The sequence below is a fragment of the Asterias rubens genome, chromosome 9 (assembly GCF_902459465.1).
Source record: "Asterias rubens chromosome 9, eAstRub1.3, whole genome shotgun sequence".
Lineage (NCBI taxonomy): Eukaryota > Metazoa > Echinodermata > Asteroidea > Forcipulatida > Asteriidae > Asterias > Asterias rubens.
Window position 1 is genome coordinate 10,077,405 of NC_047070.1, and position 288,358 is coordinate 10,365,762.

At 38.1% G+C, this 288,358-nt stretch overlaps 11 protein-coding genes and 2 non-coding genes across 19 annotated transcripts; 7 read left to right on the top strand and 6 right to left on the bottom strand.

Moving 5' to 3' along the window:
* Positions 1-4,193: 4,193 nt before the first annotated feature.
* LOC117294461 lies at positions 4,194-54,167 on the bottom strand. 3 transcript variants are annotated; one of them, XM_033776873.1, is made up of 19 exons: positions 53,952-54,167; positions 34,460-34,652; positions 32,530-32,618; positions 30,868-30,977; positions 29,808-30,025; positions 28,522-28,753; positions 27,179-27,304; positions 24,742-24,874; positions 19,885-20,030; positions 19,238-19,366; positions 18,224-18,329; positions 17,220-17,380; positions 14,850-14,951; positions 14,287-14,400; positions 13,387-13,481; positions 12,051-12,210; positions 10,482-10,623; positions 9,187-9,308; positions 4,194-7,989 (listed from the first exon to the last, which is right to left on the bottom strand). In XM_033776873.1, exons 1-19 carry the CDS (start codon positions 53,962-53,964, stop codon positions 7,813-7,815), a joined length of 2,568 nt encoding a protein of 855 aa, XP_033632764.1. In that variant the 5' UTR covers positions 53,965-54,167; the 3' UTR covers positions 4,194-7,812. The 3 variants fall into 3 exon arrangements, with proteins under 3 accessions (XP_033632764.1, XP_033632762.1, XP_033632763.1); XM_033776871.1 differs by lacking the exon at positions 53,952-54,167 and adding an exon at positions 37,392-37,791; XM_033776872.1 differs by lacking the exon at positions 53,952-54,167 and adding an exon at positions 37,392-37,790 and having other exon boundaries at positions 19,885-20,006.
* A 221-nt stretch (positions 54,168-54,388) lies between these two features.
* Positions 54,389-67,816, top strand: LOC117294732 (R3H and coiled-coil domain-containing protein 1-like; the record flags this gene model as incomplete). Its single annotated transcript, XM_033777245.1, has 9 exons — positions 54,389-54,546; positions 56,462-56,599; positions 57,540-57,800; positions 58,428-59,718; positions 61,024-61,117; positions 62,506-62,587; positions 63,381-63,451; positions 65,450-65,686; positions 67,353-67,816. Coding segments are annotated over 9 exons (2,388 nt in total), but the record flags the coding sequence as incomplete, so codon positions are not given.
* Positions 67,817-70,594: 2,778 nt separating this feature from the next.
* Positions 70,595-128,859, top strand: LOC117294588. The gene is made up of 10 exons (XM_033777073.1): positions 70,595-70,737; positions 89,971-91,573; positions 99,272-99,358; positions 115,664-115,846; positions 116,660-116,838; positions 120,968-121,129; positions 121,886-122,000; positions 122,792-122,969; positions 124,103-124,302; positions 124,912-128,859. Exons 2-10 carry the CDS (start codon positions 89,986-89,988, stop codon positions 125,184-125,186), a joined length of 2,967 nt encoding a protein of 988 aa, XP_033632964.1. The 5' UTR covers positions 70,595-70,737; positions 89,971-89,985; the 3' UTR covers positions 125,187-128,859.
* A 4,332-nt stretch (positions 128,860-133,191) lies between these two features.
* On the top strand, positions 133,192-137,513 carry LOC117294717 (transmembrane emp24 domain-containing protein 4-like). The gene is made up of 4 exons (XM_033777229.1): positions 133,192-133,379; positions 134,533-134,762; positions 135,554-135,700; positions 136,621-137,513. Exons 1-4 carry the CDS (start codon positions 133,247-133,249, stop codon positions 136,768-136,770), a joined length of 660 nt encoding a protein of 219 aa, XP_033633120.1. The 5' UTR covers positions 133,192-133,246; the 3' UTR covers positions 136,771-137,513.
* Positions 137,514-144,571: 7,058 nt separating this feature from the next.
* LOC117295060 (limbin-like) lies at positions 144,572-177,730 on the bottom strand. Of its 2 annotated transcripts, none has more exons than XM_033777631.1 (26): positions 177,563-177,730; positions 175,952-176,702; positions 174,466-174,752; positions 168,605-168,760; positions 167,372-167,597; positions 166,544-166,677; positions 165,123-165,427; positions 164,122-164,199; positions 163,239-163,482; positions 162,886-162,966; positions 161,877-161,987; positions 160,782-161,006; positions 159,740-159,979; positions 158,959-159,031; positions 157,460-157,651; positions 156,860-156,969; positions 156,115-156,212; positions 155,165-155,366; positions 153,591-153,737; positions 152,812-152,913; positions 152,223-152,348; positions 150,890-151,113; positions 150,321-150,408; positions 149,061-149,257; positions 146,367-146,501; positions 144,572-145,866 (listed from the first exon to the last, which is right to left on the bottom strand). In XM_033777631.1, exons 2-26 carry the CDS (start codon positions 176,619-176,621, stop codon positions 145,581-145,583), a joined length of 4,737 nt encoding a protein of 1,578 aa, XP_033633522.1. In that variant the 5' UTR covers positions 176,622-176,702; positions 177,563-177,730; the 3' UTR covers positions 144,572-145,580. The 2 variants fall into 2 exon arrangements, with proteins under 2 accessions (XP_033633522.1, XP_033633524.1); XM_033777633.1 differs by having other exon boundaries at positions 145,781-145,866; positions 146,367-146,526.
* Positions 177,731-178,466: 736 nt separating this feature from the next.
* LOC117294940 (trichohyalin-like) lies at positions 178,467-199,102 on the top strand. 2 transcript variants are annotated; one of them, XM_033777494.1, is made up of 24 exons: positions 178,467-178,510; positions 180,201-180,412; positions 181,070-181,147; positions 181,605-181,792; positions 182,524-182,608; positions 183,139-183,237; positions 183,722-183,865; positions 185,563-185,637; positions 186,379-186,462; positions 187,775-187,935; positions 188,341-188,396; positions 189,649-189,797; positions 190,638-190,736; positions 191,120-191,261; positions 191,427-191,604; positions 192,134-192,223; positions 192,495-192,612; positions 193,204-193,401; positions 193,937-194,115; positions 194,848-194,904; positions 195,652-195,660; positions 196,179-196,329; positions 197,675-197,765; positions 198,921-199,102. In XM_033777494.1, the coding sequence occupies exons 2-24, from the start codon at positions 180,257-180,259 to the stop codon at positions 199,073-199,075; spliced, it is 2,742 nt and encodes a 913-aa protein (XP_033633385.1). In that variant the 5' UTR covers positions 178,467-178,510; positions 180,201-180,256; the 3' UTR covers positions 199,076-199,102. The 2 variants fall into 2 exon arrangements, with proteins under 2 accessions (XP_033633385.1, XP_033633386.1); XM_033777495.1 differs by lacking the exon at positions 195,652-195,660.
* On the bottom strand, positions 187,431-187,503 carry Trnas-aga. The gene has a single exon. It is a non-coding gene; the product is annotated as a tRNA-Ser (tRNA).
* Positions 187,582-187,654, top strand: Trnas-aga. The gene has a single exon. It is a non-coding gene; the product is annotated as a tRNA-Ser (tRNA).
* A 7,035-nt stretch (positions 199,103-206,137) lies between the features above and the next one.
* LOC117294586 lies at positions 206,138-234,938 on the bottom strand. Of its 3 annotated transcripts, none has more exons than XM_033777065.1 (15): positions 234,848-234,938; positions 228,499-228,719; positions 224,305-224,485; positions 222,315-222,739; positions 217,879-221,374; positions 216,653-217,488; positions 215,610-215,784; positions 214,883-215,024; positions 212,998-213,892; positions 211,731-211,897; positions 210,490-210,649; positions 209,884-210,058; positions 208,656-208,719; positions 207,349-207,448; positions 206,138-206,418 (listed from the first exon to the last, which is right to left on the bottom strand). In XM_033777065.1, exons 2-15 carry the CDS (start codon positions 228,559-228,561, stop codon positions 206,377-206,379), a joined length of 6,921 nt encoding a protein of 2,306 aa, XP_033632956.1. In that variant the 5' UTR covers positions 228,562-228,719; positions 234,848-234,938; the 3' UTR covers positions 206,138-206,376. The 3 variants fall into 3 exon arrangements, with proteins under 3 accessions (XP_033632956.1, XP_033632954.1, XP_033632955.1); XM_033777063.1 differs by having other exon boundaries at positions 206,138-206,421; XM_033777064.1 differs by lacking the exon at positions 234,848-234,938 and having other exon boundaries at positions 206,138-206,421; positions 228,499-228,810.
* Positions 234,939-236,068: 1,130 nt separating this feature from the next.
* Positions 236,069-242,741, top strand: LOC117295156 (ADP-ribosylation factor-like protein 3). The gene is made up of 4 exons (XM_033777723.1): positions 236,069-236,278; positions 238,662-238,827; positions 240,215-240,396; positions 241,517-242,741. Exons 1-4 carry the CDS (start codon positions 236,108-236,110, stop codon positions 241,682-241,684), a joined length of 687 nt encoding a protein of 228 aa, XP_033633614.1. The 5' UTR covers positions 236,069-236,107; the 3' UTR covers positions 241,685-242,741.
* A 7,011-nt stretch (positions 242,742-249,752) lies between these two features.
* Positions 249,753-251,510, bottom strand: LOC117294927 (HIG1 domain family member 2A, mitochondrial-like). The gene is made up of 2 exons (XM_033777476.1): positions 251,280-251,510; positions 249,753-250,703 (listed from the first exon to the last, which is right to left on the bottom strand). Exons 1-2 carry the CDS (start codon positions 251,479-251,481, stop codon positions 250,528-250,530), a joined length of 378 nt encoding a protein of 125 aa, XP_033633367.1. The 5' UTR covers positions 251,482-251,510; the 3' UTR covers positions 249,753-250,527.
* A 72-nt stretch (positions 251,511-251,582) lies between these two features.
* On the top strand, positions 251,583-259,612 carry LOC117294926 (nucleolar protein 16-like). Its single transcript, XM_033777475.1, has 5 exons — positions 251,583-251,756; positions 253,114-253,222; positions 254,134-254,221; positions 256,433-256,539; positions 258,935-259,612. Exons 1-5 carry the CDS (start codon positions 251,674-251,676, stop codon positions 259,085-259,087), a joined length of 540 nt encoding a protein of 179 aa, XP_033633366.1. The 5' UTR covers positions 251,583-251,673; the 3' UTR covers positions 259,088-259,612.
* A 2,841-nt stretch (positions 259,613-262,453) lies between these two features.
* Positions 262,454-282,269, bottom strand: LOC117294778 (testicular haploid expressed gene protein-like). Its single transcript, XM_033777297.1, has 8 exons — positions 281,868-282,269; positions 270,306-270,342; positions 270,027-270,089; positions 268,997-269,131; positions 267,878-268,015; positions 266,772-266,913; positions 265,808-265,921; positions 262,454-263,989 (listed from the first exon to the last, which is right to left on the bottom strand). The coding sequence occupies exons 1-8, from the start codon at positions 281,899-281,901 to the stop codon at positions 263,696-263,698; spliced, it is 957 nt and encodes a 318-aa protein (XP_033633188.1). The 5' UTR covers positions 281,902-282,269; the 3' UTR covers positions 262,454-263,695.
* Between the last annotated feature and the right edge of the window lie 6,089 nt (positions 282,270-288,358).

Here is a 288,358-nt window from a genome sequence, read left to right on the forward strand (position 1 = left end):
TTTTTATTAAACATAGCATACAACATAAACTGAAATAATAAGATACTAATGTTGGCCCTGATCACAGCCGAAAGGAAAATTTTCTGAGACCCCTGATGGCAAGTTGACATTTTGGGGTCCAAAAATAGGGTAAAAATGTCGATTTTGCAAGTTCTAAAAACATACTGTAGTGCATGATGCAAAAATAGCACAAGGGTGATATTTAAAGCAATACATTTTTTTCTCAAGGAAGGCCAAGGATGATACTTGTAGTGATATAAAAGGTTTTTTGAAATAATGTTGCATTTTGGTGGGGTGGAGTTGTAAATATGAGCTAAAAACCAGTTTTTCAGACCCCAAAATCGGCCTAAAATGGCAAAAAAAAACACAATGAGCCGTAACCATGGCAACGGGCTTTATATAGAATTGAAAATGCAATTTTGTTTACTTGCACCCCAAGGCCCTTCCACCCACAAAGTATACAAAAAATTCATTTTTTTACTGTGAGCAACTATGTCAATTATTTACCTGAACTGACTCTTAAATTCTAAATCTGAGATCTTGAAATGAAATTCGTGAAAAATTACTTCTTTCTCGGAAACTACGTCACTTCAGAGGGAGCCGTTTCTCACAATGTTTGATACTATCAACCTCTCCCCATTGCACGTTACCAAGTGAGGTTTTATGCTGATAATTATTTTAAGTCACTACCAATAGTGTCCACTGCCTTTAAGCAGGCCTGGATCCTATGCTGTTTGGCTTCTCACACTAATGCTCAAACGTTGACAAAATTGCACCTCCCCCTTGAAACAGTGGAAGGGACTATCCCCCACCCCACCCCCCATTTTGGAAGGGTGGAGGGCACAAACTCAAATGTTTCCCGTGTCTAGGACCATCTTTATCTTGAAACTCAAGTATTGCACTGTATAAGACCAAACCCTGTGTCCCGTCAATGGCATCAATCATAATGTTTGAGCATTCGTGTGAGAAGCCAACTAGCATAGGGTCCAGGCCCGCTTATTAGCACGGGAAAATTCTGCATTTTAGATGCTCTGTGGTGCAATCTTTGGTCAATTTTGAGGGGGGACATTTGATATAGTGTCCCCCACCCTTCTAAAAAGTTGTGTCATCCTTAGCTCCCAGGATTAATGCCCATGGCGAGACACAGGGTTGGTCTTACACAGTGCAATACTTGGGCTTCATGATTAAGGTGGTCAAAAAGATGGGGGGGGGGGACATTTGATATTGTGCCCCCCTCCCCTTGTCACACCCCCACCCCCACCTATTTGATGCCCACCACCATTAGCAGGATTTGAAACTTTGTATGGTGGAATTATAACTATAAGAACATTTTGCGATAACACCATGTGAGTCTCTTTTTGAGTAGTGTTGGTTCGGAAAAGAACTATTGGTTAAAGACTTATGTTTCTATTAATATACGCTGATCATCTACAGGAGAAAAATCATAAGAAAGACTGTACTTACTGTTTGTCTCGACGCTACTGCTCGTCGAAAGTACTTCTGTAGGGTTCTCTACGCAACCTAAAATAAACGACAAATATCGGACACGTTTACATCAGCTGCTGTTAAACGAAGAAATTCAGTCTGAATGGTCTACATGTGTAGTTGTACGTTTTGTGTGCATTTGATCACTAGGCATAGTTAATTTTTTACAGTATTACATTTGCGAACCACCAGTTCCTTAAAAGCTCAGAAATGCCTAGTTCATTTTGATGGGTCATAATAAATAATTTGCAGAAAATACCTTACTATTTGTCTTTTTGAAGACAAATAAAGCACTTGTGTTTTAACCCATCAAAGTCTTTTGGGAAAAAAAATTACACACAAATTTCACAAGTACCTACATGTGAGGTGAAACTAAACATGGATTGGAAATCACTAACAAGGCAATTATTTTTTTAGAAACCTCTTTCATCAGTGAAAAGGGTACAAAAGAATTTAGGCATTGCATGGTGAGGTATCAATATATATTTGGTTTGCGGTAACACCATGTGTGTTTCTACTTGCCAGGTAGAGTTTGTTCTAAGAGAACTGTCTTTCTTTATTCTACTACCGCAAAGAGTAGATTATCAGATTTTTGGGAGACTTGTTCTTAAAAGAACTGTCCTGCTTTGTCCGGGCGGAAGGTATAGAAAATTGGCTGGGACAACTACTTTAGCTTTATAGGATCATAATTAACTGCACTACCGCGGAGTCAGTCTCTTGACGATGACTAGAGCAAGCTAGTCAAAACGTTGAGACCAATTCAAGAACTGGATAGTGATTTGGTTCCCTATTGGGCAAATTGGGTTTATTTTTTATGGGTCGCCTTTTTTAATTACCCCCTCTTTTTCTTTTTCATTACTTTATTGTAAATGAAGGCCACTAGCAGCTGTAATAAGGATATAACTTTGAAATATTCTTTTGTTGCAATCCCTTTTTTACCTAAAAGTGGTCTAATTTTAATCTGTTCAATTGTTCTGGCCCTTTTTGGGCAGCTAATGCAAGTGAGTGAGAGGTGGCAGATTGGCTGGGTACAATAACGTCTGAATATAGAAGTAGATTTATTTCTCTTGTAATAAAACGGGTTTACATGGATTTGGGAAGGTTTGAATGGTCTGCTCATTCTGTTGAAGGTTCCTCAAAATTTAGCTAAAAGTTACAATGGTTACGTAAGCCTTGCTGCACATTCCTGTTGATGGTACAACAGACAGGCAAAGCCAACAGGTCACTAAAATTGCATAAGAAAAGTATGTGGCTTATTTAACTAAAAAGCTACATGATATAGATCAGCCCAAACTCGAATACCCAATGGTTCTAGAACAAACCAGTATTTTGTGGAATATTTAAATCTACACACGCGTGAAGGGCGGCTTTGGTTGAAAGAAGATTGAGCAAAATCAAACTTGTCCTTCCTTCAGCTGACATTAGGATGCGATTAAGCAAAATATCCACTCAGATACCATAAACATTATCTTAATAATATAATAATGGACACTTAATAAAGCGCAGGTATCCGCCGCAAGCGGCGCTCATGGCACTACTCTACAAAAGAACAACAAGCAATGAAAGTAGCAAACAACAAAATAAGAGAAATAAACTTAACAAAAAGCTTCTCTATGAAAATGCGTTTTTAAACTGTTCTTGAATGTGTTGAGTGATTTGGAGAGTTTCAGTGTCCGGGAGGGAGTTTCAAAGCTTTGGTGCTGCGCTCTGAAAACTTCTCTCCTCCCATACACATACATGTTTAGTTGTTTTTTCCTGGAGGGGTTCGTGTTTTGTAGACCGTAAGCCACGATGTCCTGGGGTGTATATCTGCACAAGATCACTTAAATATGCTAGGGCATCACCTTGTAAGATCTTGAAAATAATGAGGCACAGTTTATATTTAACCTTTGTTGGATGGGGGGAGCCAGTGCAAGCCGGCTAGCACTGGTGTGATGTGTTCCGTTTTCTTGGTGTAAGTGATCATCCTTGCTGCAATATTCTGTAATCGTTGAAGGCGAATCTTGTGTGCTTCAATGCTGTTAAGACCCAATGTTGATACCACTTTAAAAGTTGTGACAGAAGAAACACCAATAGATGTGAGATAATGAAACTGATATGAGAGAAGTTTAAAGTTGAGTTGTTTATTTGCTCATGCATCCACACATTTTCTTTCAATGCCAATTTAAAACCCTGTTTTACGCTATTTATGAGGAAGGAAGTTGTCAATATAAAATAACGTATTTCAACTTTGAAATTTAACAAAAATAAAAACCACATTAAATTTTGCTGAAAATGTCATTGTTGGCCTACTTTTGCCTTGTTTATCCACAATAGACCTTTTCACAATACCCATTGTGCAAGCGCTAACTGTTGAATGAGGTGCATATTGGTCTAGCTTGATCGCTAGCTAGACCAGCAAGCACCATGCTCTGCCTCATGCGCACGTACCGAGTATTTGCGATGAGGTCTATGGTATTTACGACAAACAACTCAATTAGCTCGATTGCGTCACACATTTTGTCAAAACTGAACCAATGTATTTTCAAAGATTGGTGAAATTCCTCTGGCGTGGATCCAAAAGATTGGATAGAGGGTGCTTATCCGTGCCCTAGTTAGCCATGGTTAGCCCACCTCTGCCTCAGAAAATCAAAATCAAATAGGTTGTTGGTTCGAATCCGGCTATAGTAAATGTTTCTTTGTTCCACCCAAAATTGTTCAAGCCCCCCCCCCCCCCATTACACAGTAAGTCACCATCACTCACTCCAAACGACTTCTATATATAGGTCACAGAGTACACTTAATATTGCATTTCAATAACACACAAAGCATTATGGATTTTACTTTACAACATAACTTCTACATTTCTTCTTATATACACAATAATTGTAAACACTCTTAACAGGAATCTGAAAATCTTGTCAAACAAATTATGTGAATTTTGGGCACATGATTCAACAATAATAATGTTTAAAAATTTCAATATTTGATTAACTCGATCACATAATTATGTGCAAATCAAAAGAAAATTAAATATACAGGAACTTGGCAGCTGATAATAATTACAATTGAACAAAATAAAATATATAAAAAACTGTAGGAACTTGTCAATATTTTCATTTCAGAAATTAAAAAGTATGTACACAAAAAATACTTAATTTCAACCAACACTTTAAAAGCTACAATCATATTTTCTTTAAAATTCTAGTTAAAAAATAAGAGACAAGTGTTACATGAGTTTTGGCTTTTTTTCTTTGTATTAGATCCACTCAGGCGCCTTGTTTGCTCTCTCCAAAAACCAATACAATAAGCAGAAATGTTACATATGCATTATGTTAAAGTACCATGCAGGGCATGCAGTCAGGTTTGCTCAGTGGTGTCTGTCCCTGCCTTTCACCTCTGTTGACCTCGGTTCGATGATAGCCGAACTGGGGCCTTGCATGTGGATTGGGTTGTTTAGTTCCTAACTGACTGCGTGGGTTTTCCATGTAGGGGTCTTCCTCCCTTGTCTAAAAATGGCATTTCTTCAATGTCTTCTCAACAAAAAACTGGTGTATAATTCCCACCATCTGTCAAGGATATGACAGAATGCTTGTTCATTTATGGAGAGTATCGCCACTAATATTGTAGCATGCAGATTAATTCTATTCTACGATTTTTTGTTGACAATTTCACATTTGACATATCACATGTTTACAAATGATCATCAACCCTTGGCTTCCTGCAGGCACAAAGTGTACAGAGTTCATGTGAAGAAAACTAGTCACTGAGATTTGTTTAACCTTTTTTTTTTTTTAGCTAAGAGTAGGGAAGCATCTTAAAATTGATTTCAGAAATTCTTAATTTCGATACAGAGCCACAATATTGTATACAATACAGAGTAAAAGATTTCCAATGACCAATACTGCATCTTTCCTGGAGAGATTTCCACAAACTGTTCAGTTCACATTACAGGAAATCTCCATTAAAGAAAGAGACAGGAATAATACATCCTTTTTGTCTTTACCAACTCACACCTGTCATCTCAATGTAATTCTGTTTTCAAACTGGACCCTAATCATTTAATTGGATCATGCACAAGCCAGTAGTACTGCTGACCAGCTGACCAAGAGAGATTTTCTGCTCAACCAGTAAGTTTAATGACCCAAGTAAAGACAATTTACCCACACATACATTCACTGAAAAGGATGTATAGTTTCAAATTGTTTGTTGCCAAACTCTGAATTTCTAAAGCTGTCTTGTACTGACCCTCGTCATTGTCTTTAATACAGACTGTCTTTTGCATGTCAATAAAGACTAACATTACAAACATAGCTATACCGCGAAACTGAACATCATGGTATTTAAATGAAAAACATTAACAACGCTGCAGATTCTATATAAAAATAGTGCCAAAAGTCCATCACAAATATTCAACATTCCTTCTCCAATATACAAATTAACACACACATGATAAATGTTCTGTCCCTTATTAATAACACTATCTTTAAAAATCTAACAATACCCATATGAATTCTTACAACTAAGATGTTTAGGCTGGATTGCTGTTGGATATAATCAGTTACTGTGTGGAGAGAAAATATGACTTCTTCCCTATAAATGATTTTGTCCAATCCTCCCTCATTATCCCTAACCCCTTCAGATATTTCCCAGCCACCCTTGTGATTGTTAAGCAATCCAAAACCTGATTTGGGCAACAACTCCTTGAATGGATGATTAAATTTAACCCTCTCGTTTTGAAACTGTTTTGACCTAAGCCATCACTGGTGACCTTGACTTATTTGACCCCTCAAGCATGAATCATGCATTATCAAGCAACATCAAGCTTTTTTGTTTTGAATCAAACTCTATTATCATCATGATTATTTCATTTCAGAGCAAATACATGTGAACAAAATTCTTGCTTATCTAATCACTTTTCATCCAGTTTAATAATCACTAATAATGGTAAATACATATTCAAAGTCTTGATCGTTTTTCCCTTGAAGTGTGATCTATAAACTCAGCCACTTTTTTGTACACAAACACAGAGGTGTTTTGACAGTTCCCATAAAACTTTTCACAACTATTTGGTATGCGCGCGTTTGGCTTGAAATGTGGTGCGTGCTGGTCTAGCTAGCGAAGTTTGATCGCTAGGTAAGCTAGACCAGCAAGCACCTCATTCAACAATAGCGCTTGCGCAATGGGTCTATCTTTCCACTTCCATTTTCAGGATTGCACAGTATCAACCTTATGTTACCATTTCTAAGATGTCAAAGTTTCTCTTTCCTATTATTGTAAGCTGTGGACAGCGAACATAGACAAAAATATACTTTGATAATAAAATGCCCTTGTGTTTGGGCTTGAGTGCTATTTTAAAATGGCCTAACACCCAGAAAGTGCGTCTTATTAAAAAACTAGGTGCAGAATTTAAGATGTACTATTATAAATGTGTGTATGAGTTGTAGTTGTAGGCACAATAGACCTATTCATTAGGCTCCGCCCACGGCGCACGTGTGAGCAAGAATGTGTGAGCCTCTCCAACGCCATTCTGCACAATTCTGCCGAGCACGCAAGCATATGTGCAAGCATGTCAGACTTTATTTGTCGGATGTTTGGTTGCGCAATGGGTTGTGATTGGTCAAAACGCAATGGGGCGTGATTAGTCAAAACGCAATGGGGCAAAGCTTAATGGATCGGTCTATTCCCTGCTAAAAAATAATTTCTTTAGGGCAAGTAATTGTATACATGAAGTCACACAAGTTTGCAGTGGATATATAAATAAGTAACAAAGTTAAAGGTACCATACAGGATTGGTAGAGCTGTAGCCAGGGACAGTGTTCATGCTTTTTGTGACCAACCATATGGCCTTAATCCTTCATGTGAGTCAGGAGAAAATAGGGGGAAAAAATGAAAAGTTTTCAGCATGTTAAACATTGTCTTAATTTCGGTTGTACCAACCGAATTCAGTTCTTGGCTTTTTTTTTTAGGTATACAGATAGCGTTTTCTCAAATATGACTCCATTAATTTCAGAGGGAAATATTTCATACAAACAAATGGTTCCAGTATGAACTTTACATTGAGTAAACATGTACTCATTATCAGACTAAAAGTCAACAAGGTCTTTTTTTTAATCCTTCTTCGCAATCCTGTATAATACCTTTTAAGTATTCGTGAGGTCAGGTCGCTTGACCTTTGCAGCAAAATTTACACCTCTTGATATCTCTCTTCAGTTTGTGACAGCTATAAAGCAATATCCCAGATTCAATCAGCATGAACAGTCAATCATCAGCAGCAGTCACATTTATACAGACATCTCAATCACATGCTTGCATAAATCACTTATTGGCCGACAACTATTACAGAGATTATGTCTTAACATCGCTGGCACGTCTATCAACAAACGTCTTCAGTCGTGTCATCTGGGCGGCCACAGCTTGCTGGAGCGCTGTAATGATGCGTGCCACTGCAGCGCCAATTGCCGCGGGAGAACCATTCTTATCGGCCAGCTGGTTCCAATCTTCTCGTAATACGCCCGGGGGACACTGAGAGAAAAGAAATGAAGGGGAAAATAATATCAACCAGAGAAATCTGAAATAATACAAAATAATTTTAACACCTCCAATTCAAAACAAACTTGTCTTTTCATCAGTGTGAGAAAATAATTTTTTTCATATGAAATTATAGTTCTGGGAGATATGAACAATGTAAGGGGATGGCAGTTCCAGTCCTTTTTTGAGTTACCTGAAGATTTCCTTTCTCAAGGTTTAAGACCAATTTGAATTGTGTCCTTCAATAACAGAGCTTAGCACACAAAACTATGTTACACTGCAATTATCTCTTTAGAAAGGTTAGACAAGCACTGAGTAAAACAGTGTTAATCACACATCGGTGCAAGGGGGAAAAACAAAAATGCTTTATTCCTAATTTTACTAATCAGTTCATATGTTTACGCTGTATTAAAAAAACAAAATTTATAAATGAAGTGATCAATACTAATTCGACTGTGGAAACATAGACAGGATATTCTCCAGGACTTTAGCCGCATCTTTTAAAGACACTGAACACTACTGGTAATTTTCAAAGACCAGTCTTCTGACTTGGTGTATCTCAACATATGCACAAATTATCAAACCTATGAAAATTTGAGCTCAATTGGTGGTTGAACTTGCGAGGTAATAATGATAAAACAAAATACCCTTGTCCCACAGAGTTGTGCGCTTTCAGATGCTTGATATCAAGACCTCTAAACTTGAGGTCTCGAAATCAAATTTGTGGATAATTACTTCTTTCTCAAAAACTACATCACTTCAGAGGGAACCGTTTCTCACAATGTTTTATACTATCAATCTCTCCCCATTACTCGTTACCAAGTCAGGTTTTATGCTGATATTATTTTGAGTAATTACCAATAGTGTCCACTGCCTTTAAGGAAGAATCAGGGAATGTTGTAGGTTGTCATGACCGAGTGGTTTAGAGCATTCTAAACCACAGCAATTTAAGTTCTGATGGCCGAGTCATCACGGTGTGGGGATCGAATCCCGGTCATGGCACCTGTGTCCTTCAGCAAGACACTTAACTATAATTGCTTCTCTCCACCCAGGGGTAAATAGGTACCTCTGAGGGCAGAGATGGTTCTTGTGATTGATTTAACTTTATGCACTACCTATCACGGACCTGAGCGTTATATAGGAAGCACTATTCTTCTTCTTCTTATTATTATTAACTTTGTATAGTCTTACCTCAAAGATCTTCTGTGGGACATTGAACTTTCCTCCTGCTGCGCCTTCAGTGCATTTGATTGGAATGACTGTATGATCGCTCCATGTGAACTGCTCAGCTTCATGTGCAGCACCAGGACCACCTATATGGGTACCATTTAAATGCAAAGCATGAGCATGGTACCAAAACAAGGGGGGAGGGCGTCTTTTTTTTATTTTTTAAAGGGGGGGGGGATGATTTGGTTCATTTCAAGTTTTTACGAGGTAACAAACCTAGTGATTTATTTGCTTGTCCACAGCATTCTGCAGGCAGAGTGTATTTTGTTTTAGGAAGTGACATAGTTGCAATGTTGAAAACATACAGTGGTGCATAATGAAAAATTCATCTTATTTTTTTTCAAACTAGAAACGTGACTTTCTCAAAACATTTATTTTAGGGCTGCAGGTTAATTGGTCACTTTATGACTGGTTTTTGTGCTTTTGCTTAGCAGCAAACTGTTTAAGTACTTTTGTGTGCTCAGGCCACTATAAGATACTTGTAGAATCAGTTTTGCAAAATTGAGCAATGGTCTTACTTATAGCCCAAATTCATAAAACTGTGAAGTACACACAATTGATTGGCATGGATAACTCTTGCTAAGCAAAAATAGGATACCATCCAACATGTCATGTATTGTACATTATTTGTGAATGGTACCCCGCTCAGCAAGTTTTTTTTTGCACAAATGAAATAGGGCCCTGGTTGTGTTCCGCATGTAACTACCCCCCCCCCCCCCCCGCTCCAACCGTTGTCTGCTGCCCTCTTTGGTCATGTACTCCCTCATCATATTTCTATCCCCTCCCAACTCACACAGCATACAGTCCAAAACGCCAAATGTTCAAAAACACACACAAAAGTACTTAGAAGTCTCCCAGCTTTTTACAGTAGAAAGAAAATCATTCATGACTGACTCTTGAACTTATTGGGAGTCCCTGTTCTATAATTTCCAATTGTAATGTAATTTCCAACTGTCCGAGCATCAATCTTGACAGTTGTCCCTACACCTCTCAGCAAATAGGGCCAAATTTTTACGTCCAATGTCATCCAAAATACCTCAAGTTGGAAGCCAACAACCCCCAGGTCATAATTGGCCACATTTTTTCACTGAAACCCTTTTTAGGGGCTCTCAAATCTGTTTAATTTAGACTACTTTGAGGGCCTACAAAAAATGAATGAGCTTGACGCTCTATTTATATAGGGTCTCAATACGCTCTAAATATTTATAGGGTCGCACCCATTTGTCACTCCTTATTACCCTAGTTATGCATCATCTTACCTTCAATCAAGATGCAGATATCAAAGACTCTGGATACAATTGTCTCTCTTTGTCGCACACTGTCACCTATGAAGACAGTCTCACCAAACGATACTGGCTTAAATGATTTGTCTTTGTTTTGCCTGGCCTGGCGACTTCGATCCTAGCAGGATACATATAGTCAAAATACAATTGTTTAATACAACTCACTACAACTCACATTATAATATAAATGTCCGTTGCTCACAAAACCACTCCCAGCAGAGTAAAAGATTTTACATCATGTATTACATCTAATTAGCTTTAGACCAAACTGTTGTGACAATCGTTAACGATGTAGAAACTTTCTTGACATATCTCTGTTCATATTTTCATGAACCCCAACTTTTGAAAAAAAAAATTGTGGTCTCAAATGATTCTTTAAAGACAGTGGACACTATTGGTAAATGTCAAAGACCAGTCTTCTCACTTGGTTCATCTCAACATATGTATGAAATAACAAACCTGTGAAAATTTGAGCTCAATTGGTCGTCAAAGTTGCGAGATAATAATGAAAGAAAAAAACACCCTGTGTCACACAAAGTTGTGTGCTTTCAGATGCTTGATTTCGAGACCTCAAATTCTAAACTTGAGGTCTCGAAATCAAATTCCTGGAAAGTTACTTCTTTCTCGAAAACTATGGCACTTCAGAGGGAGCCGTTTCACTCAATGTTTTATACTATCAACCTCTCCTCATTACTCGTTACCAAATGAGGTTTTATGCCGATAATTATTTTGAGTAATAACCAATAGTGTCCACTGCCTTTAAGCTAAAAGAAATCCTTGAACATACTTTGTCACTTTTACAAACACTGTATCGATTCCATCTCTTGAAAAAATATAATTAGTTGTTGCAAATTGCATACCAACCAAAAGGACTTATGGTACAGGTGCAATAAATACTTCAAAGGCTGATGTTTGGACCTTAAGAAAGTTCTTTTCAAAAGTGAAATGACAAGACATCACTCAACAAGTTTACTGGTATAAGAGATGTTAAATTTTCCTTCGGGGATAAAAAATATTAATTTTGGTTTTTACCCATGCACCAATGTGTGTTAGCACTGTATATTCAGTACTTTCACGAGTCCTGTGAAAAAATATCACAGGCATGTTACTCGGGTGGGATTCGAACCCACGACCCTTTCAATTCTAGAGCAGTGACTTACCAACTAGACTACCGAGGTTGCCCGGTAGCTAGAGGCAGTTTGAATCCTATGTTTTGGCAGCGGGTACCGCAACGATATAAGAGTGTTAAGTTTTGCATCGGGGATAACGAATATTAATTTTGGTTTTAGAAATTGGGATGCTATGTTAACAAAGGAAACACTGGAAAATTTCAATCTGGACACAAACTTTACTTTGACCTCTTTCTGTAAATGGAAGTAGTCCAAATATTGTAGCTGTGGGCGGCCACTATATGGGCATTTTGCTACAAGCTGATTGTGGCCACTATTAGGACTAGCCGCTATGGTCTCTGAAGGGTTAATCTCCAAACCAATCATTGTCTATCACCAAGTGGCTGAAATTGTCCTCAAGCCATACATATCTCACCTGCTCATCACGGACGGGGAGTATATGCCAAACATCCTCTCTCCTATTTAGTCTTTGCCTCTCATCAAAGAAACTCTTAGCGACCGTCTCACCAACTCCAACAAAGCCTCCAGTAACGAGAGTCACATTGTCTAATCTACCTAAAGATATGCCAATCTCTCTGTAAGTAGAAACAAGTGATTAATTGTATTGTATTGTATTATTTTTTATTCCAAACTGGAACACACCCCATAACCCTGGGGAGGGTAACAATATTATAAAAACAAAATACATTGAATGAATAAGTCATACGGAAAGGAATTTAACCTTACAACAAAAACAAATAATCACACAGTTTAATTTTCTTTTAAAGCAGTAAATAAAAAGACGTAGTTGGCAATGCAAATAATAATAGCTTCATCGGGAGTGTCCATCAAAAACTTAAACCCGTCTTCCTTGCCAAGAGTCAAAGCCTTTGTAATGATCAATAATATAAGCCAACATAATATTCCTAAGGTCGTTGTATAAGGGGCAATCAAGAAGAAAATGGATTTCTGTTTCAACATCAAGGTGACAATGCGGGCAAATGCTTTGGCTTGACTCTAACCCAATATACCTTCCTATTTCAATAAGTAGCTTGTGTGAAGAGCATCTGAAACGGGCCAAAGAATGGCGATAAGAAGGCTTGTTAACACATTGTAAATATAACTCAAACTCAAACTGGGTTTTGAGCCATGGCTAATACATGACCACGGTACGACCTTATTACCACCTTCATTCCTAGGGGTGATCGATTGCGCCAGGCCATTTCTTGCTCATACCCTTGGTAATGGTTAAGTAAAATGTGCTAGTGCACAGCATAATTTAGTTAGTCATGTGGCCAATCAACTCTCTGCAAGCTCTCAATCAAGTATGGTAGCCACCATGGTGGCACGGTTGGCTTGTGCGTAAAGCGCTCGCCTCTCACCAAGGTGACCTAGGGTCGATTCCCGGCCAGGGCCATATGTGAGTTGAGTTGTGCGTTGGTTCTCTGCTGTGCCACGAGGGTTTTCCAGACTATCCGGTTTTCCTCCCTCGGGAAAAATCAAACACTTTCGATCTTGGCTGTGCCAAAGGCGCCCTTGCATGCCTGCTTCTCGAACACGTTCTAGCCGCGTCCTTCGCGATTCAGCTCTTAGCTGCGAGTAAGGATGATTAGCCCCCCAAATAAATATTATTATTATAAAAAAGCACAAGTCAAAGAGCAACTGGTACCCTCAAAGAGTTCATACTTCAATGACTTACACAATTTTCTGTAGTAGAGCAAAATGTGGGAATTTAGGAATTCAAATGTAACTCACATGAGTTCAAAACTTACTTGCATATTTCTCTACTCTTTTCATAGAAGAAGCTGGTGCCCCCCGAGATGTAGACACACTCGCTGCCCGGTAGCTTGGTACAAAGAGTACTTATCTAAATGGAACAACAAGCAACATTTTCAACTCACAGTTACTACATAATTGTTGTGAGGCTGGAAGGCGCAGAGTAGGGTAGTCAGGCCTCCCCCACCCCTATCAGATTTTGTATTCAGTACAGGGGACATCAAGATGGTGGTAACCATTTAGGGGCCTTTCAGAATAGCTAATATTTATTAAAGGCAGTGGACTCTATTGGTAATCACTCAAAATAATTATCAGCATAAAATCTTACTTGGAACTGAGTAATGGGGAGCTGTTGATAGTATAAAACATTGTGAGAAGCGGCTCTCTTTGATTTCTAGACCTCAAATTTAGAATTTGAGGTTTCGAAATCAAGCATCTGAAAGCACATCACTTTGTGTGACAGGGGTGTTTTTTCTTTCATAATTATCTCGCAACTTTGACGACCGATTGAGCACAAATTTTCACAGGTTTGTTATTTTATGCATTGTTGAGATACACCAAGTGAGAAGACTTTGGGGTGAAAAAAACCAACTGAAATTCAGTTTTATAAAAAGGGGGGATCAAAGGTAGAGGAAGACAAAATTCCAAGCTGGCCGAGATCTTTGATTTCATTCCTGATTAAACTTCCAAGTAAAGTTGTTAATTTTAGCCCGGAAAAGCCATTGAAAACTACTGATGTTAGAGACTAGTGGTTTATTTGATGCAATATTTGGGGTTTTTAAGTGTTAAGATTATATCATGAAGCGTTTCAATATATGGGTTTGGTGGGTACATTTACATTTTTTTGCTCAAGCTTTTCATAGAAACAATGATACAAACAGAGAGCGACTACTCACACATGATTGCAGCTGTGTTTCTTTGTCAGCGTCTGCGGTATAGTCATCCTGTGGACTGAGGGCAGTCTTCACCCTCGTCAGAAGAGACGCTTCATAGTCAGCTCTCTGCACATCCTAAAAAGTGAATGACAAAACAGAAACATTCTAACATATGCCTCCAGTGTTAAAAGCAACTAGTGTACAGAAAAACCAATGCAGTATCTGTTCATTGTCTAGAAATGTACAAACAAAATAGGAAAACAATTATATTGTTAACATGTGTTGTGTAGTTGGTAAGACACTGTTCTAAAATGGCAAAGGTCATGGGTTCGAATCCAACCCGAGTCATATGCCGGTGTAAGGGTAAAACCCAGATGAAAATTATGGAATTGTAATCAACATTTTATCAATACCACCTCTTGTAAAAAGAATGCTAAGCAACTGTCATAATTTGGTTTATGCTAGATTTGATTTTAACGACGACTAGCAGCAAACATTGAAGACTCCAGAATTAGCGCTGAACAATGAAGACTCGACGATTTCATTAAAAAGGGAGAGTTTTAAAAGTAGTCTTTAAATCTTACCTCTAACTGACTCGTGCCAATCAGCATACTCATCCATCCTGGCATCTCAAACTCCTCAAACTTCAATGGTATGACCCGTTTACGTTGCTCACAGTAATATACCTATATGTGCAGAGAGAGAGGAAAGGTTACACACATGTATATCAAGTAATGCTTTTTTCTCTTTTCTTTTTCTGCTTCTTCCTTTAAAGTGCTGCTTCAGAAAATTTGAAGATTACCGCACTGTGGCTGGGAGCACGTGTGAAACCATGGGACCGCAAGCCAATCAGGTGCAAAATATACATGGTGCAAGTAAAAACTGGCCAGCAAGATTAAACTTCGTTAAACCCTCAGTGCATCATTGAATGCATCCAGAGAGGGTGAGAGGGCAGGGTCCATCTTCAAGCAGTTCCAGTCCCCAATTGTGCGAGGAAAGAACGATGATACATAGACCTGATTGCTGCAGTGCGGGATGTAGAAGCGAGATCCATGTCCTCTAGTCTGGTATTATGCTTCAGCGATGGTGTGCTTGCCAGTTGATGTCAACTTTACCTCAGAGCATGTTTGAATGCGCTCTCAATAGAATTCTTATCACCTCCGTCCAGGGTAAGCAATTCGTCCTGCACAGTTTTAATCAGCGTTCTTTCCCTTTTGTTGCCCTGTAGTTTTAAGTTGCTTAGAGATGAGTTATAAAGGGCTCCTTTAAAAGTCTTGTTGTCCGTGATGGATTAAATGTCTGTGGTGGTAATGTGTCCAGTCTTTAATAAGTATTTGGGTATGAACGAATATGAAGTAAGGTGATGAAGGAAGTGATACAAATCGGTTTGAGATTGCCTCACGCAGTAAAAATGTGACGCAATGACAGATTGGGCAATGGCTATAGCTATCGCTGAAAACCGTTATTCTTCACCACTGCCGAGTCAGCCAATGGCCAAAGTCATAGGTGAAGTCACTACATTTGTCAGCAGCATCAGTCTTCTTGACAAAGTATTCTTTGTTTCCACTAATAATAATAATAATAATAATAAATAATAGTACAAAGCATTTATAAGGCACTATACAAAGAACAGAGCACCTAACAAAGGGAGGGCATGAACACAAGAACAAAAACAAAACAAAAACAGACCAACGACAGGCCGATAGATAAACAAAAGAGGAGCAAATTAGGATGGTTCTGGGAATAGAAATGTCATGAGGAGGCGTTTAAACACAGCCAGCGACGCAGCTTCTCTCAGACTTGTTGGTAGTGTTTTCCACAAGCCCGGTGTAGCAGCTGCGAAGGCTGTGTCCCCGGCTCTCCTTTTAGATCTAGGAATGGAGAGCTGGGGCAAGTCTGACAGTGAGCGGAGTCGCTGGCTGTGCATCAGAAATACGAGTTTGTAAGTGAATCAAATAAACAAGATACGAGGGAGCTTGAGCACTGAGAATTTTGCAAATTTTGAAAAATATTGAAAAATATTCTTTCTTTAACAGGTCAGAACTCCATCGTTAACTCTCTAAGCATAGAATAGTGACCACAAAAACACAATTTCGTGGTAAGCAGAGGCATGAGCCATGCAATTGGTTCTTGGTCCCTCATATATACAAACTTGTGCATTTAATTATCCTGTTGATAGAGAATCGTCAGTGGTGTGTCGTGGCCTAGCATTCAAGCACATTCTATTATTAACTTTGGTGTTTCTGATCAGCAGAGTGTGGGTGCGAGTCCTGGTTGTGACACTTGTGTTCTAACGCAAGATACTTTGGCCTTATTGCTTAGTCCATCAGATGGGACATAAAGCCGTGGTCCCCATAAGCCTTTTTGAGGTACGGCAGTCGCAATAGGAGTGCACAGTGTTAAGTGGTGGTTTGAGTAAGTTTGGGTGTGTACACCCAAACTTACTCAAACCAAATAGTGTTGTAGCATTGCGTCCGCCATATCTCAAAAAGGCTAAAGGGCTGTGCAATGCGTGAAAAAAGATCCCAGTTATGTTTATTGTTAAGAGAAAGGGTTCGCCCCGGTGTGTCTAGCAGTGGCTGCTGAATGCGCCTTATTACTAATCGTTTTAAGAGGATCTTACAATAAACAGTGTTTTCAAAATCTGTCTTACAATATTACCTTGAGTGCCTTGAGTACCTATTTGGTAGATACACCGTACATGTATGTGAGCTATAGAGGACTACATCTTATTGGATAACTGTCTTCAACTGTGATCCTAATGAATTTAGATTATGGCCCTTTTCCAAACTTTGGCTTTGGTTTCGGCTTCAGGCTAGCCTTGGCCCTGCCGTTGTTTTGACACTGTGCGTATAGGCACGCAGGGCTTCAGACGAGAGGACGGAGCCTGAAGCCGAATCCAAAGCCAAAGCCGTGGTTTTGAAAAAAGAGCCTATGAAACCAAGCTTATTTACCTGTTCCTTACAAGTGTCGGAGTCGGCAAATGCTTTAGATAGAATGAAGACAATAACACCAGCCTCTGCTGCCTTCTTCTGCAATACGGCAATGGGGTTGGTTGGATTGGGACCGTTTCCACTATCAAGGAAGTCCAGTTCCTCAACTGGCAGTGTGGAATCTATTCAGGGAGATAAAAAGGAATTGCATAAGACATGAGGCGTTGCTCGGTCAAGAATACAATTTGTAATATTGGAATTTAATTGGTTAAATTGTCTTAATTATCAGTGACCATTGACCCATTGACCATGATGCCCTGCCTATAGGTGGCTTAAAGGCCTCTTTAATAAAATGCAAAGATCTTAGTAAACATTGCCATCATGCCCTTTTGAGAGAATGAAATATAACTTATGTAATTTATTTCAAACAAATGGACCGCCTAAAAAGCTGTGTTTGACCTTTCTTTAATTGAGTACATTTCATATGCAAATTTAAATCACATCACCCTAAGATTACACACGCACAAAATTATTTGTAAAGAAAGTTGGCCTAAAAGTGTTTTGTAAGAAAGTTTGCCCAAATGTCACAAGCTTCAAAATTTGAATACTATTTGTGTGTTATGCAAATGTATTTGTTCAGAATAGGTCATCGAGGGTAATTTGTAATACAAATATTTATATTAGTATTATCATTATGTTAAAAGTGAAGATGAATGTGCCGTATTATCGACCCTATGAGGGCGCTCTCATTAGTGTTTTTATCACTTCCCGGTGTACATACGCGATTCATCCAGCACAGTTTTAATCAGCGTTCTTTCATTTTTGTTGCGCCGTAGTTTTAAGTTGCTGTGAGGTGGATTATAACGTATCCTTAATTCAAGGTCTTACTGTCCGTGATAAATACGATGTCTGTGGCTGTACAGTGTCCAGTCTGTTTTGATTATGAATGAATACACCCCCAAAACTGATACAAGTATGTCTGAGAGTGCCCTCACGCATTAAAAATATGGTGCATTTCAACTTACCGTCTTCAGTCATGTTGGTTTGACTGCAGTTTGACATGTCATCAAGCTCTGTGGTACACCAGACTTCATAACCTTGTGCTTCGAATAACTTCTTCAAAATGTTGCCCTGTATAATAATAACAACAATAAAAATGGATTTATATTGTGCAAGTAATATAAAAAACTAGTAGGGGAGATGGCCGTGGCTTTTGATCCAAACAGAACCTTCATCAGAGCCATAAAAAAGCACAAACACATACATATCTATTTATAGCACAGAAAAAGAGGAGCAAAGAACTATGGGAGGCATCCAGAGAGAAGAGGGAAAATTATCAAAGATATAATTTACAAACAGTGCGGTGGCTACAAATCAGTCAGAGTAAATGTGTGAAACATGTAACTGGTCATTAGAGAGGTTTAGCAAGCGTACGGATACAGATACAGATACGGATATGATGACCGTATCCATTTACGCCAGTCGCGTGTTGGATTTTGTTTCGCAAACTATAGGTATATGTTTCACTTGAGTGCGCTCGCATTCATCATGAGTGTTTTTCTGACAAACATGACCGATAGAGACCCCATGTTTTATCATGGTTTTATGCACTGCATTTTTTCATCGTTTTGCTTGAACAATTTTCTGTCTATAGCAAGCACGATACCAGTGAAAATAATTCCGTCGGAAATATTTTTTTGATCTGGGACAAAAACACAGCTAAATGTCTGCAAAACAGTATCCGTTTTTCTACGACGTGTATGAGCTCCCGTATCAGTTGTTAATGTGTATGCAAAATATGGTAGTCGCGGATACGTGTTACCTGAACACACAAAGTGTCGACGTATCTGTATCTGTATGTGTACCTGTACGTTGCGAAACCTCTCTAATATGCTGATGTTGCATACAAGTATGTTTTGGTACTTTCTATTGTATACGCTTTTGTATTTGTTTGTACGACACCATGAGCGTCAAGCCAGACGGACCCAGGCACTCTATCATTAACTCTACATTATTAACTAGTTGTTGATATAACTTACAAATTGCTGTTGCTTTGGATGTACGCTTATGACCACCATTGGGGCGCCCTCTCTGCTCTCAGTCACAACAGTCATGTTGGTTGGTAGACCTGGCGGCAATGCCGACGGGTAACTGCGAAGAATTGGAGACTGCAGCAGGTAAAGGACAATAACAAGAGATGTTAGCTCAAGGGACGACTGTAAGACAGACATCTTGGAACAGGGTTTGATATGGGCCATGTTATATCTACAGAATGGAATGGTGTATAAACCTATGGCTAATATCACTACCTGCGTATTGTGTGTTCACGCGCCAAGTTTGTTTGAAGATAAATACGGTACGCTACCACACGCGCGCTTGTGGAAAAGTGAAATATAGCACTTCTGCGTCCCATATCCAACTTGACCCTTCGGCCTAATTGGATATGTGACGCAGAAGCGATATATTTTTCAGTATTCTATTCCACTTGCGCCTGTGTGACATAATATCAACTCTTAATGCTATGGATTGACCAATCAGAATAAAGGATTCAAAGTTTGCTTGAAGATAAAACAGGTCATGTGTTTCTACTAGTGGTAATCAGTTTCCAGCTTTCAAGAAAGCAATCAAATACTGATACTAGGGGAAACAAAACTATTCCAAATTAGTTTATAATTTGGACACTTACTTTATCTGCTTCCTTCAGTTCTTGAAACTTCCTCCCAGCATGTGTGAGGCATCTTTTTCCAATATCTTTACTGACTGCGCTGACATCGGACTCGGACCACGAATAGGAAACCTCACATTTGTCTGCCATAAGACGGAAAATTTTCTCTGGAAATAAAATTTGTGCATATTGCAGAAGCACATCAGGTGGTAGAGAACGTGGGTTAGTAATCTGACGAACCCATGGAATGTTAGTTTAGGTGATGTTGCAATGGCGAGCATTCACTTAAATGCAGTTATCCCTCAACAATTCTAGGATGACAGATGCTGTAAAGTCACATTGGGGTTGCAACAAGGTCCTTTATAAGCAATTACAAGAGATCAAGTGGATTGACCAGGAGTTCAAGGAAATTGAAAAAGGTTGAGATTGAGAGAAAAAAATATATATTTGGGAGTTATAATCTATGGAGGATAATTAAAAATTAAAGACCCAGACTCTGTAGTTTGTGCTTATGTACATTCACTGTAAAATAATATTTCACTTTTTCATGATAAACTTGTTGGCCAGGTCCATAAAGAAAAACAAGCTGATGTTTGACTTTATACCAAGCACGTCTTTACAAAAAAACACCTTACTGCTTTTGAGTTGTATTTTGTGACAAAATCCATAGGAGGACTCAATCCAAATACAAGTGTTCCGTGCTACCCCCCCCCCCCCTCCACCTCTCCAGGAGTATTGGTTGAAAGGCCTACATGTAATTGTCACCTCTATAAAACGTTGTACCCTCGCATAATAAGCAAACAAAAACCTCAACCTAATGCCCACAATTCAAATGAAATGTTATTACTAATTAATACCAAATGAAGACTTGCAGCTTATGATGTTAATCTATGTATGATACATGTATTATGATAAAGCGTCCAAGCACAGAGAAGTGATAGGCATGCCCAAGATTCAAGAATGGAATTCTGGAGATCGAGTTAAGTAAGGCGCCTTGTCAAAACGTCCAAGCCGTTCCATTCCGCGTGCATTCTGCGTGAGTCCGCGGATTTTTGTAACAAAAGAACCCGTAGCAACCGGGCATGTCCACGGCCACGACGGCTCATTTACATGTCAATAAACATGAATATTCCGGGGGGTCCGCGGAGCTACCGGTCGGCCATTGTAAGGTCCAGCTTATGAGCTGACCGGCGGAACCGCGGAGGAACGTAGGTGGTCAACAATGGTTTTACCTTTGCAGATTAAAAAGCAAAGTAAGGGTGGATGTGTAACTAAAATCCATTTCCTCCAATGTGTGACTTTTAAGACTTGGCTGGGCCTACATAACCAAAACATAAATTTTAAAAAAGGTTGTCTTTATTCCCGGCTTCGACTGACAAAAGTTCCAGGCTACGTGCAAACTCCGTTCCAAGTGGGTCAGAGTATCCAGGGGACAATTTTAACTGTTCGTTCTTACTTTCCAAGCGGAAAACATTAGTTTCTTATTTATAAAATCCCAAGTCACCGTCACCAATGAACAAATTACACACCTGTGCGAGTGTGTCTCCATGTCAAAACAACCAGATAGTCTGGTTTGTCCAATGTCTGAGGGGGGGGGGGGAGGAAGCCACAGTTTCAGAGACCGGTGTTTCTATTGGCTGTTGAATTTCCATAAAGCGCGTAACGAATGTTTTCATTGGTCGATTTTGCCCTACTGCCAGAGCAGCATATTGTATTCAACATCATGGAAGAAAACGTTTAGTAGTCGCGGCGGGGGTGATTTCTTATTAATTTAGCATCGTTTTTCTTGCGGGAAAATATTGATTCAAGTTAAAAATCGATATTTTTGTATCAAGCATAAATGTTGCAAATTATGCTTCGCAAATTGGATCGCAACATTTGCGATGCACTTTTTACAATTGCATAGCAAATCATCAAAATTGCATCACAAATTGCGATGTGATACAGGCGAAATCGTTCCCTGATTATCACATGCACTGGATGGTGTAATTGTCTTGTCGGTGCGGCCTGTCCGCTTCCAGGAGGATGGTATTCGCGAGTAGAAAATGTATTGTTCTGGAAGAGCACGGCCGGTCCGCGTCCAAGCCGCTGATATTCGTGACCTGAAAATACAACTTGTTTATTCATGAACTTATTGTTATACTAACAATAGCGCCCGGCAAGGATAGCTCATTAACTTCGCCGCGCTTCAACGCACATGGCCGTTCTTCTGCGGACTGTCCGAGGTCCTTAGCAACGGCGGTATTTGCTGTCCAGTCCGCAGACTGTCAGCGGAGGAACGCCTGGGACGTTTTGACAAGGCGCCTAAGTCACAGCAAAGAGACGTAAGTCGTGCAGAAATGTCCCGTGCAAGTAGCCTGCTAGTGCCTTCTTCTAGGGCCGACTGACAGACCTCAGGTATTAAGTCTGCAGTATGGAGAAGAGATGAGTTAGTGTCGTGGTAAAAAGTTAAAGACCTGGGCCCATTTTAATGGCTCTGCTTACTCTGCTCTGCATTCTGCAAGCACACTGAATTTCTGTGCTAGCTGTGTTAGCCAAAAATTTCTATGTGGAGTACTCATGCACAAGCAACAAATTCCTGCTTACCCTTGAAACACACTTGACGTACATGTAAGTGCCTCAATCCCTGCTTCTGTGAGCGGCAATTCTTTGCTTGTGGTAAGCCGAGCCATTAAATTGGGCTATGTACTACATGCATGCAGGGTCCTCGCCAGAAGGGGTGTCCAAATTTACTGTCAGAATAAAAGCTTGGTTGCGAAAGGAGAAAAAAATGAAGGGTATCGTCTTGTGTATTCAAAAGAGGGTGTCTAGAACAGAACCTGACCCCCTCTGGCTAACACCATGCTACATAAACATATTGTATAAGACAATAAAACACTGGAGACAAGTAATTTTAATATGTTCAAGGAATACAATTCAAAGGAAACTATTGTTTGTAATAATGCACATCAGATCACCCCATCAGTCAATGGAAACTCAGCTAACCCTTTTCGAAACCAGTGTCATGGCCGAGCGGTTAAGAGCACCGGATTCAAGCACTGGTGTTTGATCAGCAGGGTGTGGGTTCGGATCCCGGTCGTGACACTTGCTAAATTGGAGAGGTAGTGCTTTCTGCTCTACCGGCCAGGCTTTGAACTGATGATACCCAAGCCTATATTCGTATGGACTGTGAAAAGGGTAACCCTAGGAGTAGGTGGCAACGGCCTCTGGAAAAAATAATTGTAGCCCACACCTTGAAGTGGCCTTCAGGACTTGTGTGTCAGGCGACTTGCATAAAATAAAATAAAATATAAAATAAAAAATAAAATAAAAAAACAGCTTTGGCTTTGGATACGGCTTCAAGCTCTGTCCTCTCGTCTGAAGCCCTGATTGTCAGATTGCACACAGCACGCGCAACTGTAAAAAAAAAACACAGGGCAGAGCTAGCTTGAAGCCGAAACCAAACCCGAATGCGTCGTTTCAAAAAGAGCCTGAGTTATCCCTTTAAGAGACCATAACAGCCACAATCAACTTAGCCCCATAATAGTGACTGCAAACAGCTGCAAGATTTGACCAACTTTCCATTCACACAAAGAGGTCCTAGTGAAAGTCATGTTCAGAGTTGACATTTTCTGATGTTTTCCTTTATGTATTTTTAATGAAACCAAATTTCTGTTTCATATTGGGCTTTTTTAAAGTCTTTTTTAACTAAAAGAAACAAATTAGAACAAAATAAAGTAGTAGCCAGGTGTACTACATGTACATGTAGGTGTATTTTGAGGATTATACAGAAATGCATGGTCTCCATGGAAGTGTCGTGGCCGAGCGGTTAAGAGCACCGAATTCAAACTCTGGTGTTTCTGATCAGCAGAGTGTGGGTTCGAATCCCCAGCCATGACACTGTGTCCTTGAGCAAGACACTTAACCATTGCTTCGTCCTTCGGATGGGACGTAAAGCCGTTGGTCCCGTGTGTTGCGTAATGCATGTAAAAGAACCCAGTGCACTTATCGAAAAGAGAAGGGGTTCGCCCCGGTGTTCATGGTTGTGGCTGCTTAATGCGCCGTAGCACCTTGTAAACCCTTATAAGGTGCTAAATAATTGGGTCTCAGAATTCATCACTGCAATAACCTATCTTTCTGAAACTTTGTATATACTCAGCGCCTTGAGTACCTTGTTTGGTAGATACATGCGCTATATAAGACTTCAATATTATTATTATATAATAATTATTATTATTATTAAAGGGTTAATCAGTGTTAGTATACAGCTCCTAAGTAGATCCTAGTCATTTGATTGGAGGGTTCTTTAATGAAACCATAACACCGACTACAATCCTTGCCATAGTATCTTGCAGAGCTCAGTTTCGAGGCGTGTTTGTGTGGATCATTGTATTCCACTTTTAAAACATATTTCCAACCATATGCATTTTATAACAAACGGTTACAAACGCTTTTCAAAGACCAACTCGACCGATCCAAGGCAACGTGTTCCTTTAATTTGAGTGTGCACCAGTATGTGTCACTGAAACTATGGGTGATTGTCCTTTCAAAAAGTCAGTGAAAGTTCACAGAACAAAAAAGTGTTCACCTTAAAAAAAACCTTGAATATAGGCTTTCTCACAAAAGAAATCATAATGCTAAATGAACGTGAAGTCCACATGAATTTTATGATAACAAAGTGTATGAATTGACAGGAAATTTGTGAGTGGTTTTAAACTAGGCTTAATATTGTCATAACATAATTTGCATTTTTTTTATAAACTTAGTTATATCTCATGAGTGGCCAATACTGCATCTACTGCAAAAACACAAAACAGTATTATTAGAAAATAACCAAAAGTTATGCATTACTAACGTGCATTAATACAAACAAAAAAATGACTGGAATTGAACTCTGACCTCTGTCAAGCTTCCCTTGTCTCCAGTTTATAAACTGTGTCGTTGCAAACTGGATCGCCAGGCAGCATGGCGGCCATGTTTCTACAAATGACACTGGCACGATGTACTTGTTCAAAATATCTGCAAGCTTCAACTGGAAATAAAAAAAGAGAACATTTCTTGCATAAATGCTAGTTCCTTATCTTGCATTCTTCATTCATTCTTTTTTTGTAGTTTTTCCCTTTACTTGTAAGTTTCAACTGGAAACGAAAATGAGACAATTTCTTGCGTAAATGTTAGTTCCTTATCTTGCATTCTTCATTCACTCATTGTCAGCTTTTGTAACCAAAGTGCTTGGACTGTAAATAAAAATGAATGAACAATTGAGTGGTGTTGTAGTCGAGACCACAAGACCAAATCCAACTGACACATTCCTCTGTCAACGAGGCCAAGACCTCAATGTCTGAGAGACCGAGATAAAAACCAAGACCTTCCAGCATGTCCAATTGAGACCAAGACCTCAATGTCTGAGACCGAGATAAAGACCAAGACCTTCCAGCATGTCCAATTGAGACCAAGACCTCAATGTCTGAGACCGAGATAAAAACCAAGACCTTCCAGCATGTCCAATTGAGACCAAGACCTCAATGTCTGAGACCGAGATAAAGACCAAGACCTTCCAGCATGTCCAATTGAGACCAAGACCTCAATGTCTGAGACCGAGATAAAGACCAAGACCTTCCAGCATGTCCAATTGAGACCAAGACCTCAATGTCTGAGACCGAGATAAAGACCAAGACCTTCCAGCATGTCCAATTGAGACCAAGACCTCAATGTCTGAGACCGAGATAAAGACCAAGACCTTCCAGCATGTCCAATTGAGACAAGACCTCAATGTCTGAGACCGAGATAAAGACCAAGACCTTCCAGCATGTCCAATTGAGACCAAGACCTCAATGTCTGAGAGACCGAGATAAAAACCAAGACCTTCCAGCATGTCCAATTGAGGCCAAGACCTCAATGTCTGAGAGACCAAAATAAAGACCAAGACCTTCCAGCATGTCCAATTGAGACCAAGACCTCAATGTCTGAGACCGAGATAAAGACCAAGACCTTCCAGCATGTCCAATTGAGGCCAAGACCTCAATGTCTGAGACCCGAGATAAAGACCAAGACCTTCCAGCATGTCCAATTGAGGCCAAGACCTCAATGTCTGAGACCGAGATAAAGACCAAGACCTTCCAGCATGTCCAATTGAGGCCAAGACCTCAATGTCTGAGACCGAGATAAAGACCAAGACCTTCCAGCATGTCCAATTGAGACCAAGACCTCAATGTCTGAGACCGAGATAAAGACCAAGACCTTCCAGCATGTCCAATTGAGACCAAGACCTCAATGTCTGAGACCGAGATAAAGACCAAGACCTTCCAGCATGTCCAATTGAGACCAAGACCTCAATGTCTGAGACCGAGATAAAGACCAAGACCTTCCAGCATGTCCAATTGAGACCAAGACCTGGACCAACATGTACTGTAAACAAAACAAAACAATTTTCCAAGCCAAATTTCTTCATTTTAAATGTTGCACCAAAACTTTTCCCTTGTACATGTATGATGGATGGCCAAACTCAGCCTTCACTATGAATGCTACAAAGCTGTTATATTGTGCAGAATACGATTTTCGGTAGCTGCATCTAGTTCCAAGATTCAAACTGGCCTCTTGTAGCAGGGCACACTCAAGTATTTTAGTGGTTAATATCTGAGTTGGGGGTTGAACAAAGGAAATTTAATAGAGTGAGATTTGAACAAATGACCTGCAGCCGATTTCACGAAACTTTAGAATTAATCCTAACTCGAGTTAGGACGAGTAACCCGTCCTAATTTAGGATGGGATCAATGCTTCCTACGAACTCAACTCGTCCTAAGTCCTAAGATTAATCCTAAGTTAGGAAGAGTTTGGTGAAATCGATGGCTGTAGATCTGGTATTCAAACAACTAGCCCTATTTTGGCCGTCTCCCTATTTTGTAAATATCTTTGCTCAGGGGTGCAAGGCAGAAGACAGTAAAAACATCTGCTCTTAAAAACAGGGGCTGTGGGTTCGAATCCCAACCAGGTAGAATGTTGTTTGATTTGTTTTCCTGTTACTAGAAAAGCACTGAATATACAGTGCTTCCCTCATATTGGTGTAAGGGTAAACTCCATTAACATTCAGACCATTGTGTTGCGTAACGCCTGCGAAAGAACCCAGAGCACTCGTAGCGAAAAGAGAAGGGATTCGCCCCGGTGTTCTTGGCTGTGGCTGCTTAATGCGCCGAAGCACCTTGCAAACCCTTATAAGATGCTAAATAATTGAAAGTTTGTATACACTCAGCACCTTGAGTACCTTGTTTGGTAGACACATGCGCTATATAAGACTAGTATATCATTGTTATTATTAACTAGTCAGCCACAAACTTACCTCCCTGTTTGTCCATTGCGTTTGTCCATATCTTGGTGTTACTAAAGGCACGAATACTTCACAATCTGTAACAGCATAATTCAGGCTATCCTGCCAATCAGTCCCTGAAAATATTTCGTGTACATCCTGGAGAAGCAAAGACAAAAGAATGTTTATTAATCATAGGCTTTCTGCCGAGAAACGTCCAACCACTAGTCATTTATATCTTTATGAAGTTAAATTTGCATCAGGGATAGGGATAGAGAACATTTATTTGATTAAACCAAATAATATTCTTCATCCCCAATGCAAATTTAACATATGAAACTGTTGTGAGGTACCCGCTGCTAAAAAAAAGGATACAAACTGCCTCTAGCTACCGGGCAATGTCAGTGGTCTAGTTGGTAAGACATCTGCTCTAGATTGGCAAACGTCGTGGGTTTGAATCCTACCCGAGTAATATGCCTGTGATTTGTTTTCACAGAACTCAGGTATACAGTGGTAACACATATTGGTGTAAGGGTCAAACCAAACAATATAGTATCTTTATGTTTTTTGTGCACTTGATGTAAGTCCCCCCCCCCTACCCCGAATGTGTACATATGTACAAGTTTTGCAAAGATCAATTGGTAATAATAACAATTATATGCAGTTTTTACATAGTGCCTTTCACACTTGAAGGGTGTCTCAAAGTGCTTCCAACATTAAATACCCCTGGTCACTGGACCTTAATTCAATCCTTAAAGGCAGTGGACACTATTGGTAATTACTCAAAATGGTTATTATCATCAAACCTTACTTGGTAACGAGTAATGGGGAGAGGTTGACAGTATAAAACATTGTGAGAAACGGCTCCCTCTGAAGTGACGTAGTTTTTGAGAAAGAAGTAATTTTCCACGAATTTGATTTTGAGACCTCAGATTTAGAATTTGAGGTCTCGAAATCAAGCATCTGAAAGCACACAAACTCGTGTGACCATGGTGCGACAACAGTGTTTTCCCCCATTAATATCTCGCAACTTTGACGACCGATTCAGCTCAAATTTTCACAGGTATGTTATTTTATGCATATGTTGTGAGATACACCAACTGTGAAGACTAGTCTCTGACAATAACCAATAGTGTCCAATGTCTTTAAACAATCTCAGCTCCCTTGGGAGTATACAGCCTGTGCAACATTAATATGCGCTACTCGGCTAAATCAATCACAAGAACCATCTCTACCCTCACAGGTACCCATTTACCCCGGGGTGGAGAGAAGCAATTACTTTTAAGTGTCTTGCTCAGGGACACAAGCGTCGTGACCGGGATTCGAACCCACACTCTGCTGAACAAAGAAAGTTGAAGAACATTTCTTGCACTTACCAGATAGACACTGAATTTCAATTCCTCCAATGCCTTCTTGAGATCAAGCGCATACTGAGACGCCTCCGCTCGTACATAACTAATCAGAATCTGCTTGGCTTGGTGGCTTATTGATTTATTAGTCAGGAAGGAATCACCGTGAGGTATTGGGCTAACAGGACGATGGTAGGTACCATGAGATAAGGCAAGCATCACAGCACCGTTGTTGATATTGCGGGGTGAGGAGGGCAAGCTGTGACAAAAAAAAAGAGACCACCAAAAATTAGGAGTTATCTTTAATAATAATAGTAATACGCACTTCTTATATGGTGCTTTATCACACTTTATGGACAAATCAAAGCAGTTTCATTTTATGACATTATAAGTTATCACACAAGCGCGAGTGTAATTTTGAAAAATAGTGTGCTTCCGCATCCCATATCCATCGATGCAAAAAGGTCGAGTTGAATATGGGACACAGAAGTGCTATATTTTTCCGAATTCCACATGTAAGTGTAAGATACAAATTTATCTTCAAGCAAACTTTAACGCATGTGACGACCAGCATTTTACGCAATCGCGCCATTTTTTAATTAACATTAACTTCTTATAAGTTGTACGTTTTGAGTAAAGCTTATAAAAGCACAATACGCAGACTTAGAACACACAAGACGCAAGGTGTGATACGGGCCGTGCAAAACTATACACACATTGAATGAGGTAAACAGTATACACATATTGACTGGCAACGAGGTAACTAGTATACGTCTATTCTCAGGAGGGACTTTGAGTGACCAGGCCCAAGGGGGAATAGACGTACACTAGTTACCGAATCATGCCAGTCAATATGTGTTTTATAACACAGCTCGGTCTTAAATGTCAAATAAGAACAGAAAAAGGAGTTTTGTAGTTGTTGTTTACGGTTCAAGTCAAGAGAGGGCGCTGGTACCGCGGGCACTATTTGCAAAGACTAGTGCCCGCTCTGGTACTATTCCCGCAAAACACACGCGAGCGATCACTAGCCTGTAATAGTTCATCCCACGTGACCGTGTTTCAGCCAACCAGAATACAGAACAAGCAAGAGGTGTGTTATAATGCCGACTATTCCCCTGAGTGAACACAAGAGGGAAATACATGTACAATGTAGGTCCCTCTTCTGGTCACTCACAGGCAGTGAGTAACTCGCCCTTACTTATGGGGTTCCATGCGACCCAGCGTCTTTGGATACGGAACTAAACTCGTTGTAAGGTTAATCCGTAGTTAGAAAGAGATTGGTAAAACCGACGGCTGGCCAATTAAGAACTAACCATCTGTTCAACGGAGTATTGACTGTGAGAGATCGGTCCCCTCCTTTGCCATCCACCTCTGTCTCACTCTCATAGGAGTCTAGAAAGTGCAGTCTCACACAGGCACCAGATAGTATGTCAATTACTTTCATTGCTTCCTCCTGCTGGGAACAGATCGGCCAAAAATTGCGATCTACAAAGACCCATTCACCTGATGGAAGTTGATGGCTGCCGCCGAGCTATTTCCAGAGGGTAAAACATAGCACATTGCATACATTAATTAAATTCACGTACGGGTGTTGCAACTAACAGATCACCAAAGGAATTTCAATTCATGTATGGACAAGTAGGATGGACAATCAAGGGGGTAAGTTTAAGGCAAAGAAAATGGCAACAAAAGTAAAAGTCTGTGTACCCTCTCCCTATGCAATTCCAACTCAAGTATGAAGCTTAACTGTTTTGTTTGAGAATGCATAATAGAATTACATGTATTCTCAATGTGTTTTCCCTGATACTGGAGTTGTGCAAAATTGAACAAAAATGACAAAAAGTCCACCCAAACTTTTGTGTACACAAACAAAAAAATAGAAAAAATTGACCAAATGGCTTGAATTTGGCCTTAATTGTACAAAAAAAACTCCAGTACAAAAAAACAAACAAAAAAAAAACAGCATATTTCCCCCATCCCAAAATTTATATCTGTCCCACCTTGCACCCCCAACCCTAAAAATAAATTCTGGTTATTGGTCTGATTCATAGCTATAATCTATGCACAAGAATCTTTCCCATTACCACACAACATCTTCAAGAAATACACAGCATTACAGCCACTTTCAAGTCTGAGACGGCATATAAACCATATGGTGTTCGTCCACACATTGCTGCAGTCACACCCCATTGAGGCACTATCTATCAGTGATAGTTAACCTTCTCCGTCAACACCCCCTCCAAGCTATCACCCTCTAGAGTATTTCCCTTACCGCTGCGATAGATACAGCTCCCTATATCAACTCATTAATTTTGTATGGATCAGAAAAAAGAAAACGGGAGATAATGAGAAGGAAGAGTTTTCTGAACGTACTTGTGCCAGTATTGCTTCTCTGAGTTGACTAATTGGTAGACTTAAAGTGGATACAAACACAAAACCAAGTGGCTTCCCTTTCTCTGTTGAGACTCCAACACGTGGCTCCGCTGGAAGGCAAAAGAAATGAGAGGAGAATTAAAATAAATATCAAACAGAAATAAAGTGGAATTTTGAAAACTTAAACTGACAATGTACCTTCGTTAAAAAATAAAAATAAAAAACGAATTACCTAATACAGATTTCCCTTTTGAGCTGATGTACGTGTATGATTTTTTTAAATTGCAGTAATTTGGGTTGTTATTTCATCCGTTGGTTTACAAACTCTTTAATGCACCCGCCGGTCACTATGGACCTTCAGAAAAAAACAGTTGTCAAATAAGAAATGAAGATCCCACAGCCACACAGTTTTTAGAATGGGATAGAGTTAGAAACCACAAGGGAAACTGGCTGAGTTAATGTTAGGTAATTTGGGTTGAACCAACCCCCAAAATATATAATATTTACACAAATCACACCAAAAAACCAATGTGGAATTTGGAAAATGGCACTAACACTGTGCTGTCGTTTCAAAAATGAAATGAAAGATATAATATAATAAAGATTTCCATAAATAAATAACCTGATGCACTTGAATGATTCTTTTCCGGGGAGATCATTGTTTTACAGGCCTTTAGTTTTGATCGTTTATAGTCTTGAGAGCTTTGTCACACTAGACAATTTTTACAGGTAACTTTGAAGCAACCAACTGCAATGCATGCTACGTGACCCCTTTGATGCAGCCCAGCACACAAATAATTTGTCAAACAATGTTTAACGATTACCAAGAACGATTTGTGAACATTCAATTATGAATGCCTCCCCTTTATGGAGATTGCCTGGAACTGGTTGCCTGTAAGTACCCTCTTGTGACATGACCCCTAGCCCTATATAAGTAGGACTCTTCCTCTGTACACAGATACAGAGTCCTAACTATTAAGGCCCGTTTCTGGGGGGCGGAAAAATTTCAAAGCTTCATAACTCAAATCTTACCTGCAACAAGCCACTAACTTCAACAGATTCACATTCCATGGGGGCATACATTTTTCTGCGGTGGGTTTTGGTCCTCATATATTCCTCACAAATCCGTCATTTTCGTGAAATAATGCAGCTCCCAACGTTAAAAAATTCCGTTTTGATCGTTTTCTCACAGTGTTGTCTGTTGCCGTGCGTACGCGTATACATTCGCGTGCAAGACGCATGATGCAAGCTTAGACGCATGAATTCCTTGGTCACCGTATCTTGACTGCACAGCGTTAACACGCTAAGGCTACCAACAATTTGTGCATCGTGCGTCTTGCGTACACACGGCAGACTGAGAGAGTGCGAACAAAAAAGGGAATTCCTTAACGTTGGGAGCTGCATTATTTCACGAAAATGACGGATTTGTGAAGAATAACTGACGATCAAAACCCACCGCAGAAAAATATATGCTGCCCTGGAATGTGAATCGTTTAAAACTAGTGCTTTCTTGCAGGTAAGATTTGAGATATGAAGCTTTTAAAACTTTCCGCCCCAGAAATGGACCCTGATATCCAGGACGTCACTGTAGTATAACACGAAAGTGTAAGGCCGCCGACCCTATGTCATGTATGTGTACATACTAATCCAAGAGAGTCTTACCATAGTCTGGTTGTATTCGGACCACTCCATCATCATTAATGAGATGTTTGACTTTAATCATAGATTCCTGGGTAGATGTGACAGGCCACCTGGCAACAAACAATTCAAATTATAATTCTGTTCACTTGGTACTCTTGAACACTAATAAGTAACATATTTTGAGCAAATGCATAGGCCAAGAGTTCTTTATGGTTAGTAGGAAAATGAAAAACCTTAATCCTGCCTGGGGTTGATTAAACAAACAGTTAGGACTCAGTCTTACATGTATCTCGAATTGGGACGAACTTAGGACTAGCCTTAATTTCTTAATATCTTTTACTTTAGGACTGGTCCTAAGTTAGGACCAGTCCTAACTTTGGACCAGTCCTAAGTCCTCTGTGAAGTTGACCCCTGCTCTGATAAAAATACAAACTTAAAGTAAGGGAAAGTGTAGTTTTTGTAACCGTTTGATTGCTCTAATCCTAAATAAATATATACAATAAAACTAAGTCAAAATTAAAAGACTGTGCACCGATCACAGACAAAATTGTAATTGTTTATATATCCTAATCAAGATATGTGCTCCTTTCTTCATATCAAAAGTTCACAAAAAATGTACACTGCAGTCTGTTTAAAACATAAGATCTTGTAAATGTTTTCTTCTTCCAGCTGTGTACACATGTTCTCCCATGGAAGTCCAGCCCAGGTCAAAACTCTAGTTGAACCTAGTTAACTGGGGTCAACTGGTTCAACTGGATAGTGATCAGACTGGTCCATTTTCCATATTAACCAACTGGTTTGGACTAGGTTTAACTGTGTTCAACTAGGTTAAAATTATAAACCAGTTGGTCTCTGTCCATTTTCCATATTAAACCAACTGGTTTTAACTGTGTTTAACTAGTTTATCAACTGGTTTCAACTAGTTCCAGTTAAACCAAGTTTAACTAGGTTCAACTGGAATTTCGACCTGGGAGGCTATATGGCTCTTTTGTAAACACATCACACGTTACACATGTCTATGCCTTGAATGTTGCTCTTGAAGGGGTTCAGCAATTTCTCTCTGGTATAAGGGGCACTTCCACGAGGGAAATCAAAACTTGTATTGGAACTTTTGCAAAGGGCACCACGGCAAAAGCACCGGGCACCACAGCAATTGATTTGAGTGCCATCGTTTATTGCGAGGACTGCATGTCTCATTGTCTATACTTTGAAGGGGGGAAATGCTTAGGCTTAAGCCATGTTCCCATTGGACTTTTTCTTCCGCTGCCATGGGAAAAGTTATCATGACTGGCTATTGTGTAATTCTACTTGAATTCTGCGACATTTTGTATAATGTTTTACAGCGTGGTCGCAGTAGGTTTACATCAAGGAACTGATCCCATTGTACTTTAAAGGCAGTGGACACTATTGGTAATTACTCAAAATAACTATCATCATAAAATCTTTCTTGATTACCAGTAATGAGGAGAGGTTGATAGTATAAAACATTGTGAGATACAGCTCCCTCTGAAGTGACATAGTTTTCGAGAAAGAAGTAATTTTCCACAAATTTGATTTCGAGACCTCAAGTTTAGAATTTGAGGTCTCAAAATCAAGCATCAGAAAAGCACACAACTTCGTATGACGAGGGTGCTTTTTCTTTCATTATTATCTCGCAACTTCGACGACCGATTGAGCTAAAATTTTCACAGGTTTTTTATTTTATGCATATATGTTGAGGTACACCAACTGTGAAGACTAGTCTTTGACAATTACCAATAGTGTCCACTGTCTTTAAGCGGCCCTGTTAAGTTACCGTGGCTGCGCGAAGTCTTCAAAAACCTTTTTCAGCCTAATGGTTTTACATCACGGTGGCAGTAATTTGAAAGGGAGGGCAGTTTACCTTACGTCTCCATTGGATTTATTTTTTGTCATTTTACAGAAGTTCATCTGGAACACAGCTCTTACTTACCCCTGTTTGGTGAGGAATCTGAATGAAGCTGGCATTGCTTCGACTTGTTTCTGCATTGCTTCTCTCATCTCCAGCACGGCCATCTTACCAACATCCAATAAGATGAATCCCAGGGCGGAGTCATGCTCCTTGTTGCCATGACAACCCATCTCACTGGTTAGACTTACACCGACTAATGTACTACCCTCCTCATCTGTAAATCATAGCAAAAAGTATGAATTATTTTAGTAAATTGTTTTCAAAGAAGGATCTTCAAATATGCACATGCTCACCATAATACACAGTTCTTATACATGTATCAGCGCTTTATCGCACCAAGGGTATCTCAAAGTAAGTCATGCAATCAGTGTTTGTAGAGCTACATCACATGTCTGAGACCTGTTGACACACATGTAGCACCAAGAGCGCAACCTTCAGCTAACCATACGAGGAACACCAGGGCAAACCCCTTCTCTTAACAAGTGTACTGGGTTCCTAAAGCGATGGACACTATTGGTAATTACTCAAAATAATTTTTAGCAATAAAACCTTACTTGGTAATAAATGGGTAATGGGGGGAGAGGTTGGTAGTATATAACATTCTGAGAAACGGCTCCCTCTGAAGTGAAGTACTTTTCGAGAAAAAAGTTGTTTTCCACGAATGATTTGGATCATTAAATTCTACTTTTAAAAATCTTTCTAACCAATGCATTTAATAAACAACGGTTTCAAATGCTTTTCATAGACCAACTCGCCCGATCCAAGGCAACCCTTGAACAAATTACAAACCTACACATTGTACGGCTTTAGGCTATGTCCCATCCATAATATGAAGCAATAAATGGTATTAGTATCTTGCTATGTCAAACTTGACCAGGCCATAGAACCCACTCTGATGCTCAGAAACATCAGACATCAGAGCTTAAAGTTCAGACATCAAGTTCAGTGCACTTGACCGCTCCCAGCATGCCTTTTGTTTAAGTGTACATGTACATGTATGTCAATGCAAGCATGCAGGAAACAGTAGTGAAGTTGTCAGCACAAGTTGATTTCCAGTTTTTTTCAGAATCGGGTTGACAAAATTGTTGAGTGCTCAAAAACATTTCAGGTGATTATAGCACATCATTTACAGCTAGAAATGTACACTGGGCTGCAGGTCTGACTCAGGTCAGTAAACTCATAACCAGAAAAACAGTTTTTAGTTGTTTTTTTAGTAAAAAAAAAAAACACCTCACATTGGCTTTGACTTTGATAAAATATCCTTCAAATTAGCAAAGCACTAATGAGACAAACTTATTATACTTGTTAAACTGTACGGGATAGCCACACCAGGGTCCAATTTCATAGAGCTGCTAAGCACAAAAATTTGCTTATCATGAAACAGGATTTCCCAACCAAATTTCTACGTGATTTTCAAGATATCCATACAACAGCTAGGAAATGCAACAAAATGGAAATTTGGTTAGTAATCCTGTTTTTATCAAGGAAGAAATTTCATGAAGCAAATTTTCGTGCTTAGCAGCTCTATGAAATTGGGCCCAGGCGTTTTTACAGTTAGCTAACAGATGCAGATGAAACTGTGTATAAAGGTAACATTTTGAACTACTGTACAAGTTCTGCAGTATTTGCAGATTTTCGGCTCCAATAAAATCTCTGTATTGGCGTGCACATCAGAAACAATTGCAATGAAATCCATCAAGGCATATTATTCCGAGAAAAAAAAATGAAATAATTTTGGGATGAGAATCAATTAATTTTACACCATTTAGAAAAAATCTGTATTGTATGACAAATGTCCCTAGCTTGATGCCTCCCTTAATGTATAGTTGGTCCAACAATTTTGTGTTGGACTGATGGAATGAACCGACTGTTTCTATGCTAATTTATGCATGGGGTCGATTTCAGTTTCACAAAGAGTTAGGACTAGTCCTAACTTAGGACTAGTCCTAACTTAGGACTACTCCTAGGAGATATACAAACTGCATGGATAGTCCTAAGTTAGGACGAGTAACTGGTCCTACATGTAACTCGAGATAAGACTAGTCCTAACTCTTTGTGAAATCCACCCCTGCTTTGCATTGAGCAGAACTATGTAGTAGGCCCTACCTCAGTAATGAGACTAAGCACCCAGTTGAGATGCTGAGTTACTATCAAATGGTAGGCCTAATAGATCCTGTTGTTTGATTAAGATGGATTGAGGAGAAGGACAAATAAAAACCCAGCAGGATGTCAGGGAAGTCGTGCCACTCAAATACAGGATGTGTCGGCATTATCAATGCTACCTTCATGGCTTTATCATGCTTTTCAAAATTGTTTCAGGTATGACTCATAATGATAAATGAAAGGATTGAAAACAATGATGCAAAATTATTTCACATTATGTAATTAGACAAATAAATTGATTGAGCCCTGCACTGTTTAATATTTTTCAAGAAAGCACAAACAAAATCTGCAAAAGATTTTTTTATAGGCCTATATGATGGGCGAATGGTGTTTTGAGACAAATGTACAGACTGATCAGATTGCCAGCGCCACTACTTGTACATATTGTGCGGCATTTGCCCTTTAAGTTTCCTGTTGTCATGGTCATACCTGTACCTATTATCTCAACATGGCCCTGACCTACGATGTGAGTACAACAATTTGTTTTGATTCAATTTATTACAGTAGGCCTACCTTGTAGGCCTAATATACTTCTAGTGTTGCAAGCCATGTAAGCTACATGTTAACACATTGTACATGTACATGTATGTACTTGTACAGAATCTGTAGTCTGTACACTGTATGAAATCCTACAGGCGCTACTGTTGTTTACATTGATTGCCATACCATGCATCATGCATGATAGGAGCCAGATGCACATATCCAATGGATCATGCACATACCACCCACATACCCCCATCCTCCATGCCTTCGTACTTCACATTTTACAAGCGCCAATCATGCAACTTACTCTTATCAGATTCACCATTTGCCATTCGCCTCATCTTCCTAGGAGACCCTGAAACATTTTCATCACCATCAACATCATCATTGGAATCCTGCTTAGTTAACTTAGAGTTCACTCTTCTAGGCATGGTTCACAACAGTAAATCCCACTGAAAAGTATCTTCCCTAAATCAAACTTCCAGAAACTCAGAGTTCCAGATGTTAGAGTCCACAAAAAGTTGATAAATATCCACAGACCAAACGAAGTCCCAGGCTAATAGATTTCACAAAAATCAAAACAACTTGGTGTTTTTATCCCCTTGTGAGAGGTTTGCCGGAGTTCCCTTGATGGGAAGATCATCTAAACAAACAAACAAACTTCATGGGGGAAGTCTTCATTACACTTGTAGCAGGCATGTTGTGACTTGGCATGTTCCGACCTACATACATGTGTACATATAATAGACATGCAGGCCTACACTGGTTCACCTCTCAAGTACAATGCAAGTCACCGGTCACTGGGTGTGCAGTGTGTGCAGTGACCTCAGACAATGGTTCCCAGGTCAGACTTCTCTGGAACAGAATTGCAGAAAAATGATGACAAGGATCCAAGCAGAGGCTTTTTAAAAAACAGACATCCAGTTCATTGGTGTAGTTTTTACACTACTCACAACAGTATCCAGTCAACTTTGATATCACTTGCTACACTATCACATTCACACACTCAATGCATACTATTTTCTTGTCACCATGGTCACTGGTAGAAATTCAGTGGATGTTTAGTTAGTGGAGACTAGTTAGTAGTGAGAGAGCCAGTTTTCACGAAGTAGTTTCCTCATCAACAGCTTGAAAGTGAATTTCCTCCTTCATACAGTCCAGAAACTTCAAACCTCCATGCTTTGATGTTACACAGTGAATACAAAATACGTCTGCAACCTTTCCCACAATCAACCACAGGTACAACTGGCATGAAATGTACATTGTGCACTTGTGCTTCCAGGTTCAAGTGGCTGAACAGATTGTACTGAACAATACCAAGATAAAAATGCATCCAGGTAAATATTGGCTTAGATTTGTGTCAATACTATTCAGTGAGCCTAAAAATAAAACACAATCCAATCATTTCAGGAAAAGATAATCTACTACAGACTGACATTGATAATTCTCGAGAAAAGTTATTTAGATTTCCTGGCCTTTCTCTATGTTTCTTGATTGTAGTAAACTTATTTGTTTCTTCAATAAACCATTACTTTTCCTGTTATTCATTTTCAATTTGTAATGTTTTTAAAGGCAGTGGACACTATTGGTAATTACTCAAAATAATTGTAAGCACAAAACCTTACTTGGTAACAAGTAATGGGGAGAGGTTGATAGTATAAAACATTGTGAGAAACTGCTCCCTCTGAAGTGAGGTAGTTTTCGAGAAAGAAGTAATTTGCCACAAATTTGATTTTGAGACCTCAGATTTAGAATGTGAGGTCCCGAAATCAAGCATCTGAAAGCACACAACTATGTGTGACAAGGGTGTTTTTTCTTTCATTATTGAGCTAAAATTTTCACAGGTTTGTTATTTTATGCATATGTTGAGATACACCAAGTGAGAAGACTATCATTTTATCTTTGTATGCTAACTGTGCAAACTCCATCCGGTGGATAGTGTATCCAGCACATTTATCTATCTCTCTATCATGACAAGTAAAGGAATGGAGCAATTGCACACAAACAAATTTGATTTACAGGTCGTTTTCCTTCCATTCAAGGTAATACATTGAGAGAATATAAATTGGTCAACTCCCTGCCTTCTCATATTACTGAAATGTTCGAATCACCAGCACAAACGCAGAGCAATTTATCAGGAAATGAGAGTAGTCTTATCTGATGTGATGATCTGAATTCATATCTCACTGCAATTGTGAGCGCTGTATTGGGTTTCTCATATCTGATTGATCTGTGTCTTACATGATAAAGCAGACCTTACTTATCATGTTTATATGCAAGAAGAAAACTGTTGCACTGTTTTCATTCCTCCATGCAGAGATCATGTAAAGACGTTTGTTTTGGTGAATAGAAAAATTTGACAGTAATCGGAGACCACAAAACACCGAGTTCATTATCATTTTACGTGTAGGCTTACTCACAAATCAAAAACTGTTCTATCAATTAAAAATGTCCTTGAAAATGCATTGCATCATGGAAATTGTGTGTAAGTCTAGTATGTCCAAAGCCAATGAGGCTCATCAGGCCAGTGTTGATATCGAAATTCCTTGTCGGAATTCCAATTGGTCGTCCGTTGTGAGATAATAAAGAAAGAAGAAAAAAAACCTTGTCACACGAATTTGTGTGCTTTTAGATGCAAGTTGATTTTGAGACCTCATCTAACTTTGAGGTCTCGAAATCCAAATTCATGGAAAATTACTTCTTTCTCGAAAACTACATTACTTAAGAGGGAGCTGTTTCTCACAATGTTTTATACTATTAACCTCTCCCCATTACTTGCTACCAAGTAAGGTTTTAAGCTAATAAGTTTTAATAATATTTTGAGTAATTATTACCAATAGTGTCCACTGTCTTTAAACAAAATGAGAACACTTATATTCCCCCTGGACAGGATGCCAGTCCATCCCAGGTAACTCCCCAGCTCTCGCCGGTGTGGCGGTTTCAGTCTTCCGCCGTGTTCAGTTTTCCGGGTGACGTAGCCGGACATTTCAACACGTTGTTCGAACGGTTTTAGCTTTCCGGCGTGTTCAGTTTTCCGGGTGACGTAGCCAGACAAAAATACCGCCGTGAGTACCCTGGCAAGTACTGTAGTTCAGTGAAATAAAAAAAATAACTAAACAAATAAAATAAAATAAAAAACGGTAATAAATAAATCTAATAAACTAAACCAGAATAATAAAAAATTCTTCTGATTCTCTGACGCTCTTTCGGTATAAATACAGGATAATTTGCTTGGTCTTCACACCCAATTCTCTCATACGATCCACGCGTTCGCCGCTCGTTGTACTCGTGGACGCCGCCATGACAGCTACCGGAGAGTAACACTGATGACTCAATACGGCACTAAAAATGGACTACTTTCGCTTGCTGTGCGCAGGCAATTCATGACGTAATGTTACCGTATTTGGTCATTCGGAAAACTGAACACGGCGGAAAGTTGAAACCGCCACACCGATACCCATTTGTACTCCTGGGTGCAGATATGATAAAGTACCTTGCTCAAGGACACTTAAAAGTGTTGTGACTGATCAGGTCTATTTTACCAATGATAGAAATGCAAACTGCTGCATCAAAGTGTACATGTAAGATTAAATAAAAATAAGAAACATCTTTTCATTTCAAAAATAGGCCTTACATGTACACATCATTTGAACGCCATATTTCAAAAATTTGAAAAAGAAAAATAGAATGATTTTTAAATGACCTAATTTCTGTCATCTGAATTTCTACAGACACACCATACATGACAGTACAAATAACATGTAAACAATTGATTAAAATCATTAGAGAAAGAACAATGAAAACAGTTAATGATTCATCAGGGATTCTGTGCACATTTGGTATTCACTCCTAAAATTAACGGCAATACAAAACTAATTGGTTACAACTACAGGGTGCAGCTTTTGCTAGTCAAAGCATTTTAAGAGTCATTTTACTTTGAAGTAAAGTTGTTATGTAAAAAGGTCAGTTTTTATCCAAAAAAATATAATTTTGAGAAACATTTTTAATGTCAGAAAAGATTCTCAGATTGTGGTTTCCAATTACAAATTATTCTTCCTACAAAGAAATAATCGCTCTGGTACAAATTCTATATAACTGCTCCAGATTTTCAGTGATTATCATGAAAATGATACCGCTTTTGAAATAAAATTTTCACAGGTTAGTTTTATTGTACAATTATACAATTACATGGGATTAAAACAATTGAATAGTTCAACAAAAGGCAAAGGTATTATATGTACGTTCCCTTTAAATCTGACTGCAGCAATTAAACTAAGGTACATATATATATGGTGATTGATTTGGGGGACTTTAATTCCATACAGAGCTATTTTCTCCATGTTGTGAGCATTTCAGACCACACTTTCTTGATAGATTAGCACTTGTGTGAATTTGACATCCATGAGTTTTTGGCGTGAAACATCAATCAAAAATAAATTAATTATACCAATTCTGTACTTCAAACAATAATGTTAATTGAAATTTGTCTTTCCAAATCCACTCTCTTTTTTAAAAAGGTATTTTTTTTAAATGCAGTTGATGTTTCGTAGAAGCTTTGTGCTCTCGAAGGTCTCTCATTTGAGAAATTGGGTCCAGATTGTGAATCTGCTATTTTATTGTCTCATTGCCTATTCACACAGACATACAATCTCTCACAGTGAGATCGAATAGTCGTGTCAGAGCACACAAGTCCACCATGCATTTCTTCTTTTTGTTCTACGTCCGACTGTACGGTAATTTACATTAAATTGCCGAAGGGATCTAGTACCAGGCTCCAGCATACATTACCCTTAGTCTAGCTCTCGACTCTAGGATGAAGTGGAATTTATTAAGACGATCAAAACAACTTACAAATAGCTATGAGCCCTGGCTAGACTATGCAAGATATTCCCAATAATTGAGAATGCTTTTATTTCTAAGGTCTGAATGTATTCTTAAATATAACGCAAACTATTGGCAAACTGACAGAGACCTTGTGGGGTTTAAGTTTAATCTTCTAACAACTTCCCAGTAACCAAGTGTGATTTGGAATGTATTTATTGGCAGGTAATTTAACATGTATGCTAGGGAATGTTTGTCCTAAGTATAACTTGCATTTTGTTTGTGACTTTATTATATATATTTACCTATATTCTGGTTTCTGGTTTCCTAAAAACATGTTATTACAGTTTTCAAAGAAACTTCTTCAAAAAAATTTCAACAGGTCAAAAATATTACAGAAAAAAAAATTCATGTCTAAAATGTTAACCCTTTACACTGATGTGTTTCGCTGTATACTCGTCGTGGTCTGCATGCTGCTAAACACTTCTGAATCGGGTTAACACGCTGGTCTAGTGATAAGACATCATAGAGTTATTTATAAAAACTAGAGGGCGCACTGGCATAATACGCGACCAGTTATGCGCGCATGCGGCCATTTTCTAAGTTGACAAAACAGCATCGCTCAGCGTGTGTTGTGCGGCCATTTTGTAAGTTGACAAAACAGCATCGCGTCAGCGTTCAATAAACACAAACTTCAACATGTACATTCAACGCGCGTGCAGAATGGCACGCATGTCTCCTTGCGGTCCCGTCGTGTTTGTGCAAGCAGCATCACCAGTGCGCCCTCTAGTTCTTATATAAAAAATGTAAGACATACTGTGTTTTTAAATTGTTAGGATAAAAACAAATTGTATTCTTTATCCCAATGCAACCATTCAAATCTGTGATCCACGTTGCTTAGGTAACCGTTGGAACTGCACTGTAAGACTTCATTCCAAAGGTTGTATTTAACCAGTTGAGACATTTACTCATCACTCTTTAACGACACTGGACACTATTGGTAATTGTCAAAGACCAGTCTTCTCACTTGCTGTATCTCAACATATGCATAAAATAACAAACCTGTGAAAATTTGAGCTCGATTGGTCATCAGAGTTGCGAGATAACTATGAAAGAAAAAACACCCTTGTCACACGAAGTTGTGTGCTTTCAGATACTTGATTTCGAAACCTCAAATTCTAAACTTGAGGTCTCAAAATCAAATTCGTTGATAATTACTTCTTTCTCGAAAACTATGGCACCCTTCAGAGGGAGCCGTTTCTCACAATGTTTTATAGCATCAACCTCTCCCCATTACTCGTCACCAAGAAAGGTTTTATGCTAATAATTATTTTGAGTAATTACCAATAGTGTCCACTGCCTTTAAGAAAATAATGAGCTTCAGATATTGATTCTCTTGTATGTAAGTAGGTCTCAAGCTGCAGTTGGAGTACACAACATGAATGTAACTAATTAACCTTGGGATTATTGTCAATCATTAGTATCATTCAGGGTTTCAAGAACAAGCCATGGTATCGAATCGTGCTGCAGTTTTTGAGAAATGAGTAAACCAAAGTCCCCCAAAAAAATTTCACCTCAGTTTTAGCATGTAAAACATATTTATACCAGTTTTATACCAGTAATGGTTAAAATACCATAAGTGGTTATTTCATCTCACAGAAATTAATTTTGTGACTTGTTTTACTCATTTCTCAAAAACTACAGCACCTCAGTAAGTAATGTTTTAAGGGAAGCTTACAACTATAATTATCTTCAAACTGTGTAAGTCTAATGTAAATCTGTGGATAATGCAAATTGTTTCCTTCAAACTGTGGTCAGATTTTTACAAATCCTCTCAACCGTTTTTAAGTTGCCATTTATGTGTTAAATGGTTTCATTTCTTCAAATCAATCTACCCTATTGATTCTACTACTTTCTAGCTTTCTGTTTTGTCTGTTTTTTTAGTCTAATCACACTAAAGATCAGTTTTGTTCTCTTCAATCCGTGTGTTTAGTATTTTTTAACATATTATTTTTAAAGGCAAGCTGCTACATGTACAAGCATTGGCTTATCCTGAACCTATAGCTAAGCCTCCATACAGCGCTATTGTTTACTTTTAATTAGTGAGCACCTGTTTTTATGAATTGTGCATCATGGAGATAAATGTGCAATCGCATCAAATTGAATAGCACAATGAAGAAATGTACGTGTTCACTTCAATTGGTAGTCTTAATATATAATAAATGCAAATGACCTGAAAGCCAATCCACTATGTACATCGCCCATCAACATATTCTGAATTGATCATAGATTAACAATAATGCACTACGAATCCAGTGACTCAATCTGATCCAATCTGTGGGAGTGTACAGGAATCGTTTTTAAAAGACCTCGATACAATGCTAGCGCATTCCGTGAGAGTGGAGTAATAACGGTTACTCATCGTTTGTCATCCTACCCTGCGCCTCCCTTGAACTCGCATACATTGTTGTCTCTGAATTCCATCCGCCACTGTCACTGTCAGTAACTGGACGTTTTCATTGTGAATAAGAGGGGTGGGCAAAAGATAATTGTTGCTGCCTTGTCTTTATAAAAGCAGTGCAAGACCTAGGCCCACATTGTACACGTAGTGTTATTACATGTATCTGGTACAAAACCATTCATCAATTATATCTATAGGTTGTGCACAAATGTTTAAAGGGAGGGTACACGTTTGGTAATTTGTCAAAGACCAGTCTTCTCACTTTGTGTATCCCATCATATAACCATAAAATAACAAGCCTGTGAAAATTTGGGCTCAATTGGTCATCGAAGTTGCAAGAAAATGATGAAAGAAAAACCACCGTTGCTGGACGAATTTGTGTGCTTTCAGATAAGAATAAGTCTTTTATTATTTAAGTGAGAAATTACCTCTTTCTCATAAACTACGTTACTTCAGAGGGAGTCGTTTCACACAATGTTTTTTATTATCAACAGCTCTCCAATGCTTGTTTACCAAGTCAATTTTTAAGTTAATATTTGTTTTGAGTAATTACCAATCGTGTACCTTGCCTTTAAATGTCAAAACTAAACAATCCCTTTTCACAGAACTCTGGTTAGTACTGAGTATACAGTGCTAAGAGACACAACGGTGTAAGGGTTAAACCAGACCGAATATTCTTTATCCCCCGGTGCAAATTTAACATCTTTTAAACAAATCCTTGTTTCATTTTATTTCTTTTAATTCACAATGTATGTCACTCGTTTTTTAATGTCACTCTTTGTAAACTGAATATTTTTAGTCTTCAGACTTTTTGTTTGGTATTTTTAATAAAAATGAAATGAAATGAAAGGGAAAAATGGCTTAGGGTCCGAGAGGTAAGTTAGGGTTCTTGGAGGGCTCAATTTGCAAATTAGGCGTTCAGAATGACGCCCAGTTTTAAACAAAGAGGATTAAACCTGCTAGAGAGGTTAGCATCTTTACACGTGCGCTTATTAATTAAAACACTTCTGAATCAACCCTGACTACGATAATGAATATTGGCTACAAAATCAACACTGTCAGCAGCATTGGGTGTCAATTTAATTAACTACGAGTTAATACACACACATTCGCACTGAATTACAGTCTACAATGTCTTGTATGTATTATAGTTACAGTAAGGCTTTAAACCTTTGTTTCCACTACATTCTATGCAGTACAAACTGGATGCTTCCATTATTTAATATGCACTAAATTTTTGGCCTATAAATTTGAAAGTACGTAATATGTTTAGATACATGTAAATAGATACTATAGATAGATAAAACTTTATGATCCCTCACTGGGGAAATTAAAATGGCCTTGACAAAGAACTGTATGCAAATACAATACAAACGATCAGTTAACTATTTATAACTTTGAAAATTAAAATATAGGCCTAATAGTTTACGATCTATACTTGAAGTGTATGTTTTTAACTCATTGATCCAGATGGCATTAGACTAGCTTTGATATTGACCTGGTGTCCTTTTGTAAATGTCACATTGAAATAATTTACATTTTTTCCTCCTAGTTATACTCAACTGAATTTTGTTCAAGTTCAAGTACCATATTTATTGACAGACTGTACCTTGTACATCAGCTTTCCAGAAATAAATATCACAAGTCACTGATATACCTTGTGCGTCCTAGTAAATTTCACTTTTAAAAAAGGAGGGACGGACATTGCATTACATTACCCACAAAACTGATCAGGGGTGGATTTCACAAAGGTAGTCCTAACTTAGGACTAGTCCTAAGCAATGCTAAGAGATAGGACTTGTCCTAAAGTTAGGACCAGTAACTCATCCTAACTTAGGACTGGTCCTTTCTCTTAGCATTGCCTAGGACTAGTCCTAAGTTAGGACTACCTTTGTGAAATCCACCCCTGGTCTTATAGTTCAACTCCAACCTAGTTCCCAGGGGTGATCGATCTCGCCGCGCCATTTTTTTCCAAGCATGCCTTGCTCGATCATAACCCCTGGAAGTGTGACTTCAAAATATCAAAATATATTGGATATTACAATTAGTCCTATGGTTGATCTGTTCTGTGTTGGGCGTTAGTCGCGCACGGGCTGGATGCGCTGTGTGTAATAAAAGTCATAAACTTGTCTTGGCGTTCAGTGTTGCAGGATGATTACGTACATCTTTATACGCACGCATTTCGGCGTTAAGAGCTTTTTGAAGACGCACAGCGTTTCATATTTTGCGCAAATATGATAGACAATCAAAAACACGGATCGGAGTTTCCCTCCCAGGTGTTAGAGACGTACGCAGAGCTAGCGTGATACGGCGTGCTGCCTGGGAAGGTAGCGAGGTTGTTTCAACTCCTCTCAGAAGTACATTGGCCAGGAGAGAACTGCTGCCTTCTTTTAAAAACAAAGTTCAAGGCCCCAAATTATTTTATGTCTAGGCCCTAATTCTGAAATCAATAACTTGTCCAGTGAGGCTGTTTTATGAATGAAAATGTGAACAATGCATGCTGTGATTTTATTGGTTGTTGTTACAGAGCAGATGATGGAAGAACAATGGTGAACAGGGGCTATTTAAAACCCCATAGGGCTTGTGTTGGCAACCAGTATGCCAATGGTACATTGTAGGTTGGATCACTTGTCAAATAGGACTGTAAAAACACATTGAACTGCTGGGCAAGACTAAAAACAGGGGCATTTCTGACCCCATCATTGGTTTAATCATATCAGGTTTCAGCATAAATGTTTGCTGGCATAATAAACAAAAGTGGAATTTTTTAAACATAATCTGTATAATTCAAGAAGTAACTATTACTTGAAAACTTGTTGGTATTACAACCAAGGTAAAATCTTTTTTTGGGAGGCTTGTTTGTTTTGAAAAGAGCTGAATGTGGGCTTGGCAATTCAATTTCAAACAGGAACCTCAAACAGGTCACTATTTTGCTCGTCTTCAGGAGAATGCTCCACTGCTGAATGACGATGAGGCTCAAGCATAGAGCTATATATATTGACTAGAGCGCTAACTTGCTCTGCGTTTTGAAGCCACCCTGTGCGCAGACATGTTTGATGTGTTGCGTGAATTTTGAATTTTACGAGAACACACATTGCCGCGATTATTTTACATTCAGCATGTGCGCTTACGTACGCAACTGTCCACTCGCGTACGTCCGCGCTACAAACACTGTAACTTCGACTTGATTGCCGTACTAAAAAAAAGTAAACGCGCCATTTAATCATGACGCACATGACGCTCGCAGTTTGTGCACTGATCAGCAGATTGTGCGTTCACATTTACTGCATTTTTGCTTCGATGGCACATAAAAAAGAACAAACGCACTATCATGCATAGCCGTACAATTGCCGTACAAAATTTCAAGCTTTTGTATTGGTTTGTACATAAACATGGATGCGCCCACAAGGCTTCAAAACCTTAGCGCGTGTATAACGGGGTGTAAGCGCTCTAGTCAATATATATAGCTCTATGGGCTCAAGTAGCTGAAGAGACCGTACACATTATGGATACTTCCCGCCCAAATGGGCATCCCTCAAGCTCTACTATGCAAGCCTAATCATCATCAGCTGTCCAACATTCTCGTGACTGAAGATGAGCAAGTAGGCCTATGTTTGAAATGTCAAGACCACGTCTTTCAGAGCCAACACCAGCAACTTTACAAGTGATTGGTAGTTATACTTCTCCACACCATGCAAAGCTTCAAACATCTTAACATTTAAATTCAACTTGTTCGACCAAAACTCCCAGTGCCTGTTAATATCGCGCTTGATCATTCATCCCTTTACTTGCTCCACAGAGCAATGAGAGTGCAATTATCAATTTGAAATGGATTATATACACTATAATATGGATACATGGAAGATGTAATCCTATAATCCGTATGTGACATTTTCAATTATTACGCACTATGCACAACTCATTAGGCTTATAGCACAACAGTTAACAAACAATGTATACACTAGTTATAATACACAGATTGAAACCGAAATAATACGGCCTATTTAGATTGTTCAAATAAACATTGTTATATTTTATAATCAGCTATCAAAAACTTCTCCCATCAACATGCACAAATATTGAATGAAACACAAACAGTGGACCTCAATTTAGCCCAGAAACCTAACTCCTTCAATATCCTCTTTGCCAAAGTGAAGGAAATACTATACACTGTAGGACGACTTTGGAGGATTTAGAAGGGATTGGGCTAACTTTTGACACCAGAGGAAATTGGATTTGGGCCATATCCAGCTTTGCCAAACCATGGAGGTAGAAGCCAAACTAGTGGGGGGGGGGGGATGTGACCATGATAGCCTGTGTCACTGTGAGAAGGATTTAGAAGATTTCGGCCATTAGTCATATCATTAAGGACAACCAGGAAGGATGAGAGGATTTTGGGCTTTCTGAAGTAAACATGCATATTACAGGCCTGGGGTGGATTTCACAAAGGTAAGGTCCTAACTTAGGACTAGTCCTAGGCAATGCTAAGAGATAGGACCAGTCCTAAGTTAGGACCAGTAACTCATATTAACTTAGGACTGGTCCTATCTCTTAGCATTGCCTAGGACTACCAATCCACCCCTGGTCCATTATGGTTACATTGTACAATGCATTTGAAAGGGCATGTGATATTGTGGACATGTTGCCAGGGATCCTCCGATTGTTTTTCTAGTTCAAGATACATGTACAAGGATTTTGCCAGGGTCCATTAAGGGTGTCCTCAATATCAGAGATGCCAAGTTCCGAGACCGGCTGGGCATGGTTTTTGCAGACCCCCCTTAAACAAAAGTATTCATTTGAATTTATACGATATCGCCGCCCAAAAAATCTCTCCGCCCCCCAAAATAGTGGGTTTCAAAAAAAATGATTTTCTCTCCTGTCGTACTTGGCAATTGATACGTCCGTATTATTTTTTTGCCGGTCTGGCCCCGAGGCGTGAGAAAATGGTTGCGGAGCCCGTGTGAGCATGAGACAAATCCCCAAATGTGTGACTCTCACGCCTGATGCGCTTGAGACTTTGTAGGTCTGCAATATTCACCTGTAATACTTTTTGTGTACATGTGAAGTATGGCTGTTCCAAACCATGGTCCAATACTGACTGACACCCCTCTTACACATCAGACCTGATTGCCTAGGAAGAAACCAGATGCTCAACTATTGAATCCTGAGGGTGAATGTTACTTCTCGTTCCTTAAATCATTTAGAAAATCTGTAATTGAGAAGAATCCCCCGTGGTGCGTAAAAAATACTGTGATGTGATCCAAGACGAGATGTGTTGACAAGAATTGTTGCAAGAATTGCTTTCACGTGATGACATTCACTGCATACATGTTCTATAGTCAGTGTCTCTAGTGTCTAGTGCCATCCTGCTACCAGTGCTGTACACAGTCCATGAATTGTTGGAGCAAGCAAGCATGACATTTGATTTCATTGGGGGGGGGGGTACTGAGGGAGTGGTTGTAACAGTTCCCACTAAAGATCTGTCCGTAGCTCAATATCACAAAGAGCTAAGAACTATCTTAAACAGCAAATCAATCGTAATTGCTTAGTAAAGTGTAATGTCACAATACAAATCACTAATGGTGATACTGACAACACGTATTCTTAAATAATTAATCTCAGTGCTTCTGAAATCGAGCCCAGAGGTCACAGTGGCAATGGCCTCTGCTGCCCATGGTCTTCGCCTTGATGCCTCTTAAATAATATTTCCACACTTAAAGATTTACCAACAGAAGATCTCATTATAAAATGATTTATGGCTTTGCCTCTTGTTCAAAAAGAAGAAAAAACATGAAATTCTAGGCTTTGAATAGGCCTAATGATGTCGTAACAACAAAAACAAGAAAGTGAAACATGTGCTTTAAAGATTTGTTTTAAAAAACCAGAAAGTTTGTTTAGTAGGCCTCCACTCGGTACCAGTTTGTGTGCAGTGATGCACTGTATGCAAACATGGTTTACAAACATAAAGTCTACACTTCACTGTTTGTATACTAAGTGGGCCATGGATGACGGTTACCACTTGTCATAATGCAATTAAGTGCCTTTGATGCAATTAATTACAGCAATGATGCATATGGTTGCATGTGTTCTGGACACAAACTGTCCCAAATCCATCCACATGTATACTCTTTCTCTATCGTATGCGTAAAAGTAGCCCTAACATCTGGGCCTTTGTAAGTTACAGTATGTCAGCAACACAGTAGAACAAGTTTGGTAATTGTAAAAGACCAGTATTCTCACTTGGTGTATCACAAAACGCATAAAATAACAATCTGTGAAAACTTTGACTCAATTGGTCTTCTAAGTTGCTAGAAAATATTGAAAGAAAAACACCCTTGCTGTACAAAAAAGTGTGCTTTCATAGGAATAAAAGGCTTCTGGCCAGAAGTCTTTTATTATTTTAGTGAACAATTACCTCTTTCTTAAAATGGTAATTTAGAGGGAGTCGTTTCTCACAATGTTTTATATTATCAACTGCTCTCCGTTGCTCATTACCAAGTAAGGTTTTAATATATATTTTGAGTAATTATACCGAACATGTACAGTGCCTTGAATTGATTATAAAATAATCAAAGTTCATTTGAGATCCAGATCCTTCTCTCATCCATTATCCCATGCAGTGAGTGGGCCGTTCATACAAGTCAAAACATTTTTATAAAGGCAGTGGACACTTTGGTATTACTCACAATAATTATTGTCATAAAACCTTTCTTGATTGCGAGTAATGGGGAGAGGTTGATAGTATTATAAAACATTGTGAGAAACAGCTCCCTCCTGAAGTGACATAGTTTTCGAGAAAGAAGTAATTTTCCACAAATTTGATTTTGAGTCCTCAGAATTACAATGTGAGGTCTCGAAATCAAGCATACTGAAAGCACACTAATTTCGTGTGACAAGGGTGTTTTTTCTTTCATTATTATCTCGCAACTTCGACGACCAATTGATCTCAAATTTACACAGGTTTGTTATTTTATGCATTGTTGAGATACACCGAGTGAGAAGACTGGTCTTTGACAATAACCAATAGTGTCCAGTGTCTTTAAAAATGTTTTGATATAAAATTGGCTATGACATGAATTTCTACTCACTGTGAATGAAGATATATGTTAAAATGTAATATAATTAACCTGTAGAGAAGTTTCAGCTTCATAGTCGTTTTAAGAAAGAAAACAAATAAAAATCACAAATGTTTTTGATTTGAGTCACATTTAATCCAGGTGTAACTGCTTTAATAATGGTTGTTCAATTATTTAACTAATTTCTCACAAACCACAGTACCTCAGCAAATAATAACGGAAGCTTTTTTATCATCATTATTTTTTTAAACCGTGTAAGTAGGCCTTTATGTAATGTTAATCTGTAGATGTTTGTGTTTGTGTCGTACATTTATTAATACAAACAGTACCCAAACCCTTAAAGAACAAGTTGTAAAAAAAAATAATAATTTGATTGATAATTTCAAAAATTTGAGATCAAGATCCATCCCTCTTCTATCATCCCATTCAGTGAGTACATTTTCAATGTTTGCACAAATCTACTGAGCAGTGTTTTCTAACTGCACTGATGACGTTACAGGGCCAATCCCCACCAATCTAACCATGTTGCCCACTTTATTTGTTTATTGATCACTGCAGGCTACAGGTGTGCCATACACGCGAGTGTTCAATTAATTACAATCATACAAGGCTACATTAAACACGGTCTGTGACAAGAATGGCCTCCTTCCAACACTCCAACTGTAGAACTGTTGGACCAAGCTTCGGGACATCCAACTTGAGCTTGGTTAGTCTTGGTTCCAAGACCATTGGTGTTGCGCGGTCACACACAACAAACGCTCCGATCTACGCACGGCAAAAACTGTACACGCTTGTAATGAACGAACGTTAGCGGGCGCTCTAATGAACGAACGTTAGCGGGCGCTCTTTTTCTCTGATATCTGTATCTCACCATGATCTTGGTGAGATCATGTGAGATACATATATATATCAGAGAAAAAGAGCGCCCACTAACGTTTGTTCATTACAAGCGTGTACAGTTTTTGCCGTGCTTAGATCCGAACGTTGGTTGCGTGTGACCGCGCAACACCAATGGTCTTGGAAGCAAGACTAGAGCTGGGTGTGCATTTTATGTAATTTTTGGTCTTGTGTTTGATTCAGCAATGAATACTGATTCACAAATTACCAAAAACAAAAGGGTCAGAATCTTTTGCCCTTCTTTTTCCAGTTTGTGGTATTTAACAACCTTTTCAAAACAGTTGTTTAATATCAGTTACACACACATACACACCATATTGTACAGAAGGTTTTGTATACTCGCCGAAATCAAAGAAATTTTATTTTATTGTTGATGTCATGTACCTGTGTACAACAACTTAAAATAAGTGAATCGTATTTCAAAACAAACACTTGTACATACAAATAAGCTTTCATACAATGTGTTATTATGACTGCATTGTTAGACTGTGTAAACACTCCAGGGACTGCTTGTTATCTCAGTGTTCTTGAACTTTTAAATTAAAGAGTGCTGGCCTGGTACTGGCCCTGGTCGTTGGGGGTGGGGGAGGGGGGCTATGCTGGCCGAAACTGTACGAAGCCATTAAGGCGTGGGCCTAAGGGCCATGAAGGTTTTGTTTTTAGTATACAGTGGCAATACTCTGTGGTCATGAATGCCATAAAAGATGGTGGCCCCCTGCAGCGTACACCTTCCAAAATAAAAGCATGACCCCCCTCCGACACCCTCCAAATAAATTTAACAGTTTTGGGTGATCAAATTAAATTGATTAATTGCTGTATTTTTAAATAATTTTACCTAATTTAATGTCCATGATTGTACTCTTTTTTTTCTACCCAAGAAAATTAAATAAATATTTATAAACATCAAAACCATGTCGTCTGCAACCAACTGTGTACATATCTCGCATTGTGAAATGTGGAGTCTGCTTGTTGAAGTCCTCGATCATACCCCCCCCCCCACACCGCCCATCCCCACACACACACCACTTGCCTGTCGCTCCTCCTCCCTTAGCAACACATACAACAAGTTACAGTCAATTCAATACAATTGTGTGCATATGACTTGATCATTTTTTTATTATTATTATTATTATTATTATTATTATTATTGGTTTATTAAAAATCAAACGTAGCAGCCAAAAGGCTGAATTGTATTTAGGTTTACAATATAAAAATACATTAAAACATTAAAAACCAGCAAATATACAATACGAGATTATAAAAATAGAGTAGATGTGAATATAAAATTTAAAAACTGACATGACATGCCTCACATTTCAATCGAACAATTCACTGCGCTTTAACATTTTATTTGTCACCAAATAGCTAGCATTTAGGTTAATCATTACTGCAAAAAAAAATATATAATTTTTAAATTTATAGTCAAAAAGGTCAAAAGGAAAGAAACCCTTCCCTTTAACAAATATTATTGGGCTACCAACCAAGGGACTCATCTGAGACATGATTTAACATTCCTTCACACTCACCCCAGCATGTTAACCGTAGTGGCCTGCATGTTTTGATTAGAATTCATGGAATTACAGCCTGACAAAAATGATTTTACGTTACTCACCCTCGTCAGTCATTGTGAACGCTAATTCCCCAAGGTTTGTTTGAAGAATTTCCTTATTTTCATCACGATTTTTCGTAGCTCTTCTAACAAATTATGTGCTTGAGTTGCTGGTTAGTTTAGTAGCAGCTTCGTGCACTACATACTTTCTCCGTTGATATTCGTTACGTTGTGTGTGACACCTAAGAAGAAGCAGCAGCAGCATGCAGACGAAAGGTAAATGACATGACAGCAGAGAAAATAAATGTGATGATATTTTTTTGTCCACCCAACGTAAATATTAAATAGCGCCACCAATGTCAGTATTGAGCCCATGTCGCGATGAAGCATAGACTGGTGTGCAAACTTGTTTAGTTTTGTATAGCGCCTATTTATTGTTTTAGTGAGTCTGGGTACCGTGCAAATCGACCAGAGTGAGAAAGTTCGTGCAGAAATAACATAAAAGTAAACTTAATTTTTCACTTTTTCAACAAAACTGTTCAGCTAAACTGGCGTACCTTGTGGATAATCGTTATCTTAATAGTGTAGATAGTCACTTTCTTGACCTTGTGAACGCAGATTTAGATGAATTTTTGGCCTCGGAAGACATCAAAAAGTGGTGAGTACTGACTCCACTGTCGTCGTGATTCAGACAAAAACAGAGTTTTTGTTAATAATTATTCAGAATCATAACAAACTGACATTGACAAATGTGTAATTAGTTTGATTGCCCTTTGATTGTACAATAATTTAAAAGGATAACTTTTCGTATGGCGCCACCGCTTTTTTACTAATTTTTTTACAGAAAGGGATATCTCATTGAGGTAAATTAGATACTACGAAGTGGTGGCGCCATACCCATGATCATGCCCATACGGAAACTTTTCCCAAATAACATTACAATAAAATTTGAGCTCAATCGGTCATCGAAGTTGCGAGATAATAATGAAAGAAAAAACACCCTTGTCACACAAAGTTGTGTGTGTTTAGATGGTTGATTTTGAGACCTCAAGTTCTAAATCTGAGGTCTCGAAATCAAATTTGTGGAAAACTACATGCATGTAGGCCAGCTTCTTTCTCGAAAACTATGGCACTAGAGGGAGCAATTTCTCATAATGTTTTATACCATCAACCTCTCCCCATTACTCGTCACCAAGAAAGGTTTTATGCCAATAATTATTTTGAGTAATAACCAATAGTGTCCACTGCCTTTATAAATTTAAATTTAAAAATTAGTGAGAGTCTGACATTTATTTACATGTATGTAGGCCTAGCTAGTTTCAATCAAATGATGAATTATCATTTATTCTGACGAGTTACATCTTCTTCTTCTTCTTCCTTGTAATGTAAGTCATGTAAGTTGTAAAGTGCAGCCTTCAAATGGTTGAAGAAGTACACACTGCGTGTGATGTGAGCGCATGGGTTGACTTAGGCAACAGGAATTTGTGTCAGGTGCACATAGAATGATGTACAGGTGCGAGTAAAAAGCTGGAGGTGAGGTTTACTTCAGCCGGGGGTCCCTTCAGGGTACGCCGCAGGATCAACTGGGAGGTTGTTCCAGTCCCGGATGGTGCGTGGGAAGTAAGAGCTGGCGTACACTGAAGAGTTCATATGTGGGATTGTGAATCGGGAGCCATGACCTCTTGTTGATGTGGTTGAGTGTGTCAGATGGGTGCTCTAGGGGATGACGACCAGGTTAAATCTTATTTTGTACATCAGTTGAAGGCGACTTTGATAACGACGTTCCTGTAGAGAAGGCCATTCGAGGTGATCTAGCATGGCGGTAACACTGCTCATTCTTCTATAATCTCCAATGACGAATCGAGCTGAGCTTCGTTGGACTTGCTCTAGCTTCTTGATGTTACATTGCGTGTGGGGATCCCATGAAGTTGCTGCGTATTCGACTGCTGGTCGAATAAAGGTGGTGAAGACAGCTTCTTTGATTTTCTGGCTGCTGTGGCTCAGATTACGGTTTGAGGGTGACTAGTCGATAATTAGCTCCCCAAGGTATTGGAAGTTGACAAACTAGTTCCTGTGATATTGCCCAAGCTTATGATTATCTATGAATATGATGCCATAGAATTTATGTTTATGAACCTGCGCAGAATTTAAGTTTAACAGGCTCAAACGTGACACTCGATCAAAGGCTTTGGAGAAGTCGAGTAAGATAACATCAACTTGTTACACTCTTGGCCAGGCCTTGATTGGTTAAGATAAGTTGAGTGGTCAGGTGGTACAGGATCGTTTATTTTGTGAATTGAAAGCCATGCTGAGTTACAAAAAACTTCAGACTAGTCCTTGGTTAGGACGAGTAATTCATCCAAACTTGAGATAAGACTAGTCTTACTCTTTGTGAAATCCACCCCAGGGGTTAAGAATGTTTAAAGTGCACTGACTATTCTTTGGATTTGCGCAATACTATTATATAGTCAACAGTTCAATACTATCTAATTATTATCCGCTTATTACCCCCATGCCGCACTACTTCCATCTTCCTTATCAATAATAGTGTTATTGTTCCCTTTGTCCTACAGTGCCTTCTTGTTTCCTGCTGTAACCAGTTATCACCGGTTCCTCATCCATCAAGCTGTAGAGGACTATCCAGAGCTTACCACTTTCTCTATCGGACTAGGGGAGGAAAGACGGACGGTTGTCTGCTCTATCCAACTGAGGTCAGAATACATGTCACTGGAGATAACTTTTTCAGAAACTGAAAGTTATTTGATTTAATCGGTTTTCAACTAGTGGTTTAAACCCGCCAAGGCCTGGTTCTTGATAATTTACCTCGACTTCGTCTCAGTAAAATTATCAAGAACCAGGCCTCGTTGGGATTAAACCACTAGTTGAAAACCTCTTCACCACTCTTTGATTCCCTTATTAAAAAAGTCTTGAGAATGTAGATGTAAAGAACTTGATTTAACGTCTGTTGATGTCAGTTTTTTTAACAACCGATATATCGAAAAATTTAATATCGAGTATACTCCATTTATCAAGTTTTTCCTGTGTGCAAGATGAGGCCTACATGTAAAAACAGTTCTTAATATATCGAAGTCCGACAATTTAATAGGGTTGCATATTTAGTCAGACCTTTAGGATCCTGTTCAATCACATTGTTTCATTTCTGGAATTGCTGCCTCAGCGCATTGTTGTAACCATTAGAAAATTATCTTTTAAAAGACACTGGACACCTTTGGTAATTGTCAAAGACCAGTCTTCTCACTTTGTGTATCTCCACATAAATGCACAAAATAAAAATAACAAACCTGTGAAAATTTGGACTTTTAAAAATTGGTCATGGAATTTACGAGATAATAATGGAAGAAAGAACACCCTTGTCACACAAAGTTATGTGCTTTCAGAAGCTTGATTTTGGGACCTCAACATTTAATTCTGAGGTCTCAAAATCAAATTCAAACATTTTAGTGAAAAAATTACTTCTTCCTCGAAAACTACGTTACTTTAGAGGGAGCCGTTTCTCACAATGTTTTATAATATCAGCAGTTCTCCATTGCTTGTTAATACAAAGTAGGTTTTTATGCTAACAAATATTCCAGTGCCTTTAAAATTGCTTGTGTTATTATTTATTATCAGTACTTGTCTAATTTTTTTCAGGAGTGGAGACATTCCCAAAGCCCCAAATCCAAGGAAAAGAAGTCCAGAGTTGGAACTCCAGAGAGAAGACTTGAAGGAGGCCAAGAGGGATTGCAGAGGAGACCGATCTATCGAGGGCAGATCCTCTTGGGGTCTATTTGGACAAGAGAAGTTAGAAGCCAAGAAGGAAGAAGAAAACAGGCAAAGGAAGGAGAAGATGGAAACACCTCAAGATGGGGGAAGCTCTGATGTAGCAGCTCAACTAGCCAAAGAGAAAAACAGGTGATAATAATGATAATAGTACAAGGGATTTCATTTTGTTCTTCTTTAGTTGTTCATTGTATTTTAATGCACTAAAAAAAGTTTGAAGGCAGTGGACACTATTAGTAATTACTCAAAATAATTATTAGCAAAAAACTTACTTTGTAACAAGTAATTGAGAGCTTTTGATAGTATGAAACATTGTGAGAAACAGCCCCCTCTGAAGTTATTCAGTATTCAAGAAAGAAGCAATTTCTTACCAAAACATTTGAAATTGATTTGAGACCTCAAAGTTAGATTTTGAGGTCCCAAAATCAATCTGAAAGCACACAACTTTGTGTGACAAGGGTGTTTTTCTTCCATTGTTCTCTCGAACTTTGACGTCCAATTGAGCTCAAATTTTCACAGGTTTGTTATTTATGCATATACTGTATTTCAGTTGTATGTTGAGATACACCAAGTGAGAAGACTGGTCTTTGACAATTATCAATAGTGTCCACTGTCTTTATAAACCAAAAGATGTGTATCTACAGGCATTTGAAGGACAATTCTCTACTGTTGTTTATATTTTTAATGTTTACAAATATTACTGTCCTGTTCCGGAACTTGATGAATTGACTATTTTTTAATTTGATTTTGATCACGCAGAAAATCAAAGAGAGCTCCTCAACAACTCTATGTACCAAAAGCAAGGAGACAAGAACCTTCTAAGGAGTCGGCGCAAAACAGCCAGCAACCAACAGAGGCTGTTGAGAAGCAAGAAGAGATATCTACACCTGGTGTCAAACAACATCCTAAGAAAAATGAGAAGAAGAAAGGACGAGATGGGAACAAGGGAAAGCAGAGGAGAACATCGGAAGATGGGACAGAGAGTGGGAATAAAGACCCGAAAGAGAAACGAAACAAAGGAAAGCACAACCGGAAAGCAGACTTGCAGAGATACGCCACGAGACAATCAAAGAAGAGTACAAGTGAAGAGGAAGATGGTCAGCCGAAGGAACAAAATGAAGATGCAGGTTTAAGACCTATGGAGAGGAAGAAAGAGAAGCAGGAGATAGTGTCTGAGAAGCCGGCAGAGAATGCATCCCCGATCCCTGAAGATTGGAATGAGATTGATTGCGATGAGAAAGATGTGACTTGTCATCCAACAGGGACGAGACTCACTGCTCATGGCAAACTTATCCTAGTCGACCCTGATGATGAGACAACCCCAGAACCATCATCCCTCGTCAACCAAGATCAGATACAAGAAACCAAGGCTACGAACCCTGAGTCGCTAACAACACCAGGAGATTCTGCAAACAAACATTTTGCAGAGGACAATAATCCTGTAGATACCGAGGGAATATCAGCAAGCAATAAAAAAAAAGCAGATATTAGTGATCTACCTGTTACAATAACTGATAAAAGTTCAAGTGCCTTTGAAACGAGCAATAGTGAGCAAGATGGAGTTAAAATGGAAATGATCACAAACAATGGTGCGGTTAAAAGTAGAACAATTGAGGACGACACTGAAGTTAAGCCTGTTACAGTTGATACTACAGCACCAGACACCATGACAAGTGAAGCAACACCAGACGCCATGCCAGAGCAGAACAACCAAGACAGAGTAAACACTGAAGGTGTTACTCGTCTCAGCTTAAACGAACATGAACCTCTGAGTAAAGATCTTGAACCTTCAATTGTCCCACCCTCAGGCCAAACAGATGGGTCTGACAAAGAAACTGTACATCCAAATGCCTCGGATGAGCATAAGCAGGAACTGCAGTCGGAAACACCCACCACTGATCCGTCAAGGAATGAGGAAGAGAAAAGCAAAGAACTTTCGGAAACAGATGTTGATAAAGAGAGCAATAATGTAGATGAAGAGGATGTGGACGATTGGGATACCATGTTTGATGAGAGCGGTGATTGTCTCAAGCAAGAAGAGATAAAAGAGGTAAGTATTGGACCCTTATAACCCTGCTGCCATCTTCAGTCACATTCCAAAACAAACTCCTACACATAGATTAAAAGAACTAGAGGGCGCACTGGCCTATATACGCGACACGGCATGCACGCAGGCGGCCATGGTTAAGTTGAACAAACGGGCATTGCTTAGTGTTTGTTTGTGCGGCCATTTTGTAAGTTGAAAAAACAGCATCGCGTAGCGTTCAGTAAACACAAACTCCAACGTCTGTTTCTTATTCAACGCGCGTACAGAATGGCGCGCGCGTGTCTCCTTGCGGTCCCGTCGCGTTTGTGCAAGCAGCATCACCAATGCGCCCTCAAGTTCTTATATAGACCTATAACTCTTGCTCCTACATGTACATTGAATCAACAAGGTGCCAGACCATTTCCCCTTGTCATCTTGCAGGTTCATACTTTCTGCGAATGCAAATGCGATATGAATTTTGACGTCAAAAATCCGCGACGCATAATTTGGAAGAGTAGACATGTGCTCAACTTTTGCGAATTGTTTGCAGCAATAACAGCCCTTTGACGTCACAATTTTGCTTTGCATTTGCAGGAAGTTTGAGCCAGGCATTACCCTGCTGCTATCTTCAGTCACATTCCAAAACAAACACTTAATTTTTAATCTAAAAGGCGCTAGGCCATTTCTTCTTCTCTGCTTTCATTTAACTCTTTTTTTCAACTTTTCTAAACACAACATTCACCTTAATCCTTACATTAAAGGCAGTGGACACTATTGGTAATTGTCAAAGACTAGCCTTCATAGTTGGTGTATCTCAACATAAGCATAAAATAATAAACCTGTGAAAATTTGAGCTCAATCGGTCATCGAACTTGCGAGATAATAATGAAAGAAAAAAACACCCTTGTCACACGAAGTTGTGTGCGTTTGGATGGTTGATTTCGTGACCTCAAGTTCTAAATCTGAGGTCTCGAAAACAAATTCGTGGAAAATTACTTCTTTCTCGAAAACTATGGCACTTCAGAGGGAGCCGTTTCTCACGATGTTTTATCCTGTCAACCTCTCCCCATTACTCGTCACCAAGAAAGGTTTTATGCTAATAATTATTTTGCCTTTAATCATGTTAATACGTTACAGAGGTCATATCTAAAAACTGATTCAGCTATTTACAATACTTGGTTTCTATAAGGAGATGTTTTGCAACATTTATACTTTCTAAATAACTGCATATAGAAACTTCCTAAATCCATGATATGCCCTGGAATGGATCAAGGTCTCCAATATTTTCCACAGGGTACCCAGTAAAGGGATTTGTTGTTTATTCTTTAGATAACTGAGGGCGTTGGAAATGTTCAACTAACCGTCAAACAATCCAAACGAGATTACTACAACTACCAACCCAAGGACCACACGGACTATTCAGGTAACCAATCATCTGCATCCAATGGCACAAAGCTGCTAAGCACCAAAAATCATGCTAAGCAGAAGTAGGATACAAGTAAAAAATGGTTGTGTAGTACATTGTATATGCTGTGCATTGATGGCTGGTACCCCACAAATTTAATTCGCAGGAGACAGATTTTAAAAGCAGTATTTTTCTGCTGAGAGCTTTGTGTGTATTTCAGAGAGTGGTGTAAATAAGGGAACCAATGTGTGGTGAAGAGGTTTTCATATAGTGGCTTAATCCCAACGAGGCCTGGTTCTTGAAAATTTTACTGAGACAAAGTCGAGGTAAAATATCAAGAACCAGGCCTCGGCGGGTTTAAGCCACTATATGAAAACCGATTCAACACACGTTGATTCCCATTCATAAATACCTTTTCGGTCAAAAAACATCAACACTTTTGGTAAAAAAGTAAAATAAATGCAAAAATTATAATTGTTCAATGACACAACACAACACCCCTCCAGCTATGAAATGGTAAGGCCCTCAACTGCCCTCAGGTAAACAACTCCTAGTAAGGGAATGCTGTGGGTGTCGCACATATCGCGTGATGTGGCACAACTGTTTCAGCCGTTGCTCTCGACCAATAGGAATGAAGAAACTGTCTTAAAAACACATGTGCAAGCAGGCGTGTCTCGCCCATGTTTCAACACTTTTTACCGGTCATAAACAAAGGTTTATACACACCCACGTGAGGCGCTCTCCACCAATAGGAATAGCGAAACTGTCCGAGGTATTTATGAATAGTCTTTATTTGAAGAGGGAAAACGAGCACAGTAGACTTAATAAAAACATTGTAGCAAGGCTGGCTACGACCCATAGAAGAATGTGCTTTACACAGCGCTGTAAGTGCAGAATTCTAAGGTAAGCAGGTCAATGAAATTCGACCCAAGATTCGATTGAGGCTGCCAGTGGTTTGTGCGTAAAGCGCTCGCCTCTCACCAAGGTGACCCCGGTTCGATTCCCAGCCAGGACCATGTGTGAGTTGAGTTGTGCTTTGGTTCTCTGCTGTGCCACGAAGGTTTACCAGACTCTCCGGTTTTCCTCCCTCTGGAAAAATCAAACACTTTCTATCTTGACTGTGCTCTGTGGTCATAATGGGTTGATGTGGCTGGCAGCCAAAGGCGCCCTTGCATGCCTGCTTCTCGAACACCTTGTAGCCGCGTCCTTCGCAGCTGTTAGCTGCGAGTAAGGATGATTAGCCCCCAAATTATTATATTATTATTATATTATAATAACATAAAGTATAATAGATGTTAAATTTGCATCGGGATAAAGAATACACATACACCGTACCAGGTTAATGTTGGCAGCGATCTAAGTATTCAAACCTGTAAACCTTTCTCTTGAATATGTTTGTTTTGCAGAATTTGAGCACATTATTGAGGTTTATGACTTTCCAGTAGACTTCAAAACCCAAGATTTAATCATGGGGTTCTGTACAATGAAGTAAGTATTAAATCAAACACTCTTCTTTTTAATTTTGGGGTGAACAAAAATAAACTGACTGGAGCGAAATTTTATTCACCCAGTTTAACGTGTTGCGCCTGTGCTCTACCAACTGAGCTATTAAAGCCCTGGGGACATGTGTCGGTGGTCTCCTAATGTTGTCAATATCTTAGTTCCGGGTGAGGGGGGGGGGTGGGGGGAGTTCTGATATGAAAAAGATTCACATATTAGTTAATAGAGATGCCTTTATCTGTTAAAGGCAGTGGACATTATTGGTAATTAATCAAAATAATTATTAGCATAAAAACTTGCTTGGTGACAAGTAATGGGGAGAGGTTGATAGTATAAAACATTGTGAGAAACGGCTCCCTCTGAAGTGACATAGTTTTCGAGAAAGAAGTAATTTTCCACGAATTTGATTTCGAGACCTCAGGTTTAGAATTTGAGGTCTCGAAATCAACCATCTAAAAGCACACAACTTCGTGTGACAAGGGAGTTTTTTTCTTTCATTATTATCTCGCAACTTCGATGATCAATTGAGCTTAAATTTTCACAGGTTTGTTATTTTATGCATATGTTGAGATACACCAAGTGAGAAGACTGGTCTTTGACAATTACCAATAGTGTCAAGTGTCTTTAAGCAATGCGTAGCAGTCACACATAACAATTCAAATTGTATTTTGATAGCTTTTTGAGGTAATTGTCTGACTTTCCTGGAACTTGGTCATTTGTTATACTTTTTATTTTTAGTGTGATAATTAGAGCTTGTGTTGTCTCAATCATTTTTTACTAGAACCAAAGAGATGGACATCAAATGGGTAGATGACACACATGCATTAGCCATCTTCCCGTCAGTCATTATAGGTAAGTATGTCTTTATATATAGGATTTGAGGCATCGCATGGTTAGGTATCAATGTAGATTTGGTTTGTGGTAAAACCATATGTGTTCTTGCCAGGTCGAGTTTGTTCTTAGAGATAGCCCGCCAACCACACAACCAATCAGAGCATTGATTGACCTGCACTGAATCCTCTGAACCCCTTTAAATAAGCCCACTCTTCTCTTACCTCTTCAATATCCTGACGATGACTAGAGAAAGCTAGTCAAAATGTTGCGGTAGTACAGTTAATCACAATCCTATAAGCTAAAGTAGTAGTCCCAGCCTTTTTTCTAGACCAATTTATAAACTGACTCCACGGTAGTACAGTTAATCCTATAAGCTAAAGTAGTAGTCCCAGCCTATTTTCTAGACCAATTTATAAACTGACTCCACGGTAGTACAGTTAATCACGATCCTATAAGCTAAAGTAGTAGTCCCAGCCTATTTTCTATACCATCTGCCCGGGTAATATTTAAAAAGCAGGACAGTTCTTTTCAGAACTGAGAAGTCTCCCGAACCTCTGAACATCTACTCCGCGGTAGTAGAATAAAGCAAGACAGTTCTCTAAGAACAAACTCTACCTGGCAAGTAGATACACAAATGGTTTTATCGCAAACCAAATATACATGTGTCTTTATAATGATAATGATAACAGGTATTAATATATCGCTCTTACCACAGCTCTTTACAAGAAACAGTACAGTAAGCGAATAAATAAAGACACTAATAATGAGAAGAGAAGTAGTCCATGGCAATCAATTGTTGAACAGGAAACGAATTTGATGAGGAACAAATTTGATGAGGGAGACAGTTTCAAAGACGCAAGGCATGTTCGTAAAATGCCTGATCTTTGGCAGAAGAACACACCTTCGGTACCGCCAGAAATTTACTGTATGAACTGGAAGTGAAGGGGGTGGTTAACTTTGATGAGACTTTCTAGATAAGCAGGGGCGGTATTGTGAAGACATTTGTATACAATGGTGAGAATCTTGAATAACAGGGCGGTGATGGACTGGGAGCCATTGGATTTGATGAAGGAGTCGGGTGGCGTGGTGGTATTTGCCACACTTGAAAATCAGTTTGGCAGCCTGGTTTTTGAACCTGTTAAGATGATTGATGTCAGATTATGATGTTCCTTGGCAGTCAAGTAAAACATGATTGACTTAAAGTTAGATGTGTGTTAGCAAATGACATGTACGGCCGATGTTTGAAGATAGCAATAAGGGTTGTTAATGGTGCATTTTTAGATGGGCACTCGTGTTTCTGTCTACTGTATCAATGACTCATTTAAAGGCAGTGGACACTATTGGTAATTACTCAAAATAATTATCAGCATAAAACCTCACTTGGTAACGAGTAATGGGGAGAGGTTGATAGTTTAAAACATTGTGAGAAACGGCTCCCTCTGAAGTGAAGTAGTTTTTGAGAAAGAAGTCATTTTCCACGAATTTGATTTCGAGACCTCAAGTTTAGAATTTGAGGTCTCAAAATCAAGCATCTGAAAGCACACAACTTCGTGTGACAAGGGAGTTTTTTTTTTTTATAGTTATCTCGCAACTCGGACGACCAATCGAGCTCAAATTTTCACAGGTTTGTTATTTTATGCACATGTTGAGATACACCAAGTGAGAAGACTGGTCTTTGACATTTACCAATAGTTTCCAGTGTCTTTAAATAACTTTCAAAATTGTATTACCCAAAGTCAGGTTGGTGTAGTGGTATCTTGCCTCGCTTTCCACTTCTGGGACCCCGGTCTGAATCGGGGGCACTACATGTATGTGGATTGGGTTTTCAGTCCCTACTTGACCGTGTTGGTTTTTCTCTGGAATAGTTCTCTGGGGTTCTCCTCCCACATCTAAACTGACATTTCTTCATCATCCCTCTTCTTATTTGGCTCTAATTAAAGTGTTGAGAATATATATCCAATGTCCAGATCCAGAAGACAAAATATAAGACTTGTGTACTGCATTATTATCCAACAGCACAAGATGCCCTCTCTAACTCCAACCCAATGTTCCGTACCCGTCCTCTGATGCTTGCCTCCCGGGAATCTAAAGAGAAAGCCAGACATTGCCAAGAGTTCCTTCGTCCTGCCAAACCTCGACCAGAGACCTCCACCATGGCTGCAAGGAGGATGGTGTCTGGTGCACTAGGAATCAAAACCAATGTCTCCAAGGAGCAGAGAGCTGCCGAAAGGCAAAAGATCAAAGATGCAAAAGGTATTAATGGTAAAATGAAGCTTTCTTGGCAGCACTAGTTGCACCATAAACGTTGCGCATAAAAAGTGTGTTTTGTGAAATTGGTGCGAGGCATAATCTCATGGCACTGTGATCATTAACAACATAATTTTTTTAATATTTTCCCTCTCTGGTTCCTTTTCTTCTACTAGTCTGACTTCCCCATTCTATTATTAAGTTCCGATAAGTAGTTTTCCCCTATAGACGATGTGACCTCTGATGTCACTCGAAAACCATAACATGATTCGCGCGCATACCGCTGGGCAAAACCTTTGTGTTTTGGCAGCCAGCTAGAAAGTGTATGCAATCTTACCATGACTCGCTCTTTTTGCTCGGCGAAACATGACATATACAGTGTTTTGTCAACAGAGGGCGGTTTGAATATAAACATAGGTCACATCGTCTATATTGTACTGCCTAATGGTATGGAAATAAACCTGAACCTGAACTTGAACAAAACCCAGAGGTTCCCCTTTAAGTTTCATAGGCTCGTGAAATGTATGCTTAGGTTGTCATTTTTAAAGACCATAAAGAATTAAAGCAAGGTTTTTACCTTGACTAAAGCATCTACCTCCATGGCTAAAGTACCTGTGGTTGTCATCCCTATTTTGAGCCAGGACATTTACTCTCAGGACTCTAACAGTGTTTCCTCCTTGACAATTCCTAAGACTGACTGTATGTAAAGCTTGTATGGCATTTGAGACATTGCTTAGTGAGGTATCAATATGTACTTGGTTTACGGTAACACCATTTGTGAATCAACTTGCCAGGTAGTTTTCTTCTTTGAGAACTGTCTTGCTTTATATTCTACTACCGCGGAGTAGATTTGGGGAATTCAAGAGACTTCTCAGTTCTAAATAAAACTGTCCTGCTTTTTAACTCCTACCTGGGCGGAAGGTAGAAAATCACCCGGGAAAACTACTCCTCTAGCTTTTAGTGGATCATTATTAACTTTATCGGAGCAGAGTGGATTCTTAAAGACAGTGGACACTATTGGCAATTGTCAAAGACTAGTCTTCTGACTTGGTGTATCTCAACATATGCATAAAATAACAAACCTGTGGAAATTTTAGCTCAATCGGTCGTCGAAGTTGCGAGATAATAATGAAAGAAGAAAAAAAACACCCTTGTCACACGAAGTTGTGTGGTTTCAGATGCTTGATTTCGAGACCTCCAATTTTAAATCTTAGGACTCGAAATCAAGGTCGTGGAAAATAACTTCTTTCTCGAAAACTAAATTATTTCAGAGGGAGCCGATTCTCACAACGTTTTATACTATCAACCTCTCCCCATTACCAGTTATCAAGAATGTTTTAATGCTATTAATTATTTTGAGTAGTTACCAATAGTGTCCACTGCCTTTAATTGTTCTCAACATTTGGACTAGCTTACTCTAGTCACCATCAGGAGACTCTATAAGCTTGGAGTGTCATCCCAATAGAAAACCTAGCCACTCGCTCCAAGGACTACAACAAGAACTTCCCTCCACAGTTCCTAGGGTTTTAATTTCGAGTTATCTTCCTTGTATGGAAAATAGACGCTTGTTACAAGGAACTAGAGGTTACTTCTTCTGTGGTCATTAGAAGCACCAGACATTTCCTTCTTTATGATTTTAAATGAGTTTTTTCTTTTGTTTATTTGTCAACAGATCGTAGACGGAGTGACAAGAAACAGCAGGAGGATATCTGGGATGGTAACATCTAAAATATATAAAAAGATTCAGAGTTTAAAGCCTAGTTCATTCTTCCTCCGAATGCGAATGCAAAGCCTTTTTTTTTTTTTTGAGACACAATAAATGGTACGTGCTGTTTTTCCATTTGTGACGCAAGAATATTTGCTTTGGGAGAACATTTCGCAGGAAGTATGAACCGGGCTTGATGCACATTGAAGGCACATTTATGGATGCTGTAAGCATCATCAAAGAACAGAGTAGTTCTATGTCTGCATGAATGTCTATTTTTATGATAAATTTTCATTGCATTAATTTATTAGCATTTTTAAATGAGGATAATACCAGTTGTTTATCAGGGTGTATCAGCAATCACAAGTTAAAGGCAGTGGACACTATTGGTAATTACTCAAAATAATTATTAGCATAAAACCTTAATTGGTAACTAGTAATAATGAGAGGTTGATAGTATAAAACCTTGTGAGAAATGGCTCCCTCTGAAGTGATGTAGTTTTCGAGAAAGAAGTAATTTTCCACGGATTTGATTTCGAGACCTCAAGCTTCAAGGGTGTTTTTTTCTTTCATAGTTATCTCGAAGCTCCGGCGACCAATCGAGCTAAAATTTTCACAGGTTTGTTATTTTATGTGTATGTTGAGATACACCAAGTGAGAAGACTGGATTTTGACAATTACCAATAGTGTCCACTGCCTTTAACAGTTTTTAAGAATAATTTGTTGTGTTCCTTGAGTACAAATGCGTTGGTTGTGATTGCCTAATTTTTACTCGTTTTTTTTTGTTCATTTAAATTGTTTTTAAATTTGTATCCATTTTATCTGTACAGAGAGAGTTATCTTGTGTTTTGGTTCAAATAATTTGTTGGCTTGCTTATTCAAAGCTTTATAATTGAATTTAATTGAACTATTTTTATGTTTTCTTATTCAATGGGGGGGGGTGGTTTGGAGAGACAGTGAGTGTGAACTTTAGAAAGTGAATACATGTATATTTATTCATTCCAGTTATCTAGTTTTAAAAATATAACTCCAAATTTATTTGTGAATATTTCCTTTCAGTTATTAGAAGTGATCTTTAACAGCTGCTTGCTTTGTCCTATGTTACTCTTGCAAAAGTTTGTTTTGCGTCATTGTTTGGGATTTTTGGCATGACCCTTTTGTATAACTGGAATTTTTTTAGAGAAGAAAAGTTGTAAAATCTCAGGATTGCTGTCGGATATAGTTTGTGTGCTTAAGGATTGTAGAATTTCTGAAAAACTTCAGTGTACTGTAATCTTCAAGGTCTTAGTCTTATTTCTTGTATGCAATAGTAATAAGGATTAATGATTTCCGTTTCTTTAATAAGGACTCTGACTATTTTATCCTCCTAGCCTCGTTTTGGTAACACTTATTCACTAAATTGTAGACAAGTTTTTACTTTTTTCAAATTTGATTTCAAGTTTTTAAAGAGTTGGATTCTTGATAGAAAGGGAACACATATCTGAAATAGTTTGTCCGGAAGGAAAATGCCAAAATGACAGAAATATTTCAAGGGATGTTTTCTACTACTATCATCATCATCATCATCATCATCATAACAGTGTGCAAGTTTTATGTAAATCTGTGATCTTAGACGATTTTTGTCTTCTTTCCAATTCTGTTATTTTCCTTTAACATTGTGATCCGGCCGGAGCCATGAGAAATTACCTTATTGTGGATTCCTTTGCTACAATTTTTGTTAAACCGTCATATAAAAAATTATCGTCAGAAGTTTTGTCAATGTGTCCCTTCTGGGATCTCAAGGATACAATCACATAAGACACTGCTCTAGAATTACAAGGGTTGTGGGTTTTAATTTTACCCGAGTAATATGCCTGTGATATTTGTTCACAGACCTCAGAAAAGTACTGAGTATACAGTGCTTAACACATATCGATGTATGTTAATATTCTTTATCCCCAATTAAAAATATATTACATACAATCACATTAAACCCCTATTTTTGTACACATTATAACAGGTTGTATATTTCTCTAGAAAGTTCTCAAGGCTAAATTTAGTTTACCATTTTGCTAATCCCAGAAAAAAAAGGGGGAAAAGCAGTAGCAATTTTCTTCTCATGAATATTGTCAAGCCAGGTCTCCCTTGGGGCAACATATTATTGTGCGTATGTCTTTGTGGAGATGCAGCACAAGGAGCAAGTAACATTGCTTGCGTTATTGTTTACATATCGATTAATGTATGGAGAAAATGGGATTTTATTTAATCTGAATAATTATATGAATTGCAATATTGCATTATTTGACGATTATTCAAGTTGTAGTGTAAGTTTTTTGCTTTATGCAAAATTTCAATCAACTTCTTTACTTTCAAATTTGCCTAACATGCAAAAGTAATGCAGATATGATTTTAAATATATTTTACGATTTTACTTGGTAAATATGTAATTTTAAACCCCCAAAATCCCCTATGTTTTAAAGTTGTTTTAGTTGCTATGCAATTACTGTTGTTTCATTCTGAATAAAAATTATTAAGTGATTTCAGAAGTATGTAACATTTGGTTTATTTCATTGTAACCCCTTTTCCCATGTAGTGCTTTTCCCGTGTAGAGTTTTGACTGTCACCATGCAACTCTGATCAATACTTCTTCTAAGGCCAAAGTTTTTGCTCTTGACATTTGACGTCACAGCTTCAACAAAGTAATAAATGTATGATTTAGAAAACAGGATTAGGATATGGAAAAGAAGAACAGTTAATAAGGTCTCATATAACGAACTTTTTCACAAAGTTGCTGGTAAAATTAAGTATATATATGGGTACATTGTTGTGTAGAGGGGGCGGGGTGCACAATAATAAATGCTAAATTACTTTCTGCACTCACTCACAAATACACGTAGAGGGCGCTACACCAATTCACAAATAAACAAATAATAATGTTGGAAAACCAAGAGCCGTGCAGTACATATTCTCAAAATAATCCCCCTTTATTAGATGACCAAACATTCGTCATTTACCGGGACCTTTATTGTTTGTATTAGCATTTAAGTTATGAAAAAGGTGTATTTATTGTGGAAACTACAACCAACTACTGTTAGTCCAAAAAAGCTCTTCTTATTCCATCGGGGGTACAAAATACCTAACGCTTCTTCGCCGACTGCGGGCGCAGCAGGCAAATATTTTAACTTCGGTTTTAGATTGAGAAATTTACTGAGTATATTGCTTGCCAAAAATCTAGAGCACTGGGATGGCTGTTGTAGCAACGTTGACGTTCATGGCCGTGGTTCGGAGTGGCCGATCATGAAATACTGTTCCAGGTTGAAGAAACGACATGCTGATGTAAAATAGCTATGCCGTAATATTACCAGAAGTACAGGTAAGATATTATATTATTATCCATTATAAATCTGCGTGGATGTGTTGCTTCACTACGCCGTAAACACAAAAACAGGTCCCACGTTTTCAGTGTTATCAATCCACCAGTGGTGTGGTAGTGCATGGCTTGCTTTAGCCTTTACGAAGGCAACACTCGAGAATATTCATCTGTTTATAATAATGTATTAATTGGCTCAGACAAATTTATATTCATATGATTTGTCCTTCCTTCCCGTATGAATAATATTTATGACTCTTATCCTTCCTTTTCGTATGAATAATGAATCGGTATGACTATGATTATGAAGTATGATTATGAATAAAATATGATTAAATTTTAATTTCAATTATATTAAACAATAAAAACCCATATAAATTTCTAACTAAAATTCAAGTCATCCAGCCAGAAGTGCATAACTCCAAATTCCCTTAACGGTGCCACTGCCAGCACTGAGGAAGCAAGCCATCTAGGATAACACAATAATAAACCCAGCAACTGGGTCACTGTCACTTGTTAACACGAAAGTACATGTACCTAGCTAGTAATTTTGACAAAAATGAGGAAGGCGCCCCAGTTACTTGGTCTAGCTTACTTCTAGAAACTGCATGTATAAAAGGCTCCCGCGTGAGCGAGGGGGAACCCTTTAGTTTAGTTTCTAGAAGTAGGTCTGGCAATGATAGAAAGAGGGCAGAGCGTAATAACCTAAGTTCTACTATCGCGGTAGAGGAACGATAGTTCAAATTCTAGGCTATTTAAATCTATTAGATTAGGAGTAAGTAGAGCACTAAACTGGCTACACACATTTTTGAAAGCCTCTGCCATGTACGTCTGATGCTGCTATGTTTTCATGCATTTTATTAGTTGCGATTACGTTACCCTTCTCCAGGCCTGTATGCTTCGTTTTTGAAAGGGCAAGGGCACCAAGGCATTTACTCTTTGGCAAAGGGCACCCTATGAGGAAATTGTAAATTTGTACTGGAGCATTTCAAGGGCACCAAGGCAATTGCAAGGGGCAACGGAGGCAATCGCCTTCGTTGCCTCTGTGAAGTATCAGGCCTGCCTTCTCCCGTTGGGAGAAGGAGTAGCCTACGTTATCGCAACTAGCATTTTATGTGATCCTTATTAACCATTGGCAAGGGCAGAGCAATTTTACAATCTAAGAAAACATTTGCCAGCAAGAATTATCGCAGTCTGAGTTACTGGACCCAACAATGTTTTTTAGTGTCCAGTTTAAAAAAAAGCATTGCTTGGATGCAGTACATGTAATGTAACCCAGACTTCCAAAAACCAGTACAATTGCCCTCGGTCATGTCAGTGGTGTTGTTGGTGTAGCTCGGATGGTTGTTAATTCAATTAAAAAAAAGAACCAGATTGCCTAGACCAATAAAGCGTGCATGTTTTTTGAAAGGGAAAAGTTTCCGTATGGCGCCACCACTTTTTCATTCGAAATTAAATAATATAGTATCTAATTTACCTGATTGATATATCCCTTTTTGTAAAAATGAGTGAAAAAGTGGTGGCGCCATACGGAAAGTTATCCTTTGAAAGCTTTAAAATATTTACTGAAGTCAATCTTCTGACCAAGTTTCTTCAGGATTTGATTTCACAAGTGTCACAAGGTGGAATAGAGTAAACCACATGAATGCATTTAAATGAGACAACCTGGACGGATATCGCTCTCAGGAAAAAAAAATGCCTAGTAGTTGTAGCTAGGGGCATACTCTAAAGCAATTTTTTATTTGATATTTATAGAAAGATTGTACCTTGTACCTTACACCTATTGTACTAAAGCCTGGTTCATACTTCATGCAAATGCAAATGCGAAGCGAATTTGACGTAAATGTGACGTCACAACCCTCCTTTCGCAGCGATATTCGTGCAAGTGAGTTGAGCAAAGTTGAACTGCTGCGAATTATTCGTTGCGAATTTGTGACGTCAACATTCGTATCGCATTCGCATTCGCAGGAAGTATGAACCGGGCTTTACTCTAGGCATCATCCACCCACGCAGGCTGTAGCCCTTGATGTGTGATTCCTCCATGAAGCCCTTTCCTAGCCGCTGATCTTCACCATGGCATCCCTCAATAGAAATCATTGAAATGCTATTCATAAATACCTCAGACAGTTTCGCTATTTCTATTGGTGGAGAGCACGTCACGTGGGTGTGTATAAACCTTTTGTTTATGACCGGTAAAAAGTGTTAATTCATGGGTGTGACACGCAAACTTGTACCTGTGCTTAAGACAGTTTCTTCATTCCTATTGGTCGAGAGCAACGGCCGGGACAGTTGTGCCACATCACACGATACGCGCGACGCGCACAGCATTCCCTTATAAGGAGTTGTTTACGCGAGGGCGGCGGAGGGCTAAATACCATTCCATAGCTGGAGGGGTGTTGTGTTGAAAGAAATCATGTAACAATTATAAATTTTGCATTTATTTTACTTTTTGACCGAAAAGTGATGATTTTTTTGACCGAAAAGTTATTGAATGGGAATCAAAGTGTGTTGAATCGGTTTTCAACTAGTGGGTTAAAGCCGCCGAGGCCTGGTTCTTTATAATTTACCTCAACTTCGTCTAGGTAAAATTATCAAGAACCAGGCCTCGTTGGGATTAAACCACTAGTTGAAAACCTCTTCACCACAACATTGATTCCCTTATTTATAGCAGGCATTTCTGTTTTGTACTTATAGGTGTGCGAACAGTTAGAGTTGGGACGTTTAAATTGTCTTAAAGTGTTTCACCATTTTTTTTTCAAAAAACATTGAAATCTGTTTCCAAATGTCATTAATAAAAAGAGACCTTAATTTTTCTTTTAAATGTCAGTCCTATACATTTTGCACTATACAGGAAGAATGATTGACATCCCTTTTGTATACGTTTCATGTAATTACATTACTAGCAATCCCCTAAGATTCATGTTATTTGTTTTGCTTTGTACGGCCCACTGTGGTTTGGTGGTTTGCAAAGAGCAAGGGTTACACAGCGCTCTATTTTTAATCCTTAAAAGTGTGTTGACATTTGCTCCTTTTTACAGAAGGGTAGTTCCATTAAAATTGTTAGAAACAGCTTACTGTGTAACGGTTTAAAGACAGTGGACACTATTGGTAATTTAATACTCAAAATAATTATTAGCATAAAGCCTCACTTGGTAACGAGTAGGCCTAATGGGGAGAGGTTGATTGTATAAAACATTCTGAGAAACGGCTCCCTCTGAAGTGACGTAGTTTTTCAGAAAGAAGTAATTTTCCACGAATTTGATTTTGAGACCTCAGATTTAGAATTTGAGTTCACGAAAATCAAGCATCTGAAAGCACTCAACTTCGTGTGACTAGGGTGTTTTTTCTTTCATTATTAGGTCTATCTCGCTACTGCGACAACCAATTGGCTTCAAATTTTCACAGGTTTTATATTTTGTGCAATATGTTGAGATACACCAAGTGAGAAGACTGGTCTTTGACAATTACAAATAGTGTCCACTGTCTTTAGGCCAGTTATGAAAGTCACACGTTCCATTAAACTGTGTAGATAAAAATTATCTAGCCCTCAATGGCTTTGATGAACACAGAGCATGGATCGGACATGTTGGTCTATAAAAAGCGTCTGTAACTGTTTTTTATAAAATGCATATAAATGGTTGGAAAGATGTTTTAAAAGTAGAATACAATGATCCACACAAGTTTGCCTCGAAATTGCGTGGTTTTCCTTTTACTGTGCGAACTAACACAGTCGGCCATTTATGGGAGTCAAAAATTTGACTCCCATAAATGGCCGACCGTGTTAGTCGACGAGGTAAAAGGAAAACCGTGCAATTTCGAGGCATGTTTGTGTAGATCATTGTATTCTACTTTTACAACATCTTTCTACCCACATGAATTTTATAGCAAACAGTTACAAACGCTTTTTATAGAGGCATTGTGTTCATTTAAAGTGAACCTGAAGGTTTCTTTTAAAATAGAAGACGTGTTTGGGATTGGTTTATTCATCAATCTCAATCGAATCTCATTGGTATTTCAATATGAAGTCTCCCTGAAAATAAAGTGTCCGAACGTGATCAGTAGCAATCCTCCAGAGAAGCGTTAACCGTCCAACAACAAACTGTTCATGAATAATAAAAGTCTAGAGCTTGTAAAGATGCTGTAAATCTCCGGCTTATTTTGATTGCTACATAAGTGCTTTTTCATTGAATCCAGCGCTTAAGGTTTTTATCTGAAATGACCTGTGCCCAATTTCATAGAGAGCTGCTTGGAAGCACACAAATTTGCTTAGCATAAAATTTCTTCCTTGATAAAAACAGGATTACCAACCAAATTTCTATTTGTTGCATATTGCTTGTTACTGATTTTCAGCTGTTGTTTGGTTATTCTGAAAATCACGTGGACATTTTGTTGTTTTTATCAGGGAAGAAATTTCATGCTAAGCAAATTTGTGTGCTTAGCAGCTCTATGAAATTGGGCCCTGTTGGTACGCAAAGTCATTCCTTTAGCCATAAGTTTATATTGTTTTTGTTGTTAACCAAAAGCTCAAGGGAAGGACAGCATTTAAAATCTTTCAGAAGTTTCACTTTTGAATCACTGTCTGTCAACTCTAAAATTAGTCTCTTCTCACGTTTCCCACTCATAAATTGAATTTGTTCGAGTAAAAAAATAAAATAAAAATGTACCATCATAAATTTCTCACAGATTACCCAAATAAAAAAATGTGTCAATTAGCAGAGTTTCAATTTCACATGGAAAATGATATTTCGCCAACTGTATACATTACGTACTGCTGCCCAATGCCCATTCATATTGAATAGGCCTAGATGTTAATACAACCTAGATGATCCATTACATTACATTACATTACATTACATTACATTACAATAATGGCCATTGTGCAAATAATGGTACCCCGGGAAGAGGTTTTTTGTATACATTTTATTAACATAATTTCAGACCGATGGAATTTCAAGGAGTCTTCTCTCAATTCCTTTTCATACTGGCCTTATAACATCCTTGTTCTCAGGAGAAAAAAAAACCCCAATGGCTTCTCAAAGCCGCCATATAAACATAATTTGTTTCTCTAGACACGCAGTGTAGAGGGGGTCAAAGTGTTTCCATTTTGTGGAAGAAGAAGTAGTATACTGTGTGTTTTCAACTTCAAATAGTTGCCTCTTCTTGAGTAGATGCAACTATTTAAAGCCAGTATGGACACTTTCAGTAAACAGTATTGTCCAAGGCCCACACTTCGTGTATCACAACTTATAGATAAAATAACAACTGTGAAAATTTAGGCTCAATCAGTCATTGGAGTCGGGAGAAAATAACGGGAAAACCCACCCTTGTTTCCGGACGTTTCGCCGTGTCATGACATGTGTTTAAAATAGTTCCAGAATTCTCGAGATCGAGAATTTACATTGTTTTAATGTTTTCTCAAAAAGTAAAGCATTTCATGGAATAATATTTCAAGAGAAGTCTTTTACCATTACCTTCTGTAAATCCTGTAAGTAATTTGTAAATCTGTAAACTTTTTTTAAAGATGAAAACATACAGTACAAGCATTTCAAAACCTGGGGGTCCGGGTCAGGAGGAGGGGGGGGGGGGGGATGGGCATTTAGTTACTGTGGGGATGGGTGCCTACTTTTACCAGAAATTATTGGCGCTATTATATTGTACACTTATACAAATGTATTGAACAGGTGCTTTGCTCTTTTATTTTGCAGTTCCATCATTTTGGATACACGTACATTGGATGTTTTTCTGCGGAATGATACAAGAATCCATTGGCAGGGAATTAACAAAATTGAAAGTTTATATCAATAGCAGGTTCCTGGAGGAGGTTTAGATTACCCGCAACACACACAACACCTCTTGACCTTTGAGGGAAACTAAAGGATGCATGTATTGTGTAATCCTCACATGTTCTGTTGCATTCTGGTAAAGTCTGTGATTTTGATTTCTTCACTCGCTAGGGAATATTCAGAAAAGAAAAAAAAATCTAAATTGTAAGAAGGTGATTCAAAAGAAATTAGTGAAAATAAAATCAGTTTAAAGTAATTAAAATATATACCCAAGGATGGATATAAAAATAAAAAACAAACAAGATGAAAAAAAAACCATACCCACTTGGCCAAGATCATTTCATTCCTGATTTTAGACTACAAATTTATTTGTTTTTAATAGCACTGGACACTATTGGAAATCCCTGTTAGCATAAGAACTTACTTGTTAACGATCAATGGAGAGCTGTTGATAGTACAAAACATTGTGAAAAAACTTAGAAAAGACTCCCTCTGAAGTAATGTAGTTATCGAGAAAGAAGTAACTTTCCACCCAAATATTGGAATTTGATTTCGAGACCTACAAATTTGATTTTGAGGTCTCGAAATCAAGCATCTCAAAGCACACAACTTCGTTTGACAATGGTGCTTTTGTTTCATTATCATCTCGCAACTTTGATGACCAATTGAGTTCAAATTTTCACAGGTTTCGCGTCGTCCGTGGATTGTAGCATTCAGGTCTGTAACTTAATAATAATAGTACAGTATTTAGAAATGTTTGGGGTGTTATAAAACAAATATTGACTGCTTTTACTCGTGCAATGGTTAAAAACTATGACTCCCTCGGTGATCCCCGTAGCGTTCTATTTTCCCTCGGCTTCGCCTCGGGAAAATAGAACGCTCCGGGGATCACCTCGGGAGTCATAGTTTTAACCATAGCACTCGAAGCAGTCAATATTTGTATACTAACACACATCAGTGTACATGTATCTTAGGTAAAAACCAAAATTAATAAAAACATACCTAAAAACTACAATGAGTTCTTACACGGCCGATAGAATAAAGCTATTCCAAAGATAAATGGTGTTTGAAGCTTTGCATGGTGTGGAGAATAAGAGTAACTATAAACATAAATATTAATAGTAAACTTGCGGGTACAACCATGAGTAAAATCTCTTTTGAAGGAGGGGTGGCTCTGAAGACGAGCAGAGTACACTGTTCAAAACATCGAGACCAAACCGGCTCTTTTCAGAGCCACCACTCCTTCAAAAGAGATTTTACCCATGGTTGTACCCGTAAGTGTACTATAAATATTTATATTTATTCTTATTCCGAAGATGGTCACTTTTTGCACAAATTGATGTCATCCTTCTTCCTGAAGGCATCAACTGTATTCCCTGAGTGATGGATATCCTGGACTGTATCATTGACACGCTTTGTCACTCTCTTTTCATAGATTGTCTTTATTTCACGAATCCATGTCTTTATTTTATGATTCCATTTTAACTCTGATATATGTAAGATGTGTTTTTAGCCTCATAATGATTCGGTTTATTGATTTCAGAGCCATTGTTCGTTTGGCCAATGCAAGCGGGCTATTATTGTACTACATGTGTCCCTCCTCTCTTTTAATTTTATTTAAAGCAATCGCACAACATCGGTAAGCAGTATTGTCCAAAGGCCCACGCTTCATGTATCACAACTTATATAAAATAACAAATCTGTGAAAATTTAGGCTGAGTCGGTCATCAGAGTCGAGAGAAAATTACGGGAAAACCCACCCTTGTTTCCGCACGTTTCGCCATGTCATGACATACATAAAATAAATCCGTCATTCTCGATATCGAGAATTGGTAATTGTTTTAATGTTTTCTCAAAAAGTAAAGCTTTTCATGGAATAATATTTTCAGGGAAGACTTTCACCATTACCTTCTGTAAACCCTGTATTTGTAAATCTGTGAACTTTTAATTTTCGTTGTGTTCAGAAAGTGTCCAATGGCTTTAACCGTGTAGACCTACATTATGTGAAGCTGTCAAAATGCACCCCTAGATTTCCACTCCAGGGTCAAACAGAGTATGGCAGTGCCACTTCAGAACCCAACATTTGACATTTTATTTTTGTCATACCTGACGTCGATAAACATAAATGTCAACCGTTGTGTTGTAAGGAATTATTTTCACAGCTGACAACTTATTAAATGAATGACTGAAAATGTGAGCATCCTGCCCAGTGCAACAACCCAATCTCCACAATTACGGGAAAACACCTGCCACGTTTGTGCTGTTTATCCCAAAATGAAAAGGTCTTAGGAAATGCAAAGTGGCCAACATTTGCTCATGGACTCCAAGGGGTTCTTAAAGATGTTGTATTTCTTGGATGTTCGAACTGAAATTTTCATTTCAAAATGACTAAATACAGACCTATTTTAGGCTTACATACATTTTAAGTAAGCACCAAAATTCTTAGTCGAGGATTAACAATACATCATTACATAGACTGTTTATAATAACAAATTTTAAACAATGAAGATACTACCAAAGCTAATGAACCAATTTGTTGGTGTACACACTACGTGCATAATTTAATGGTTGATGCAATGCCCAAATTCAGAAGACATTCTCCAATGGTGTAACTAGACAGCGTAGAATTTAAAAAAAAATGTTTTGAATTTGTCTATTTTTTTTTCGGGGGGGGGGGGGTAATGGGGAGCAAGGGTTCTTAGTGGGTCTCTCTGGTTCTGCCAGTGGCATTCTTGAATCTTTTGTTTGACTTTATTTACAAAGCAGTGTTTCTTGAGTGCGTAACTGTGCATCACAGGCATTGTTGACCTTTCTATTTGCATATTGTTCATTCTTAAGAAATCAAGCTAAGAGGCACTGGGCACCCTACTGTTCTTGATGACTCTTGAAGTATGTTTACTGTGCAGTGTGCATACATCATGTACTGTACACTCAGCATCTGACCATATATTGTGCTATTGTATTGGCCAGCAGGTGCAGCAGAATCAGGAGGCAAGTTATAAAGGCAGTGGGTGATGACATTTTGATAAAATACCTGTCAAGGTCTCCAATGTATTAGAATTATTTAAGGCAAAGAAGTTGACAAAATTGTAGGTAACAATTTTGAGCATGTTGTGGTAAATATTCTATAAAATTATAAATAGATCAATTTGAACCAAACAATTCTTACTAGTTAATAAGAAATATTGTGGCTGAGGTGATGCATATAATGTACAAGTACCGGACTTGAATTTTGTAACTATTTTTGGGGAGAGGGTGGGGGAATCGTCAAGATCACAGCCTGGTCTGTGGCTCAAAATGTTTACTGGACACAAGACCAGACTCAAAATAAATAATAAACTATGGAGGTATAGAAATACAGTAGAACATCGATGTATATTAACTGACTCAGTTTCACATGCATTTTTAAAAGTAAACTTTTTTATTTGGACTTGTGCTAAAAAAGACACATAAGAGAAGGTTGATTTCATTCGTCTGTATGGGTATTAAAAACTGTACTTCATTATGTCATTCCTCAAAAGAATTGAAGGGTGGCAGGGGAATTTTTTATCATCATGTATATATATATTCAAAATTAAAATGTTGACATATTTTTGTTGTCATTTTAAAACACCTTGCCCGACACCAAAACAAATGCCCTCGTGCCTGTGGTCCAGAGACAAATTTCAACCCTGATTGTACATTGCTTTAAGATTGATTGAGTACAGGGTTTTTAAAATCAAATTATATTCAAAGGGACGCAAATTGTATTGTTGGTGATGTGATAATTTACTTACCTTTAAGACTGATTTTGGTTGATGGGAAAATCAAATTAAGTGGCTAGAATAGAGCCTGAGAGAGGAACTGGTGTTCCCGAACGGCCTTAAACCGGCTGTAGTTGGGTCTGCGATGGCCAGCTAGGTCTTCAAGATCAATATGGCCTGACATTGACATGAGAAACGTCAAAGCTAGTTATTGGTTGTGTCCACGCAAGACATAATGTAACCTTGGTAACAACATTATTAAATCTTGTATCGTGACTTGTAAGGTGTTGTGTATTTCTTTGCAAGTATTTTCATTATACACATACGTGAAGATTCACACAAGTAGAAAACTCAATTGTTTGCATTGAAGGTATGTACTGCTTACTATAGGTACATGTAGTTCAGTTATTTCACTAGTTTTCCTCTTTTCAAGATTTTGTTATGCCACCAACCTCTTTTATTAGTTATTTTTAATTGTTTATTTATTTCCAAATGAGCTTTCCTGTTTTGTTTTGTTTTGCTCAACCGCATACCTTTAGATGTAATTTTACTTTTTGAAAATTACATTGCGGACAAATTCTTGAAAGATATCTTGAAACAGACCATTTGCAATATGGTATCACTCTTGAGTCCTGCGGATGGGCTGTAAAAGCAATGGTCCTGTATTTTTTGTATTAATGCACGTAAAAGAACTGGCCTGCATAATGAAAAATCACTTAACCTTTGCTGACATCAGGTTTAGGTCACAGGCGTGTCGTGGTCAAGCGGACACGAGCACCGGACACAAGCTCTGGTGTTTCTGGTCAGCAACGTGTTGGTTCAAGTCCTGGTCGTGTCACTCTGCGTCCTTTGGATGGGACGTAAAACCAATGGGAAACTTTGGAACGCTAGGTGGCAGCAGACTTACCAGGTAAATTTCCATGGTTTATGTAGTTCTGAGCATGCGCACATTACTGAGAACAATGGATTTTACCTGGTAAGTCTGCTGCCACCAAGCAACCCAAAAGTCTCCCATAGGGTGTGTGTGTGTGTTCTGTAATGCACGGTAAAAGATTCCAGTGCACTTATGAAAAAGAGAAGGGGTTTGCCCCGGTGTTCCTGGCTTGATTGGCTGTCTATAATTGCGCCTCATCACCTTCTAAACATTGCATTTTTGCTATGTAAAGAAATTAATCTCATACTCCAAAAAATGACACTTCACAATGCCTTGCAGGACAATAGTGAATAGTAAAGGGCCTTGAGCATCACTGAGTGATGGATACGAGCGCTATATATAAGAGGCCACTGTTATTACTATTATTATTATTATTAAATAGGGAAACTGCCAACAAATGGCTAGATAGCTGAGTTGGTAGAGTTTTGGCACACAAATCCGGTGATCGTTGGTTTGAGTCCCACTCTAGTATAACAAATTGTTGTTCAACCACAAATAGACCATATTGAATATAACGTCACCATTCATATACCTGCCCTATAACATGGCGTCTGTGAGCGTGTGCGTGTGGGTATGTGTGCCATAGAAATCCAACCGGGACTCCTGCGTGCTTGATGTACGCGTTTAGCACGCATACAGTTTGCCCTACAAGATGGCGACTTTCATAGCAACTAAGGGGTTATTTGATACGGTCTATTATTATTATTATCATGTGTCAGGTTATTATTCCTGGTTTTCATGTTGTGGTTGTGCGTGCTACAATGTACTCCGTGGACAGTGTGGTCAGCTCACAGCTCTTTGAAAACTGGTACCAAGTTTACTAATCACAACGTGTAGGTACATGTAGATTACTTTTACTATTAATGATGATGTGTACATAGGATACCTTGGATGAACAGAGAGATTATTTTGAAGCTGGGAGGAAATCTCGTCCAGAAGGAATTAAATTAGAGACATGCATAAAACATACAACACCTTTGTACAATTTTGGGTAGTCAGCAACATGTGAGAGAAATTTGAAGGACTTTGTGGAAAGGCCAAAGGCAAGGCTCTTTTAAACAATTCTTTTATTTATTTCAGTGATCAATTAAAATTTAAAAAAATATAATGTCGTGCGAAGGGTTGAACACTGACATGACTGAGGTTTAGCACGTTGTAGCTTAGATATCAGGTGCTATTATTCAGCATTTTACAGTACATGTATGTAATATTGTAAAGTTGCTCTCTAAACACAACAGATGAAAAATTGTGGCTTTATGGAACAATTAACTGCATGGTTTTTAACTATTAATGCTTATTGCATGATGTAAGTATTGAGCTCTGCAAAATAATCACTTAATTGGTGATTTATCAATATTCATATACATATTGGTGAAAAACCAAGAATAATAAACAAATTAATTGCAATTATTTAAATCAAAGGCAGTCAAGAAAAATACAAGAAAAATAAATAATGAAAATGAAATGAAAATAATATAATGTAATGGATACATACATTGTAGCAAACGAAAATTGGGGCATTTACCGCTAAGCCATAAAGGCTTGTTTTGATAAGCCTGACAAAAACAATTTCGTAAGAAAGAAATTACAGCAAAAACAAAAGCAACAAACAAACACCAAACTTTTGCAAATAACTCAAAGAGGAGTCTGTGTGACAAAAATAAAATTGATAAGAACAGTACGCACACCCTTTGCCTGCTTTTCCTACAATATTTTGGAACAGCAAGTATTGTGAATTTGTCTAAGGAAACAACAAGTTGCATCTATAAAGGCAGTGGACACTATTGGTAATTACTCAAAATATTTATTAGCATTAAACCTTTCTTGGTGACGAGTAATGGAGAGAGGTTGACGGGATAAAACATCGTGAGAAACGTCTCCCTCTGAAGTGACATAGTTTTCGAGAAAGAAGTTATTTTCCATGAATTTGATTCTGAGACCTCACATTTAGAATTTGAGGTCACGAAATCAAGCATCTGAAAGCACACAACTTTCTGTGACAAGGCGTTTTTTCCTTACATTATTATCTCGCAACGATGACCCGAATTGAGCTCAAATTTTCACCGGTTTGTTATTTTATGCATTTGTTGAGATACACCAAGTGAGGAGACTGGTCTTTGACAATTACCAATGGTGTCCAGTGTCTTTAAACGAAACTTTGGCCAAACCTCATCCCCCACATTGATGCCTTAATACCAATTACTGTTGTCGCAGGAAACAAATTGTCCTTTGAGCTCTGTGTGACAAATTATTCCTCTTTTAAATCATCAACATTTTAATTCCCTCCTCTCTTCTATTAGAATTGTTAACGGACGATATTTGATCAACATTGCGAGAAGTGCCACAATTGAAATTGTTACATGTATCTTTGGACATTTCTGTAGGAAGATGCAACACAAAACAATATTGCTTCTTAAGTCACCAACATATAACATGTTTTTCTGGAAGATAATCCTTCTCTCACTGATTCTGTCAGCATTTACCCCCCCCCTAAAAAAAGGAAGCCAAACTGAGGATGTAAACTTATAATACATGTAAGATTTACATTGATTTAATTATTATGAATTTGTATGTTTGGCAAGGTATAATATTCTTTTCTTATTAAGTTTGATCAGCGTTGGATGTGTACACTGTACAGTACATGTACGTACATTTCTTGTGGTGGATTTAGTGAACAGATGGCACTTGAAAAACATTTGCTATGAATCCTAGAAGTTGCTTGAGAGTCTGCCCTAATACGATCACCAGATCGCAGAAGTCTGTCCCTGATTTGTTTGCATCTTTCCATCTCCCACGCAATGAAACACGTCCAAGTCAGATGAGGAAATTAAGTGTACTTTGCTATTTTTAGCTCGAGCACAATTACAAGCCGTAGTAAATGATAATTGGAACTCCGATAATGAGCTTGTGTGTATGCATGTGTGCATGGTATGTAGTTAATGGTTAGTGAGTCCCATGTAGGGATTTCTGAGTTGAGTCTTGAATAGTAATTCCTAAGTTGAGTCCTGAGTAGTGATTCCTGAGTTGAGTCCCGTGTTGTGATACCTGAGTTGAGTTCTGAGTAGTGATCTGATTTGAGCCATGAGTAGTGATTCATGGGTCGAGTCCTGAGTGGTAAGTCCTGAGTAGAGATTCATGAGTTGAGTCCTGAGTTATTAGTGACTCCTGACTTGAGTTCTGAGTTGTGATTCTTTTTTTGAGTCCTGAGTAGTGATACCTGAGTCGAATCCCAAGTATCGATTTCTGAGTGGAGTCCATGGTAGTGATACCTGAGGTGGTTCCTGAGTAGTGATACCTGAGTTGAGTCTTGAGTAGTGATTCATTCAGGAGTTGAGTCCTGAGTAGTGATTCCTGAGCTGAGTGCTGAGTAGTGAACCTGAGTTTAAGTCATGAGTTGAGTCCTGAGTTGTGATCCTGAGTTTAATCCTGAGTAGTGATTCCTGAGTTGAATCCTGAGTAGTGATTCCTGAGTTGAGTCCTGCGTAGTGATTCTTGAGTTGATTCCCGAGTTGTGATACCTGAATTGAGTCCTGAGAAGGGATTCATGTGTTGAGTTTTTAGTGACTCTTGACTAGAGTTCTGAATAGTGATTCCTGAGTTGAGTCCTGAGTAGTGATACCTGAGTCCAATCCCAAGTATCGATTTCTGAGTTGAGTCCATGGTAGTGATACCTGAGGTGGGTCCTGAGTAGTGATACCTGAGTTGAGTCTTGAGTAATGATTCCTGAGTTGTGATCCTGAGTTGAATCCTGAGTAGTGATTCCTGAGTTGATCCTGGGTAGTGATTTATGTCTTGAGTCCTGAGTAGTGACTCCCGAGTCAGCCAGACAAACATTTTGTTCTGTTCCGGGGTTTAGACTGATATACTATGAAACCTACATGGGATACACACTTGTGTGATCAAATTGTAAGAATGTGTTTAAAACAAAGTTGTGATGTTAAGGGTTAAGGGAAAAAGTTTGGTTCATGCTTATCGAGAAGGGGCCCGCCAGGGTGTGTCTGGCAGTGAATTTATCTTTAATCACAAAGGCTGCACTAGAAGGGAAGAAACAAAAGAAGAAGAAAATACGAACAGAACATGTACAGTCATGACAGTAATACATGTACAACGTTTGCTCAAGACCAATCAACACAGGCTGTTTCACTGTTATTTGTACAGTTTTGATACTTATTATTATTATTATTATTATTATTTTATTCGCCATAACAGTACAAAACAAAATACAATGACAACATTATACCCCAAGATGGGCAAGGGACAACAAAAGCAAATACATACTATGATCCGTAGATCTGTTGCCCCACATCTGGGGTACACAATAAAATTAATATAGATTTAACATAATATAGTTCACAAAGCAATAATAAAAGCAGAACATTAAAAACCAATAGAAAATGATAAATATATTTTAAGAATAAAAAATAAATTAAATTAAATTAAATTAAAAATAAATAAATAAGTAAAAATAACAGATGGGGTAAGGATAAACAATAAAGGGAAATAAATAAATAAATAAAACCTAAACTTGTAGATAAATTAAAACGACTTAAAATATTGCACAAGTGATTTGGCTAAAGCTACTATTCAGTAGATTCATGAGATTGACAGACAGAAAATCTAAGTGATTTGAGAAAGCTGTGGAAGGGCAAGAGCAGTAGTGAATTACGAATGTTTTCTGGCAAACGAGACCAAAGTCTGGGAAAAAGATGAGGAGCAGATAAGTGCAGAGCATCGGTTCTAGCATACAGGTGTTTGAAGGTGAGAACATTAGGATATCTATGATTGACAGAAATGATGTCTGCCACATCACAGTGAATAAGGTTAAACTTACACTTAATGATAAAATACAAAACAGACAAATTGACAGAGATGACCAGTTGAGGGACTTAAGTCTATCGGGGTAGGACATCTCACCCATCCTCTGCCCAAGAATAAACCGAGTACTTCTTGCCCTGTGCAGGTTTTTGACAAATACACAGGGCATCAGGCTAAATGTACATTACATTGTAAGGCTACATGTAGTTCATTTAGCTGTGTTTGTACTTTTGTGCCTGTAATTGATTGCGAGTGAAAATCACAGGATGTAATAGAAAAGGCTGTTCCGTGCTTTCTATTTTTAGTGTGTGCATAAATCGTCATGAAGTCATTTGTGTTTGGTTTGTACAATCTGGATGTTCATTCTTGTCATTGATTGGGCACGTAATTGCGATCTTTCTTGTGTACAATAACATGCTGTACAACATAAACAACTTTAGTGAAATGACACTGTTTGCTGTTGACAAATTCATTACCAAGTTTGTTTTGTGGTTTTTCAAAGGTTAAGTGTTCACTTCTGTCCATATTACATTGAATGTGAACAAAATTGGAAATACTGGGTAATATACTGATGATGTATACGTGCCTAAGTTTGAATTTTTATTTTGTTAATTTTTAAGTAATTACTTAAAAATGAACAAAATAACAACTAGCTAGAGTTTTCACATGAATGCTAGAGTTTTTAGGTAAAACAGTTCAATGATAGAGTTTTTACATGACAAAATAAAGGAATAACACCATGTTATTTGGGGCAACTCCGCGTATGTATCATCGCATCTGCATACAATTTTCTAGCCCATTTTATAATGTAATCTTGTTAGCATCACATCTCATGTGGACCCCTTCTATAAAAAATGTACACAAGTGTTGGTCGCTGAAGTGTGTAATTTGGAGCAAGATTTGGCTTATAAAATATGAATTGTAAACCACTTTCATTAGCAAAATCTCATACCGGACTAAAGTGCAGTACAAACTTTACACTGTCAAGAATTGAGCAAATCCAATTAGTTGTGGGCAAGAAAGGATTACTTTACTATAATCAGGTGAGGAGGTACACACAAACGTAAATCTCACTCCCTGCTTCAAAGGGTATCCCTGAGACACTCTGAGACAAATTGATCCAGTCCCGGGCATGGACATGTACAGTAATTGTACGTACACGTATGTAGTGCCACACTCACAAACGTAACACACAATGTATACATGTCTAGGAGATACCTGATCGCGCTTGCTAAATATCAGAGGTTGTCGTCTAGTCCCACATTTATGCGTAGATCTTGCCTTAGCCGTGGGCACAGATTTCACCCTTTTGTGTGTGTAGTATTTAGGTATGTTTTTATCAGAACACCACATGCATCAATTCCTATGTGGGGGTTCAGAAACGACAGACTTGTCTCAAACTTGACTCTATTCAAATACTAGGAAATTGTTTTTGATTTGGTCTTGCCTGGAGGGTATAATGAACTTCTGAACTGAAACTGCGCGTATGTAGCCGTATTGGTTATATGCTAGGGACGTGTGTGGTTCGGTTTGAACATCAGCCCTACTGTCCGATGTTGATTGCCCGTGGCAGCAAGCCAGCCCGCTTGCCATAATTCCATCACTTCAGACAGTACTTTAGAGGGCATGTTGGGCGTACATCAGGTAACGGATGTATCAACATTTTAAAGGGATAGGATTTTTTTGTGGAGGGTAAAAATGTCACAATTACATAGAAAATACAGGCCTGTTTGCTTCGTTTTTGAAAGAGTAAGGGCACAAAGGCATTTTCTCCTTGTTATAAAGGGCACCTTATGAGGAAAATGTAAATTCTACTGTTTCAAGGACACCAAGGGGGCACGGAGGAAAACACCTTCGTTGCCTCATTGAAGTATCTGGCCTGAAACTACATGAGTGTTGGGTTTCATTATGCATTGTAGACACCTTGCATATTAACTCTTAAAGAGCCAATAAAGGATGATCTCGATACAACTATTACCTTTTTATGGCCAAATAGACATCGTAGATACCGGTTAATAACCATTTTACTCTCAAAATTTGCATTTAGTAACAAATAACTCGGGTAAAAAATGCACCCAGCCGCGCGGCTTTTCCAGCCGAGAGTCAAAAACGGCTTATCTATTATAATGACCTCTTGACGCCAGTGACGAAATTCCCCTAATTGGGTGTGAACACAGTTTTCCAGCTTTGGCAAACTGAGGGCACTATTTTCCACACCAAATAGAGCCACTGACGTCAAGCTTCCTTTGTCGCGCAGGTTTTTTTGACCCCGCGTTTTTCAGAAAAAACATTTTTACCATGTTTTAACGTGAGGTAAAAGACTCGTTATATTGTTTTAATGTTTCCTATGGACTCCAGCTATTAGAAAACTGTAATATCTATATATTTGAGATCATCCTTTATTGGCTGTTTAATTAGAGACGATTCACCTTGGTGTCTTTGCCCTTTCAAAATGAAAGGGTACAGCTTTCCCGAGTCATTTGTTTTGCAAATAAGCACCATTTGAAATATTGCAGTTTTCTTTTTTGAGCGGAATTGAAAGCTCCTATAAATTTTACTGAATGTGCAAGTACATTTAAGTAATTGTTCTTTTGTGTCATGCCATTCAAAAAGATCATTAATTTTAGCAATCCACGCAGTCAACATTCATATTCCCAGTGCTTTTCACATGAATATCTAGTTGCTATCTACTCTGCTAAATTGGATACCGATTTGCATGGCTAAAAGGAAAGCCTAAACCCCTTAGCACTCACGCAATATTAAACATAGCGCCATTCACTCCCGACCGCGCCATTGAAATTCACATGATTTCCGGGCTTACCTAAAGAATCGTCGGACAACTTTCGTTGTTGTATTTTCTTGTCTTACAAGTTGATTTTTTTTTTTTTAGGTTGAAATGATCTTTTGAATGATTTTCACATTTGTTTTGTTTGCGTTACCAAATTGAAGCTGGGAGGTTGGAATCATAAGAGAAAAACAACAAAGTTATAAAATATCGTTCTTGTATGAATTGAATTGGAAAGTTGGGCGCACAAGTTTTCTCTTGTCTCAAAGGAAAACGAAGCTACAAAAGTGATTGAAAATAATCACAACATACATTTGAAATGAAAATGAATGCCTTTGTTACCAACAGATTTACAAATCAACCACAGGTTTCTCGTTTAAAAGTAGGATACATCAGTTTGTCTGCTGATGTTTTACGCTTTTAACTTTGAAATGTCAAACTCTGAGGATGAGGAGGTTTGTATTTTAAAGGAACACGTTGCCTTGGATCGGTCGAGTTGGTCTTTAAAAAGCGTTCGTAACAGTTTGTTAAAGAATGCATATGGGTTGGAAGATGTTGTAAAAGTAGAATACAATGATCCACACAAACATGCCTCGAAATTGCCTTGTTTTCCTTTTACCTCGTCGACTAACACGGTCGGCCATTTATGACTCCCTTAAATTGTCGACAACTGTTAGTTCGCAAAGTAAAAGGACAATCGAGCAATTTCGAGGCAAATTTGTGTGGATTATTGTATTCTACTTTTACAATATCTTTCCAACCATGCATTTTATAAAAAACGGTTACAAACGCTTTTTATAGACCAACTCGTCCAATCCAAGGCAACGTGTTCCTTTAATGTATGTAATTTTAAATTCAATGCATTGATTATGTTTCTTTGTGATGTATTCATCATTGCACTTGGAAGTTTGTCACATTTTTATTGCAGGCACTGACTACAAGTTTGTATTCTGAAATAAATTTGGGAAATAACTCTGGCACAATAAACGTGTATACTCACAGCAGGCCATATCATATTTTTATTTTCTAATTTTATTATGGACTAACTAAAAGTACTGCCTACCTGTTAGAAATAATTGCCAATTATGTTCCCCCTCCCCTTGAAACCTCTTCTTGCAATGTGTCTGTCTGGCATGTCTGGGATCAAATTTGACACTTACACTTGTTTTTCCACAGAATATCTGGGCGAAAATGATGATGGAATCACCCGTTGGCCGTCTGCCCCCTCTAAGGGTCCTTCATGAGCAACCAGCTCTGGATCTGGACACCCCTCCGCCATCACCAGCAACAACAAGCGAGGCCCTAACGATCCCGATCATCTCAAGGAGCCCTTCTCCAACCTCCCAGTCCTCCTACTCACAGTACTCAGGTGAGGAGATTGAACACAGCATCAGGAACCTATCTCAGTGTTACCAGATTCTCAAACCAGAGCATCATCCCTGCCTCTGTACTCATGGAAGGGTGTCTTCAGCATTCACTCACAACAAGTACAGTGTTACTATAGCAGAGTATTACTCTACTCTACAACGGCTGATGATAAGTCGCTCTCGGCTGTACTTTGCACGGGAGTGTGCCACAAGGGTTTCACAGCTTGCAGAGTTTGTTCAGAGCTTGCAGGTGGTGGCACATGAAGAGTACAACACGCTTCAGGCACTACAAACAGGCGGAGATGTGGAGCCATACACAAAGATGGAGTATCTAGCAATCTTTTGTGAGGATCTACGAATCCATATGAACCACTGGATGTCAATTCAGCACAGACTTTACACTGATAAATACCTGCAAGCTGTGCTGCCAGAGTTGTGCCAAGACCTGTCTGCCCTGCAGCGGTCTCTGACATATTGGCGGGATTGTGCAATGTGGTGGCTGCACCAAATTATCGCAGTTGGGCTGAGAATCTTTGCACACTGTAGCCCAAACACGGCCACACAAGATATGCTTTGGAGTATAGTAAGAGGGATTGAGAACTTCAATGGGATGCTGGATTTAATCAGGAGTACTTGTAAGAATACAGATACGACATCGCATGGCCGCCATCATCATTTCAGTTCAGCTTCCTCGAGATTCAACAAATTCATTCGACCATTTCCAGTGAACAGAATATTAAGTATATTATCCAAAGAGCGCTCCAAGTTAGCAAGCTTGCAGATAATCTTTTTCCTAATGCGGAACCAAAGCTTTGTACATTTAGCAAAGCTACGCCCTCTTTCATTTGACTGGCTCACTTACCCATGCATTATCAGTGCAAAGGCCTCCCGAACGCCATCTGATCAATCGCCCAGTTCTGCTTTTCCCACTTCTGCCACCGTTGCTACATTATCATTAAAAGACTTTAAAGCTCAGGGACTTCTGCAGGAACCATCTCCTCAATGTGCAATTGAAACCCAAGAAGAGGGTTTCATCTCCAAACTGCTTACTGCCATCTCATCATCGACAGGTCTATTACAGAAGCATCAGCCTCTCATGTCAGATGGTGAGACAGCTTCTCGAAAACCCAAACTCAAGTCACCTCGCCGGAGTGGCAACAGGCACGAAACGCGGAAGTCGGTACGCTGGGGAGACTCACTCAATGCACATATCCAGCAGGAGTTCTTCAGCTCCTACATGGAGATGATGTGGACATGTTGCAGGAATGAGTTGAGGGACCTTCTGCACCGTCCTGGTCTAGGCCTGGCAGACATTGCCCTGGAGGGCATCATCAGTCTTGGTCATGTGTACCAGTGTAGTGATGCTTTGGTTGTTGCTCTTGGGCACTTCATTGAACAAGCTTGTGGCAAAGGTTGGTATCAGCATTTTCAGATTTGTTTTCATATGTTAGACACGATTGCTAAACATGAGATAATGTGGTGTGAGTTTGTTTGTTGTCTTCTTTGTACATGTACTCAAGTGACATGTCGTGTACATTTACATAGTACATGTACATTGTACATGTAGCTGCAATTGCAAGGACTCTGATACAGTGCGCTGTCATGATGTAACTTGTCCTTGTGGCTGAAGCCCGGTTTATACTGCCTGCAAATGGGAATGCAAAGCGAATGTTGACGTCACAAATTCCCACCTAAATAATTTGCATGGGTTGACTTGTGCTGAACTCTCTTGCAAATTCGCAGCAAAAACATTGTTGTGACATCAAATTCACATAAATGTTTCGCTTTGCACTCACACTCTTAGGAAGTTTGAACTGCTGGGCTTAAATAATCAGGGTGTGATTACAAAAAAAACTAGAGGGGGACTATTATCACGGTCATAGTAGGTATGTGACTGTACTTGTAGAACTGTAAACTAACCGTCACCTACATGCATGGGCCTAGTCATTGCTGACCAGATCAGATCTACGGCCAGCCATGTGTGTGCAGTAACTGGGGGAGAGTTCATATATAACTCCTTGTACATGCACAGGCTTGCTATGATTATGATGACAGTCCCCGTTAACCATAATTGCTTCTCTTCACCCATGGGTAAACTGGCTACTTGGAATGGCAGAGATGGTTGTTGTGTTTGTTTAAGGTTTATTAAGTGTGGTACATGTACATACTCTGCAGCGCAGGCTGTATACATGTACGACTGTAGGCTTACTCCGCAGGGATCTGAGATGTTTTTAGTAATAAAATGAATCTTGGTGACCAGGGTAACTACATGTATGTTCAAGGGCCTTGAGTGCCACTGTGGTTTGAGCTTGGTACAAGAAGTCAGTGTTATAAATACTATTACTGCAATGTATGCAGGCCCGGAAAGGTCAATTTCAAAGTCAACACGCTTTATAGTACATAAATATTATTGATAATTGGCCACAAAAAAAAAACTTTTTATTATCAATAATTGGTTTTCTTCTTTTATGTGAATTGGTATGCAAATTAAAAGGGCATACTTGTTCACCAAAATAAAAGCTACAAACAGGTACATGTATACATCTTCCACAAGGTTTGACGAGCTGTGTTCGAAATACAAGACTCAATTTTTAACGTACCACCTTTTAACTGTTTACAAGGTGCTGAGGCCAGTCTGCAGCCATTCATACCAGGAGGTAAACCCCTTCTGCTTCTCAAAATTGAATTTTTGGGGATTAAAAAAATGATATCTTTTTCTGCATACAACTTCATGACTTTGAAGAGAAATGATTTTCAAACTGCTTTAAATACTGTACTTTTAACCAAATAGGTTTTGATTGCCAATAAATTTAGGAGTGGTTACCTAGCATATACCTTCCCTTTAATGAAATGTACTGGGTTCTTCTACATAGAATTACATAGGACCTGTCCCCCCATCTGAAGGATGAAGCACTAATGGTCAAGTGTAAGAATAGCATAAGAACACAAGTGGAAGATCAACACTCTATCGATCAGAAACACCAGAGCTTGAGCCCAGTACACTTGACACGTAAACCAAACACTACATGTAACTCAATGTATTTTCCTTTCAAAAATGTTCACAAACATTATGCTCCTAATGGTTATTTTCATAGCTGTAAGCAAACTTCTCAAGAACTACACTCTGCAAGATAACAAATGATATTACCATTCAAATGGGACCCTTTTTTCTGGTAATAAGTGGTTGGTACACATTATGTTCATACTATTCATGACTTTGTAGATCATCTGAAGATTTGCTGACAATTTGCACTAAAACATGGGGTAATTTTTTGGTAAATAGGGAAAATGTACTAGAAAATTGTGTAAACGAGGAAAATTAACTGAAAAATTTGGACTAGTTTTTCAAGATTGTAGGCACTGTCAGTTTCCCTAAAAACAGAAATCTGGGGTCTTATTCAATTTGTACGTGATATCATCTATTTTAAATGACAGCATTTTAGGAATAAAACAACATTGACCCATCATAGAAAAGGGTGTTTTTTAATCAAAATTTGTTAAAGCAATATCCGGGGAGAATTAAATTGTCCTAGTGCCTCACGCGTCAATCAGTATTTCAGTTAAGGTAAATCTCCTTTGTTCACACAAAACAACAAGGTTTTAATAATGAGGTGTCTTCCAGCAAGGCAATGACGCAGTTTGATGAGGTGTATACAAGTTCGTCTCTCTGGCTGTGTCGTTCTCCAGAGAGATTGTCCGATAGCAGAACCTGCATGAGTGACTTCTATGCTTCTATCATCTGTGATGGTTCTCACACATGGATGCTGCCTTAAATGCTGATTTGATGTCAAACGTCGTTGATTGAATCGCAATTCTTGTTGCTCTGCATCCCCTGGGGTTATTCATATTTTAATGGAAAAGAAACAAACACGTACTTTATCATTGGACTTTAATAATACTGAAAGTGAGTATTGAACTACATGCATTCATGGGTTGAAAATCCTCTTCAAATCAGCTTGTACGTGTATGAGTTATAACAAAAGCACCGATTGTACTTCCAAATTGTATTTTCTTCATTATTTGAAGAACGATGTGCTGTCAGAAAAATGTGTGAATTGGTTTTTCTTCGAAGTGTTTTCAGAAACTGCTACAGTATACATAGATGTTCTGCATATCATCAAAATAACTTGTTTTAGATAAGATATACTGTAGTGTAGCAAGTGTGTACAAACTGAATAATTAAACAAAAATCATCGTTATGCATTGCTGTTAAATTTGTCATAATTGTAATGATATTGCTTTTTGATGACGCTTTAATACTCAAGCACAATATTTATTTTCAAAATTGACACTTCTGACATTTTCAAGGTAACTTTTCCACTTGATTACACTTAAGAGAAATTGATTCTGCTTTCAAACAAGAATGCAACTGTTTGCAAATAACATTGCTACTGTTTGCAGCGGAACAGGATACATAATGTCTATTTGCATTTTTTTCTTCTTCACCCATTTCATTTATTCTGGTTGTGAAAGCCAATGACTCTCAGAAAAGTGAACTTATAGACTTTACTAGCCAAGAACCCCATGGAGAGAAGACAAGGAAGGAAGTTTCAGTTTTTAGATGTGGGATGAAAATAACTGAGAATTAAAAAAAAACAAAAAAAACAACAACAACATGCTTTTGGATAGACTGAAAGAAAACCCAATCCATGTAGTGCCCCCGGTGTGGATTCGAACCGTAGTCCTGGAGGTGGAGGGCGAGGAAAGACACCACTACATTATGCTAACCCATTACACTTTGGTTCATTGAGTTCATAACTGTAGCATCAATAAAATACATGAAACTGCTGTACAGATCCCATAAGTAGCATGTGTTAATGAAGAACTTGCTTCCCCTATGTAAACAGTTTGACAGTTTGTGCAAACATGTAAAGATCTGCAAATAGTGGACTACATGCCCATGCAGTGTTGAATCGTGCCTGCTGTAAAAGGAACTTTCCGTCCCTAGCAACCAGTATATGAAGGAGAGATGTCATTGGATGAGGTACAAGAGCATTCTCCACTGATCTGAAATCTCTTCCATGTTTCGGTTTCATTAACATTGTCGTGCTCATGTCGTAGGCGTAAGATAGATAGATGGATAGATAGCTTTAAAGGAGCATTAAAGAATTGGCTTTGTCTAACAAAACATTTGCTGGCAGTGTAACGTAATCCACCATATACATAAACTGACAAACCTGTAGAAGTTTGAGATCGATCGGCCATCTAGGTCACAAGAAAATAGTGAAAAAAAAACAGATTACACATTTTGCATGACAGCAGTGCAAAAAACTAAATAAATAAAACGCTCACTGAGGGATGAACTCCAAATGCAAAGTCATATTATTTATCTCTCATCAAATATGACATTTCAGGCAGAAATATTTCTAGGGGTGTTTTCTACTATCATCATCATTAGACCGTGCAAGTTTGATGTCAATCTGTGATCTTCGCGATTTTGTTTCTTACCAATTCTGTAATGCTCCTTTAACTTATTGTACACAAATTTGATTTCCACTTGGAGGTGGGTAAAACTAACAGTATAATTTTTCAGAAAGTTGTTGGCATAAAGTACAACAAACAGTAAAAAATAAACCGAAAATACAAACGCTAGGGAAAAAATTAATAAAAATTTACTATTTAATTTATGGCTAAAATAACATTGCAGCCACAAAAAAAGGCTGAAATACATAACATTTACAATATTAAAACACACAAAGCAATGCACTATTTAAAGTTCAGTAAATCTGAGATAACAACAAAAAACACAGAAATGCACACTAGAAAGGACAAACAGAAATGCACACTGGAAAAGACAAAATATGTATGGGCAAAAAACAATGAACAACATACATGTAATACTACATTAAAAACTACCATGAAAAATGAAATATACAACAACACCTCAGAAGATAACAAGAAACAAAATGAGCATAGGATAAAAGTACAGGCGACCTGGTGTTGACTATCAAGCTCAGGTTGTATGCTCAATCAAATCAGAGTGGTATGTATATTAATGGACATAGACTACAAGCAATGTGTTGATTTGTGCAGCACATGTAGGTTGGACCGGATGTGCAAATGTTTTAAGAGTTGAGCCAAGTCTTAATGACGATGTGCCTTAGTATATACTTTAATTTTTATGCAACTGTATTTCATCCCCTTAAGGTGATCCCCTGGCTGCCGCTTCCCAGGTTGTATCGTAATTTGGGTGTGATCCCTGGCTACACGGCAGTTAACGGTTGAATGGCTTCTGACTGGCACCCCTGAACAAAGATATTGACAAAATAGGGACACCGCCAACATAGGGCTAGATAGCTCAGTTGGTAGAGCGCCGGCACGTTAATCCGGAGGTCGTTGGTTCGAATCCCACTCTAGTCAATTATTTGTTCAACCCTAAAAATCATTTTTAAAAAAATCTATCAGGTCTTTTCATGGGTGTGTCGTTGTAAACAGTACACTACATGTATGTTTGTTATACCTGGGGAACAAACTGTGAAGTTTGATTGGTCGAGAACCGAGAACCAATTTTGTGACGTGCAACAAAAACGCATGTTACATTTAGCTTTTAAGGCCGAGTTATAGTCGGTCGGGCGATGGTTGGGTGATGGAAATCTTGACGCGCGATCAAAAAAAGACACAGTTTTTAGGCTACAGCGATGACTATAAACTGTGTCTCGCGTCAAGATTTATTGCGCAACCATCGCGCGACCGACTATAAACCAGTTCTTTCTGATAGAAGTTGTCTCATTGAGAAATCATGACCCCAATTCTGTACACAAACCTTTTTATGTTTCCCACTTGTGTAGATCATTTATTTTAACAACTAACAGCAAAATGTTTTGCTGTTGCTTCAGGCAGTGATTAAACTCAATTCAATTCTTGCTGCTTAATTAAATAAATTGTGAGAAATTTGATCCTTCGAGTGGGATCATTGGCTGTCAAACTAGAGCATCTTTCTTTGTGAGCAAATCATACTACCCCAAAAAAGTATTTATTTTGAACAATACTTAACAATAATACAAAGTTTGTAGCACAAGAAAAATTCATTGTAGCACAGCATTTTTTGTCAAAGATGAAATTCCAGTCATGCCACATGTATACTTCACTTTATAACTTTACCATTAGGACATACCATTACTACATATCAAATGAAAGTGTGAGTCCATTTACGTTAATGAAATGAAGTGCATTATGTCGTTACAGATTCATAAAAGGTCCCATATCAAAAAAACATGTACAGTTCAACACGTATAGCAAATATCTTTCCTGTCATGCTCACAATATACACAGTCAACTCCTTAGGTACCCTAGGCAAGCTTCATTCAAGAAAGCCATGGATTTCCTCACACGAGCATGACAAGAGGCAAAATTGGCTCCTGGAGTAATAAACGTCTCCAGAATCTACTTATGTTATAAACCACTTGGGCATGTGTGAGCTGAGAGGAGAACTGAATTTCTTGGCCAGCATTCACTGACACAAAACATGGAGGATCTGGTGGCTTTATGGATAGGTTCGGCTTCACATTCATTGAATTACAGACGGAGAAAGTAATCGGAGCGTAGAGCAAGGAAACCTTGTAGATGTAGATGGCAGAAGTGTGTAGGATTGTGGAAATAATGTTCCTCTTGAATTTAATAAAATATTTAAAGAGAGAGGGGGAGAGGGGGAGAGAGGGTAGTGGGTGAGAAGCAAGGACAAAAACCAAATCCCAATTGCACATTTACAAGGGAAATTTACTGCATAATTCTGTGCATGGTCTCGCTTGGCACCTACATGTATATTAGTAATAGATTAACTCTGAAAGCCAATGGTATGTTATGTCCAGAATGTTATGTTTAGATTTTTACATACACAATTACATTTAGCATTGATGATCTTAAAAATAAAAACACAGAGTGTTTTTAAGTTTGATCTTGACAAATGTTAATCAAAATCTTCCTGAGGAGTTATGTGTAGCCTTAAAAATTTGCATTCAATTTCCAAAAATGTTTGTCTGTTAGATTGAAACCGCAGGCTGCCTAAATGCAGACAACTCATGTACAATATCTACATGTGCAGATTGTGTGTAAAGTAAATCCTCCAAGATGTCACATATCTTAGGATTTTGGAAGGGCATACATTATGTATTCATTCCAATCCAATGTTTCATTCAATGCATTTATAAATCGTCACCATTTTCACAAACAGACGTATCTATGCCACAGTCACATTCTGGGAGAAAACTACTGTTTTTCAAAACTGCTTTTATTTAGATAGTCGCTTACAATTTTCTTTAAAATGTTACTACTGAAATGAACCTGACTTCGCCGTATTTGCAGATCTGTTGATTTGTTTTTAATCTTGAATGCTTTTTATTTTAAGGGTTAATAAAAAGACGAGGCGTGCATGCCATATACACTGTGTACAGACCTGCCTCTAGCCACCGAGCAAGCTCAACATTGTACCGTTTGGTCTAGTGGTGAGACATCTGTCTAGTGGGTTCGAATCCCACCCGAGTGATTTCCCTTTGGATTTTTTCAAAGAGCCCAGAAAAGTACTGAGTATTACAGTGCTTAATACAGTATACAGTGCTTAAAACCATTGGGCTCTTTCGGTTAACAGTATTGTCCAAAGGCCCATACTTCGTGTATCACAACTTATATATAAAATAACAAACCTAAAAAATTTCGGCTCAATCGATCATCTGAGTCGGGAGAAAATAACGGGAAATCCCACCCTTATTTCGGCACGTATCGCAGTGTCATGACATGTGTTTAAAATAAATCCCTAATTGTCGATAACGAGAATTGATAATTGTTTTAATGTGTTCTCAAAAAGTAAAGCATTTCATGGATTAATATTTCAAGAGAAGTCTTTCACCTTTACCTTCTGTAAACCCCGTAAATTATTTGTAAATCTGTGAACTTATTTTTTTTTTTTTCTGTTCTGAACGTGTATAATGGCTTTAATACATGCTGAATATCTGCGTAAGGGTAGAAACCAAATTACAATCTTAATAACCCTGCTGCAAAATTAATATCTGTTAACAATTGTTATTTCAAAAGAAATCCAAACTATTGGAACGAAAATGTTGTAGAAATTTTGGAATAATCATTTTTGATGGTGCTATTTTATTTTGTTGCTGCAGGTGTGTTTACGGCAGGAGCTAGCCATAATTTACAGAGTATATCCCGTCAGGTTATTGGTGATGTTGCCCTCAGTCAGTGCAGATCAGGTTTGTTATTTCTGAATGTTTGTCATAGGTTAGCAAAGTGTTTGTTATTCAAAAAAAGTGAACTTATCAAGGCCCGATATTCTTGCTAAATGAATCTGATTTCCAAATTGTTTTTTTTTTTTAAATCAGAAAATCGGTTATTAACAAAATCCGTGTTTAAAGAAAAGGTTCACTATTGGTAATTGTCAAAGACCAGTGTTCTCACTTACTGTATCTCAATATATGCATAAAATAACAAACTTGTGAAAATTTGAGCTCAGTTGGTCATCGGAGTATGGAGAAAATGAAGAAAGAAAAAACACCCTTGACGAATTTGTGTGCTTTCAGATAGGAATGAAAGACGTCTAGCTAGAAGTTTATTATTTTAGTGAGAAATTACCTCTATTTCAAAATCTATGCTACTTCGAGGGAGCCGTTTCTCACAATGTTTTATACTATCAACAGCATTCCATTACTCGTTACCAAGTCAGTTTTTAAGTGACTATTTGTTTTGAGTAATTACCAATGTGTACCTTCCCTTTAAGCTTGAAGTGAAAGTATACCTTTGTTTTTTTTTAACCGTTTGATTGTTTTAATCATATATGAATATTTTAAATACAAACTAACCTGTGAAAAAATCATTTCAAAAGATGGTCGCGTTTTTGAGACACTGCCGAAAATCCAGAATAGTTATGTCAATACAGGAAGAATAATTGGAATACACAATCTGAGTAGACATTACTGTCAGTACGTAACGCTTCTCAGATTCAAATTTTGGGGGATACAGATATATTTTTGCATACCCGCATTACTTCAAAAGTGTAATTTTTTCTCAAAATGCTTTTGAAATACTATCAAAAGCTATCTTCTAGCCAAGTCAGTTTTTATCATCTTTAATTGTGTGGTTTTCCATTTTACCTCGTCCACTAACACGGTCGGTCGTTTATGGGAGTCAAAATTTTGACTCCAATGGCCGACCGTGATAATGTAGTTCGGGACATAAAAGAAAACTGAAATTTCGTATGATACTTGTGTGGATCATTATATTCTACTTTTTAAAACATCTTTCTAACCATATGCATTTCATAACAACTGGTTTCAAACGCTTTTTATAGACCAACTCTTCCGATCCAAGGCAATGGCTCCTTTAAGAGTGACTACCAAACAGGCACATTCCCTTAAATATAACATGTACATGTACATGTAGATGTAAATGTACATCGGTCAGCCATTCAAACCAACCTTCCTACTTTCTTCCAAAGGCAATTATCATGCCTGCTTATCATGGTATTGAACAGCACCTTCTTTTCTCTTCACCATTTGTATTTTGTCTCAAAGAATACAACCTTTAGGAGTTCCCCTGGCCTCTCTCTCTCCCCTCCTTTGAGTCTTCTAAGGGATTTTAGCAATTATTCCTTGTGTTGTCTTACAGGCAAGTCCAGGGTGATTCCTGACTATTAAAGACACTGGACACCTTCGGTAATTTTCAAAGACCAGTCTTCTCACTTGGTGTATCTCAACATACATGTATGCATGAAAAACAAACCTGTGAAATTTTGAGCTTAATTGGTTGTCGAAGTTACGAGAGAATAATGGAAGAAAAAACACCCTTGTTGTACAAGTTGTGTGCTTTCAGACTTGATTTTGGGACCTCAAAATCTAATTCTGAGGTCTCGAACATCAAATTCATGGAAAAATACTCCTTTCTCAAAAACTACGTCACTTCAGTGGGAGCCATTTCGCACAATGCTTTTATACTATCAACAGCTCCCCATTACTAAGTAACCAAGTAAAGTTTTATGCTAATAATTATTTTGAATAATGACCAATAGTGTCCAGTGCCTTTAAGCATTCCTTGTGTTGTCCTACAGGCAGGTCCAGGGTGCTTCCTGACCATTAACTAATTATTTACCTTGTACATGTACATGTCCACCTGTACATCACTCCTAATGATCCCGAACGCCTCTTCACTGGATGAAAAATGCATACAATTTATCATTCATTACCTCTAGGACAAACAATTATCCCTGGATGTGGATTGTTATGTCTCGCCCCATCCTAATGCCTTGAATTGCAAATTGATGGCTTAAGATGTATTCATTAGTCTGTATAGGTGTATAAATACATGTTCATCAGATAGAGGCCTACTGCTTACATAATGTACACATTGTACAGTGTGCAAATTTAATAAGGGAATCAATGTGTGGTGAAGAGGTTTTCAACTAGTGGTTTAATCCCAACGAGGCTTGGTTCTTGATAATTTTACAAACAAAGGGTTATACACACCCACGTGACGCGCTCTCCACTAATAGGAATAGCGAAACTGTCTGAGGTATTTATGAATATCTATTTAATCGTTGCAACACCCGTTGTTAAAATATAGGGTTCGAACTGCTTCTACCGGGCAGTCTTTGTTTGGTAAGACATCTGCTCTAGATTGGTAACAGTTGATGGTTCGGAACCCACCCGAATAGTACATGTATGCCTGCGATTTTTTCTATTTAATCGTTGCGGTACCCGTTGCTGAAATATAGGATTCAAACTGCTTCTAGCTACCAGGCAATCTTAGTAGTCTAGTTCGTAAGACATCTGCTCTAGATCAGGCAAATATTGTGGGTTCGGAACCCAACCGAATAATATGTCTGCGATTTTTTCTATTTAATCGTTGCGGTACTTTTTGCGAAAATATAGGATTCAAACTGCTTCTAGCTACCAGGCAATCTTAGTAGTCTAGTTTGTAAGACATCTCTCGCAAAAGTTGTGGGTTTCGGATCCCACCCGAAAAATATGCCTGCGATTTTTTGTTCACAGAACTCAGAAAAGTACTAAGTATACAGTGATGACAGGGTAAAACCACATAGATGAAAGGGTGAACCAAATAATAATACATTATACATTATACATGTTGTAGACAATTCTAATGAATGTGTGTCATTAATCACAGTGAAGCTCATTTTTGGCTTCAACAAATTTAAAAACAGATATCCCTTTTTAAAAACCTCGGATTGCAAACTCAAGTCCTTAGTTCACATTAAATCATTAAACACTGTGTATAAAGTGAGTCACAATCTGCTGGTTAAATATAATAACATGTTTAAGAAACCTTATGATCCTTAAATGTATTGACGTCACCCCCTCTCATCTTAGAGCTAAAACGAGTCATTAAGGAAACAGTGAAAAATGTATTATGTACGTGCATCGCACAGGATGAGCCATTGACCAACCTTCTTTTGGCCTCTAGGTGAGGGCGCCCTACCCAAATGACATCATGCGTATTTAGGTCTGATGGCAATCATTTTAAAGGCAGTGGACACTATTGGTAATTACTCAAAATATTTATTAGCATAAAACCTTACTTGGTAACGAGTATTGGGGTTGATGGTATAATACATTGTGAGAAATGGCTCCCTCTGAAGTGACGTAGTTTTCGAGAAAGAAGTAATTTTCCACGAATTTGATTTTGAGACCTCGGGCTTAGAACTTGAGGTCTCGAAATCAACCATCTAAACGCACACAACTTCGTGTGACAAGGGTGTTTTTTTCTTTCATTATTATCTCGCAAGTTTGATGACCGATTGAGCTCAAATTTTCACAGGTTTGTTATTTGATGCATATGTTGAGATACACCAACTGTGAACGCTAGTGTTTGACAATTACCAATAGTGTCCACTGCCTTTAAGTATTTGAACCATCAGGAACAATTTTGTCTTTTATCAATTTTTGGTTCCAAGGGGATATATTTTGTTTAGTATTGGGTTATGCAAAAAATAGTAACTGGTTTGACGTTTGGACCCTAGCAGAGTCTTTCTTGAAGCCTAATGGTGGTTTATGGTAATGATTTGCTCTGGGGACTGCGCTCATACAAAAATATTATGTTCTACATGTGTAGCAGGGCTGGAATTTCACACTGGACCAGGCCCAAGGCTTGTAGTTTTAGTGTTGGGCCATTAAACTCATGAATGGACAAGTCCAGCAGTCTTGTGTTTTTTCAATTGAATAATACGCAAAATCTAATTATATGAAAGTGTTGAATGACACCTTTCTATTCTATTGAGTATGAAATATGAAATATCAATAGAGGTAAATGAGAACGATCTTTTCTAATACTCTGTATGGGGATCTTATACGTAGGTCATGTTCAAATGAAACCAGTTTCAACTTAAAAATGTGTCAGGAAGTTGGTCTCATTTTAATTCTGGTCTGGCAAAAACTATGCTGGTCCAGTAATTATTTTGAGTAACAAGCCAGGGTGGTCTTGTGGTGTCCACATCCCCCCCCATACTCAAGCCTTTTCAAAATACACTGGTTTGTTTTGTATCCATGGCTCTAACATAAAAAATAAATAAAAAGTCTTTAAAAATGTTCATTACTCAATGTTTGTTTGAACTCAAGTACAATATTTACAAATATCTATAGATAATACATTTTTGCTTTTGAAATCCTTGAAAACCCACTCAACATACCCAAACTAAAAAAAAGTGTAAGTGTTGAAATGTATCCGTGCAGCAGAATGTAATCTTAAAGCTTGTTGGGAAGATGGATAGCACTGGTCAGGCCATTGGTTAATATGCAAGGCTTTTTTTTATAAGTTGAAAAAAATATTGGCAGCACACAGATAAATGTGGTTTGATGTGGTTTGACTGTGGGCAAAATTTCTTTAATGACACAAACAAAAACATATTTGAAATAACTTGAAGGCAAAATCTTCAGTGCACTGTGATGATATCATTTATCAGTGAAAGTTGTATTTAGGCAGTCACTGAAAGTACACACCTTCATGTTCGTTATCTATTTGTAGTTATTTTTAGCGATTCTGAGTGACTATGGTTGAAACAGTTAATGAAACGTTGACATGTACTTGAACATTTTATGCAAGCAAAGCTATCATTAGGTAACAACCTTCAAGATGGCCAAGCTTACTTACACGTAGGGTTGAGTGTGTGCACATAGTGTTGAGTGTGTGCATCAGACTTGGATATTTTGCTATTTATGGTTTTTTAGCCTTGGGACATCTCAGTGTTTTTTTTGTGTCACCATACTTGTTCATTTGTACAGGGCTCAAATCTGTTGGGGGGTAATCCATAGCCTGTAGGGCATTTATTTAACAAGACCAGATTGAACATGAGTTGGAACATGACCAAACGAAGATCTATCTCATTTGTCAGGCTAGCCGCTACTCCAATACTCGAAAGAATTAAAACATTATACACTGTACATGTACCAGATTTATTGTCAACAGTTTTTTTTTTCAAGAAACTACAAACGAGGTTCTAATAATAATAATAATAAAAATAATAATAGTAATAAGGAAAATTTATATTGCGGATGTATCCACCTAATAAGGTGCCCAAAGCGCATGAAAAGAAGAAAACAGACACAAATCAACAGAAGGAAGAGGGAACATCGAGAAAACAAAAGAAATAAACTACTGAAAAGCTGTTTGAAACAAATGAAATTTCAATTTGTCTTTAAAAGTGTCCATGGTGCCACTATCCCGAATGTGTTTTGTCAACCGATTCCATAGTTCTACTGTTTATTGGTTAGTTTGAGAACACAAAACCACCGGGCTTGTCCAGTCAGGCCTGCAATCTAGTGTTTTGAGCCCTGATGTATGCAGTAAAATTACTATAGATCAATCCATTTTTGTATTCTCATTTTAAAATTATGGCCAGCACCCTGGCTCTGAGAGCTCATCATTTTAGGGTTTACCTCATATTTGGATCATTTGCTATTAAATCATTCTGGTTGTATTTTTGAGTCACCACACTTGCTATTTCATCCTATTTGGGCCTACGTGTAGTCAAAATTATTAGGATCAATCCATTTTTCAAATTCTCATTTCCAAATTCCTGCCAACACCCTGTCGTTGAGAGCTCATCATGTACAATGACGCGGTGAATATTCGTGCTCGGAGAGAGAGCTGGCCTAAGAGACATCATTTACATGTACATGTAGTAAATATCTCAAAATTGGATCAATTGCTATTTATGGTTCTTTCATCATTTTTACATGTTGTGAGATTATTAAAGCCATTGGACACTTTCGGTTAACAGTATTGTCCAAGGCCCACACTTCGTGTATCACAGCTTATATAAAATTATGAACCTGTGAAAACTTAGGCTCAATCGGTCATCGGAGTCGGGAGAAAATAATGGTAAAACCCACCCTTGTTTCGCACGTTTCGCCGTGTCATGACATGTGTTTAAAATAAATCAGTAATTTTTTATATCGAGAATTGATATTGTTTTAATAATAATAACAAATTCTTATATAGCGCATTTCACAATAACCGTATCAATGCTCTTCGCATTAGTGCCCTGGTCATGGGGCCAATAACATCCCTGTAATGTTTCTCAGCTCCCCTGGGAGTATACAGCCCTGAGCTGCCTGTAAGGCGCTTGTGGCTTTTTCATACACAATAAAAAACCTCTACCCTCGCAGGTACCCATTTGTACCCCTGGGTGAAGAGAAGCAATTACAGTAAAGTACATGTACCTTGCTCAAGGAAACAAGTGTCACGACCGGGATTCGAACCCACACTCCGATGAATCAGCACCAGAACTTGAATTCGATGCTCTTAACCACTCGGCCATGACAATGTTTTCTCAAAAAGTAAAGCATTTCCTGGAATAATGTTTCAAGAGAAGTCTTTCACCATTACCTTCTGTAAACCCTGTAAATTATTTGAAAATCTGTGAACTTTTATTTTTTTTCTGTACCGAAAGTGTCCAATGGCTTAAAGAACGATTATCGATTATCAATTTGAAATTCCTGCCAACACCCTGGTATTGAGAGCTCATCATTTAGTATCTCAGAATTGGATCATGGTTTTTTTTAAATAATTTTTACATGTAGTAAAATTAGTAGGATCAATCCATTTTTCAATTCTCATTTCCAAATTCCTGCCAACACCCTGTCGATCAGAGCTCATCATGTACATTGAAGCAGTGAACGTTCCTGCTTGTAAAAAGAGAGCTGGCCTAGAAGACATCATTTAGCATGTTTAGTGTATATCTCAGAATTGGATTGTCTGCTAATTATGGGTCTTTAATCATTTTTACATGTAGTAAAATTATCAGGATCGATCCATTTTTCAATTCTCATTTCCAAATTCCTGCCAACACCCTGTCGTTCAGAGCTCCTCATGTATGAAATTGAAGCAGTGATGTTCCTGCTGGGAGAGAGAGCTGGCCTAGAAGACATCATTTAGCATGTTTAGTGTATATCTCAGAATTGGATTGTCTGCTAATTATGGGTCTTTAATCATTTTTACATGTAGTAAAATTATCAGGATCGATCCATTTTTCAATTCTCATTTCCAAATTCCTGCCAACACCCTGTCGTTCAGAGCTCCTCATGTATGAAATTGAAGCAGTGATATGTTCCTGCTGGGAGAGAGAGCTGGCCATGGAGACAGAGCTAGCCAAGGAGAGACTAGCTTCTTGAGGCATCTGTTGAGATGAAACCTACCTTTGTCGGTAGATCACAAGATAGCAATGAGCAGATGCAACCCTCTTAATCAATTAGCCGCACGACTGCATGTACTTAGTTGTACTCAATACAAGCCAGCTGCAATTACATAACATTGATTTCTCCTACTCCGTGTCTCTCTCTCGGACCTTGGAGGTAGAAGTCTGACTTGAGATCCTCTAATATATCTGACCCTGACTATTGTGGTTGCTCGTCGTCCTGGATGTGTACGAGGTTCACTTGATTTGTACCTTGATATTAATTAGACATCCGTTATTGATAGGAGTCGTTGAGAGATGTTTTCAGAATGAGTGGAGTGTTAGCCGAAGTGTGATGTACGGTGTAATAATATAACAATAATACAAAGCATTTATTGAGTGCTCTGTTTAGGAGAATGATACGTGGATAGAATGATCGGCTTGTACAAATGTAGTAACAAATCTACACTTCTCTTCTCTTTTTCCCAAAAACTTTGTACTTTTTCAAACGAAACTTGGTCACATTTATCCCTTTTTTTGCAAATATTAAAGGCACATTATAGTCCTTGCAACATTGTCGAGTACAATGCTTTGATCAGTTTACAATTATGTTTTTACTTAAGAAGCTGCAGAGTCAGTATTAAGACATTAAAAAAATGTTAAGGTGTTGACTGTAGAGTGAGGAAATCCTGTTTATAAAAATATTGACAATTTCAGTTTCTTTTGGTTCATAAATTTGCACTTTTCGTGTTTCTCCAAGTGAGTAAACGGAATACCCAATTTACAGCAAATGTGGAGGCCCCATTTCAATACTCTGATTAAAACCATATGTGAGGCAGACCTTAAACAAATTTATTTATAGAAAGAAAACACCTTGAGTGATGTTTTTTTTTAAATCAATTTATTTGAAGATGGTTTTCACTTTTCAGGTTTACTCAAGATTTCTTGGAGGCTTATTTTGAGCATTGGAAAATGTATACACATAATGAGCAAGTTCGAGTGTGCACAATGGTTAACTAAAGGTTGACCATTTGCACTCGAACCCAGGCTGGTCGACCATTGGTTGACTACTGTGGTCGACCATTTGGAACCAGCCTCATGGCCATGGTTTCTTCACTGGTCCCAACAGCATGTTCCATTCTAACCTGTGTGAAGCGCAGAGGGGAACTAGTGACACTATAGCGAAAAGGCGGGGGGGGGGGGGGGGGGAGTTGACTAGACTTTCATTATGAGTCGTTCGAGTGATTGAGTCTCTGCGCATTGCTGGACAGTAGTCAACCACGGGTCGACTTCGAACTTGCGAACTTGCTCATACGTAGTTGGCAACTACAGCTATGGTACAATATTATAAAACCTGAGTTGTTGTAATTCTTCTCCGAATCGCTCAGAAAAAAATGTTCCCAGAGTAACTTGAATGGCACTGGCTCTATTTTTGTCATTCTCACAATTTTTTCAATTGTACATTTTGACATTCTCAAGCCTTCTTGACGTTGAACAGGAAACTGCAAAGGCGTCCTTGGTTTCCTCTTCAAAATTTGAAAATACCTGTCTAAAAACAGAATTACTCGTCCATGACGAAATGAAGACATTTTCACAATCTATAAATACCCAAGTGCTATCCAAAAAATAGGAGTATTATTTTTGACATGTTTCTTTAACAAGATGCCTTCTAATTTGCTAATTTGGACTAATATTAGCCACAATGGCTGACTTCCAACGGCTTCTTGAAACTTTCACACCTCTTGGAGACTCATGTTTGTTTTCTTACATTTTGGGAATTGGGTAAAAACAGATCGACACTGTCAAAAGCTGACAGCACGTGTACATGGCGTATAGCAATGCTGGGCTGGAGCTGAAACCCAAACCCTACAACTCTGTCAAAAAGAAAAAGAAACGTTGTATTATTGTAGATTTTCCTAACTACATGCAAAACATTGCTAAAAGAAATCTGCTCTGTTTAAAACTCATATACACATGTTACAGTTTAATAGATGGAAGTTTTAGTTTCACTGGGGATGTAACCCATAGAGCAAGGAAGAGTCTCGACATTGCTCGATGTCCATACACACTGATGTGTGTTGGCACTCAGTATACTTTCCTTATTAACTCTATGGAAAACCAAAAATGTTTACAGGCATATTAACTACTCGGGTGGGATTCAAACCCACAACCTTTGCAAATCTAGAGCAGTGTCTTACCCGGTTACTATATTGTTATTGTTTCTGTGATTTGCATATTTTCCTCAAAGTGAAGAAGAATATGGATGTATTTATAACTGCACACAGTTCCCATTAGAGTTTAGTTTCTGTCAAAACATGATGTACATGTAGCAATTTTAAACATGTAATTATACATGACAACCCTGGGTTACATACTAATCATGGTATGGTTTCAATGACTTCACTTCTTTAATATTTGTGTGCCCAATGGGACATATTCACATCTTTAGTAGACTGTCTTCCCAAGGGGAAGTTGTCAATACAGTAGGTGTGCTGTATATTTCAGTTTCATGAGCAAATTGAGCTGGATACGTACATCAACATCTTACACAATAAACACTCGACAGGGCCTTATCAGAGTATACGACTCTTTCTAGACTTCATATCCACATGAGTACATGCAGTACTCCTGGTTAGTCAATAGTATTCAAATGGCGTCACACACAGACTATCAGCCATCTTTCTTTCCTTTTCTCTCACAATGCAAAGCCATTGCTGAAGCAGTCTGCGTAGAACAGGGACATTTAAGTGAATTCCTTGCATCGGTGGTCCGTGATTAGTTCTCCTACATGTACTGCCAGGAAGCAATTTCAACGCTTGATGCAATACAATTCCAAACGTCTAATAAGCAAATAAACTTTTCAAAGATGGAGGCTATAGGGAGGTATATAGCGGATGTGACCTGTGACATCACATGCTTACAAAAGAGCCACAGAGCCTGGACTTCCTGCAGGCATGATTTGTACACAGCCTAATGGAAGAAATCATAAAATCTTATATTTTATGGAGATTGCGCTGTCTAATTCTTATCAACTTTTGATATGATGAAAGGGGGCGGCACATCTCAAAACTTGTCCAGCTTTTACTTTCATAATTCTTGAATTTATGTGGAAACTATGACACAAAATGTCAACTTTCCCATATGACCTGTGCAGTATTGTGCCTGCCAGAATACTCAAAGAATGTACAAGGTCACACTTGTTGTAAACAAAGTTCACATGGTCTGTAGAGGGAGTCCTACATGCAGGAAAATGTGTCTGAAAACAGTAATATTTCATTGTTCATATACCTGTACAGGATTGCAGCCGGAAATATTAATAATAATTATAAAAAATTCTTATATAGCGCATTTCACAATAAACCGTATCAATGCGCTTTACATTAGTCCCCTGGTCATTGGGCAAATAACATCCCTTTTATCTTTCTCAGTTCCCAATAGGGAGTATACAGCCCCGAGCTGCCGTGGCGCTCCGAAGACTTTTTCATTCACAATATCAACCTCTACCCTCGCAGGTACATGTACCCATTTATACCCCTGGGTGAAGAGAAGCAATTATAGTAAAGTATCTTGCTCAAGGACACAAGTGTCTTGACCGGGATTCAAACCCACACTCCGGTGACTTGGCATCAGAACTTGAATTCGATGCTCTTAACCACTCGGCTGTGACACTCTACAATGGGTCATGGTTGGTGAATAATGTGTAATGTTGAGGATGAACACAACAATTCCTTGTCTCAACCTTCCCTTAGTGCTGAGTCTCTAATAATAACTGATTGAATTTGTATTGTGCTCTCTCCAGTACCAGCCTGTTCAAGGGCTAATACCAATCAAAATGCCAGTACGAAAAAGTTTAAGAAAAAGTATTGTTGTACATGTACACCAGTAAGAACAAGCAAAATTGAAATCAAAGCCTTACATGTATAATGACAAAAGAGGTGCATGAACAAGTACCGTAATACTGATTGAAAGAGTGCAACTTACATACAATAGCATTAAGAAAGTTCACAAGAAAATATGAACCATTTCCCTTTCTATTGTTGATATTTAAAGAGGCTATGTCAGATTTTTGGCCCCAAACATTAAAAAAAAAATTTTTTTTGAGTGAATGGTATTGCACGCTCTAACAAAAACAAGTTTAGCTTTTACTTTTAATGGTCAGGAACCATGACAAAAATTTAAAACGTTTCTTATAAAACACATAAGAATTGGCTCAAAATGGCTCAAATGAAAGCATGTAACTTTCTCGACCCCCATCAAAATACCTTATTTTACCTTAATTTTTTAAATCAAAATTTTGGGGTAAAATCGGCCAAAAATCTGACATAGCATCTTTAAGGTGGAAGAAACATGAACAGCCTACCTTTCTTCATCATTGTCACAAAAGTCTGTCTAAAATAAAATCTCAAGTAATAAAACCCGAAGGGAAAGTGACTGGATAAATTCTAGAAATAATCTGGTGTTGAACAAAGAAAAATTTACTATAGAGCAGGATTTAAATTAATCTCTGGATGAACGTGCTCAGTTCTACCAACTGAGCTATCTAGCCCTAAAAATATACAATGTACACGCTGTATTAAAGGCAGTGGACACTGTTGATAATTACTCAAAATAATTATTAGCATAAAACCTTACTTGGTGACGAGTAATGGGGAGAGGTTGATGGTATAAAACATTGTGAGGAACAGCTCCCTCTGAAGTGGCATAGTTTTCGAGAAAGGAGTAATTTTCCACGAATTTGATTTCGAGACCTCAAGTTTAGAATTGAGGTCTCGAAATCAAGCATCAGAAAACACACAACTTCGTGACACAAGGTTTTTTTTTTCTTTCATTATTATCTCGCAAATTCGACGACCGATTGAGCTCAAATTTTCACAGGTTTGTTATTTTATGCATATGTTGAGATACACCAACTGTGAAGACTAGTCTTTGACAATTACCAATAGTGTCCAGTGTCTTTAACATGCTCAGTTCTACCAACTGAGCTAATACTAGCCCTAAAAATATACAATGTACACACTGTATCAAATCTATTGCGCTTAGCGAATGAATGGAAATACTTGTCTGAAAGGTTTGGGTGTTGAGTTACTAAAGATTGTGATGATGCGTTTGTACAAACTGTACATATTCAGATACGTGTAGATTAGGAAGATTTCTCACCAATATGTCCAGGGCTTACATATAAGGCAGGCCCGGTACATGTAGGCCTAAATCATAGAGTTATAGAGCACAACTCAACTCACATATGGCCCGACCGGGAATCGAACCGGGGTCACCTTGGTGAGAGGCGAGCGCTTTATGCACAAGCCAACCGTGCCACGGATGATGTGTAAGTAAATTTTGCCGAAATTGAACATTTCCCAAGCTTTCCAGCTACAGTGATTTTAAGTGCACTTTTGAGGCATGCTTCATTACACTACCAGAGTGGCGTACATGTATATCATCGTCATAAAACTACAAATAATGTAACTCTGACTTGGGTCATCAACCACCTCGGATTTGTTTCCCGATGATGGACAAAAACAAGCCTGATAAGTTATGATGTTACTAACAAGGACTGATGGTAATGCATTTATATGCAGGCTCCATTATTCGCTCTCTGCACAATGTTACCCTGTGGCATGGAAAAATCATTGTTAATTATGCCAGGGGAATGGCGAGCCACACAAGACGTGGCTTGTACATCTGAGAAAGTCCATTCAGAGGAGGCCATTTATGCCGTCCTGACTCTGCTGTAGGGGTTGGCCCGCCTCATCACATGTAGATGCATTTGACTTTGCGTACTGGATTTCTTGTGGAATTCCCCTCTGCTTTCAGGAATATATTTGCTAAATAAAGAGAACATAATTGGTGAAATAATTTGTTGTCATGGTTACGAGCGGACCTTTTTTTGAATATATTTGCTAAATAAAGAGAACATAATTGGTGAAACATCTTGTTGTCATGGTTACGAGCAGACTTTTTTTGAATATATTTGCTAAATAAAGAGAACATATTTGGTGAAATAATTTGTTGTCATGGTTGCGAGCCGACTTTTATGAAGACAGTTCTAGACTTTGCAGTAGCCTTAAGTCAGTTTGAAATTAATTGTCTGCAAATAAGATATAAGTGAGAGGATTGGCAGTCGAATGCTTGGACTGGTAGGCAATGAGCAAATGTAATTTACACATATTCACTATAGATCTTTAAATGTGTATGAGCATTACTGTAATGTCAAAAGTGTTGATACATGTACGTGTTTACCTCACATCAGGATCCTTGTCATTTGATTGGTGGAACAAGCATAACATGTCGCATTTTACTTTGAGGAATCCTATATTGATCATTATTGGATGCTTGGACCTACATAGAGTCGTCCATGTTATTTACCTGTAACTTGCACAAGTCACTATCTTACATGTATATAATGTGATGTGTCTATTGAAAGAAAGAGCATCACTCTAATGTCAAATGTGTTGTCTGTGGCTATGTTGAACAGTATAAACCTCGCAAAATCCTTGTCATTTGATTGGTGAAACAGGCATCACATGTCACACTTTGTTTTGCCATGTATACTACCGCGACACGATTTAATATAGGAGTCCTATTTTGATAAATATTGGATGCTTAGGCCACTACACAGCAATGCTTGGCAGCGCCTATCCCAAAATATTATTTCTACTTCTGTTGGTCCAAACAATTGGCACAGCCGTGTCTTTGTTGTTTAGAACGTGTGGGCTGGACAAGTTTCTGTATCTATTTTGTATTTATGGGGAACAATTGTTAAAAATGACAAAGATCTACATACATTACGTGAGTTAAATAAAACAAATACTGAATGCATTTTGTTAAATGCATTGTCACAGAATATAATCACTTGTAGTCTCCATTTCACGAGGCTTCTGGAATTATCCACATTTTTGTTGTGATTATTATTCTACAGTGTACAATGCACACATGTGCATTGAATATTTGTATTTCAAAAAATTCACATGCATTTGATTAGAGTTAGAGCATGCTCGCCTGCAATGCTTTTTAACCCTTCATGCCCTTGTGCGATTGCACTGTATAGTGTAATGCTGTACATTTTAAGCTTTGAGTTTACACTTGTCATACTACTGTTTTAAAGAAGTTGCAGATACAAATTCAAGAAAACAATGTAGTCAAAGCACACACAAGTTCTAAGCTGACTAAGTTCAGTCATTTTCCCAAAGGTCATTTTAAGGACGCATGGAGTGTTGTAACCAATAAACGGGGCCAATCAGTCTTGCCATTACACAACTAGGGCCATAATTAATCAGCCTTTGACATTGCTTGGTGAAGTGACTCAAAACACTTTTGAAGAGATGTTAAATTGGCATCGGGTAATATATAGAACATTATTAGTTTATTTTTTATTTATTCATTTAATTTTTTGATTTTTTTTTATATATATTTTTTTTTTGGGGGGAAGGGGGGTTACACCGACGTGTGTAATAACACTGTATACTCAGTACTTTCCTGAGTTCTGTGAAAACAAAAAATCACAGCCATATTGTACTCTGGTGGGACTCTCAAATTCTGTACACTCTACTGGTGTATGTAAAATCACAATTGTGGGTGAATGCCATGATAGGATTCTGTTATTTTGTTGGTCCAGTACATGTATATTTCTATAATTGATCAATATTAATTAATCGGTCAACTGTTAAGACAGAACAGGTTTTTAGTCCACCTCTTTCAGATTTCATGAAAACTTTTCATTTTTTTCTGACATCATGTCACTAGGATATCAGGCATGTTTTTTTACGCTTTTTTCCATGTCGGGTTTTCTGAGAAATAAATATATTGTTTTGATAATCAATAAATGTGATTGAGCCTTTTATTTAGCTGAGCATTTTGTGCTCGTCACTTCTTGTACATAATAGACAGGTGCCCGAAGCTAGAGTCAAGTGTAGGAAGAGGGAAGGGTGTGGGAATGCTTGGGGGTACCAGACGGTAACAAAGTCTCTGTTCAGTCCCCTAAGGTGTATAGAGTCTAGACATGTGTTTTGGAACTCTTTGCCTCTGAATCAACAGAGAAATGCCCTGTCTGTTATCCTCCCCCACCCCCCAACCTTTCTTTACCTTTTTTTCAGGACGGATGGGTTAGGGGAATAGCGATGCAGTTTGAAGTCTTTCTTCATACATGTACCTGTCTTGTGTGAAGTTGTTTCTGAAGTTAATTGAAGCTTTGCATTGTGTGAATAATAGTACAAAATATACTGCCAAGTCACATACATTTTGTGACTAGTTTCTTGCTCATTTTGACTTAAAAGAAAAGTGTGCTTAAGTAGCTCTATGAAATTGGGCGGACTTCCAATTCACCTTGAGGGAGTAACACTATTTTCTTAATTTGGGTACCTGGCCCCTTCCCCCAACCAGAACAAGGCATTTGTTTGTTGGGGCAGGAGAAACGGCTTAAGAATAAATTATAAAAAATAGTTAACTTGCGGGTACAACCACCATTAAATATTTTTTGAGGGAGTGTTGGCTCGGAAAAGAGCCGGTTTGACAAACAGAGTACTTATACTGTTTGAAACGTCAAGACCAAATCAACTCTTTTCAGAGACAGCACTACCTCAATGAGATTTAATACATGGTTGTACTGGCAAGTTTACTTATATTTATAATTTAGTTGTTTCTCCTACACCAACAGACAAATGCCCTGTTTGGTTGGAGGAGGAGGCCTAGTAAATACCAGAATTAAGCAGGTCTTTGTTATTCCTGAATGGTGTATTGGAAGTCCTGGCTTGTGTACATGTATCACCAGAAAAAAAAGCCATTATATAGTCAGAAGAGGGGTAGGCTAACACCTACAGTACTCAAGTCTTTGTACCCCTTCCAGCTGTAATCAAGTCTTATTTCTACCCTTTATTTGTAGGTTTATGTGCAGCCCTTGCCTCTGCATCAACAGACAAATGCTTCCCAGGAAGTGCTCCCTCCTCCATCCACCACGGGAGCAGCACTTGCCAGCTGTTCCAGGCAGCGCTGTTACCCTTGCTGAGTCTCCTGTCAGCTTCTGAACATCAGCACACGGCGAGCAAGGTCCTTCCAAGGGGTGCATGTAAGTAGAATGGAAGGGCTGTGGTGCTTGATGCAAATTTCATTTACTTTTGTCAGTCTTACACAAAAGGTCCAATCTGACTGCTTTCTCAAAAGGGTCTTATCTTTTTCAGAGCCGAAGCAAAACCAAGGTTTGAAAGTTACTGTAAAATATCAAATCTTGTGTGATTTAATTTTCAGCCAAGGTTCAGTGCTATTCATGGGCTTGTAGCCAAATTATTAATTTTTTTGTGGGAGCGTTTTTTGTACATTTTCAAATTTTGTTTAATATTACCCTCCACTCGGCCCATAAGCCTCTCTTAATATTTATGCATGACGTCATAATTCTCACCCAAAATGAGGCTATGGGCAACCGTCCGCCACCACTTGCAGTGGCTGCGCCCATTGCCTCGTTTTGGGTTAGCATTATGCCTTCTCTCACATTGCACCAGTCTTGTGAAACAATCTGCCCTATGACATTGAAACATTAACTCTCCACCAAATTCAAACTCAACTGTTTACTGCTCATTATTAACATTCATGTTATTGAGTGTCCTTTTCTGCCCAGGTCTTCAATGTTTTTACAATCTTTTTGTGCAGCACCTTAATTAACATTATGTTACAAAGTGTGACTTATTGTTATCATGTGAGAGGTACATGTTGAACTCAGTTTATTTGGTTTTATCTTTCAGAAAGAATTGAAACAAAGACTCAGAGCCCTAATTTGTACATCTCACTGAATTGGGAAATTGTTTCCATTTTTGTTTGTCATACAGTGGACAATGAAGCAATATAAAATTTGCCTTAATTGTATATTTTGTGTTTTGTCTTACAGCAAGGAATGGAGCCACCCCAGCAATACAGGCACCCAGTACTCAGACGCTTGTGAACACACTATCTTTGGCAATCCTGACTCTTGAAGCCTCAATGAGATGGTGCCAGAAGAAGAGCATGCAGTTCCTGGCATCGTGGTCTGTGGACAAGTTCCTGTTTATCTCGCAAAGTGACCTAAAGGTAAGCTCTATTATAGACACCTGGGCTGCATTCCATTTGCGCAAAAGTTGCGTTTGCGCACACTTGCTTACAATTTGGAGTGGAACAATTTGTGTGCTGCCAATGTTGGCCGATGACGCAACCATACGCGAATGTATTTCTGAGATGTTGATCGTGGTTTTAAAATGGCAGACAACAACAAGATTACCAAGGGGTTTAAGGAGACAATATTTATTCCTTGTCATGAAATTAACTGTAATGTGTTTTACCTTGACTGATAACACAATCATTGGAGTTGAAATAACAACTTATCAGATGATATTATGATGTACAAAAGAACAAAAAAAGTATTTCTAAATTATAGCAACAAACAACGTTACAAACAAAATATGCATGGTGTGGCATCTTCATTATACAGAGGACTGCCATATTGACATCACGAAAGTTGACAATCAATTGTTCCAACAATCACAAACGTTTGCGTGAACAGTTGCTATCTGTTTATACAAGTGGAACACAGGCCAGGCATAGCTCAGCTGTCTTGGTGGTTTACTTCATTCAAACCAATACAAATGTTAATCCAGGCTAGAAACAAAACATATCTGGTCGCATGTCGGTAAAATGAGAATCAGCAATTATCGTTGCTCTTGCATACCTGGTATTAAAGATGGTGGCTGCCTGGTACAGATCTGTGCAGAGCCTAGGCCGTGTCCGAAATGGCGACCCGGCTATTGAGAGAATTGCTACAAATTGTGATTAGAAGCCTTGTGTAAAAAAAAAAATTGGTGACGATAGGATGCCCATTGGGTTACGCTGCGTTTGGACCGAAAATGGCCTCACGCAACCACTTTACTAACGAAAACTGGTCCCTCTTTGGATCTATATAACTGTACTATTGACAGGCTTGATACTTTGGGTAAGGGATCTTTTTAAAGGGAACCTCTCGTAGGGAAGAGAACATCATTACTGAACAATCTCAAGGGGAACAAAAGCATTGAATGTCCAAGGGCATGGAGGCAATTGTATCTACACAGGTCTGTATGTATTCATGACCCTGTATGGTGACAATCTAATCTCATAGAAAGACGTGAGCTGTTTTTACATGACTGAATGTACTGTTTCATGTATATTGTATGTATGTACATGTATCTCAGTGGGGAATTATACAACGGGTGGATGGGGGACAACACAAGGCATTTCAGCACTTTGGAATGGCATCAGAATGTGGGGGAAAAGGACAGTCTAAAACGCCTTGTACTTCATACATGCCCTGCTTTATAATTCCTGTTAAAAACTGTAGCATTGCAAAGTTTGAATATTTACCAGCTCTATTATACATCAACAGGCCTGATACTTCACGGAGGCAACAAAGATCGATTGCCCCATGGTCGTTGCCTTAGTGCCCTTAAAACGTTCCTGTAGATATTAACAATTTCCCCATAGGGTGCCCCTAATAACCTAGGAAAAAAATGCCTTGGTGCCTTTACCCTTTCAAAAATGAAGTATGCCGGCTCGCATTAATAAGGCCAGGTGCGTGCGTTTTGTGAGTATACCGTATGTCAATGTTTAAATCTTGTAGCGCTGTCTGAACGCAAGGAACAACACTTGTTTACGACACCCCGACCCCTAACTCCACTGCTCATTTAGTTAAACCATTTCTGGTCTAACTTCTTGCTCTCGGAACATAGCCTAGCTGTGACTACCCCCCCCCCCTCCTAGTGCAGTGCACTATTTGAAATTGTGTTCCATTATATACATTATGGGCAGAGCCGACCATAAGGAAGGAGCCATGCAGTTTATTACTGCCAGCCATGCAGTCCACAGATACAATGATGTACATTAAGAGTGCATAATTCACTGTGTGTTTTGTCAGTGAGACCTTTTTTTAGAGAGCCCAAACAGCCAGTAAATATCACCATTATAGCAATTTAATGCACTCCCATTGGTCAATCGATATGGTGCTTAGTCAATCGCTTTGATGGTTTTATTCAGAAAGGTAAATTTGCCAACCACACGTCCACAGACATCCGATAGTTAACCAAATAAGGCCATCCATACTAGAACTAAAAGATAAGCAGGAAGATGAAATAGTAGATTCCTTATCTATTTTTTGGAACACCAGGAGTAAAGATGACTTCATACAGTTCCTCTTATCTATGTCTTGGGTATAATGGGAACTGGGTGCGCCAAATTTCTTAAAGATGCTATGACAGATTTTTGGCCCGAAACATTAAAAAATAGATTTTTTTAGTGAATGGTATTTCAAAGAGTATCACCTGCTCTAACGAAAAAAAGTTTAACTTTTACTTTTAATGGTCAGGAACCATGACAAAAAATTTAAACGTTTCTTATAAAACCCATAAGAATTGGTCACGTGATCCGACAAAAACTAATTTTGAGCACTTTATTTCACTGCTACTAATAATTGGCGGACTTTTTCGAGCAATGGCTCAAATGAAAGCTTGTATATTTCTCGACCCCCATCAAAATACCTATTGAATTTTAAATCAAAATGTTGGGGTCAAATCGGCAAAAAATCTGACATAGCATCTTTAAAGCATGTAAGCATAAAAACTTGCTAAGTAAAGACAAATCTTGCTTAATACTGACAGAAACCGATTACCAGCCGAGATTCCATAAGGTTTACATTATTTTCTGCTCAACAGCTTTATGAAATTTGGCCATGTACATGTACATGTATGCAATGTTTGAGACATTGTAATTCAAACATGGTTCTTTAACCACTGCTTCCAACAGGAAGAAATCTTTATTACATTACGGCGACCTGTAAACCTAGTTATTCTTGCTGACAGAAGTCCCAAGTGTTTTTGCTCTGTGTGTACAGTAGTGCCAATATGTACATCCTGTGTTACGATACATTCAATACGAATCACACCCAAGTAATATGCCTGTGATTTTTTTTTCACAAAGCTTGGAAAGTACCGAGTACACAGTGCTAACGCATATTGGTATAAGGGTATATTATACACATAATGAATGTTTATGAGTGCAATGGTGCGAATATGTTCATGAGTTGAAAGATGGAATGTTCCATTCAACGAGGCGGAGCCGAGTTGAATGGAACATTCCAGCTTTCAACGAATGAACATATTCGCACCATTGCACGAATGAAAAACATTCATTATTTGTTTTATATAACATCCAAGTAGAACTTTGTCATTTTGATTGAAAGAAACAACTTTCAAAACAAACAATTTCAACTGTAGAAGCCGAATGCTAGTAATTTTACTATGCCTTCTTGCAGTAACACCTGCTGCGTTACCAAAGACACGCGCACGCAGTGATGTTTTTACTCAGCTTTTTCGTTCCATCCGAAAAGTACCATTGCACGCTGGCACGAAAAAGCACGGCGAGTGACTCAGCGTGCAATGGTACTTTTATTTGCTATCACGTGACGGACAATCCTCCAATCAAATGGCAAGGATCTGCTTGGGTGTTATATAAAACCAAATAATATTCTTTATCCCCATTGCAAAATTAACATCTATAGTTGCTGCGGTACCCGCTGCAAAAATATAGGATTTAAAAGAACGCGTTGCCTTGGATCGGTCGAGTTGGTCTTTGAAAAGCGTTTGTAACCATTTGTTATAAAATGCATATGGTTAGAAAGATGTTTAAAAAGTAGAATGCAATCATTTGCCTCAAAATTGCGTGGTTTTGCGAACTAATACGGTCAGCCATTTATGGGAGTCAAAAATTTGACTCCCATAAATGGCCGACCGTGTTTGTCGATGAGGTACATGTAAAAGGAAAACCGTGCAATTTGGAGTGATACTTGTATGGATCATTATATTCTACTTTTAAAATATCTTTCTAATCATATACATTCTATAACAAACGGTTACATATGCTTTTCAAAGACCAACTCGACCGATCCAAGGCAATGTGTTCCTTTAAAGTTCCTCTTACTACCAGGCAATCTCTGTTGTCTAGTTTGTAAGACATTTGCTCTAGATTGGCAATGGTCTTTGGTTCGAATCCCCACCCAGGTCTGTGATTATTTTTTACAAAACTTGAGGAAAGTACAGTGCTAACACACATCAGTGTAATGAGGGTAAAACCAAATCAATTTCTTTATTCCCAATGCAAATTTAACAGCTATTAAAAAGATCTACTATGGTTCGTATAGGTGACAATCGATTCGTCTGTACGTATTCTACAAGCTTGTCAATGGCTCTGTGGGGTCGCCTCTAAGGATGCTGATCGCTGTGCTACTCCTACCAAGGAGTCTGAGGTCGAGAGACTGGAGGAGTTGAAACTACAGCTGGACACCATCAACTCAAGACTTCATGTAAGACTTATATTTAAGTTTTATTTTTTTTCAGGACTTGTTCCTCAAGGAAGGTCAGATAGATATCGTTAAAGGCATTGGACACCTTTGGTAATTGTCAAAGACCAGTAATCTCACTTGGTGTATCCCAACATAAGCATTATAACAAATCAGTTGGACTCTCAATTGGTCATCGCAGTTGCAAGAAAATAATGAAAGAAAACACACCTTTGTTGCATTATAAAATGCTTTAGGCCTGAAGTCTTTAATTATTTGAGTGAGAAATTACGTCTTTCTCAAAAATTACCTAACTTCAGAGGGAGCCGTTTCTCACAATGTTTTATACTATCAACAGCTCCCCATTGCTTGCTGCCAGATAAGTTGTTATGCTAACAATTATTTTGAGGGATAATAGTGTCCGCTGCCTTCAAGGGGAAGGTTTACATTTTATAATTAATTAATTGAGCTACAAATTTTGCATAGACCTTCTGACCTTATCGCAAATATTTGGTGTGGGCGCATTAGGCATGGAATGAGGTGCATGGTTGTCTACCTAGCAATCAAGTTGGTGCTTGAGCAATGGGTCTTTCTACAATTGCGCAAGCTTTGCAGTGAGAATTGTCTGTGTGTAAATTGTGCACAATTAAAAGTTAGTTAAAAATAGACAGGCAATGCTTTTTCAATGATGCAATGATAGAGAAACTTTGGTTTACATGTAGTATTTATGCACTATGTAATGAAAGGTCCTTTGACTAACTCAGGATTTACTCATTTCAGTGTCTATCCAGTGAGCTGCTTGGTTTGTTCAGTCAGTACTGTAGTCGTATGTGTACTGATGTCTGGCAGCAGGGAATGCCCATGGGCAAGATATGGCGCAAGAAAACAACAGACGGTGAGTGCGGATTCTGCAACTATTGTTACAATGAAGGAGCTCTTTTTGTTTTGATCAAGTCAGTCGCCTTGGATTGGTACTGGTTAGAGATGTTTTACTGTCAAGAAAATTGAAGTCATGAATCCCGAATGAGATGTGATCAAGCTAAATGAGTCGTTTGTCGGAAATATCATTATGGAGAAAAAAAGGCAAACAAGGGTGAAATTAAAATAAAACAATTGTTTAAATTCAAGTGATAAAATATATCATGATTTATATTGGCGACTTCCTACCTACCACTTATGTTCAACGAACAACTCGACTTTGTTGGTGGTTCTACTTGAACAACAAAGAAGGTACAATGTATCAGCATGGAGTTTTAACAGCATTAAAGCTTTGATTATGCTCTTTTCAATTTTGTAAAAAAATAACCAATAACCTGGTTAAAAAGCAGGCAGTTCTCCTTAAAAATCTACTCCGCGGTATTAAAATAAATAGCAAGACGGTTCTCTAAAGAACAAACTCTCCCTGGCAAGTAGATACACACATGGTGTTGTTACCGCTAACCAAATATAGATTGATACCTCAACATACAATGCCTCAAAATCCAATATCCCTGCTTGATCTCATAACAAATTTTAATTACTTTTAAGTATTAAAATTGGAATAGAGTTGAACCTCGATACTCAACTTGAACCACAGCAAGAAGAAAGAAGTCAGATTAGTAAAATGCACAATAGAATCATTGTGTTTTGAATGCTAATGTAATACTTTTCAAGCAACAGTTATTTTTCCTTTCTATTTGGTGACAGATCTGCCTACTGAGCACAACCCCTATGTTCCTGCAGCTGTTAACACAATACTGGTGCCATTAGTAGAGGGTGTGAGTAAACTAAGAGTATCAGCCCAGATTGCTGTCGTGTCAGTTGCCATAACCAACATGTTGGAAACATGGATGGCACACATACTGAGGGAAAAACCAAAGTTCAGGTAAATGAAACATTCTAGATATGTTGGTACATGTACATGTATTCTATCATGTCTACAATGGATTACATATAGTTGACGTTTTTTGTGTTGTGTATGAGCTATTGAGTTTCCAGGTATGTGCTTCGTATTTGAAAGGGCAGGGGCACCAAGGCATTTTCTCCTTGGTAAAGGGCACCCTATAAGGAAATTGTAAATTTTTACTGCAGCATTTCAAGGGCACCAAGGCAATGACCAGGGGCACCACGGAGGCAATCGCCTGTGTTGTCTCCGTGAAAGATCAGGCCCGAGTTTCAATTCTTAGTCCATACTGGTCAGGAACAGTGAGTCAAACCCACAACCTTCTTACAATCTTACACCCTTTTCAAACAGGCGTGCCAGAGTTGCACCGAACCAAATATTTTAGGAGCGACTCTAGGTCGATCCCAAGAAGGTTTTTGTTTCAGACAGGCGAACTTACCATAACATTAATTATATTGGCTCGGCTCATGACAAGACGTCTGAAACCAAGGCTCCCCAGAGTTCCGATCGACTGTAACAGTCGAGCTTTCAACTTCTAGCACATCCAGTCGCTCCTATTTCAGACGTCAAACTTGTCATGACAAGTTTGACGTCTGAAATAGGAGCGACTGGATGTAATGTACTTAATTCAGAATTTGGTTCGGCGCCACTCTAGAGCGCCTGTCTGTTTAGACCACGTCAGGTTTCAAATTTCACTCAGATATAGTATCAAATAACATGACATGTACACCATTCGGACATGAGGATAGAGACTTATAGACCTTATGCACAGGATGTCATATCAGTAGGGCGCCCTCACCTAAAGGTATAAAAGTGGCTGTTTATTGGCCCAACCTATGCGCCGCACATATAAAGCTGTGCGTTTCAATTGTTTTGTCGTCGTTTTACCTCTAAGATGGCGGCTGGATGATGTCAATGCATAAGGTCTATTGGAAAATGAATCCATCACGAAACTGAATTTAACCTTAGAGTTCCTCTTTAAATACTGAACTGGTTACTATTTCTAACATGTACATGAAAGTTTACAAGTAATTGTCCTTGAACCTCTTTGCAAGGATCAGGAAACATTGCTTTTGTCATCAGCTTTATACTACATTTGTCTTTTCCTGATGCAGTATTCATGGAGCTCATCAACTTGGGCAAGACTTGAGCTTCGTTCGAACTTGGCTAATGTCGGACACCAACGGTCTGGAATTCCAAACAAGACAGAGTGTGCTAACACTCGATGTCTTCAAGCACTTTGACGGGGCAGTGGCATTGCTCAAACATCAACCCAGACGGAAGGGTTTAAATTCTCCCACAAGAGATGACGCAAGTAAGTGAAAGCAAACGGCATGTTCAATTCAACTGCATACATTAAAGGAACACGTTGCCTTGGATCGGTCGAGTTGGTCTACAAAAAGCGTTTGTAACCATTTGTTATAAAATGCATATGGTTAGAAAGATAGCCATGAAATTGAGCCCTGTTTTATCCCCTTCCCTGCTAGGTTTTTGCTGATTTGTCTGTCTATTAAAGGGAAGGTACTCATTTGGTAATTACTCAAAACAAATATTAACTTAAAAACTGACTTGGTAGCGAGCATTGGAGAGCTGTTGATAAAAATAGTAAAAAACATTGTGAGAAAAGACTCCCTCTGAAGTAATGTAGTTTTTGAGAAAGAGGTAATTTCTCACTAAAATAATAAAATACTTCGAGCTAGAAGTCTTTTATTCCTATCTGAAAGCACACAAATTCGTCCAACAAGGGTGTTTTTTCTTTCATCATTTTCTCGCAACTTGAGCCCGAATTTTCACAGGCTTGTTATTTTATGCTTATGATGGGTTACACCAAGTTAGAACGCTAGTATTTGACAATTACCAAACGTGTACAGTGCCTTTAACAAACAGAACCATTAATTATGTTTTCATTTTGTTTTGATTGTAGACTCAGAGTACAGTAGCAGCACAGCGCCGAGTGTTGGTTCCCACCCAGGCAGTATGAGCAGCCTGTCAGATACACTACCACCCGGAGCTACTACCCAGACCATGGTCGGAGATCCTTTATCCCTAGGCAATGGCAGCGACATGGGAGAGAGTGGCTTTGACGAAGAGACAGTCAGGGTACCACACCGCAAGGAGTGGTTAAATCTTAGGGTACATGGCAATCAGAAATGGCGACCATTACTGTTTGGGTGTCTGAATGCTAGCCTGGAATCCTGACGGTGGCATTGGTGCTGCTGTCAATAAACAGGCATCATACCTACTCATATCTCGATCTGATTGATCTAGTACCCTGTCACAACGACCTGTTTATTAAGTGCCCCCCAAGGTACTCATAGAGCAAGTTGGAGTGTGCACCATGGTTAACTAAAGGTTGACTATTTTGACTCAAACCTAGGCTGGTCGACCTTTGGTTGACTACTGTGGGCGACCATTGTGAACCAGCCTCATGACCATGTTTTTTACCGTGCCATGCCGTGTCCCATGCTAACGAGTGTAAAGCGCAGAAGCGAACCAGTGACACTATAGCAAAATTGCAGAAATTGCATACCGTGGTACCGATGGTCGACGGCTTCCAATCGAGTCGTTCGAGTTAGTGTGCCACTCTGACGCCACTGTACAAGTCTGTTGCTGGTCCGTAGTCGACTTACTGTGCGCACTCGGAACTTGCTCTCAGTTGAACCTTTGGTGGATTTACGTAGCATGTTAGTGAGTCTTTACTTCCATAACATTTGTAGTATGGTTCCAGTATCAGGGTATGCACTGCTATTAATATTATGTATGCCTGAACTTGCCACCATACTAGAACGAACCGCTTTGCTGTTGATGCTATACCCCGCTCTTAATATTTATGCATGAGTGCGCCACAATTCTAACCCCAAACGAAGCTGTAGGCGCAGCCACTGCAAGTGGTGGGGGACGTACGCCTATTGCCTCATTTTGGATAAGACGTCATGCATGAATATTAAGAGAGGCGTATACAATGTACATTGGTCTGGTAACTGACAGTAGAGAGTATGGTAACATGAGAAACGTACATGTACAGATACCTCGTGCACTGACTCTAGATTGTACATTTAATATCCGAGTTGAGATGATACCTTATGAGATCTTAAAGTCTACATTGTTTCAACTCATAATAGACATTGGGACTTATTTACATTATTGTATACAACAAAATCCCCAGAACCTTATTATGTGAAAGCTCCATTAAAGAAAGAGGCTCAAATAAAACATCCCTTACGTCTGGCAACTCACACCTGGTATCTTCATGTAACTCCTTTTCCAAAATAGTTGACTTAATTGGATCATGCACAAACCCTACTCATCAATAAATTAAATGACCCTAGTAATTCAATGTAAACACCCACTCAGTGAAAAGGATGTATACTTTACAAGTTTTTGCAGCCAAACTAAAAAGAGCAGACTGTTTGATTTCTGTTGGTTTTGGTTGGTTGGGTATATAGAACAATGGAAGATTTTGAAAGTGTGTGCTTATTTAGAACACTTTTCAATCTGGAATGACCAAGTCTGAATCTAAGAGTAGAACCAGCAGCTTTTTTGTGGTCTTCACTGGGCAATCTACATAAATTACTCACAAATGATATCATGTTGAAATGCATTTTTACTATGCTGCATTTGGGGGGGGGGGTCAATGTTACTTGAGGTAAAAGGCTATGGTAATTTTTTAAACTTAAAATGATGTGAGGAGATTATAAATATGTGAGAGGATCACCCAATTTGTGCTTAAGCAGTTCTAGCAGGGCCCAGGCTTTAAGGCAAAGATCGTATTGCACTGCAAGTTGCAAGATGGACGACTGGAGCTGTATTAGAGCATGAGCACCATTTCAGTAAGCAAATATTTGTGTACAGCATTGATAGCAATGCTCACTGTCTGCACTGATATACTGTTGCATAAAAAGAGTTGCTTACTAAAATGGCATCTAGTGCATGCTTCACATTTCAGGCTACACGATCTTTGCTTTAGGTTTGTTCAACCATAGAATTAGAACACTTGTACAGCCAGTGGAGCTTTTTATTTATTCATTATAACTTGCTGAAAATTTCTTCAGTTTTTAACACCAAATGCACAGCCTTTAAACATATTACTTTTTTAAAATCAGTACTTATCCATCCAATGCAGTTTACAGTATGTGTTTAACGCTAGCTTAAAATGTTCATGTACGCCCCCACGTTATAAGGTTACTCCAGTTTATCTGAAATACGTGTATTGGTTTATGTACTTACAATGCATGGAAAAATGTGTAGTCAAAGGTTCAAGTTGTAAAATTGGAATGTGTATGTGTTGATGGGATATAAACAGCAATTGTTATGAACACCTTCATGTAGTTTTGAACCCCCCTCCCCTCCATCCTCCCCCTCCTTATAAAAAAAAAAATTAAAACAATTATCAAATAATTGTTGGTATTCAATTTTATCTGGATTGATAACATCCGTGGAGTTACTCAAACACAGATTACTTACAGATTTAATTAGAGGAGTATATTTTTATGGCTAATTTTACCAAATTATATAATTTTTATTTATGTTAAACAATTTTTTAGGGAAAAAAAAGAGTTTATACAGTTCATTTGCCCACATTGTTCAGTCTGGTTATTCAACGATGGAAAAAACAGTGTTTGCATTCATAAAGAACATACTATGTAACAAGATTGAATTTCAAATTTCTGACATAAGCGCGTCATTCAGTGTTCGGTTAGGAGTACTGGCCGGGAAGCAAACTCTGTCTATTGTGACGACAAATCTTGGTGACTTAAACATCACACTTACTAAAAACCTGTCATGTTTTAACTCTCCTAAAACCCATGTAAGCAAATGTTCTTGCTAACTTTAGCGCGAGACAAATTTGCTTACTTTGTGTTAGTGTATTTCATCACAGGCTAGCAAGAAAATAAGCCAGGGCCAGCTTGTGCATTCACCATGCATTTACATTGTGACCACATTCATTTTCATACAGTAAGCACCTGAAGGTTAGCATGCCTTTTCGTGTGCTTATGGTTAGCAGCGCTATGAAATGGAAACTCGCTCAATAAGCACAAAATCGGCCGTTAAGCAGTTCTATGACATTGGGTCCTGATCATGTTATTTGGCACCTCTAACTTTGAGGCGTGTAAAATACATTAGATACAGGCTTTGTTCAATGTACGTTTTACCCCTTGGGTGGTGTCGCATAGTGCAATTTATGGATGAGGTGTACACGTGATGCGATCAAGCAAATTGAGTCGTTTGTGGATCCGGGTCATTTTTTATTTGTGTATACATTTCAAAAAGAGCATTTATCTATGCTTTATTGCTGTTTAAAACCCCAGGTTGATACCTTCTGTGGTTGAAAAGTTGTGAAAGTAGATAGGAGAGAGTGTAACTGAGAAAAAGGATTTTAAAATTGAGTTGTTTATGGAACATCAACACATTTTGTGTCAATGCAGACAAATCTTTTTTGATGTTATTTATCAGGAAGGGATAAGCCAATATAAAGTAAGAAATATTTTGGCATTTAAATTTACCCCTCCCCCCCACAAATTTTTGAAAATTTCACCCCCGCTGGCCTGTTTTGGCTTTGTTCTCCATACTAATATTTTTGACAGACGACTCATTTAGCGGGATGGCATTACATATGTTTACCAGCTACCCCAAGCATGTACATTACAAAATGAAATCAAAGCCTCATATGTGAGGGATGAACTCAAGGAACCAGGCTAGGTTTTTGTAGATATCAAAGAGGTGGAAAGTTTTCTGTTTCCTGTTCAGGAAATTCATACTGTCAAAGAAAGCAAACCCAAGTAATTGTAACATGGCTTTGCACTTAAACTAGAAAGTAATTATATAAACTTGTAGATATAACTGAATGTGCAATGTGTCAAAAAGTATACTACATGTATCATATAAAAAAAAATCTGGGAAAAAAAATCCTATTTTAGCAAGTTTTAAATTATACGTATGGATTGACTGGTTCAGTCCTATACTTGGTGTGTATGAATTATTGGTGTGTTTTGTGTAATTTTTTTCATTCAACCAAAGAACAGTATTAATATACCAAGTTTTCACAACTGTACTTAAGTTAAATGGAATCATATTTGTATTTTCATAACAGTTTGAAGTGTGTTTGGGCCTCAGTTTCTGAATTTGAGAATTTAAAATTAATTAACGTCACAGATCATAGGAAATAATTTATTGTAACAGCTGGGTTGGTATTTCTAAAACTTATTGTGTGACTGCTCTTGTCTCATAAAAGCTATTGTCTGACAGTTGCATCTATTGTATTCTTTGTTACTTGGGCGTAACAGGTTTTTCATAATTTCTATTTATTTTGTATTTAACTGTTTGATTCATCATCTGTGATTTGATGTTCAAGCTATAACTGTACATTGGCATTACATGGTCTCTACCCAATATAATCTACTTATCACACAGGGTACTCAATTATCCCAATTTTATAAAGCCTATAAGCACAAAAACTTGCTAAGCACAGACAAATATTGCTTAAAAGAAACTGGTTACCAGCCAAAACTTTATTAAAGGTTTGCACTGTTGCAACTGGTGCCCCACTCATTTTAGCTCAAATAAATTCGCTAAGCAGTATTTTCTGCTTAACAGCTGCTAAGCAGTATTTTCTGCTTAACAGCAACAGCTTTATAACATTGGCCCCAGGTCAGTCGTATTGATATTCGTAGACTGGGTGGGACAAAACCCACTCAATTTTATTCCAGCTTTGAACTAGACAAATTTGCCCAAAGGTTTTCATGAAAGCATGTTTTGGTTTTTTTTCTTCAACATTACCCCCCCCCCCTCCCTTGTTACAAAGAGTGGGACAAGAGATGCAACTTAATGGAATATCAAAAAAGAATTGAATATGAATTGTGATAAAGGTTTGATAAAGCAACATGTTCATAGTCTTGACGCTTGAAACCAATCTACATGTAGCAACTCTTTAGCTTTGACTTTGGTGTAGTTTGGTTTAGTGATTGCTTTTTGTATTTTTGTAACATTCCTGTTTGTTTTGAAGTCCTGCTTGCTGGAGAACCTTTCCATTCCTTAAAAGAGAAAAACCTTTATTTATGTTTAAACTTTTAATTTGTTGATTTCTTTTGGTGAGTTTGCTTACTTTTATGTGTACTTAAAAAAACAATGCATGGTTGATAGTATTGTTATGCTAATGACCTTGAATAGTACGTCTATTGTTCTAATTATTCTGTGCCTTTATCTTATCGCCTCCACTGATGTCCAAATTTTACTTATTTATCTTCATCCTTTCTGTACGATAAATTGTAGAATCAGTAAGTCATAAAAAAACCTGTAAAAATGTGAATGAGAATATATAAGTGTTTGGCAAATGATAGTAATTGAATTGTTCTATGGTTTTTTTAATGTAGATCTAGGGATACATAGCTTGGGGACGACAAGGAACACGTTCCACTTGTAGGGATTTTGCCAGGGCTTTGTTTGTCCTCTCAAAAATATATTTTCGTCCTTTTTTTAATGTTTAAATACACCATCTTTGACGGCTCAATGATATCAAAATTGGGAGTATTCATTAGTTCATGTTATCCCATAATTTCTAGCCACACCTTAGTTGGTCTCCCAGTGACCTACATTGTGTGTTACCAGAGAATAATTGGGCAGATAAACAAACAGATGGCATCAACATCTCATAAAACAACTCCTCAATACCACAACAGGGCCCGATTTCATAAAGCCTGCATCACAAAAACCTTCTTAGCACAAACTATTATTGCCTAGCAGAAACAGGTTAACAACCCAGTATACATTAAGTTGGGTTGTTGTGGCTTGTGCCCAACTAAATATTTGCTTAGCAAAGAAATTTGTCAAGAAGTATTTTCTGTTCAATAAAATTTGGCCCATAGAACCTCCCAGCAGTTTATTTTCAGAGATAGACTCAAGCTGGCCGAAAATTGTAAGCAACATAAAACAGTGTAGTTACTCTTTGGGACATTTATCAAAAACATTTTCTTGAAGAGGCTGCGTACTATTAAACAAAAATTCACAACAAAACAGAACCCTTCCCTGCATATCGACCTATCCTTGTATTACTGGCACACCTTCTTTAATTTGAGCAAAGTTTTTACAAATGCTTTAAAACTAGTTGTTTGTAAATATTGTCTGTTTCAAAGACAACGACTATACTTAGGCCTACACCATACACATTGTTTTCCTTGTTACACATTGTTGACAATGATGATAGACAGACATTTAAATCGAATAAGGTGGTGGGGTTGGCAGTGGTTCTGAGCAGTGAGGGGGGGGGGGGCTACCATCCCTCCATGTTGTGTCACTTGTTCTAACTTCTTGATTCTGTACCATGTTTTCTTTTGTAAAAGTATCTCATATTGTTTTCCGTAAATGATTGAGACAAGTGGTTTGGGCTCAAGTAATCATAATTTTTGCTAACAAAATACAAATGCTAAACCAAGCTGGAAAATCCTTTTATAGAAAGGGCAGTTTACTTGAACAAAGATAACTCCCAGCCGAACATTAGACTGGGAATTATTATTATTTGTTTTATGAACTAATTTATTTGTTTGTTTGGTTGTTTTTTAGTTACATTTTTATTCTTTTTATTTAGTTATTAGTGCTACAAAATGTTTTGTTATTAAATGTGTTGATCCCCTTAGTATGGAATTTATTTTCGCAAAATAAATATTTATCGAAAATAGTTATGAAGTTGTGACAGTATATGAAATGTGTACATAATTATTACCTCTACAAGTTTTGATTCAAACGACCTGAACTTTGCTATCCTTCTACTTATTGTTTTGTATTGCATTCGATCAATTTTATTGACTTTCTAAGAAATCAATATGTTTTGAGCCATTGCATGGTGATATATCGCTGTATAATTAGTTTGTGGTAACACCAAATTATGTTCATTTTAAATGATTAATTATGCATTTGAAAGCTATTCTTGATGATATAAAAATGACTTGGTAAATTTTATCAACGATAATTTACAAAGATATTGATTAATTGTGATGGAGAATTTTCGATTTGTGCAATTTCTGTTGCATACCCTTAAAGTTACTCATATTCAGGTCTGAATATTATTTATTTTAGAGTCGAGTCAATCTCTAAAGAAGAGCTTATGATTCTGTCCATTTGTAATTTATTTGCGTTGAATAAAATATAAATATGTGTATTATAAGCCATCCGTGAGGTTCTTGTGTTTTCTGTGATTGTTCTATGTCTCAAGTTTCTCATTTGGCTTATTGTGTAATCATGCCATGAGGTAGAAATAGATCTTACCTCCATGGTGTATAGACCATGCAATACCATGCTGCCACCACTTGGTCATGTACCTTGTTTCAAATAGCAGTAATGGATGCTAGTCGTTGTACAAAAAGGAGCCTGACTATTTCTCCTTCCAGCCTCGGGTTGGTTTGCATTGATGTGAATGGGAGAAAATCAAGATGGCTTCACCATGATAAAGGTCTATTGTATCGGATCACCTACACAATGCAAGTCATGCCATCTTGTGACCATGGCCAAAGGCCAAGACTACACTTTGCAGACAATAACTTGTTAGTTTGGTCAGCTCAGTTGAGGCCTGGGTTGCTTTATTGGCCCAAAAAAGTATGAAACTGTGAAATAAAAACCTGCCATGCCATACATGGCCTAAATCAGGAATGATCTTGCTTAGCAAAAACAGGTTATCGTCCAACTCCACAAAATTTGCATTGTTGTGACTGGTGCCCCACACATGTTTTGCTTACTGAATAATTTGTTAATCAATTTTGTTTTCTGCTAAACAGCTTTATAAAATTGGGCCTGTAGTCAATAACGGTTGCTATGCAGTGCCCCCTCCCAAGGCCCCTCACCCGTACCCCATCGCATCGCCCCAATCCCCAACCCCAACCTGCCACTCTGAACTGTTACACCACTGAGTTGGCAGGCTCAGTGTGTGTGCTGATATAGTATTGCTAATATTGATGTATTTAATTAATTGGTTGTTTCAACACCCCCGCCGCCCCCCCCCCCCCCCCGCCGCCCCCCCCCCCCCCCCGCCGCCCCCCCCCCCCCCCCCCATCTTAATTCCATTGACCCCGCCCCCACCTCTCGCCGGCTGCCAACAGAATGATGCAACGACTTGCAGGCCAGTCTAAACGTAAAACGACGTGGCAAAACAGTGAACAAGAATTTCAATGGTATCTAAATCCCACTACATTTATTTTGTACGCAGAAACGAGTACCAGTGATAAAATAACCATCCGTTTTCTGGCTGCTGCTTTTTGCTGTAGAGTTTCAACATGGGGAGGTTTATTCAGACGGCATTTCTTCTCTTTTTAGGGTTTTCTTCTGCATTAGGCTTGTATTTTCACATTGGTGAAACAGAAAAAAAATGTTTCATCGAAGAAATCCCTGATGAAACTATGGTTATTGGTGAGTATTTTGTCTAAGTATGTTCTAACTGAGTTACTAACCGCTAATGTCATGATCCATTCCCACACGTTTAACTTAAAAAGTAAAATTGTTTGATTTTTATATCCAGGGCAATCTATTAATCAATACACTTTCTTAATAAATTTTACTCGATTTATTATTGTAAAAGCTAAAATTTCGTTCATATTATTCTTTTGCATTTAAGTACACTTTTAGTGGGCTCATAGAGGTGGCAAACAATAAAAAATGGGAATGATTTTTCCAAACAATCCAATGGCATATTCTGAGTTCCAATTCCATTCCAGACGAGGGTCAGTCAGACTACCAGAAAAAAACTTCCACTTTATTTGTATCATCATATTTTCTGGCATTATTAGGTACATTGCTCCAAGTTTGATTGAGTTATTATTTTTAATTCATTGTATACGTGCAATAACTGTAACCCTCATTTAGTTTAGTGCTGGAGCAGGACAATATTATTTTAAAATTTTGACTGGTTGTCATTAGTAATACTAATACTAAGTATAATTATAGTACTTAGTTAGTAGGTGAAGTAAAGTAAATATCGCCGATAATTAATGACTATTTATGTCAAATGGGATTGGATAACAACATTCAATAAAACGAACAAACTGGGTGGAAAATGGGCAATTTAAAAATCAAACAAGACATGACATAAATAAACAGAAATATAAATCACTGAATTAACATCAACATTTTATGAACACAGAACTGGTCCCAACTCAATTATTTCCTCTTGGTTGAATCCAATAAATGTTGACTTTTGACTTGTTAGTTGCGATGATGTAACCCTCCTCCCGACGGCGAGATGGGGGTTACGTTTATCGCAACTAGACTTAAAAGTCAAATTGCGATAATGTAACCCTCATACAAAGTTGTCAGGAAGAAACTATAAATAAATAGTAACAGCGGGTACAACCATGTGTTCATGTTACTGTAAATCTCTTTTGTGTGAGTGTTGGCTCTGAAAAGAGCCGGTGTGGTCACCTGACTTTTGTGTTGAGATTATGCATATAAAACAATTTGTATGATTTTGTATCAATGCACCAATAATAATAAAATATAACTCAGCCATTTAGCTCGAGATCCCCAGTCATGCATCCTAAATCTTGACTTTTTAAATTTCTTGCAGGTAACTATAAAACCCAACTGTACGACAAAAACACCAATGATTTCATGCCATCGAGTCCGCACATTGGTATGCATGTTGAAGTGAAGGATCCAGACAGTAAGATTATTCTGTCCAAGGTTTACAGCTCTGAAGGGAGGTTTACCTTTACATCACACACACCCGGAGAACACTCCATATGCCTTTATTCAAACTCCACCAAGTGGGCTATGTTTGGTGCTAACAACAAAATGGTAAATATACAAGTTTTAATGTGATTGTATTGTGTTACTTATTGTTACAACCTTCCTATAGATTCAAATGCTAAATATACAGACATTGGGCATTTCCAGAAATTTGGGACTCCATTCTGGTTCTGAAAAAAAAACTTGGTTTGGAGTTTGACACGGTTCCACTATTTATTAAGTTCAGTATAAAACATAAGCCGCCTAGGTCCACACACACCACTGAGCGGATCTATTTTAACCTCCCTCTCATTGTTGCAAAAGCAAGTCTGTGGTTTAATAGTGCGCACGATCCATGCTTAAATTTGAATAATTATTTATCAACAGCCACTCACAGCATGATGACTGTTATGTATACTTTGTAACAGTAATGTGTGTCGTAGATGGGTATTAATTGGGACTGGGTCTCTTGAAATCACAATCGCCAAAAGTGGGTTCCCTGTACCACAGAAGAGTGTCAGGTCTGGTTGGGAACTGGGTACAACTGGGTAACCGACAAAACTTTAGCAAGATTTTTCTTTTTTTTCTTGATTTTGATAGGATTCGTATTGCCTCTAACTACCGGGCAATCTCGGTAGTCTAGTTGGTATGACACTGCTCTAGAATTGCAAGGGTCGTGGGTACGAATCCCACCCGAGTAATATGCCTGTGATATTTTTTCACAGAACTCGGGGGAAAGTACCGGTACAGTACTAACACACACCGATGTATGGGTAAAAAACAAAATTAATATTCTTTGTTCCCGATGCAAATTTAACATCTATCATATATATGATTTTGATTTGTTTTCTTGCCTGCAGAGGGTTCATCTGGATATTGAAGTTGGTGAACATGCCAATGATTACAAACAGATTGCCGAAAAAGATAAATTGACAGAGCTACAGCTTCGTGTTAGGCAGCTCCTAGATCAGGTCGCACAAGTACAGAAAGAACAAAACTACCAAAGGGTGAGTCTAACATTAGAGACAATCGCAACCATTCCTCGGACATGTCACAGAGAGATAAAACTGACATGAAGATTCTGAAGTACTACTAACCAAAGTTTTCTCCAGAAGACGATCAGAGCATACTGATCAAATCGTCGAGTTGAAACCAACGGTTCTTTTCAGAACCACCCCAACTCATTAGAGATAGTCATAACATGGTGTTACCACAAACCTATCCATATCGTATTTCTACCATGCAAAGTTTCAAATCCTACCTCACCAAAGTATGTTACAATACAAACCACTATGGTGATATTTACAACTCATCTTAAGATAATGTTAGTGCTCAGGCTTGACATTTCACTCTATGGCTTGGTAGATATCCTCGTTTATTCTTGAACAAACTTTTGTCTGAAAGGAATGTCTGGTTTTGGCACTAAGACCTCCCATGTTTTTTTTCCTGACCGTGATTTGAATATTTATGAAATGAAACACACGGGCACAATCGTGAAAAGACTGTGAAATAAACTTTTCCATGTCTCGCCAGTATGATTGGTGGACATTTTCTTAAAACGATGATCACCATTTGCCATGCAAAAGGCGATTGTTTTTCAGGAAATTGTGTGCTGCTGTTAGCCATAGAGCAATTCATCATGTTGAAATGGCAATGATCAAGTGTAATACTTGCGGTTGGCAATTACAAAGCTGCAATCGATACACGTCCAAAGATTTTCAAACCCACTTTACTACTTATAAATTCTAACACTGGTGTCTTAGTGGATCCAGTCCAATGCCACCGGCCTTTGTACCCCTTCATAAGTTTTGTGTAGACTTTAGGATTTTCCAATTGAAGACCCCTTTGCAACATGAACATGGTCTTTGCCTCTCAAAGATGAAATTCCATGTCTGATGTTAGTTTATGTTTCTTCTATCTTCTGTAGTATCGTGAGGAGCGATTTCGACAGACAAGTGAGAGCACAAACCAACGCGTCTTGTGGTGGTCCCTCGGACAGACAGTTATACTCCTAGTCACCGGCTTCTGGCAGATGAGACATCTCAAGGGATTCTTTGAAGCTAAGAAACTTGTATAGTGTATATTATTTTAAGGGACTTTATCCCCCAAAAAAGTTTTATAGGGAGTGTAAGAATGATCACACACCAATCAGAGGTTCAGATGTGTCTAGTTTGATCTTGACACTTAAAAATACCAGATCTTTCAAATTTGGAGGAAAAACGAAACTGTTGGAGAGATTAAACCTTTTAATCTGACATCCTCAGTTTTTGTATCAGTAGAAGAATACAGCAGGAAATTTATTATAAATACTTGGCAAAAGGGACTGGATTTGAGTCAGGAATTACTTAAATGGAAGCAGTACTTATTTGTCACTACTTTTGGGAATGGTAGAAATGGATGAAATGGTTGAATGATACTGGAATGATTTTGGTCTGTTTTGGGGTTGGGCGATGGATTGTTACAAGAATTAGACAGAGCCTGGTGTCTCATGCCTGATCTTGGTTTTTTTTTTTTTTTATCAATGATCTCCAGGGACGTTTAAGTGTAAAGTCATCAATTGCTTTAGATGGCAGGCCAGGAACTACATGGAGGCTACGGCCTCTGTTGCCTTGGTCTTGACCTTGGTGCCCCATGAAACGTATCCCATAGACTTTAAGATCTTACATTGGAGGTGCTCTTTTCAAAATGAAAAAGGCCTCGCCCTCTAAATGATTTCAGGCATATGAGCGTGTTTACAAGACATTGGTATAGACGATGTGACCTATGTTTACATTCAAACCCCCCCTCTGTTGAAAAAAACACTGTATACGTCATGTTTTGCCGGGCAATCGGACGCGTAGTCATGGTAAGATTGCATACACTTTCTAGATGGCTGCCAAAACACAAAGGTTTTGATGCGCGCGAATCATGTTATGGTTTTCCAGTGACGTCAGAGGTCACGTCGTCTATTTATTCAAATGAAATGGCCTTCACGTGGAAACGGTACCCTTGGTAATCCATTTTGATTGACATTTTTCCAAATTTAGTTGTCAAGGGATCTTGGATACTTTGATTGGTGTGTGCATTCAAACAATTAATGATAAGAGATTTGTAAATAAACAAGTTGTTTTCCTCATTGTTGGAATACCATCTTGTGACCCTGCAAATCTCTACTCCTTTTGTTTCAATATTTATGTTTAGTTTGACATTTCATTGGTTGGCAATTACACCAACAATTTAAGATACTCTTCAAGTTCTCTCAATTTTAGACAATTCTTCTTTCTTGACCGACCCTTCAAAAATAGTATAAAACATTTGTTGAATTAATTCGAGATTAGATATTTAGGGTTGTTTCTTGTGTAGTTGCCTGAGCAGCTCAGTGCATCAAATGTTCAGCTAACTTGCTGCATATTTAAATATTTAAAGGGAAGGTACACGTTTGGTAATTACTCAAAACAAATATTAACGTAAAAGCTGACTTGGTAGTGAGCATTGGAGAGCTGCTGATAGTATAAAACATTGTGGGAAACCACTCCCTCTGAAGTAAGGTAGTTTTTGAGAAAGGAAATTTCTCACTCAAATAATAAAAGACTTCTAGCTAGAAGTAATGTAGTTTTTGAGAAAGGTAATTTCTCACTCAAATAATAAAAGACTTCTAGCTAGAAGTAATGTAGTTTTTGAGAAAGAGGTAACTTCTCACTCAAATAATAAAAGACTTCTAGCTAGAAGTCTTTTATTCCTATCTGAAAGCACACAAATTCGTCCAACAAGGGTGTTTTTTCTTTCATCATTTTCTCGCAACTTCGAAGACCGTTTGAGCCCAAAATTTCACAGGCTTGTTATTTGATGCTTATGATGGGATACACCAAGTGAGAACACTGGTATTTGACAATTACCAAACGTGTACCTTCCCTTTAATGAGATGCTCTAATATTCACATCTGCAATTCAGGGGAGCACACACAGCCCCAGCCGGTAGTTTCAATATAATTTTAAACACAAATTAAAACTTTGGATGCACCAGATTGTTCAGGGAAAGTGTAATAAAATGGCACTTTGAAAGGGTTTTGTGCTGAGATTAGTAATTTTTTATAAATAACACAACCATTTTGTTTGTAATGTTTGAGATATGATTGAAGCAAGACACTGTTTGTTAAGGTGTTTTGTTAGGGATACCGTTTTTCTTAATTGAGCACCTGTCTTTACATGTAGGCCCTATGTTTAATTTCATGTAAGTATTGTTGGGAGCAATTGTGACACTCTTTGGTAGTCAGTAATCTTGATTTATTTAAGGTTCAAAAATTGGCCTAGCATTATCTTAGATGGATTGCCATTTCAGAAAATTTACTTCTACTGGTACCTCCATGGTTGTACCTTAGCTTTGAAACCTGTGTTCAAGCCTTGAGCTGTCATTTATGCAATAACTGTCATTTTAAACCATATAATTACTGATCTAAGGAAAAAGTGTTATTAGGCTTTTCACTGAGTCACTGAATTGTTTTAATGATGTACATGTACATGTAGCCTGCTGTGAGCAAGAATTTGTGTTTATTCTTGACTTGTAATAATACTAACTGTGTTTTAGAAAAACTACATGTACTACTATACACTCATGCACATAGTATCTGGGTATTTTTGTGCTTCCTAATTGTTACACTGTCTGTGTCTACAGCACCTGAAGAATTGGTACTCCGACTACTACTGATATTCCTTAAACTCGATGTGACTGCTTCGTTTAAAATAGAGGGCAATATTTGAGTTTGCAAATTATTTAAATTTGGTCGCTGCTTTTCAAACCAAACATGGCAAAAGGGCGCACTTTCTGGGCTTGCATACAGTCTGTGAAGCTCTCCTACCTACTTACTCTGCAGAGAAAAGTGTTCCTTTGCAGAGGAAATTGTTCCTTATCGGTGATGGTTACCGGCTTAATTGGCAAGCTACATGTACAATGTAGCAGCCAACTACCACCTAATATTTTGCTCAGTCGATGAATTTGTTAACATTTCTACTTCAAACTTCTTAAAAGTTGTGTTTGGATTGGTTTTTGTGAGCTCTTGATTTTTTTAGTGCCACCTAATATGCCACCTAATGTGTGCATTAAAAGAGTCATCGGAAAGCCATTTGTGCGTCAGTTTATGGTCAGTTACTGAGATTTTCTTGTGTTTTCCTTGCCATTTCAAAATTTTCATAGTAGTTTTAGAGTTTGCATCCTAATTATACTTCTGGTGAAAGAGTCAGATCTTTCATCCAATTAGGAGATAATTAAATACCTCTTCACATCAGAGCAAAATGCAATTTATTTAGGGTTTGTAGTTTTTGTCTTGGTGTTTTTTTTTTTTTGTTTTTTTTTTAAGTGTATGCAGAATTCATCAAGCTTAATCAGTTGCTTTTCAAGTATTCAGTGATTTGGCCTATGACATTAAAGAAGGGCTTGTCAGTTGCTGAAAATTGGACACTCCTTAACTGTAGAATAATAAGCCCTATGTTACAAAAGCATTCCATTTCTTGTTCGTAGAAATAAAAAACATGAATCCACCACAGAATGGGGGGCTTTGTCATTTCATAGTGAGTTTAAAAAAAGTTGGTGTGATTGAAGGGAAGGTACACGCTTGGTAATTACTCATAACAAATATTAACTTAAAAACTGACTTGGTAACGAGCATTGGAGAGCTGTTGATAGTATAAAACATTGTGGGAAACGACTCCCTCTGAAGTAACGTAGTTTTTGAGAAAGAGGTAATTTCTCACTAAAATAATGAAAGACTTCTAGCTAGAAGTCTTTTATTCTTATCTGAAAGCACACAAATTCGTCCAACAAGGGTGTTTTTTTTTCATAATTTTCTCGCAACTTCGATGACCAATTGAGCCAAAATTTTCACAGGCTTGTTATTTGATGCTTATGATGGGATACACCAAGTGAGAACACTGGTCTTTGACAATTACCAAACATGTACCTTTCCTTTAAGTCAGTTATTTTGTGAGTGTGAAGTATGTTAGTTTGAAGTAAGCTGTAATACAATGTATATATTTTTTCCCAATGGGTATCCACTAAATGTTTACAAGTCCAGCAGACAATTTTATGAAACTTTACGCAACTGCATAAGCCTACTTGCGCAGCGTTTATGGAGCAACTTGCGCCATAATCGTTGGGCAAGTGGTCTTACGCAGTTGCGTAAAGTTTTGCAAAAAACAAATTGTCCCAGATGTTTTTGTGAAATTCAGTTTGAAGTTGAATGAATAAACAAGACAAATAAATTAAACCCATCAACTCAATATGATAACTTTTTAATGACAATTTGAGATTCAAAAAGCAGATACGATGTAGTTTAATGTATAAAGTTCAGCGTTTTATTCTTTGAACACTTAGCATTGTTACAAACAGGCACACCAAGAGATGTAACAACACAACTGTTAATGATGTAGCTTTGTTGTCATTTCAAGTACACTTCTGTTTAATAATCAAGTTTGAAATTATATGCATATAGAAAAATTCATATGGAAATTTTTGAATTTACAAATATAAGGCATCAATATTTTCAAAAACATGGCTAACTAATGGTTGCACATCAGAGACCTTAGGCATACGCATTTAAGGCATTTCTCATTCATATTGATAAAAACTGGTTTTATACAAAACATTCTTATAAACTTATAATTTTAGCTTCAAAATTTGCCTTTAGTTGGAGGTATGAGGTGCTATAGCCTCTTGAAAAAAACCCCATTAATTCCTGAAATTTAAAAACAAAAAAATCCTATTAGTTCTTAGACACTTGAAAATAATAGTCCAAGATAACAAATAAAACGTAATTCTGGTTTTGGTTGTTTACTATCTGATAAAAAAATTAGGATGTTCCTTCAAACATGTACATTACATTACAGACACTGGACACTATTGGTAACTGTCAAAGACCAGTCTTCTCACTTGGTGTATATCAACATATGCATGAAATAACAAACCTGTGAAAATTTGAGCTTGAAGTTGTGAGATAATAATGAAAGAAAAACCACCCTTGTCACACGAAGTTGCGTGCTTTTAGATAGTTGATTTCGAGACCTCAAATTCTAAATCTGAGGTCTCGAAATCAAATTTGTGGAAAATTACTTATTTCTCGAAAAACTATGTCACTTCAGAGGGAGCCGTTTCTCACAATGTTTTATACTATCAACCTCTCCCCATTACTCGTAATCAAGAAAGGTTTTATGCTAATAACTATTTTGAGTAATAAACAATTGTGTCCAGTGCCTTTAATTACACAAGAATTCACATTTCTAGAAAAATACACTCAATTGCTGTCCTTACATTTCACCCCAAAACAGCAAATATTTACAAATAAAGCACTCTGGTGAATAATGAATAATTTCACACTTTAAAGAGAGTGTGGTGTTTTAAATTGCTGAGCCCATAGTTGTCTGAAAAAAATATGACATCAAATGAATAGACATTCTGAAAAACTACACATGAAAATACAAAAATATATACAAAGAAAGTAACAAAAAAATGTTTATACAACAACCTCGTGAATGGTCATAAATAAAAGAATGCTTGCGATAATGACGCCTTTGTCATTTGTTTACAAAATGCCAACATATCATTTTGGGCAGGCATCTCAAAGTAATTTTTTTTTAAATGGTTTGGGGTTTTTGAGAATATCAAAGTATACTATGTCTCAAACACACCACAGTTAAATTTACCACTAATATCACAGGGCCCAGTTTCATAGAGCTGCTTATGCACCAAAAAGTTGCTAAGCACGACAAATTTTTGCTTACCAAAATAAGGGTACCCTAAAAAATACCATGTCAACACTACCAGCTTTGACTGGCATCCTGCTCATTCTTGCTTATCAGAAAAATATGAAGCAATATTTTCTGCTTAAGGGGGAAACAACAAAAAAACTATAGAAATATACAAACTGACTGATACAAATTATATACAAACTGACTGATACAAATTATATACAAACTGACTGATACAAATTATATACAAACTGAGTGATACAAATTAAAGAGTTTAAATTGACAAAATATCACTTGTTAACAGATAGAGGCATTTTGTGTACAGCATGGATCTCACTAAAAGATTTTCAACTTATCAAACAATATCTCTGAGGTTTTTGTGTTTCATCTTAATTAAACATTGAACTTTAGTTTTAGCAGATGGGTGAAAGGAAAGTTTAATTGCACTTGTGTAAACAGGGTTTCAATCAAGTTGCTTCGTGTAGAAAAATGACACCACACAGACAACCAAAGATTATTACAACCAAAATTAATAATTTAACCTGACCCTCCTAGTTTATCTTTCTTATTATTACTTCAAAGTAAGAAAAACTGTAGTTGGTTAACCTGCGGGTACTACCATGTGTAATGACGTGTTGTAGTTGAGCAGTAGAGCAACGTTCTCGTACTTTGCGGGTACTTTCTGATCAACAGAATGTGGGCTTGAGTCCAGGTCGTGGCACTTGAGTTAGGTAAGACACTTAAACCATTATTGATACGTCCTTTGGATGGGGCGTAAAGCCGAAGGCATTGTGTGTTTGGTCAAAAAGAGGACAGGTTCGCCCCAGTGTTCCTGGTTGGATTGGCCGTGTGTCACAGCACCTTGTAAACCATTACATGGTGCTATGTTAGGGTGAAAAGTCGCATACTTCAAAATATATAAACAAATGATAAATTGTAATAATAATTAAGCGCCATGAGCGTCACTTAGTGACGGATTTTATGCAATATAAGAAGCCACTGGTATAGGAGCGCTAGGTGGCAGCAGACTTACCAGGTAAATGTCCATTGTTTATGTAGTTCTGAGCACGCGCACATTACTGAGAACAATGGATTTTACCTGGTGAAGTCTGCTGCCACCAAGCGTCCTGAAAGTCCCCTATTGTTGTAAATGACTCTTTTGTTTCTCCTGAAGAGAGAAGCAGAGTTTAGTAGAGCAAAACAATGAGACTTCTTCTCAGAGCCAACACTTCTCCCAAAAGAGCTTTATACATAATAATAATAATAATAATAATAATAATAATAATAATATTGAAGTTTTATATAGCGCACATATCTACCAAACAAGGTACTGAAGGCACCTGGTATATACAAACTTTCAGAACGATATGGGCAGTGATGAACTATAAGACCCAATTATTTAGCACCTTCTAGGGGTTAACATGGTGCTACGGCGCGTACAGCAGCCACAGCCAGGAACACCGGGGCGAACCCCTTCTCTTTTCAATAAGTGCACTGGGTTCTTTTACATGCGTTACACAACACAAGGGACAAACGGCTTTACGTCCCATCCGAAGGACGAAGCAATGGGCAAGTGTCTTGCTTAAGGACACAAGTGTCACGGCTGGGGATTCGAACTCACACTCTGCTGATCAGAAACACCAGAGTTTGAATTCTGTGCTGTTAACCGCTCGGCCACGTCACTGTTACCGTTATTGACTACAGGCCTAATTTTATAAAAGCTTGACTTGTACCTGCAGGTTTACTTACTCTAGTTTTTTTTTTATAATCCACACCATGTAAAGCTTCAACCAGCACTTATTCCACATAACTCTATATCATTCATATCAGAAGCTAATACAAACTTATTGTATATCAAATTATTTCATACTTTTTATTTTACAAGTTCATTTATTTCGTTGCCATCCTGAGTATGAAAATTTTCTTCATTAAAAAAGGCAGGCAAAATGACAAAATCAAGAATGGAATGTGAACTGCATGGCCTATCAATAAGCCTTTGTGAGGTATGGCGGACGTGATACACGGGCGTCACACGCCGCGACTGATGCCACGCTCACCATGTTTGTGGTCATTAGGTTTACGTGTAAACGCCGCATCACCTAAAATGCGCACTTGACTGAATAACATACGTTCTATTTCTATGGTCAATACGCACAAATTTACCACAACTTTACTGTGTGGTAGCATTGTGTCCACCATATCTCAAAAAGGCTTATGATCATACTTGTATGTCAACTTCAGTTAAAGTAGGCCTATCATAAAAAAAAACTACCTTCGGTGAACCGTTGCTTCAAAGTGTAAAATAAAATGCATTGAAAATTCTGTTTTTGAGGATCAACTCAAGAAATAAGAAACATTGAGACCTCCCTGCCTGTTATGAAGTCTCAAAGTTACATTGGATTGAAGGCACTAACTATTAATAATATTACTTATGACATGTATGAAATGAAGATATGAACAATATTTCGTCTCCACAAAAAAGGTCCTCAAGTTTTTGCAAAGAATTAACACAAAAAAAGACATAAAAGAAGAATGCTACAAAATACAAACAGTTATACAGTCAAGCAGGTACTGTAAAACAAATTATGCTTCATTGATATTAAATTACAAAAAAAAACAAGACCACCAAACTTTTTGTCCAGTAAAAAGTTTCCTGGTCCAACACCATAACTATGGCCTCAGGCATGTGGTCCAGTGTAAAAGTTTAGCCCTGCAATTGTTATGTTGGTCTGGGCCCCTATTTCATGGCTCTGCTTCACCGCATTCTGCATTTACAACCACCATCCGCTGCTTACTGTGCAAGCATAACAAATTTCTGCACTATAGCTGTGTAAGCGAAGAATGTCTAAAAACTAAGTAATGTGGAGAACACATACTCAGAGGGCAAAAATTTCCTAATAACCCATGAAATTGACGTTAGCGCAAAATTCTCTGCTTTAGTAAGCGCAGATTCTTTGCTTAGAGTAAACAAAGCCATGAAATTGGTCTCGTTGTCTAAGTCTGGCCCAGCCTGGAAGAGACCCAGAGGGCAATCACCCAACACCTGGTTGGGCCAGCTAGAAGTGGACCATGACTCACCGGCACAGCAGCTGTGGCAGTCTGCAACAAATCGTTTGGTTTGGGCCGCTCTACATGTACGTCCCCCTTGATGGACCACAGAGAATGATGATGTCTAATAAGAATAGTCTGATTTGCCCTGAGGTCTCCCTTGCTTCTTGAGTGGCCTCCGTTCCTCCTCCTCATTCGAATCAGAATCCAACCTCTTTCTTCTATCTCCTTCTGAATCTTCATCAGGTGTCCCTACCCCACCTAGAGGATCCGGTCTAGCCATCCCGATCCCTGGTAGCGCATCACCTTGGTAGGGTCTATCGTAGGGATCTTGGTCATTCCTGATGGGAGCCAGTTTCTTCTTTTTCTGTTTGTTCTTCTTGAGCCTGCCGAGGAGCTTGCTGGGTTTCCTGGAGTAGAAACAAACAAATAGTTATGTTCCGAATGAAAGACAATTTGCACATCCAAGAGTGGATAAAGACAACCAACTCGCATGGAAGCACTCTTTGTGCACTTCAGAACCGGGACATTTTGTAGGAATGTTCAAAATTTATTTACTCTCTATTATAAACACTGAATGCCAGTGCCTTAGTTTTAAGAAAAACAAAATATGCCACTTCAGTTATGGTCAAGTGTCTTGAGACTGGGATTCAATACCACACTCTACTGCTGACAACACCAGACCTTGGAGTTCGTTTAGGCGAACCCAACCAGAAATATTGGTCATCAGTCGAGCATTTTCGCATGTTCGGTTGAGCGCGGTGTCGATGCTGTTCAGACCAACCGGTAACCGACTTGTGGATTCGGTTGGGCTTTGGTTGGGGTCGCCAAAACACACTCATGGTTCCGGAAGACCGTTTGGCAATGACATGCCACGCCACATTTTGAGCTGCATATAAATGTTACTCACCTCTTCTCTCTGGTGGGTGTTGAGACTGCTGAACTACTCACATTACCCAGAATGCTCAGCTGGATCTTCTCCTCCAAGCGGCTTTCTGAATTTGTATTTTTCCTGTTTGTCTCCAGGCTCCGATTTGATGAGGCCCTGTAAAATGCGGTTAGTTAGACTTCTGTGCATAGAGGGGGGAGGGTGATGGACAGACAGCCAATACAATAGACAAACAGACCAACAGACAAATTAATGAATGCATGCATAATGAGGCAGAAAGGTTGGGTTATGGTGGAGTGATTTGAAATGGAACCAAGCATAGCAAATGTTTTTATTTTTTTATTTGTGTTGACAAAGAATTAGATATAATTAAAATGAATAAGAAGAGTGAGAATTTGGGTGGTACAGACATAAATGAAACATTATGAAAGTAGTTAGAAATGTTCAAAGAGCAGAGAATGACATTGTTTAAAACATTGATTGAAGAAAAAAGGAAGGAAAAGAACAAACATCAACCAAAACATGCAAAAGGGAGGATGAAATGACGTTTTAGAAATAGTGAAGTGAAAATTAAATATCCATAGAAGATGATAAAACACATGGATAATCGATATGTCCCAAGAAATGAAGTTAAGAAGAATAAACATTATTATGGGCGCGGTTAATGAAGATAAATTGAATTAATTTTATATGAGACAATGAATGAGTGATCAGAAAGGGTAAAAAAAAGGAGGGAGGGAGAAAAAAAATGGCATCATGATTCTGAGTGTTTGTGAATGAAATTATGTGAAATATTGAATCAAATTTGTTTTAGGACATCAATGCAATTTATTCTTAGACCATAAGAAAATGTTTAGCAACCATATAAAGTAGGCCTATGGAGGCAAAATGCAAGTTTGTTCAAATTGTTTTAATTTAAGGATAGGAATGATGAGTGAAATATGAAGAAGGAAACCTGCCTTTTAGATTAAAGGGTTTAATGGAGATTATATGATAATTAGATCATGGAAATAGAGCTCTGATGAGAATGCTTCATAGTTTTCTGTGTGTATCTGCTTCAATGAGGCGATTTGTCAGTGCCGCCATTTTATACCTGAATGGTAGTTTTTAGCTACGTGTGTATATGCAGAGATCTGATTTGAAGCCATCATGGGTGCTGCCATTTTAGATGTATTGCAGATTTCTGCTTTATTATTGGCTAATACAGCATGCACAGATCTGGGCCCAGTTTCATGGCTCTGCTTACCGCCGAGTTCTGCGCTTACGATCGCGATTCCCCGCTTACGTGCAAGCGCCGAATTTCTGCGCTAGCCTTGTAAGCATAGAATGCCTAGTAACGTGAAGTACGCACGCGCAGAAGCCCAAATTCGCCGCTAACCCGTGAAATACGCTTGCCGTAAGCACAAAATTCCCTGCTTCCGTAAGCGCCGATTCTGTGCTTACGGTAAGCAGAGCCATGAAATTGGGCCCTGCTATACAGGTGTATGAGGCACTTTGTGTGCTGCCATTTTAGCTCTCTGGTAAATGTCAACTTTCCCATTGCCTACTATAGTTATTTTGCTGCGAACAATCACTTCATACCTCATTGGTGCTACATGTATTCACATCACAGCTGGTGTTTAGAGTAGAAAAAGACAATTTAACACCACCACAGAGAAAATAAACTTTTCAAGGTTAAAAACTGGGTGCAAATGAATAGAGAACGTGAATGAAAACAAGGTTAGGACTGAAGAAATATGTCTCTCATGTAATGCAAGTATGACATATAACTACAGCAACACTTCAACCTGTGCTCTAGATAACATACCAACAATTTTTGTTCTTCATTTCATTTTACAAAAACAAGGACTATAGGTGGGGTGAGCAATGCAGAATGTTTTGTCCTGACATTATTTTTTGTGTCTGAATGATTGGTCTTTGAAGACGCTTTGCATTTTGAGTGTTTTTTTAAACTTTACAATCAATAACTAGTGCTGAGATTCTGTCTGTTTGCCATCAATTAAGGATCTTATCAAATGTTCACTTGATGTAACTCTGAGACATGATTTATGTTTAATTGTAGCCCTGGATATCCGCCTCCATTGCACCACCGCTGCAATAAGAGAAATGATATAGCACCCAACCCCATGGATATAAGAGAAATGATCCAACACCCAAAACCATGGCAATAAAAGAAATGATCTAGCACCCAGAACCATTCAAATAAAAGAAATGATCTACATGTAGCACCCAAAACCATGCCAATAAAAGAACTAATCTAGCACCCAAAACCATGTAAGAGCTAAAAAAGATGTAGCACCCCAAACCATGCATAAAAACTTTGTCAATCATGTTATGGCTCTTCCACCATTTAGCCCGGTTCGTACTTCCTGCAAATGTGTTACAAATTGTCATGTCACAAATTCGCAACAAATAATTCGCAATGATTAAACTGTGTTCACCTCCTGCGAAAAACAGCAATGTGACGTCAAAATATGTTTCGCATTCGCAGGAAGAGGGAACCGGGCTTAAAGGCTCGGTCACACAGGCCTCGATAATGAGAACGAAAACGAAAACATTAAAAATGCACCCTTTTTAATTGGTTGAATAAGCGTAGGCGTGTTCTGCGTGGAGCAACTTCAACAAATAGAATGCGTTCTCTTAGTGTCGATATCACTATCGTTTTTGTTATCGCTGCAATGTGACTCGGCCTTTAGTCTGCGAAATAAAACTTACCTTTTCTTGTTTCCATTATCAAGACTATCTCCTTCATCCTCCTCAATATCCTCTCCTTCCTCTTTATTGTACATCCTCCTGAGTAGAGGTGCCAGCTCCTCCTGTGTCTTACCAGGAAACAGGAGAAATAAGACGTTCCGCAGCTCAGTCGAGTTGAAGCCGCCATGCTTGACCAAACCAGAGATAAACTGAAGCTCCTGGGAAACATTGAAAAACAAGATAAATGAATACTCATAACTTTCCTTTGCGTCTTTCTGACATCTTATTTTCAAGAAATGGTATCAGACTATACTTTGCTGATCTTTCTGAGCCAAAACCCCCCCCCCCCCAAAAAAAAAATGGAAATCAGATTGAAGTAGAAAGAATAACATGCCTGTTTATGTTTGTTTTTTTAACCCTATTTAAAAAAAAAATTGCACTTATAATTCCATCAATAAGAAGTAACTATAAAATTACTACATGTAAGTAGTTAACTTGCAGGTACAGGTACAGCCATGTATAATAACTCTTTTAAGGGAATGTTGCTCTGAAAAGAGCCGGTTTGTTCTTGACGTACAATGTATACTCTGCTCGTCGTCAGACCTTAAGACGAGTAGAGTATACTTTTTCGAAACACCAAGACCAAACCGGCTCTTCTCAGAGCCCACGCACCCTCATAATAAGAGATTTAATACATGGCTGTTTAGTCATTTATTTATTACTTAGAGTTACTTTTTATTCTTCACACCATGCAAAGCTTCAAACACCATTTAATTCCATCAATAATCGAGGAAAAAAGTGATCTGCCTTTTCTATCATTTTCAAATTGAAACGTAACTACAAAATTTATAATACTAATAATAATAATAATAACCTTCGATTTATATACATGTAGCGCCTAATAACTAACACTTAATGCTCTAAGCGCTTTACATTAGTGCCCTGGTCATAGGGCCAATAACATCCCTTTTTAATGTTTCTCAGCTCCCTTGGGAGTATACAACAGTTTATATCGCTCCAAAGGCTTTTTCATTCACAATATCAACCTTTACCCTCGCAGGTACCCATTTATTCCCCTGGGTGAAGAGAAGCAATTATAGTAAAGTATCTTGCTCAAGGACACAAGTGTCACGACCGGGATTCAATCACCTCAATTGATTTTTTACAAAGTTACTACCGTTAACATCATGATAAGAAACAAATGGTACACTTTATTATGAGTACCTACAAATTAAATAATGGTTTATTACCAGCATGACCAGTATCCATGTTTAATGTTACCTGTTCTTGTAGTTGCTTGAGTCTGTTAATCTCAAACTGTCTCCTTAGATCCTCAAGAGCTTGGTTCACTTCAACCTCAAGATTATGCCTGATAGGGACACAATGCAAAAAATACAGGGAATTGATTTTTGATTTTTGATCTTTGATTCGTGTTGGACACATGCTAGGGTTTGCAACCTCTGGAAAGGCGCAGTATAAATCAATCAATCAATCAATCAAAGGTCATTTATAGAGTGCCAAATCAAGAGTTTGTTCTAAGGCGCTGAGACACAGTTGAATGGTTAGTAAGCCTGCTGGAACAGGTGAGCTTTAAGGAGTGTCTTGAATGAGGTGATCGAGCTGGCGTTATTATTGCTTCATAGCTGAAGAAAATAACTGCTATTGTTATTTCACCAGGAAGACATAAACAATTCTAAATTCAGATAAAAGTCTGAAACTTTCATCCCTGCTAATACAGTAGGACATACTTAATGCGGCTTATGAATTTGTTTTAATTGATTCAATCAATAAAAACCTTTTTTTTTTACTGATTATGTTCTTAATATCTAGAGTTGTTGTCTGATCCCTACCTGAACTCCTCCATCTGCATTAGATGTTTATGTTTCAGAGCGACTCGTTTCAATCTTGCTGACGTCTTATTCTTCTCGTTCTCCACCAAGAACCTCAGTTCTTCCTCTTGTTTACTGGTAAACATCAACTCCCGATCAGCTAGCTTCTCGCGTAGCCGACGCTTGAACTCTTTCTCTTGTTTCTCACGCTCTGCGTTCAACTTGTTCTCCAGATTTTTGGCTTCCTGTTCAATACAAACAAAATATCTGTACAAATATACCATTATTATAGGGCTGGAATTTTGCACTGGACCAAAGTGAAGCGAGTGATTTCAGTGTTGGGCCAATAAACTCTTGTGACACTTGTCCTTACTTTAATATAATTGCTTCTCTTCAGCCAGGGGTATAAATGGGTACCTGCGAGGGTAGAGGTTGATATTGTGTATGGAAAAGCCTTCGGAGTGCCATGGCAGCTCGGGGCTGTATAGACCCCAGGGAGCTGTTATTGGTTTAATGACCAGGGCACTAATGTAAAGCAGCGCATTGATACGGTTATTGTGAAATGCGCTGTATATAAATTTGTAATTATTATTATTATTATTATTATTATTGTAAACTCAATACGGGACAAGTCCAATGGTCTTTTGTTTAAGTTCAACAGCTTTGTTTCAAAAGAATGATGTTCAAATATCACAAATATCTTTCAATCCTGCTGAGAGTATCTGCCCATCAAATGACATCAGTGTTGTCAGTGTTTTGTTTACCTGAAACAATTTAGATGATAAAACTGCATTCTCAATTTGGTTCTAGTCTCTTCTCATTTTGATTCTGGTCCTTAAAAACAAACCCGGTCCAGAAAAGATAAGTCCTATATAAAATATATATACCTTCTTTTTTATATACATCTAATCCTACCCTTTCATGTTTCCCTGCATTGTTGTCGAACAATACATTTACCACTTTTATGGTCCAGTAACCCAACCTTTTATACTAAACATCCTTTGTCCTCGCACTTCACTCCTATTGGTTCATAGCCACCAATATTGTTTCTGAAATAGAAACTTTGATTGGCTGTTATTTTCCCGCTTCTTTCTGGATCCTTCCCTTAATCCCTTTCCCCTCTCTTTTTTCTATAAATGGATATGTATTTGTTTGTACTTGTTTTATGCCTCTGAAGAAGGTCCGGTTTGGATCGAAAGCTAAGGCCACCTACCCTATTCATTATATATCTTCTTTTTTACTAATATTCTACCAAAGTTTGATGAATTTTTCACGGCTTAGTTGTATTTTCCTCCATAGATATCTCTTTAATATAGGAAAGAGTTACTGTTAGCTTCTCGGTGAAGTCACTTACCTTTTGATGAGTATCAATAACTTTTTTACAGTCAGCATTACGAAGGATTCCATTCTCTGTCATATTGTCCAGCATGTTCATCTTAAGTTGCCAGAGAGCTTTCTGCTGTTCTTCTATTGTAGCCATCTGTTAGCAATTCAAATTTAATTTTTAAAAAACATTTAGTTCCATAAACAACAATAGTTAAGTATAATTATTTAATTGTCATATATACACACAATTATATACAGTGAAATGCATTTTGGTTTTGGGTGTCAAAAAACTTACACACTAAAAACTACATGAAGGCAATTTTCTACAAAAATATACCAAATACACATTCAAAAATCATTAAAACAGTAATAACATACAGTCACCTTTATATTTACAAAATCTATTTTAACAACTGAGAAACAACAAATATATTCATTATGAAGCTCCAATATGGAAAACCTATTCAATTGTAAAACAAAGAATAATAGCAATGAACCAGCAAAATACTTTTAAAGTAAGGTTTGCGATAACATCATGTGATGATAATCTGCGATTGAGTTGGGGGGTTGAACAAAATGTAAGTTTTAACTCTTAAATACTTTGAGATTTGACTGACCTCTCTTGACCTCTCCAGTTGTAGCTTAGCAACCAGAGTTCCTAGTTGTTCCTCTTGTTCTTGAAGCGCTCCTACTCGTTCTTGCATCATCTCAACCCTCACCTTCACAACAACAGTCAACAAAAGGTTAGACATAAAATTGCTAAGAAGTATTGTTGCTAGAGTATTTCTTGATTTGGTTGGAAGCTGAACCGAAGTGAAGTTCCTTCACAAATGCAGCGTGGCGACGCCGTTGTTTTTACGTAACTGCACTTGATTGGTTGAATATGGGAGCCCCGCCCATAGCAAAAGGACACCCCGGGAAAACCCTGGGAAAAATGTGCAAGGTCATAAAAAGATGATTTGGACAGAGTTTGGCAAGCCCACCCAACATGACAAAACTAGCCAAGGTGGCACCACAGCAGTTGTGTGTGTTTAATGAATAATGTATTTTATCTGTGAGTGATAAAATGAAATATAATTGTCATATTTTGTAACCTGCAATTAGGACAAACCCGTTATGGGTGCATTCCATTAGCTTCCATGGGTCGACCCGGTCCTGCCCCCGGTGCGTTCAAATAGCTTTGACGTCATTCCAGGGGCTCACCCGGGTCAGCCCCATGTGTCCTTCTTGTGGAGTTGGTCATCTGGGGCTGGCCCCAGGTGCACGACGTCACCACGAGAGCAGTGAGTGATCGTTCAGTTAGCTCTTGGTAGGGGCTCAACCGAGTGAGCACCGCGGGGTCGACACAGGGAAGCTAATGGAACGCACCCAATGTCAAACAGTAATACAAACTTACAGCTTCCAATTCATCTTCAAAGTCCTCATTACTGTCATCAGTGAGTAATGCTATCTTCTCTTCAGCATGTTTCTTCATCAGCTCTTGTTGACTTTCATCATCTTCTTCCTCATCACTCTCAGCTAGCTGCCTCTTACGTGCGTCACGCTGAGAAAACGAAATCACATTTGAGCATGAAAATTAGCTCAAAAGCTATTTTGAGATATGGTGGACACAGTGCTACACCACTATTAATAATAATAGAGCATTCATACGGCGCACTTTCCAGTAAACCCTTCAAAGGCGCCGGTCGAGAAAAAGTTAAAGACAATGGACACCTTTGGTATATTGCAAAGACCAGTCTTCTCACTTGGTGTATCTCAACATATGCACAAAATAACACCCCTGTGAAAACTCAATTGGTTGTCGAGGTTGCGCGATAATAATGGAAGAAAAAAACACCCTTGTCAAAAGAAGTTGTGTGCTTTCAGATGCTTGATATCGAGACCTCAAAATCGAATTCTGAGGTCTCATAATCAATTTCAAATATTTCAGTGGAAAATTACTTTTCGAAAACTATGTTACTTCAGAGGGAGCCATTTCTCGCAATGTTTTATACTAGCAACAGCTCTCCTTTGATCGCTAACAAATAAGTTTTTATGCCAACAGCTCTCCTTTGATCGCTAACAAGTAAGTTTTTATGCCAACAATTATTTGAGCAAGTACCAATAGTATCCAGTATTATCAAATTGTTGGGAAAGCAAGCAGGAACAGCTGCATTTTGATCGATATTGTCCTAAAAGTGGTATGAGGCTGCCATCAAAAAGGTTTTCCTTGCATATCACTGCAGTGCATGCTACAGGACAACTCAAGTGGCACATGAGTAATTTTTAAAACAATGTCTTATGATCGCCAGAAAATCATATGAACTTTCACTTTGTGAACACCTGTTCTGTTTGGAGATTGCCTAGACAGGTTGCCAGTAAATTACCTTGTGTGACATGGCCTTTTTAAGTTTCAAAACAACTGCAGGTCCAGCACCATTAATTTGTCTATTATTTGTTCAAACTGTCAAGAGACCACAAAACCCGCTAAAAAAACAACACAGATTTGTACAAATTGGCTTAAACCTACAAACAAAACTTCTTCCCCAATACTCTACGTGACATTGAACTGGAGCAGTTCAAGGGAGCCATCATAGTGAGGTGGATTAAGGACAAAAAACACAAAGATCGTGACACGGCGGACAAAAGTACCATTTTTTTAAAAAGACTTCTAGGGGTATGTAGATTGATAAAATCCCATGCTCATAAAAAAAATTCAATGACCTTGACCTAATTATGATGTAATATATTCAAAATGGCCGCCATTTATTTAAAACGGCATAACTTTAGTTATATAATGTTATATATCATCAGTGCCTAAAGTCACAAGCTTTTTACTTGCACACGTATGTATAGAGAACCTTGCACTGTAGTCAATCGCTATAAGACACCACTTTTCAATCCTCATTAAATTGCTGAACAGGCTTTCAACGAGTACCAGCTTATAGACATAGAAATAATGATCATAGGTTGATATAAAAAGTCTAGTACCTGGACTTCTTGCTCTTGTTTCTTCTGTAGTTTTGCCATATGCCTGGCCCGCTTCTGAGCGAGTTTCTCCTCGAGTAGCCTGCGTTGTCTGAGCTTACTGAAGGCCAGGCTGCTCTCTAACGCAACCTGTTGCTTCTCATGCTCATCAAGGATGCGTTGACGATCCTCTTCGGATATCGCCAGCTGAGACGCCAAGATGTGGCTGAGGAATACCAAGATACAAATCAAGAAAATGAGTGAACAGTTATTGACTCGGAACACTATGTGAACTTGTACACATAGTGTTCTTTTACAGTTTTGAAGAAGTGTCGGATGTTCCTTTTAAAGGCAGTGGACACTACTGGTAATTACGCAAAATAACTATTAGCATAAAACCTTACTTGGTAACCAGTAATGGAGAGCTGTTGATAGTATAAAACATTATGAGAAAGAAGTCACGCAGTTTTTTGAGCAAGAAGTAATTTCTCACTAAAATATTTGAATTTGATTTTGAGACCTCAGAATTAGATGTTGAGGTCTCGTAGCATCTGAAAACACACAACTTGTGCAACAAGGATGTTTTTTCTTCCATTATTCTTTCGCAACTTCAACGACCAATTGAGCTCAACTGTTCACAGGTTTGTTATTTTATGCATATGTTGAGATACACCAAGTGAGAAGACTGGTCTTTGACAATTACCAAAGGTGTCCAGTGTCTTTAAGTGTACAGAACAAAGGAATGTCTACAGAGATTGCAACTTAGAGCCGTGTGTGTGTGTAAGGTTTATGGAGTTTGCCTGCAGTGCATGGAGTCAAATGAAGCAATTGAAAACAAAATCTAAGTCTGTCACAATGTGTACAGTTTGTACTTTGTTTTAAAAATGGAAATCTGATCAGTAAACACACATCCATCCAATATTCTGTACAGACCAGTTGTGCCAATACTAAGTTAAATGTAGAAACCGTCTTACCCGACCACCTTTTCTTCATGATCTCTGATCATTTGTTGTTCTTGCTTCTCATCTTGTTTGCGCTTGATCCATTCTTGACGGTGCTTAGCAAGACGTTTCTGTCCAAATACAATTAGAGTCAAAATTATGAACACATGTTATCCTACATGGGAAAAGGTATTTAAAGCCATTGGATGGACCCTTTCGGTACAGAAAAACAAAAATAAGTTCACAGATTTACAAGTAACTTACAGGGTTTACAGAGTGTAGTGGTGAAAGACTTCTCTTGAAATATTAGTCTATGAAATGCTTTACTTTTGGAGAAAAAAATATCAATTCTCGATATCGAGAATTACGGATTTATTTTAAACACATGTCATGACACGGCGAAACGTGCAGATACAAGGGTGGGTTTTCCTGTTATTTTCTCCCGACTCCGATGACCAATTGAGCCTAAATTTTCACAGGTTTGTTTTTTTAAATATAAGTTGTGATACACGAAGCGTTTGCCTTGGACAATACTGTTTACCGAAAGGGTCCATTGGCTTTAAGCTGTGATAACTGTTTTCTGGTAAGCATAATTTTGTGCTAGTTTTTGTGCTTATAAGCAGCTCTATGAAAAAGGGCACTGGTGCTGGGCCATTTGCCGTCAAACATAGCACAAAGTGAATTTGAAAACATACTATTTAAAAACATACTATTTAACTGATCAAACTGATGTGAAAAATACACAGAATTGTTATTTCCTTCAAGAAACATTCCTGACCTTGAGAAGTCTGTCTTGTTTCATCCTCTGTTCGTCATGCTCCTCACTCAGTCGCTCAACATCTCGCTCATGCTGCTCTAAAATTTCATTCTTCAGACGTTCAGTCATCCCTACAAAAAAGAAAGAAAGATTTATTTATTTCTTTTGTCATGTTAAAAGGGTTTTGATACTTTTTTGAAGATCAAGTTTTTGGCTTTGACATGAATCCTTACTCACTGTGAATATCACACATGAGACTAAAACAGTATTCCATTAAATTTACATATTTTTTCAAATAACTGTTGATATTTTTTTTGTGTGAACCTATCTTTATTACTATTCAGCTGTTCGTACAATTTCAGTTTTTTTTATCTTGAGGTTGTCAGTTATTTTTTTATTTTTTTGTTCTTTTGTTTTTTTAGCCAAGCTTTGCTGTTATCTATTTTTGTTGTTTGTAGGTTATCCGTTGATAATATCTATATACTCTTGTTTACCCTTATTAGTCTGTACATGTACAGCGCATAGAGAACTTTTGTTTTATGCGCTTCATAAATGTTTGGTAAGCTATTATCAATACAGTTCTTGACTTTTTCATTTATATTTAAAGTGATATTTACTGACCTTGACTCATGAGTTCTTTGAATAATCCCTGCTTGTTCTCATTAATCTTTGTCTTGGTTTGATTTGCAAGTTGTTTATGAAGCTCTTCAAGTTGTTTGCCGGCGTCGTCATCGAGAGATAACTCTAACTCATGCATCTCAGTCCGATGTGAAGCAAGGAGATTCAATTTGGCTTCTGTGTATTGTGATGGATCTGGCAAAGGGTACAACAAATTGCTCAAAAATTACAGCAACAAAACTTTTTATTAGAATCAACAAGTTCACACGTAAACTTTGTTAATATCATTAAAGGCAGTGGACACTATTGGTAATTAATCAAAATAATTATTAGCATACAGCCTTACTTGGTAACCAGTAATGGGGAGCTGTTGATAGTATACAAATATTGAGTGGCTCAGAGTGGAATGGGAGGAATATTATCGCAAGGTAAAATTTGGGCTGTTCCATTTCACGAGGCGAAGCCGAGTAAAATGGACAGTCCAAATTTTACCGAGCGATAATATTCCTTCCATTGCACGAATTAAAGCCACTCAATATTTGTTTTATATTATTGACATTATAGATCCTTGTCATTTGATGTATTTTAAAAGTATAACATGATGAAAAATCACACAAATTACTGGTTTGGAACCGCCGCGTAGCGGCAACAATGCACAAATTTAATAGCAATCGGATCACAACCTTTTGCACAGGTGCTCCTTTGTTTTAGCAGCGGCGTGGCGGCGATGTACTGCTCAAAAACATTGGGAACAAGGATGATCCTAACTGTTGAATGGGAAATGCTATTCCCCATGGGCGAATAGGTCTTTTTGATCGCCGGTGCGGATGGGAGTAATAGTGAATGTCACGTGAAGTAAGTTCCACCAATCAAATGACAAGGATCTGTATGTCAGTTATATAATATAAAACATTGTGAGAAACGGCTCCCTCTGAAGTAGAAGTAATTTTGAGAGAAAGAAGGAATTTTCCACAAACTTGATTTTGAGGCCTCAGAATTAGATTTTGAGGTCTTGAAATCAAGCATCTGAACACACAACTTCATGTGACAAGGGTGTTTTTTCTTTCATAATTATCTTGCAGCTCAAACAACCAATTGAGCTCAAATTTTCACAGTATTGTTATTTTAGATATATACCAAGTTAGGAGACTGGTCTTTGACAATTACCAATAGTGTCCAGGTCTTTAATGATACAACACAGTAAAGCAGTGTTTGAAACTTTCAAATTGCAAATAATATGTTTCAGTAAAATGGCTAAAAATTCACCTGTGAATAAATGCAAATGTTTATGTAAAAAATCATTTGTAAGGCATAGTTTTCAACTTTGCGAGTGAACTTTGGACACTCTAAATGTTGTATGCTGTTGTTTTTAGTTTTCTAAATGTATACTGCCCAATACATGGCACTTAAACTTCCACAACTACTTTAACATCATACATAACATAAAAACACATTTCACTTTATAATCTTTCCTAAAAAGACAAACATTTATTAAGACTCACCTAAATTGTTGTTCTCAAGTTTTGACTTTTGCTCTTTTTCAAATTGATCCAGTTGCTGTTTGTGTTCGCGTGCCTAGAAACAAAATGAACAATATGAGTATATTGAGTCATGATGCATGATGCAAAAACAATCAATGTGAAGTCAGTATTAAATGCATCTTGGTGATCAGTGAACAAAATAGGCTCTATACAAGTTAACCACGAAGCCAAACTTTCTGTGAATACTTCTCGACCATTTGCTGAGATAGAACAAAGAGCCATTCCAACAGCTTAATTCCATGCACTGCATTTTGGAAGCCCTTGCATGTTGGTGCATGTTTCCCTCCATCCTACAATTTAGACTGTTTTTAAAATAGAGGAATATCAATTTCTACCTTCAGCTCCCCTGAGTTATTTCTCACATTTTAAAATTTTTTCTTCTTGAGCATGTTGAGAGTGGCTTTTAGTTTTGTTTGGGGTGAACGTGCATTTAAAGATGATTTTAAGAAAAGTTACCGGCTTATTTAGGGTTGCATGTTCAACTTTTTTTTTGTCATACAATTCTTGTTCAGCGCTTCTAAACCTGGTAGTAGGCGCTATATAAATGCATGTTATTTTATTTATTTTTTTACTTTGAAAACATACTGTACAATTTCTGTCCTGAATTTCAAACACATGGACCAAACCTAGCTGAAGCCAAAGCCATGGAAGTTAATGGGACTTTTCAATGTGGGTATTTCCAACCGATGTACAGTACCAGTGACATTATTTGTCATTAATTCTATTGCTTCTTATATCTTACCCTTTCATCTAGTTTCCGTCTCTTGAGTTCACTCATCCTCTTGTGCAATCCATCTTCTTGTTTCCCTCTTTCCTTATCGTAGGCGGCCTTAGCTGCCATGAATTCCTGCCGTAGTTTCTCCACGTAGCGTTCAGCTTGCTCCTCCGTTATTTTGTCATCTTTTTCTAGATTATCAATGGCGCCGAGTGTCTGGGTTGCCATGGTGTTTAGGAGCTGTCTGTTATGATCTTCGAACGATTCCTGAACAATGGAAACAAATTCATTTGAACTTTTAAACAGGAATTAAATATATAAATTTTTGTCACATCCAAAAGTCTGCGACGCATCTAAAGCATAGTTTGTTTGATAGATAGATTTGTAGACTAACGATTCATTTATCATTTCAAAAGATACCACAGTCAGAAAATTGAACTGTGTTCAAATTTACATTAATTAGAAAATGACAAATTAATTAGAAAAAAAGAAATACAAAAAAAAAGGTATCAAGGAAATATACTTTTAAAAGGCACTATAGGTAGACTGATTACACTTGTCATAAATGGGGAAAGTGACACTTAGGGTCATCAAATTGCAAGACAGGGCAAGCTACAATGTACATGTATTCTTGATTTAAATGCGATGCAAATATTGTATAATAGCTGTTCTTCATTACCGCAAACATATTTTTACTCCTAGTAATGTCCAAGAGCACTCACAAGAGTTGACAAATAAACAAAAGTGAGCTCCAGAAAACAGTAAAATATCAGTTGTAATGATAACAACCCTCTTCTAAACATTGTCCACTTATTTGAAACAGGAAATTTGAACCGATGACCTCCGGATTAACGTGCCGGCGCTTTACCAACTGAGCTATCTAGCCCTATGTTGGCGGTGTCTCTATTTTATCAATAGCTTTGTTTAGGGGTGCCTGTCATAAACCATACAACCATTAACTGCCGTGTAGCCATGCATCACACCCAAGTTCAAAGATGTTTCTCTATCACGACGCTAGCTTTAAAAAGATGAATTTAAAACCAGTAAGGAAAAAAAAAAAATGTCTTACATTTGACTGAACAAGGGCTCGCCTCTTGGCGAGCTTCTCTTCCAGCAGCATCCGTTGCCGTGACAACTCGTTGTCCATAGCTGATTCTAGATCCGCTGTGTTACTGTGATGTTCTCGAAGTAACCTCATTGCTGCATTCTTATCTAGTTTAGATTGTAGAATGACTTCATCCAGACATTCTTGTTGTAAAGCTTTGACTGCAAGACGTTTGCGAATCGCAATCTCCTGTTAGGTCAAATAGTTGATTGTTACAAAATTGTCATTTACTTCATATCAAGCAAATTGAATTATTCAACCTCAGTCTTTAAAGTGTCATTTTAAAAATCCACCACTCGATAAGATTGCTACTCAATAGCAACTTCTAAAAATGAAAAAGGCTTGCGCATCAGGCACTTCATAAAGACACAACATTGTGCCAACAAGTTCATCGTTTTTTATGTTCGATTAAGGGAATCAACGTGTGTTGAAGAGGTTTTCAACAGGTGGTGAAGAGGTTTTCAACTAGCGGTTTAAACCCAAGGAGGCCCGGTTCTTGATAATTTTACCGAGATGAAGTCTAGGTAAATTAATATAAGTCACTAGTTGAAAACCGATTCTACACACTTTGTGACCCATTCATAAATACCTTTTCGGTCAAAAAACATCAACACTTTTTGGTCAAAAACTAAAATAAATGCAACAATTATAATTGTTCAATGGTTTCTTTCAACACAACACCCCTCCAGCTATGAAATGGTAAGACCCTCTGGTAAACAACTCCTTGTAAGGGAATGCTGTGCACATCACGCGTATCGCGTGATGTGGCACAGCTGTTCCGGCCGTTGTTCTCGACCAATAGGAATGAAGAAACTGTCTTATAAGCACAGGTGCAAGCTCGCGTGTCACGCCCATGTTTCAACACTTTTTACTGGTCATAAAAAAAGGTGACATGCTTTCCACCAATAGGAACAGCAAAACTGCCTGAGGTACTTTTGAATGAGAACTAACGTTATTTATCATCTCTATGCCATAAAAAAAAAAACAATTCAAATAAGAATCCCATCAGGTCAAATAACTTTTGACTGTTTCTTGAAGTCGTCTATAAGGAATAACTACCTTTCTTGTCTTTTCTTGTAGCTCATCTTGCTGCATTTTCAATGCCTGAGTCACTTCATTCTTTTCAGCTTCATGTTGCTTCCGTAGCAGTGACATTATCTCCTTCCTCTCCTGTGTCAATTTAAATTTAAAGAGACAATTTATTAAATGGACTACATTAACTGTTTTGTCAAGATATACATATCTTTAAAGGCAACATATAACTTTGGATTTTGTCACCGTTTAAAGGCAGTAGCACTACTGGTAATTACTCAAAATAATTATTAGCATAAAACCTTACTTGGTAACGAGTAATGGGGAGAGGTTGATAGTATAAAAGATTGTGAGAAACGGCTTCCTCTGAAGCAAGTTTTCGAGAAAGAAACAATTTTAACGAATTTGATTTCGAAACCTCAGATTTAGAATTTGAGGTCTCAAAATCAAGCATCTGAAAAGCACACAACTTCATGTGACAAGGGTGTTTTTGAGCTCAAATTTTCACTGGTTTGTTATTTTATGCATATGTTGAGAGATACACCACGTGAGAAGTCTGGTCTTTGACAATTACCATTAGTGTCCTGTGTCTTTAATTGTTTTAAGCCTATATCAATGTAGATTTATACAATAAAACTAATAATTATGTGAAAATTCAAAGGTGGTCACGTTTTTGAGATATCACTGAAAAACCGGAGCGAATATTTCCCTGCAGGAAGAATAATCCCAATTAATAGGAAAGCACAAAATTCAAACTTTTGGGGCACAAAATCGGATATCTTTTAACATAAACAAATTACTTTGAAGTGAAATTCTTATCAAAATGCTTTATACTATCAAAAACTAATACAGGCTTCCAACATTGCCACATGGTCTATTCGTAACCAATCCAAATTAATTGTCTGGTGTGTTTATGAATGTGAATTAAAAGACACAAAATATGCAGGAAATATATAAATAAATTGACTTCCTATTCTAGAACTTATTAAGTAACACACTTTATTTTCCAACACATGAGAATTGTTGTGTACAGTACCTGTTCTGTCATTCCTTTAGTCTTGGTCAAAATGCCGTTATATTCCGTTTTGTGCTTCTTCTGCAAGTCAGCAAGCTTGCCCTGACAGTGTTAACAAGAAAAAGCACATCATTTGTTTTAAATGATGACCTCAATGCATTGGAAAAAGATTCTGGTTTTGGGGGCATCAACCCAAATCAACTACCACAAGGGCCACCATGCCTCCAAATCTTAGGGCTAAAACAGGGTATACCCCCTTCACAGTCCATAATGATGTAGGGATGGGGACCCCCAAAGTTTCCTACCCACATGCCCTGCGCATTTATTTTATTCAAAATCTTGCTAGCGCAAATTATATCTTCCTTAATGCTGACCTTATTTTGAGTGCTCAATCTCTTGCTGAGTTCTCGACATTCTTCTTTATACTCATCCTCCAGTGTCTTATTCAAGTCCTTCATTTTGCGCTGCAACTTCTTGTTACTCTTGTCGGAGACCTTCTTGGGTATAGCGCCCTCTGCTGTCCATTTATTGATGAGGTTGATGATGGAATCGACCATGGCATCCAGACGCTGTTGTTCAAGCTGAATGTCTATTGTGATGGTCCACCAGATATCCAGACTGAATGAGGCAAATAATAAAAACAATAATACAGCATTTGTGAGGCTCATTTTCCTTAAAACCATTCATAAGGCGCCGGTTGACTAGTAGAAGTTAAGTTAAAGTATTTATTGTCAAATTGTTGGAAAAGCAAGCATTTAGAAGTGTGTTTTAAGTTTCTGCTGGAAGAGAGTGGTGTTGTGCATTGGTCTGAGGTCTTCAGGAGGTCTTCCAAAGTCTTGTTGATATTTCTTAGTATATTGTAACAATGAGGGAGGGTGCGGAAAATCTTCTTAGATCTCATGGAACTTGTGTCAATGGTTGTGATCGTGAGATCTTTCTAGCTAATACTGAGTCTGTTCCAAACAAAAGCCCATCAAGCTTATCCCTCTATTGTCTCACAGCGTCTGTATATCATTTTTATTTTGATCTAAATAATACATGAGCCTGTATCATGCACAATGTAGCGTATCGGGCCAATGCGCACGAATTGCTGCCACTATGCAAGCATTCAAACAAACAAACAAGCAGACACTTTACTATTGTTTCAGATTTTAGATAAAATTCATTTAAAACAAAATTAAAACAACAAGATGTTAAATACTCCGGATTGCACAATGGGACTTTTAAAACAAACAAAATCTATGGATCAGCACTTACTTATCAAATTCCAGCATCTTTCTCATCTTATCCTTAAGAGCTAGAACTAGAACAATGCTGTCATCAATAGCGATCAAACTGGAAGGATAAAACAAACAAAATGTATATATAAATATTTATGTCTCTTGTTTTTGTTTGTATGTTATCAATTTAATTTCTATGTATTACATCCCGTAGCTCATTTAATCTGTTATATAATAGCAGTATGTATTGGAGCTTGTTTTATTGATGTATGTTGTTGCTGTTGTTGGTTGTTGAATAAACAGAGTAGTATAACTCCACATCAAGAGAGAAAAAAAACAAGGAAAAAAAACCAAGAAAAGATACATCCACATTAAGTTTTTAGTTAGAAAACAAGCCCTGTATGTTCTGTGTACATCCTGTGAATCTAAACATTGAATTTAAAAAGAAGCAATTATATTGTTAATATTTGGCTTGACAATGACTAAAGCAAGCTCGTTGAAAAGTTAAGACAAAATTAAGAACCCACTCCGTGATAGTGAAGTTTATAACGAGAAGACCTCTAGAAGCTGCAGTCTACCTTCTACTCTCCGCCCAGGTAGTAGTAATAAGATGGATAGTTCTTTTCAGAAATGAGAAGTCTCCCGAATTTCAAAAATATACTCCACAGTGGTAGAATAGAAAGTAAGACAAGTTCTCAAAAGAACATAATCTACCTGTAAAGTAGATACACGCAATCCCCATAAGCCTTTTTGAGGTATGGCAGACGTGATACGCGCGCGTCACACGCTGCGACTGATGCCACGCTCACCATGTTGGTGGTCATTAGGTTTACGTGTAAACGCCGCGTCGCCTAAAATGCGGACTTCACTGAACAACATACGTTCTATTTCTATGGTCAATACGCACAAATTTACCACAACTTTACAGTGTTGTAGCATTGTGTCCGCCAAACCTCAAAAAGGCTTATGGTGTTACCACAAACCAAACATTGATACCTCACCATGCAATGCCTCAAATCCCAATTATAATACACTTACCAATGTTCTTTGAGGGTTGACAAACCAGACTTAGCCCCTCCTCTTGGACTCATAACGAGCCCAGCCTGCTTACTAGGGCTTCCTGACGCATACTTCCCAGTTGGTTGCACAGTGGCATACGGTCCCCTCCTACAGCACTTGATGACGATTAAGACGATGATGGCTACGATGATGCAACCAATCAGGAGAGCAACGAAGAAGAAGACGGCAGCCAGACCGTGATTGAGGAGAACGCTCTCCTCTTGAGTCTCGTTGAGATCGACGCAGGTCTCAGCAGATATGGGACCATAAGACCGACCAGGATACTACATCATAACATAACATAACACAACAATTAAAATTTATAAGGCGCTATTCCATCAAGATCATAGCGCACATGTTAACAGGAAAAAGGTGTGTCTTTAGAACATTACGAAAGGTAGATGAAGTAACAGATTCCCTAGGATAACATTGTATGATATCATTTGCCCAGCTAAACTGAAAGCTTTTTGACCTAGAGCTTTGTTTGCTCGGGGAACACTTACTTTCCATTGTTTTGAAAAGGCATCCCAGCCTACAACCTTTAGCTTTAATGGGCCATGCCTCCATACAGTTTTCAGTCTTGTAAAATCCTATTGTTTGTGTTTGTATATTGTGTTTGTATGGAAATTAATGTTGATTGATTTGATTTGATTTGATTTGAAGAGTGATGTCAAGTGTGGACCGAAGAAATCATGGAGTGTAATGTGCAGACTGGTAATGTGACAGTCAAGTGGAAATATATCGAGTAGCATTAAAAAGCAAGAAGAGCTACCTTAAAGCTGCTACGTATGTCAGATTTTTTGCCCCAAACATTAAAAAATAGGTTTTGAGTGAATGGTATTTCAAAGAGTATCACCTACTCTAACGAAAAAAAGTTTAACTTTTACTTTTAATGGTCAGGAACCATGACAAAAATTTAAGACGTTTCTTTTAAGATACATAAGAATTGGTCACGTGATATATTGTCGGGATCCCGACAAAAACTAATTTTGAGCACTTTATTTCACTGCCACTAATAATAATTGGCGGACTTTTTCAAGCAATGGCTCAAATGAAAGCTTGTAACTTTCTCGACCCCCATCAAAAAATCTGACTTAGTAGCATCTTTGCTATGAATTTATTCCCTAAGCCAATGAAGTTCCTAAAGAGATTGGGTCACGTTCTCTCATAGGTGTGGAAAATATTAAACAAGCAGTAATGGACAACATCAAAAGTAAGATTTGAAGTAATGTGTTGTGTACATATGAAGCAAGAATTAAACTAACGTTTATGGGAGACAATTGCATATTTAACAATCACTTCTTGAAAGAATCGGTGTGAGTACTGTGGGTTGGTTATTTTGAGGCCCCGATACACATATATACGAACTTTGATGAGTTAAATCAATCATTCCTTCATACCTCTGTTGTAATTTCTTGTGTTGGCATGGAATGCCAGGTTGCTATGGTAGCCCGTGTCATGGATTGACCAATAAGGTTGGTCACAGTGTCGGCGGTGAAATATGCCTTGTAGGAGATGGTCAGTGTACCACCCACTGAAATAAAAAAAAAAGATTATATAATAATGCAAAACACTGAGCTCTAGAATTGTAAAGGTCGTGGGTTTTCGAATCCCACCTGAGTAATAGGCTTGTGATTTGTTTTTCACAGAATTCGGTAAGTACTGAGTACACAGTGCTAACACACATCAGTGTATATGGGTAAAAACCAAAAATGAATATTCTTTATCCCCGATGCAATATTAACATCTATTAAATGCAAGACATTTATATAGCGCCTAATGCGCTACACAAAACATAAAAGAGTGAGAGACGATTTAACTATAAATAGTTAACTTGCTTAAAAAACTTAGTTCTTCTGTAGGCAAACAAATACTTTTTAAAATAAAATTGTGAATTTTGTATGTTATAAAGGTCAGATTTGTGTGGCAATTCTTTTTTTTTTCGTTTTTATCAAAAATACTGCAAAGATAATATTTTTTTCAATTCCTGCTTAGTAGCGTTCGATGCATTAAATGAACCATCTTGACATGGTTTTCAAAACCTTAGTATTTAACATTTTAGGTAATTTCTTTTTTTAAATAATGATGGCGTATCATTTCTACTTGTGCCAATCCCCGAGATAACAAAATCACACACAAATTTGAACCAAGTAAAAAAAAAAAAGCTAGTTAAAGACAAACTGCAAATAAAAATGTGCAAGGTTCGGGTTTTTTAAGAATCAGCTTACATGGCAACTCCTCTACTTGGTAAACAAGCTCTTCTGCCGTCGTGACAAACCCATCAGTTCCGTAAGCTGGAACCAAGTCCTTGAAGTACTCCAATCTAAGTCCATCTACATTGTCAGTAAAGACAATGCCATATGCTGGGGCAGTGGATAGGTTGGAGTGGTACAGAGTTGCAGTGAAGAGGAGATAATTCAGTGTGTAGTCATCTCCAGCTACTTCCGTTGAGAGCTAGATCAAGTTTAAAGACAAGACAAGTCAAAGAAACTAGAAATGTTTATTCAAGATTCATTTCTCTATTGTCCACATTTTAATTCAGAAATGTAGAAAAGGGAGTTCAGACAACATCAATATTTATTCACAGTTTATATCAAAACATGAACATTATTAGTGCAGTTCAACATAAAGGGACAGTGGAAAGAGTAGAACACCTCATGATCACAGCATTGCACAACCCCCCTCTTTAACGGGAAGGTAGGGCCTACACGTTTGGTAATTACTCAAAACAAATATTAACTTTAAAACTGACTTGGTAATAAGCATTGGGGAGCTGTTGATATTATAAAACATTGTGGGAAACGACTCCCTCTGAAGTAACGTAGTTTTTGAGAAAGAGGTAATTTCTCACTAAAATAATATAAGACTTCTAGCTGGAAGTCTAATTCCTATCTGAAAGCACACAAATCGTCCAACAAGGGTGTTTTTTCTTTCATCAGTTTCTCGCAACTTTGATGACCGATTGAGCCCAAATGTTCACAGGCTTGTTATTTTATGCTTATGATGGGATACACCAAGTGAGAACACTGGTCTTTGACAATTACCAAACGTGTACAGTGCCTTTAACAAACATCGTGATTGGAAACAAAAAAAACATAAAACATTAAAAGCTATTGAAAAAAACTGATACAAACACATTGGTAAATATCATCCAGATAAAAAACACCACACACTTCTTAAAAAAACAAATAATGCAACAAAGGAAGTGAGAAAGTGAGTCTCCGTTGTCTTGCAATGGAGGCTTTGTTTGCTACCAATGATTCTTGTAGCAAAAGGGCATTATCTGGCAAAACTCACAAGCTTCGAAGTATGACATCAAAGATTCGGACTACGTTGTGTTGTTTAATGCAGTTATTTTCCGTTTTTCATTAATGACGTAGCAATAAATGTCCATAGATTTTCTTTTTGAGATTGTGTAATAACCTGACAAATTAAATATGGATAATATGGGAAAAACATACCACAGATACTGTCTTGTCTATCATTAGATCTGGCTCCCAGATGGTCAGTACGTCACTGTTAAACGGTATCCACTCCTCATTCAAGTTCATAGAGAAGGAATACGATATCTGTTTACCAGTTGTCATGTTTTCTGTTTGACGTATCACACCAGTCACCTAGTGTAGAAGGGAAAATAAAAAACAAATACTAAATTCAAGCAAATGATCAAAACATACCTATTTCAACATTAATCAACTAATTGCATTCAGGTGGCTTTCGTTTAATTTAATTCATTTGATTTTTCATTAATTTATTTATTTATTTTCCTGTGCTAAATTTCTTTTCTGTAAGCGCTGTGATTTGGTTTATAAGTAGAGCGTATTTTAAATGCCGTTTATTATTATTATTATTATTATTATTATTATTATTAAACCATGTGATCATACAATTATAATAATTAGCAAAACTTGAGAATGGACTTTAGGCCTATACCTTAAAATTGCTTTTGGAACCGTTCTATTGTTTTAATAAGGGAATAAAAGGGTAGCTACAAATTCTTACACGGCCTCTTAAAGCCAACAGGGTCGAATTGCCGTGTGCCTTTAGTGCGCGGCAATGACCCTGCAAGGTTTTAAACGGACCTTTAAGAACGAGTCACTACTCTTTTATTCCCATTCATAAATGGGTCTGTCCACACTAATGGGACCATTTGATGCGACTTTTTTTTATAAATGGGTGACACAAATTAACAAGAAGAGTTTTGTCAAGCTTGTTTCCCATGCACATTCCAAATCACTCCAAGGTTTTTGTTTGCAAAGAGCAAGACACATTTTTCTGTATTTTAGCAATAACTGGGGATCATCTTCAAGATGATTATGTTTGTAACAGGGGAATGTTGGACAGACATTTCGTACATAAATGGTGAGAAAGGCATAATAATATAAACAGATTGCCAAAAATGTTGTCCCCTACAATGCAAAGAATGTTTCCAGGCAAAACCAAGACATCTGCGTGGGTACTCAAGAAACTACAGAGAATTATCTTGAAGATATTAGGTTTGTAACATGGACAGATATTTGTCACAATATGTCTGTCCATGTTAAAAACAAACATTCATACCAGCTGAAAAACCTCAAGGTACTCTTGGTTTTTACAGATAACCATAAAAATAGGGGCAATGGGTATAACTTAATTAACCTTTGAGTAAATCAATTAATTAATTATTTGTGTCATCCATTTCTAGTCAATTCCAATACAAAATGTCTGTCCTCGTTACAAACAATGTGTTTTAAAGAAAACTGCGTAACTTCTTTAATAATAAGACATTGTTATACTGTTTGGTAAGCACACTCACTATCAGCAGAGAATTGTACAAAACAAAATACAGGGAAAAATGTTGTATTTTGTGTACCCTCCCAGTCACAGTCCAAAAAGTTATCTTTTGGAACCAAAAAGACCCATTAGTGTGGACAGACCCAAATACCCTTTATTGTTAAAAAAAGTAAAACAAAATACAATTACAGACACTTTGACAGTTGAAAATTTGAGGTTTGAAATATTTTTTCCAAAAACTTTGTGAAGAGTCTGTTGCGTGTGGGTTGTGTGTACACGCACGTGCTTAGAAATAGATTACGCGTAATAGCTAGATGAATTGCGTTCCGCGTGATAAACACGTGTGATAAATACTATTATCATTATCAACAGTTTAAACACTCCACCAATAGGAGTAGAGAAACTGTCTGGGGTATTTATAAATCATATATTAAAGGCCTACAATAAAAACCAATGTGAACATTTCATTTCAAAAGGTGGTCAGGTTTTTTAGATATCACCAGATGTGGAGCATACATCCATGCAGGAAGAATAATCCCGTTTAGGAAAACACAACATGAAGTAATGGTTCTCAGATTCAAATTTTGGGAAAATAAACTGATACATGTATCTTTTTACGTTAACCAAATTACTTTAAAGTGATGAAGTTTCTCAAAATACTTTATACATCGAAAGCCGCTGCAGGATTCGAACCTTAAGTTGTTGCCGTTAAATTGACCGTCCTAAAAAGTGAAAAAGATATGATGATATAGGCCTATGCTGAAAAAGTCAGATACATACAACTCTTTCAGATAATGGAGTAAAGTTTTTGAGAAAATCAAATAAAGCCATTTTAAAGTCCTTGAGGAAACCGAGTTTAAAATGTGTGCCTGGTAATTATGAAATCAAGACTAGAATCCTGGTCATAAATTGTCACCACAGGACTCGACCCATTGGAAACTATTAGGTTTATGGGAAATTTTGAAAGGGCAACGTTTTTTCTTTAAGCAAAAGTCCAAACATTTCATTCAAGATGCAGAGTTGAATGCACGACAGATTCTAGTAACTTATATGCTTCCACATCACTGGTTGCTAAGCAACAGACACACTGGCTTCATCAATTCACCAAAATGCCATAATCCATTGTCGCTGATCGGAGAAGCGCATTAAAAACAGACATGTTATGGGTTGTAGGCCTAATGGCAGGGATTAGAAAACATACTCCACAAAAGCAATCAATTTTCCCTCCTTTGAGAAAGGCAATTTGGATGCAAAATTATGAAGCTGTAAACAATCGCCGATATAATATGGCAACTGCTTACTTTTTACAGTGGAGTTCTAGGCATTATACGGCTCATAATATTTAGTGCTTTACTGGCCATGCCATTAAATTTGTATCACAAACTAGAGATTTTTTACAATAGGCCTATTGACCCCTTGTACGCGCGTCACACGCGGCAACTGATGCCACGCTCACCATGTTGGTGGTCAATAGGTTTACGTGTAAACGTCGCGTCGCCTAAAATGCGCACTTCTCTGAACACAGAGCAAGGATGCTCTGAATAACACATGTTGACATTGACCACCAAAATGGCGCATCCAAGATTATTCTGACGATAACATCAGGTGAAATGGGTCAATATGTTCATATAAAATTGCTGAAGGAACTTGCAACAGTTCAAGATTATTCAAAACCCTCCACAAAATGGCCTTCAAATGCCTAATCACTGAGAGAAGCAACAGCCTTGTTTCCATAGCAGCATAATATTTATATCCTAATTGGTCACAATGGGTTTACAAAAACCGTTATTAGTCCAGGTACTGCAATCACACTATGTTAAATAACTTAGGTCAACACAACTCAAGGACAAGTACTGTACTTAGCTTTTACAAAGAAAGAGCATGCAAGAGGATTAGGAATGCATTGAGTTTTATAAAAATTGATGCATGCCTTTCTGATTTTTGTTTTCTTTATATTGTATTTTCCATTTTCCATAATATCAAATCGAGAGGAGATTGTGAGAAATTGTTTGATGTGACCAAGCAACCACAATAATACAAATATTACAAGGTACAAAGTGGCACATATTTCTGCCTGACCACACCGAAAACATGGGGGCAAGCCAACCACCCCCACCCCACCCCCTCTTTCTATCTCTCTTCAAAACTTTCCAAAAGACTTTGGTAATTTGTCATTAGACCAGTATCTCAAACTTGGTGTATCCAAACATGCATACTTTACATTTTAAAAATCTGTGAACATCTGGGCTCATTTGGTCCTCAAAGAAAATAATGAAAGAAATAACGCAGCCTTGTTGCAATTGTGTGCTTTCAGAATCCTGAGGAATGCTTTAAAAGCAAAAGCCTCTCTCATTTTTAAATTGTTTTTCGAAAAAATACCTCTTTCTCTAAAAAAAACTTCAAAGGGTGTTGTTTCTAAACACCGTTTATAAAATAAACAGCTCCCCACTAGTGCTCTTTACCTTTGCGTTTTTATGGTCATTTGTGTAAATTACATACTAAAGGTAGGCCTTACCCTCCAAAGATTTCCAAATTAAAGGGAAGGTACACTATTGGTAACTGTCAAAGACCAGTGTTCTCACTTAGGGTATCTCAACACATGCATAAAATAACAAACCTGTGAAAATTTGAGCTCAATTGGTCATCGGAGTTGGGAGAAAATGATGAAAGAAAAAAACAGCCTTGTTGGACGAATTTGTGTGCTCTCAGTAGGAATAAAAGACTTCTAGCTATTCTAGAAGTCTTTTATTATTTTAGTGAGAAATTACCTCTATTTCAAAATCTATGCTACTTCAGAGGGAGCCATTTCTCACAATGTTACTATCAACAGGTCTCCAATGCTCGTTACCAAGTCAGTTTTTAAGTTAACATACACACAGCTTACTATTACCAGACATAATTGGGCACAGAACAACCTATAGAGCCTAACAAGGGCATTTGGGGGTATAAATGGGAGACAATTTTCTTAACCTGTCATTTCCTTTTAGATGATGGGGGAGGTGGGGAGGTGTACAGATAGCCAGTTTGCAAAATACAAAGGTTTTCTACACAAATTGTTACAAAAAATAGTTAAACAGCTACCTGAGCGGAATGTTTTCAACAGAAATGGTATTTTTACTTGTTTATAATGCACTTGTTCACCATTTTAATGTAATTTTGATATGTGTACACTTCTGAACTTTTCGTAATCATCGAGTAAAAAATCAGGCCCCTACCTAAAGGTTTTTTGAAAAACTAAAAACACTGAGAGCGGGCGTCAAAGGACAATGCCGCTGACGTCATTTGTGGGAGTTTGCTTTGTTATACATCCACGCTGCAACAAAGCAGCTTTATCTACTTATGACGTTTTGAGAGTGATTGCGTAACGGGGCTTTTCGCAAAACTCACAGAAAAGCTGTGGAAGAGGGCATACAAAATGATTGTTTTTTTACACAATTGAAACCTATTTCTAATCATATGACTCGATTTCCTTATTCATCGAAAACATTTTAGGTGGAATTCAGCAAAGTTCCCGACTTGACATTTTCGTTCAAGCAGGTCTTTAATGGCCCGACGTTTAGACCCTAGAAGAGTCTTTCTGAAAGGCGAAGTTTTTTAAAGCGGCAAGACTGAGAGACTTGCTCCCTAAAGACCCTTCAATAATGTTCCAGACAACAAGTAATTGCAAACTGAATTGCCAAATCACTTGAACTTTTTCTGGATGCCTTCTTTCTACGTGTACTAGTGCCCCAACTGTCAACAGAGGTGGAAGGGGCATGTATTTCTACACCCCATGGATGTCTTGTCTTGATGGGTAATGCACCAACACCCCTTTTCAGAGGTGACACTGGCAGGGTCAGTTGTGCGCATGGAATTGCCATCAGCAGTAAGCTTGGGCGATATCACGATAAATTATCGAATATCGCGATATTAATTTGGAAACGATTCCGATATCGGATGGATTTGGTTTTAATCGAAATATCGATATATCGCGATATTCGCGATATATCGCGATATCGATTAAATATCGCGATATCGATTAAATATCGCGATGTATTTGCTAGCTCGCACCCCATAGGTTTGGAGTAAAACCAGAAGAATAGGTCATTAGAACACCTCTCTTATGCTAGGACTGTCTCTTCTACAACTTTCACTTGGAGTTTGAAGACTGATGATGTCAAATTTAATTAATCGCGATTATATCGAATATCGCGATATATTGTCGGCGATATATCGTGAATAAAATAAATCGATATCGCCCAAGCTTAATCAGCAGTGCGAAACCCTTCTCTCTTTTACCTCCACCCATGGAACCTATGGCTCTGAAGGACAAAGCAATAATGTTGGAAGTGTCTTGCTTCAGGACAAAAATGTCAAGACTCAAACCCAAACTCTGCTGATCAGAGTGTGAGTTCATCAAGTCCACATTCTGCTGATCACAGTGTAGGTTCGAGTCATGGCCTTGACACCTTTCAAGCAAGACACTCATTCTTAATTGCTCCGTCCTTCGGCTGCTAAAACCTCAGGAACAAAGATTCAATCAAGTTATCAGACGGACTTAGCCACTTACCAAGAAATCCACAATCTCATCTTGATCCCCGACATTTGCAATCTCATAAAGGTTCCACACTAGACTAGTTTCTGCAATACTTCCTACTGAAGAGGCGTCCCTCTTACGTCTACTGACGCTCCCTGTACCAGTCTGGGTAGTGATGTATGCTGTTGTCAGTGTGGTGTCATTGACTGATGTCACATTTTGGCTGCCTGGGTTGGAGAAGGTGATGTTTGGGCTGTTTGAAGACGCCACGCAGGAAAGGACATCAAGGTTAATCAAGGGTATATCTACAGAGGTGAAATCTGTGACAAGGAAAAACAGAAATGTTAATATCAGTGTGCTGAGGAAGAAAGTTAACTTTTCTGCTCAGTACTATTTATAAGGTCATTAGTGCAATTTGTATGGATTTGAGAAAATTGCTTATTTTGGAGCTCTTGAATGGGGTTTATTGATCAAGAGTGGTCTTTAAAGTATTTGTTTGGCAATATAAACATTCATTTATTTGTTGACTTTGTACGCACATTTTGTTTCATGACCATTTTGATCATAAAGAATATTAAATTTTAGTTTTAGTACCTAATAGCACCGATGAACTTCACTGCTGTCATTGTATTTATACAGAGTATACAGTGCTAACACACATCGGTGTATGGGTAAAAACCAAAATTAATGTTCTTTATCCCCGATGCAAATTTAACATCTATTATTACATTTATAGTTTATAATGTAGCTTCCTAGTCAGCAGAATCAGGAGAAAACTTTGCTTTTACCTACGGTCCAAACAAACATCTTTTGAGATCACATAAACATGACATAATTTAACCTCCTTAGAGCAAAGCATTTTGCTCCTTGTGAGCATAGCTTTTAGCAAAGAAAAATGACTTGAATTAAACACATATTTTTGTTTAAAGCATGTTTCTAGACCACTGACACGATGCACAGCAAACTTACACCTTACTCATGCCTATCTTTGGAGTAAAAAACTTGCACTTGATTCCCAAAATGATGGAAATGGTTTAGCCTATGCATTTTCTTAGGAGCATTAATAATAACAAATTCTTATATAGCGCATTTCACAATAATCGTATCAATGCGCTTTACATTAGTCCCCTGGTCATTGGGCCAATAAATATCCCTTTAATCTTTCTCAGCTCCCAATAGGGAGTATACAGCCCCGAGCTGCCGTGCGCTCCGAAAGCTTTTCATTCACAATATCAACCTCTACCCTCGCAGGTACCCATTTATTCCCCTGGGTGAAGAGAAGCAATTATAGTCAAGTATCTTGCTCAAGGACACAAGTGACACGACCGGGATTCGAACCCACACTCCGGTGAATTAGCACCAGAACTTGAATTCGATGCTCTTAACCACTCGGCCGTGACACTCTGAGCATTCCGTGTTATGCAAGGGGTTTATCGTTTATTTTAGCCTAGAAAAAAAACCTATTGATAAACCTTCAAGTTAATTGATAAAACAATCAGTTACTCAGCTACAAACTTACCCAAAACAATTTGAGTTTCAGACATATTCCACGAGCCAGGTGGGATCTTAAACGAGACCGATGTTTGCAACTCTCGATCAAAGTTGAAGGTTTGACCCGATGCCGTCTGCAGTGTTTCTGTAATGTTCACCTCTGGTCCTCGATAACTCAACACTCTAGAAACAGTCGTCACATTCTCATAAGCTGATCCATACTCAACACTAAGTGTTATGTTGAACAGATACCCAGAGTCTTGGAAGTTTTGCACAAAAACTGGGTAGACTAAATAAATAGTATTTTCAGACCTGATTTCGTTTGTACCGTTGATAATGTCAACAAATCCAAATGTCACATCTAACTGTGTTCTTAATGAAGTCACCTGAGAGGAGTCATTTTTAACTAAGTTACTGCCGTACGATATTGTTAGATTATCCGAAGACACCATGTCAAATTCATCTGGAGTTTTTAAAGACAGTTTTGTTTGTTCTCCTATGCTTCCAAATAGCACTTCGATGGTGATGTTGAATTTATCGCTGAGGTATAAAGATGGAAAACCCTGGAATGATGGATTGGAGCTTGGGGAATCAACTTGGAGAGTGATATTCTCAACTTGGCTGTAAGCTCCTGGGATCAAGGAGATCATCTGACAACAGATGATACCAAGGAGGATTAGCTGAGGATGATACGCCATCTTGCTGATTGAGATGAAGTCTTTATCAGCTACATGTACCAGCCATAATAATTGAGCATCTCTTGACGCTTGTCATTTTTCCTGCAAAAAAAACCCCAAATAAAATGCTAAATCAAAAAGACAGATAAAAGGGTACTCCTAGAACTATGCGGTTTCGTTCCGCTATCTAAAAAAAAAAAGGGCACCCTCAAAGTCCCCTGCCCCTAACAAGTCCCCCCCCCCCCTATACTGAATGGGACAACTAAGGTTTTCCAACTTCCATTTAAAACTACCTTCGTAAAGACAAAAATCACAAGAAAATCTTAAAACACAACAATGGAAACATTTGTGGAAGAGCAATCTGCTCCTGACAAATTCCTCATAATGTTGAGCCTAAAATAAAATGTCTTTTAACATTTTAAGGGATTAAAACAAAATAGATGATTTTTGCAATGATTTTTTGCATTTATCGCCCGTTGAAGTTTGTTAATTCTTTGGCAGTCCCAGCTGAATTGTCACGGCAATCAGGAACAGATTTCAACAGCTTTGAAAAAAAGTGAGTACTATGAATTGTATTACTATTATTCCTAGTATTAGGTGTTTTGTCAAAATCAAGTCAAGGAAAGTTAACAACACTCTTTTTAAAGAAAAAATTATTTAACAGAATATGGATGATTATCAATCAAAGAAAACAAATAACCCCAGTAAATTAGTTAGTTAGGACAAATTTAATAAATAAAAGTGATAATTAATTAATTAGGCCTAAGCTAACTGAAAAATTTTGAGACTCAAGTGGTCACATAAAATATAAGACTTTGATGATTGAATAAATTATTAAATTCCTTGGCGTAAAACAAAAGCAACCAACATTTATACAATGGCTTTTGTGTTGGTATCAGATTGTATTATTACCACGCATCAGAGTCAAGCCCACCACGAAGTAATAAAAAAAAAATACGAACCTTAAAAAAATAGCTCAGCAGTACACGTACCGTTACTCGTTAGTTAGAGGAAAGGATTACTTATTAATAAATGTAGGCACTTCCAGCTACTTCACCCTCCATAACAGGGCATTATTGACACTTAAAATTAGGTATAATTCCAATTAACTATGTCGTACAAAAGTTACTCTGCTGCGAGAAGATCGTCAATGGCATGTAAAAAATACAATTTTACTAACGTCTGGATTCCATTAACAATACTCACTATTTACATAGAGAACGCAGGGAGACCTGACTACGTGGGAACCACTCAACATGTGTTCCTAGGTAACGGGAGTAAACATTGCCTCTTTACGCTACATTCCTACAACATTTTTGCAAGAACCAGGGAGCAAAAATTCCTTCTGAAGTGATAAACACATAATGTTACCATACATTGTAGTTTATAAACGTATTAGATTCCCCCTGACCAATTCTGACTCTGTAATGTGATAAGTTTCACCAGCATTTAGGGCTTTTGACATGAACCTAAAATTGATTGATTGATGACCAAAACAACATAGCGGCCGCGGTGTTTACACATAGCGACATCAAACGTCGTCTGAATTGAAACTGGTACCGAACTGGCTAGTCGATGTGACGACCGCAAACCACCGTCAAATAATGACCATGGTATGTGGTTAATGGGCGGGCCTAATTTTATTAATAAAGTCGTTATCCAAAATTCCAGTCTCAAAATGTGCTCATCGTGCAATAATCTAAAATGATGCTGGGCCACGCCTTAGCACCTTATATTTTTATACTTTCTTAGAGACCGCTAGGGCTTGGCCACGCCCCTTATGGGAGTGACGATTGTGACGATTGTTGACTCAATTCAAAGATTCGTTCCAACGACAGGCCCCCTTTTTGTCATCAATTCATATTACACAGTTTCCACAGTCGGACATGGACGATGGCGATTATCATTGTGTAAGAATTGTTGTTTTTCTGTTAATGTTTGCACAAACATTTAGGAACTAGAGTAACATGACCCAGTATAGTTACAGCAGGGGGTTGATGGATATGAATATGTGATTTGTTTGGGCCTTCAAACAAAATTGAATTACAATTTTACATTTTAATTTATAATAACAATAATATTTTTAATAGATGTTAAATTTGCATCGGGATAAAGAATATTAATTTTTGGTTTTACCCATAAGATATAAAATGCCTGTGATTTTTTTCACAGGACTCGGGGAAAGTACTGAGTATACAGTGCTACACACATCGGTGTATGGGTAAAACCAAAAAAAAATTTATATTCTTTATCCCGATGCAAATTTAACATCTATCTATTAAATCGTTTGCAGTACCCGCTGCTATTAAACATAGGATTCGAACTGCCTCTAGCTACCGGGCAATCTCGGTGGTCTAGTTGGTATGACATTGCTCTAGAATTGCAAGGGTCGTGGTTTCGAATCCCACCCGAGTAAAATGCCTGTGATTTTTTTCACAGGACTCGGGGAAAGTACTGAATAATAATAAATATAATATGACTTCCTTCGTTTTCGTACATTTTTGAACATTTTCATTTTCAATTTGTGTCTTTGTTGTGAAGATCATAGTCTAGATGGGCCAGAAATACTACTCATATTATTGAGTTCAGCCTAAACTGTTACTGTTACTAATCTGTTGCAGACTGTTTCGTTAGTGCAATGATCAAAGCTTTCTGTACAGCGCCACCACTTTTTCACTAATTTTTACAAAAAGGGATATCTCATTGAGGTAAATAATATACTATATTATTTTATATCGAATGAAAAAGTGGTGGCGCCATACAGAAACTTTTCCATAATAAGGTAATACTAGTAATAGGGTAGCGACAAGTTCTTTATCGGTCGTTTAAAACAGACAGGGTCTTTGCCGTGTGATAATGGCCCAAGCCGAAGGCGAGGGCATTAATCACATGGCAACAACCCTGCAAGGTTTTTAACAGCCGTTAAAGAACTTTTTTTTTTTTCTAGTTTTTCTCACTGAAGAATCTAGCATGAATGCTATTAAGTTCAATCATACCCGTCGCCATTTTTTCATACAGCTTTGCCGGGTATGGCCACATGATGATCACTGACCAATCACAGTAGATTGCCAGAAATTAGCATCTGGATGAGACCATTTTGCTGTTTCTGATGGATCCAGTGATCCACTACCTTACTTATGAATTGATTACAGTCGACCATTGTTATAACAAGATCACTGGAACTGGCAAAATTCCTCTTTTAAACAGATGTTATAAGAGGACAGTAAAACAAGTCAACACAAAGCAGATGATTTGGGACTGCAGAATGTATTTATATATAAACCACAAGGGAAACTGACTGTACATTTTTAAATGATTTTTGGGTTGAACAAAGAATTGACTAGAGTGTGAATCGAACCAACGACCTCCGGATTCACGTGCCGGCGCTCTACCAACTGAGCTACATGTATCTAGCCCTATATTGCGGTCTCCCTAATTTGTCAATATCTTTGTCCTTACATGGATATGTATAAGCAGAACCTCTTCTAAAGGGTGCTCTTTATTTATAATAAGAGCCGCCCGTATCCCAATTTTTTTGTACATAGTCATAGCTTTAAAAACCAAAAGTAAAGCTGGTTTAATTTAAACATTTTCTTTCAGATATGACTGAAACAAATCTATTCTACAAGAAATATCGTGCTGATTGAGAATTGAAGATGTCTTGTGTTGATGCGGATGTTGTGTTCTCTGCAAGCTTCTGGGCCGTAGATCCAGTGGAAGTTTCTCTGGCTGTTATATTTGGTCTTCTTGTCGGGATCGTGATTGCGATCATCGTTGCAAGATGTTTCTTCCAGGAACTTGCAAAAGAAAGAGTAAGTATGATCTTTGTAATTTATGATAAAATACTGATAAGAATTACAATAACTTAATTTGAGTCACCTCCTGGTGATTTTCAATGGGCCATCATCAAAAAATGAACTCAAAAATACTTTTTAAGGGTTACAAACTTCACAACTGTTTTTGTTCAGGTTTTATCTTTCAAATTCACATGCTACTTGTAAAGAAATCAATCAATAGCAATGTTTGATATAATTTCTGTCAATGCCTTTAAAAGCTAAAAATAATTAGATAATGGACAGATTTTTACTTGTTGCTGTGGGAAAAGTAGTGCCAGGCACTAGTAAATTTTCTTTGTTAATTTTTTTTTAAATAATTATTTAGCCAATCAATTTCCCTTGTGATTTTTAATATCACCTGATATTTGAAACAAAAAGTTAAATCCTCAAGGTTGCTTCCCGAGTTGTATCGTAATCATGGGTGTGATCCCTGAATGCACGATAGAAAGGCCCACAGTTTTAAAAGCTTCTGTCTAGCACCCGAACTAAGTTATTTGTTACCTTAATTCGTATGTCTCGGGTCCAAGTCCCATTCTATTCTATTTTTCTTTGTTCAACTTGTAATTAGTTAAAATGAATTAGAAACGCCATTGACCCTATTTTCTACATTTTATCCTTTTCACAATTTATCAGATCCAGAAGGCAGAGAAACATGATTGGACTAACAGTGGAATGTATGAGAAACGAGTCTCATATCTACCGGCTGATGAAGTAAGTTACAGATTTATACAAAGTAGTTTTACTGTCGACTTGAGGACTGCCACTTTTATCGTCTTGCTTTAAAGGAACATTACAGAACTGGTTTTTGCTAACAAAACAGTTGTTGGCAGTGTAAGCACTTTATGTAATTCATCATTAGTGGGTATATTCATGCCCTGGGCCCAGTTTCATGGCTCTGCTTACCGCCGAATTCTCGGTTACGAGAACGATTCCCAAATTACTTGCAAGCGCCGAATTTGCTAGCCTTGTAAGCATAGAATGCCTAGCAGCAGGGAGTGCAGAAGCAAAAATTTGCAGCTAACCCGTGAAATACGCTTGCCAGAAGCACAGAATTCCCTGCTTCCGTAAGCGTCGATTCTTTGCTTACGGTAAGCAAAGCCATGAAATTGGGGCCTGGTGTTGTGATCAAGTTTTACATATTACACTTTTACTACTGTTTGTTTGGAAGGTTCCATTGACGGACATTTACCATGTGAACGAGGAGTCACCCTCGTCTAGCGGACAGAAACGGAAGTCCAGCAGCGTGAGTGGAAGAGCTGTCGATAGCCAAGTGACTATCGAGAGCTATGATGCAGAGAAACAAGAAGAGAAAGACTTGAATTCATTTCTCATCTCTGCTCTCACTAAACCCTCAGGGTAAGTTTTATTCTTCAGAAAAATAGTACAATTAAAAATAATACATAAATAATAGACATAATTGTAACAATGATGTGACCTCTGACGTCAATCGAAAAACATAACATGATTCGCGCGCATACCGTCAGGCAAAACCTTTGAGTTTTGGAAGCCATCTAGAAAGTGTACGCAATCTTACCATGACTAGGCGTCTTTTTGCCCGGCGAAACATGGTGTATACAGTTTTTTGTCAACAGAGGGCGGTTTGAATGTAAACATAGGTCACATCGTCTATAGCCTGATTGCAAATAGCCTCTTAGCGCTTAAACATATTAACAACAAACGTACAGAGAGATTTTATGCATGCTGTGATCAGACCAAATTGCAACACTTGCCCAAGATGACAGTATTTAGGAATTTTTGTAGATGCCTGCATGCTCTTCAGCCAAAGGATAATGATGATAATAGGGGCTTTTGACTGTGATAGATCATGGCTGTATGATAAAGGACCTGATATCAGTCTGTTAATCACACAGCCATGACCCAGCTGGTCCTAAACAAGCACTTAAGACCTTGACCCACTCTTTCATACCCTTAGAAATTTCAAACTTGAGTTAAGAATTGTCCGTTTTGATATCAATAGCATTTTTAAAAGATTTCTTCTGTAGTAAAACTATGCCAGGCCTATTCACTGCATACATTGTATCTACAGTACTTCTGATATATGAGATTTATTTAATAATAATTTTTAGGTCTAAGATGCAGACAGAGCTGAGTTTACAGGATTTCAGAGAGACACAGAAGCTTGAAGATCAGCTTCTTCAGGAGAAAACATCAGTAAGATTAACATTTGAACCATATATAATAGATGTTAAATTTGCATCAGGATAAAGAATATTAATAAGCACTGTATACTCGGTACTTTCCCGAGTCCTGTGAAAAAAATATCATAGGCATATAACTCGGGTGGGATTCGAACCCACGACCCTTGCAATTCTAGAGCAGTGTCTTACCAACTAGACTACCGAGATTGCCCGGTAGCAATCATTTGAACCCACAACCTTTGCATTCCTCATGTTCCTAGAGCAACGTTTTAGCCAGGATTTTGTAATAGGGTGTCCAAATTTGCAGGAAATTTAGAATCTGGGTGTTCAAACTGTTCACTTACAATACTTTTACATGTAATATTGACAGATAAAACAGGGTGTTCAAATTTGAAACAGGGTGTTCCAAGGACACCCAGACACCCCTCTGGCTAACACTTGGACCACTAAACCACCAAGCATTCGAACCCACAACCTTTGCATTGCTGGTTCCCCGCAAATTTATTCCGAGTATTAATTAATTTGTTACTCTTTTTTTCCCAGGTGTTTCTGCAATTGTTAAAGATTATTCTGTGCAAGTTTGTTGCTAAGGAGAGATTAGATGAGGAATATGCTGATCAATTTATTGACAAATACACCCAGGTAGGTAACAAGAAAAATATATTTCTATTACACTCAACCCAGTCTGTATAGATGTGTTGCAATATAATTTGAGTAATTGACCGCCATCTTTGATGTATTAACAAGAGACTCTCAGCCAATGGTAGCTCTTAACGCGTGCCAGTTCATCAAATATGGCGGTCGATGACGCCAATTTGCATCCCATTTAATGAATTATGGTTGGGTCTGCGGGAACAAGATGATACCATAGTTGTATTAGAGAAGGCGTATTGTCTCTGGGTTTGCCATAAATTGTAAAGCTTCTCAGATTTAATATCTGGGGAATAAAAACTGCTTTTACATAATCACATTTCTTCGAAGTGAAACGCTTCTCAAAATACTGCATACTATCAAAAGCTGCTGTTGGCTTCTCTAACCAAAAGTTTTAATTGCCGTTAATTTTGTAAAGTGATTACCAAAGTGTTTACCAATTCCTGTTAACCGATTTCTCTTTTGAATGTTTTAGTCTGTAGAGAACTCTATGCAGGCTATTGCATCAGAACAAGCTGCAGTAGAGGATGAAATGAGGCAGGGATCAGACATAGCTAAGGACCCACTGTCTATGGAGGAGGCTTTAGAGAAGACTAGACCAGCATTCAGCCGTAGGATGGTGAGCGTTGTAAAACATTCATGAACTCTTTTATCACATTGTTTTATTGTTCAGCATATTTTTCTCTGTTTACTAAATGGTTAACATATTGTTGAAGACCTGCTTGAACGATAATGTCAAGTCGTGAACTTTGCTGAATTTCACTTAAAATGTTTTCAATGAATAACGAAATCGAGTCATACGATTATAAATGGATTTCAATTGTGTAAAAAACACAATAATTTCGAATGACCTTATCCAGCACTTGTCTGAGAGATTTGCGAAAAGCCCCGTTAGGTAATCAATCTCAAAATGTCATAAGTGGGAGCTCCAATTTGTAAAGCCGCTTTGTTGCATCGTGGAGGTATAACAAAGCAAACTCCCAGACATGACGTCAGCGGCATTGTCCTTTGATGTGCGCCGTCAACGGCAGAAGTGTTTTTAGTTTTTTAAAACCTTTAGGTTGGGGCCTGATTTTTTAATTGATAATTACGAAAAATTCAGAAGTGTACACATATCAAAATTACATTAAAATGGTTTACAAGTGCATTATAAACAAGTTAAAATACCATTTCCGTTGAAAACATTCCGCTCAGGTAGCTGTTTAAAGAATTAACTATGAGGTCGTTCAAAACAGTAGTTTTAAGTAGTTTTAACTCATTCGGTTTTAATTGTGTGTGTCTGAATGCTCTTAAAACATGACCGAACCAAGTTAAAATCGAAACTGGTTGGTAAAAGTTGGTTTAACACTTTAAAACCACTTTGGGTTTTATCTTTTAGCCCATTTGGACAGAATAAAAACAACCACATTCGGTTTTAGGTCATAACAGGTGACTGGTGACCCAGGCATGCTGCGTAACTCGCAATAAGTAGCACTTAACAGAGCTTGTAGCAAGAAGTGTGTTATGCCTCCCTAGTGGAAAGTATTTTTGCATTTTAGTCTTTGTATATCTTGTATTTTGTAATTGTACTTAAAAGATTTGGGTACTTTTTCAAAATGTCCATAGATTTACATTAAACTTACAGGGTTTGAAGATAATGACAGTGGAAAGCTTCCCTTAAAATATTACTTACTGAGATGCTGTAGTTTTTGAGAAATGAGTAAAACAATGTCATGAAGTACGTTTGTAAATTATTAAAATAGTTTTCGTCTCATGAGACGAAAATTATTTTCATGTAATATTTTCAGGGAAGCTTTCTAATATCATTATCTTCAAACTGTGTAAGTTTAGTGTAAATCTGTGGACATTGTGTTTTTTTGTCCTACAAAAGTTACATAGACCCTTTAAATAAATAAAAATATATTTTGTAATGTTTTTCTGTAATTTTAAAAAAAGTATATATATATTTTCTTATGCCCTGTAATTTTAAATGCAATTCAGCCTCTGGCTGCCAAGTTTTATTGTTTTTTAATAAACCAATAATAATAATAATAATAAGTTGTGAAAATCTGAAGCGGTTATGTCCACGCAGAATTTTATTTATTTTGTTTTATTTACAATCTGAGAATCGTTTTATGCATAAACATTTCTCCGATTGAAATTTTGTTGAGTCCCTTTCTCTAAAAACACAAGTCCTTATAAAGGAAACAGTCTACATATATCAATAGCTGCTGTGCTAGGTAAGTTTGTTTAATCATTAGTTTTTTTTGGTGTGTACCCGGTCTTCCACGCTTTGTAATCCATGATTTGTTATAACTTGTGCGTTTATGTCTACAGGGAAATGTTATCCAAGAGAATCAACTAAAGATCAGGGAGGATCTGGCAAAGGAGACTGAACTCAGCGAGGAAGAGGTAGATAACTTTTCAAATTATTCCGTTCATCCAGTTGGTCTTTCGGACCACTGCATCGCGAAGCTATCTTACACCCCTTTCAGACGGGTGCTCCAGAGTCGCGCTGAACCAAATTCTGAATTAGGTACATGAACAAGTCGACGTATGAAACAGTAATACATGTAGGAGCGACTGAATGCGCTAGAAGTTGATAGATCGACTGTTGCAGTCAATCGGAACGACTGTGGAGCGCCTTTGTTCATGTGGTGTCAGACGTCAAAGTTGTCATGAGCTGAGCCAATGTAGAGTCCGCCTGTCTGAAACAAGAAAGTATTTGGGTCGACCTAGAGTCGCCCCTAACCTTAATGGTTGTTTAAGCCCTTATCACACTATAATTCTTATCCCTGTGGAAAACAGTCCTGGGGAGACCTTTGGGCCTTTTTTTACCCCGTGGTTACCCTGGTGCACGTTCACACTGGTTCCCTATTCCACAGGGTTCTGGTTGTATGTTTCAAGATTGCCCCAGGGTATTACCGCTTACCCCCTATTCCGGAGCAGGGTTGGCTATTCCCAGGGTACATGCCCATTTGCCAGGGGAGACAGAGTGCAGACCAGGGGTAAAACGATCAGTGTGAAAAGGCAGCCATTATTGCCCTGGAGGCAACCTGGTTTATTTAAGAAATGTACGTTTCTTTTTTTTTCCAAAAAACGAAAAAAGGTGACCATTCTTGATCAATAAACTCATTGAATTTTGTTTTGCAGATTGATGCTTTATTTGAAAAGTTGAGTGAGAATATGGCGGAAGCGGAGAGAATGATTGGAGAAGAAGCAGCCAGACAAGCAGCAGTAAGTTGGAATCAGCGTCGGATGATAGACGGAGGATTATTTCACAAGGCTCCATAGACCCCTTGCAATATGCGCAGCGTACTCACATGTGCCTCTGGGCCCAATTTCATAGAGCTAGTAAGCACAGGAGTTTGCTTAGCAGGACATTTCTTCCTTGACAAAAACAGGATTACCAACCAAATTTCCACGTGATTTTCAGGATAAGCAAACAACAGCTGAATACCAGTCACAAGCAATATGCAAGAAACGAAAATTTGGTCGTTAATCCTGTTTTTATCAAGGAAGAAATTTCATGCTAAGCAAATTTTTGTGCTTAGCAGCTCTATGAAATTGGGCCTTGGTGTCACTTTGGGTGTCAAAATCGTAGACAAACATGCACAAAAGAGAGTTGACACCCAAAACGATTGTTTCGTCACCGTTTTACCTCTATAGTGGTGGCTGGATGACATCAATGCATAAGGTCTATATGGCCAGGCATACAACTCATCCGCGTTTCCGCGGAATTCCGCGTTTTTAAGCCTAGTATATGCCTGGCAATAACAATGTGCAACTACAATAGTTTAAAATATAGTTTATGTACATGCTAACAATGCACCTTAGAGCATAATACACCTCAACATTTTCTAGGGTACCATTATGGGTCTCATGTCCCATGGCGTTTTGGCTGCCTCGCTCTGCGCTTGTGTTGTGCCTTAAAAACAAAAAAAAATTCAATTAGCAGTTGCATGCCTGTACATGTATGGCGCATCCAAGACTATTCTGATGATGACGTCAGGTGAATTGGGTCAATAGAGAGAGAGAGAGATTCTTGATGTACATGTAATTGTTTATTATTTAATAGATGTTAAATTTGCATCGGGGATAAAGAATATTAATTTTTGCTTTCTTTACCCATATACACCGATGTGTGTAGCACTGTATACTCAGTACTTTCCCGAGTCCTGTGAAAAAAAAAAATCACAGGCATTTTACTCGGGTGGGATTCGAACCCACGACCTTTGCAATTCTAGAGCAGTGTCATACCAACTAGACCACCGAGATTGCCCGGTAGCTAGAGGCAGTTCGAATCCTATGTTTTAGCAGCGGGTACTGATTCGAACTGCCTCTAGCTACCGGGCAATCTCGGTGGTCTAGTTGGTATGACACTGCTCTAGAATTGCAAAGGTCGTGGGTTCGAATCCCACCCGAGTAAAATGCCTGTGATTTTTTTCACAGGACTCGGGAAAGTACTGAGTATACAGTGCTACACACATCGGTGTATATGGGTAAAAAGCAAAAATTAATAATTGTTTATTATGTTTTGCTCCTCTAGATCTTGCAGCAGAGGCTCGAACGTCGTAGGGCGCTGGCCCTGCAGTATAATGGAATAAAGACAAGGGAAGAGACAGGGATCCAGACCCGTGTATCTGATGTACAAACTGTCATGGATGGATTGATTGATGATCAACAGCTATTGGAGGAGCAGAGAGATAGGTAACTAATGTGAAATAGTTTGTATAATAATTTTGGTTTCTACCCTTATACCAATGTATACTTTCCTGAGTCCTGTGAACAAAATCACAGGCATATTACTTATTCTATATTTATATTATTCTAGAGCAGTGTCTTACCAACTAGACTACCGAGGTTGCCCGGCAGCTAGAGGCAGTTCGATTGAATTCTACGTTTTAGCAGCGGCTACCGCAACAACATAATGGATGTTCAATTTGCATAGGGGATATAAAGAATATCCTTACATCAATAATTTGTATAGCCATAAACTATGTTGAAATAAAGTGTTTAAAATCGATCTCAAATTCTGTATTGTAATATCTCAACAGTTAAATTGAACGCTACAAATTATTAATTGATAAATCAATATTTACTTTTTTTCTTCAGTATAATGAAACAGTATGAAGCAGACTTGGCCCAGATACAAGAGAATCATCAAGCAGGTAAAGAAAAGACCTCATTCACGTATAAACCCAGGCGTCGATTTCACAAAGAGTTAGGACTCGTCCTATTAGGACTAGTCCTATAGGGGATATTAAAAACTTAATGACACTGGACACTATTGGTAATTGCCAAAGACCAGTCTTCTCACTTGGTGTATCTCAACATATGCATAAAATAACAAACCTGTGAAAATTTGCGCTCAATTGGTCGTCAAAGTTGCGAGATAATAATGAAAGAAAAAAACACCCCTGTCACACGAAGTTGTGTGCTTTCAGATGCTTGATTTCGAGACCTCAATTCTAAATCTGAGGTCTCGAAATCAAATTTGTGGAAAATTACTTCTTTCTCGAAAACTACATCACTTTGGAGGGAGCCGTTTTTCACATGTTTTATACTATCAACCTCTCCCTATTACTCGTTGCCAAGTAAGGTTTTATGCTAATAATTATTTTGAGTAATTACCAATAGTGTCCACTGCCTTTAAGACTAGTTCTAAGTTAGGATGAGTAACTTGTCCTAACTTGAGATAAGACTTGTCTTTAACTCTTTGTGAAATCCACCCCGGAATAGAAAGAATAAAAACAATTAAAGTGCAGAAACTATACGTCCTGAAGAATAGTTGTAACTCCCTTATTTAACTTATACTAAGATTCTTCAACACTTAAAGGAACACGTTGCCTTGGATCGGTCGAGTTGGTCTTTGAGAAGCGTTTGTAACCATTTGTTATAAAATGCATATGATTAGAGATATATTTTAAAAGTAGAATATAATGATCCACACAAGTATCACTCAAAATTGTGTGGTTTTCCTTTTACCTCGTTGACAAACACGGTCAGCCGTTTATGGGAGTCAAATTTTAAAAGGAAGACCACGCAATTCCGAGGCATATCTGTGTGGATCATTGTATTCTACCTTTAAGACATCTTTCTAACCATATGCATTTTATAACAAACGGTAATACAAACGCTTTTCAAAGACCAACTCGACCGATCCAAGACAACGTGTTCCTTTAACCCAAAAAAAATCAAAACCATGTATTCTAACTCAACACCCAAACTCTCAACTCTGATAATAGTGGTATGCCTGATGCCATGTAAAGCATTACCAGTTTACTAGAGTAGTCCTCAGTCTACAGTTACCCAACATCAGCCACATTATTGGATTCTGAGCATGATTGTATGCCTGCAAGTTTAAATACCTCTGCACACATTCAGTTGAAATAAAGTTTTGGATGTGTCTTTTTTTTATAGACGTAATTAGTCAGAGTCTCCAACTGGGTGAGAAGTTGCGTAAATTCCGTGAGAAGAAACTTCGGAAGCAGGAGAAAGGACAAGAAGAGGAGATGGAAGAGCTTAAAGTGGCTGCCTCTAAGGCTGTTAATATAACGGACTTTGTACAGGTATAATGATTTATTGCATGGAACTCATGCTTAACCCTAGCAGTATACAATGCCAGTGTCATGGAAGTGACGTGATCGAGCGGTTAAGAGCACCGAATTCAAACTCTGGTGTTTCTGATCAGCAGAGTGTGGGTTCGAATCCCCCAGCCGTGACACTTGTGTCCTTAAGCAAGACACTTAACCATTGCTTCGTCCTTCGGATGGGGCATAAAGCCATTGATCCCATGTGTTGTGTAATAAGGCATGTAAAAGGACCCAGTGCACTTATCGAAAAGAGAAGGGGTTCGGCCCGGTGTTCCTGGCTGTGGCTGCTGTATGCGCCGTAGCACCTTGTAAACCCTTATAAGGTGCTAACTAATTGGGTCTCAGAATTCATCACTGCAATTACCTATGTTTCTGAAAGTTTGTATATACTCAGTGCCTTGAGTACCTTGTTTGGAAGATGAACAAACTTTGATATTCTTATTATTATGCCCTTTAAACTTGCCCAATGTTTAGACTGTGCATTGGCAATTGGTTGATTAAATCAGAGCTACTTTGGTCCTTCTTTGTACAAGTAAAACAAAGCATACTACAATAGGTACATGTACATGCCTGTGCACGCTACTCGATGGAAAGTCTGGGTGGTTATTTCCGTCAGATGTCTGGTTGGCAACAAAGAGGGCTCTCTGAAGTTGTTTAGGCCGGAATAAACCATCCACTTCCATAAGCCATTCCAGACATTTGGCGAATACACACGTTGGCCCAAATGAAGTGGTTAATAAATGCATGTAAAGGAGGACATGTACTGATTTTATTCCCAGAATATGCTTTGAAAGCAATTTCTTATTTTGTCTTCAGGCACATCATAATCTTCTGGAGCAGCATCGAGACAAGCGGAATAGTCTCTTAGAGGAGTTGGACCATCGGGAAGCAGAGGATATGCTGACACTTAGACAGGTAAATATATTGTTTCAATTCCCTCCTTCCATTTCTACTTATGTGTTTTCTTTGTGACTTCGAACCTTTACCGTGATGGAGGTACTTAAATATTGTGCCGATTTTCCTGACATTTGTCCTGGAAATAACAGGGACCAAAAAAACAACAAGAATCAATATCTGGGCATATGGTGGCGATTATACAGAAATGAGTGGCGTATAACATGTCTAAAGGTTTTTAAAGAAGTATTTATTCTCTAGAAGAGGGTCAGAGCACACTGAAAACGATGAGCAGAACAACCGGCTCTTCTCAGAGCCACCACTTTTCACAAAATACATTTTTACATGGTGTCACTGCAAACCTTACTTATAATCATTAATTCTTTATAATTTGGCGATCATAGCAATTGGAGCAAAGCCGCCAGGAGTCTATTACCAAACAAGAGGAATCGTTGTTTGAGATCATGGCTGAGAGGGCAAGATTATCGGAAAAAGAAGCCAACAAGATTATGAGGAGACATTCAGCTAATGTCAAAGCATTTGAAGGTAAGTATTTCTTTAATAAAAAAAAAAGTTATAATAGTCCCTTCTTATATAGTGCTCATATCTGTCGCTCAGTGATGCTCGAGTAAAACAATTTCACAGTATCAAAACCCTTTAGGCTGTAACTTGATAATTTCGTTAACACGCTTAAACTTTTCCCTATATCAGAGAAGCAAGACGAATTGAAGCAAGAGCAGCAAGGCGAGATGCGGGAACGGCTTGCGCAACGCAAAGCATTATGGGAAGAGCAGAAACAGCGAGAGGAGGCTGAGGAGAAGCAGCTAGCCGAGCAACAGGCTAAGACTGTTAGCCGGCTACTAGATACTCAGAGTGGCTTAGATGAAGAGTAAGACTCTGTTCCACAACAGTAAAACTAGAAATAGGACACTTGCTACAGTGCTTATACTTGGACAAATTGAGCCATTGTGTTTGTCAATTATTAATTTCTGGATAATCATTACCAATTGTGCACAGACATTGTTATTCTTGTGATTTCTTTTTACCGCTATTTTGAGGTAAAATGTCAGGAAAATGGATAAGAAACAGAAATACATGGTTTTGTTTTTGAGTTATAGATTCTGCATGTTTACATTGGAAAATGTCAATTTAGTCCAAAATATTTTCTTTGATCCCATTGTTTCTGCAAAAAAAATTCAAATACTGCGGCCATTTACGACCGGTCTAGGCATTTCGGTACAAACAGCCTGCAGCCACTATGGGCTCCAAAGGGTTAAACAGATGCTGTACTGGTCATGGTTGATTCCAGGTAAACATGTTTCAGATCTTCTTGTTTCGATCAGTATGCTCTGATCGTCTTCAGGAGAATACATACCCATATGTTGATAGTTTTTGTATTTAATTGGTTTTGTTTTCAGAGCACGGAGACAAATTTTGCTTCAACATGAGCAGAACACCATAACAGTCAACAACCAGTTACAGATGACTAAAATGAAACATCAGAAGCTGTAAGTATCTGGACTTTTAATAACTTTTAATCAAACTAATGTTCCCTTTACGAATTAAGTTGAACTGCAATATGTACAACAAAATAACATACAATATAGTCGTCCCACAGTTTTGCCTGAATTTTACAAGATGTACAAAAACACAGTGTTGAAAACGAGCTGCATTCCAGGGAAGAGATTTCCTTATTAGAATTGTAATTTTGTGGGGTGAAAAATTGTCGTCTTTTTTTGTTACCCTGTAATAAAGAATTTTCTTGATTTTCGTTTGAAGTTTTGAAGCCAAGTTGGCTCATCGAAGAGAGCGCCTGGAAGCCCTGAAGAAAAAACAGGAGGAAGAGCTGGAATCAGCCGGGTCTGAGAAACAAGCTTCACGTCTTAAAGAACAACACGTGAGTACAAGGATGCAGTAGACTCTAAAATGGTTAAAAGTTTGTTTGTGTACATAATAATAATAATAATAATAATAATAATAATAATAATAATAATAATAATTGTGGCTCCTTATATAGCGCACATGTCTTCTTCTATGGTCACCTTGCCAGTTAGTTTAGAATTTTAGCATAGTTAGGGTTAGAGGCGTCTGTCTCCTGAAAAGGTCAAAACATTAACAATGCCAGCAGAGATAGGCCTATGTAATTAGTAATTAATTCTCTGTTGGCAGGACAGACATATCCATATACTTTTGTTTGGGCACTGGCCTGGTGACCAGTCTTTTTTCTTTGTCTTTTTCTTCCACTCTGTTCTGCGCCTCTGATCATTTTGTATGTAAGGGGCGCAATATAAATTTTAAATATTATTATTATTATTATTATGTCCCGTCACCCAGTGACGCTCCTGGTGCTGTAACATACAGTGTTTTCCTTCCAGATGTGGGACTACGTTTGATTATTATGAGATCTAATTCTGATAGCACAATGTAATGCTTTACAAGATGCTTAACAATAGTGAAAAGGAACCATCTTTGTTTCTGTGTATTTTAGGCCCAGGAAGTAGCCACCGAAATGAAATCCATTGAGCAGGCTAAGTCAGATCTGCGATCCCGTCTAGCTCTAGAGATAAAGGAAGCTCTGAAAGCTCAAGATGCTCAGCTTGGTGTCCTCATTGGCAAGCTCCAAGTCGGACAGGCCAGGAGGAAAAACATCATTAAGAAACAGGATAAAGCTATCAAGGAACTGCAGGTAAGATCATATACAAATGTGATGGGATCAAGCTACATGCAAATGAGTTGTTTGTTGGAATTATCAGTATGAAGAAACAAGTCAAAAAAGGCAAATAGGGGTAAAATAAAAAAGATTTTTTTTTTAAAGTTGAAATATCAAAAAAAAAATTATTATATATTGGCACACGTAATACTTATCCACGTTTCATGAGCTAAAGAATTATGAGACAAAGCAGAACAAATGGCTTTATTCAGGTGAACATTTTGTATTTGCTCGAATGCTGTAACAAAATAAGCAGGAAACCAGTCACAGATTGTACATGTGACATGGCATCTTGGCTGGTAAGCTTATTTTGTTAAGCATAACTTTGGTGTAAGTTGAGGTTTGTGGTAAGCACCATGTGTAAATCTCTTTTGAGTCGAGTTGTTTCTGAGAAGACTCTGTCAACGTTTCGATTAGTATGCTGTGATCCTCTTCAGCTATTTATTCTGCTTAAGTGGCTTCACAAATCGGTCCCTTAGATTCAAGCTCCCTATTATCGTATATTTATCAGGAGCAAATTGTGGATTCAGTGTCAACAAACCAAGCCGTCTCGGAGCACCAAACAGACCGTATCATTAAGAAACATCTGAGAGAGATAGATGAGGTACAGGAGAAGTTACAAGAAGCTCGACAGCGTCAGGCAAGAGTGTTGCAAGACAAATATGAAGCCAAGAAACTACTCAAAGAAAAGTGAGATATAAATTTTCCTGCATCTATAAACCATAATGATGATACCCATGCCTATGTCCTTACAGACTTTGAAGACATCCGGCGCGGGGGTGACCCTGTTTCAGCCCCAGGAGTAGGTGGCAAAGTGCCCCTGGTGGCAGTTGATTTGGGTCGGTGGCTCAAATCTTTTAATGTGTAGCCCTCACCTCAGGGTGGCCGTCCGTGTCCTCATGATATTACGCGATATTTCATAAAACAAACTAAAAATCAAATAACATGGCCAAGTACCAGTGAGCTTGAACTAGTAGTCATGAAGCTTGGTATTCGATTGGCCACCAAAACTTATTTGCAACAAATAACTTGCGGCCAAAGTCAATTCATCATCTGCCCGGATATACATGAATCAAGTTTTAGCTAATAATATTTATTCCTTTTTTACATAAGTCATCACAAATGTGTCCAAAGTTGAAGGTGACACTTTTCAAATTTTACCATCAATGATTCAGTTGGGAGGTGAGAGTTCACCATCTTGTCACACATTTTAATTTTATTGAAAAAGACATGGCTAAAAGAAATAAAAAACACTTTTTAAAGTGACTTTCAACACCTCCCTTTGGAAAATAAACATGTCTCTGCTTTTTCTGTATTTTTTTACTCGGAATGCTGCCGTTATATTTCATTCATCAGTTTCAATTTAAGAATTGTTTTGATTTATCTTCCAATATTTAAACATGTTGATGTTTATTCTTCCAGGACTTTCGTCTCTCAGCTTGAAGAAGAGAAGAAAGAAATTACCAGAAGGCAATCAGCGTAAGTGAGCTTAAAAAACTACATGATTGTATATATTTTTCTGGGCCAACACTTTCAGTAGGCGTGCATGTGACGTCACAAGGCAACTTGGAGGCAACCAGCTTAAGTGCATGCTCCTTCTTGACCACTTCGGTATTTTTCAAACAATAAATAATAAATAATAATAACAAATTCTTATATAGCGCATTTCACAATAACTGTATCAATGCGCTTTACATTAGTGCCCTGGGGTCGATTTCACAAAGAGTTAGGGTACGAGCTATACAAATTGCATGGATAGTCCTAAAGTTAGGATGTGTAACTGGTCCTAACTCGAGATAAGACTAGTCCTAACTCTTAGTGAAATCCACCCCTGGTCAAAGGGCCAGTAATATCCTTGTTTAATGTTTCTCAGCTCCCTTGGGAGTATACAACCTGGGCAACAGTTTATATCGGCTTTGTCATTTGTCATTACAATGGCTTTGTCATTACAATGTCTTACGATTCCCAATATAATTATGAGAACATTCAAATGTGAATAGACTCTCATCTTGGAGATTGCCTGGAACTGGTTGGCTGTAAATTGCCTCGTCTGACATGACCCTAAAATAGTTAGTAAAATATAGCCAAATAGTTTCTTGCTATGTTTGCATGATTTTAACCACATCTATTTGTTCACCCTTTTCTTTGTGTTGTTGCACGTGGTTTGTTTATGCACCATCTCATCTCATATAACACCAACTGCATGATGATTGCGCACATCTTCAGAGTAGCACAGTAAGTTTCCCTCTCTATTGAAATACACCCATCTAAAAACATAAGACGTGGAAAGCTTCTGGGGTGGAAAGACAATAATGTAGGAATTTTGCTGTGAAAGGCACTGGACACTATTGGTAATTATTCAAAATCATTGTTAGCATAAAAACTTTGTACTTGGTAATGAGCAATTGAGAGGTGTTGTTGGCAGTATAGAACAACTGTGACAAATGGCTCCCTCTGAAGTAGTTTTTTGAGAAAGAGGTAATTCTCACTCAAGATATTAGTAGCCTTTTTTTACGCATCTGCAAGCACACAAATTATGTGTGCTACAAGGGTGGTTTTTTATCATTATTCTCTTGCAAGTTAGATGACCAATTGAGTCTTTAAAAGTTTATTGTGCCCCCCTCCCCCCCCCACCCCTGTGACTCAAATTTACAGAGCCCGACTCATTTTATCTCAAGTACCAATATTAATTTACTTTGGAATAGACGTCTGTTAATTTCAACCAACGCTTTGTCTTGAAACCATCTTCACAGGTCTGCACTGAGTATCATGAATCAGATGCTTCTGACAACCAGACACAAGCAAGCTATCAGTAAGCTAGAACTAGAGATGAAACGAGAGCTAGCTGAGCAGAAAGAAGAACTCAATCAGGAACTGGAACGAGCTATGGTCCAAGAACTTGAGGTATGAGAATGAGCGTTGAGTATTGACCAAATTCACCTGGCGTTATCACTCATGATGAATCTTGGTTGCACCTTTAAGGGAGTCACATTGGCAGTGTGTTACTGTGCAATATGAATACATTTTTAAAGCAATGTGCGCATTAATAGACATGCACCATATCTTTACATGCACGTGACTCCCAAGGGCAGACAGCAATTCCTCGTTCTCAGGTGAGATCGATTGCGCTGCGCCATTTTTCCAAGCATAATCTTATAATAATAAAAAGAACAAACACGCTTTTATATAGCGCCCTTAACCCCAAAATGGTCCCGAGGCACTTCACAGAGGTTAAAAATATTAAGCAAGTTAAGAAAATACTGAACAATTTGTCGCTCTGCAACTGGTTAATAAAAATGTGCTAGAATCTGGGCCATTTTAATTAGGCCCCTGACAGATCCACTCTACCAAGTATGGTAATGCACAAAAGCATCGCTACCATGGGCAGCGCGCTGTATCGATACCTCTCGTCACTAACCCCTGGGAGGGATGTACTGGGAAACAACGCTGATTGGCTCAGGAAATTGGTTATGCATTAGATGTCAAGTGCGTGCGCCTGTAGTTTTAAGATATTAGCATGTTGATTACGCCCGCGTTTTTTATGACACGAATATGTTTTATTTAATTTTAACAAAAACAAAAACATTCTTTAAGAGGAAAGACATGTATGCGTGCATAGATGAGATTGAATATATACGCTCATTCATGGCTCATTTAAATGTGCTAGCATGTAGCACATTTAAATTTGCCAATTCCAGGGGTTATGATCGAGCAAGGCATGCTGGGAAAAAATGGCGCGGTGAGATCGATCGCCCCTGGGAACGAGGTTGTGGTCCTCTCATTCTTCGATGATCATGTGATATGTCTATAACTGTATGCAGTTTAGGGTGACTGTGTAAAAACATGATTTGTTTGAAATGGAATCGGGTCATAAGCGGCTCTATTTGTACATTACAATAGAACGTGATTTCAGAGAAAACTTGCATTATCTTAGTCTGGTTCACTTAGAGCAAGTTCAAGTGCGCACATTTAGTCCACCAACCAATTTGGAAGTCTAGCCAACCTTCTGCCTTTTCGCTAAAGTGTCACTGGTTCCCCTCTGCGCTTAACACATGTTAGAATGGAACATGTGAAGAAACCATGGGCTCAAGGCTGGTTCCAAATGGTCGACCACAGTAGTCAACCAATGGTCGACCAGCCTGGGTTCGAGTCAAAATGGTCAACCTTTAGTTAACCATTGTGCACACTTGAACTTGCTCTTATTTGTAGTCAGCGGATTTAACACCCTGATATTTATTTACTCTGCTAGGAACAAGAGAAGAACTTCATGAGTCAACTTGCTGCCGTCAGTCAAATGAGCAAGGAAGATTTGAAAGACATGGTCAACTCGGCTGTTACAGGTACGTATGTACTTGAGATTAAAGGCAGTGGACACTATTGGTAGTTACTCAAAATAATGGGTAACACGTAATGGGAGGTTGATAGTATAAAACATTGTGAGAAACGGCTCCCTCTGAAGTGACCTACATGTAGTTTTTGAGAAAGAAGTATTTTTCCACGAATTTGATTTCAAGATCTCAGAAATAGATTTTTGAGGTCTCGAAATCAAGCATCTGAAAGCGCACAACTTCGTGTGACAAGGGTGTTTTTGCTTTTGTAGTTATCTTGCAACTTCGACGACCAATTGAGATCCGATTTTCACAGGTTTGTTATTTTATGCATATGTTGAGATACACCAAGTGAGAAGACTGGTCTTTGACAATTACCGAAGGTGTCCAGTGCCTTTAAGAGTAAACACTATTGTTACTTTTTATATTTTTGTTATATTTTTGGCCTGAAGATGTTGAAGAAATCTCAAGTTTAGAGATGGGAGGAATGTAGTCCTACTGGGGAAACCCAAAGATTACTGAGCACCGAAAGCGCAAGATGGGGAACTGGAGCTTAATTTTTCGTTGGATGGTGAAATATACATGGGTGTCATTTCAGCAAGCAAATATGTTGTTATATGCAATATATCATTGACAGTAATGGTCAATGTCTGTATCAAAAGAATTGCTTGCTGAAATGACGTCCACTGTGCATTTCAAATTTCTTGACCTTTTTGCTGTCTATAATCTTGGGGATTGAAAACTAATTAATTAATAATGTTGAAGATGGATACCAAACCTATAGAGGATGTGACCTGTGACATCACATGTTTACAAAAGAGCCACAGAGCCTGGACTTCCTGCAGGCACGATTTGTACACAGCCTAATGAAGAAAACATATAATCTTATATTTTATGGAGATTGCACTGTCTCATTCCTATCACCTTTTGATATGATGAAAGAGGGCACATCTCGAAACTTGTCCAGCTTTTACTTTCATAATTCTTGGATTTATGTGGAAATTAGGACACAAAATGTCAACTTTTCCATGGACCTGTGCAGTATATTGCCTGCCAGAACACCTAAAGAATGTACAAGGTCACACTAATGGTAAACAAAGTTCACATGGTCCATACCTCCCCTTTAAAAGAACCTCCAATAATTTGTGATGGTTTTGTTTTTGGCAGAGGGTGGAGGTGATTTATCTGATGTGAAGAGGTTATCTAAGGATCTAACCCAGAGGATAAAGAGTGCCAAGACACAGCCAGACTACGACGAGGATGAGGAAGAAGAAGAACCAATCAGGGTCAAGAAGAAGAAAAAAGGCGGCAAGAAAAAATAAGTTGGGAATACAGCTTTTCATTTGAATCATCCATCGAAATAACCCACTGCAATGGACCCTTTTAATGAAATAATAATAAAAATAATAATAATAATAATGATATAGAAGTCTTATATAGCGCATATGTACATGTACATACATATCTACCAAACAAGGTACTCAAGGCGCTGAGTATATACAAACTTTCAGAAAGATAGGTTATTGCAGTGATGAATTCTGAGACCCAGTTATGTAGCCCCTAGAAGGGTCTACAACCAGGAACACCGGGGAACCCCTTCTCTTTTTGATAAGTGCACTGGGTCCTTTTACATGCATTACATAACACATGGGACCAACGGCTTTACGTCCCATGCTAATTACATTGATGCATGCTCACAGACCCTATTGGTAACACGCCATAGAGTTGTGCACTACAAACAGAGGTGCAAATCGCACCTGCGTCAATGCAGCCATTAGCCATGTACAAAAACAGTGCGATATTCCCTCATTTTTGCCAACCAAAATGAAAGTGCGCTCGTGCTATGTGCAATTTACATATTACATGGAAAGGGTCCATTGCAGTGGTGCCCTGTGCTTTTGTCTGCAGTGCCCTTTACAAAGTTCCAGTACAATTTTAAATTGTCCTCATAGAAGTGCCCTGACCAGAGGATGTAATAGATGTGCACCTTCATTAAAGGCAGTGGACACTATTGGTAATTGCTCAAAATAATTATAAGCATAAAACCTTACTTGGTAATGAGTAATGGGGAGAGGTTAATAGTATAAAACATTGTGAGAAACGGCTCCCTCTGAAGTGATGTAGTCTTCGAGAAAGAAGTAATTTTCCACGAATTTGATTTAGAGACCTCAAGTTTAGAATTTGAGGTCTCGAAATCAAGCATCTGAAAGCACACAACTTCGTGTGACAAGGGTGTTTTTTCTTCCATAGTTATCTCGCAACTTCGATGACCAATTGAGCTCAAATTTTCACAGGTGTGTTATTTTATGCATATGTTGAGATACACCAAGTGAGAAGACTTGTCTTTGGCAATTACCAATAGTGTCCAGTGTCTTTAACACAATGCAAGGCCTTATTCAGAATGGACCCCTTGCATTGGCTGGTGTCTTTAATGTCAAACAATGGAAGCGTGCACACAAGTTTGCGCAGAGTACCACTCTCAGCCAATGATAACTTTTCATTGACCTCAGTGAGAGGGCTGTTTTGGGCTTGTGACGTCATAATGTTAGGGGTCTATACTCAAGCATGTTTCAATGGGTGCATAGCTTCCCTGGGTCTACCCTGCGGTGCTCACTCGGGTGAGCCCTTGGCAAGAGCTAAACGAACGACCACTCACCCCTCTTGTAGTGACGTCATGTACCTGGGGCCAACCCCCAAGTGACCCACTCCACAAGCAGGGCACTGGGGGCTGACCCGGGTGAGCCCCTGGATTGACGTCAAAGCTATTCGAATGCACCAGGGGCAGACCGGGTCGACCAAGGGAAGCTAAACGAACACACCCAATGAACCATTGGTGCGTTAGATTTTGAATAATGTGTGATACAGTGATTTAATTGGTCACAAGTGGAAACTCAAATTGGAATCCACATAACTAAAGATAGTTCTGCTAGTGAGGGGAAAGCGCTTGTGTTTCATCAACCTCCAGAAGGCCTAGTGCCATACTCATTTATCTGAGTTGTGTATAGGTAAATGGTGTTTGAAGCTTTGCATGGTGTGGAGACTAAGAGCAACTATAAATATAAATATTAACAGTAAACTTGCGGGTACAACCATGGGTAAAATCTCTTTTGAAGGAGGGGTGGCTCTGAAAAGAGCCGGTTTGGTCTCGACGTTTCCAACAGTGTACTCTGCTCGTCTTCAGAGTCATAATTTCTGACATAACTATGCAAAAGCTTGCCCTGAACTGTGCGACAAAGCAACCGTCAAATTAGTTTACCATTTTGTGACTAAGTAAGTCATTACACCAGACATTATCGCATACATTTTACTTGCAAATGGCTTATCCATACACGCAAGTTGGTTTGAAAACTTAGCTTGAAAAGAAGTGATATCTAATGTAAATTATAGGGGCATCGTAACTAAACTAGCCCTCTGTGTTTAGGCAAAGAGCAAGGAGCGAGCTACGGATAAAGACACTATACATTCAAACATATCATGTTGTAGTTGGTTAGGAGCCATTTTATGTTTCTGGTTATTTGTTACCTCCTTTTGTAAATATGTTTTTTAAAAGTTTGAAATGTTTCAAAGCAGTATAACTAGATGCATCAGGGATGAAAATACTTATTTGTTAGTGATAAAAATAGTTGTGGTTCTTAGATACATGTACATGTAGATTTTCTTATCACTGGGCGCACTACATGTACATGTAGATGGTCTAGTGTTAACACATCTGGACTTGAATGACAGTGTTGTTGGTTCGAGTCCCACCCAAGAAGTATGCCAGTTGGGTTTTTTGTTATCCCAAAAAGCACCGAGCATTTGGATCACATATTGGTGTTGGATAAAATAAAAATTTAGATATTACCTCTTTCCCAAAAACTTAGTTCAGAGGGAGTCGTTTCTCACAATGTTTTATACTATCAACAGCTCTCCATTGCTCGTTACCAAGTAAGTTTTTATGACAACAATTATTTTGAGAAATTACCAATAGTGTCCAGTATAGACGGTGTGACCTGTTTACATTCAAACCGCCCTCTGCTGCAAAAAAACATGTTTCGCCGGGCAAAAAGACACGTAGTCAATGTTAAGATTGCCTACACTTTCTAGCTGGCTGCTAAAACACAAAGGTTTTGCCCGGCGGTATGCGCGCGAATCATGTTATGGTTTTCGTGTGACGTCAGAGGTCACATCGTCTATATGGCTATCACAGCGGTTTTAAATACATGTACATGTGTACTACACTTCAATTCGTTGACAGCGGGTACATCACAAACTCGGGAACAAACAACACAAAAGATGCTTATTGTTTTGATACTCCCAATGTTTTATTTGAGCACACACACGCACACACATTTTTGAAAACACAGCTGTTGTTTAAAGTATATATACAGAATACATTAAATGCAGTACTTTAAATTTAGCTACTGGCATGTGGCCTGCATTACAGCTACTTTCAAATGAAAAGCCTGCTAATATTTTACAATCAATGCAGTTCTCTAAACACCCTGTCACAATATGTACAGATTAATCATAACACAATTCCATATTTTCAAATCTCAGAAAAACTAGGACAAAATACTTATTAAAAAATGATAAGTCAGTCAATGAACTTAAATGATTTTACAAAAATGTAAATAACTTTACAAAATGTCTATGTGTTAATATATTTTTCTGAAATACTTTTTTCCAAAACTGGTCTTATTTTTTCTCTTTGAGAGTTCACATTAAGTTCTTAATATGTATATATTATGATATGTTCAGAATATTTGTTCTGTATTTGATGTGTGTGTGTTGTTCGACAATGTTGACATGTTTGGAAAGATAACTTTTGTTTATTAATTAGTCATAAATTCTACGTTTGGTCCAGAGTTGACTCTTTTGGAATGTTTGATTGGGGGAGGGGGAAATTGATATCTGAATGACATTAGAATGTTTTTAATTTGGTCATAATTTCAAATCAAACAAAAATATATAAATGTTTAATAAGCAGGGGGAGAGGGATCATAAAATTCAAAAGTATTTTTCTGCACAATTTACACAACATTTTGTACATTAGAACTTTTTGACAGAAACAACATGACAAGAATGCATTTGACTACTATAAATTTACAGTTCATACATTTTACAGATCCATTGGCAAGATTAAGAGTTAACAACCCCACTATTTTATATTCAAACTTCATATGCATTTAATAAAACACCTCTGTAGAATATTCATTGAGTTTTTGCCGTAATTCTTGTGTGATTCCTGAACACTTTAACGTTGACAATCCTTAGGTGATCTTAATACAGGGTGCCCTCCACAAAGGGAAAATATGACCACGAATCTTACCTAAAGACCACTGTTATGTTTTTTATTTTTTTATAAATAAGGTTCATTATAAATCTTGGGTGCATTTCTCTGGTCATGCATCAATGACTTCCGAAAATGGCATGTAAAAACCTAGGGACAGCAATTGAAATCAATTACCAATCGGCAATGTAACCTGTGAGATCACAAGTTTACTAAGGAGCCACAGAGCCAGGGGTAGATTTCATAAAGAGTACAGACTAGTCTTATCGTGATTTAGGACGAGTTACTTAGGACTAGCCTATCCCGAAAGAGTCCCAAGACTAGTCCTGAGTTAGAACTATCTTTGTGGGTCTACCCCCTAGGGTCGATTTTACAAGGAGTTAGGACTAGTCCTAGGATGTATAAAACCCATATTGCTAGTCCTAAGGATGTCCGAGAATAACTCATCGTACCCCGGCACGGGGCCCCGACTTGGTGGAAAGACGGTGTTCTGGGTGCACGGCAAAGTGCAGAGCAGGAGGCACTCGTCGGAGAGGTGGCTCGTGGGGGCCAGCGGCGCTCCGTCCCCCACGAGCGTTAGCGTGAAGACCCGGTCCGTTATTAAAGTAGGGCCGAGGGGGGCTGCGGGGCTCTCGCCCGGCTGCAGTGAGATACATGTAAGACTAGTCTGAACTCTTTGTGAAATCCACCCTAGGACTTCAAGCAGGCACAATTTGTTTAATTGCACAATAGAAGAAGGCATAAAATCTCTACTTTATTGAGATTGCTCTGTTAGTAAATTTTGTCAACTTCTTATTTAATACTGCACAACTTTTACAGCTGTTACTTTCACAAGTCTTTTAATTTCTGCAGAAATTTTACACTAAAATGTGAAATTTCTCATTTTGACCAGTGCAGTATCTTGCCTGCCAAGAAATGCCTTGGAATGTACAGGATCACTTTTTGTTAAAGGCAGTGGACACTATTGGTAATTACTCAAAATAATTGTTAACATAAAACCTTTCTTGGTGACGAGTAATGGGGACAGGTTGATGGTATAAAACATTGTGAGAAACGGCTCCCTCTGAAGTGCCATAGTTTTTGAGAAAGAAGTAACTTTTGACCATTTTTTTTTTGACACCTCAGATTTAGAACTTGAGGTCTCGATATCAACCATCTAAACGCACACAACTTCATGTGACAAGGGTGTTTTGTTCTCTCATTATTATCTCGCAAGTTCGATGACCGATTGAGCTCAAATTTTCACAGGCTTGTTATTTTTTGCATATGTTGAGATACACCAACTGTGAAGGCTAGTCTTTGACAATTTACCAATAGTGTCTACTGCCTTTAAACAAAGGTTACATGATCTATGATGTTTCACACCAAACTATTACAAGAAGGCTTTTACATACCATACTCAGGGAGAATGGAAGTTGGTGTATGATGAAGAAAAGAATGTGAGATCAGAGGAAAGCTTATTGCCCCAGGTTCGATAAAGATCATACTATGGATTGGTTGGCCATAATTTTCCTTTTTTACTCTTGGGGACGTACACTCTGTATCGTGTCTGCAGATTCAAAGAGTGAAGTTTCATAGAAGTTTAAAATTGTGCCATAGTTATTTTTGTCTTTAATTATTTTTCAATCAATTTACAACAAGGTAGTATTTTTAATAATATGTACTAAAAGCACAAAGTCATATTTCATGCAAGATTTTTTGTTACTCTTTTAAATATGATCTCCATTTCATATGTATATTCTTCAAATACTTGTTCAGCCTTTCCACAAAACAATCGTCTTTTCTTTTTCCCGATTCAAAAAAATGGTTACAGGGGAACCATCATGAAATAATCAAAGTTGATCGCTTAGACAAATATTTAACTACTACAAATGAGTATATTGAAGTCAATGAGCTGATTTGTTCTTTAGTTTTTGCTATAAAACATGTTTGTTTCTTTTAGCAAATGTTCTAATTGACATATCTATGCACTGTTTTGGTATACCTTACCTATCAAAAGTTACCATCAAAAGTGACCACGTTTTTACTGTGTTGTTATAAAACAAAAGGATGTCATAAAATTCACCCAGAATGTTCATTTTGTTAGGGATATCAATTATATAAATAAATGTACTTATCTGTCTTTGAAATAGCTAATGTGTTTCATAGAAGGCCATGTGTTTAGGGAGATGGATTTGAAAGATCTTCAACTGAATAAAGGCCACATATGAGAAACAAGTGAGACTAGGAAAATATCTGTAATCTTTTGTCAACCTGTGCCTTCTTCAAAACCTCAGCTTAGGGCTCTGTCTCCAGCCTACATTCGAGTGTTCAAAACATCATGCAAAACAAACACTGCTCCAAAATTGATTCTGAAGTCCAAGCCCGAAACGGAGCCCGAAGTCGGAGCCAAAGCCAGGACCAGAGACCAAGCGGGAATCGGAGCCCAAGCCAGGACCAGAGACCAAGCCGGAACCAAAGCCCAAACCAGGACCAGAGACCAAGCCTGAACCGGAGCCCAAGCCAGGACCAGAGACCAAGCCGGAACCAGAGCCCAGTCCAGGACCAGAGACCAAGCCAGAATCGGAGCCCAAGCGAGGACCTGGGGTGGATTTCACAAAGGTAGTCCTAACTTAATAGGACTAGTCCTAGGCAATGCTAAGAGATAGGACTGGTCCTAAGTTAGGACTAAGAGTTACTGGTCCTACATGTAACTTAGGACCAGTCCCATCTCTTAGTCCTAACTTAGCATTGCCTAGGACTAGTCCTAAGTTAGGACTACCTTTGTGAAATCCACCCCAGAGACCAAGCCAGAATCGCAGCCCAAGGTTTAAAAAAAGACCCGTTTTGGGGCAAATCTCCACTTTGTGCATAACACACTTGTGCCTTGGCTTTAGTTATCAACAAGGCTTGTGAAGACCATATTAACAATCACTCTTTGACATGAAGTCAAATTACAATGGGATAAAAAAGGATAAATAATGGTAGGTAAAAAGTGAAAGTTAAGACTTCTAGCCCCTATACCGTAACCATTTCCATTTATGTATTTTAACATTTTAACATTAAACAGCTGAAAAACAGCCTTTACTACAGCAGTATCACACTCAGTACCATTTTCGAACCCCCCCCCCCCCCCCCACCCCCACCAAGAACCAAAACCCCCAAACAAACGGAAAATGTGAGAAGAAAATTTACACACATTTTACTTCATTATAATAAATATTGATGATCTCACAAGAACAAAAAAGTACGAAATTTTGACATGGTTATTTGCTGTTATTTCAGTTAAACATCTTGGGCACTTTCAATAAATGAGGTAAATAAAGGTTTATTAATGAATTAAACTGCATCGACGCATGTATTTACCCAATGCTAGGGTCCTGTCCAGGGTTTGCTTTTTAATCGATCACTCAACTGCTGCATAGAAGAAAGAAGAAGAGAAAAACAAATATGAAAACTTTCTTCAAGGATGTTTTTGAGAGTCAGTTCGTGATTGCAACTCATTTTGGCGAAATAGTTGTGTCATTAAAGACTGGCATGGCAAACTTGTTATGTAAATCAATTAAGAAGTTAAGTGAGAAATGAAATATTACAACTATATTTCTCCAGACCTGTTAACCTAAGAAGTAGGAGAGGAGAGCCTCTCAACAGGAACTGTGTTTCTTTTTAGGCAATCCTTTGGGTGCCAGCTGCTTCTTTTTCTTTACTGTATTTAAATTGCTCTTCGCTGTATTTTTCAATGTCTTCAACCTTATTAATGTGCATTATTGTACTTTTTATTCCAAAGAAATGAAACTAATATTAATATAACAAAAACATAAAGCAGCCCTGAGTCAGAAATACATCATGATACTAGGCCGGATAAGTTTTCAATGTATGTTGAGTTGCGATCTTTCATGCAATCATTTACTTATTGGCTTCACTGACATTCATACTACCATTCAAGTGCTAAAATAGTGCTAGTATGTAAATGAAAGATCACAATCTCCCATAAGCTTTATAAACTCAAGTTATTGATGCTATAAGTTATCACACAATCGGGAGTGGAATACGGAAAATGTAGCGCGTCTGCGTCCCATATCCAACGAGGACGAAAGCCGAGTTGGATATGGGACACAGACGCGCTATATTTTTGTGTATTTTCACGGGCACGTTTGTGATACATGTTAGGTATTTATCTTCAAGCGAACTTGGCGCGTGACATAGAACACACAAGATGCAGGTAGTGATATAGGCCATGCAAGTTTATATCACCATTCCATTCTGCAAATCTGATTGGAGGGTTAGCGCGTACTTGAAGATAATATAATTTAACATTATAAGTGACTGTCCCCAGTGCCTTACCTTTCTATATATCAGTGCTTTAATTCTATTAGTTTCATTTGCTGCTTGTCGTTTACGCTCTTTTTCTCGTTGAACAACCTCTGGTAACTTGTTGTACACCCTGCAGAAAACGAAGAAGAAAAAAATTATCTCTCATTGTTACTGAAACTTGGTATTCATGTTTTCTAAAAGGCACTGGACACTATTGGTAATTATTCAAAATAATTGTAGGCACAAAAACTTACTTGGTTACAAGCAATGGAGAGCTGTTGATAGTATAAAACATTGTGAGAAACGGCTCCCTCTGAAATAACATAGTTTTTGAGAAAGAGGTAATATCTCAATTTCATGGGGTGGATTTCACAAAGAGTTAGGACTTGGGACTAGCTATATGTTTTTTATATCCTAGGACTAGTCTTAGGTTAAACTTAGTCTTAACTCCTTGTGACAAAGAAGTAATTTCTCACTTAAATATTTGAATCGAATTTGAGACCTCAGCTGACGTCTCAAATTCAGGGCATCTGAAAGCACACATTGTGCAACAAGGGTGTTTTTTCTTCCATCACTCTCTTTCAATTTCGACGACCAATTTAGTTCAATTGTTTACAGGTTTGTTATTTTATGCATATGTTGAGATACACCAAGTGAGAATACTGGTCTGTTACAATTACCAAAGGCACAAAGGTATCCAGTGTCTTTAAAGTTCATTCTCTAATTCCCAGGCCATACAGTGAAATAAAATGTTTGTCATTGCCAGTATTCTTTCATTGTCATTGTCAATTCCTTGACAGTCATTGTCAATCAGTTGTCAATCCCTTGTCATTCAAATCTGCAATATCTATCTTTTGATTTGTCTCTCATTTTAATAAAAGATTAAATGTTTCTCTGCAAAGTTGAAGACAAGATAATACAAATCAACTCCTCGACAAATCAAATGTTTTTGTCTTGAGTTATCAAATACACAAGGGTTTTGTCTGACTATAGCTTTATTATATAGCAAAACACCTGAGGGTGGGGTACATGAAGGTTGTATACTTGGTTTGCGGTAACACAATTTGCGTATACTTGCTGTGTATATTGTTTTTTGTTGAGAATTAGTATTGCTATATATTCTACTGACAGCGAGTAGCTCAGAATTCGGGAGACTTCTCAGTTCTGAACAGAACGGTCCTGCTTATTAACTCCTAGGCAGAGGGTAGGAAACTAAGGGACTGCTAATTTCCCTTTTTCGTTACTAACTTTACTACCTAGGATTGAGTTCTAATCTGGTCTCAATGATTCGACTAGCTAGCTCTAGTCATCATCAGGAGACTTTAGGGATAACTTACTTCTCTGTGTGCTGCCTCATCTCCTTCTTAGACATTAATCTCTTCTTGGGCTTATGATGTTGGTCTAAAAGGCAGGTAAAGAAAACAAGGTAAAAGGTGTTATTAGTTGAGATTAATTGTAACCAGTTTTCATTTGTTTTGCAATGGAAAAGTGAAAATCATCACACATAACACAGTACAACTTTAGGTATCGAATGCTCACATATATACTGCTAATAAAATCATAACATTAAAGTACTTCCACCTGCAAAGGCTGGCGAGGGCTTGTGTGTAACAAATAGTATTGAATTGATAAGTAGGATTTGAAACGTTGCATGGTGGAAATACGATATAGAAAGGTTTGCGGTAACACCATGTAATGACTATCTCTAATGAGTTGGGATGAAAAGAATTACCGTTGGTTTCAACCAGGAGTAGAAACCAACGGTTTGTTTCAGAGCCATCCCAACTCATTTAGAGATAGTCATTACATGGTGTTACCGCAAACCTTTCTATATAGTATTGAATTGATGATTTTGTTGGCATTTGTTTGAAAAATAAAATTAAACAAATTTAAAATCTTAAATTAGGTACAAATCATCTTCGGAATTTGCAGACAATTTTGTTGACGAAAAATTGACACATCTGCTAATTACACAAAAAAATACAGTTTGCAGCTTTAAAGCAGAAATGACCAGGATACCAGTAAAAAAAAATGTACTTGTGACATGGTGGTTTGGACGGTAACCATATTCTGGTAAGCATGATATTGTTTGTGCTTCACTACTTCTTGTGCTTTAAAGGCAGTGGACACCATTGGTAATTACTCAAAATAATTATAATCATAAAACCTTACTTGGTAACGAGTAATGGGGAGAGATTGACAGTATAAAACATTGTGAGAAACGGCTCCCTCTGAAGTGACGTAGTTTTCGAGAAAGAAGTAATTTTCCGTGAATATGATTTCGAGATCTCAAATTTGAGGCCTCAAAATCAAGCATCTGAAAGCACACAACTTCATTTGACAAGATGTTTTTTTCTTTCATTGTTATCTCGCAACTTCAACGACCAATCAAGCTCAAATTTTTACAGGTTTGTTATTTTACGCATATGTTGAGTTACACCAAGTGAGAAGACTAGTCTTTGACAATTACCAATAGTGTGCAGTGTCTTTAAGCAGCTCTATAAAATTGGGCGTAGAGCTCGAGTCCCGTGCACTCAGACAAAACACCTTCCTTAGGTTACTCACCGCTATACGGATGGGCCTGAGGGTTGACTTTCTTACTGCGGTTATCCTGAAATAACTTAAATCTTTCCTCATCAAACTGTTTCTGCATCTCACGCTCCTCGGCAGCCAGCTTGATCTTCTTCTGCCTCTCACGGGAACGAGAGATAAACATCGTCTGGTTGCTCTCAAAGGCTTCCTAGTTCCAACAAATATTTAACAAGCGAATATTTAAAAAAAAGTTCAACAACTTATGACAAATTTTATCATTTATAACTTCAGTTCACCATGGAAACAGAGACATCTGATTCATGACCTTTCCTTGATGTACTCATTTCCAAGAGGACTGATGGTTCTCTCGCACACTCCGTGTACAGAAAACCCACCCATACAGACCGCTATCTAAATGCTCCATCACTGTCATGTTCCTCGTATCGAAAAACAATAACGTATGCTGATAATAATTTTGCAATTAGGAACCAGACTATTTTGTTATTCCACCCTCGGTTTGGCAACCGTAACGTTGATATCAATGGGAAAAATTCAAAATGGCTGCACCGTGATAAAGGTCTATTATATAGAATTACAAATATTGATCAATGATTTTGGATGCAGAGTGGTGTGACTGACCTGTAGGCTGGGTTTGCCCTGTGACCCTTGACCTGCAACTGGCTGCCTGTCCCTGAGTGGTTGGCGCTGTTGTTTGGGTTCAGCCTGTTGCCATGGCATCTTCTTGCTGATTGGCTGGAACCAGGCAACAGCTGGCGTAACTGGGGCTTCCCTGACACGTCTGCATGAGAAACAAAAAATGTTTAGAAGCGTGTTTTTTGCTCTAGGTGAAATGAAAATGATAAAAACTCAATGGAAATTTGGCTACTTTGCCTCTTTTGTAAATCAAGAATAAGAGGGCAAAACCTTAGCCAAAGAAGATATAATGATCCACTAATTTTGTCCAACGGGTGAATTTGTTACCGACAGCAACGAGAGTTCTAAAGTATTTGACAAAAGTGCTGAGTTGTCCTCTTAAAATGATAAGAGCGCTACATAATACAGTGCTGGTTTGACTGCGGCCATATCGAGAAAGATAAAATGAGAGGGAGTGTGTGTGCAGCCAACTTTTACACGCACATGCGCGGGTAGAGCACAAAACACACCTGGCGCCTAGGCAATATTTAATGGAACAACAAAAATTACTACTTTAATAACAGTGGCTTCTTATATAGCCAGGAACAGCAGGGCGAACCCAATCTCTTTTCGGTAAGTGCACTGGGTTCTTTAAAGACAGTGGACACTTTGGTTATTGTCAAAGACCAGTCTTCTCACTTGCTGTATCTCAACATACATGTATGCATAAAATAACAAACCTGTGAAAATTTGAGCTCAATCGGTTGTTGAAGTTGCGAGATAATAATGAACGAAAAACCACCCTTGTCACACCAAGCTGTGTGCGTTCAGATGCTTGATTTCGAGACCTCAAATTCTAAATCTGAGGTCTCGAAATCAAATTCAAGGAAATTGACTTCTTTCTCGAAAACTACGTCACTTCAGAGGGAGCCAATTCTCACAATGTTTTAAACTACCAACCTCTCCCCATTACTCGTTACCAAGTACGGTTTTACGTCCCATCTGAGGGACAAAGCATCGCGGATAAAAAGGTGTCTTGCTTAAAGGACACATGTGTCATAACTGGGATTTGAACACACCAACTCTACTCTTCTGATCAGAAACACCAGAGTTTTGAAGCCAGAGCTCTTAACCGCTAAGCCGCGCCGCGCCATGCCACAAGGTCTACTGCAAATAACACTGATGAGTGAAGGGTGCTCTTTACGGGAGCAGATTTTCAAAATAATTCAAAAGCAATAAATACTGACTGTGGTATCTTTCTTCGTCCCTTGCTTGGTTCTGAGCTTGATCTTGGCTGTCTGAAGATGCTCTCTTTCCCTTCTGCTTCTCCAAGCTGCTTTGTCGTCTTCTCACCTCCTTTGTTCTTAAGACCAGGGGTTGTCTGAGTGCCAAACTCAACGGTGAAAGCAGTTCCCTGCCATTGTAACAAGACACACATGTTGTTAGAACAGAGAAATGAATATGTGGACAACCACAATCATGGGTACTCCATTGTGTGTGTCCATTTTATGGAAAACAGTTTGTAAACCACAGATATAGCAGTTATCTCAATCTTATAATAGATGTTAAATTTGCATCGGGGATAAAGAATATTAAAAAAAAATCTTTTTCCCAAAGACCGATGTGTGTTAGCACTGTATACTCAGTACTTTCCCGAGTCCTGTGAAAAAATATCACAGGCATGTTACTCGGGTGGGATTCGAACTCACGACCCTTGCAATTCTAGAGCTGCCTCTAGCTACCGGGCAACCTCGGTAGTCTAGTTGGTAAGACACTGCTCTAGAATTAAAAGGGTCGTGGGTTCGAATCCAACCCGAGTATGCCTGTGATATTTTTTCACATGACTCTGGAAAGTACTGAGTATACAGTGCTAACACACATTGGTGTATGGGTAAAAAAAAAAAAAATTATATCTCAATCTTATAACAACCGCTGTGTCAATTACGTGTAAAAAGTGCTTGAGTTAATGTTATATGTCCAATACAAGATCTGCAAAGAGTTTACTCATTATTTATCTGCTGTTCATTTGGTGTCTTTGTAACAAAAAGTAAAGTGGCTGTGCATGTAGTCAACCTGAAACTGCCAGTTCAATTACAATTTGTAATAACTTTGTAATAACTTGGTTTTGCAATTAACCGCATTTCCAAAAGTAACTTTGCAACAAAATGAAACATAGATTTTGTTGGATGTAATTTGCAAGATTTGTTGCGGGTATGACGTCAGGGTCAAAAGTTCAAGGCTCTGATTACTGATTACTATTAATACTGGTTTATTTAATCTGATCAAAAAAACAACCAAAAGGTTGACAACACTCAAATTTGCAAAGGCAAGTCCTGCACTGGCGATCACCATTCATTGCTTTAAAATAAAGAGCAAGTCAAAATTCCTGCTTATCTGTGAAATCTACTTGACACAAGTGCGGACCTGCTTCCTGTTATAGCGTCGTGAGCTATGAAATTAGGTCCAGGTGAATAGGTCAATAAATATTTGTTTCTGACAATGTGATTGACTAACCCTCTTTTTCTGAGGTATCTGAGAGCTTTTGACAGCAGGAGTCATCGTTCCAGCAGGTATCCGGGTCGGCAGTCGAGACTCTCTATTATTCCTTGATCTCATCTTGACACTCTCCTCGTCCCTCCTCCGTCTTTTCTGATTGACGTCATCTCTCAGTCTGTCTTGTGGTTGGTGTGGTTCCTCAACACCATGGATATCATGTAAAGAACGTGATCGCTTGAATCTTGGCTTGCACGTACATGAAACACTAGCCTCCGACAAAGCATCACTCTGCACATCGCTGCTACTGTAGGCGACGCAAAAGTCATCTTTATGCCTGTGACTTGACATTCTTTTGGGGTAGTATTGTCTCTGATCTGTCAAAGTGCTCTCCGAGGTTCCTGGCGATGACTCTAGATCGTGACTTGTCTCTAAGACAGGACTCAAGACAGATGCAGGAGGAATAGATGGTCTCAGAGTCTTCCTATCATCCTCAATGTTCTCTCCCGCTGATGAGGAAGGCGTGCTCGCCATGACAGGAGCACTCTTCTGTTTCTGCTCATCCTGCGTCGGTAGTTCATGTTCTTTTAAGCGTCTCCTGTGGTGTTCTCGTTGCCGATCGATCTTCCGCTGTAACTTTGCCAGCTTGGAGCCGAGTTTCCTCACGCCCTGCTCCCCGAGGAGATTGTAGAGTTGATCTGACTCCAGACTCAGGTCTGAGATGAAGGACTGGATGCTGAGTTCCTCGGATGAGTCTCCGTGTTGGAGTGCTTCTTGTGGTGGAGCTCTTCTTGAGCTGGGATCTGCTGGAGGTCTTCTCTCCATAGTGACAGGTCTCCTCACTGCCTTGGGAATGTGGGTCGGCGGTCGGTCTGCCCTGGTCTGTACTTGAGTTGAGGGTCGAAGTTCATCGGGACTAAAATAAAATTAAAAATTAAAAATAAAATATATAAACATGTTTGTTTGTTTTCTTTCGTAAGCTAAAATTTGATTTGCAACTACATGTGTTGTTACTTTGTGAAATGGGCGAATAAATATTAATACAAATTATAATAATAAACCTTCTACCAGGGTATAACCACAAAGTACATATTTAACTCTCTTCTAAGAGGTAGTGGACAAAATCAACAGCAATTGTTTTTGTGTAAACTTTAGATGACTATCTTAAAATATTGTTTCTTACAGCCGTGTGCTCTTCATTAATGCAGCTTTTTTTTTTAAATGATAAATCGCCAAATATCACAAGGCCAGACAGCCGCTCCAAATTGAGGGCTACATTTAAAGGGAAGGTTCATGTTTGGTAATTGTCAAAGACCAGTCCTCTAACTTGGTGTATCCCATCATAACCATAAAATAACAAGCCTGTGAAAACTTGGGCTCAATTGGTCATCAAAGTTGCGAGAAAATGATGAAAGAAAAAAACACCCTTATTGGACGAATTTGTGTGCTTTCAGATAAGAATAAAAGACTTCTAGCTAGAAGTCTTTTACTATTTTAGTGAGAAATTACCTCTTTCTCAAAAACTACGTTACTTCAGAGGGAGTCGTTTCCCACAATGTTTTATAATATCAACAGCTCTCCAATGCTCATTACCAAGTCAGTTTTTAAGTTAATATTTGTTTTGAGTAACTACTAAACGTGTACCTTCCCTTTAACTGATTTGGGCTATCGACCAAATCAACTGCCACCATGGGCACATTGCCACATACTCCCGGGGCTGAAACAGGGTTCCCCTTCACAGTCCACAAGGATGTAGGCATGGGTATCATCCATACGGAGCCCTGCTGGTTGAGCAGAATGCACTATACCTGCCCAATGAAGCAGTAATGGTTAAATTCCATGCTCAAGGGCACAAGAGCTCAATAAAACTGTTGTGGTTTGTCCAGGCATTTAAATCTAGATTTACCTGTATGCTCCGTCTGCTGGAGGTTCAATGCGATCATCATCTTCCAGTGGCTGCTTCCTTGGAGTATACGGTCGATCCTTATCCCATCTCTTCCTCTCTCTGGGAGTGTCACTTGATGAAGTACCACCACTGTCCGTCTCATCTGTAAATAATAAAAAGTGGAGGTCACCAAAAATTAGTCTACCCAAATAAATTGTCAGGCTTTGCCTAGTTCCTCATATCTTCACTGTTTCATGTCAGGTTCCCTACTTACAAAAATACCTTTAACCCAGAACCCGCATCAAATAGTGGTTGTGAAACACCCTGGAGAGGACAGTTAATAATCATAATTATCTTCCAATCAGATTTGCAGAATGGAGTGGTGATAAAAACCTATATTGCACAGCTAATATCACTACCTGCGTCTTGTGTGTTCTATGTCACGCGCCAAGTTTGCTTGAAGATTTTTCCGTCTTACACTCGTGCTTGTGTAATAACTTATATAATAATAACTATTTAGCGCTTTTTACAAATTTGATACAAATCTCCACATGTCAAAAGTGTCTTTCTGAAGGACTAGTCCCGACCCACACTGTTGACTTACTGGCCACGACACTCAAAAACAATTGCTACTATAGTACCAACTCCCACAAGGTAATAGCTTTCAATAATATCTAAACTGATTTTGATTCATGATGTTAGGAGTTTTGTAACGATCCCCCCAAACACAACCTGTTAATCCACTGACCTTTGACCCAGTTTGCAACAGTATGTCTCGCAGGGTCTGCCATCAAGCTGGCCATGCGTTGAATCCTCTCAGAGTCTAGACTAGACTGGCTCTCATCCCTCTGTCTTGTCTTGTACTCTTGATATTCATCCCACATCTCAGTCCTAGCATCCCTAGCATGGAGGTCCGACTCATCCTGAACGAAAAAGGAGAAAAACAAACCCATATTTTTGGTACAATATACCAACGTGTTTCAGTACAAGTTACATGAAACGTCTCTTTAAGTCAGCTTCTTAAAAGATAAGAGAGAAAAAGATATTTTAACAAGATATTTTTTCTTGAATGAGGTCTTAAAGCCATTATACACTTTCGGTACAGAAAAAAAACTAAAAGTTCACAGATTTACAAATTATTTACAGGGTTTACAGAAGGTAATGGTGAAAGACTTCCCTTGAAATATTATTCCATGAAATGCTTTACTTTTTGAGAAAACATTAAAACAATATCAAATTCTCGATAGCGAGAATTATGGATTTATTTTAAACACATGTCATGACACGGCGAAACTGTGGGGAAACAAGGGTGGGTTTTCCTGTTATTTTCTCCCGACTCCGATGACCGATTGAGCCTAAATTTTCACAGGTTTGTTATTTTATATGTAAGTTGTGGTACACGAAGTGTGGGCCTTGGACAATACTGTTTACCGAAAGCGTCCAATGGCTTTAAAAATATTTTTTTACTGAGAACTTATTTCCAATTCAGACCAGAGATTTTCCGCTGGCATTAAAAATAATTTGTTTCAGACAGCTGACTCAATATGAAAGTGACATTACCCCGAGTCCCTGCTACAACATTGTAAAGATCTCCTAATAACACTTACAATACTATGCGAGTTTGAAAAGGCCAAAACCGTAATAATCTTAATTGAACTGTACATGTACTGGCCAGATGATACAGACAAAACATTTTGTCTAGATAGAAAATTTAAAAATTACATTTTTCAGCAACTTGAAAATTAATCAGTTAAGTTGAAACTTTATGCAAAACTTTGTAATCCAACTTACCTGCAGGACCTCTTGTAGCACTTGCCTACTGTAAGTGCCCGGTAGGTCAGTCATCTGGCTCCCATATTGCATCTTCCCTCCTTGTTTCAACCCTCCAGGTCTAGCAGCATATTGACTTCTTTCTGGGAGTACATGTACCTCCTGGTCTGTTGGCAGCCTCGGAAGACGCGCTGGTGAATAGTCCTCATGCCTTTGGTTCCCTATGCTGGGTTGCGGTCTTCTAGTCAAGTCTTCTCTTTCCAACACATCATGTTCCATTTCACGAGACATCAAAGCAGCTTCTGGCGATGCTCCTGCACCTCTAACAGGTATCTTGCTGGTTGGAGACTTCTTAATGACACCGTTTTGGGCCTTGAAACCATATCTTTGTTTCATTGAAGTGGTGTCATAGTACGTACCATAACTCCGGGATTCAGTTTCTTTGTCTTGACTTTTAGGAACTCTCCTGGACCTGGCCACAACATTCTGGTCCTGAGAAAACTCTGTCGACTTTTCCTGTTGATAATCGGCAAATGCTTCAGGACGCAGCACTGACTTCGGGCTTTCTACACCAGAGAAGGCTCTCTCTGTTGGACTGACACTCTTCAGATCACTAGGGTACTCGATGTACGACCGTGCTGGCCTGTCTCTGTTCCTCTGATCAGGTTTGGACATTGGGATCTTGGACTTGGGTGAGCGAGGGCTTCTTGCTGGGGACTGCTTGTTGTCTTGGGGATGGTCATGGAGTCTGAATTCAGCATCTACACCAGGGAGCTCAAGTGAACGTATGTGTTTAGGGCTGTCCCTTGAACCGTATGCACTGACTGGGAATGACGGAGGTAGAGCATCATCAGAACCTGAGAAAAAATAACAGGTTAGAATTTTATGAAAATTTGGATTTTTCCCAAGAATGTTGAATAGGTTGTGTAGCTATTATTTATCAATATAAACCACAAGCTATTATTTAATATGATTTTGGGTTGAAATACACACAGTTTACAAGAGCAGAATTTGAACCTGGAGCTACATATGTTTTCAGGGGTGCCAGTCAAAAGTCATTCATGACAACTGTTATATAGCCAGGGATCACATCAAGTTTTACAATACAACCTGGGAAGTGGCAGGAGAGGGATCATCTGAACAGGGCTGCAAGTTTGTTGCACTGCAATCTGGGAAGAGGTCATAGAGCGCGGATTAAAAAAAAAAACTAAGCCACTATGTAATAATGATCATGAAGCTTTTCTTACCAATATGACTGCTCTCTAGTGTGGTTTTGCTGCTTGGTGTTAATGAATCCTCCTGATTCACGGGGTAAGTATACATTACTTCGCTGCTTCCCGGTGGTTTGTATGGCCTGATGAAGCTCCCCGGAGACTTTTCACTTCCTCTGCTCCTGTCATGCTTTGAGGATGCCACAGATTGACCATTCTGCTGCCTGAACTCTTGGGGGGACTTTTGCAGAGGTGACTTCTCGGGGCTTCTTGATTGATCGCTTTCCCTAGATGTCGAGCGCTGGTACTCCCGAGCCGGTATTGGTATTCGACTGCTGCCACTTGTTTGTGTAACAAGAGGACTAGGGCGAAGATCTCGTTTGGTCATCTTTGCCTTTTCCTTTGCCTCCCTGCTCCTTCTTCGGCTGGCCCTTTCTAAAGACCCAGTGAACTGTGATCGTTCTGAGATTTGCCTGGCGTATGATTTGGCTCGAAATTTTGTCAGGTCTATTTCTGGCGAAGAATGTGATCGATGCATTCCCATATCATCAGATGGAAACTCCTCTTCATCCTCATCCTCCCCAGCTTGCCTTTCCTCGGGCAACTGCTGATGCTCCTCTTCTTGATGGAGATAGTAAGGCTCCTTGGCCTGATTGGGTAAGAGACCATACACCAGCTGCTGAGACGGACCTGTATTTGCATCTCTTGTCCAAGCCTCCTTTGATGGTTGATTTACATGGTGACCTGCAAGACTCGTTTCTGTATGCTGTACACTTGGTTGAGGACGTTTATAATAATCAACACTGTGATCAAAAGTTCTGTCTGTGACTCTTTGTAGTTGAGATGCTAATAATTGTTGTGCATAGCTTAAAGCCCCAAAGGGTTGTCCCTCCTGTGGTTCTGCATATTGAGACATTGGGGAAGGCTTCCTTACTTCTTCAGCACTCATGTGAGAGGTTGCAAGACTAACTGAACTCTGCTCTTGACTCTGCATCTCTGCCAGTCTCAGCTCAGCATCCAAAACAGCGGCTTCTTGCAGGATCCTTAGAACATGCTCCTGAGGCGGATTTTTCGCTAGTATTGCTCGAACTCTACTTGCCAGTGAATCCATACTCTCTATGCTCTCTCCATAAGGATCTCTTGGAGTGGTCCCATTGCTAAGTTCCGCTTGCCCAAGCCCAAAAGATCTTTGTGAAGAATTAGTTCCATCTAGTTCTACTCTCTGTTGTTGGTAGCTGTGTAATGAAGTAGGGCTCACCGAGGAAGTATCTGAACCACTGTTATTGTAATTTCTTTGCAGTAGGTCTGTTGAGTCTCCGATGAGAGGTGTCCTGGCCACATCTGCACCAGCAGAAGCCCTCTCCACATAGGCTGTGTTTTCTAACAGCTGCTGGACTCTGCGTGACAGGGAATCTGACGATATGTAACTAGACCCATCTCTATAACCAGCCTGTGGCTGCCTGCTGGAGGCGCTTCCGAATTGATCATACCCAACCTGCATTGTGGGCTGAGGAGTAGTTTCACTCCTGTCACGGCTGTCTGATGATGCCAAAGGAATTGTCATACTCTTAGAGAGCGATGCCGTTTGCTGGTCAGTGTATGCATCCCAAGTAGTAAGAGAAACAGCAGTCGGACTTTGGGTGTAACCTCTCTCTGGAAGTTGAATTGGTTCTCCACCGTTTGTTGGATGCAAAACTCTCTCAATTATTGCTCTCACAGAACTGGAGGTGCTAGCATCTGAGATGGTTGGGGAAGTGCCCCTTGGGATTCTTGGATGCATCGACTGCGGTGATACACTTGGCAGGGTTTGTGGCTCGTTTAGAATCTGCTCTACCTTGTCAGCAAGAGAGTCAGCACCAACACTCTCAGATGAACCAGTCCTCGCGGAATCAGGGGTTTGGTTTCCAAGACTTCTTACTTTTCTTGATCTGTGGCTGGAACTGGATTCCAGAATATTCTCAATACTGTCCGGAGAGCCTGCCTCACTTGTGAAGCTGCCGCTATCCTCAGATGGAGTCCTTTTCAATATGTGATGTTCACCAGGCAGTGATGTTGCTGAAAGTAGCAGAGCAACTCTCCTTGAAAGAGAGTCTTGACTCTGAACAGTATCAAGACTGCTGAGTGAGACAACAGCACCTAGCTCCTCCTGTCTGGATTTACGAGTAACAGTTGTTTCTTGTCTTCCTTCCACAGTCTTGGTTTGAGGCATGTAAACATCTTTTAAATCCTGCGAGTCCCCGATTAGCTCTGTGCCAGTTTCATTGACGTTATAATGACTGGGTGAATCCGCCTTTGTGTTAACATTGACGGGTTGCATTTCATCTGGAGTTACACTTTGCAAATCATGTGGATATTGGATGTAGGATCTAGCAATCTTGGTGCTAGATGTTTCGGATGCTGAACTGTTCTTTACAGATCCATCAGACTCTGTGCTACTTTCCCCATTCTTTGTAGACTTTATCTTTTGAGAATTTGAGCTTTGTGTTTTCTTGTCGATTGTCTTTGCGGGAAGTTTTGTTACTGGACTTTTCTTTGCTGGACTTGTCTGTTTCAGCTTCTTTGTTGTTCTTGAATGAGTAAGTTCAGGTTTTGTTGAAGATGAACTTCCAGATGAACTGCTAGAATTATTTCTCTTGACCGATCCTCCTTTACTCTTCATTGTTAAAGTCTCTGGACCTTCAACCGATGCAAGCAGGCTGTGTGCAGAACCTGGTTTGGCATGCACTACTGGTGTCAAATTAATGGGTTCTAAATTATTTAGATCAAGAGGCAGCTGTACATGAGATCCTCTGAGAGAACTGGAACTCTTCGCCACAAGAGATGGGCTGATAGAATCCTCGCTCCAGACACCTGTGGTGCTTCTGGAGCTCTCTCCTTTGTTTGAAGAAGTACCTGTTGTTGACAAAGTCCCATCCGTTTCCGTCAAAGAGTGGCCAGGAGATGAGGCCTTCTGAATACCTGTCTTCGCTCCGACTGGTTTTGAGCTTCCACCAACCTTTTCAGAAGGCGGGATGATTTTAGTGATTGGGTCGTCCTGGACTGGATAGTAGGGGGTTGAGGTGTACTTTGGTTTCTTGTCGGTGACAGCAATAAAGTCACTGTTTATACTCGTCATATCCTTAAAGTTGGACAAAGACTCCTCATTTAACAGCTGACCTGGATCTTGTGGTGCTGGAGACAGAAACGACTGCTTGGCTCTGGTTGGGCTATCTCTACTTCTCGTAGAATCATGATCCCGTTGGTCTACCATCCTCTCAATTCCTGTTTCTGACTTCCCTAGCACTCCCGTGGACAACTGGGAGTCTTGGTACATGGAATGTTCCGGTAATGACACACTTTCTCCGAGGAGATGCTCAGGTGAATCAACAGCACTTTGGCCAGGAATGGAGTACTGAGTAAGGTCAGGAATGTTTGGATCTTGTGGAATGAGATGTTGTGATAACTCAGGTCCTGTAGTGTTACTGCCAGTACTATCATGATGACTAGCTTCAGTCACTCTGTCAAGAATTGTCACTTCTGACTTCAGAGACTCCTACAAAAGAGAAGAGCAAAACGAAATGGAGGAATTTTATCAAGACATTTGGGAAAACAATAATCTGTTAAAACCTAGGAAGATATCAAACAAAAACAGGTCTTGAACATTGTTTTTGAAAGGGCAAGGCCATGTTCTTTGTGCTAAAGGCACATCCATTGGAAAATCTTAGAGTCTATGAGAAACTTTTGAAGGGGCATCGAGGCCAAGACCAGGGCAACAAAGAAATTTTTCTTCAAAGTTTCTTTTAAAATTAAATGAATATTTTCAGATACGAACTTTCAAATTTGTATGAAAATGTATTTAATATGTCATGTATTGATCTGCAAAGAACTTTTTAAATCTCTAAAAAAAAATTGCCTTACCAATTTTGTCAAGTGTAATTGTGCTGAAATTAATTCTGCTCAGTTAAGATGCATGCTAGACATTACGGGAAAGCTACATTAAAAAAAGAGGCTAACAAGACACATCCTATCGTCTGGCAACTTAAACCTGTGATCTCCATGTAATTGCTTTTCCAAACAGTGGACATAATTTGATCAATCACAAACCACCGTACTGCTGAATGCCCCAGGCTAATTAACAGCTCATCCATTCAGTTTAACAAGCATGATACTTTGCACAAGTAGGACAATTTTTATTGAGCACCAACATGTATACATAGATGTAGGTTTTTTATAGACCTTTCAGATTATTTATTTGCTGGTTTTTCTGAGGCCCCCGAAAAATCGGAAATCGACTTGATCAGGAAGAATATTGTGCCTGGTTTAAGGACGCAAGTAATTCAATGCAATCACTGAAAAGGAAGCATACTTTCCGTAATTCAATGCAATCACTGAAAAGGAAGTAAACTTTCCGAGTTTTTGTGGCTAAACTCGAAAAATCTTTAATGGAGCTTCCAGTAACTTTGGCTTCATGAACTTCACAGACTCTTACTAACCTTATGAGGAGACGTAGTCTCCAGAGTGTGTTGTGAAAGTGACACCGACAGATTCCCACTCACAAAATCAGCAGAGACCTCAGCAATGGCATCATGGAGAGCATCCCTCCTCGCCTCCCCATCATCCTCCCCAGGGTCCGTCCCATCCAGGGTATCACCCCCATCTTCAGACTGGGGTAAGAGAATGTCCGTCTCACTGCTGCTGTATCGGAACTCAGATCCTTCGTCCTCGGTGGAGAAGAGGTACCCTTCCTTAGTGACTCCTCCCGTCATGGCCGAGGTGAGTGGGAGATCTTCAAATTGACCTGAATCCCGACTGTCTTGGAAGTCAACTGCAGGGAGGTGGTAGGCATCTCCTTGCGGGACTGACGTCTTGCTTTGATTGGCTGCACTGACTGCAGCGATTGCTGCTATTGGATCTACACCTGGAAATATATTTAAGACAATTATAAGACGTCAACAATAGAAAAATTCCCCAATGAAAGAAGACCAAGTTTAGTTGAATTCTTAAACCACAAATAAGAGAAGTTCAAGAGAAGACAGAGACCAACATATGTACCACAAATACAGCTTACATTCAAGCTACCCTACAATTTGTTACTGGTAAGTCAGTATCATTCAACAATCCAACTCTGCAAAACAATCCAATGCTTCAGCGCACTCATTTTAAACATTCATCATTCACTTATCCGTGACAAGACATGGCAGTTTAGCTAGTGAGTGGCCTACAACATCCCATATACTCTTCTCCTATGTCACCACACACCAAATTGTTTAAACTTAGATAATATCGGCAGGCCTGACCCAGAGGTTTAAGCATTTGTGATATAGGCCTACCGACTCAAGTCCTTCTTCTAAATCCTTCACTTTGGCAAATGAAAAACGAAGGAATTTGAAATATATAGGCCATCACATGAGTAATCTCCAACAAGGAATTTCATTCACATTTAATTATTGTCTTTATTAGTTAGAATGTTGAGTACAAAAATGTCTCTCATACTGCCAAAGTGTTCCTTGTGTACGCAGTGCAGTGAACAAAATGTCCCTGTGACATGGCCTTAAAAGTATCAAAACTTTTTTTTTCCAGGGGCCATTACCACCTACTCCTAGTGCTGAAACAGGGTTACCCCTTTCACCGTGCATACAGATGTAGGCTTGGGTATCATCAAGCCGAAGCCTGGCCGGTAAAGCAGAAAGCACTACCTCCCCAATTTTACGAAGCAAGTGTAACAACCAGGATTCAAACCCACACTCTGCTGATCAAACACCAGAGCTTGAATTCGGCGCTCTTAACCGTTTGGCCATGACACGTCAAACTGCTGTACTAACTGTAAGTGTGCCATAAACAAATGGTGTTGACGATCTTGTGTTCCCAGTCAAGTTCTTATTACAGGCAAAGTTGGTCCACTGATTCACCAGACTACAACTAGGGCTTGTCCAAGGCTCTTTACGCAAGCACCGGCCCGCTGCTCGTTGATACCTCGAAAAGCTATGCTTCGACCCCGTGGTATCAAGTAGTGTTTTGTGCCGTGTGGTATAGTATCTATGCATTTCGTGAATTCAGAGTGGGCCGGTGCTTACGTAAAGAGCCTTGGACAAGGCTAGACTACAACATCCAGTATGGTCCTAACATAGAAATTTGACTAATTCCAGGGGTGAGAGTCATTATACTAACGAAAGAGTCTGAAACTTGGATGCAAATTCAAAGGTATCTTGAAATGATGGCATTTCTACTGTTTGGTAACCCCTGGGGTTATAGATTCCAAGGAGCTTTTGGAAACAGTATCCAAAGCACTAGAGAAGTAGACAAATTAGCAGGATTTCTTTTTTTGTGGAAAAATTTTGGTCTGATTTTCTTCACCAGGCCGACATAAAATGTCTGAATTCAGCCAAAAGTCTGAACAATCTCTCAACTTTTTATTCTATCGTTCAAAAACATTCTTTGTCAACCAACTTTTAAGACTTGTATCTTGAAGCAGATTTTTATTACCTTGTTTATCAGATTTGGCTCTTTTGGCCGAAGAATTGAGACTACTAGTGGACTGGATGGAACTCTGCGAAGATGAGCGACTACTCATGCCAGCAGAAGACCGACTACTAACAGATCGCTTGACCGGTGAAGGAGACGAGACCAACTCAAACTGCTCAGGGACCAAGGAATACCAGCTGTCCTATAAGATGAAAAACAAGAATGTAAAATTAACTGAGAAGCAGTTAACAAATCTCTGTACCCATTACCTTTATTAATAATAATACGATAGATTTAAAGGCAGTAGACACTATTGGTCATTGTCAAAGTCTAGCCTTCACAGTTGGTGTATCTCAACATATGCATAAAATAACAAACCCGTGAAAATTTGAGCTCAATCAGTCATCAAACTTGCGAGATAATAATGAAAGAAAAAGAACACCCTTGTCACACAAAGTTGTGTGCGTTTAGATGGTTGATTTCGAGACCTCAAGTTCTAAATCTGAGGTCTCGAAATCAAATTTGTGGAAAACTACTTCTTTCTCGAAAACTATGCCACTTCAGAGGGACCCGTTTCTCCCAATGTTGTATACCATCAACCTCTCCCCATTACTCTTCACCAAGAAAGGTTTTATGCTAATAATTATTTTGAGTAATTACCAATAGTGTCCACTGGCTTTAATATGGCGCATAATGCAGGGACCTCTATGCGCAACACAAAACATAAAACAATGAACAAATATTAATAAACTAGGCAATTGTTACAAATGTTTTGTATACAAACGAGTAGTATAAAAGTCCCTTGAAAATGTGAAGAGAGGCAGCTTTATATTATAAGAGACATGCTTTTCTATGTAACCAGAGCCATGCACCCAGCCCAGTCATGCCAGTTCAGTTTGAATACATGGCCGATTTGATTCATTCCATAATGTCCATAGTCATCTTCTGTTTTTGCAAGTATTTATTTTTAAAACAAATACTTTTTAAATGCAATTTCATGAAGAAAAACTTTGATATTAAAGGTAAACTTTGATAAAAGTATGAAGGTTGTTTTTATCCTGTGAAATCAATAAATGAAGACATGATTGAATGAACTTCAAAAAGAAGCTATTTTTTATTTGATGCATTTGTACTTTAAAGGCGCTGTACATGTTTGGTAATTGTCAAAACAAGTCTTCTCACTTGGTGTATCCCAACATTTAGCATAAAATAACAAGCCTGTGAAAATTTTGGCTCAATTGGTCATTGAAGTTGCGAGAAAATGATGAAAGAAAAAACACCCTTGTTGGACTTCTAGCTCAAGTATTTTTGTGAGAAATTACCTCTTTCTCAAAAACTACGTTACTTCAGACATGTCAGAGGGAGTCGTTTCCCACAATGTTTTATACTATCAACAGCTCTCACATGCTCATTACCAACTCAGTTGTTAAGTTAATATTTGTTTTGAGTAATTACCAAACATGTACATGTGTACCTTCCCTTTAATGTTTGTATTCCTTCACGAATCAATTTTACTTTCATGTTGAAAAACAACAACGACCAGTAGGATTTGAAACTTTGCATGGTGGAAATACGATATAGAAAGGTTTGCGGTAACACGTAATGACTTTCTCTAATGAGTTGGGGTGGTTCTGAAAAGAACCGTTGGTTTCAACTCGATGTTTCGGTCAGTATGCTCTGATCGTCTTCTGGAGAAAAAATTTTTACACGCTTCTATTTGTTTTAACAGCCACGCAGTGAGAGCCTTGTAAATTAATATTTCACAAGGCTGTATATTTTCAGAACAGAATGTTAGCTTGCAAATGCCCACTCCAAAAAACAATGTGAACCAGCCATAGTTTTCAATAAGATATAATTATAATCAATAGCAATGAATAATAATGGTAATATACTGTATACTTCAATGTGGTATTACATATTGAAGGCCACTCAACGTGGTGTAAATTACACATTGTTGCACGCTGCATGAATGTATTATGGGGCAAGTTTTTCACTACAAATAATGTGATATAATGAATTTGCCTGGCCATGATTATGAGCAACCTTTCAACAACACGCACACACAGGTGGACTACAAAAATGCAGACTTGAACATTATTATAAAAGTGGTTGAGTCCGACTACTTCAGATGCAGAGGTTTATCAATCAATCAGACAGCTTTTAGCTAGCTGCCTTTCAAAAAGCAGATAGTACACGCCGAGTAAAATATCGCGTCAATCGATGACAAACCAAAGTGGCAGTGGATGTGACATTTTTAATATTGAAGCACATTGATCATGCTGATGATACAAACCCCTGAGTCAACCTGCAAACAAATTATCATAGCATGTCATGTACAGTATGTGTCTATAGATTTGTTTGGCCTACATGTACATTGTATAGCGACGTTCACACTGTGCATGCCTGTATCATCCGCAAAGCATTGTAAACTGTCCACGTTGCCACGCTTGATTCAATTTATTTAAAATGTAATAAGCAATAAAGCATACTCACAAAAATATTAAATAGTCTACATTTACACAATTGTACATTGATGTGTATACGCCAAATGTTCGTGAAGGCATCATGTTTCTGAATGTTTACGTACATGATACATGTATGTAATTCAATTATGAATTGATTTCTCCAACAAATTGTTCTAAATTAAGATAGTAATGTAATTTATATTGGTTATTGAAATCAAACATAGCCACCAAACATGCCCACCAGTGCATTTGGTCTAATGAATTTAATTTATTAAATTATAACATTAATACTGAACATCTGTTCAAGTTCATATACTGTTTGTAATTCAATTCAATTCAATTCAATTCAATTCAATTCAATTCAATTCATCTTTAATATTCCTACCATGGAGGGCAATTTCTTTGCATGATTATGTGTAGGGCCTACATGTATTTTGTACTTTTCTTTGCTTTCATAGTTATCTTCGACAACCAATTGAGCTCAAATTTTCACAGGTTTGCTATTTTACGCGTATGTTGAGATACACCTAGTGAGAAGACTGGTCTTTGACAAGTACCAATAGTGTCCAGTGTCTCTCAACTCAGCTGAAATTTAAGTAAACACAACAATCACAAAGCACCAGGTTTTATTCACACAAGGTTTCAGTTACAGTCAGGGCTCCAAATTAACATTGGATCAAGCCAGAGGCCAGTGATTTCAGCCCTGGGCCAGTAAACTTACGTACAAACGGAAAAGTCCAACGGTCCTGTGTTTTTCAATAAAAAAATATTACTTCACTGGGGGGCTGTATACATCATATTTTGTTAGATATTCAAATGTTGACTTTCAGTCTGTTAGGCCTATTGTTTTAATTCAAATTGAGGACTGAATCAAACATTACTTGCCACTGGGATAATAACCGAAATGTTCAGAGCTCATTAATTTGTTTATTTAATTCTTTATTGTTCTGCCCGTTGAGTAGACTACAATGTAGATCAAGGCAGTGCCAGATACCATGCGCTTTATAAGAACTCCAGTTAGTATTATTATTGTTGTTGTTTTAAAATTAAACAAATCTCCTGTTGGTGCTTGTTTTCAAATAAAAGCAGTTTTAATGTTTTAATTTTTACATGTTACACATAAAAGGTGGTTTTTTATTGTTTGATGCCGGCTTTGTCAAATAACTTCTGGTATTTAAAGTAAACACTTCGAGGGACGAGTACAACAACAGCCCTGTGGTCCTGTGGATGTTTCTCCTAAATTCAAGCGATATTGACAGTAAAAAGGGATTGGACAGACATGTGTGTAACAAGAAATGAAAACGAAGAATAGCTGTAAATTGAAATGATATTTTGAAGCCTGACCACGGGAATGAAAGCTTCATCGCAGGATGGAATTTAATTAAATCAATGTCATTAGGACTGTGTCTGTGAAATAGAGTTAATATCGACAAACAATGTCTCCCTTCTCTGCAATTATCATAAATAATGAGTTATCAGTTTTGTCGGTAAATACCACTAGTTCATTTGAGGGCCTTCTCCAAACCAAGGCTTCTTAGGCTCCAGGCTCTGGCTTGGGCTCCATTATCAATTATTGAGCATTGTGATTTACATTTGTACATTGAACATTATTGAAAGGCGCTTCAACAACCAAACAAGAGCCTGGAGCTGGAGCCTAAGTTTGGAAAATGCCCTCAGTTAAAAATTATGACAGTCACAAATTATATGGAAGAATGTTATTTTATCAGTAGAATTTGTTGTGGAACTGTACCTCTTTCTTGTGGGCTGAAGCAGATCGTGAGCTGGATCTTGATGATCCACTGCTAGAAGACATGATGGAATTAGTCCTCTCACCAACGTAGAAACCTCGTCACCAGACAATCTAGATTAATCCTCATCTAGTCATGCTGCGTAAATGTCACACACTGTATAGAGCTTATAGGTTCCTGACATAGAGCTCATGGGTTCAACGTCTCATTCATAAAAGCCAATCTAAAGAAGGAGGAAGAAAGACGACCAGATTTGATAAATCTTAAGGGCAAATGTGAATTTCTCTGAGCATAAAGCTGACACACATGAATGTTAGCCTGATTACACATGGCTGTCTGGATATGATGAGAGCACTATAAAATGATGATAAATCAATATAAATGCGGACCAGTAGTAGTTTTGAGTACCCGCATAATTCTCGTCGACGGAACCAAGTCAACTGCTGATCCTGAAGTGTCGAGAGTCATGAACATATTCAGTTCAATCTGGGCTCAATACACACTGTGTCTGTTCAAATCATAGGAATATTTTCCATCAAAAACAGCAGTGGCAAAACTAAAGGGGAGGGAGCAGGGGGCGATAGCTCAGAAACCCGGCCCCACCCCCCCCCCCCACCCCCTTGAGATAAAAATAAAATGCACAAAAAAACGATTCAATCATTATATATCCGCAACACCCCCCCCCCTGAAATAAAAGTCTTTGTCGCTGCAGTGCTGCCCCCACCAATCCCAAATAAAAGTGTCATAACTACATAAAGGGACAGTATTGATTTGTTAGGGGTGTTTGTTTGTTAGTTTGTTTGTTTGTTTGTTTGTTTGTTTGTTTGCTTGTTGGGGTATTTGTTGGGGTGGTTGCTTGTTGGTTTATTTTTGTGAGGGGTGTGGGGAGCTGTTATCAGCTTTTTATAATTTGCACCTATTGAATAGCCTAGGATGGATCATGGATCCGAGAGGGTCGACTGTACCATTTTTTATTCATGACATTGTATTAGAAATCAAAGAAAAAAAGGATCTACAATTTTGTACTTTTATGACATGCCAAAGTTTGATTTTTCATACTAATCTTTTACATACTTGTTGCATGAAGGCCTAATTCAACATCGTTGTGGACTGATATTTAAAAAATGAATCGTTATAAATTAATGAACTACCATTCTCCATATTATAGTTTGCAGGTTGAATCACATCCCTACTATATTGATTGTTGTACATTACCCTACGCATACTGTACTGTTGGCATGTTTCTATAGCTCTACTGTACATTATGAATGTGTGGACTTCAGATGTTAATTACATGTAGGTTCTTAATTTAGAGGTGAGCTACATGTAGGTGCAGGGTTGAGCTAGAAAACACCTTAAGGTGTAGCGGCTGTCAAAAATGTTCAACTATTTCACATTGGTGCGATGGCGTTCAATTTTTAGAACTTGTTATTTCTTTAGTATTCAACAGAGGAAATGAAAGTCCAGCATTCTCCAGAAGACGATCAGAGCATACTGAGCGAAACGTTGAGTTAATCCAATGGTTCTTTTCAGAACCACCCCAACTCATTTAGAGAAAGTCATTACATGGTGTTATCACAAACTCTTCTATATCTTATTTCCAGCATGCAAAGTTTCAAATCCTACTTAGAGGAAATGAAGATATGTTGAGGAAAAAAACTAAATATAAAGGCCTGTTACTAAATGTTTCTAAAAGTTTAAATTGAAATTTCCCTCATAGAAGTAACCTCTTGTCTAGGAGGTCATTGTCAAGCAGTCTTAGTCTTCCCTATTAAAAGAGCAATTACTACAAGGCAGGTCGTTAGTGCCGACTGCATGGCTTTCACTCTAGATGTTTTGGAGCTCCTGATAAATGGCCTTATTGACAAAGAGTGGTCTCCAAAGTAATTGTTTGGCAAAAAAAAAAAAAATTAATTTTTGAAGAAAAAAAATAAAAACATTTGTTTTTGGATTTATGGGTTTCATATTATAGGCCTATACGTTTTTCTTTTAAAGATGCTATGTCAGATTTTTGGCCCCAAACATTAAAAAATAGATTTTTTTGAGTGAATGGTATTTCAAAGAGTATCACCCGCTCTAACGAAAAAAGGTTTAACTTTTACTTTTAATGGTCAGGAACCATGACAAAAATTTAAAGCGTTTCTTATAAAACACAAAAACTAATTTTGAGCACTTTATGTCACTGACTACTAATAATTTGCGGACTTTTTTTAGCAATGGCTCAAATGAAAGCTTGTAACTTTCTCGACCCCCATCAAAACACCTATTGAATTTTAAATCAAAACTGTTTGGTCAAATCGGCCAAAAATCTGACATGGCATCTTTAACACCCTTCTGATCAAAGAAATTGCAATTAATGACCTTACACAAATGTACGTATTAGCACTGAGATGACGGAAAGTAAAGTTGTGGTTAGCAAAATTTGAAGGTCTCTTTTTCTCTCCATGCACTGGATTGTACATAATACTTTGTACAAACATGAAAATTTATATAACATTTTGACATGTTGTATGATTTGAGAACTTTTTGCTATCAGGTACAATCACATAATATGGAGTGGAGCAACATAGATTCCCTTCATAAATATCAACCCACACAGCCCAAACTCTGAATGATAATTTCCTTCAATTTCCAACCTGCTAAGGGGCACCCAGAGGCAAATCCTCCCCCTACACACACACACGTCGCCACTGAGACTGCAATGCTTTATGTACTGTGTGGAGGTACAATCATTGTGAATCACGCATAATGACATGTAACCTAATGCATGGATGAATATAGTGCATCTACTTATGGTGAGAGGAGCAGTCGGGCACACGGGATCTGATGTTATTCACTGTGTACATCGTAATCTTATCAATATTCATACAAAAATAATCAGGTCAGGATGAATAGGGATGAGGGGGAATTAATTGATGGGGTGAAAAACTGTGCAAACAGTGTCAAATTGTAGATCACATAGATGATAAATTTGTTCATGAAATTCCGGATAATGTTATGCACACCGTACAATGTATGCAATGCATATTGTCTGCAGCATACACGCCCTACGCACATATATTGTACACATTTAATGTGCATCATTCATCCTTTTAGGAACACATTCCTGGACACAAAAATAACTTCTGTGTAAGAAATGAGCAACATCTGGACGAAAATTAGTGCAATGAAGCACGTATCCCAAATATTTTGTCCTACACCAATAAACAATGGAATTTCTAAACAATATGTCTGGGCCAACATAGTGATCAATTGATTTCAACAATCCAGTTTATGAATAAAAAAAGAAAAGTATGTAAGGCAAAATAACTATCTGCATAAATTGTACAGTACAATGCACACATGTCATGCATGTTGGTTACTTTTTGTGAAAATCCCATGCACAACTTTCACTCCAGGGATCAAATTGACTGCAGGCTTGCATGAGGCCAGCAATTTCGGAAACGCAGTGAGTTGGACAAGTCCGGCAGTCTTGTGTTTTTCAATTGAATAAAATAATGGACATGATGTACCTCACTGTATATTAGCATAAAAAAACCACGAATGTTGACTTTTTGAGTCTATTAAATATCTTACAATTTTGTTGGTTATTAAAATAAACTTCCATAATATTGATCTCTTTGCTGGTTTAAAAAAAGTTTAGGCCAAGTAAAATAAATAACTTGTTAGGCCTACTTGTCCCTGCCCGCTCCAAATTTGGGTAATTCTTTGTCATTTATTATTTTAAAAAAACGAATCTTTGATTGGTTGATTTGTTTTTTGAATAAATGTGAATCAAATGTTGCTACAAACTATTTGTTTTTAATTTGCATTTATGGCTTTCCATAGCTTTTCAACCTCAGTTGTCAAAACCATGAGCTGTTACGTTGATAGAAAGGTCTGTATGTTATGGCGCCCATCTTAGACATAGGAGGTTATCTTTACAAAAAATAACAACAAAATAGAAAATAACAACTGAAAAAAGACCTCTCTAACCAACATTTTTAAAAGTCCAGATGAGCAGCATGTTATTTTGTTCACATGGCCATTAATACTATAAAAACTTCGAGAAAAGATTCTTTCTTATTTTAAACTAATGGTCTTGTAAAAAATATTATGATCTGGGCCCAATTTCTTAGAGCTGCTAAGCACAAAAATTTGCTTAGCATGAAACTTACTTCCTTGATGAAAACAGGATTACCAACCAAGTTTCCTTTTGAATTGCTTAATTGTTATCAGGCGTTGAACTTTGTTGTTGAGGGGGCATAGCAAATTTCCCTTTGGGAAGGGGCACTTCATAAAAAGGAAGATGTAAATTTGGCTTGCAGATGCCCGGTATACTAGGCCTACCACAGCAAAAAAGCAAATGTAGGGCACCATGTCACCAGATGTGGGTGCCATTGTTTATTTTGAGGCTTTTTTCTTTATAGTAAACTCTGTTTTCCTATTTCTGTCATTTTGAAATAGTTTACTTTTAATCATACTAGAATGTGTTAAATTTCTTACAGCTTATATTTTTAGTTTGTTTTATAGTTTTATATTTGTATGACACAATTATGTGGACCACATTTAAGTGATTTTAATGTCTTCTTGTTCATGTTGTTGTCTCATATTGGCACATATCTGGTGGTAGTTTTGTCCTTTTTTGCTTTTCATGTATCATACGTGTATATTTATCCAAGATTCTACTGTCAGTACCATATTCACGTGGTCACATTTCAACTACACGTAATCAAAATGTTGGAACACTCTAAGCCATTCATGATTAAAAAATTAAGAATTATTAAATAATACTAAAAAGTAAAATAGGGGCATTCATTATGTTTTAGACTTTGCTCGACTATAAACATAATAACATTAAAAATTGTGGCACGGTTGTAAAAACCATTTTTCAATATTGCCTTTGCAGTTTATTTTTGTGCTTCTACTAAAGACAATCAGAGCATACTGAAGTGTTGAGTTATCGGCTTCCTTTCAGAACCAACAACACTAGTTGCGATAACGTAACCCTCCTCGCCATCGGGGAGGAGGGTTATGTTATCGCAACTAAACCAACACTAGATTTTCACATGGTGTGGTGTTTGCCGCAAATCTACAATAACATTAAACAAGTAGGCGGTATAAAAATAGTAAGTAGGTATTATTGAATCATAATCATCATCTAGGCCTATAGTTGGAAAATTTTCCGTATGGCGCCACCACTTTTTCATTCGATATGAAATAATATATATAGTAACTTATTTACCTCAATGAGATATCCCTTTTTGTAAAAATGAGTGAAAAAGTGGTGGCGCCATACGGAAAGTTATCCCTATAGTTTGATATGACATGATAATGACAACAATCAACTTCATGACTCTTACTAAACGCCACCGGCCTTCAGTTTAGCAATAATTATTTTCCACTTGCCTAATATTATTAATAATTGTTTTGTTTTTTACCCAGCCAAAAATAACAACAGGAAAATACAAGTTTGTTGTTTGATGTTTATTTGATCTTCCCCTCAATCCTCATCAATGGAATTTGACAAACTCCCACAACAATGACCCTTTTCGCTCATATTTATTTAAATCATGTTTTGTATTAATTTTTTTATTTTAAAATTTTAAAAATTGCAACTTACTTAAACAACCAGCCGCTGATTTCACAATGACTAGAATAAATGTTGGGATATTGTCGTCTAGTTACTGAATCAGTTTCTTGACTTGTGCAATTCATAAATCATAGATGGTAAAACAATGTTTGTACGTAGAGCATGGAGGAAGATTTTATGAGAGAGATCGGTTGTTGCCAGCTTGGTCATGTTGGTGTTACTAGACGACAATATCCCAACATTTATTCTAGTCATTGTGAAATCAGCGGCTGGTTGTTTTAGTAAGTTGCAAATTTTAAAATTAAAAGGATAACTTTCCGTATGGCGCCACCACTTTTCCACTCATTTTTACAAAAAAGGATATATCAACCAGGTAAATTAGATACTATATTATTTTATTTCGAATGTGAAATTCGATGTGAAATAATATAGTATCTAATTTACCTCAATGATATAAATGAATCCCTTTTTGTAAAAATGAGTAAAAAAGTGGTGGCGCCATACGGAAAGTTATCCGAACTCTATATCCTGATATCGATGCCTGAAATTATTGTTATTGGGGTTTTTTCTCGAAAAGACCGAGACAAAAGAGTAACCCCAAAACAAGTCAACATTCATCTGGCCTCAAAACACAACTGTCACTCACACAATTTGACGTCCGTGTTTGTTGTTATTTTTTTAAGCTAGATTTTAGTTTGAAGGCAATTTTATAGTATATGGGTCTTAAATTTTCACACAAGCAATACCCAAAACAGTTCATAAACTTTAAGGATACTCACATCTGTTTACACTTCAACAAATAAGAAGAAATTCCGTCGTTACGTTGCAAATATTTTGAGAAGGTTGACGCTCCCATATTATTCATTTAAATCGCCGCCATCTTGTTATCAATTTTGTCACGTGATCTCCTATATAATGTTTATTCATTTTATGACGCGTGCGCTCTATGATCCTGACTGACAAAGTTTTGGGGTTTTTGTTTGGGGGGGGGGCGGTCATTATGGGGTTCTTTCTGGAAATAATCACAATATTTAAAGATGATGGTTTGATGATGCGGCATCATCTGTTATATAACTGCTAATTAGGAAGCAAAAGGTTCTAAGTCCCGCTATTCAAATTGTTTTACATGGGCCATCATTTGGACTACCTCGCCATGCTCGGGATAATCAAACTCAAAGTAGACGTGGGTCAAAAAGAGTAATATTGAAAACTAAAATAAACAATTTGAGTTTTTTTAATACGGTGTCGTTTTAAATATGAGGCCTAAACTGCTTATAACCATCAATTCGAAAACGCAAAATTAATGTTTGTATTACACCACGGAGGTCACTAGAAGGCCCCCTCTTTTTTAGTTATCCCAGTCTCCCCCTCTATTCTTTATAATCATGTTTGGCAGATGTTTTGTTGATCGCGCGAGATTATCCATGTGCTTTAGATTTGACTAATAATTGATTGATTAATTAATTAATTATAATTATATTTAAATAAACAAGCTGGTTATAAACGATTACTGAGCTTCTGAACTGAATCACAATTTATTAGATTGAAGGCATACAACCTCTTTGGGGACCTTTGGGAACTTTTACTGCGGTCCCCTTTTTGGAAGCATCTACAAACAAATAAACAAACGCACACAAACAAACAAACTAAATAAATCAATAACATAATAATAAATTAAAATAATTATTTTCAGTTTTCAGTGTAGCTTTTTCCTTATCGCTTTTATATGGTCCGTTGGTACTCCTTGCTATATTTTTCATGTACAATGCTGTAATTTTTTTAAGATGAAAGAATTTAAAAAAAATTGTTTACTGCAAAAACCATAAACTTGCTCTCTGCAAAAACAAACTGCTTTTGCGTGTTTGTTTGACCGCTGTTCTCTTCTCCGCCATTAGAGGGCGCTCGTCTCTTTTGTCCAGTCTTTCAGAAACAGTCTGGATCATCCCCACCGCTAGAAAATGCACTTCACACGTAAACGTAATGAATTGGAAAAACAGTGTGACAGGTCAAGACCTACTGCAGTGGGTTACCGAAGTAACATGGCGGAAGGTGCAACTTGGTTCAGGGATTTGTGTTTGTGGAAAAAGGCTACGGTTATCGTTGGGTCCGGAGCCGTTATTACTGGGGTTGTCTACGCAATCCTTAGACACAGGAGGAAGTCTGCCGAGCTTCAAGGGGGTGACATGGCCATCCAGGAGGTTGCAGAGACGGTATGAAAACATTGATTTTTGGCAATCGGATTTCTTCTCTTTTGTTCAATATTAAGTGTGTGTGAACCAATGGCGAGTTTGACTGCAAGCAAGTGGTTTACACTTGTTTCTTTTACTGTTAGTTACACTACACGGAAAAGTTTCAGTATGGCGCCACCACTTTTTCATCCGAAATAAAATAATATAGTATCTAATTTACCTGATTGATATATCCCTTTTTGTAAAAATGAGTGAAAAAGTGGTGGCGCCATACGGAAAGTTATCCGCCCTTTTTTATCTTGCTTAAAGGCGCCACCACTTTTTCACTAATTTTTTACAAAAAGGGAAATCTCTCAGTCACCCCTCAATTGACAAATTGACAATTGAGGTATCCTGGTGTCATGTGTTTTCAGTAAGATAACAGGAAAATTGTTCACAATCAAAAACTAAATATTTTTTTTTCAAATCATCCATCCAATTTTTTAACAATAACACTTTCACTTCATGGTGTGTTGAAATTTTTAAAGTTTTGGTTTTACATTGCGAGAGACAGTCCACCATTTAACTAACAACAGTGCTTGTGCATGTACGACATTGGAGCAACGTCATATGTTTTCACAACTTTCATTGGTTGGTATTTTATTGAATATTCAGAAGCTAGTATGAAAGTAAATCAAAAATATTATTCAATTACTACTTAACAAATTTAATTACATTTTTGTCCTAAGGCATTATGGCTACTATTAGAATCCAGAGATACCATCAATGGCATCATAATAAGGCATGAAAGTAAAACACCCCACCCCCCCCCCCCCCCCCCCCCCCCCCCCCTTGATGCACTCACACTTCATAACAATCCGTTTTCCTCCATTTCAAACCAGTATTACAATGTTTGGTTTCAGGAGATAAGAAACCAATCTATCATTTTTTCTCTTAAATGTAGACTTAATATTTATTACGCTTATCGGAATTTATAACAGTTATGCAGTAAATAAAATAAAAAAATTGTTGTAATTTTCACTTAAAATATTTTAATATTTTCCCCACATTTGCGCACCATAGAATCCCAAATAGTAACCACCTCACGTGATCAATCTAGTGACTAAAGCAGAATGAAACTCAATCTAGCAGATAGTAATTTTGTTTTGAACTTTCGAGGTTGGATGATGTTTCTTTGACTCACTTGAATGTTGGCATAATAATGCACTAGTGATTAGTACCAAAAATCAATCATTTTATAAATGTTTGAGCATAACCAACGACAGGAAACTTTATTCTCAGCATGATTAAGCCTGATGAAAATACAGACCGTGAGTAAACTGCATAGCTTCTGTCACCTATGCAGCTTGCACAATTTCGCGGTAAACGGGAATCAAAGTTGGGGACCGAAAACATATGATAACGTATGACGCTACGATAAATTATTTCAAATCATCATACATATCGAATGAAAAAGTGGTGGCGCCATACAAATAGAAATTTGGTTGGCTGGTAATCCTGTTTTTATCAAGAAATATATTTCATGCTAAGCAAATTGTTGTGCTTAGTTAGGCTTAGCACTAGCACTTAGCAGGGGTCGCACTGAGAATATTGACAACTCACAACCACTCACGACAACTCACAACAACAAATTTTAAATGCACTTTATGAGAACAATAATTGAATATAAGATCATGATGCAGTTGAGTTATATGCATCTACTAAATCACTTTCAAACGGTTGAAAAATCTGTAAAAATCTTTTTTAACCAGATTTAGTAACAAACGGTAATATCAGCTGTGTTGTCTTTTGACGTACCTGTAAGTACCATTAGCATTACACCGCAAAGGTAATACAAAATGCAAGACGATTATTTACCATTTTATTTATGTGCCTCTCATGGAGTTGGAACAAAATATTATATTTAAATATCCCCTTGTAACTTCAAATTCCAGATTGGCGGCTTAGTAATTTTACATTACAGAAATAAACAGCAGCTAATACCAAAAAGGAAGGCAAAAATACAACTCAACCCTTAGAATTTACCCCAGCAGTATAATGGTAACATCCAGGTACTACAGGTACTGTACGTCGAAAGACAACATGACAAATGTTTGCGGTCGTTACTAATTCAGGGTAAAACAACCTTTTTTTTGCAGTTAAAAATACAATTTTTTCCACAGTGAGTTAGATGCATACATGTATGACTCTTTTACATTTATTTGATGGTGGACTTATGTTCTTTTAAAGTGCATTAAAAATTTGTTGTCGTGAGGGGTTGTGAGTTGTCGGTATTTAGTGCGACCGCTTAGCAGCTCTATGAAATTTGGCCCTGATCTGTAGCAGAAGTATTGTTGTAAGAGTTTTTATTTTCCTGAATATGTCCATTTAAAATGTACATATTCTTTTACATATAATACTTAAGGATTTACCGGAGAAGCGCATCTTGGTTTTGGGTCTTGATAACTCCGGCAAAAGCAGTCTGCTACGCTGCCTGACACATTCTGAAAGCTCAGGGCCTCCAGATCCAACAGAAGGTTTCAATGTAATGTGCGTACAGACAAAAGCTGCTACACTCAACATATGGGAAGGTAAAGTCTTGTTTCTTTCTTGAATCTTTTTAAATTGTGGTGAAGAGTAGGTATGTAGGTTTAAATGGGCCTGATACTTCATGGAGGCAACGAAGGCGATTGCCTCCAAGCCCCAAGACAATGGTCTTGGTGCCCTTAAAATGCTATACACAGTAGAAATTTATAATTTGTTTTCATAGGGTGCCCTGTAGCAAGGAGAAAATGCCTTGGTGCCCTTGCCTTTTCAAAAACGAGACATACAGGCCTGAGTTGGGTGATCTGCAAATCGATAGCCTACGGGGTTCTCAGGCCTGTATACTTCGTTTTTTAAAGGGCATGGGCACCAAGGCATTGTCTCTTTGGCAAAGGGCACCCTATGAGGAAATTGTAAATTTCTACTGGAGCATTTCAAGGGCACCAAGGCAATGACAAGGGGCAACGGAGGCAATTGCCTCCGTTGCCTCCGTGAAGTATCAGGCCTGGGTTCTGGGCCCTCAAAGTGTGGTTGAACCACACGCCTAGTCGGACTATGTCCATAAGCAGTAGTTTCAGGTTTTATTTTAATGATCCTTCTTTTTAAAGTTCTTGTATGCATCTCGTTTCTAGCTTTGTTATGGGCAGCTCTTCATCTTTTTATGCTTTCATCAGGTCCCTGAATCCAAGTTTTATAAAATAAAAAAATTACATTGCTTTTGTAGCCACTGCTTATAATGCAGTCCTAAACCAAACAGGCCCAATTTCATGGCTCTGCTTACTGTAAGCAAAGAATCAGCGCTTATGGAAGCAGGGAATTCTGTCAAGCAAATTTTCACTGGCTAGCTACATGTAGCGCAGAAAGGCCTTAATTTTACCTGTAAAGTGTTCTTGCAATCGGTGACCTGGCAGCTATTCAGTTTAGCTTTTAATATTGAGTTTCTCTCGTTCTCCCCCCCCCCCCTGCCCCCAAGAAGAAAAAAAACATGGGAAGAAGCATCATGGCCGAGCGGTTAAGAGCACTGAATTCAAACTTCTGATCAGCAGAGTGTGGGTTCGAATCCCCATCCATGACACTTGTGTCCTTAAGCAAGACAGTTAACCATTGCTTCGTCCTTCGGATGGGAAGTAAAGCCATTGGTTCTATGTGTTATGTAAACGCATGTAAAACAACCCGTGCACTTATCGTAAAGAGAAGGGGTTCGCCCCAGTGTTCCTGGCTGGATTGGCAGCATATTGCGCCACAGCACCTTGTAAACCATTACATGGTTGCTAAGGATTAGGTCTTATATCTCAAACTTCGTCCCATTCCTTGCAGTAATAATACCTGGCGCTTTGTATCCTTTGACAAAAGGCGCGTTATAAATACGGTTATTATTATTATTATTGTTAAGGCAATTGGTCATAAAATCATAATAATATTTTGCTTTTCTAGTTGGTGGCCAACAGAGTGTGCGCCTGTACTGGGAGAACTTCATCAAAGGAACTGACGTCTTAGTATTTGTTGTTGATGCCGTTGATGAGGCCCGATTACCAGAAGCCAAAGAGGAACTGCACAAACTTCTTGCTGATGAAAGGCTCAAGAGTGTGCCCCTGGTTCTCATTGCAAATAAACAGGTAAAGTGTCTCCTATTAGGTGGTTTCAAGACAGAGTGTACCTTTGGTTTTTGGCCTCGGGTCTGTGGTCCAGTGTACAAATTTGAGCCATGTGAACTGTAATGATTTCATTCGTGAAGATCACCAAAGTCATAATCATTGAGCTACATTCAATCATCTTCATCATCTTCCTTCGTCCTTGGACGGAATAGTAGAAGCAGCTTTGATGAAGTGGTGCCAGGTTGCTTTGTCCCTCATGAGTTGTTGGGTCTCGGTTTGATTGAGATTAGTGTCTCTGGTGATGGTGTCTGGGTAGTTCATTTTCCTCTAGCCGCGGTTTGGCAGGAGGAAAATGAACTACCCAGACACCATCATCACAATACATTCAACATTTGAGTCTTGCCAAGTTGAGGGTACATGTATTGCCCCAAAATGGGAACATCAATCCAAATTTTCCAAAATGACCAACCCGACTCCCATTGTCTGTTGATGGACTTCTATTATGTACACAGCAGCAAGGCATTAGCGCAAAGATTATAACACTCGGGCCTGGAATTTCATCCAAGAGAGCAAATCTGTTCTCATTTTGCAGAAGGTATTTCCTGTGGAAAATCTTTAGGTCCCGTTGATATAATTCCGTATTTTCTTATTTTTAGTTTGTCTATTTTTCCATGTTCATCGCCCTAGAGCATGTTTACCTGATTAGGGCGCTATATAAGTTTTGGTATTATTATTACTATTATTATTATGAGCAACTTTTGAAGGGGCACCAAGGCCAATACCAGGGCCCAATTTTATAGAGCTGCTTAGCACAAAAATTTGCTAAGCGTGAAATTTCTTCCTTGGTATAAAAACCGGATTACCAACCAAATTTCAATTTGTTGCATATTTCTTGTTACTGGTATTCAGCTGTTGTTTGCTCATCCTGAAAAATCACATAGAAATTTGGTTGGTAATCCTGTTTTTATTAAGTAAGAAATTTCATGCTAAGCAAATTTTTGTGCTTAGCAGCTCTATGAAATTGGGCCCAGGGCAACAGAGGCCTTGGCATCTGTGTAAATCCATGCACAAATTTTAGTAATCAGCAAAAATGTAAAATACTAACTGCGGTTTGTTTCCCTTTTTCGTTTTTAAAAACCAGGATCAGGCCAAAGCGAAGCGAGGAGCCGAGTTTATATCAGCCCTCAGTCCATCCGTCCCGTCCCAAGAACGAGAGGTCCATGTAGTGGAGACACAGACAGTACTGAACGCAGGAAGCGACAACGTTAAACAAGTCATGGAATTAATGGTATCCTTGTCCAAGGACTGAGAGAGAATTCATTGCCACATTTTTATTATATAATTGCTTTGTATATCTCTGACAATCGTTTGAGTGAAAAAAAAAAATGGAAAAAAAAAACCAGCAGCTTCCAGTAACGACCCCTAGGCTGTTTTTTAAAAAGAACCATGAATCGTATTGAGGCTATATACACTGCCATATATGTAGCTCCAGAAATCTGTTGCGACCTTTTTTTAAAAGACTAAATCCTACAACCACTTTATTTCATGCTTGGGTGTCAAGCAGATAATATTATTGGGACAGTCCTAGGGTGGTAATTGACAGGTTAAATAGCAATTGGGAAAAGGGTATACAGGTTTAGGGAAGGGGGATAGAGGTTAAGCGTACATTGATTTTGTACTCAGGCACAGATTGAGATCTGTAACATTTGCAAACCCTGACTCTCGAGGCCAACTTGCCTACATGTGCCCTTAATCCTCCAATAATCTCCTTTCCTATGCCACTCCACTACAACATGTTTGGACTTGGATAAGATTGGAATGCCTGGCCCAGTTATATACTGTTGTTATCTGGGCCCAAGTCCCCCATTCCTCTGGAAACCTTCATATCGGAAAAGGGGATATAGATGATTTTGGAGGGTGAGGGTTTATGACAGAAACTGTTACTTATTGGTACACAAGCAAAAATGGGACGAGGGGAAAAGAAGACTTGAATTTAAAGTTGAAGCTACATCTGTTGGTTTATTACTTGCTATTATGAGCATGGTGCTGAACTGTTATTGGTCAAGAACCAATCACAGGATGTCCTACAAAGACGCATGTACATGGCTCAGGGAAACATGAGTGATGTACTGTACATGTATCCCACGGGGGTTATCATTTTGTACAAGACGACTAGCGGTCAGACTGCTAGACTTGCAATTACAAGGTTGTGGGTTCAAATCTCCCAAGCTAACCACTGATTTCATAATGACTAAAGTATTGTCGTCTTGGTACTAAATCACAATTTCTCGATTTGTGCAATTCATAATGGTAGACGTTAAACCAATGTTTAGTATGAGAGAGGTTTGCTGTTGCCAGCTTGGCGTTTATATCCCCTTGTTGGAGTTTGATGAGTTCCCTTGATGGGAAGATCATCTCATAAAACAAACAAACTAACATGGCTTTGTACCATAGAAGACAAAGCACATCAGCTGACGTCACCTGGACAATTTTTAAAACATTATTGAAGAGATTCATTTATTGGAATAAGGAATCTTTCAAATTTTTTAATCTACTTCAATGTATTCCTATATTCTTGCTCTTAATGTATAGATGTAGAATTTTGTTAAATCTATTGCATCTATGAAATGTGTATTGCACATCTATTAGAACTTGGGCCCTGTCCGAATTAGCGGCTACAGCTACGGCTACGGCTAGATTTCTACGTCACCATGCGTTGAGGTATAGGACGTCCTTAGCAACACCCTAAGCAACAGCTGTAGCCGTAGCTGTAGCCGTCAATTCGGATTTGGCCATATATAAGGAGGTGGTCCTGTATTCATGTAACTTCCTTTGATAAAAGTACATTTTTGTTAAAAGTGACCCCCTCTTTACATTGTACCCTCGTACGAACAGCAAACAGCAGCCCAAACTTTCTACATATACTCTTCTTCTGATGGCCATTGAAGGCAAAGTATACCTCTGGGTTTTGGTTTTTGGAGTGTTAGGCCGTGTCCGAAACAACGACTTCGGCTACAGCTACGTCTAGATCAGCGCGTCTACCAGTGTTGAAGAATAGCAGACGCGCGCGATCTAGCCGTAGCTGTAGCCGAAGTCGCCGTTTCGGACACGGCCTTAGTTTTGTTTTAATCCTATATAAGTGTAGATATAGACAACAAAACAAACCTGTGTAAATTTCATTTCAATTAATGTGGTTTTTGGGAGATCATCAAAAATCTGGAGGGGTTATGTCCACGCAGGAAAAATGATTCGTAATTAGAATACACAATCTGGGAAATGTTTCTCAGATTGATAAGTTTTTGAATTTCTTTTTCTAAAACCACATTCCTTTGAAGGGCATTGTTTCTCAAGATGTATTAATAACTGCAGTGCTACTTACCAAGTAAGTTTTTTTTATGGCCATTAAAGGAACTCGTTGCCTTGGATCGGTCGAGTTGGTCTTTGGAAAGCGTTTGTAACCATTTGTTATCAAATGCATATGGTTAGAAAGATGTTTTAAAAGTAGAATACAATGGTCCACACAAACATGCCTCGAAATTGCACGGTTTTCCTTTTACCTCGTCGACTAACACGGTCAGCCATTTATGGGAGTCAAATTTTTGACTCCCATAAATGGCCGACCGTGTTAATTCGCAAAGTAAAAGGAAAACCTCGCAATTTCGTGGCAAATTTGTGTTGATCATTGTATTCTACTTTTAAAACATCTTTCCAATCATCTGCATTTTATAACAAACAGTTACAAACGCTTTTTACAGACCAACTCATCCAAGCCTAGGCAACGTGTTCCTTTAAGTTATGAGAAATTACGAAAGGTATACCCTCTCTTTCAGCGTGACGTGTTTTGTACAATGTACACCAATTTGATTTTGAATGTTCTTTAGTGAAATATACCATTATGTACGCCTGCACTACACAGGCCAGTCAGTTAAAAAAAAAAAAAAAATGATTTAAACTAATAATAGAATGAACGATTCTGACCATTTACCAATTTAGTGTGAAAAAATGCATTGTGCATAATCAAGTATGACTGTGATGTTTCAACATAACTGATCATGATTTCAAAAACATTTCTTTTAATGTTTTATTGTGGTGACTATGAAGAAGGAACAAAATTATTTCCGTATAACAACTTGAACAATGCAGATTCTGGTGTGACCGCTCCGTCTCTAAAATCTAATGCAGTGACCATTTGCCAATGCAAGTGTTATAATGTATAAGCTTTGGTTATGCACCTTTTTGTATTTAATAAGTTGATGTGTTTACATTTGGAGATGTAAATCGTATCGTCTCGCTTTGCCTTAGTCTTGTTGAGGCCATTTTCAGTTTTTAAAGAAAACAAACTCCAGTATGGGTCTCCCAAGTCATGAAATTTACTCTCACTGGGGGCCTTTCTCAAACCTCTGCTCGGGGCTCCAGGCCCAGGCTCTGTCTGCCAGTCTGCTGATGTACAACCACATGCCAAATACATGCTGCTCCAAAAATGTATAAGCCTTACAAGGCCAGCTCATACTCACTGCTCACTGCGTTTCCACTGCGTAAGAAGCGCACAGAGCCGGAGTCCAATGCGAGGTTTGAGAAAGGCCCTAGTACACAACCAATGTTTTCATGACTTTAAAGACACTGGACACTATTGGTAATTGTCAAAGACCAGTCTTCTCACTTGGTGTATCTCAACATATGCATAAAATAACACACCTGATTTGAGCTCAATTGGTCGTCGAAGTTGCGAGATACGTGTAACAACGAAAGAAAAAACACCCTTGTCTCAAGAAGTTGTGTGCTTTGATTTCAAGACCTCAAATTCTAAATCTGAGGTCTCGAAATCATATCCATGTAAAATTACTTTTTTTTCAAAAACTATGTTACTTCAGAGGAAGCTGTTTCTTACAATGTTTAATACTATCAACCTCTCCCCATTACTCATTTCTTCCACCATCTCGTCACCAAGTAAGGTTTTATGCTGATAATTATTTTTGAGTAATTACCAATAGTGTCCACTGCCTGTAAGACTTAGTACCTGAAATATTGCATGATAGAAATGTAGCTATGAGTGAATTTTTTTTGCACATTTCCTATATTGATTATCGTTGCTTTAATTGTAATGGTAACAAAGCAGGATGCAGAGTAGCCCTGGTGGCCTTACACTTTCGTTTCGTACTACAGTGACGTCCTGGACATCAGGGTACATTTCTGGGGCGGAAAATTTTCACAGCTTCATAACTCAAATCTTACCTGCAACAAGCCACTAATTTCAACAGATTCACATTCCATGGCAGCATATGTTTTTCTGCGGTGGGTTTTGATCGTCATATATTCTTCACAAATCCGTCATTTTCATGAAATAATGCAGCTCCCAACGTTAAGGAATTCCCATTTTTGTTCGTACTCTCAGTCTGCCATGTGTACGCAAGACGCACGACGCGCAAATTTTGAATTGTGTTAACGCTGCATCATGCGTCTTGCACGCGAATGTATACGCGTACGCACGACAACAGACAACACTGAGAAAACGATCGAAACAGGAATTTTTTAACGTTGGAAGCTGCATTATTTCACGAAAATGACGGATTTGTGAGGAAAATATGAGGACCAAAACCCACCGCAGAAAAATGTATGCCGCCATGGAATGTGAATCTGTTGAAATTAGTGGCTTGTTGCAGGTAAGATTTAAGTTATGAAGCTGTGAAATTTTTCCGCCCCAGAAATGGGCCTCAATAGTTAGGACTCTGTTCCTGTGTACAGAGAAAGAGTCCTATATAGGGCTAGATGCAGAGTAGTTAAAATGCACAAAGAGTGGAGGGCCTTATTTTAGCTGTTTAGTAGAATACACAACTACGCCAGTTTTACCAAACAATATCATAAGGCCTGCATAGCAGCAATGTTAATGTTAATTTTGTGGCATTTTGGCTGGTGGTTTTGTTTTAGCTATGCATTTGTTTTTGCTGTGCTGAGCAATTGTTTGCACTGACTTGGCTGTATTAAATCGGGCTCATGTAAAGAGAGTTTTTCCAGCCTGGACAACTTTGGGCGAAAGCCTTTTTATGGTTTATCTTAAAGGGTATACATGTATTTGTGTCAAGCCAGTTTTACATTTTGTAGTAATCAAGGCCACCAATAGAAAATGGCGGTCATTGTTTGTTAAACATAAGAAACATTATTGTCAGGTTCCCTATCAACCCCAACTATATTACTTATTTGAATTCTTGTTATGGGAACCGTACTATTTTTTCTTCTAGCCTTGATTCCCTTGCTGTGTTTAGTCTAGACTACTTGGCAAATACATTGTACGTGTATTTGGTACATGTGAATTAGCTAGGAAATAAGTTGTATGCTGGTCTAGTTTAGTGACAAATGTTATCGCTAACTAGACCAGCATATACCCCCGTTTCCACAGCTAACGTGGGTGTTCCCAGTATTTGCAAAATTTGGGCCTACCACTTAAGACATACAAACACACACACACACACACCTTGGAGTAAATTAAAATGTACTACGTCAATCCTTGATATTCTTAAGAGATTATTTATTAAGAGTTTAGTTTCATTAATTACATACTAATTATTGTGATGAGTAAAATTATTGTGATAAAATGTATTCTCTAAAGCATGTAGACATTATTGGTAATTGTCAATGCCTATAGTCTGCACTGTATTTGAAGCAACCTATACATACATGAAATAACAAACCTTTGAAAGTTAAAGTATCAGAGTCGCAAGAAAATAGTGGGAAAAAACCCCAATTGTTTTCACTGTTTTCAAAGATTGAGTTTTGAACTTTGATATTTTGCAGATCAAAGCTAACTGTTTTACTCATGTATCAAGCACTTCCATACCAAAATACTTCTTGGGAAATTTTCAACCACGCACGTTATGTGCAAATCTGTGATCATTTATATTTTCAATGGGACCAATGCTGTTCGTGACACCCGGTTAAGCCACATGGACTGGGGGTGTTTTTGATTACAAGTAGGTTTTATTATCAGTTTTTCCTGTGTATGGTGTCATTTCTTTTTACCAAGTGACAGATTTTTTTCTTTCTACTTAATGTTGTATATAAACAGTTTTTATGATATTTTGAGGATCTAGCCCCCTTGTGTTTTGTGTATATAATAGGTTTTATCTCAGACAAATTCGTTCTATATGTACATGTGTATCGTAGGATTGTCACTTACACATTTCTTTCTTTTATATAGAAACTTCAAGTTGGAATAAATAGCAATGCTGGGATACTCAGCCCTGATACAGACTTATTATGTTGCAGATATATTCATTTAGAGTAAGGTTGTGTTACATATGAACTGTGGACCTGAGGACAAGAGGTCCACACAGTGTAGGGACTTGAACCACTATGTGGACTAACACATGCAAGCTTGCACACGCCTATACAGCCGTGGACCTACTTTTGTCCCTCTTTTGTTAAACTCAAACTTTTTGCAACAGCTCCCATTGGTTTTGTACATGCTTTCCAACTGTGGACCTTTCCTGAACTGTGGACCCTATTGTCCTCTTACGTATGTTATAGGTCCCCTGTTTAAATGTGTATACCTACTCGAGTCCACTAGGTGTTTTTACAGTAATGAAGAATAGGATTTTTCTTTAAAAGTGCACGGAACACAGAAATGTCCACAGAGTGTATGCAACACGCAGCCGTGTGTAATTTGTTAGGGCATGTCTACTATTGATAACTGAGGACAAAAGGGATCCGGGAAAGTCATACCGGGGACAGTCCTCGGTAGATTTTGTGTACAAAACCAATGGGGACATCCAAACAATGGGAGAACAAAGAGAAGTCCTCCGCATACACCATTAACACACATGTGTGAGTGTGTTGTGGCTGAGCAGTCAAGCAGACCAGATTCAAGCTCTGGTTTTTCTGATCAGCAGAGTACGGGTTCAAGTCCAGGTCTTGATTGACACTTGTGTCCTTTGGAGACACCCGGACACTACTGGTAATTGTTAAAAACCAGTCATCTCACTGGCTGTATCTCAACATATGCATAAAATGACAAACCTGTGAAAATTTGAGCTCAATCGGTCATCAAAGTTGGGAGATAATAATGAAAGAAAAAACACCCTTGCCATACGGAGTTGTGCGCTTTCATATGCTTGATTTCGAGACCTCAAATTCTAAAGCCGAATTACTTCGATCTCAAAAAATACGTCAGTTCAGAGGGAGCCCTTTCTCACAATGTTTTATACCATCAACCTCGCCCCACTACTCGTTACCAAGTAAGGTTTTGTGCTAATAATTATTTTGAGTAATTGCCAATAGTGGCCACTGCCTTTAAGCAAAACACAAATTGCTTCATATTTTCTTATGGGATGTAAAGCTATAGGTCCTGTGTGTAAAAAGAACCCAGTACATTTAAAGAGGTGTATGGCGCTCCCCCCCCCCCTACATTTTCTAGTTTGGTTGGCTGCATATTGCGACACAGCACATCGTAAACCATTACATGTACATGGTGCCAGCTTATAAATGATTGAACAGAGCCCAACATATGTACCTTGAAGGCAAAAATAATGAGGGCTTGGAGAGGCCCTTGGATAGCCCTTGATATTTTAACTGGTGGGGGTGGTCGGGGGTGGGGGGTAAATACCTGTACTGATGCGAAAAAGAACCATAGCACAATCAGCCAGTTTGTTTAAAATGTATAATTTAGTTTATTTATGGGTCTTCTGCGATGTAGACCGTTCACTCAAACATGTACATGTATATATTTTATAAATTAACATTTGCTACAAATTAGCAGTCTTGCATCTACACATCTGTTCATCTGTTTTGTTCTTCTTCTGGAAACCGAAAACACCCAAGAGGACAAAAATTTGATGACCCTTTTAAGTTTTCAAGTATTCCGGAGCGAGTAAGCAAGCAAGCACCCCCCAGCCCCCAACAAACACATTCGACCTACGACCTACAGTAGTTACTCAAGGACATCCGTTTGTTCTCCCACTTCTTTTTTTCAAAATTTATTGATTACCACCGCGAGGACACCCCCACTGTGTCAAATCACCAAAGACCCTTTTGTTTAAGTCCCAAGTTTCAACAGGTACACCCCCATAAGCCTTACAAAAAGTTACCTAAATGTGATACACCAACAGTACCATTGCACTCATTTGTACGAGTCAAGTGCATAAGACTGGTCATCCAGACAAAGCCTTATTGTAGTAGAGTGTTCAGCAATGCATCTTTCTCTATAAAACTTAAAACATTTTAAAATTTATTATTCAAACTCAAATTACAAACACACAAAAAATAGCAATGGCTCCTCCCCCTTAATGTTGAAGGGTCTGTGTATACGATTGGTAATGACTCTGAAAATTAATGGCAATAACAAATTACTCAGTAAGTAGCCTGTGAAAATTTCAATTCAAAAGGTGGTAGTGTTTTTGAGAAGTGAGATTTTATGCTTAATAATTATTTTGAGTAATTACCAACAGTGTCCACTGCCGTTAAACCTATAAGAAAAAGCTACTGCAGTCCTACCAAACTGATCAACAGAAACATAATTCAAGAATGATGCAGAGCTTTAGTTCTATTAAACAAAATATTCAGTCTGACATAACAAGTTTGATATTATAAACAAAAATAAATCAGGTATATATGAATCTTGCAAAGAAAACTTTACTTCACAAGATTAACTTAGCTATGCGCATACTTCATTCACTCAACCCATTAAAGCAATCTGTGAGTTTTTTCTTTGCAGCAGAATGTTTTCAGGCAAAGTAACATGCTGGCGTTATCTACATCAGAAATATATGTTTGTTTGTTGAGGTGTTTGTTTATTTGTTGATTTGGTTTGTTTCGATAGTGCTATTGTTGTCAATTTATAGTTCAACAGTCTTTGCTGATCATATTCAATAACTCGATTGTCATTTTGACTCGAGTCTAAACATTTATTCACACAGGATACCATCAGTTTGGATGGGATGGGAACTTAAAATTCCCTCATTTGAAGTGCCCTTGAGCGAGGGAAAATCCAGTTGCTCTATCAAAAGTGCAGGTGAAGCAAATGCATTTTCACCACAAATTCACCGGATTCAAACGTGATCTTGAAGGATAACAACATCCTCGATGCTCGGCAACATCTATGCACGACATCGGTGAAGGGTCATCCAAGGAAACTGGATTAGTTCTTATTGCACTTTATTGTTTCTAGGTATCCGGTTTATCTGTCTTCCTAGATTGTATAGCAACGCCGACTAGTACAGCCCCGATGGTGAAGGCTTGAGCTGCGACACGGAACCGCATCATCAATTGTGATCTCTGTGTTTGACCCTTACGGAAGCTGTAAAGTCCCATGGTGAGTGCGCATGTTGTAGCAAAGACACCTGTAGTAAGAGAAAAAGAAACAAGCCCAAGAAAATTAGCAATAACTTTTAAGCTTTGTCACCAAGTATGTGTAGGGAATGTGTATCCTGCCACCACTCTCTCACTTATTTTGAAAAATGGAGGCAGGATACAGGCATTTATTATGGGAAACTTTCAGTATCTTGCCATAAATAACCAGTAAAAAAGAAGAAGAAAAAAAGAGGAATTTCTCATTTTAGTTAAAAAGATTAGCCTGCTCCAAATGGGAATGAAAAGTGGTGGCGGGAGAATGGGGACTTTTTTACCCAAATGACTTCAGTTCACTTCAGAATTATCGCACACATCCACTCCAGGCATCATGAATGAATCGAATCATGGAAATTACCCGAATCATGGATGGGATTCATGTGGGATTGCCATCAATCATCAGCTGATCAGTGCTGATACTGTTCTTTAACAATTACTTATGTTGGTCGTATGGTAAAAATGAACTTAAACCCTTAATTTCATCCATCCAAACCAAAACACAAAAAGTGATGTAACAATCATTCAAAGTTTGTTGACCCCTATTCAATGTGCACAAAACGATCACCTACCGATCGGAACGAACGGATTCTCCAGGGCTTTCTTCTTGAATTTCTCCCTGAAACCGATGGGATTTATCGGCTCCCAGTCTGCAAGCTCTATCGGCATTTCCCCAATGTTGGATACCGACGAAGAACTTGTATAATGGTGAAAATTGTCACCATAAAGTTTTTTACCGGGCCGTTTCGTAACTTCTTCTGTGGAGGCAGCCATCTTGATTGCTGAATTTCACAATGAGGTCAAAGTTCAAGACTAAAAGTAGTCGGGAACCAGACGATTTGCGTTTTGTGTTAAAACGAGTCTGGGTACCGCAATTAAAATTCAGAATCTGAAGTCGCACGTGCTTTGACGTGGGATTGATTATTTACAGTTTTGTCTCGCTTTTTAGCGAATAATATCAGGACAATGGCGAAAGGAAAGAAGTTTAGATACAGTGTTAACAGGCGTCGCATGTGGAAGAAGGCTAAGAAGATGCCAACAATTACTTGGTAAATAAAAAAAATATAAATTATTTATTTGTTTTTTACTATTATTATTAGCTTTTACTAAAAATAAAATCCCTTTCCCTTTTATTAATTTGAGTTTGTTTGAGTTTGAATTGACTTTGATTGATTGAGTCAGTGACATTTTATTTTTGACCTTGGTGATTGGAATGAAACATTCATTGAATGAAAAGGATTCGAGAGTCGGATGACAACAGCATGATGCATTATTATGATGAACATTTAGTTAGTTACAATAATTCTAACGCTCTAGCATGGGTCGAAGACCCAAGCGTAACAAGTTTCAAAGCACCGTTAGGCGTTATTCCATGTATTTAAATAGACAAGGTTTGAGTTCAGATAACTTTCCGTATGGGGCAACCACTTTTTTATTCATTTTTACAAAAGGGATATCTCATTGAGGTAAACAAAATTAGATACTATTTTATTTCATATCGAATGAAAAAAGTGGTGGCGCCATACGGAAACTTTTCCGTTTTTTAATGGGAAAGCACCACCATCGCCCAAATTTCAACACTTATACAAATCAAATACCCGGCCCTTTTAAAAGGATACCCAATCACCATACGATATTGGGAATGAAATTAAAACATGACTGACTACATATTTTCGGGAAAATAAGGACGAAAAAATCACCTTTGATTGGTGCAAATTATTGTTGCGGATTTGTGTCGTTAAAGTTTGTATCGCTTTCAAAGGAAGTATGAACCGGGCTTCAATCTACACGTGTATACATTGTAATTGTTTTTTTTTGTGACCCACAATCCACCATTCTTTTAATCTCACTCTCATGACGGGCAATTACAGTTTTTCCACCACACACCAAACTGTACTGCTATCCCCACATGCTGGAAGTCATGCTCTAAAGTGCCTGTCATCACTTGTGGGGTGTCGTGGCCGAGTGGATAAGAGCACCGAACTCAAGCTCTGATGCTTCTGTTCAGCAGAGTGTGGGTTCGAATCCTGGTCATGACACTTGTGTCCCTGAGCAAGACACTTAACTAAAATTGCTTCTCTCCACCCAGGGGTAAATGGGTACCTGTGAGGGCAGAGATGGTTCTTGTGATTGGTTTAGCCCATGTAGCGCATATAATTGTCGAATAGGCTGTATACTCCCCAGGGAGCTTAGATGGTTTAAGGAATGATTATTAAATTAAAGGCCCAGTGGCCAGGGGTAATAATGTCGGAAGCGCTTTAAAACACCCCGTGAAAAAGCGCTATATAAAAACCGTGTATTATTATTATTATTATTATGAATTTCTAAGTTGCTTTTGTAATTTATTAAATTATTTTCACCATTTAAACGATTAACCATCATTGTTTTGATGTCGTATCTTTTCAGTAAGCCAATAAAGGAAGCATGGGATCCTAGAAAGAGTATGGAGAAAAACCTGGCTGATTTTGGTTTGTCAATGGACCCCAACAAGACAATACCAATACCCAAAGCTAGGGTAAGATTATGGTTGGAATTAGCCTACAATGAACGCCATTTTATGGGCATATTTGGTTATGGCTTAGAGCTGAGTCAAGCATTCTTTATTGTTGATGCAAACATTATTAAAGTTAAAGCGCCTATTATTTTAAAGCGCTTTTTTTTTTAAAGCTCTTTGAGACTATAGGATTTGAGGCATTGCATGGTGAGGTATCAATGTATATTTGGTTTGCGGTAACACCATGTGTGTATCTACTTGCCAGGTAGATTTGTTCTTAGGGAACTGTCGTGCTTTATTCTACTGCCGCGGAGTAGACAATCGGAGGTTCGGGAGACTTCTCTTTTCTGAAAAGAACTGTCCTGCTCTTTGAGCCTTGCTTTCAATGCCTCCATGAAGTTTTTAGCTGTGTTCATATTAGACTGTTTTACCGAGACCGTGGTCAACATTTCAATGGGTGAACCTTACCAGCATCCACACTTGAAAGACATGGGTAAACTCATCAACACAACTGGAAAACTCTTAACGACAAACTTAAAAGACATGTACAGGTACAACCAGGACGCCATGCCACGTGATCGTCAGGTGACAGGTCGACGATCACATATCATGGCAGCTAGGTTTGGGGACCGGATGTGGCTGTTTAAAGGGGGAGGCTTTTACCCAGATCTTGTTCGCACTGGACTTATTGGCTCTGCGGGTTGGTTAATCTGCCCAGTTGAAGCCGGGAAGTTACCAGGGGGGGGGGGAGGAACCTTCCTAGGCTATTCACACTGGACTTAAAATGGTAAAGTAACCCATTTGCTTGGTTAGTTTACGAAAGGCCAGTCAAAATTTTTGCAACAGAAATTTGATCCATTCATTTTATTGATAATGAAGTTACAATGTAGATAACATGTAATCCATAATTGTCTCTCCTATGGTATTTGTAGGATGCATTCATGAAGCACAAGGCACTAGACATATCCAAGATGACCGACATTGCACCAAAAGACCCAGCAAAGCTCTTTGTTTTACATGGTAAGTGTGTTTGTAGAATTTAAATATTGTAATAGGTCCTAATAAGATGGATTGAAATACGCCTCATTGACCGCCATCTTTGATGTATTTTACACGTGAATGGTGCACGAGTGTCACACTGTGCGTGACTCTCGTGCACTTCTCACCTGTAAAATACATCAAAGCCGGCGGTCGATGACGCGTATTGCAATCGATCTATAGACTGTGAAAGTCTTGTGTGTATTCAAACATATGGCTAAGTTGCTGAAAAGCATTGACAAGTACCGGCATAGATGTAGATGTAGTGTCTATTTCCTTCACTCATTAAAGCAACGACCAAAGTTGACGTAAACAAGAGACCTAAAAGACAGTGGACACTATTTGTAATTGTCAAAGACTAGCCTTCACAGTTGGTGTATCTCAACATGTGCATAAAATAACAAACCTGTGAAAATTTGAGCTCAATCGGTCATCGAACTTGCGAGATAAAATAAAAGAAAAAGCCTTGTCACACAAAGTTGTGTGCATTTAGATGGTTGATTTCGAGACCTCAAGTTCTAAACCTGAGGTCTCGAAATCAAATTCGTGGAAAATTACTTCTTTCTCGAAAACTATGGCACTTCAGAGGGAGCCGTTTCTCACAATGTTTTATACCATCAACCTCTCCCCAATACTCGTCCCCAAGAAAAGTTTTATGCTAAATATTTTAAGTAATTACCAATAGTGTCCACTGCCTTTAACAGTGTATTATTACAAATCTTGCAACAGTGTGATTTTTTTAAAGATCTGCTTTAACGGGAAGGTTTCTATTTGGTAATCACTCTTTAATTTAATGGCAATAACAACTTTTGGTTAAAAGCCTACAGCAGCTTTCGATAATATAAAGCCATTTTGGCAACCTTCCATTTCAAAGTAATATAGTGTAATATTCTTGGTTGGGTTTGGGTCCTTCTTCCTCACGTACGTGCGGAGTAGTAGTAAGTTAATCGGGAGGGCTTGAAGTTGACGTTAATTTAAATTAAAGTTCACCACAGAACAAACAAATGACACAAGTTGAACTCGAAAGTAAGTTGTGGTCACGATAAACGATTTCATTAAGAGTTCTCTGCTCGAACTCTCCTGTTCTTCAGTCTAGCTCAAAACTACCTTTTCTTCTTACATTCCTTTACTTTTAACAATCCTTGTTATTAATTATCTTCTAAATCACAATTTTCTTAATTCCAAACCAACCGCGCACTAAGCTTGGGCGATATCGATTTATTTTATTCACGATATATCGTTGACAATATATCGCGATATTCGATATAATCGCGATTAATTACATTTGACATCATCAGTGTTCAAACTCCAAATGAAAGTTGTAGAAGAGACAGTCATAGCATAAGAGAGGTGTTCTAATGACCTATTCTTCTGGTTTTACTCCAAACGTATGGGGTGCAAGATGTCTCAGCTAGGAAACACATTGTGATATTGCGATATTTAATCGATATCGCGATATATCGATATTTCGATTAAAGCCAAATCGATCCGATATCGAAATCGTTTCCAAATTAATATCGCGATATTCGATAATATCGTGATACCGCCCAAGCTTTCCGCGCACACGCTCGCGCTTAGTAATTAGCTCGCGCTTTGCGGTTGGTTTAGGGTAGATCACTACAGTAGAAAGCCTTATAGGGTATCCATTTTTATGCCCCAAACTTTGGAATCTGAGAATCATTATTGTGAACTCCTATTAGGGATTATTCTTCATGCATGGAAGTGATCATATTCCCTCCAGATTGTTGGCGATATCTCAAAATACATGACTCCCTTTTGAAATGAAGTTTTCACACATTAGATTCATCTACATTTATAGAGTTCCGAAAACCAAAGGTATACTTTGCTCTCAGGTATTGTAGTGAAATACAAAGCTGCAAAAGTATCCACACTTTTAACAAACACCACTTTTAACAAACACCCATTTAAAGACCCTGGACACTATTGGTAATTGTCAAAGAACAGAGGGAGCTGTTTCTCACAATGTTTTATACTATCAACCTCTCCCCATTACTCTTAATCAATAAAAGTTTTAAGATAATAGTTATTTTGAGTAAATACCAATAGTGTTCATTGCCTTAAATCTCTAGGATTATGAACTACAAAAAAATAAAAAACGATTTAGTAGCATTTTTGTTGCATTGCCAGCATTATTATTATAAATGGAAATAACTTTGTTGTCTTTCTTTGTAGCCCTTGAGGATATGGCCAACGTACCACCTGGTCGAGGTATACGGATATCACAACCACTCCTTCGTTACTGTGTTCACATGATGGAAACATACGGTGAAGATTACAAGGTATTTGTAAACCAACTTAAATAAGGGAATCAATGTGTGGTGTAGAGGTTTTCAACTAGTGATTTCAACCCGCTGAGGCCTGGTTCTTGATAATTTTACCGAGACGAAGTCGAGGTAAATTATCAAGAACCAGGCTACGGCAGGTTTAAACCACTAGTTAAAAACCGATTCAACACACTTTGATTCCCATTCATAAATTCCTTTTCGGTCCAAAAAAATCAACACCTTTTGGTCAAAAAGTAAAATAAATGAAAAAATTATAATTGTTCAATAATTTCTTTCAACACAACACCCCTCCAGCTATAAAATGGTAAGGCCCTCCCCCGCCCTCGGGCAAACAACTTCTTATAAGGGAATGCTGTGGGCGTCGCACGTATCGCGTGATGTGGCACAACTGTCCCAGCCGTTGCTCTCGACCAACAGGAATGAAGAAACTGTCTTATAAGCACAGGTGCAAGCTTGGGTGTCACGCCCATGCTTCAGCACTTTTTACTGGGCATTATCAAAGGTTTAAACACCCCCACGTGACGTGCTCTCAGCCAATAGGAATAGCGAAACTGTTATAGGTATTTATGAATATTTCTTTAACTGACACATAGGATTCACCCTAGCTTGCTTGGTGGTCTAACTAATAATTATAACGGTATTTATAACGCGCCTTTTGCCAAAGGATACAAAGCGCCAAGTATCATTACTGCAAGAAGTGTACTTCGAACCTTGTATTGTTCTCTTATTAGACCTCGACTGGAGTATTGTACTCTTGTTTTTAACTCAATTTCTCAATCACAATCTGACCGACTAGAAAGACTACAAAGGCGTTACTTGTTTTTTATGTACAAAGTTCTTCACAACAACAATCAAGGTGATGTTACTTATTTGGAAATGTGTAAATTATTTAGCTTACCAACTCTTGCCCAGAGGAGAACAGTTAACGATTGCTTGTTCCTCTACAAACATATCCACAGTAAGTATAATTTAACCACTGCTAATCCTTTCAGTTTTCATGTTCCAGAACGTCGTACTAGATCAGCTTCCAAGCACATCATGCATGTTCCCATGAGCCGAGTTGATGTTACCAAAAAAGGGTTTGTTTCCAGAGTTTCGTCTTCATACAACCAGCTTCATGAATCATGCGATGTGTTTGGGGCTAAAACATTAAACTGTTTTCGCAGACAGCTAATTAAATTTGCTAAATAATATTTTTTATTTAATATTTAACTGTGAACATCTCATGTGCAGCTGCTGGTCAGTTGTAACTTCATCAAATTGCTTTGTAAATCTGAGTGTTTTTATTGTGTTTGTTTGTTCGTTGGGGTGTTTGTTGGTGTGTTTGTGTTTAAGTTGTTGTTGGTGTTTGTGTTGTTTCTATTTTTGTTTGTTTGTTTGTTTGTTTGTTTGTTTGTTTGTTTGTTTTAATGTCCGATGTGTGTTTGTGTACTTGTTGGTATTCCCTGGTCTGTTTGATGTGGGTTTCGGTGTACTATTTTTGTCTACTTATAATAATGTTTTTATCAATGTTTAATTTTTAATGTTATATATTGTTGTATTTATATTCATATTTAAATTTATATTTTTACATAGTTTTTAACGATTCCTGTAAGTGGCGGCTTTCCGCTGTTGGATATCAATAAATAAATAAATAAAAAAAAAATTTTAACGGCTCAACCACGATATTGCTGAATGACCAAGACTATGTACATGTACACTGGCTCTGCCCTCCCAAAAGATATTTACACTTAGCTGTACCTCCCAGTCTACCAAGTTACTTCTTTTTCCACACCATGCAAAGATTCAAACATCACTGTTGGAAACGACCGACAGACTTTACCAGGTCTGGAGTTTCATTGTGGAAGTGTCGTGGTTGAGCCGTTAAGAGCACCGAATTCAAACTCTGGTGTTCCTGATCAGCAGAGTGTGGGTTCGAATCCCCAGCCATGACACTTAACCAGGGCTTCGTCCTTAGGATGGGACGTAAAGCCATTGGTCCCATGTGTTGTGTAATGCATTTAAAGGAACCCAGTGCACTTATAAATAAAAAAAGGGGTTTGCCCCAGTGTTCATGCCTGTGGCTGCTGAATGCCCCGTAGCACCTTATAAACCCATTATAAGGTGCTACATAATTGGGTCTCAGAATTAATCGCTTCACAAAACTATTGTTAGGTAGATACATGCACTATATAAGACTTCAATATTATTATACTATTATTATTAATATCTTGGAGAAGGCAAGGTCGTTTTCATTTTGTGGGCACTTCCATTAGAAATCTATGGGAAACTTCTGATGGGGCACCAAGGCCAAGACAAGGGCAACGAAGACCATGACCCCCGTGGCCTCCATGTAATTCCAGGCCAGCGTTACTATTTTGGTATTTATTTGTTTGTTTTTCCCTCCCAGGCAATGGCGAGAGATGCCAGAAACTACTATCAAGACACACCGAAACAAATCCGCAATAAAATCATCTTATTCCAAAGCATCCCTGAGCAGTACAACCCATACCTGAAGGGGATCAGTGAAAAAAAAACAGGTGAAGTGATGGACACGAGGTGAGCTGAACCACACTACTGGTGGACGGACCTCTTTTGCTACCCAATGCATGATGAAGGAAATTCCTGCTACAAATATGGATTCATCTTTCAAACTACAATCCTTTGGATGTCAAGAAACATACTGTACACAGGATACTTTGTAAAAACTTTGAAAGTTCTGTTTTGTTGGTTTTTGTCACTTTTCTCCCACATTTTTTTCTTCTTTTATATGATTTTTGGGAGTCGGTTTTTGTATAATATCACTAGTGACATTTATTTTATTTTCTCCCCGACTTGGAATTAAACTCTTGGACCCCTCTCATAAAATAGAGGAAAGTTATATGCCTGCATGATAATCTTTCTACTTTAATAGCTCATTCCTTGTGATGTTTCGTGTCATTCGAGCCCAAATAATTCTTTCAATTTCAAAATCAGGAAATTGAAATCTACCTTGGATCCTCTCAATGCCATATAGCTTTAAAGGCAGTGGACACTATTGGTAATTACTCAAAATATTTATTAGCATAAAACCTTTCTTGGTGACGAGTAATGGGGAGAGGTTGTTGGTATAAAACATTGTGACAAACGGCTCCCTCTGAAGTGCCATAGTTTTCGAGTAATTTATTTTCCGCGAATTTGATTTCGAGACCTCAGATTTAGAACTTGAGGTCTCGAAATCAACCATCTAAACGCACACAACTTCGTGTGACAAGGGTGTTTTTTTCTTTCATTATTATCTCGCAATTTCGATGACCGATTGAGCTCAAATTTTCACAGGTCTGTTATTTTATGCATATGTTGAGATACACCAACTGTGAAGGCTAGTCTTTGACAATTACCAATAGTGTCCAGAGTCTTTAATATCCGAAAGGTAAATAAATTAAAAACACATTTGAAACACCATGTTCGAATTATACCAATATACAAAGATTTTTATTGCAGAATAGTATTCTCAGCGAGTACAAACAAATTCAAGTTATCACTCAGTATTTGGTATTCACATGAATCATTAGAATATTACAGAGTAAACCAGTTGTGATTGAACTAGTTTTTTTTAAAAGTGCATAGAGGTGTTGTGCATGGAAGGCTGCACCCATACAATACAATTTACAAAACCCTGATATTTGTTGTCAGAAAGGAAAAAGTAATTTTGCCCCAAGTTTAAAAAATAAAATACCCTAATCCCAATTACTCTCAAGGTTGCAAGGGAACCCTTTGTTGGAGGGGGGGGGGGGGATTTGGCAGAATTGTTTAACTAACAATACTTGAAATGTGATTTTGTAGCTCTGTGAAATTGGTCCCTGCTGTATTATTCTATTCATAGCTTGTTTTTTAGTCCACAAATAGAATGAAGGACGGATGAGAGGCATTGCAGAGTAAAAATATCTGAAACTAGGGTCTATTATGAAATAATGAGAATCCACCTTTGGCATTAAAACCCATTTCAGACAGGCACTCCAGAGTCGCGCCGAAACCAGAAAATTCTGAATCAAGTACATAACAAGTTTGACAAGTGAAAAAGCTACAAGTCGAAAAATCACCTGTTGCAGTCGTTTGTAACGACTCTGGAGCACCTTGGTTCCAGTAGACCTTGATCTTGTCATGAGCCAATGTAAATGTTATGTTAAGTTCGCCCGTCTGAAACCAAAATTTATTTGGGTCGACCTAGAGTCAATCTTTATGTATTTGGCTCAGCGCGACTCTGGTGCGCCTGTATGAATTAGATGTTATATGTTTTAAGAAGCTTTAAGAGACGGCATACTCGGTGCTAAAGAGGTAGATCAAAGTGTTTGTGTATATGTGAGGAAGGACATAAAAATGTCTGAATTCTGAAAACTTTCTCATCCAAGAGGGTATATAAATTTGGTTAAAAGAGCTAGAGGCAGTTTGAGTCCTATGAACTGCCTCTAGCTACCGGGCAACCTCGATAGTCTAGTTGGTATGACACTGCTCTAGAATTGCAAGGGTCGTGGGTTTGAATCCCACCTGAGTAACATGCCTGAGATATTTTTTTACAGGACTCAGGAAAGTACCGAGTATACAGTGCTAACACACATCAGTGTATGGGTAAATATCAAAATTAATATTCTTTATCCCGATGCAAATTTTTAACATCTCTTATATCGTTGCGGTACCCGCTGCCAAAACTAAGGATTCGAACTGCCTCAGCTACCGGGCAACCTCAGTAGTCTAGTTGGTTAAACACTGGTCTAGAATTGCAAGAAGGTGGGTTCGAATCCCACTCGAGTAACATGCCTGTGATATTTTTACACAGGTCTCGGGAAAGTACCGAGTATACAGTGCTAACACACATCGGTGTATGGGTAAAAAAAATCAAAATTAATATTCTTTATCCCCGATGCAAATTTAACATCTCTAATAGCTTGTAACTTATTTGAGGTAAACATAATGCCCTAATTAAGGATCACAATAATTTATTCAAATTCTGAAAAAACCCAATAAGACAGTAAAATAGATTTACAAGCACGTTAATTGTTAACATAAGTGACAATATTAATATGTATTAAAGTTCGAGAATTATGATGTTCAAAACTTGTGCCATGAGTGTTTTGTGCAGGAATCTCGGAAAAGCAAATAAATGTTATTTTAATTCAAGCATGAACTTCCTTAAGACGAGAAGTGTACTGTGCCTTAAATTAGTTTTCGGTATTGCTAGAAACCACAGAAGATGATGAAATATAATCTGATCCCAATTTCATAAAGCCTGTAAGCACAAATAAAAACAAGCTTAAAAGCACAGAAAAGCATTGCTTAACATAATTAGGTAACCAGCTAAAATTACATTAAGTTTCAGTGTTGTGACTGGTGCCCTACTAAATTTGGGCTTAGCAGAGAAACTTGTCAAGCAGTATTTTCTGCTAACAGCTTTATGAAATTGGGCCCTGTTCACTTTATGAAATGAAAGTTAAAAGAAAATATTTGGAACTTGACAAAGATTGCCATTCAATGAAAAAAAGCCTCAAATTGTTCAGAGAAATTATTTAACTATCGCTGTAAATCTACAGAAAATACTCTCACTGCATGGATCAGTTTTGGGCTCCAAACAAAGAATCTAGGTTGTGAGCATTACAGGCATGGTACACGTTTGGTAATTGTCAAAGACCAGTGTTCTCACTTGGTGTACCCAATCATAACCATAAATTAACAAGCCTGTGAGAATTTTGGCTCAATAATTGGTCATCAAAGTTTCGAGAAATTAATGGAAGAAAAAACACCCTTGTTGCATGAATTTGTGTGCTTTCAGATAAGAATAAAAGACTTCTAGCTAGAAATCTTTTATTATTTTAGTGAGAAATTACTTCTTTCTCAAAAACTACGTACCGTTGGCGTTTCTCACAATGTTTTATACAATCAACATCTCTCCATTGATCGCTAACAAGCAAGTTTTTAAAATAATATTTGTTTTGAGTAATTACCAAACGTGTACCTTCCCTTTAAGGAAAGGAAGAATTGGATTTGATAAGTTGACATTTTTATACAGTTTAATCACACACAATCCATGCGGTAATACTTTTAACAAATACAGCATTCTTTTTCGTTGATGCAAACTAGCACACTGTTTGGTAAATTGGATCTTTTCACTGTTGAGGGTTAACAAGTTAAAAGGTATACCAAAATAAAATACTGTAAAAAATATATGTAGCTAATATCAAAAACCACATACACATGGCCTCATTAAGAATTGCATTTATGAACAAGTTTTTAAAACAGAAAACAAACGCTTGCTTTAAACTGTTATTGATGGAAAGCGAAGTAACATTGTCTGTAAAAAAATATTGAAATTTAACCAGTCAAATTCGTCTTTAAAGTCCGGTTAATACCTCCTGTGAATGCAAAGTGAATTTTGGTGAGGCAACAATCGGTACGCGCTCCCTTTCCCTCTGTGACGCAATGTCATTCGCATTGCACGAAGCAATTGCAGGAAGTATTAACCAGGCTTTAGACATTAGTCCTAGCTTCCAGCAAAGTTTAACATTCCTGCAAAAGAAACCTTGCATAAAGCACGCGGCCATTGCCGAGGTCGAATGTGCACGTATTTATGTACATGCAACGTAAACTCTCAGCCAATGAAAGGTCTTCTTTCGACCTCAGTGAGGGTGCTGTTTCTGCTTGTAATGTCATATACAAGGGGAAACGATCCGCATGTAAACTAAGAAACCCGTCAAAAAGGAAGCTTACCTGCAAGCAAAAAATTGTTTTGTGAAATTCTGGTGAATGCTCACTTTTTCTGGCAAACAACACAAAACATTGTACATGTACATTCACTCCAGCCCAGGACCTGACCGCCAAAGCTATTCTCTCTGATGAAACAGTTTTTTATATTGTTTTCAAGTACCAATCATATTTTTATTCAAATATTTTTAAAACAAACTACTCAACAAAATACCATGACTCTTAAGGTGTTCGTGTTGTATTTTTGTTATGCAAATTTCTTCAGTGCTAAATCGGTTTAGTATAAAATGAGTAAGTTATTATCAAACAGTATGTTTTACGTTTTGTGTTTGTATAATCAGTGCTACATTTTTATATATTTGTGTATTAATTAAAAAAAAGCACATTGTCTGGACGCACACTTGAATCTAGATAATATATTGCATAGTGTGCTGTTTTAACTTCTTGTCATAGGCTGTGCTAATTCCTCAATACGCGGCGGACATCGCGCTCTCTTGGCTCCATCACTTACGATAAACGCATCAGGATTGAATTGCACATGGTCCATTGTGGCGCGCATGATTGGTCGCGCTAGGTCTACGGTGCGTGTGGTCGCGATGGTACGTCGAGAGGCGCGACTTATATCCCTTTGGACGGGGCGCTCATGTTGGTATCCATCAACTAGTCCCTTTGGCTTAGCTAGTTCTAACTGACGGGGTGTCGCACTGGCGTTCCTGGCCAAGTCCGATACCTGTAGGTCATAAGAACAAAGTTAAATGAATAAAATTCATAATAATTTATTTGTATTATAAGCCAGATACTCTTTTTATATAGACTGATCCAATGCGCAAAGGCTGCATGCTGTACCACCATTGCTGGGATGCAGGTCGCGCATGGTTTTATACTCTTGTTTTATAAATCTCTTGATCTTTCTGTAAGAATCAAATTTCCCTGCACTTCGGGTTAAGCATGTGTTACATCAGCAATGTTTTTGACAAGAATTGCAGTATTCACTTTAAACTGTTCAGATTAAAATATTTGTTAAACCCCAAATCTTTTTGTTCTACACAAAGAATATTCTACATCATTTTGTCATGCTGTCCTGTCTAGGAATTTGTGTAAAAAGACACTTCATTCGCATAAAAAGTTTAACAGAAAACCTTTCTTCACGCTTTATGTACAACAACCGTGTTGCGCGGCCAGCCTCCCAGCAATGGGGGTACACCAGCAGCACTTGGGCGTGTGGGATCAAAATGACATGGTCTATATTTTATCCACTTCCAAGAATAGACTGTTCAAGATTCACGCATATCAAAAACGAGGTCCAGACGAACAAAACAAAATCATCTCTGTACATAATTTATGAAAATGAAAACACCCAAACAGCAGCAGTGGTTTGCGGAGTCTTCAATAAATGTGTGTCATGGCCGAGCGGTTAAGAGCACCGGATTCAAGCTCTGGTGTTTGATCAGCAGAGTGTGGGTTCGAATCCCGGTTGTGACACTTGCTAAATAAAATTGGTGAGGTAGTGCTTTCTGCTCTACCGGCCAGGCTTCGGACTGATGATACCCAAGCCTACATCCGTATGGACTGTAAAAGGGGTAACCCTGTTTCAGCCCTAGGAGTGGGGGGCATAGGCCTCTGGAATAAAATAATTGTAGCCCACACCTTGAAGTGGCCTTAAGGCCTTGTGTGTCTGGCGACTTGCATTAAAAATAAAAATTAGTTTTTACTTTGACAGTTAGTATTTCAATTGAAAATCTTTCTCTGAAGAGATTGATGCTTGGTATGAACTTTAAACCATTGAACTTCAACATGAAGATAATATGTGAAGTTTACAATCCTGTACTCTCTCATCAAGAAATACTTTTGGACTTTTGGTTCTCATGTAAATCTACTAGGTTGTCGGACGAGTTGGTCTATAAAAAAGCTTTTGTAACTGTTTGTTATAAAATGCATATGGTTGGAAAGATTGGATGGTTTTCCTTTTGCTTTGAGATGGCCGACCGTGTTAGTCGCAGAGGTAAAAGGAAAGTATTCTACTTTTAAATTATCTTTCCAACCATGTGCATTTTTAAACAATCAGTTAAAAATGCTTTTCAAAGACCAACTTGGATGGTCCAAGCAGTGGGTCCAAGGCAATGTGTTCCTTTTTAAGTACCATATCCTATCTCAGACTAGTCTAGGTTCCTAGACCATTGGTGTTGCGTGGTCACACACAACCAACGTTCCGATTATGCACGGCAAAAACTATACACGCTTGTAATGAACGAACGCTAGCGGGCGCTCTGTTTCTCTGATTTCCGGATCTCACCATGTCCTGTGCTCACCAAGGATCTAAATCAGAGAAACAGAGCACCCGCTAGCGTTCGTTCATTACAAGCGTGTACAGTTTTTGCCGTGCATAATCGGAACGTTGGTTGTGTGTGACCACGCAACACCAATGGTCTAGGAACCTAGACTAATCTCAGACCTGATACCTCACTGAGGAAAAAAAGGCGACTGCCTCCAAAAAACGAAGCATACAGGACAGCTGCTTGATACCCAAAAAGATATCTTTGGTACTTACCGGCCATTTGGAGTCTCTAAACGGGCCTTCAGGTCGACTCTTGGCCCTTGATAGACTCTCTAGTCTTGCTGAAGCAATTGCTTTCTTTGCAGTGTCACTCACAACAGATTCAATCTATGGATGACAAGAGGAATTACTTTGAGATGCTAACCCAAACAAACAAAAGCTAATGATCAGGGCCCAATTTCATAGAGCTTAAAGGGAAGGTATACTATTTGTAATTGTCAAAGACCAGTTTTCTCACTTGGTGTATCTCAACATATGCATGAAATAACAAACCTGTGAAAATTTGAGTTCAGTTGGTCATCGAAGTTGGGAGAAAATGATGAAAGAAACAACACCCTTGTTGGTCGAATTTGTGTGCTTTCAAATAGGAATAAAAGACTTCTAGCTAGAAGTGTTTTATTATTTTTAGTGAGAAGTTAACCTCTATTTCAAAATTCATGCTACTTCAGAGGGAGCCGTTTTTCACAATGTTTTATACTATCAACAGCTCTCCAATGCTCGTTACCAAGTCAGTTTAATATTTGTTTTGAGTAACTACCAAACATGTACTTTCCCTTTAATGCTTTTAGCACAAAGAGTACAGGTCGAGTTGGTCTTTGAAAAGCGTTTGTCAGCGTTTTCTATAAAATGGATATGGTTGGAAAGCTGTTTTAAAAGTAGAATACAATGATCCAAACAAATATGCCTTGAAATTGCATGGTTTTCCTTTTACCTCGTCGACTAACACGGTCAGCCATTTATGGGAGTCAATTTTTTGACCCCCATAAATGGCCGACTGAGTTAGTTCTCAAAGCAAAAGGAAAACCTTGCAATCTCAAGGCAAATTTGTGTGGATCATTGTATATATTCTACTTTTAAAACATCTTTCCAACCATATGCATTTTATAACAAACGGTAACAAAATGCTTTTATAGACCAACTCGCCCGATCCAAGGCAAGGTGTTCCTCATAAACTTACCTCTCTGGGAGGCTGGTAATCTCTGTGGGGCATTTTCTCCTTGGCCAAAGACTCTAATCTGAGTCTACTTTTGGCACGCTTTGCTGCTTCACTCACTTCCCATATAGGAGATTCTCTCCCACAGCTCAAAGCGCCATTTATTCTAAAAATGAACAATCAACAAAACACAAAATAAGTAGGATTTAAAACTTTGCATGGTGGAAATATGATATGGAAAGGTTAGCGGTTACACCATGTAAATGAGTTGGGGTGGTTCTGAAAAGCAATGGTTCTTGATAGGAAATCACCTCAACTCATTAAGAGGTAGCCATTACATGGTGTTAACGGAAGCCTTTCCAAACCACAAAATGAAACTTAGAAGAAGAACAAATTAGTTGTCTCGACCTGAGAATGACCCTTTATCTACAACACAAAATCTCTTTTGATTTGAAGTAGATGATTATCTGAGGTAACGCTTTTTTTTTTTGAGAACTCTTAAAAAGTATATTTCAAAAATCAATGAAAAAACAAAATGCTTCAGCAATCCTCATTGACTAGCAAAAATTACTCTGACCTATTTTGTTTGTTTTAATGTTTTACCCACAAAAAAATCAAGAAAAATTTGAACTGCAGTTTCAATTGAATTTACAAGTGAATTGTAACACTTAGTTGGTCCGTTGAAAGTTGAAAATTGAAAGTTGAGAGTTGAGTTGAAAACCAACAGTTCTTTTCAGAACCACCCCAACTCATTAGAGATAGTCAATACATGGTGTTACCGCAAACCTTTCTATATCGTATTTCCACCATGCAAAGTTTCAAATCCTACTTGACTGATGAAAATATTTTGACTTGCAAGATTGGTGCTAATCGTAAGCTGCAATTTTTTTTTATTTTTACCAGAATACCATTTTCTTTTTGTTTTCGCACTCTGGGTGTTAGTGTAGGTGAGAGCTTCATGCAGGCAATATAATGCAAGTGTTGATTAATAACCACAAATTAACAATGCTTTTTCCAAGTGGATTGTGTATTGTATTGGCCGAGAGTGTAGAAACTAAAACCAACTCTTGACAAACCTGCCGAAATTGGAAAGGGAAGGATGGAAGTCATTTTCTTAAGACAAACTTTACCTGTCTTCTTTGAAGGCTGCTGGAGGAATCTTAAATCTTGATAGTTCTGACACTCTATGGGATGCATTCCCCTTCATTGCCAAAGGACTGACTTCCCAAATGACAGAGTTACGCCCACAGCTGTACACATGGATCCGCCTGATTATATAACAATAAAAAAACAGACAATTTAGCTTATGTTTGTAAAGATGAACTGAATAAAGCCCAGTTCATACTTCCTGTGAATGCGATGCAAATTTTGACGTCTCACACAGGGCTGTATTCGCAGCGAATGTTTTGCAGGAGTTAAGCACATTTCAACTGATGCAATTTATTTGTTGCGATTTTGTGACCTCACCGTGACAGTTTCACATATGCCGATGATCGAAGAACAATTGTTACAGATGCTTTTTCTAAGACTTAGCTTAGGCTCCGTCTCTGTTGAATTTTCAAAGTGTACACTGCTTCAAAATTGAGTCAAAGCAAGGATCCCAAGCTGGGTCAGAAGCCCAGGACATCAACTATTTCAGGCCTTTTGCAAAAGTTTCAAATCCTACCTATCTCATGCCTAGAATTTTGAGAGAGCCATGCCATTTTCATGAAGCGAATCTTAGAAGTTTATGAGAAACGTTTGGAGGGATACCAACAGAGGCCATATAGCCTCAGTGTAATTTCACGTTGGTTTTCACGTTTCACAAACTGAATTCAATCATTCCAATTTATTATTCAAATGTTGTATTTTTTTTAAAGGAACCCTTGCCTTGGATCAGTCGAGTTGATCTTTGAAAAGCGTTTGTAACCGTTTGTTGTAAAATGCATATGATTAGAAAGACATTTTAAAAGGAGTGTATTATGATCCACACAAGTATCACTCGAAATTGCGTGGTTTTCCTTGTACCTCGTGGCAAACACGGTCGGCCAATTTTGACTCCCATCAATGGCCGACCTTGTTAGTTTGCAAAGTGAAAGGGAAACCACGCAACTTCGAGGCAAATGTGTTTGGATCATTGTATTCTACTTTTAAGACCTCTTTCTAACCATATACATTTTATAACAATCGTTTAGAAACGCTTTTCAAAGACCAACTCGACCGATCCAAGGCAACGTGTTTTCTTTAAGGAGTATGCGACCTATACTTACTTGACTCCATCATTGACACTGCGGAAGTTTTTCTTAGGAACAGAAAGCTGCCCAATTCTTGGGGATGCTTCAGACTGCATGGCTGCCTTGCTGATTGGCAGAATGGTCTCTTGGTTGCCCCATACCAACTTGGGCCTGAAGACACACACAAGTTGAAAAGTTAATAATTGTATAAAAAAAAAAGCAGAACCCAAAGTACTTTACTAAATCAACACCTTTTCTATCCCTTTTAACTTAAGTTTCGTCCAAAGTCATCAACTATTTTATAGAAATATAGAGAGTAGGACAAAAGTAATATTTGTGTCGCATTTTATCAAACCAGGAAATCCAAAGGCAAACCCCTTCTCTCGATGATAAGAGCACTTGCTTCTTTGATGTGCTTTGCACAACACTAGGGACCAACGGCTTTACGTCCCATACGATCGAAGGACACTGCAATAGTGGTTTATAAAGGCAGTGGACACCATTGGTAATTGTTAAAGACTAGCCTTCACAGTTGGTATATCTCAACATATGCATAAAATAACTAACCTGTGAAAATTTGAGCTCAATCGGTCATCGAAGTTGCGAGATAGTAATGAAAGAAAAAAACGCCCTTGTCACACGAAGTTGTGTGCGTTTAGATGGTTGATTTCGAGACCTCAAGTTCTGAATCTGAGGTCTCGAAATCAAATTCGTGGAAAATTACTTCTTTCTCGAAAACGATGGCACTTCAGAGGGAGCCGTTTCTCACAATGTTTTATACCATCAACCTCTCCCCACTGCTCATCACCAAGAAAGGTTTTATGCTAATATTTATTTTGAGTAATTACCAATAGTGTCCACTGCCTTTAAGTGTCACGGCATGGACTCAAACCCAACCTCTGAAGAGAAACATGAGTTAGCTCAGCCACTACATGCCAATAGTGCTTTTGTTTTTCAGTTAACCATATTGTCTGCTGATGGCTCTTCTATATTTGTGGACAAACTATGTCTTCTTGAAGTTTAGTCCCTTGATTTTTGTTGTTGTCAAAAAGCTTAACTGACTTACCCTAAACTCGTTAGCCAAACTGCCTTGGATGATTTGGGAGTTGCTAAGTAGATACATCGCTCTCTGCAAAAACAAAATAAATCACACAAGGCTTTAGAAAAAAACATACCAAAATTTCATGCCAAATTGTTACTTAGTTTTGAGGGGTACCAACAGAGGCCTTGGCCCCCATGTAAAAATCTTATATTGATGTTCTTGACCATGCAAATTTTATTTTGCTTGAAAATATTTTTGATATAAATTCCTTAAAAATGGAAATAAGTTGTAAATGTTACTTACCTTCCCTGGAGGTCTGTGTATTGGTTTCCAGAGGTGCCTGTTAAAGAAAAGAAAGACACAAATGATAAAATTCTTCCAATTTCTAAAAAGAAAATACATTTTTTTGTCAAAAGTGAAGGGAAAAATAACCAAAAAACTGTTTCAAGGTTCTTTAAAAACACCTTCCTTGCGCCTTTGATCACAGATGAGCCTTAACTTTCACAGAAGTTCCAGACATAAAAAAATGATGTTTGGTCACATTAAGTTTGGATACTGGTCTTTGAAAATTACCAATGTTGGCCACATGCTTTTTGAATAAGTACTTAACAGTCCCAAAAAGCTGTTGAGTAAATTGTGAGCGTTTGCAGGTGCACTAGCAGCAACTATCCTGACTGGTTTTTCTAAAAGTGCGGCAAAGAACCTTTGGATCTCTTGGTTGGAGCTGGAGATGCACCCTTAATCTTAGGCAGCTTGAGGACGGACTTAGCAGCTGAGGAGGTCGTTGCTGAATAAAGAGACGATGGAGACTTTGTCTTCTTCCGCTTTCGTTTCTTAGATCGTTCACCAGCCATCTTGAATTGCAATATTTACAAACTCGTACAAACTACTGGTATGGATTTCTTCCCTAGTTGCTGATCGAGTGTGATTTCACTTTCAGTAGAAACTAGACAAGATGTCCACCCTCGATGTAGGCAATATGAGTGATGATATCCTACCACCATCATACTCTCCTACCATCTTGTGGTAAGCATCTCGACCAATTCCCAGTTCTAGAACAAAACTGGAAATTCTGAGAGCATTTCAGGGTTGATTTTCACTTTCTGTTGTAGTATCGCTAAAGCCCTTGGTTGCCTAGTGTTCAGTGATCAGTCAATATAAAGCCTAGGGCGTGCTTCTACAAAGCCTTCTGCTCTCCTGCTGTATTGTTTCTTCAATATAACATGGTCTCCCTGAATAGAATTATTGATTAAAGTCATACACCCTTGTTAGCCCTGGAGTAGCTTCATTAATAATAATGGGTTCGTGAAAAACAGCCATGCGCAGTCGCAGGAAATTAAATGGCATCTTGGTCATTGTGCAAACTTTGAAAGACCAAACAAAAGTATCTTATTTGTAATGTAAATGTTTATTTTGTCTGCTAAGTGACGAATTCTTCTCAAAACAAAAGCTCACGCATCAGAGCAAATTTATCTTGTCCTGAGTTTTCTCCCCAGACTTCAATATTTGTCGGGGAGATGGAAAACACAGGCAAGGATAACAAGAAACAACTCTCACAAAAGAATGTTTCTTTTAGCGGCAAGTCGTGAAGCTTAAATAATAAATTTGCTTTGGTTGAATAATTCAGTAACAAAACTTTGGAGTCTAATCTTAGCAACAAGCATTCTTTCCTCAACAAACCTTTTACATGGAACGTGTTTTTTTTCCAATATCAATCATAATCAAAGAAACATTACAACAAAACAGTGTCAGTATGAGTAATCTTTCTTTGGAAAAAAAGTTAAAAACCTACAGTTTCATAATGTAAAACAAAGGCATGTGAGTAACTATCCCTTGTCACACAAAGTTGTGTGCGTTTAGATGGTTGATTTCGAGACCTCAAGTTCTAAATCAGAGGTCTCGAAATCAAATTCGTGGAAAATTACTTCTTTCTCGAAAACTATGGCACTTCAGAGGGAGCCGTTTCTCACAAAGTTTTATACCATCAACATCTTTCCATTACTTGTCACCAAGAAAGGTTTTATGCTAATAATTATTTTGAGTAAATACCAATAGTGTCCACTGCCTTTAACTCTACAATCCAAAAGAACAACATTTAATCTGACTGGCAGCTTAAAAAAAAACACCGACTGCAATGGCAAATAATGTGAAAAACACAGGAGCACTTAAAAGATCCAGTATGAATTTTTTTATTGTGATTTGTTTTTTTTGCATGTTTAAGAAGTCCTGGTGAATAAAGTATATTGATCAAAAGTGGTCTCAATAGTTTGTTTGTCAAAAAGAACAAATACTTTTTCAAAGAAAAACATTGCTTGTGGAAATAATAGATGTTTTTTGCACCAGGGAGAAAGATTATTTGTTTTTTTGTACCCATAGAAGTTTACACCAATGTGTATTAATATGCACTTTTCACAGAAATAAGAAAAAACTTACGAGTAGAAAGGATAACACAACTTATACTATGTAAGTGGATGTTGTATTTTGTCAAAGTTACGCTTTGTTAATTGATGACCTACTGGTAATTTTTGATATGAATTTACGATTACCAACTTTATACAGCACTGAGCTGCAATAATTTAATTTATAGGCCTACTGTGTCTCACTATATAAAAAAATATATAAAAACTTAGTCAAACTTGTTGCTTAATTCAGCGGCACCTTTATTCAGAGGCAGCAGTAAGTAAATGTACTCTAAACCTGTTTCAATATTTACATTCCGATTTATTGAGCCAGTTTGTTGATTTAAGTCCTTCAGTTTTTCATTCTTGCTAAGTGTTCTTGGGGATTTAATTGTGTACATCAAAGAAGGCTCTCCTTACCTTAGGATCAAACATCTTTTAACATGTTTGATCCTAGGGTAAGGCAAATAAAGTAGGTTGATCAGGCAACACTATTAATGTAAATTATTAATAGCTTAAAGATGCTATGTAAGATTTTTGGCCCCAAACATTAAATAATAGATTTTTTTGAGTGAACGGTATTTCAAAGAGTATCACCCACTCTAACGAAAAAAAGTTTAACTATTACTTTTAATGGTCAGGAACCATGACCAAAATTTAAAACGTTTCTTATAAAACACATAAGAATTGGTCACGTAATATATTGTTGGGATCCCGACAAAAACTAATTTTGAGCACTTTATTTCACTGCTACTAATAATTGGCGGCCTTTTTGGAGCAATGGCTAAACTGAAAGCTTGAAACTTTCTCGACCCCCATCAAAATACCGATTGAATTTTAAATCAAAATTTTTGGGTCAAATCGGCAACAAATCTGACATAGCATCTTTAAAGGTATGGTTCGATTTATTTTTTCTCAACATAAAACTGATTTATCATAGCAAAATGAATTAGAAAAAGGAAACAAAACACCAGTAAAAGTTTTGGTTCCAACTTGTTGAGAAAATTGTGTCCTGCTATGGGTTTATTCATCATTTTAAGGACGCCGAATCCATCCCCTTTAAGGAAGGTCCCAGCAGATACCAAACCGTATCTCGGGCTACAATGAGGACAACATTCAAACGAACATCACAGAAATTCACAAAAGTCGCCTGCAGACAATCTTTCAAAATTCATTTTTTGTTTTACTATTAGTGTGTTCTTATTAATGGGGGGCACTTCAGACAAAATAACTTCCTGATAGGAAACAATTTCATAATTTCCAATTAGAATCTTTAGTTCGTAAAGAATGACCCTACCTTTAAAGCCATTGGACACTTTCGGTACAGAAAAAGAAGAAGAAAAAAAATCACAGATCTACAAATAACTTACAGGGTTTACAGAAGGTAATGGTGAAAGACTTCTATAGAAATATTATTCCATGAAATGCTTTACTTTTTGAGAAAACATTAAAACAATATCAATTCTTAATATTGAGAATTACGGATTTATTTTAAACACATGTCATGACACGGCGAAACGTGTGGAAACAAGGATGGGTTTTTCCCGTTATTTTCTCCCGCCTCCGATGACCGATTGAGCCTACATTTTCACAGGTTTGTTATTTGATATAGAAGTTGTGATACACGAAGTGTGGACCTTGGACAATACTGTTTACCGAAAGTGTCTAATGGCTTTAAAATCTCAGTCAGATTCTTTTAGAATGTCTAAATAATCTACCAGTAAATTTCAAGGACTGTCTATAGCACCTAGCTTCCCTTTAATCACAACTGGATCCTCTCCTATTGACAACAATAGTGGACAGATTTACTTGCATAATGGCTGACGGACACTTGACTACCAACGACTGCGTCCCTGGCGACTCCCTGGTAACCAGGTTGACTAAATGTTTATACTTTATATTCACCAACTGTGACGATGAGGGTCGATAATGCTTGCTCAGGGATAATGATGGACCAATAGAAACATCACATTAAAAAAAGTGGAAAACAGAATTAGCTGAATTTTGTACGCACGCATGCCAATAATTGCAATTGTCTGCTGATGGCTCGCTCCTGCATATATGTGGACAAACTATATATATTCCTTGAAGCAAATCCCTTAATTAGAAAGTCAATTTATTTTGTTTAATCAAAAAGCTTAACTTCCTCAACCTTAAACTGCTTAGCAACCAAAAGGTAAAAATGGCAAATTTGTTTTACGGCCCTGACGGTTTGACCCTAGCAGAATTTCTCGAAAGACTCTGCTTACATGGTTTAGAAGCGTGAGGCCATTAACATTTTTTTTTGCACAATAAAATGTTACCATTGTGAAGATTACACCTCAGGTTATTTGTTGGGGAAACAGTCTTAAAAAAAGTTAGTAGCAATTAGAAAGAAACGTTTGAGCAGAAAGTATATACCCAAGCTGACGACGACTTTTGATTAGTTAATTATTTTGTTACCTGTAACAGGTCTGGGTTTTCAAATTTGAGCAGAAAATACCACTTTCATTTTGTGAAGAGCACTTAAAAAATTCATTTGCAAAATCTTAAAGTCTATGGGCAAATTCTGAAGGGGCACCAAGGTTTAGAAGCCTGCCTTGCAATCGAATCTGCAAATATCTACTTAAATGTTAGTAAAACCCAAAAAGAATTAAGTAAACGTCAAAGACCAGTATCTGCACTTTGTGTGACCCAACTTCAGGAAACAAAAAAAACATGTGAATATTTTCACTTTCCACTTGTTGCACTGGAAATGTTACACTAGAACCTGAAAATCGGTTGCCTCTGAACTAACTAAATTGGTTTCCATCATGAATTTTCACAAGAAGGAAAACTTTGACTGCTAAGAAATGTTTATCTAGTAAGCCTTAGCCATTTGCAAGTTAGTTTTGAATTATGACTGCCTTCTAGTCCTAAGTCACTGCTTACTTGAATATCTCAGACTACAGAGACAGTTGCTATGTCAAATAGCTTTAGACAAGCCTTTGCATAGCAACTGGATATGTGCACAATTAAAGTCTTATTATTATTAACCTCCAGATGAGCAAACCCTGCTTGTACCATGTATTAAGTGGTAACTTGTGATTAAGCAGGTCACCATACCAGACATTAAACTGAAGTTACATTTCAGATATTAATTAGATTTTAATTAACCATGAAGGCTTGTCAACACAAAACTCAGTTTCTGAGACAGTTTCCGCATGCCCAAGCCTCACCATACATTGTTATCGATTTGCAGCCAGGTGTACATTTTGCGGAATAACTAAATGTATAATAATAATAATAATAATAATAATAATAATAATAATAATAACAGGTATTTAGAAACGCTCCCCATAGAAAACTATATCACAGCGCTTACAAAAACTGAAAAATAAAAGCACAATTAAACAATTACAAAAACTTATCGAAAAAGCTACATACATTAGAAAATATGCTTATAGAAATACAATTTCCTTTACTGTGTCCAATGACGAGTGAATTTATTTTGCTTATTTGAAACTTTTTTTCTTAAGAAATCTGACTCTTTTAGGCAGGAACTGTGACCGAATTGTATGATAAACAATGACGCTCCTTGCTCAATTACCCTTAAACTATGAGCATGAATGAAATATTACTATTCCACACAAAAAATCTAATTTAGTATGAGCCTTTTAGAAACACAGGATCTTGGCCTTTTCAGTGAGTTTTTTGTACAGTAATAAACATTGTGCATGGTTGCTGTCAAAATCCATGATTTCGACAGGGCCTTTCGAGACACTAGTTTGGATTGAAAACTTGCATTTAAATTTGAACTAATTTCCTCAAATTTTGCTTAAAGGAACAAGTTGCCTTGGACCGGTCGAGTTGGTCTATGAAAAGCATTTATAATCGTTTGTACGAGAATGCATATGGTTGGAACGATATTTAAAAAGTAGAATACATTTGATCGACACAAAATATGCCTCGAACCTGCTTGGTTTTCCTCTTCCTCGTCGACTATCACGGTCGGCCATTTATGGGAGTCACTCCCATAAATGGCCGACCATGTTAGCTAGCAAAGCAAAAGAAAAAAACCCAAAATGTTGAGGCAAATTTGTGTGTATCATTGTATTCTTTTTTTAAAACATCTTTCCAACCATATGCATTTTATAAAAAACAGTTACAAACGCTTTTTATATACCAAGTCGTCGATCCAAGGCAACCTGTTCCTTTAAGTAATTTATTTTTTTGTCAGCCCCAATATATGTCTTAATAAAAGACCCAGTTGGTTAACCTTGTAGTTTATTACTTATTTATAATTAAAAGAACTATATTATTTGTAATTAGCGAATGTGAAGGGGGAGATTAAACTAATTATTGAAAGCTTTAGAGAATTTTTAGGAATTCTAAAACAAAGTAAAACACAAGACTTGATGAATCAGACAGAACACATAAAATCATCATCAACAATGAAACTTCTTCCCCCCACAGACGTGCAGTTTTGATTTTGATTTTTTTCGTGTCTGATTGGAAATTACCAATCGTTTAAAAAATGTTTAACCTTCAAAGAAACTTCTCAGGCCTAATCAAAGGGTGAAGTGAAAAATTGTATTGATAGCTTTAAAGGCAGTGGACACTATTGGTAATTACTCAAAATAATTGTTAGCATTTATAAAACCTTACTTGGTTATGTAGCATTACGGGTAAATCTTTTGATAATGATCAATTAGGTGTGAGCTTGTCAATATTGAATGAATACATTTATCATAATTTCATCAATCAGTGCTAAAGGTCAAGTTTCTAATCACTTTATAAATACACCCCTTCCAACTTCAACCAAAACAGACGATACTGATACTTTCGTAAGGTCAACATAAAATATGTATAGAATTCTAAATCATGGGAGGTTTACAGTAGCACCATGTGTAAATCTCTCTTTGAGATGGTTCTGTTCTGAGAAGATCCAGTGGTTGCAACTTGGCGTTTCGTATCGGCATTTCATAAAGTATGCTCTGATCATTTCTACCTCCATGCTCTGATCCTCTAGGATGTCCAGGAGGACGCTGGACTCTATTGCTGAATGTTGCTTTCAGTAACAGCTTGTTTACCGACCTAATACAGCTGTGGCTGCTGTGCAGTAGTATGCAGTAGCACCTTGTAAACCCTTAAAAGGTGCTAAATTGGGTCTCAAAATTCATCACTGCAATACCCAGGTCCAAATTCCAGTTGAACCTAGTTAACTGGGTTTAACTGGAACTAGTTGAAACCAGATGATAAACTAGTTAAACACAGTTAAAACCAGTTGGTTTAATATGGAAAATGGACAGAGACCAACTGGTTTATAATTTCAACCTAGTTGAACACAGTTAAACCTAGTCCAAACTAGTTGGTTAATATGGAAAATGGACGAGTTTGATCACTATCCAGTTGAACCAGTTGACCCCAGTTAACTAGGTTCAACTGGAATTTTGACCTGGGTATTACCTATCTTTCTGAAAGTTTGTATACTCGGCGCCTTGAGTACCTTGTTTGGTAGATACGTGCGCTATAACACTTCAGTATTGTTATTATAATTATAAATCCTGTTCTTGCCATTGCTGAGTCGTCCAAGCCCAATAATCCTCAGACTTCCAAAAGCTGCACCCAACAACAGAACACTCAGAGTCCAGCATCCTCCTGATGATAACTAAAGCGTCCTCATTGAAATGTTGAGTTGTCAACCACCGGTTCTTCTTAGAACCTCTACTCAAAAGAGATTCATAAATACCTAAGACAGTTTATCCAATCTGATCGGTCGAGAGGGCATCACATGGGGGTGTTTAAACGGATGATTTAACACCAGTAAAAAGACTGCAACCGGTATTAAACAGAGAGTCTAAAACCAGCCAAGCACATTGCCTTATTAACACATGGTGTTATCGCAAAAAAGTCACCGAATTATACATCAACCATGCAAAGTTAAGATTCTGAATGATACTTGGTCCATGGAAAAGAGTAAAAAAAAATATCGATTACCCAACCAGTTTAGTTACATAATTTAAAACCTGTAAAGTATTTGGTATTTAAACAGTGGAGCGTCTTACATGTATGAATATTGATCTTGGCAAAAGTTTTGTCCTAGACTTTTTTTCCTCAATGAGGAAGAATTCATTCAACAAGTTTTTAAAAGGAGTGTCATTCTACTGAAAACTTGTCCCTTTTCAAATGGGACAAGAATTTATAGCTTTCAATATGTTGATCACATTTGATTTTCTATACCTCATTGGTACATTGTTTCCAGGAACAGGAATTAAAAGTTTACCAGAAATCCATGACCCCTCCTTTACTTTGGGGGGGGGGGGAGCTCCTTTACTTTGGGGCGGGGGAGGGAGAGTATGGACTTTTTAGAACAAACTGTCCTGTGGTTAAAACGTTGTTAAACACAGTGCGCATCTCAGCATGGGGCGGCAGTAGTCACCCCCACTTCATGTTGTGTCAACAAAGGCGCCTCATGATGCTTCAACAAGGATCACAATACATGCAAACACAGAGATACGGAATGAATACAACTCAATTACTGGAGCAAGCAGAGCTAAGCTGCCATGGCTCCTATTGTTATTCTGATTCCATTGTAAGTCTCAACTGAAGCGCCTCCAGCTGGCAGACACATAAACAGATCGAGGATTAGAATAAATACCACCAAGGATTAACCAATGTGAGAGATGATTATCCAACCTTATAGATATTAAATAAATCTTGTGGAGACAGAGTGGGAAGGCCATCAAGATTTAGGAACAACACCTGCCATAATTTTGTATTATAATAAAAAATATATTTGTAACACAAGTCACTCTGCGGTGGTTAAAAACAAATAGTCCCCTCCAAGGAAACTCCCTCCAAATATTTTTTTATTTTCTGCATTTGTTACCGTTTTATTAATCTATTTAATACTATAATTTATTTATTTTTCATTTGTAATTTATACTTGTTGTTCTGTCTTTTTTTATTTGGGGGGGGGGGGGGGGAGGTGGTTGTTGGGGCTAAGGGAATGGTTGCATTTTAGCTTTGCGTACTCTTTATATTGAACATAATTTGGGGTATTTTTTTTTAATATGCTCTTTTAAAACATAGGGGCCTAATCGACATGGTTGGAGAATAAGATAGGCCTAAGGGTCCCGACTGTAGAAATACTTTTCACAAATTTAATTACTTTCTTTTATCTGATTAACGGACAAATTTAGTACTTCAAGAGAACATGGACAAATATTCTGATGAATAACCTGTTTATTATTTGGTTTTTTTTATGACACTACAGAATTATACTAGGCCTACATAGAAGTTTTAATTCAAACTGGCCACCAATTCTTCAGTTTAAAGCTACTTTATGTAGTTACAAGTTCTTAAAAAAATAAGTAAGTTAAATGGGAAAAAGACAGAAATTTTTTCTTGTTAAAAAACAAAGTAAAAACAAAAAAGTAAAAAAAGGTTGAGGGAAGGAACGATCAACTTTTTTTGTTTTGGCCATACAATGATTAGGTCACCACGGTCCAGTTAGTTAGACTGCAGAATTTTCAATTGCCTAAGCTAACCGCTAATTTCACAATGACTCACATTGGCGTCAAGCTACTAATTAACAATTTCTTGATTCGTGCAATCATAGGACTTTAAACAATGCTTGTTTCTACCTCCATGATAAGAGAAATCGAGTGTTGCCAGCTTGGCATTTATATCCCCTATGGTAGTTTTCCTGAGTTTCCTTAACAGAAGGATCATCTAAGCAAACTGACTGTAGTGTAGGTTAGGTAGGGCCAATTCACTGGTCTGGAAATGTCTTGGGTGGGAATACAGGGGCTGGTCAGCTCGCCCCCCAACAAAAACAAAGTCGCCAAGTGGAAAGTTGCCCTCTTACCCGGCTTGCCAGGGGTTGATAAAAGTCGCCCCCCTGACATCGTTGCCCCCCTAGCAAAGTAGCCCCAAAGCGATGTCGCCCAGTAGCAAAGTCACCCAAGATGTTATTTTGGGCGAGCTTGCTAGGGGCTAGGACCAGCATTCGTGGAATACACGATCCACTTGTTGCGTCAATGGATTTACAAATAAGTCCAGGGTTTTAGTTACCTCTGTTGGTAACTCTGTTGGAATGTGACAGAAATGCAACAGCAGTACTACAACCCCCCAACAACATTTCTTGTAAAAATTCAAAGATTTCTGATCACAAGACACCCAATCGAATACAGGACACTTCGCCACCTACAAAACTCGCGCCCACAAACCCGGCACCCTGCACTCTTGCTATCATGATAGATCGTAACACTAAACATAACTCCTCAATCAAATTCAACACTAGTTTGATTGAAATGGTGTGGTGGAATACTGTCATTACATTATCGGCCATCAACTAGAGACTTAATTACCCAACACTTGTTTTTTCTTCTTGGACAACAACATTGTCCGGATTGTCCAAGACCTATGTAAAAGCCATTATACACTTTCGGTAAACAATATTGTCCAAGTCCCACACTTCGTGTATCACAACTTAAATATAAAATAACAAACCTGAGAAAATTTAGGCTCAATCGGTCATCAGAGTCGGGAGAAAACAACGGGAAAACCCACTCTTGTTTCCGCGCGTTTCGCCGTGTCATGACATGTGTTTGAAATAAATCCGTAATTCTCGCTAACGAGAATTAATATTATTACTTTCTCAAATAGTAAAGCATTTCATGGAACAATATTTCAAGAGAAGTCTTTCACCATTACCTTACTGTAAACCCTATCAATTATTTGTAAATCTGTGAATTTTTTTGTTCTTTCTGAACCGAAAGTGTATAATGGCTTTAAACAAATTTTGTTTGGTCCAGTTTTAGTTTCATGCACCGCAACGGACTCAAACCATCCTTTAATATGATTTTCTTGTATTATCATTCAACAATGAAAGTCCTTGTCAGTGTGAAGTTTAAAATATCATAATTTAATATTGTAACATTATGATTTATTTATTTGATATGGACTGTAAAGTGAAGTTCATTATAAATAATGATTACTGTTAAAAATATTTGTGGAATATCCTTGGGGTTGTGAAGTGTTTGGGTGTTTCTTGTAAGTGTTTTTAAGTTGTTCTTAAGTTACATGCTTTCAGTCGGTATTATGATTTATTTATTTGAAATATTGATTTATTAATTTTATATTAGAAATAGCTTTTGTTTCCTTGAAGGTACGAAGTGTCTCAAGGGAAGGTACGAAGTGTCCAAGGTACGAAGTGTCCAAAGACACTTCGTACCTTCAAAAGGTACGAAGTGTCCAGGGTACACAGTGGCAAAGGTACGAAGTGTCCTGACACCATTAATTTGATTATATTTAAGAAAAGATACCAAAGAAAAAGGCAACAAACAAAGCGAATGGAAAAGCGATTGCAGGATATGGAAACTTTTCCTTTATTTATTATTGGAATGAAAGAACTTTACCAATATTAACACTAACATTAAATTAATAAAACCTGTAAGTGTAAGAAAATACGTTCCTAACAATCTGTGTAAATTCAACTCACCCTCTGTTGGCCTTACTGCAGTTACTGTCGCCATACTTCTTGCTTGAGTGTAGTTTCAAACCACCAGAGCAGAGAGAAGACAAATTACTTTCCGACGTTTACCAAACTAAACCTACGATACTTTTTCACTTTTTGAGTTGTTTTTTTCCCTCCTTTGCCAACAGCATCGACAGTTACATCGTGTTAACAAAAGTTCTCAAACCTAATTGACATGGTAAGGAATAAACCATAGGTTAGCCCATTATTTGCCCGTACCGAACTTCACTAGATACCTCAGCTGTACGAAAAATCACAACATAGTTTTGTGCATGAAACACACATGGACTTGTTTTTTGCGTGCACTGCATGGGTGCACACAATGGTTCCCTTCCGCGTCACATGGTTACGGCGGCCTTAGTTACCACGATGTCAACGAACCCCCCCGGTGTATGCAGCGCAGCGCGCCGCTGCAACAAGTGCACACACACCCCGGGCCGCCGGATAGTGTAACCTACTTTTGGTTGGATGGGGGCGCTGTGCAAGGTCCCCAATTAATGTTGTTCCCCAAAAGAAACTGTTCTAATTCAATTATAAAACCTAAATGTTTAAGAACTTTTATGAACATCTTAGTGTAGGCCTAAGCTTAGCAAAACAAAAACAAACAAAAAGTCCAATAAATATGAATAGAAAACAACCCATGGCGAATAATAATATGCACTCCGCTGAACAATAAAAAGGAGGAAATTATTACACTAAAAAAATAGACAAACAAAATAATATTCAGTGTTTAAAAACATAATTAGTTTGCAACATTTGTAATAAATAACTTCCCCTCAGCTGAACGTCCAAAAAAAAAAAAAAAAAAAAACACTTCTCATTTATTTTTGTCCGCTGATCACAAAACAATGGAAAGGGAAAGCGGGAAAGAAGAAAACCAGCCGAACACTTGTGTTACATAGTAACGAATTGTATTGGCTAAAATTGGCACTGAACACCTCTGGTAATTGTCAAAGACCAGTATTCTCACTTGGTGTATACCGAAAGTATGCAGAACACTAACTTCTGTGAATTGGACTCAATTAGTTTGTCATCGAAGTTGCGAGAGGATAAAGGGAAAAAACACCCCTGTTGAAAAAAAATTGTGTGTGCTTTCAACAATTGCCTAAAATACTGAAAGACTTCAGTCCCGATTTATTTTATATTGATTAAGAAATTACTTCTTTCTTGAAAACTACGTTACTTAAACTACGTCACTTCAGAGGGAGCCGTTTCTCATGTTTTATACTATCAACATCTGTATACTATCAACAGCTCCCAAGTATTCGTTACCAAGTAAGGTTTTATGCTAATAATTATTTTGAGGTAGTATTACCAATAGTGTCCATCCACTGCCTATGTCCAACATACAATCATGCGGCGTGACGCTGAGCCACAATGATAACAATAGCCACCATCTATAAGCACATTAAAGCATCGGCGTCAATGCGCTGTTAACAAAACATAAAAATCTTAAGAGTTCTGTCATTTTTCTTTTGCAAATTCTATGAACAATTGAGTCCAAATTTTCACGGACTTGTTATTTTATGCATTTTGGGATACACCAAGTGAGAAGACTGGTCTTTGACAATTACCAAACGTGTCCAGTGCCTTTAAAGACAATGGACACTGTCATTGGTAACTGTCAAAGACCAGTCCTCTCACTTGGTGTATCTCAACATATACATAAAATAACCAACCTGTGAAAATTTGAGCTCAATCGGTCGTCGAAGTTGCGAGATAATAATGAAAGAAAACACCCTTGTCACACACAGTTGTGTGCTTTCAGATGCTCGATTTCGAGACTTCAAATTCTGAACTTGAGGTCTCGAAATAAAATTCATGGAAAATTACTTCTTTCTTGAAAACTACGTCACTTCAGAGGGAGCTGTTTCTCACAATGTTTTATACCATCAACCTTTCTCCATTACTCTTTACCTAGTAAGGTTTTTTGCTTATAATTACTTTGAGTGATTTCGAGACCTCGGAGTTAGATGTCGAGGTCCCGAAATCAAGCATCTGAAAGCACACCTTCATGTGACAAGGTTTTTTTTTATTCGTTCATTATTATCTCGTAAATTCGACGACCAATTTAATTCAAATTTTCACAGGTTTGTTATTTTGTGTATAGTTATGTTGAGATACACCTCGTGAGAAAACTGGTCTTCGACAATGAGCAATAGTGGCCAGTGTCTATAAAAAAATATTTCTCAAATATAATGTTCTTTAGTGGTATCACCCAATCTAAAATCAGAATTGGGGAGAGACATGCTTTCCGATTTTAAGTATTGAGGGCTGCACTGGACCTTGTCTTGATAAAGTAGTATAACTACAAGGAAGTAAATGTGAAGTTAACGAGAAACTAACAAAATCAAATAATACTCAAGAAACTTATTATTTGTATTGGATCATTTCATAATACTCAGAAGAAGAATGAAACTTTAAAGGGAACTGTTTACGTCTGGTAAACCCTCTTTAAGGCAGTGGACACTATTGGTAATTACTCAAAATAATTATTAGCATAAAACCTTTCTTGGTATGTAGTAATGGATAGAGGTTGATGGTATAAAACATTGTGAGAAACGGCTCCCTCTGAAGTGACGTAGTTTTCGAGAAAGAAGTAATTTTCCACGAATTTGATTTCGAGACCTCAAGTTTAGAATTTGAAAGCACACAACTTCGTGTGACAAGGGTGTTTTTTCTTTCATTATTATCTCGCAACTTCGACGACCAATCCGGATCAGGAGGTTTCTTGATTTCAGCGCCTGCCATAATGCTGTCCGTGCCTTAATTCTGTCCAAGCTGGACTATATGGCTGCTGCCTCCTGAATGGTGTTTCACAGAAAGATGTTTCCCGCCTTCAACGGCTCCAAAACCGCTGTGCCAGACTTATCTTTCAGCTGCCCAAATTCACTCACTCATCTCCACTTCTCAAGCAATTACACTGGCTTCCATGGAATTCTATGGAATTCTCTACCTACCCTTACCAGAAGCTCCAACAGTGTCCCAGCCTTCAAACGTGCTCTCAAAACCCACCTGTTTGCCTCTTCGTAGCTGGTCATCTTTATCTTTGTTCTGTCCTTTTCCCTCTTCATTCCTTCTCAGCGCCTTGTATCCTTTGGCAATTTGGCGCTTTATAAATACTGTAATTATTATTATTATACAACCTTAATTTTTCAACCTCGGCCTCGTGTTTTTTAATTTTGAAGATAAGTATTTACAAAATTTCAGGTATTTAGGCGTTTTTGCCTCCTACAAAGAAGTAAGTATAATGAACGAAGAAAACACAAACTATGTAGACAAGTCTTAAATCCTAAGCGAGCTTTCTTCACCAAAGCTGTATTTTCTGAAATCATTTTCAGGTGTCATGTTTATTTAAGGTGTTTTGCTTTTAACCTACAAGGAAGGAAGTGAACAAAAATAAAAAGGAAAACTAAGAAACATCTGGGGAGAAAACAAGCTTTCGTTATCAACGCTGTACTTTCTGAAGTCATGCATGTTTGAGGTTGTATGAAGCTGGTTGTCATTTGCAAGTTTAGTTTAAAGTTGACGAGTGAGTCGTAAAGATCTCTGGTTTTTCATATCAATGTGAAGACAGCAGCTTGCTGTTATTTTATCGCTCATTCTACACGTATCAACAGCTACAATGTTTCTGCTCATTCTTGTTATGACTTTGATCTGTGAGTCACGTGGGATGTCGTATTTCAGCAGTCACCCACAACGCCTGTATTGGCTTTAAATAACAATAGCTGTCATAAAAACTCCTGGATCTACGGCCGACAGGACTGACATTATGATTCCATACCGACCACCAACGATACTGTCCGAATGTTGACGGCAACACGTTCGGATCATTTCGGATAACTTCGAGAAGAAGGAATTCCTCCTTTTTGGTTACGTGATTTTGGGTGATACCGGACCCTAAATTCGACAGAGCCTAGTCGGAGATTTTTGGGTCTGGGAACCAGACTACTTGATTTCGAGACCTAAAATTCAAAATCTAATTTTGAGGTCTCTTAAAGGAAAAGTACACGTTTGGTAATTACTCAAAACAAATATTAACTTAAAAACTGACTTGGTAACGAGCATTGGAGAGCTGTTGACAGTGTAAAACATTGTGGGAAACGACTTCGTCTGAAATAACGTAGTTTTTGAGAAAGAGGTAATTTCTCACTAAAATAATAAAATACTTCTAGCTAGTAGTCTTTTATTCCAATCTGAAAGCACCAAAAATCGTCCAACAAGGGTGTTTTTTCTTTCATCATTTTCTCGCAACTTCGATGACCGATTGAGCCCAAATTTTCACAGGCTTGTTATTGTATGCTTATGATGGGATACACCAATTGAGAACACGGGTCTTTGACACTTACCAAACGTGTACAGTGCCATTTAATCAAATTCGTGGAAAATTATTTTTTTCTTGAAAACTACGTTACTTCTGAGGGAGCTGTTTCTCAAATTGTGTTATACTATCAACCTCTCCCCATAACTCATTACCAAGAAAGTTTTTATGCTAATAATTATTTTGAGTAATTACCAACAGTGTTCATTGCCTTTAATTTCAGCACTATAATTACCAACAGTGTTCATTGCCATTAAATTCAGCACTTATAACGAGTTCTTAATTTTGTCTGCCACCCACAGGTCACAAACAGGTACAATTATTACATTTCATTCATGCCTTTATTTGTTCATTTACTTTCCCGATGACTTTTGACGAGTTGTGCTCATCTTGATTAAACAGAGTATGCTTGAAATGTTTCAGGTCATAAACACATGAATCTCAACACCCCGGTGCAAGGCGTGTCATTCCACAAGCGGCCATAACGCACCTCCACACAAGACCCTTTTACCGCTTCAATTATTTTGACCATGAAGTCTTGGCTCATACGCCAGTTGGGAGTGGTCTGCCAAGGCGTGACAAACTCTGACAGTATACAGTTCAGCTTCATCAAAGGTCTTATCATCCGTCACAAGAAGGTAGCAATGATCACCAAAATTTGTCTATAGACTGATGCAGGACATGGAAAAGTTTCCGTATGGCGCCACCACTTTTTCATTCGATATTAAATAATATGGTATTTAATTAACCTCAATGAGATATCCCTTTTTGTAAAAATGAGTGAAAAGGTGGTGGCGCCATACGGAAAGTTATCCCAGGACATGCATGGAAATACAATCAGGAAATGCGTCTGAAGGAGAGCTCAAACAGTGAAGTTTGCCGCCATTTTGAGCGCCGAGTGATAGCGTCTGAACACGGCAGGACGTGTCGAACTCAGCAAGTGGTAAGCTGTTGTACGCCGTACCCCCACCTGTCTATAATGGGTGCGTTCGTTTAGCTTCCCCGGGTTGACCCCGGTGTGTGGCGTTTTATTTTGGTCCAGGACGAACGTGTGCAGATAACTACCCACGGTTGTCCTGAAAAAAAAAAACCCGCCACACACCGGGGTCTACCCAGGGGTAAGCTAAACGAACGCACATATACTATAAGTTAATTGTATTGTAATGTATTTGATTTTTTTCCGAAACGGGGAGGGTAAAATTGTAATAATAAATAACAATTAGTGAAGCAGTCATAAGGAAAGGAGTGTGAAAGGAACACGTTGCCTTGGATCGGTCGAGTTGGTCTTTGAAAAGCGTTTGTAACAGTTTGTTATAAAATGCATATATGGTTTAGAAAGATGTTTTAAAAGTAGAATACAGTGATCCACACACATTTGCCTCAAAATTGCGTGGTTTTCCTTATACTTTAAGAACTGACACGGTCGGCCATTAAATGGGAGTCAATTATTTTTTTACTCCCATAAACGGCCGGCCGTGTTTGTCGACAAGGTAAAAGGAAAACCACGCAATTTCGAGTAATACTTGTGTGGATCATTATATTCTATTTTTAAAATATCTTTCTAATCATATGCATTTTCTTAAAAAACGGTTACAAATGCTTTTCAAAGACCTACTCGGCCGATCCAAGGCAACGTGTTCCTCTAACTTATAACAAAAACATACATTGGTAAAGCCTTGTTCACACAGTTTGATTTTTTAAACGGTAAATAAAAAGACATACTTTGCGACGCAATGAATTAATAATAATAATAATAACATAACATTTATAAGGCGCGCAGTATCTGGAATAGATCGATTAAAAGGCGCCGGACGCTAGTCAGCTGACAAATTAAACAGATGAGACTTGAGATTGTGTTTGAAAGTAGAAAGATCAGGTGTGGCCCTCAGCTCGTCTGGCAAGGAATTCCAGAGACGCGGTGCGCAGCTGGAAAAGGCACGGTCTCCGTAACTTGCCAGACGAGTTTTGGGAACATAGAGTATGTGTGATGATGATGATGATCTAAGGCCTGGGGGGGATTTCACAAAGAGTTAGGACTAGTCCTAACTTAAGACTAGTCCTAGGGGATATACACAACGTGTGGCTAGTCCTAAGTAACTCGTCCTAACTCGAGATAAGACTAGTCTTAACTCTT

Bases quoted from the DNA above. Each gene is read 5' to 3' on its own strand.
- LOC117294461 (XM_033776871.1), bottom strand. From the start codon at position 37,515: ATGCCTAGAAGAGTGAACTCTAAGTTAACTAAGCAGGATTCCAATGAT. The intron at 20,031-24,741 runs GTCAGAGTTCAA...TTTTATTTCCAG, and splicing joins ACAAGGGAAGCTTGACAGAG to AGAAAATTTTCCGTCTTATG. The intron at 14,952-17,219 runs GTAAATAAGCTT...CTGCACATATAG, and splicing joins CCGACACTTGTAAGGAACAG to GTATATTACTGTGAGCAACG.
- LOC117294588 (XM_033777073.1), top strand. From the start codon at position 89,986: ATGATGATGGAATCACCCGTTGGCCGTCTGCCCCCTCTAAGGGTCCTT. The intron at 99,359-115,663 runs GTTTGTTATTTC...CTTTATTTGTAG, and splicing joins CCTCAGTCAGTGCAGATCAG to GTTTATGTGCAGCCCTTGCC. The intron at 122,001-122,791 runs GTGAGTGCGGAT...ATTTGGTGACAG, and splicing joins GCGCAAGAAAACAACAGACG to ATCTGCCTACTGAGCACAAC.
- LOC117294717 (XM_033777229.1), top strand. From the start codon at position 133,247: ATGGGGAGGTTTATTCAGACGGCATTTCTTCTCTTTTTAGGGTTTTCT. The intron at 133,380-134,532 runs GTGAGTATTTTG...AATTTCTTGCAG, and splicing joins TGATGAAACTATGGTTATTG to GTAACTATAAAACCCAACTG. The intron at 134,763-135,553 runs GTAAATATACAA...TCTTGCCTGCAG, and splicing joins TTGGTGCTAACAACAAAATG to AGGGTTCATCTGGATATTGA.
- LOC117295060 (XM_033777631.1), bottom strand. From the start codon at position 176,621: ATGGCGTATCATCCTCAGCTAATCCTCCTTGGTATCATCTGTTGTCAG. The intron at 155,367-156,114 runs GTAAGACGGTTT...GGTATTCCTCAG, and splicing joins CATGAAGAAAAGGTGGTCGG to CCACATCTTGGCGTCTCAGC. The intron at 152,349-152,811 runs GTCAGTCAAATC...AATTGCTAACAG, and splicing joins AACTGGAGAGGTCAAGAGAG to ATGGCTACAATAGAAGAACA.
- LOC117294940 (XM_033777494.1), top strand. From the start codon at position 180,257: ATGTCTTGTGTTGATGCGGATGTTGTGTTCTCTGCAAGCTTCTGGGCC. The intron at 187,936-188,340 runs GTAACTAATGTG...TTTTTTCTTCAG, and splicing joins TTGGAGGAGCAGAGAGATAG to TATAATGAAACAGTATGAAG. The intron at 190,737-191,119 runs GTAAATATATTG...TGGCGATCATAG, and splicing joins ATATGCTGACACTTAGACAG to CAATTGGAGCAAAGCCGCCA.
- LOC117294586 (XM_033777063.1), bottom strand. From the start codon at position 228,561: ATGTCTTCTAGCAGTGGATCATCAAGATCCAGCTCACGATCTGCTTCA. The intron at 210,059-210,489 runs GTCAGTCACACC...TGTTGGAACTAG, and splicing joins AGGGCAAACCCAGCCTACAG to GAAGCCTTTGAGAGCAACCA. The intron at 208,720-209,883 runs GTGAGTAACCTA...CCTGCCTTTTAG, and splicing joins TCAGGCCCATCCGTATAGCG to ACCAACATCATAAGCCCAAG.
- LOC117295156 (XM_033777723.1), top strand. From the start codon at position 236,108: ATGGCGGAAGGTGCAACTTGGTTCAGGGATTTGTGTTTGTGGAAAAAG. The intron at 236,279-238,661 runs GTATGAAAACAT...ATAATACTTAAG, and splicing joins TCCAGGAGGTTGCAGAGACG to GATTTACCGGAGAAGCGCAT. The intron at 238,828-240,214 runs GTAAAGTCTTGT...TTGCTTTTCTAG, and splicing joins TACACTCAACATATGGGAAG to TTGGTGGCCAACAGAGTGTG.
- LOC117294927 (XM_033777476.1), bottom strand. From the start codon at position 251,481: ATGGCTGCCTCCACAGAAGAAGTTACGAAACGGCCCGGTAAAAAACTT. The intron at 250,704-251,279 runs GTAGGTGATCGT...CTCTTACTACAG, and splicing joins GAATCCGTTCGTTCCGATCG to GTGTCTTTGCTACAACATGC.
- LOC117294926 (XM_033777475.1), top strand. From the start codon at position 251,674: ATGGCGAAAGGAAAGAAGTTTAGATACAGTGTTAACAGGCGTCGCATG. The intron at 251,757-253,113 runs GTAAATAAAAAA...GTATCTTTTCAG, and splicing joins AAGATGCCAACAATTACTTG to TAAGCCAATAAAGGAAGCAT. The intron at 254,222-256,432 runs GTAAGTGTGTTT...CTTTCTTTGTAG, and splicing joins AAAGCTCTTTGTTTTACATG to CCCTTGAGGATATGGCCAAC.
- LOC117294778 (XM_033777297.1), bottom strand. From the start codon at position 281,901: ATGGCGACAGTAACTGCAGTAAGGCCAACAGAGG. The intron at 269,132-270,026 runs GTAAGTCAGTTA...GTGTGTCTTCAG, and splicing joins GTTTGGCTAACGAGTTTAGG to GCCCAAGTTGGTATGGGGCA. The intron at 263,990-265,807 runs GTAAGTACCAAA...TATGACCTACAG, and splicing joins TTAGAGACTCCAAATGGCCG to GTATCGGACTTGGCCAGGAA.